The sequence below is a fragment of the Hemiscyllium ocellatum genome, chromosome 8 (genome assembly GCF_020745735.1).
Source record: "Hemiscyllium ocellatum isolate sHemOce1 chromosome 8, sHemOce1.pat.X.cur, whole genome shotgun sequence".
In the NCBI taxonomy this organism is placed as follows: Eukaryota; Metazoa; Chordata; class Chondrichthyes; order Orectolobiformes; family Hemiscylliidae; genus Hemiscyllium; species Hemiscyllium ocellatum.
The window spans coordinates 74,204,317-74,492,674 of NC_083408.1; the positions used below are offsets into that span (position 1 = coordinate 74,204,317).

The window sequence follows — 288,358 nt, forward strand, 5'->3', positions numbered from 1 at the left end:
TGATATAGATAACAAGCAGTAATGAGTCCAACATTGACCCCTGAGGCACTCCACTCGTCACAGCCCTCCAATCTGACAAACATCCTTTCACTATTCCCTTCTGCTTCCTACCATCAAGCCAATCGTGTCTTCAATTTGCCAGCTTGCCCTGGATTCCATGCAATCTAACCTATGTGAGCAGTTTACCATGTGGTCAATGTTGGGATGTGTTCCTAATATATATTAATGATCTAGATCTTGGAGACCGGGGACAATTTCAAGCTTTGCAAATGGTGCAAAACTTGCAAACATTGTACAATAAGAGGACAGTGTGAAATTCCAAAAGCACTTTAACAAGTTGGTGGAGTAGAAGAATAAGTGGCAGATGAGGTTCAATACAGAGTAGTATGAGGTGATACATTTTGTTAGAACAAGATGGAGAAACAGGATAAAATATCCTTCAGGATATGCAAGAGCAGAAGTCCATAATTCACTCAAGGTGGCAGGGCAGGTAAACAAAACAGTTCATAACGCATGAACCATCCTCAACTTTACTAATAGGGGCATAAGGAAAAACCAAGGAGGTTATGTTGAACTTATATGAGACACCATTTAATCTCAGCTGGAGGATTGTTTATAGTTCTGGGCAGCACAGTAAGAATAATGCGAATGTATTGGAGAGAGTGCAGAAAAAGTGAATTTATATGAATGTTTCCAGGACAAACATCTTCAGAAGACCTATTGGAGAAGTTGAGACTATATTTGCTGGAGAACAAATGACTAAGACAAGATACAGTTAAAGTTTCAAAATCATGAAGGGTTGGTGGATAGTGAAAAACTGCTTCTGTTCATAAGGGGAACTTTTCATGCAATGAGTGGTACTGATCTGGAATGCGGTACCTCAAAGTGTGGTGGAGACAGGTTCAACTGAGGCATGCAATAGGGCATTATATGACTATTTACAAGAAACAATATTCAGGGTTATGGGGAAAAGGCAGAAGAATGACATTGAAGTCATTATGCTCATTGACAGAGTCAGTGCAGACACAATAGGCTGAATGTCACATTCTGCAGCATAGCAATTCTGTGATATTGGTAAGTCAGTATTGCACTCCTTTTAAGACCACCGTGTCTTTCTTGAAGTGAGGTGCCCAAATGCTCACAGTATTTTAGCCAGGGGCTGAATCATGGTGTGTACAAGTTGGTGGAGTGGATGTATAAGTGGCAGATTGTATTTCATTTAGCCTTGTATTCTAAAAATCCACATGTAGAGGAGATATAGTCTTTTTAATTATTTCCAGGGGTTGTTCATAATATTTGAGTGATCGATGCATCTGGGCTCTTCAAAATTAAGGGATATAGACTGAGGCAGAGGGATGGAATTTGATTAAAGATCTCATGGAATGGTGGAACAGAATCAAGGGACAAAGTGCTCCATCCCTATATAGCTATATGGCTGCTATTGTAAAAGCAGGAGCAAATTTGAAGTACAATTGAAACTACCATTGATTTGTAATGGAGCCTACACCAAAGCTTATGGCATAGTCAAACACTTACATGAGGGAGAGGTACTCCCAGGAGGAACAAGTCTCACTCTGCTTTGCTTATTGTACAATTTAAACCATCATTTTGGATTTATGCCACTAAAATTAGGCATTTACCAGAGAAGAGGGCAGTCTTGCTCTGCTTCAGTTTAGTGCTGGGTTAGGCCCTGACTCTTAATTTACACTGCTGAGATTTTGTACAAAGCAGAAATGACTGTGTCTTTGCTGATGGTAGAATATAAATGCCCCCCTAATTTTGATGAAGATAGAGCTTAGTCATAGTCGGTGATATTATCGTAGTTCAGAGTTCTTATATCTTTGCCTTTCTTTGAAAAATGGTTCCTCATTTACATGATTCTGCCTTATTCTGTATTCATTTCGAAACAATATTTCATGGGTAGAACAAAATTCATATACCAATAAAAGATTCTGAAAATGTAGGTTGAAAGTGAGACTTCACATTTACAAAGAATTAGATGCATGAACAAAGTAATGGACTAAGAGAGAGTATGTGTTATATAAAATCAAAGCAAAATGAGGGGAGAAATGTATTTGTAAACAATTCCTAGATTCTTCAAATAATAGTAAAGATTTATGTTTCAATAAGTATACTTGTTTACATGCAGATCACAGATGACTTCAATACCACAGGACAGATGTTAGGGGTGGATTCTTTACTCAGGTGGACTCTCCCTCTTTATGGGCATTTAAACGGGCATTGGAGAGGCATGTGGAGGATAGTGGGCTAGTGTAAGTTAGGTGGGCTTGGATTGGCGCAACATCGAGGGCCAAAGGGCCTATACTGCGCTGTATTTTTCTATGTTCTATGTTCTATGTTCACAGTGCACTGAAAAACATTTGTACTGTTGTCAACCTGCTGGATAATACTCAATCTTTACATGCAATTATAATATCCACCACAAGCTGGTGCTATAGACAAAATAAATGATATTAATCTGAACCAAAATATTTAAAGTACTGTTGTGAAATGGTGGAAATAATCTATTAAAGTATAGTAATACGTTTTAAACAGGATGTATAGCTACAATTAGGTACATTCTGTTACTTATTATTTATTTACAAATTTGGTGCCATTTAGATTTACTCCTTAATTTAATATTACTCCTTAAAAAAGAAAACACATTCATTTAACTGTACAATGATTTGATTAATGTATACGACACATAAAGTGCTGGAAACGGGTTGACCCAGCTAGCCTTAATATCTATATGTGTTTTATTTTAATAGAATACAAAAATGAATAAAGCAATATTAATGACAATTTTTCATCTGTCATTTAAATTAATAGTATCTATTATGACCATTAAATCAATGCCAGTGAAAAAAAGCTCAATAACTGAATACAAGGAATGATTAATTGGGCAGGATATTTAAGAAGAAAAGCATGTGGACATGTTGTTACCAGGTTTGAAATAAGACATGTGTTTCTGATACAGCTTCATAAAGAAGATTTGACAGTTACAGAAAGTGGTCACCAGAGAACTAAAGAATCCCTACAGTGTGGAAGCAGGCCATTCGGCCCATCATGTCTACACCCTGGGACAAAAAATGCAGAGTATATCAGGGACATATGGCTCTGCACAACGTCAACTTAATGGTTCATTTTAATTTTAATTTTGAAATTACTGAAGGATATCAAGGACTAGACTGTGCTACTGAATAAATATAAATGATTTTGGAACATATGAAAGAAAATTATAACAGTCAGCAAATGAAAAAACAAACTTCTTAACCGATTAGCTTAATTAGGAGAAATGTCAAAGATTATTCATATTAAATTTTATGCCTGATGTTGTTTATTTGTGAAAGTGGTTCTCCACAGATATTCTTTTACATCATGGTGTTTACATTGGAATATGGAAATCTGTACAGTACAGTTACTGGCACTTGAACAACATTGTTTGCCATCTTTTCAGTACAATATTGGATACTAAATTGGTAATCAGAAGTTACTGTTGATCAGCATTTCTGTCCTGAAAACTTGGACATTTTGCCGAGTTTTAATTCCATAGAACCAGTTGGATTTCAGACTTCCTCACAAACAATAAATAGTAGAAAAATATTTGACCTTGGGAAAACATTGCACCTTTTCCCAATCTTGTATTCTTTGTATATTTGTGCACACACATAGATTCGTGAAAATGTCACACTGCAATGCCAGTTTGAATTCTGAAAAGTAATGTAATGTGACAGATTTTGGAGCAGTTTCAACAATTGTTTTATTCAGCCATCTTCAAGAAACTCAGTACTATGTGAATCAAAGAACTTAGCAACAAGTTTGATCGGCACTCCTTAACAGTCACGCCTTTTACCTCTGGCGCTGCATGTACCATTGACCAGATGCACACCAACAACTTGCTAAGGCTTCTTCCCTAGCATTCTCCAAACCTGTGATCTCTAACACACAAAACTAATCACAGCAGCTGCATAGGAACATCACCACCTCCACATTCACACCCAGTATTATTCTCACTTGGAAATATATTGCTATTATTTCAAGCAACAATAAATATTAAATAAACAATAACCTGATTACTGTTGCTGGGACAGTGGAGGGTGGCATAATGGCTAAGTGGTTAGCATTGTTGCCTCACAGCACCAAGAACCCGGCTCTGATTCCAGCGTTGGGCGACTCTCTGGAGTTTACACATTCTCCTGCTTGCATGAGTTTCCTCCAGGTGTTCTGATTTCCTCCCACAGTCCAAAGGTGTGCCAAGGTTAGGTGCATTCGCCATGCTAAATTGCACATAGTGTCCAGGGATGTGCTTGCTAGGTGTATTAGTCATGGGGAAGTGGAGGGTTTCAGGGATGGGGTGGATTAGAGTGGGATGTTATTTGGAGGTCAATGTGGACTCAGTGAGCCAAATGGCCTGCTTCCACACTGTAAGAACTCTAGTACCCAGTTGAAGATGGCAAAATGTGCAGAAAAAATTTGAATTCATTCCTCAGTGTGTAATTAAATATTTAAAAATCTGATTGTTTTAACTTTGAGAGATTTAGGTGAATGGTTTTCTTGCCTAATTGTAAAACAATATATATCTAATTCCTGCATGCTTGTTAATTATGATAACTACACTTAATGTTTTAATATTAAAATGGAAACTGATGGAAGTATGAACTGGATTTGCTACTTGTTTTCTGAACACACTACTGAAAACTTGTTTAGACCTAAAGACAAGTGTAAAACATTGAAGATATAAGTCATTGTGCGTTATCAATTAGAATGATATGGGTATACAGCTTTCTATAATCCAGGACGAGTAGGTTGCTTTGTAGGATAATTATGACCAGATTTAAGGAAGCACCAAAGAGATCATTCAAAGGTGAGTAAAAAAAATACACTTGGTTTTGACTTACAGCAGTTTACCAACATGTATACAGCCACTTCTGTTTTTAAAATGTGAAAGTTACAAAGTAGATAATTACTTCTAATGAAGACACAGTCAAAATTACCATTATTTTTATATGTTTATATTTGTTATGTTTCAGTCAGACAAATAAAAAGCTAAACTCACACTTTAACATTCATGAAAAGCATTGGCATACATCTGTAAAGATGAGTAGCATAAAAACTGATCATGAATGTGTTCAAGGGGCCTGCTTCAGGCAGCATTATAATAGTTCATTGACCTTCAGTGACCAGATGACATGAGTACAGAAAACTATAAACATCGTGCTGAGTGACAATTCTAAGAGCTGGTTATTTACAGGCACAGGTAACCTCTCAAAGACAATATATTTTGGGTGGAATATCATTCAGATTTTGATCTGCCTTTATAAATGTAAAGCTGGAAAATCATTTTTCGCTTGATAATATTTTCAAAACATCAGTGCTGTGAGGTTCCATTTGTTTCTGATAGATACTTTTTTATAACAAAATGTATTTTAATAAAAGGAAAATATGTTAGATTCACAAAAAGGGCCTCTTATAAAAATATTTACAATTAATTACCTGTGGAGTTTGCATAGGCAAGTTCCACAACAGGATTTCGTGGCTAGAAGTTTACTTGCCTTCCCCCACCACCCACTGCGCACCCCCACCCCCACACACCTCCCCACCACCCCAGGAATCATCTGCCATGCTTTGGGGTGGGATGTGTAAAATCAGGTGGCATAAGATTAGATTCCCTACAGTGTGCAAACAGGCCCTTCAGCCCAAGTCCACATTGACCCTTTGACGAGTAATCCACCCAGACCCATTTCCCTCTGACTAATGCACCTAACCCTATGGACAAATTAGCATGGCCAATTCACCTGACCTGCACATCTTTGGACTGTAGGAGGAAACTAGAGCACCTGGAGGAAGCCCCTGCAGGCACAGGGAGAATGTGCAAACTCCACACAGACAGTCACCTGAGGCAGGAATTGAACCCAGGTCCCTGATGCTGTGAGGCAACAGTGCTAAGCACCGTGTCGCTCCTATAATTAGGAGTACTATGCCCATTGTCTCATTGCCTCCACTGGAACTTTATCTCAGTCATCTGACAGCAAGCTGGGCTGGTACCTCTTTAGTGAGCTCAACGGAGGTCCCTGCAATGGTCAGCTCTATCCCCACCAACTCCCGCTAACCAATCATTGACCACCCATACCAATTGTTCAATACCCAGTGATGATCCTGTTGAGGAACTGACTGCAGTGGCCATGTCTCCTGGTGCTCCTGGGACTGGTTGATTGGCTGGCAACATTTGAAGTTGGGACTTCCTTTCAGATGGGGGTAGAAGCCCTAAACTGAGCCCATTGACACTGAAAAATCAGGTCTGGGTTACCCAGCCAGGCAGAGACAGAGCCATGAGTCATTCCACTGTACTGCTGCCTCGACATAAAATTCAGGTTTACCACATGTTCTTTATTCCCAAAGATAAAATACCATCTAAAATGAATATATCAAATACACTTATTCAGAGATGAATGTAAAATAGGTTTTACTACTTAAACTAAATTGCAACATTTCCAAAATGTGCCTATGTTAAAGTAGACAACATCCAATAAACCCATGTAAAGTGCTTTTAAGCTATTAGAAGAGACTATTTGTCAGAAACCAAAGCAATTTGCCATAATGTGAATGATGTGTTTTACACATTTCATGATTTTGTAGAGATTCATACAACAGATCAATGTCGAATGTGTCAAAATGTTTTTATTACTGCACAATTAAGCAAAAAATTTAAATTATCAGCCACTAACTTGCAGATAATCTGATAGCCCATTTACATTGGTAGCTCATCTGTGGAGCTGCTACCTTTCAAATTCAACTGCCTTCAAACTTTTTTAAACAGAAAAGCCATATTATCAGCCTTTGCTCAGCCATCATGATTGGAGTATCCCAGTGTAGCTGTGTAATGCATTCTCCTTAGCCTCCTCAAGAATGTCAATTATTGATTTGGTAAACTCCCTCATGCATTTTAGATACTTAGTTGACATTTGCGTAGTTACAATTGTCAATGGCCATCTGCAAATATTCCTAATTCCAGAGCAACCGAGTGCCTTTCCAAATGGAATAGATACAAAGTAGAATTATCTCATTATTTTATTGATAGTTCATAGGATCCCTACAGTATGGAAACAGGCCATTTGGCCCAACAAGTCCATGCCGATCCATTGAAGAGTAACCCTCCCAGACCCATTCCCTAATCTATTACTCTACATTCCCCACTTGACTAAAATAGGTACCGAGATATTCCATTGCTTCATGTTACATTGGATGATTTGGATCATTTCATTGGTTTTAAGTTATATCAGTATTTTCATTCTAGTGAATGCCTGTTATTAAAATATTAGCTGAGATGGACTGACTCCATTGATTTATATTGAGAACCCTAGTTGTCATGGTACCATTTATTGATGATCAGGTAGGGATGGGAAGGTAAGATTTGTGAGACAAGATTTGTGAATTTCCTCACAGTTTTTGACATATTAACAGCGTAGAAAGGGCACAGGAAAAGCATTTGACAGGAAACCTGCTTTGTTTTCACCTCAAATAAAACAAAAGAACTACCGATGCTGAAGATCTGAAACCTGATTTCCACCTTTAAGATACATTGTGTGCTCTCTTGGTTCTCTTATTAAGAACTAACAATGAGGTGTGGCTGATCAACCGTCTGTCAGCTTTCTCTCTTTACAACTCTAATATAAATTTATTGGGTAATGGTTCTGAAAAGGTTTCTATTGGAGACTGTATTAAACTTCAACTAATCTGACGATGCCATGCTGCTTTGTTGGGGATAAAGCAGAAACATTAGAATCTTATGGAGTGCAGAACTACATTCATTGCTCTCTTCATATACTTAGTAAAACTGATGGGCAAGCCAATGGCAGATGTAGTATAACTTGGATAAATGTGAGGTTATTCACTTTGGAAGCAAAAATGAGAAGGCAGATTACTACCTGAATGGCCATAAATTGGGAGGGGGGGAGGGAGGGGGGTAGTGTGCAGTGGGACCTGGGTGTTCTTGTGCACCAGTCACTGAAAATAAGCATGCAGATGCAGGAGACGGTAAAGAAGGCAAATGGTATGTTGATGCTCATTGTGAGAGGTTTCAAGCACAGGAGCAGGGATGTGTTGTTGCGGTTATACAGGGCCTTGGTAAGGCCACACCTAGCTTTTTCTGAGGAAGGATGCTCTTGCTCTAGAGGGAATGCCGCGAAGGTTTATCAGGCTGATTCCGGGGATGGCAGAACTGACGAATGAGGAGACATTGACTAGGTAGACTTGTTTTACCTGGAATCCAGACGAATCAGGGGGGATCTCATAGGGACTTCTCAAATTCTAACAGGACTAAACAGGGTAGATGCAGGGAGGATGTTTCTGATGGTGGGTGTATCCAGAACCAGGGATCACACTCTGAGGATTTGGGGTAGATCATTTAGGATGGAGATGAGGAGAAACATCTTCACCCAAAGAGTGATCGGCCTGTGGAACCTATTACCACAGGAAATAGTTGGTGCCGAAACACTGACTTTATTCAAGAGGCAGCTAGATATTATATTTGGGGTGAATAGGATCAAATGTTATAGGGAGACAGCAGGACTAGGCTATTGAGTTGGACAATCAACTATGATCGTGATGAATGGCAGAGCAGGCTTAAAGGACCAAATGGCCTCCTCCTGCTCCTATCTTCTATGTTTCTGTGTTTCTATGTTTGTCTTACTAAGGTAACTTGTTTGTATTAGGCAATAAACAACGTCTTTTAGAAAGTGGGAGAGGTGGCAGCATTATGGTAATGCCAATGGATTAGGAAATCTAGAACCCTAGGCTAACGTACTGAAGATGTTGGGTTCAAATCACATTACAGCAAGTTGTGATTTCACTATAAGATAGAAGTCTGGAATAAAAACGTAAGTTAGTGACTATGTTGATTGTTGTAAAAGCCCATTTCCTTTATTTCCTTTGACTCACAAGTGACTCCAGATCCACAGCAATGTGATTGACTTTTACTCACCCTTTGGGAAAGATAAGGTGCCATTTGGGATTATTATAGTTGGCACGCATGTGTGTTTTAAAAAAATGCATAAATTTATTTGGATTATCAAGCTCTTTAGAACTAGTAACAGAGCTATGAAAGGAAATGTTGAACTAGAGAGGCATTTAAAACTCATGCATTTTAAACATTTGAAAAAAGTCTGTGCAGTGTATAAAGAAAGTAGTGTTTGCTGCTTCACTCTGTCTGTTGACATATACTTGAGGTTTATTATTGCTAGATTAGTGCTATAATTACTGATTTCACAATCTTCCATTAGCACTGTAGGGAGGCTCTTAGTTCAAAGTTTGACTTACAGCTCCAAAGGCTATAGACACTTTGAAGTGGTACCATAAATGCTTGTGTTGCAAGGGATTAAATGTAATAAATAACTTTATTTATAAATAGGTTGTGTGAGACAGCAAATGTCCGGCAGATGAGGCACAATGTGAATGAATGTCAAGTTATCCACTTTACTGTCAAAAACAGGAAAGCAGATTATTATCTAAATAGTAATAGGTTGAGAAAGGAGAAGGTACAACAAAATTGAGATGTCTTTGTACACCAGACATTGAAAGTAAGCAGGCCGGTGCAGCAAATACTATTGATGGTAAGTATATGTTGACGTTCATAGTGTGAGGACTTGAGTACAGGAGCAGAGATGTTTTGTTGAAATTATACAGGGCCTTGGTGAGATTACACCTGGAGTGGCCCTTGGATCTCTAATTCTGAGAGATTTCTTGCATCTTCCTCATAGGCATAAGATTTAACTTCACTGATGTTTCTTTATTTTCAATATATATTCTCTTTACTCTGCCTGTAATGGATCCACATTTATCTTAGCCAAATTTACATTTTCAAAGTTTTACTGGTCCATTTTTATCTTTTTGCTTGTTTATATTCATATTGTTTTGCTTTTCCTTGAGAGTGTATTGGTTCTCCTTTACTATATTCTAGAATCTTTCCAATTCCCAGTTTTATTACTATTTCTGGCAACTTTATAGATCTTTTCTTTTAATTGTATAAATCCTTTGTTAGCCATGGTTGACCATATTTTCTAGGTGTTTAAGCTGTGAAGAAATGTACAATTTCTGAAACTTATGCAATTTCATAATCCCTTGCCTCTGCACCATAATACTTATTAGCGTATGCTCCCAGTGCACTTCAGCCAATTTATCCCTCATACCTTCATAATGCCCTTTCTTTAAATTTAATACCTTGGTTTGAACTACATGACTTTCAAGCACGATGTAATATTTTATCAATTATGATTATTCGTCCTGAAACGTCCTCCATCATTTCTCATAAGTCCATTTTTTTTTCAATTTATTTATGGGATGAGGGCATTCTTGGCCAGGCCAGCATTTATTGCCCATTCCGAATTGCCCAGAGTCAGCTGCATTGCTGTCGGTTTGGGGTTGCATGTAAGCTACAGCAGGTATTGATAGAAGTTTCCTTCCCTAAAGGGCATGAATGAACCAGATGGGCCAACAATCAACAATGGATTCATGGTCATTAGACTCTTCATTCCAGATTTATATTGAAGTCAAATTCTACCACATGCCATGGTGGCATTCAAACCTGGATCCTCAGAACATTTTCTGGACCTTGGATTAATAGTTCAGCAATAATACTATGAGGTTATCATCTTCCCTAGTAACACAATACTAGATAGAGAGTGTCCTGTTCTCCAGTCAGTTCCTTAACACACAGCTGTAGAGAACCATCCCCAGTTCGCTTTAGAAACTCATCACAGCACTTATGCTCATTAGGTTTACTCAGTCTATTTGCAAATTGATGTTACCCAGGGTGCTCTGGTTTCCTCCCACAATCCAAAGATGTGCAGGCTAGGTGAATTGGCCATGCTAAATTGCCCACAGTGTTCAGGGACGTGTAGGCTGGGTGCATTAGTTAGGGGAAATGTAGAGTAATAGGTACAGGGGAATGTGTCTGCGTAGGATACTCTTCAGAGGGTCGGTGTGGACTTGTTGGGCCAAATGGCCTGTTTCCACACTGTTGGGATTCTAATTCTAATTACTGTAATACCTAAGTGGTTGATTAGCACAATTTGGCCGGTGGTTGATTTATGAAGCAGAATGACACCAACAGCATGAGTTTGATTCCTGAGGTTACCATGAAGATCCTACCTTTTTAATCTTTCAAAAGTTTTTAAAATCTCTTTAATCTTTTAACCTCTCCCCGCCTGAAGTGTGGTGACCTTCAAGGAATGCTTTGTGCATTTAGGTAGAGTGCCCTTAACTTTGTCTTTCTGACATTATGCTGCATTCTGAACTTGGATGATGCTCATCGTCAGTTCACCTGCCACTGTATGGGATGCTGACTCTGGGACAGAGACGGCAACACATCATCCTGGAGTCAGAAATGATTTATTGCAGCATCCCCTAACATTACTACTCTTCTATTCTTCTTCCTCCTGCCCTGTGCAGTTAAGTCAGTCGTGGTGCTACAAATGAGCTTTAGCTGTTCTCCCTTGTCCTCACCAATATTCAGGATGGAGCAAGCACAATTGGCTTTGCAGACTCTTCCACTGCCTGCTTTGCTCTCTTCAACTGTTTGGTGGTCACAGTATCTCTTTCTGCTTGTATGCTCCTAATGTAAAATGTGATCAACTCCTTAAATGATCCTCTCAGTTTCCTGCTTCACAGATATGTACAACAGACTAACAAGAAGTGATACATCAACCTACAATAGGGCTTGCGTTATCTCCAGTGAAATCTTGTTTTGTAACTGCTAGGTTTGTTTGCTATGCAGTTTGTATTCTTTAGTACATTGTTTTCTAATGATAGTTTCATTAACATTTAAAAAACAATATGGAACATGGAGCAGTCTATATAAGTGTTGTACATTCTCTGAAAATCTTTGTAAGAAGGTAATGCAACTGACTGACCCTCTCATATCCTTCAGACCTCAAGAGCAAATTTTGCATTCATAAGTCTTACTGTTGCCTACTCTCACTATCTAATACAGGAGAAATGACAGTTGATCTCAAATCATATAGTATATAAAACGTCAAACAGGCCTTCGTTCATATTCCTGATCTTCTGAAGCGTTCACATTTCCTTTGCTAAATTAGCTGTGTATTGAAACTGTAATGCTTCTTTAGATGTGAAGTGTTTGTTTACGACTAATTGTGGATTAGCTGCACATCAAGGGCATATTTATTCCTTGACTGAGCACATGGTAATTCTGGTCATGATCTGCTGAGCACTGTGTTGAGGATTACTGCCGATAGTGGCTTATTAAGGTTTGAGTACACAGCTGTCATCAACCTTCATTTTGGGGACTGAATGAGTGCAAGCATTCCACAGGGTTTTAATTTCTGAGCACCCTGTGATGGTTACACGAAGAAAAAAATACCTGTCTGGAAGTTCAAGAGGTTTTGTTTAAGCAACAATGTAAACAACCACATTCAGGATGCAGTACATCTTATTGTATTGCAACAGAATTGCACATTACTACACCCATGTTTCTAGGCATATCGATTCTTTTATACAATATCCACACTACCACATCTATTTTAGCTGGAGTGATGCGGGAAGTTTTAAAATTCATTCATGGCATGTGGGCATTGCTGCCTGGGCTTGTACTTACTGCCCAGCTTTACGTGCCCTTGAGAAGGTGGTGACGAGCTGCCTTCTTGACCCACTGCAATCTATTTAGTATAGCTACCCCTACCCGGCATTTGGGGAGGGAGTTCCAGGCTTTTGACCCAGTGACACTAAAAGAAAGGCAATATGTTTTGAAGTCAGGATGTTGAGCGGATTGGAGAGGAACACGCTGGTGGTGGTATTCCCATGTATCTGCTACCATCTCTTTCAAGATGGTAGCGTTTTGGGGTTTAGAAGATGCTGTCAATGAGCTTGGTGAATTTATGCAGTGCATCTTAATAATGGAAGCCTTGCTGCCAGTATGCATTGGTGGTGGAGGGAGTGAATATTTGTGGAAGTGGCACCAATTAATTTGGCTGTTTTGTCTTGAATGGTGTCAAGCTTCTTGAGTGTTGTTGGAGCTGCACTCATTCAAGCAGGTGGGGAATGTTCTATGACACTCGTCACTGTGGCCTATAGAGACTAAACAGGCTTTGGAAAGTTAGGAGATGAGTTACTCACTGCAGGATTCCTATCTTTGGGGTAGACGAAGGCCTACTGTTATTATTGCTAGACTATTAATCCAGAGAACCAGACAATGGTCTGGAGACTCGGGCTTGAGTCCCACCATAGCAGATGGTGGAATTTGAATTCGATAATAATTTAGAAATAAGAGTAAATGATGACCATGATACAACTATTGAATGTCAGGGGGGAAAACCCATCTGATTCACTAATACACTTCAGTGAAGGAAATCTGCCATCATTACCTAGTCTAGCCAACATGTGATGTAAGACCCACAGCAATGTGATTGACTCTTAATTGCTCCTTGGCAATTAGGGCTGGGCAAATAATGCTGGTCCACCCTTTGAATGAATGTTTAAAAATCCCTGCTCTTGCAGCCACTGTATTCATATGGCTCATTTCTAGTCAATGCTAACACCCAGGAGCATTGATAATAGGGTACACAGCAATGATAATGCCATTGAATGTCAAGGGACAATGGTTAGATTCTGTCTTGTGGATGATGGTCATTCTCTAGCATTTGGATGTTGCAAATGCTATTGACACATGTCAGCTTAATATTGTCCGGGTCTTGCTGTGTATGGGCATAAACTGTTACAATATCTGAGGAGTTGTGAGTTGCCTAAGATGTGCAGCAAATCTTCATAACATGAGACACAATAAATTTGAACTACCAGACCTCAGCTGCACAGGCCCCAATGTTCCTCTGGGTGAAGGTGAGGGCAGGGTGGCAGAATACTCGTGGGAGTGGAACTTGCTACATTTTTAGTCACTGGCATAATCAGTATTGATTGTCCACATCTAGTTGACCTGGACATAACTAAATAGCTATTTAAAGTTACTTTTGTGAGAGATAAGAATAAATTACACTGATGTGTGGCTGAAGGCATATATTTGCCAAGTCAAGTCAGGAGAACAGCTCTCCTTAAAAGAACAGTTGGAGAACCATATGGCTTTTTGACAGGTTTATTGTCACTTTTACTGGTTGCTATTTTACATTCAGATTCACTTTGTAAATAATTACAAATTCTCAGACTGCCAGATGTTATCCATACCATTCAAAAGCAGGATAAGAAACATTTTTTTCCTCAGAATTGAAGACTTATGATTTGAACACAGATGAAGGTTGGACAATTCCGACTAGATTTTCCAAGTGGTGGCAGTCAGACTCAGGTTGCCACTCTACTTCATCGTCTTCTGTTACATTAAGGATGAGCTCTGTATTTCAGACAGATTTCTGATCAGGGTTTCAATGAGGAGGATGAACCAACTGTTGTTAACAAATGTGGTCAAGGAGGGTACCGTCTTGTGGCTCATTGGTAGTGTCCCTACCTCTGACCAAGGATGGTCCTGTGTTCAAGCCTCACCTACTCCAGAGGTGTGTAACAACATCCCTGAACTGGTTGATTAGGAAATATCTCTAATTATTAAAAATAAATCACATTAAAAACACGTGGTGAAGCTAATATTAGGCTGGAGGAATGGGAATGGTTTAGGAACCACCAATGAATGACCAGAAAGCTATTTAAAAAGGGAGAAAATTGCTTATGAAAGTAGCAGGTAATGAGACACTCTATGAGTACATAAAAAGGAAGTGAGCAGCTGAAGTGATTATAGGAAGTGACTGGGGAACTAATACAGGAGAAAAGGAAAATGGCAGGTAACTTAGACAAATGTTTTGAATCAATTTTCATAATAGAGGACACCTGATAAGTAATGTGCTGAGGGAAGGAAATGCCTTGATCTTGTTATGGTGCAACCCTGTGGAGATGTCAATTTGGACACCCAGTATTCTTGATTTTCAGATGTGTTGTCAGAGTGTCATTCATTGTCTTGGTGTTCCATCACATTGTCATATCTATATGTGTTCTATCAAGATCACTCTGCACTATTGGCATGTCGTTCATTTCCCTAAGCTCACTTTTGTTCTTCTTCAATATACCTCCATTCAATGTTGTGACTTTATAAAACCAGAGATCATTGCACAATTTGGATATCTTTGCAGGTAATCACATTCCCATTGTTTGGTGTGTTTCTTTACCTATTTTATGTCTGGTTAGGTGGCACGGTGGCTCAGTGGTTAGCACTGCTGCCTCACAATGCCAGGGACCTGAGTTCAATTCCAACCTCGGGCAACTGTCTGTGTGGAGTTTGCACATTCTCCCTGTGTCTGCGTAGGTGTGCTCTGGTTACCTCCCACAGTCCAAAGATGTGCAGGTTAGGTGAATTGGTCATGCTAAATTGCCCATAGAGTTAGGTGCATTAGTTAAGGGGAATGGGTCTGGGTGGGCTACGCTTTGGAGGGTCAGTGTGGACTTGCTGGGCTGAAGGGCCTATTTTCACACTGCACAGAATGAAATCTAATCTGAAGGATGGAAGTTTTGGCACAACCCTTTGAGTAATGTCCAGTCTTTAAGGATCTACAGCCTGAAATATCTTGACCTTCAGAAGCCCTCAGGACATTGTTTAAAGCTTGTCAGTTCTGATTCTGAATACTCAGAATAAAAAAAATTGGCATGACCAAAAGTGCAGTCATTTCTTCTTGAAAGTTGAAAGAACTCCCTACATTTTTTGTGGGTGTTTAAATAAAAAATGTACCTTCTCTTTGAAGACAGCAAGAATATGTATATGCACTGCATCTGTTTCAATTTGACAATACAATTCAAAGACATTTGCTTGTTCGTTTCTAAGGGCAGTCAGAGTCAATGTGACTGGTTTAAGATTTAAACAAAACATGACTGTCAACTGTCAGTTAGAATTAATGGGTGAATTCCACATGGCAACACCTCTACCAATCAGGGCCCACTTGTCAATCAATCAGTACTGTCCTCACAGGCAGTCTAAATGTTGGCTTTCGCTTTGAATTGACATTTCTGTGAAATGTTCTAATCAGGACATAAAGTTTTTTTTATCCCCCATAAGACTCAGGTTCTGAACCACCAAACGTTTGTATTTTTAGTGTTTCAATAAAAGCCAGTTAGATCCAGAATGGATTCAGGCAGTCTGTAAAGTGGAGTTTTTAAGCAGAATGTGAAATGTAATGTAAGTTGAAAATCAGAAAAAAAATTTCATGCTCATTTAGCAAAGGATTACAGTGAACTTCAATATAATCTTAATCCTGTTGTCTGACATATGAGACTGTTGAATAAATTAATAATGAGTATTGTAGAATTGACTTTTAAATAATTAAGTCACTCAATTAAAATTTCAAACCTTAGGTACTTACGTAAATCCAAAATAAAAAATAAAAGTTTTACTTTATTATTTGTAATTTGTTTCTCCTTCTAATCTAGCGACTATATGTCTTCAGTATTTTGGTTTCCCTAACTTGGTGATAGGAATTAAACATGAATATGTCTTGTCGAATAATTCAGTACCTTCATCACTATTCTTCTGCAGTTGTCAACATGGTCAGTTCTGAGGCTTGACAGAGCACCTTTTGGCTTTCAGACATGCCATTGACATTACATCAGTCACATGAAGGTCACCTTCCTGATATAGCATCATATAAAACACCAGCAGAAGATATCAGCAAGGCACAAATCCATTAACATTGGCAGTGCATGAAGTAGATGAACTATTTCACAGTACAGCTTCCACTGCTTTTTTTCACCTTTGCTGCATTCTTAAATTAAACTGCAAAATATCGCTTAACTTGAGAAGCTTCATAATGTTTAATGGAAATAGTCTAAAGGTTGCTGTTCGTGTACGCCCATTCAATCAGGTAAGATTATCCATTTTATTCTTTAAGATGCCAGTAAATTTCCCAGTGAAACCTGTCTGTAAAATCTATTATTAACTGTGAAGAATTGAAATTAATGATTTAAAAATACCTTTGAAGGCCTGGTATAGAATTTTACATGGCTTGATGATAGAATAGAATTCTAAGGAAGTTATAACACTCAGCTTACTTACGCTTTATCTCAGGTAGCTCCTCAAAATCTCTATTCTGCAGACTCTGCCACATGGGGGACATTGGGGACTTGAAGGATTAGATAGAATAGTTGTTTGGAAGTATGATACCTAGGACACCTCGACTTTGTTTCTGCATATTTCTGACAATGTCTTTTGGTGTCTTTAGACCCATCCTGAGTATTCTCCATTTTGGCTGATCACAAGCCAGGATCTTTCATGTATCAGCAGGAATATGCTTGACTTTTTAGAACATAAAACACAGAACAGTACAGGCCTTTCGGCCCGTGATGTTGTGCCGAACTTTTCTCCTACTCTAAGATCAAACTAGCCTATATACTTTTCATTTTATTATCATCCATGTGTCTATTCAAGAGTCGCTTAAATGTCCCTAATGAATCTGACTCCACTACCAGTGCATTCCATATATGCCCACCAGGTGCTGGCAGTGCATTCCATGTGCCCCCCACTCTCTGTGTAAAGAACCTACCTCTGACATCTCCCCAAAAACTTCCTCCAATTTTCTTCAAAGTATCCACAAGGATCTGTTTTGGGACCATTGCTTTTTGTTATCTTTATAAATGATCTAGAGGAAGGACTTGAAAGCTGGGTAAGCAAGTTTGCGGATGACACAAAAGTCGGTGGAGTTGTGGATAGTGAGGAAGGAAGTGGTAGGTTACAGCGGGATATAGATAAGTTGCAGAGCTGGGCGGAAATGTGGCAAATGGAATTCAATGTAGCTAAGTGCGAAGTCGTTCACTTTGGTAGGAATAACAAGATGATGGATTACTGGGCTAATGGTAGGCTACTTGGTAGTGTGGATGAGCAGAGGGATCTTGGTGTCCATGTACACAGATCTCTGAAAGTTGCCACCCAGGTAAATAGTGCTGTGAGGAAGGCATATGGTGTACTGGGCTTTATTGGCAGAGGAATTGAGTTCCGGAGTCCTGAGGTCATGTTGCAGTTGTATAAGACTCTGGTGCGGCCTCATCTGGAGTATTGTGTGCAGTTTTGGTCGCCATACTATAGGAAGGATGTGGAAGCTTTAGAACGAGTGCAGAGGAGGTTTACCAGGATGTTGCCTGGAATGGTAGGAAAATCTTATGAGGAAAGGCTGAGGCACTTGGGGCTGTTCTCATTGGAGAAGAGAAGGTTTAGGGGAGATCTGATAGAAGTGTATAAGATGATTAGGGGTTTAGATAGGGTAGATACTAAGAACCTTTTACCGCTAATGGAGTCAGGTGTTACTAGGGGACATAGCTTTAAATTAAGGGGTGGTAGGTATAGGACAGATGTTAGGGGTAGATTCTTCACACAGCGGGTTGTGAGTTCATGGAATGCCCTGCCCGTATCAGTGGTGAACTCTCCTTCTTTATGGTCATTTAAGCGGGCATTGGATAGGCATTTGGAAGTTATTGGGCTAGTATAGGTTAGGTAGGATTCGGTCGGCGCAACATCGAGGGCCGAAGGGCCTGTACTGCGCTGTATCCTTCTATGTTCTATGTTCTATGTTCTATGCCCCTTTGTGATATCTATTTTTGCCCTATTCACTCTGTGCCTCTCATCATCTTGTACACTTCTATCAAGTCACTTCTCATCCTTCTTTGCTCCATTGAGAAAAGCCTTACCTCCCTCAACCTGTCTTCAGAAGACATACCCTCCAGTCCAGGCAGCAGCCTGGTCAATCTCCTCTGCACCCTCTCTAAAGCTTCCACATCCTTCCTATAATGAGGCGATTAGAAATGAACACAATATTTCAGGTGTGGTCTAACCAGGGCTCTACAGAGCTGCAGTATAGCCTCGAAGCTCTTAAACTCTATCTCCCGCTAATGAAAGCCAACACACCATAAGCCTTCTTAACAACCTTATCAACTTCGGTGGCAACTTCTAGCGATCTATGAACATGGACCCTGAGCTCCCTCTGTTCCTCCACGCTGCTGAGACTCTATAATCTGCATTTAACTTCGACTTCCAAAATGAATCACTTCACACTTTTCCAGGTTGAGCTCCATCTGCCACTTATCAGCCCTGTTCTGCAATGTCAATGTTCCATTGCAACCTACAACAGTCCTCTACATTATCCACAACTCCACCAACCTTCTTATCATCAGCAAACTTACTAATCCACCCTTCCACTTCCTCATCCAAGTCATTTATAAAACTCACAAAGAGCAGAGGTCCCAGAGCTGATCCCTGCACAATACCACTGTCACTAAGCTCCAGGGTGAATACTTTCCACCTATCACCACTCTCTGTCTTTTATGGGCCAGCCAATTCTATATCCAGACAGCCAAATTTCCCTGTATTCCATGCCTCTTTACTTTCTGAATGAGCCTACAATAGGGAAACGTATCAAATCCTTTTTAAAAATCCTTGTACACCACATCCACTCCTCTATCTTCCTCAAATAATTCAATAAGTTTTGTGAGGCACGACCTGCCCCTCACAAAGCCATGATAATTATCTCTAAGCAAGCTATGGTTTTTCAAATAATCACAAATCCTGTCTCAGAATCCTCTCCAATAATTTGCCCATCACAGACGTAAGACTGACTGGTCTATAATTCCCAGAATTATCCTTATTCCTTTTCTTGAACAAAGGGATAACAGTTTCCACCCTTCACTCATCTGGCACAACTCTAGTGGACAGTGAGGATGCAAAGATCATTGCCAAAGGCACAGCAATCTCTTCCTTCATTTCCTGTAGTAAACCTGCACCTTTTCAAATATACTTCGAGCACACTGCTGATGAGTTTCCATTGTTGTCCTGGGAATGTTCTGCTGTGACTGAGTTTTAACTAGAATAGCTACTTTCAGAATTTGGTGCCAATCACGCAATTGACAGGTCTCACCCAATGGAACTGGTTTGAATGATTACTGGTCCTGGGAATATTAGGTTGCTACTGGATTCAGAGGATCATATGAAAGCAGTGGCATTGACCACTCTCTAGTGTTTGAGGTGCCTGGATGTCCAAATCTCAGGAGCAGCAAGATGTGCAGGGATCACTGGTGTCTAGTAAAACCATGACCTTAGTCTCAGTGGTGAGATTCTTGTCCTCAAATGCTATTTCCTTCAGTCAGCCGAAGGCTGAGCTGACACCTTGGAGGTGATGATGAACTTGATTATCTATGTCTACCTGCACCTAGTCTGTACACCACAAGGTTGACTTATGAAGAGGGAATAAAATATCAACAGACTAGCACACACCATAGGGATGCTGCTAATGCATCTACTAATTGACACTTTTCAGACAGTGTAAGAGAAACTCTCTCCAGGCAGGTCCTCATTGAGATTCAGAACAACAAGGCCCAGTGATGTCTCCAGACCCTAACTATATTAATTGTCAGCCATAAGATCAATGCATAGCACCAGCATAACTGGGGAGCACTCTACTGGGGAACCAGTGTTTGAGAAGTATCATGCCCAAGAAAGGACTGGGAAGTTCAGTTGATTCTATTGGTAAAGACATCCTTGGTTCAATTAAATGAATAAATGATTATCTCATTTTATAAGTTTGAAAAGAAAAGATTGAGTTAAGTTTCTGAGCAGGATAAAGGGGTGAAATCCTGCCCTAATTTGGATAGCAGCTCAAATGTCGATAGTGCCATTTAAGATGAAACAGTGGCTGACAAAAATGTAACTAGTACTGCACAAAAGTCAATGTATACATTATTTATGAAAATGACATGCGAGTGATATGTTTACTGATTTAATTGGAATATTGCACGCTGACAAATTGCATGGAAGATAAATAACATTTTTACATTGATATAGAATTTCTTCAGAAATTTCTCCAGGAACTATATGCATTTTGAAGTCCAGTAACTTGTTTTGGAGGCAAAGGTAGCAGTCATTTTATAGAGACCAATGTCCTATAGACTGTAATAAAATGAATGGCCAATCAATCTATTTTTGGTGCCATTCGTTCATCCAAACTGATTAAGACTGCAGGGGTCATTTTCCAATTTGATGCTAACTGCAGGGAGCCTTGCCCACAGGAATTTCTGGTGCATGCAACCATTATTACAAACATTGAAAAATGTGCAAAATGTACCTGACTTTACGACAAGTGAAGCCAATTGTTGAGGCTCCCCACTGACAACATAAAGTTGGGAAGTGATTCCTAATGATCACCGACTCAGCGTGAATCTGAAAAGAAAAAAATTACTATGATGTATAAAAAAATCATGTTCAGTTCATTGTCAAAATTGTGCAAGTGCATGGGCAAATTATGGCTGTGTTTACAGAATAAAACATTGTCTCATTATTAGGCTGTATATTATGCTTGAGTTTATTATTATGCTTGAGTTTATGCTGTACATGACAGACAAACACAGTTCAGAAGCTTGACTGCAAATCCACGTTTCAAACACCAAACTGAAACAGAACAAAGTTTCCTGAGCAATTGAAAAAAAACATTCTTGACTGTTAGCTGCATGTTAATCGACTGGTTTGTTTCAATGAAGCGATTATGTTTTAAATGGTAGCAACGACCTGCAGTAGGGAGATAATTCCTGCTGCAACTCCAATAGATGTTAAATCTCTGTTCTTTATGGGGATTTGGAGCCTGCATTGTAAAGGATGGATCTTTTTGTTGACTCATAAAATACAAAGAATTAAATGCTTAAAATGGAAATATCATCGAGGGAATGCGAGGAGCATCAAGCTAAGAATTCTGATTACTCTGATCCTTATTCTAGGAGTTCCTGCTTCTTCAGTTCATCTGGAGCTGGAGGCTGGTGGGTCAAGTGACTTAGTGGCCTACCTCCTAATACATAGTCATCAAATGGAGTAGACTGCTGCAGAATAGCCAAGTCTTTTTTTTAAGGGGAAACAATGGTGTAGTGGTATTGTCGGTAGATTAGTCATCCAGTGACCCAGGTATGTTCTGAGGACTCAGTTCTGAATCCTACCATGACACTTGGTGGAATTTGAATCCAACAAGCATCTGGAATTAAAAGTCTGATGCTGACCTTGAAACAATTGCCAGGGAAAACCTATCTATCTGGTTCACTGATGTCCTTTAGGGAAGGAAACTGCCGCCCTTACCTCATCTTCTCTATGTGTGACTGCAGACCCTTAGCAATTTGATTGAGTCTTAATCAGCCTCTGAAATGACCTTATCACAACATTCAGTTGTACCAATCATGACAAAGTCTCAAAAAGGTTTAAAACAAACAGACTACCTGATACATTGGCCTAGGCACTGGAAAGGATCACAGCAGAAATTGTTTTGCTGACCTTGTGAAATCCTCCTTACTAGCATCTGGGGATGAGTGCCAAAATTGGAAGAGGTGTCCCACTGACAGGTTAAACAACAGCGACATAGTCATCCTCATGGAATCATACCTTACAGACAATTTCCCAGACACCACCATCCCTATCCCTGGATATGTTCTATCTCACTGGAAGACAGATCAAACAGAGTTGGTGGCACAGTGGTATTGAACCCAAAGTTGTTGTCCTAGGGGTCCTCAATATTGATTCTGGACCCCATGATGTTTCATGGCTTCAGATTAAACACTGGCAAGGAAATCTCCTGCTGATTACCATATACCATCCTCCCTCAGTTGATGAATCGGTACTCTTCCATGTTGAACAACACTTAGAGGAAGCACTAAGAGTGGCAAGGGCACAAAATGGACTCTGAGTGGGGGATTTCAAAATCTACCATCTTTGGTAGCTCAGCAGCAGCACTATAGATTGAGCTTGTCAGGTCCTAATGGATATAGCTCCTAGACTCGTGTGGGTGGTAAGCAACCCAGCAAAAGTGACCTCACCCTTACCAATCTGACAGCTGCAGACAAAATTTGAGACAGCATCAGCAAAACCACACAGTCCTTGTGGAGATGAAGCCCCACCTTTACAATGTGAATATCCTCCATCATGTTGTACTCCAGCACAACCAGCAACCTCATGGCCCGGCATGTCCCTCACTCAACCATTACCATCAAGCAAGGGATCAACCCTGTTCCGGCGAAGTGTACAGAGAGCATGCCAGAAGCAGCACTAGGCATATGTAAAACTGTAGTGTCAAAACAGGACTACTTACATACCAAACAGCAGAAGCAGCTAGTGATTCTCAGAGCTAAGCGATTCCACCATCAATGGATCAGATCTAACTGCCATTCCGCCATATCCAATTCTGAATGGTGGCTGACTATTAAACAATTTGTGGGCAGCACGGTGGCACAGTGGTTAGCACTGCTGCCTCACAGCACCAGAGACCCGGGTTCAATTCCCGCCTCAGGCGACTGACTGTGTGGAGTTTGCACGTTCTCCCTGTGACTGCGTGGGTTTCCTCTGGGTGCTCCGGTTTCCTCCCACAGTCCGAAGATGTGTGGGTCAGGTGGATTGACTATGCTAAATTGCCTATAGTGTTAGGTAAGGGGCAAATGTACAGGTATGGGTGGGTTGCGCTTCGGCGGGTCAGTGTGGACTTGTTGGGCCGAAGGGCCTGTTTCCACACTGTAAGTAATCTAATCTTTTTCACTTCACAAATGATGCTCCATCCCCCAATGATGGGGGTGGCCAACACATCAGTACAAAAGATAAGGCTGAAGCGACTGCAACAATCTTCAGCCAGAAGTGACAAATAGATGATCAATCTCAGCCTCCTCCAAAGGACCCCAGTATCAAAGATGCCAGTCTTCAGCCAGTTCACTCCAGGTGATATCAAGAAATGGCTAAAGGCACTAGATATTGCAAAGGCTGTAGGTGCTGACAATATTCCAGCAATAGCACTGAAGATGTGTACTCCAGAACTTGACAACCCTAGCCAAGCTGTTCCAATGCACAATGCACTGGCATTTACCCCATTATATAGAAAAAACTCCAGATTTTGTGGACAAAATTAGATAAATCCAACCTGGTTAATTATCGCCCTTTCAGTCAACTCTCGATCATCAGTAAAGTGATGGATGGTATCATCAAAAGTGCTCAGCAATAACCTGCTCAGTGATGCCCAGTTTAGGTTCTGCTAGGGCCACTCAACTCCTGACCTGATTGCAACTTTGGTTCAAACATGGACAAAGGAACTGAATTCTAGAGGTAAAAGTGAGAGTGACAGCCCTGGACATCAAGGCTGCACTTCACCAAGTGTGATATCAAGGAGGCCAAGCAAAACTAAAGTCAATGGGAATCAGGGAGCAACTCTCCACCAGTTGGATTCATCCCTCTCACACAGGAAAATGGTCATATTGGAGGTCAGTTATTTACATTCTAGGATATCTCTGTAGGTGATCCTCAGGAGAATGTCTTAGACCCAATCATCTTCAGCTACTTCATCAGTGACTATCCTTCCATCATAAGGTCAGAATTGGGTTGTTTGCTGATGATTTCACAATGTTCAGCACCATCATATATTGTTGGTAAAGTGTTGGAAAAAGTTATGAGATAGGATTTATAACCATCTAGAAAAGAATAATCTGATCAGGGACAGTCAGCACGGTTTTGTGAAGGATAGGTCGTGCCTAGCGAATCTTATTGAGTTTTTTTGACAAAGTGACCAAACAGGTAGATGAGAGTAAACCGGTTGATGTGGTGTATATGGATTTCAGCAAGGCGTTCGGTAAGGTTCACCACAGTGTACTATTATACAAAATGCGGAGGAATGGGATTGTGGGAGATATAGCAGTTTGGATCAGTAATTGGCTTGCTGAAAGAAAACAGAGGAATGTAGTTGATGGAACATGTTCATCTTGGTGTCCAGTTTCTAACGGCGTACTGCAAGGGTCTGTGTTGGGTCCACTGCTGTTCATCATTTTTATAAATGACCTGGATGAGGGCTTAGAAGGGTGGGTTAGTTCTTTTGCAGATGACACTAAGGTCGGTGGAGTTGTGGATAGTGAAGAAGGTGTAGTAGGTTGCAGAGAGACATAGCTAGGATGCAGAGCTGGGCTGAGAGGTGGCAAACGGAGTTTAACGTGGACAAGTGTGAGGTGATACACTTTGGATGGAGTAATCGGAATGCAAAGTACTGGGCTAATTGTAAGATTCTTGGTAGTGCAGATGAACGGAGAGATCTTGGTGTCCATTTCCACATATCCCTGAAAGTTGCCACCCAGATTGATTGGGGTGTTAAGAAGGTATACAGTGTCTTGGCCTTTATTAATAGAGGGATTGAGTTCTGGAACCAGGAGGTTATTATGCTGCAACTGTACAAAGCTCTGGTACTGCCACACTTGGAGTATTGTGTACAGTTCTGGTCACCGCATTATAAGAAGGATGTGGAAGCTTTGGAAAGGGTGCAGAGGAGATTTACTAGGATGTTGCCTGGTATGGAAAGAATGTTTTACGAGGAAAGGCTGAGGGCCTTGAGGCTGTTCTCGTTGGAGAGAAGAAGGCTGAGAGGTTACTTAATAGAGACATACAAGATAATCAGAGGGTTAGATAGGGTGGACAGGGAGAGCCTTTTTTCAAGTATGGGAATGGCAAACATGTGGGGACGAAACCTGAAAGTGAGGGGAGATAGATATAAGACAGATGTCAGAGGTAGTTTCTTTAGTCAGAGAGTAGTAAGTGTATGGAATGCTTTGCCTGCATTGGTAGTAGATTCGCCAAGTTTAAGTCATCATTGGACAGGCAAATGGGCATACATGGAATAGTGTAGGTGGGATGGGCTTCAGATTAGTATGACAGGGCGGTGCAACATTGAGGGCCGAAGGGCCTGTACTGCGCTGTAATGTTCTATGTTCTATATTCTATCAGCATTTCTTGTGATGCTAAAGCAATCCAAGTCCAAATGTAATAAGACCTGAACAATATCCAGGTTTAGCCTGAAAAATGACCACACAAATGACCATCTCCAAAAGAGAATTTAAACATTGTTGTTTGCCATTTAATCATGTGACCATCATTGCAAGCCCCCACTCACAAAATGCTGGGGGTAGGGGAGGGGAGGTTTGCCATTTTTTTAGAACTGTACCATTCATATAAATAAAATGGTTACAATAGCAGGTTAGAGATTAAGAATCCTGAAGTGAGTAACTTACCTGTTTAAAGCCTGTTTACTCTCTATAAGCCACAGTAAGGAGTGTAATAAAATATTCTCCACTTGTCTGGACAGGTAAAGTTCAAACAATAGTCAAGGCAAAAGTGAGGAATGCAGATGCTGGAGATTAGAGTCGAGAGTGTGGTGCTGGAAAAGCACAGCAAGTCAGGCATCATCCGAGGAAGAGGAAAATTGACATTTTTGGCTAAAACCCTTCATCAGGACGACTCTTGATGAAGGGCTTTTACCCGAAACTTAGATTCTCCTGCTCCTCGGATGTTGCCTGATCTGCTGTGCTTTTCCAGCACCACACTCTCGACCATCCAGGACAAATCAGCCCTTTTGATTGACACCACATCCACAAATATCCACTCACTTCACAACACTCAGTAGCAGTAGAGTGCATCATCTGATTGATGGATTACAGAAAAGGCTCCTAAGGCAGCACCTTCCAAACCCACAACTTCTACCTTGAAGGACAAGTGCAGCAGATACATGGGAACACCACCTGATAGTTCCCCACCAAGGCATTCACCATCCTGAATTGGAAATATACCATCATTTCTTCTGTGCATCAAAATCCTGAAACTACCCTCCCTAAATGGCACTGTAGGTCGACCTACTGCACATGGACTGCAGCAGTTCATAAAGACAGCTTACCACCACCACCTCAAGACAACTAGTGATGGGTAATAAATGTTGGCCAAGCCATCGACACCCACATTCTGTGAGTGAGTAAAAAAAATTAACATTGGTTTCAGAGGTTAATTGAGGGTTGCATACAGTTTGTGGGAGGGATAGAAAACCTTCCGCTAAAAGGAGGTAGATCATGGATGACATAGGGATACATGTTCACTGTCCTACCCTATGAATTTTAGCTACCATTCCACTTTCTTCAAATGATCTGCATTGGATGTGTATAATTGAGATTAAATTGTGTGGATTTTCAGTGCTGATACCTTAAAATTAATGTGTTGTTTTTTCCTGCACATGATTTTCTAAGAGAGAAAAAGCAATGAGAAGTAAATGTATCATCTCAATGGCTGGTAACAATTGTACCGTTCTGGATCCAAAAGACCTCCAAAACAAAAGAACCTTTACCTTTGATTATTGCTACTGGTCACATGATGGGTATATTGAGAATGACCAGGGAGTTTTCCTGCCTAATGGACCTCACAGCCGTTACATCGGTCAGGTCAGTCAGACAAGCTTTTCTGAGAAATAAAGTATAGCAATGCAACTATTAATTGGTATTTAGCATTAAGATTATAACTGCTGATATACAGTTAAGTAAAATGTATTATCAAAAATGTAATGGTTTTTTATAGTATTTTAAGGAAAAGCATTACAATCATAGATTGGGCTAAATAATAATAATTTATAGTATGTACTACAATTTGAACTATGGAGGGATTAATTTATTGTTAACATTTAAAGGAGCATGTCTTTAATGAACTTGGAAGAGCTGCCTTGGAAAATGCCTGGAATGGGTACAATGCAACCATTTTTTCCTATGGTCAGACTGGATCAGGGAAGAGCTATTTGATGACTGGATATGAAGGAAACAAAGGTCTTGTTCCCATGATTTGTGAAGAACTTTTCCAGGAAATTAAACACCGTCAAAGCAAGGATGGACAGTTTTATGTAAGGAGTCAGTGTTATCACATACGCACTCAATCAGAGTTTATTTCACATTTATTGTGGCATCCTGAAGTGCTCCTCTATTGATTCCGTATTGTCTTTTATAGGTTTATTTTAGCATGTTTGAGATCTACAATGAACAGGTACTTTTAAATATTTCACTATATAGAAATCAAATAGAAAATTAAAATCTAAATATTTAGTGTTTCCTAACTTTATTCAGCAAACCTCAATCTGTCACATGGGCAAATGTGAACACAACTTAAATTTTGCCTCTTTTTTGAGCCAGCAGCCTCACTACTACATCATATGCCATAATTGATTTACTTGATTTTTAAAACTTCCTCATGAATATTCAATAATGAAGTTAAGTTCACTAGAAATATGTAGAAGTTACAAATTGAACAGATAGTTTGTCCAAACCATTTTTAACTGACTCCATCTGAGCTAAAGCACTCAACACCATGAGAATTCTGCTCCCATATGTATTCAACCCTTTTTCTTTTCAGCATCTATCCCATTTAATCTTAAATGACAACATAATTTGTACCTCATTTTTTATTTGAAAAATATACTTTATGCATAAAATCATCTGTAAGTACATACAAATGTACTAAATCAGTTCAGTACAATCTTTATGGAGAAAATCAAACAAAAGCATTGGAGTGTTAACGTTCCTCAGGGCTTTTCTACAGTTGGAAAAAAATGGCATTTTCAACTAATGCAGGAAACTATTAATGTTCATTTAGAAGCACCAAGAGAGTCTGACAACTGAAGGGGCCTTGGTTATACTTTGGCAGAAAGATGGTGGTCTTTCCCCATTGTGCCTTGGCAGCAGCTAGCTCAGGTTTTAATGTGTCCCTCAGCACATAGTCCTAGAGCTTGGAATGTGCCAGTCTGCAACATTGGTTGAGGTCAACTCTTTACAAGTTTCAGGCAGACCAAAGAGTGTTTCACCGAGTTGATGGTCCTCCAGGCAGTGTCAATATTTGTCTCGGTATGCCCCCTGAAAAGTAAACCTAGTATAAAACATTTCTCCAAACCAAGTAACATTCTAATTAACCTACATTGGATTAATTCAATTGATTGGGTGTTGTTGCTGTTTACTTCCTGCATATCTGTTCTATCTACGACAACTCCATTGATACTATGCCTGTCCATGTTAATGTTTACACTTGGTTTCTAAGGTTCAAGACCTCCTGTCAAAGGTTCGTAAGCCTAATGGCCTGCGTGTACGGGAAGGCAGATGTGGATTTTATGTTGAGTGTCTGAAATCAGTGCCATGTAGCAATTTTAAGCAACTTGAGGCTTTACTGGATCAAGGAATTCGCAACAGAAGTGTCGCAACAACGAACTGGAACACCACCAGCAGCAGATCCCACATGGTGATCAATATCCATTTTCAACAGGTAGGAAGTGTAAGCCCAATAAGAGAGATAAGACGTAGAAGCAGAAAGAGGCCAGTTAACCCATCTAATCTTCTTTGCCATTCAATAAGATCATGCCTGTTCTGATAATGCTCAACACTATTTTCAACCAAGGCAAGAAATTAATAATGTTCATTTGGAGGCATCAAGAAAGTCTGACAACTGAAGGAGACTTGGTTATAATTTGGCAGAAAAATGGTGGTCCAACACTTAAACTCCCCCTCCCACTCAGCCGAAGACATGGATGTCCTGGGCCTCCTTCACTGCTGCTCCCTCATCACCTGACGCCTGGAGGAAGAATGCCTCATCTTCCGCCTCAGAACACTTCAACCCCAGGGCATCACTGTGGATTTCACCAGTTTCCCCAGTTCCCCTTCCCCCCACCTCACCCCAGTTCCAAACTTCCAGCTCAGCACTGTCCCCATGACTTGTCCTACATGCCTATTTTCCTTTTCACCTTCCACTCCACCCTCCTTTCTGATCTATCACCTTCATCCCCATCCCCATTCACCCATTGTACTCTTTGCTACCTTCCCCCATCCTCCTCCCTGACCTATCACCTCCATCTTCACCTTCATTCATCTATTGTACTCTATGCTACTTTCTCCCCATCCCCACCCTCCTCTCATTTATCTCTCCACCCTGCAGGCACTCTGCCTCTATTCCTGATGAAGGGCTTTTGCCTGAAATGTCGATTTTCCTGCTCCTCGGGTGCTGCCTGAACTGCTGTGCTTTTCCAGCACCATTCTAATCTAGCATCTGGTTTCCAGCATCTGCAGTCCTTGTTTTTACCCTGTTTTTGCCTTTGTAATATGCCCTGGTTATGTCCCACTATATAGCTATTGTTAACGGGATGATTATAGACTACTCCTACCACTGTCTTTTCTCCCTTTTTATTTCTTAGCTCTAGCCATTCGGATTCTGATGCAAGATCATTTCTTGCTCTTGTACTTATTCAATCTAGTTCTAACACACCACCCATTTCTCCCTGCCCTTCCTTTGGAAAACTCACATACTCCAGAATTTTTAGATCCCAAATTTGATCTTCTTGCAACCAATTTCAGTCTCGGTAAAGTTTATAACTTGTTATCCTATTTGTGCCATTAATTCATCTATTTTGTTCAGACTACGATGCATATGAAAGTAAAGAGCCATAAATGTCCTAATATCAGTTTTTCCACCTTTTGATCCTATTTACTGTTGAGCAACATGATAACTTTCTGATGGGTAAGGTGTTAGGCTCATTCCAAATAAAACTCAATCCAATAATCTAATGAATAGAACATGATATTTGCTAAACCTGAATGGGAATAATAGGACCAATTCAAAAAGGGGTCTAATAGAATAACATATTACAAATAAAAATTGCAGTTGAATTGAGAGTTTATTTACATGTAATTTTTTGATTTGGTGAATTGTATGTTTCATTAAGTATGATGGACTACTTAACAATCTGATCATTTAATTCTACCTCGTACATGAATAATGTTTTAAACAGTTTCACCTGGTAAAATAATACTTTGAATCAAAATGCACAAACAAAATTAAGAAATAATTTATATGATATTAAGTAGAAGAGAGTTATGCTAATCTTGTATCAAATCTTCATTTGATCACACTTATTGTACCGTATGATGCTATAGTCATCAAATGAAGATATAGAGGTACTGGATAGAGTGCAAAGAAGATTTGCAAGGACAATATGAGGAATGTGTGGTCATACATGTGTAGATTGGATTGACAGGTTGTACCACTTTTGCCTTGAAAACTGAAGGCTGAGAGGTAATTTAATGGAGGTATTTAAAAAGATGAAATGTTTTGACAGAGTAGGTATAGAATGAATGTCTCCTTTTGAGGGAATAGCAAAACACAATGACATCAATACAAGTTAGTCACCAAGAAATGCGATAAGAAATTCAGAGGAAACGTTTTCACACAGTAGTGAAAATATGAAACACTCTACCAAAGCAAGCAATATAGACACTTTGAGCGGGATGTTGGACAAGCATACTAGGGAGAAGGGGAAGAAGGAGTATGATGATAAATTTAGATGAGAAGAGGCTTAGTTGAGCATAATCACCACCATGGACTGCTTAGTTCCAATGCCCTGCTTTTCTGCTTCATATCCTACGTAATTCTAAGCAAAACTACAATCAAACTGAAAACAAATTACAAATGAAGAACAAATTGGAATTAAATGCTGAGAAACAATAAGGAGAATGTTATGTCCTCCTCAAAGATGAAATTGGTAGCAGGGGGCCCTGCTAAACCTGAGAGTTTTCCTTTTTCAATGCCAATTCTATGATGGGAAGGCCTATGGATGGCCTTCAAACTACCTTGTCACTTGAGGCCTTTAACTGGAATAAGTGTCCAGCTGATGGCCTGGCTACATTGGTGTTAACCGGTGGTAGGGTCTCCCATGTGGGAAGCACAAGAAAACCATGCTGTATTTGCTGGTGGGCATCCAAAAGAGAACCTTTGTTTATAGCGTTAAAAATCACACAACACCAGGTTATAGTCCAACAGGTTTAATTGGAAGCACACTATCTTTCGGAGCGTCGCTCCTTCATCAGGTGGTAGTGGAGGGCTCAATCCTAACACACAGAATTTATAGCAAAAATTTACAGTGTGATGAAACTGAAATTATACATTGAAAGATTGATTGTCTGTTAAGCCTTTCAATCTGTTAGAATATCATGATAGTTTCACTTCTTTCATGTGTAAATCACAAAACATTTGTTTAAGAAGTTGCATTCTCAGGTTAGCTGTTAACAATGGTGATAGCCCAACAATATGTTAAAGGTGTTGGCCCCCTGTGTTCTCTGTCTATGTCATGATGTTTAGATTAATTCGAATCTAAAAAGTGAGATAACAGAGTTTTACATGAATTCATGCAGTTTTTGAGCTCAGAGTTCTACAGGAATGCATGCAGTTTTTGAGCAAAGTACAATGTAACCCTACAAGTACAAATTCACCCCACAAAATATATGTGTGCATGTGGGTCTTTGTCTGTGTGTGTCTGCCTGGGTTGGGGGTTGTGAGTGTGAGAAAGTGTATGTGTGTGTGTAGTGAGTGCAGAGTGTCATAAGGAGAAAGTCAGGACTGCAGATGCTGGGGATCAGAGCTTAAAAATGTGTTGCTGGAAAAGCGCAACAGGTCAGGCAGCATCAAAGGAGAAGGAGAATCGACGTTTCGGGCATAAGCCCTTCGGCTGATGCCTGAAACGTCGATTCTCCTTCTCCTTTGATGCTGCCTGACCTGCTGCGCTTTTCCAGCAACACATTTTTAAGCAGAGTGTCTTAAGTCTGTGAGGGGGTGCATGTGGGAGTGTGGGAGGGTGTGTGTGGGTGTCTATGTGCGTGTCCGTGTATATGTGTGTCCATGTGTGTGTGTGTATAGGAGGGCCTGTGTGTATGTGAGAGTGTGTATGTGTAGGAGTATCTGTGTGTGTGTATAGTGCAATGGTGGTCACCTGTAATGTGACATGAACTCAAGGTCCTGGTTGAGGCCCTCCCTATGGGTACTGAACTTAGCTATCAGCCTCTACTTGGCCACTTTTCGCTCCTGCCTGTCCCGAAGTCTGCCTTGGATGATGGTCACCCGAAGGTCCGAGGTCGAATGTCCTGGACCGCTGAAGTGTTCGCCAACTGGGAGGGAACATTCCTGTCTGTTGATTGTTGTGCGATGCCCATTCATCTGTTGTTGTAGCCTTTGCTCTGTTTCCCCAATGTACCATACCTCCGGGCATCCTTGCCTGCAACGTATAAGATAGACAACGTTGGCTGAGTCACATGAATACCTGCTATGTACAAGGTGGGAGGTGACCCGATGCGTAATGGTGGTATCTATGTCCACACTCTGACACGTCTTGTAGCCTACCGTGACAAGGTTGTATGGAGTTTATAGCTATTGAGTGCTTGGACCCATGAAGAAAAGGGTGACACACTGAAAGCAACCTTTCTGCCTTGCTGCCAGTGACCCTCTATATCCCTTCTCTGAAGCCCCAAAACCCTGATAGCCCAGCCCTCGTGCTGTCATTCACTTGTGGCCTGGGTCCTTCCTTGGTCTGAGGCCTCAAGTAGGTGCAGTACTTCCAGCTGCCATTGGCTGCCGAGGGATGCTGCTGAGAGTTGCCAGTTTCTGATTGGTTAACAGCTGTTGTTAGTAGAATGTCTACTCCCGGGATACATTGATGTGGGGAAGTACTGGCTGAGCATCTGATAACTGCCTGAATGACACAAAGTGGAGTAGAGCTTCTGGATAGGTGATGGCATAGGGGTCTAGCTGACCAAGACATTCAACACCTTCTCAAGATTCTGCCCGATGACTTGGAAGAAGACAAATGAATACTTTGTAAGAAGACCACAAGAAGGAACAGATTAAAGAAATGTTGAAAACATAAAAGTCAACCTATTACTTCAATGTTACATATTGTCGCAGCCCCTCAGTGAGCAGTGGAGGAGAGGACCTTTCAGAGCAGAAGGAAGTGGGTGGGGCTGGTCATTGTTGCCTCACAGCTTGTGACCCCAAAAGTTCAGCTCATGACCCCCACATTGTAAAGCCCTGTTTTACATTGCACAGACCAGGAAATTGTTTTCCATGTCACAATTTAGAAAAAATAAATGGCTTTGACTAGAGAAATTTTGAAAAGGAGAAATTATTTTATTGAGGTTTCAATTTATTATGTATAGAGTATATAAATGTTCATCTTTTATTATAACTGATATTATATATTTGTATGATATTTCAATAACATTCGATTAACTTCTTTTTATTCTAACTGATAAATAATATTATTAGTTACAAAGCCCTGATATGTTTCTTGTCTACTATTCAATTGTGTTCATTCATTAAATACCAATCAGGAATTTTAAATCTCTTAAAAGTAAAGAGAAAAGTGGGAGGTGCATAAATTAAATGAAAAAGCCTCCGAGGTCCCATGAATACCACCCTGTATCTGTAACATGAAATATGAGGATTTTACAATTAGCAACAAAATCCTATGAGGGATTTTTTAATTAGCACATGATGTAAGTGGCATAAAAGTCTAAAACTTTGACATCCTCTATATATAGGTAGACAAGGATTACACTAGAAACATTGACTTCTCTACTTCCTGATGCTGCCTGGCTTGCTGTATTCTTCCAGTCTCCTGCTTGTCTACCTTGGATTCCACATCTGCAGATTTTTTTTGTCTTATCCCCTACATATATGGCATGATATTTTTATTCATGGAATGTGACCATTGCTGACTAGGCCCCATCCCTAACTACCTTCAGAAGGTGATGGTGAATCTCATTTTTGAACCACTCTAATCCAAGTAGTGCATACACACGACGTTGTTAGGGAACTTTAAAATTCCTTAACTAAAGGATCGCAAGTTGTTAGTGAAGACTGAACCTCTTGTGATCAATCTACAGTCTTATCAACCAGAAAGTACCCCTCAATCACCACGTGCAGTAGAGATTTGATTTCAGCTCTACTAATCAAAACTATTATTCTTCACCAAAAAGATGAGTGAACTGGCAAAAATTATTTGGATGTTGATTTGACAATCCATACCTCAGCTCCAGAAATTATTCCAAAATAGTGGACATTGTATAAAAGTCTCCTCATCAGGTTTAATTCCTCTGAAAGTAAAAGCTTTTCTGCGATATTGGGCTAGATTTAGCACAGCTCACCAGATGGGGAAAAGTTTCTGCATTGGATTCCTGATGTCAGGAAAACTGTGCCAAATAGCTTGGCTGCAGGCAGGCCTATGCAGGAGTCTTGCCTGCCAGCAACTAGAAGGCAGTTAGACCCATTGATGGGCACTTAACGCCTATAGGTCAAGGGTGTCTGGAATTTGTTTATGGCTCAGTGTTTGAATGAGTTTTGGATGAGGAGGGGATGTGCTGGGGAAGCTGACTGACATGCACTTATTTCCTGATCTAAAAACCCAGTGTAAGATAATGTAAATTATGCAATGAATAGAGTCATGAGGGGGTAGGGGAATTGTTATGGATTAATGTTAAATTAAGGAACATTGGAGCATTGGAATTAGAAGCAGGAATAGGTAATTCAGCCAGTAAGCCCACTCTGCCATTTAACATTATCATGGTTAATCTTATCCTGATCTCAACACCATTTTCCTGCGTGTTCCCCATTGTCCTTCATTCCGCTTTTCATCAGAAACGTATTTATTTCTTTCTTGAATTTGTTGATTGATTCTGCCTTGAATGCACTCTGGGGCAGTGAGTTCCACAGACTCACAACCATCTGAGAGAAATAGTTTCTCATCATTTCAATTTAGAACATACCCTTCTATATATCCATGATCTCTTGTTTGAGACTATACCACAAGGGGGAGCATCTGTTTAATTTCCAAATTACCTACCCTTTTAGCATTTTGTATACCTCAATCAGATCTCCCCTCATTCTTCTCAACTCTATCAAATACAAGCCCAAGCTACTCCTCATACAATAGCCCTTTCATCCCTGAAATCAATCTGGTGAACCTCCTCTGAACTGCTTCCAGTGCCACCATATCCTTCCTCAAGTAAGAAGACTAAAACAGAACATAATAATCCAGGTCTCACCAATGCCTTATATAATTGTCACAGCACTTTTATAATCCAGTTAATTAAAAACAAAGAACTGTGGATGCTGACTATCTGAAACAAAAACAGGAATTGCTGCACAAACTCAGTAGGTGTGGCGGTTTCTTTGGAGTGAAAGTAGAGTCAAAATATCCGACTCCGTGACCTATCTTCAGAAATCAATAGGGTTAGGGAGTTTGAGAGTTCAAAAGAAGAGTCACTAGAACCAAAAATTTGACTCTGCTGTCGGACCTGCTGCATATCTCCAGCAGTTTCTTTTCTTGTTGCACTAATTAATGATGTTTTAAGGAAATATATTATTGCTCTGGAGGCAGTTCAGAGAAGGCTCACCTGAATAATTGCTGTTGTGGAGGGATTGTCTTATGACCAAAGGTTAAACAGGTTTGGACTCTACTGACTGAAGTTTAGAAGACTGAGAGGTGATCTCATTGAAATGTATAGGATTTTTTAAGAAGCTTGACAGAGTGAGTAGTGAAAGGATGTTTCCCCACATGGGAGAGTCTAGAACCAGAAGGTTTAGTCACTGAATAAAGGGGCACCAATTTAAGACTCAGATGAGGAAGAACTACTTCCCTAGGAGGACTGTGCATCTTTGGAACTCTTTGCCACAAAGCGTTGTGAGGACAGAGTCCTTGTGCGTATTTAAGGCTGAGATAGGTTGATCAGTAGGGAAATCAGGATTATGGGGAAAGGGTGGGAAAGTGGAGAATCTCAGATTAGCTATGAACCTGTTGAATGGTGGAGTGGGCTTGTGGGGCTGAATGGCCTATTCTGTTCCTATTTCTTACAATCTTTGTTCAAACAGTAAACTGAGCCATTTGATTTTGGTTAGCAAAGGCATTGCCCCGAGAAATGAACCATCAAATTGTTATCACCTATTTCATTAAGCTGTAACAGGCAATGTATGTATAAGTTCTTCCTGTCTGCAAAGTGTAGGCCCCTGTGTATTAATATATGTAGCTTCCAGTACATGCAAGTGCACCATACTGTCAGCCTAACTGGCTATCTTAGATTGTTGTCAGCATAATTCTTTGCTATTTAGGATTATCCAGCAAATATCGAATTGTTGGACACTGTATTGTGAGTTTTTCAAATATAGACTGGTTTGGTACAAACACTACTTCACTCATTATGAATGCTAAAAGGACAAGTTACTTGATACGATCTTTCAGTGCTTAGGATGTCCTTACATGGCTACACACTGGCACTGCAATTCATATATCATATCATACATTTGTTTGACAGACAAAACAGCTTCTTGGCTTGACAGAAGCAACCTGTTGTGGGGGACACCACTCAGGCTGCTCTTGCATAATTGCATCATGAAACTGCCAGCTTCACCTGTAACTCAAACAGTAGAAATATCTTACCCTTCATTTGAGGTAGACCAAGATTTTCAGAGCCAAAAGTGATCACCTCAGCATATGGATTTGCATGATATACAGCGAGAAATGATCTGATCAGTGTCGCCATTTTCACCTAGGATGGCTTGATGTGCCTGACTTGTACATCAAGCTTGCAGGCTCTGGCCCTGTTTAGGAAATTGCTGATGAAGTTAATTTCCAAGTGTGTGAAACTGTACAAATACAGGACATTCTGCTATATTGCGCATTTTGTTAATGCAAATTCACTGTAACACAATATCATTGAATATTCAATTTGAGTTCATGATGTAGCTCATTAAAACATGCAAGGATATTTTTACAGACAGTTGTGGATTCAAATGTAGTAAATGTATTATTTACATATCAGAAGTATGTAAGAGTTAGGAGATTTCTTGAGAAACCGAACAAAGGTGATTTCATAATCTGGCCGAACAGGGATCCTATCTCATCATCATTATATGGTCATTTGTGGCATTGTTAAAACTAAACTCAATTGTGCAATTGGTGAGTTGTAAGTTCAGTAAATACTAATTCCCACAATGATAGCAGGTCTAGATCACCATACTAATGCCTTAGTGCAGATATAAACCAGTGAGTGTAACATCAGTGAGAAAGAAATGAGTGGATATGAAGATAGGCTGAGTAGATTGCCCCTGTACTTATTAGAATATAGAAGAATGAGAGATGAGCTTATTGAAACATATAAGATTCTTGGGGGAATTGACAGGGTTGATGTTGAAAAGTTGCTTCCCCTTGTGGGAGAATCAAGGAGCAGAAGGCATAATCCCATGACATTATCATTCACCATAACATATGATTTGAGGGTATAAAAGCTTCATTTTCCACTATGTGGTAGATGTCTTGAAAACTAATGGAAGATCAACTGAATAGCAGCCTCATGGTTACAGGGAATTCAGGCATTCAGCAGCAGTACAGATCTCTACATAAGGCATTGACCACCAAAAAGACAGAGTTAAATTCTTTTTGGCTTAAATGTAAATTCATTCAAGACACAGGAAACTTTTATGAGTGCTTTACTTAAAAATGAAATTACAATCAAAACTAAATTTACAGATTTGAAGCACCATGAATACTCTCTCTCTCTTTAAAAAGAAACAAACTAGACAGTCCCTTGATCTGATTTCATTAAAAAGACAGTTAAACATTTCTGAAAGCACAGTTTCAAAGGATCTTAACAAAAAATAACTGCTTAGAAACACTAAAATAATGATTTCCTATGTGTCAAAGGTTTACCTGCAATATAATGTCTGTGAGTTTCACCATTTACTTCCTGCAAATCAGTGTGAAACTGAAAAGAAAGCTGGCATAGTATCATAATTGAAAACCACAAATGCTGAAGATCACAGCGGGTCAGACAGCATCCATGGACAGAGAGTAAGCTAACATTTCGAATGTAGATGACTCTTCATCAGAGCACATCCACTCATCTCTAATGAAGAGTCATCTCGAGTTGAAATGCTTGCTCTCTCTCAATGGATGCTGTCTGACTTCCTGCGATCTCCAGCATTTGTTGTTCAGTACAGATTCCAGCATCTGCAGTTATTTGCTCCTATCATCTGTATCACTATTCCCTTTTTTGGCATGATTGCTATCCAGAGTCAAAACTTCAAGGCCACATTTCTTAAAAGAGCAATAGCAGAGAAAAATTAAAAAGATGAGAAGCAAAAAGAAAAATAGGAGAGAAATGCAAAATCTGTAAAATAGATTTTTATGAGATTCAGGCTCTGAAAATCACTCTTGCTATTGGCAAGATTAGAACAATTGGTCTTTCTGCGGATGATCAGAAAAGATCCAGAAGAGATCAGGAAAGCTCATCGAAGACCAGCTCAAGATGGAACTTAACTTCAGAATTTAAAAACTCCAACTCATGTCACACAGACAGCTGCTTGAAGAGCCTGTTGATGAGTATGACAGAAGATGCCACAACAAAAAACGTGAGTATAATATTTCTGAAGAGGTATTATCAGCAAGGTGCATCTGCTTCTATATCAGTGAAGACCTTTAGAAAAGATCTTTTGGGGAAAAAAAAATGTGTGATACCATTTACACATTACCTGAGGATGGACACTCGTATGAACCCACATTGCAAAGTCAACAGCAATTCCATGATTTTGATGTCACCAACAGTATTGTTACAGTCAGCAAGTTGCATCAAACCATCTAAATCCGTAACCAATGTGATTTGTCACATCTACCCAAAACTAGTCCAACTTTTCTTGATATCTGTGAATCTTGTGGCACCAAGGAGTATGGGTAGATGTGCAAAATTTGGTTCCAACAGTCAAGCCAGATCCTAGATTACAGCACATATGACCAATAAGGTGGTATAACACCAAACCCTGGCATTAAAGAAAGTATTAAGAAATTGCACAAAAGTAAACAGATCAGTGAAGTTCTGAATCAACCAAGTGAGAGATAAATGTCAGAAGATTACTGATACTTTCCATATTGTTAGGCTTACAAACCATGTCGGTGGTATAAAGTAATCAAAACATTAATATTATATGTCCTGAAAAGACAGGAAAGCACAAACTATAAGTAAAAATCAACTCAGGAGCTAGTGAAATCAAGTCATCACTAAGCGTTCTAAAAGATATGCACCTCAACAAATGGAAATCTGTGGTATACTCTAGAATAACTCAGGATATGATGGAAAACAACATCATTCTTTGACAGAATCACACTGCAGTGTCAATACTCAAGCTCATCATGGTTTCCCCAAATCCTTTTCCTGATAGATACCATCGGTCCAGACATAGACCTACCAGTGTGCACAGATCTCAATGTGTTCACAATACAGGAGATTCAAACCACACCAACTGAGGCAGAGCAGTTCACATCTGAACCAATCCAAGTAATCTAACAGGATATGACTTTGAAGTGAAGTTTTAACCAAGTACCAAGATTTGGCACACTGAACAGATTGCCAGCCCACATAAAGACCAAAATATTCTTCTTAATCTACAAATTGATGTTATTGACTAAGAAGTTCTCAAGGTTAATCTGTGACACTTTGACCAGTCTGAACAGAGGCAACAGAGGCAGCTGCTGAACATGATCAACCACAAGAAATGGAAATAATCATTATTGAGGAATGGTCTGAAAGTGTTAAGGAAGAACTTGCAAAGATTTATTCAGTTTTGCTATGCAGAGATGAAATTGTTACATCAGGGCAAACCATTTTCAAGGTTAAATAAGTCTTAATATCAAAAGCATTAGGGCAAGGTAGCATGTCCATCTTACTGGAATCATGTACTGACCAGGAATAAATCAGGATATTCAATGACTCATGAATGCATGTGAGAAACATAGCAACCCAGCAGTGAAGGGACCCTCTGTATCCACACAATTCACCACTTGGACAAAAATAGGAGCAGAACGATACACAGTGCACAGAATTGATTGCACCCTCATAGTGCCTGTTGTTCAATGGTCTAGCAACATAAACAGCACTAACATCATTGGCACAATGAGTGTTATTTTTGGTTTATTTGGTATCCTGGATCAGATAATCTCTGACGTCGGACTGCAGAACACTTTCAAACTATTTCAACGTTTGCTACGTGGGGAGTGACCTGTATCACATTGTTATCATAATATCTCTGCTCAAATATTCTAGCAGATCAAATGGTACATACTATCAAATTAATAATCATTAAGTGTCAAACAACGAAGAAGATACATGCATAGCATTGCTACATTTTCATGCAACATCAATAGAGAAGGGATAACCATCCAGGACAACTTCCTTCAAATATAGAGAATGAAAGAAATACACAATAAGAGCAAGTAGAGAACTATCCAGGCTGCATACTGAGTTGAGAATGTCAGTTATAAATGCAAATACAAATTTGTAGATACCAGCAAAAGCTTCATAAAATGCGACCAACCTAAATAATACAAAATCATAACTGATCATGGCATTTGTAGGATCAGAAGCCAGTTCAAACCAAACAGCCATAAACAGCAGGAAGACAAACTAATTGTACAATAAGTGAGCAACAGTGAATATTGTGTATCCCTCCAGACAAATCAGGGTGTGTTATTAGATCTCCAAAGCATTACATTGAAATTTAAAACATTGGTCATATAAACTCTGTTTTACCCGTTAGTATAATTATCAAATTAACAGGAAGTGCCGATATACAGTCATGTACATCTGTTTTGGATAAATTTTGATCGTTGGGAAAAGTGGGATGTTGTGTTATAGAAAAGAGAACATACAGCACAGTAAAGGCCCTTTGGCCCTTGATGTTGTGCTGACCTATTATCCTACTCCAAAATTAGACTAACGGACATATTCTTCATTGTACTATCTTCCATGTGTCTATCCAAGAGTCGCTTCAATGTCCCTAATGTATCTGACTCTACTACCACTGCTGGCAGTGCATTCCACACACACACCACTCTATGTGTAAAGAACCTACCTCTGACATCTCCCCGAAACCTTCCTCCAATCACCTTAAAATTATACCCTCTCATGATAGCTATTTTTGCTCTGGGAAAAAGTCACTGGCCATCCACTCTATCTCTGCCTCTCATCATCTTGTAAACCTCTATGAAGTCACCTCTCATCCTTCTTCACTCTAATGAGAGAAACCCTAGCTCCCTCAACCTTTCTTCATAAGACATACCCTCCAGTCCAGGCAGCATCCTGGTAAATCTCCTCTACACTTTCTCTAAAGCTTCCACATCCTTCCTATAATGAGGTAATCAAAACTGAACACAATATTCCAAGTATGGTCCAACCAGGGCTCTATAAAGGCATAGCATAATCTCGCATCTCTTATATCTCATGGTCAACGTGTCAAGTGTTCCTTTAATAGACACTTGTATCATTATTGTATCATAGCATGTGACCTGAGGTGGAGACGTCTCAGATTTCATTTTGTGCCAAGGTCACTTGAAACATGTCACACTACTGAATGTGTGCTACTCTTTTGGAATGTAATATTTCTATACAATATAATCTAATGTTTGTGAATAATTGTATTATGTGTAATAGAATATTTATATGGTTTTATTAAGTATTGTTGCATAGCTAACATATCCTCTCTGGATACAAATTCATATCAATTATAAGTCAGATTTGAGGAAACAAAAACTTTGGAACTCAGAAAAATTTCGGAAGCTTGCATCTGATAAACTTTAATGACACTTTTATGGGTGTCCAATAGCTAAAAAATGAATGTGCAAAAGTAAAGATCATGATGCCAAGGGCATTTCAAGTCTTAGTAATGTACTGTGCAAAATCTGTCAAAATCTAAAAATCAGCAGCTATATTCTAGGCATATACTATGTCTTGAGATGTCTGTAGAGAACCAGAATCCTTTGCAAGATGCATATTCTTAACCTGATTGGTGATATGTATAAATCAGTATTGAATTTTCTATATTATTGGATCTCCAGGGTGAGTGTATGTGGAACTGGAATTTCAGAACAGTCGATTTCTACCAATTCAGTAATGCATATCACACAATGATTTATCAGGGCTAGTAAGGATTGCACAATTAAATATGAACTTAGAACATACAACATTACAGCACAGTACAGGCCTTTCAGCCCTCGATGTTGCGCCGACCTGTCATACCAATCTGAAGCCCATCTAACCTACATTATTCCATGTACGCCCATATGCCTGTCCAGTGACTACTTAAATGTACTTAAAGTTGGCGAATCTATTACTTTTGCAGGCAAAGTATTCCATACCTTTACTACTCTCTGAGTAAAGAGGTAGGCACTTTCTATTGCATAATGGATTGCCTCCTTCTAATTACAAGAAAAATATATTTAAAACTGTGAATGGTTTCAAACTGAATATGATCCTTAAATTCCTGACTGTTCCACATTTTTAACATCCCAAGATTGATTTATCATTATAAAGTGTCAATATGTACCGCTGAGGCTATTTTTGAGGAATAATTTTACGACTGTGAAGTTAGCTCTATAGTGCTTTAGGTCTGCCTTCTGTTGAGGTTCCTACTCAATTGTTTGACTGTTATCACCTCAAGGACCCCATATAATCACTTACTTAACTTTGAAAGCCATCCCCTCAGTTCTCAGTTCACAGAGCAGGAAGCCAATGATCAAAGGTCAGGGGCTTGGCCCAGAGTGAGGACATTCTGATCATGAGAAGTTAAATGAGCTTTTTGAATGGGTTGAGGGGGTGAAAGGAAATTCCCAAACCTTATGTCCTTTCTGGATGAGGGATCATCACAAAGTAATCTAGTTTTAGAACTGGAACCCTGTCCTAGATTAAATGAAGAAATCATGCATGGTAGCCTTTTGTTTCTAAATAAGCCATCAAACAAAGCTATCCCATATCCAACACAAACTACACATTTTCCCTGAGAAACCTTTCAAAGTTTCTGTCAATGAAATCCATGATATGCGTTGTGTGGGCTGAGAATGGTTCATTTTCATTAAATTAACGCTACTCAATATCTATGTATTGCACGTAACTAGATGCCTTCCATTTCAAAACTGAGAACACATTAATTATTTTGGCTTCTTTGCATAATTAATTTATAATGCCCCATATTATGGGTGAGTAGATTGACTGATGAATTCTTCTTGTACTGAGAATTGTCTCAAGATTGTCAATCGCATTGGAGCACAGTCACTGAATACTGAACTCAAGTTTGACATTGCAATGCCAGGCAACTGGAAACAGGAAATTAGATTAAAGGAGACCTGTAAAAAAAGAGTAGTTCAGGTGACAACATTAAGGAAGTAGCAGGATATTTCGTAAATCAAAACGCAATCAAGTTGAGTCAATATGATTTTATGAAAGGAAAATTCCATTTTACAATTTAGCCTTCCTTGAAGATGTGATAAACAGGGTGGATAAAGTGGCACAGTAGAGATAGGGTTGGGTTTTTGAGGAGGGAGTGGAAAGTTTGAGTATAGAAAGTCAGCAGACCTGCCTTTTACAAATGCTTGCTATATTTTTGTTCCTGGGATGCAGGAGTGGGATAGAACCAGGCCCTAAACCACCAGCAGGAAGCACAGGGTGGCAAATGATTGAGGCAATTGTCCATCTATGTTTCTCTCTCTTTGGAACATCTCTTAATTTTGACAACAACCAGTTGTACAATGAATATCAGGCTGTAAAACCCTTCAGGACTCCCTTTGCCTCATGCTCTCCCAGGCATCCTCCACACTCATTCTTCCAATATCTCCTATATACAGATATGTCATTGAATTATGAGTGATAACATTATGAAGATTAATATTTTCTAAATGAGTTTGGCTTAATAGCAAATATCCTCTTTATGATGTTTTCCTATTGTGTACATAAGAGATAAATTCGAAAATTAACGCTTTGGATATAATTGGAAGTTGATTGAAGATTTTATAGTGACCTGAACTCCCACTTTCATTTAACCAATAGAAGTATAAAAAGACTCAACCATGAACATTGATTCTGCTTCTTCCCAGTGATGTTGGGCACCGAACGATTAGGAGAAAGTGAGATGCTGGAGATCAGAGTCGAAAGGGTGGGGCTGGAAAAGCACAACAGGTCAGGCAGCATCCAAGGAACAGGAAAATTGATGTTTCGGGCATCAGGACGTTCCTGATGAAGGGCTAATGTCCGAAATGTGGATTCTCCTGATCTTCGGAAGTTGCCTGACCTGCTGTGCTTTTCCAGTACTACATGCTCGAGACTTAACCATTAGAGCTGCTTCAAACTTGAATTGCTTCAAAACTGAGAATCAGTCCCTACTGTGGTATGAATAACAAAACTACCTGGTTATTCAACAGTTAATGGCAGTGATTTATATGTTGGTGTAGGTTGTCCATTAGGTTAGTGGTATTAGGTGTCTGTAGATGAGATGCTGATGTCCTTTGCCACAAAAGAAAGTGAATTATCACTATTGACTCCATTATTTATATCCAGCAGTATTGATTGTCAACTGCAAGGATTTTTCCTGTTCATAATTTATTCCACATCCATGTTAAATTAGAATCATGTCATTCAATACTGGGGTATTATTGAAAAGCAATTTATTTTTCTGGAGCAGTGAATAATGCTGCCACCAGGTATTTAAAACAGCTCTGATTTGCTGCTCTACCTAATTCTTTCAAATCCTTTAAATTTCTACAATATCATACACATGAAAAGGATTAACTAGGAATTCAATTTTTACTTTCTCACTTGTTGAATAGTTGCTTAAATATTTGTATAAACATTTTTCAATATTCCTTGTTTCTAATCTGACAATGATTGTTGCAACAAGGTTCCTGCTATCACACACCATGTATACTTACATGCTATTCAAAACATTTTTTATCTTTATTTTTATGTCCACAATTCATAGTGCATCTGTCGTATTCCACTCAACTTGACAGTTACCTTGACATAAGCTTGATGAAGAAATAAATAACTGTTTAGTATTCATAACAGGTGTTTGCAAACCAATTCATGACAAAGCATTCAGAGATTAACTTGGTGGATTTGGCTGGCAGTGAAAGGCAACGAAGTGCAGGAGCTGCTCCTGACAGATTCAATGAAGCACGGGCAATCAATCTCAGTCTAACAACTCTTGGAAATGTTATTAGGTGAGCTTAACCCAATCTGACCTTTCTTCAAAAAATAAATGAAACCAATATTGCTTTTGGAGTTCAGCTTACAGTTTTAATATTTATGCCTAACATCTGAACTGGCAATTTTTTGTACGAAACAAAATCAGTGTGACCAAGCCTTGATGGCTTTATGTACCTGTTGTTAAAGTGAGAAACTGCTTACTGTTCATTAAATATTGTGCAGTTCCCTATCGGACAAGGCTGTGGGCAAGAGAGTTCAGTACATTCCTTACCGTAACTCAATACTTACCAGGCTGCTTAGCAATTCACTAGGCGGGAACAGCAAGACAATTATGGTGAGTTTTGATGAATTCCTTGAAGTGTTTAATAATTTTATCTCAGTTCAGAAATGTTAAAATGAATTTAACTGCAATTTTCCAAATTACATCTAACTGCATTGACTTGCAATTAAGAAGTTAGTACATTTATATTTGCAACTCCAATGTAACTCATTTTGGAATTCCTGACTTCTGCTGTTTATTTATTAAGGAGAAAATAATTCATTCAACTGTTATACAATAAATGTCATAAATGAAGGTATCTGTCCATTTATTAGTATATCACTTTCACACTGTATTATCCTGCTTTATGCCCATACCTGCTGTACATTCAGAATCTGAAGTGAATTCAGCTCATGAACAAGATTTCATAACTGATCCCATCTGCTTAGAGAATTAAAACCTATTAGTAACTATGTAATGATTAGAAGAGAGAGACCCAGGGGTTCTGATACATAATTCTTTGACATTTGCAACATGGGTAGACAAGGTGGTTAAGAAGGCATTCAGCACACTTGCCTTCATTGCTCAGACCTTTGAGCATAGGAGTTGGGACATCATGTAGTTGTACAGAACATTGTGAGGCCTCTTCTGGAATACTGTGTGCTGTTCTGGTTGCCCTGTTATAGGAAGAATACTTTTAAACTGGAGAGGATTCCAAAAAAATTTACCAGCAAGTTCCTGGGAATGCAGGGTTTAAGATATAAAAATAGATTGGAAAAGCTGAGACATTTTTTCAGTGAAGTATAGGAGATTGAGGTTTATAAAATCATGAGGGCCTTAGATCAGGTGGATGATAAGGATCTTTTCTCTCGGCTGGGGGAGTTCAAAACTAGCGAGCATTTTTAAAGATGAAAGGAGAAAGATTTAAAAAGGACATGAGGGGCAGCTTTTTTACACACAGAATGGTTCTGAAGAAGTGGTGGATGCGGGCACAGTTACAACATTTAAAAGATGTTTGAATAAGTTAATGAATAGGAAAGGTTTGGCGGGATATGGGCCAAGTGCAGGCAGGTGGGACTAGTTTACTTTGGGAACATGGTCAATGTGGACGAGTTAGACGAAAGGATCTGTTTCAAAGCTGTATGACTCTGACTGTATGACTCTTTTACACAGAATTTGTGGGCGGCACGGTGGCACAGTGGTTAACATTGCTGCCTCAGCGCCAGAGACCCAGGTTCAATTCCCACCTCAGGCGACTGACTGTGTGGAGTTTGCACATTCTCCCCGTGTCTGCGTGGGTTTCCTCTGGATGCTCCGGTTTCCTCCCACATTCCAAAAATGTGCAGGTTAGGTGAATTGGCCATGCTAAATTGCCCGTAGTGTTAGGTGAAGGGCTAAGTGTAGGGGAATGGGTCTAGGTGAGTTGCGCTTCGGCGGGTCGGTGTGGATTTGTTGGGCCAAAAGGCCTGTTTCCACACTGGAAAAAAGAAAATTCAATAGGATTAACATACTTGCAAACCATACAACACAGTCTACTTAACTATGAAGGAAAGAAATTTGCAGACAAGCTTTTGAGAGCTCTTCTGTGACTGAATATAACATTTGAACCATACAGGCTAGCAATGTGCTTACTCAGTCCTTTACTGGTTTTTCTCAGTTGCTGGAGGGATTAGGAGTTATTACTAGCCATTGTGTAGCCATTCTCGAGGGATTGGAGAATGAACCTATACTTCTAATTCTGGTAGCTATCTAGTGTTGGTTGACAGAAAGCTAACATATTTGGACATTGGAAAACAAATGGAAATTACATGGTTATTGTCCTCAGTTTACATTACTGATGCTCCCCCAGGGATTTCACAGTCTCAAGTTGTAACGCTGGTGGGAAGTCGACTGATCCTCAATTGATTATCAACTTTTTCTCCAAAAGTTCTGCTGGTCTTCTGTCTACCAAAGTTACTATGCAAGACCAGTCAAGGGATTTCCACATCTCCCTGCTTACATTATATTAAGAAGCATCCTTGCAAAAGGACCAAAGGTCTGTTGTCAATGGATACAGGAGCGAAAGAAAATCAAAATAGCAAAAGATAATTATTGCACATTCTATAAAAGACACATAGAACATTTCAAAAAGTAAATGCTATGTTTCCAACATGTTTCTGCAAATATTTAAGAAACCAATAGGGTTTGGTAATCTATTAAACAGTGGAAGGAAAGCAACCAACCTCCAAATAAATAACAATGAATTTTTAAATGACCTTGAAATTATGATATGGGTTGATACATATGAACATTTAATATGTTCATTTCAAATTGCTTTTTTTGCATTTTTAACTTTAGCATTAACCTTTCAAAATAAATTGATTAATACAACTCACAATAGCAGGAAAGAAGAATTTCAAATGCATTATGCTTTTAAATCTGTTTCCATACTGTATAATTTCAAGGGCTATGATTTTAAATAGAATGTTATTTACATAGCTGATTTTATAGGTTAATATTCCTGCACGCAGCAGTGAAATTGCTTTATGCTTTGGTAAATATTTAAAGGATATCATCTTCATGAAAACTGGCTGACAACATTCCCCATTCTTTTAAGAATACGTAATGCAGGATTATAACTCACTTTGGCTCTTCACCTTATCTATGCCTCTCATGATTTCATAAGGTCACTCCTCAGCCTCCTATACTCCAAGGAAAAAAGTCTCAGCCTATCTGGTCTACCCTTATAACGCAAACCCTCCAGTCTCAGTAACATCCATGTGAATCATTTTTGCACCTTTCCAGTTTACTAACATCCTTCCTATAGCAGGGCAACCAGAATTGTATGAGTACTCCAAATGTTGCCTTACCAATATCTTATACAGACATAACATGACGTCCCAACTCAACATTCTGACCAATGAAGGCAAACATACCGAATTCCTTCTTTACCACTCAGTCTACCTGCATCACCACTTTCATGGAGCTATGTGCCTGAACCCCTAGGTGTTCAGAACACTCCCAAAGGCCCTACTGTGATAATAGTGTAGCTCCTGTCCTGGTTTGTCTTATCAAAATATAACAGCTTTTTCCCAGGTTTAGGGAATCAAGGACTGGAGGGCATCAATTTCAGGTTAGAGGGGAAAGAATGAAAGGGAATCCGAGGGGTGGCTTTTTCACACAGAGGGTGGTACGCATGTGGAATAAGCTGCTAGCAGCTGTGGTTGAAGTGGGTACATTAACAACAGTTAAAAGGCATTTGGACAAGGACATGGATAGGAAAGGATGAGAAGGATATGGGTCAAATGCAGGGAAATGGGGTTAGCATTGACAGACATTTTGATCGGAATGGACCAGTTTGGACCAAAGGGCCTGTCTCCGTGCTGTAGGGTTGTACGACTCTATGGCTCTAACACCTAACATTTATCTAAACGAAATTCCATTCTGCCATTCCTTGGCCTATGTTCAGTACCTATATTTAGAATAGAACTTCAAATTACATTAACTTCCACATGAGGCCCTTCTAATTTTTAAAGTAAGAGATTCTGTTTTTAATCCATGTGAAAAACAGGCATGGTTGAACAAGTCTTTATGGGCATCCCTTCTTCATATTTTGAAATGACTAAATGGCAGTAAAAGGTGTGGTGTCTAATTCACAATGATTACTGCATTAACTGTAGCATACTGATCATTAACTGTAAGAACTATTTCCAGGTTACAATGATTAGTCCAGCAGACATCTATTATGATGAGACCATGTCAACATTACGATTTGCAGAAAGGTAAAGTACAGCATAATTTATTTATACGTTTTCTCTCAAAATCAGTAACAAAACCATATTGAATTAAATGTGTAGCATTTTGATCCTTACAATCTGTTCTTCAGTGTAGACAGATGGTGAAATCTCTGTGGCCTAGTCACCATTACAAGTATCACACAAATTGCTTTTTATTATTTTTATCAGTGATTTGGATGAAGGCATAGAGGAAAACTTGTACAAATATGCAAGTGAAATGATTACATTAGTGGAAAAAAAAAGGAAAGGATAGATTGTAACTGATAAGGTGAGAGAACAGGCCTCTGTCAGGTGAATAGCCGTTAAGATTCGTAGATTGGCATAATGCATTGGGTGGAGAGGCTCTGAACAGAAAAGTTAAGTGGAGAAGGGACTGGGGGTTCCATAACTTGATTAGTTAGAAATTCGTAACAAGTTGGGGAGGCAGGTCTGAAAAGAAATAAGGTCTCAAGATGCATTGCCAGGACAACAGAATATGAAATGAAATATGCAATCCACATTCTAAGCAGAGTGAATGTTAAGCCTCATCTGCAACAATGGCCCTACATATGGTGGTAAATCTGACAGGTGTGGAAAATATTTGCATGGTATAATGAGAATAAATATGATAATGAAATTATGATTTAAAAAATCACAATGTACTAGAGATATTAGCCGTCAAAACGTATGGTGCTGGAAAAGCACAGGCAGCATCTGAGGAGCAGGAGAGACACTAGCTGTCTTGTGCAAGTGACTGGGATGAAATCAACTACATTAGTGGATGTTATACTTAGAACAGCATTATAGACAGCAGAGTGAATAAAATAGCTTGCAATGCTCACTAGAGTCAGACAGCAGCCATTCATAGGCTACCATTACAAATCACTGTTCGCAGAGATATTGATGGTCATATCTTCCATCTGGAAAATTGAACTCCCAATCACAAATCAATCAGGATGACAGTATTTTGACCTCATACCTAATCAAGGGTCTTTGTTATCAGGTAAGAGTATTGAATACAGGAGTTGGGAGGTCATGTTGCGGCTGTACAGGACATTGGTTTGGCCACTGCGGGAATATTGCGTGTAATTCTGGTCTCCTTCCTATTGCAAAGATGTTGTGAAACTTGAAAAGGTTCAGAAAAGATTTACAAAGATGTTGCTAACTTTGGAGGATTTGAGCTATAGGGAGAGGCTGAACAGGCTGGGGCTGTGTTCTCTGGAGCGTCGGAGGCTGAAGGGTGACCTTATAGAGGTCACAAGATTATGAGGGGCATGGATAGGGTAAATAGACAAAGTCTTATCCCTGGGGTTGGGTAGTCCAGAACTAGAGGGCATAGGTTAAGCGTGAGAGGGGAAAGATATAAAAGACACCTAAGGGGCATTTTTTTCACATAGAGGGTGGTACGTGTATGGAATGAGCTGCCAGAGGAAGTGGTGGAGGCTGGTACAATTGCAACAGTTAAGAGACATTAGGATGGGTATATGAATAAGAAGGGTTTGGAGGGATATGGGCCGGGTGCTGGCAGGTGGGACTAGATTGGGTTGGGTTATCTGGTCGACATGGACAGTTTGGACCAAAGGGTCTGTTTCCATGCTGTACATCTCTGTGAGCAAGGGCTATTTAACATTAGGAAAACATAAATTACTGGGAGAAATTGTAGAGGTAATGAAATAATGAAAAGACCAAACCACTCACATTTAAACAGGATAATTCAGGGAGGAAGATAGGGTAAAGGAAATAGTTTAGCTGTTAGGAATCTTACATTTTAAAGACAGCCATCAACCTCAGGAATAGATTGCTACATTTAGGGAGGGTAGACTTACTGCAAACATTTTGGTAAAGGAGCATTATTTTCGATAATGGATCTGAAATACTTAACTTAGGAGCCCAGCTGAAACTTCCTAGATTCTGATATGTAACACAGCCACCTGTCAGAATTGAGCAATCTTAAGGAGTCTTGAAAAGTCTTGAGGTGTTCAGAAAAGTTATAGTGGGAGAGAGTCATGTCTTCTGCTCCTCATGTTTTCATCAGTATATAGTTTGTACAGGGTATATAGTACTATGGAACATTCCTTACCTTCTTCTTGAAGACAAGCACTGCAATTGCTCATCCTTCTCCACAAAATGCTAAAAATTTTAGATGCGCTCTGGAAGAAGGATTGGCAGCAGCATTCTACCTTAGGTGCACAGATGTTACCATTACAGGAGCTGGTAAGTTCTTAGAAGATCAAAGTTAGTGTGCCATTAATAAAAGAAAGTACTGAAGAAACTTAGCAAGTCTAGCAGTATCTTTGAATGAAAAATAGAATTAAGGTTTTTAGTGACACTTTTTCAGAAAACAAAGTAATATTGCTATATTGTTACTCAGGGCTTGTTTGATCAGAACTGGATCTGAAAGAAACTGGACACATTTCTTTCCTAAAGCGACTTTAGGGTTTTCTATGATTTTGTTCCTCCCATGAGATTGTGTGAGTATAGAGTAGAAAAGAATGAGTGAACATTTAAGTTACACCATGTTGGGGCACACTTGTTTTCTCTGTCTTTATAGTTTGGTATATTCTTGTGTACAATTGTATTCATAAAAGTCTTGTGTTGGCAGTTTGCCAGCCATACTGTATACATTATTGCATTATTTTTGTGACAATACTCTGGGATGTAAAGGTTTGTAATTATCTCATTATTAGACAAAACATGCTTAGCTGTTTTACGGTGTAAATTAATATTCCTGATTCATGATTCCCCATTTCACCTTTTCCCATTGCCTTTATTTGGTCTTGTCAGACAGTTTACTTATTCAAATTTCCAGTTTTAATTTATGATCTACATTGAAATCATTTCTCTTCTCACATACTAGTAGGCCAGATTCAATCATTTTTTCTTCGATATTGGTTTCCAGTATTGAGAATGAGGAAGTCAGAAGGAAACGATGTAGTCCGGTCTAGTCAGGCTGGATCTAGGAGTCAAGGGGTCAGGGTAAAGTTGTCAAGGGGTCTTGGAGGATTTAAAGGAGTCCGTCGTTTCGTTACACAGCTGTTAGTCATGGTTTTAATCTGTTCTACATTTCCGGGGTAGCATACAGGTAAAAAATAGGATCATAGATTCAGAGTCATATAGCCCAGAAGCAGACGGTTAGGTCCAACCAGTCCATGCCAACCATGCTTCCAAACTAAATTAATCGCACCTGCCTGCGTTTGGTCCATATTTTTCTAAATGTCCCTTAAACACATTGTAACTGCATTTACCAATTTCTCTGGCAGTTCATTCCACACATGAACCATTCTCCCTGTGAAAAAGTTGCATGTCACGTCCTTTTTAAATCTTTTATCTAAAAAATAGGCCCCTGGTTTTGAACTTCCCCACATTGGGGAAAAGACCCCTGTCATTCACCTTATCACCTCATGATTTTATAAATCTCAATAAACCTCCTAAGCTCCAGTGAAAAAGTCCCAGCTTTTCCAGTTTTTACAAGTTAAGCCTTCTATTCCCAGCAATATCCTGCTAAATCTTTTCTGAACCCTCTCCAGTTTAATAATAACCTTCCTTTAACAGGGCGACCAGAACTGCACACTGTTATTTGAATTGGTTAATAATCTGGAATTAAGAATCTACTGATGACCATGAAAACATTGCCGATTGTTGAAAAAAGCTATCTGGTTCACAAATGTCCTGCAGGGAAGGAAACTGCTATCCTCTCCTGGTCTGGTCTACATGTGATTCCAGACCCACAGCAATGTGGATGACTGCCAACTACCCTTTGAAATGGCCCAGCAGGCCATTGAGTTCAAAGGCAACTAGGGATGGGAAATAAATGCTGGCCAGCCAGCATTACTCATGAGTGAATAAAATAAAGTCCTCTAGAAAAGCCTCACCAACATCAAATACAACCTCAACATAACATCCCAATTCCTATATTCAAAAGTCTGAGCAATGAAGGCCAGCGTGCTAAATGCCTCCTTAACCACCTTGTTTATCTGTGACACAAATTTCAATGAATTATGTACCTGAACCCCTAGGTGTCTCTGATCTACAATACTATCCACAGTACTACCATTAATTGTATAAAGTTCTAACCTTGTTTGTATTACCAAAGTGCAATTCTTCCCATATATCCAAATTAAGTTCCATCTGCCACTCCTCAGCCCATGTGTGAAATCTCCAACTTTAACCCAAAGTTGGAGACATTGTTGGATGGTCCCAGGGATCAGGGAAAGTTCCAATTTGGAAAGCCAAAGTTCCTGGACAATTCATGTTGGATAATGCATCGGAACTCTCATGGATTTCAACTTTTATCTCTCAGATGCCTTGTCTCCTATTGTCTGAACAGGAATATCTGGACCAACATTGTGAAGCCTAGGTGGATTAGTCAAGGTAAATGCAGGGTTGCAGGGATAGAGTATGGGTTTGGTTATGGATGCCATTTGGAGGGTCCATGCAGACTCAATGGACCAATGGCCTCTTTCTGTCCCAGCAGGAATTCTATAATACTATGATATGTGCACTGGTTGCTTCATTAGCCTAATGATTTTATGGCAGAATTTCTCCAGTACTTGTGCTGGCAGCCACTCTAAAATGGTAAGCAGAGATAGGATAATGTCCAATTGTGCTATGATAAGAATCATACCTCAATCCTGTTTATTTTTCCCATATGGAAATTTTATCTCACTAATGCATACATTATGCATTGGACATAACAAGATCTAGATTTCTACACAATCATCCAAGCTGCAGTCTGCACTTTTGTGCCTTGTTCAGGAGAATAGGGCTATCAAGCACTGGATGAAAGGATGTATGTAATGAAGCACTGAAATATATTTGACATTTTTATTAAATGCCGTAACATATTAAAAAATGCAAAAATCTATGCTTTTTATCTATTAAGACACATCTTTAGCTGCATTGAGATCCTATAGAAATGAGACAAAACCACTTCATCTACTTCCGATGTCCATCTCTCATGCAATAATACTACCTGCTGAATAAAGATACCTCAGAGATTTTAAAATAAAGTGACTTGACAAAGTGCAGTACAGTTATGTATTATAAAAATATAAACCTATAGCCAACTGCACACACATCATCTGCACATTTCTTGTCTTTAAAGAGCTAAGAATATACAGAACAGAGCAGTCATTAATGAAAGCCTAACTGAGCAGCTTCTCATGGATCTGAAAGAGAATAATACTGGGCTACGAGCAAGAATCGCTGACCTGGAGAAAGCTGGAGATGTTCATATTGATGAGCAAGGTAGGTTTATTATTTTACTGTACACTGGTTGAACACTACCATGGATGAGTTTGAGAATTTATTATAAGTCCGGTATTATCCTAGATATCCCAGCAACATGGTAACAATAAATAAGCAAATATATTTATGCTACTGTGCAGATAAGATTTTTTTAAAAGGATTGTAGCCATTGAGATGATTTAATACTGCCATTGTTTTGCTGTACTTGATTGCTGTCTTTTTTTTGTCAGCTCAGTATGATACTCAATTTTTGACAAGAATACAAACTAATGCATAGTGAGCATTCAGAATTCAGATTAGAAATAAGTGACTATGATTGTTCGGGCATATTATCACTATTGAATGATGCTCGCATATTATCATATTATACTTGCTTAATTGTTGTTCCCTTGAGAGAGCACTCATTATCTATTTGATTAGATTTAGAAACATTTTGCTTAATCATTCCTTTCCGATGAAGGTAGATGAGACATTATTAAAGAAAGAAGTTTCATTTAAATAGCACCATTGACAACCACAGAATATCCTAAAAATGAAGAAATTTTAAGTATAATCACAGATTTAAGATTGGGAAATGAGGCTGTGAATTTGAGTATGCCAAGACCACAAGAAATGAAGTCATTTATTGTTTTAGTGCTGGTATGTAACATTGAACAGGCCAACTCTGCTGACAAAGCTAACGTTCTACCATTGAGCCAAGGCTAGTATCGATGACTCATCTTCCTTTTTACCTAGCACTAGACCAAGACAAATAAGATCTTTTAACATATTTCAAGTCATATTAAATAGTCAACTTGAAGACTGCACTACTATTGGCAGATTCAATATTGAAACAGTTTATATTAAGAACTATTCTTCTTGCAGTTCTACATTGCAGATAATATGATACATTTTGTTGGTTCTTTTGCATCTAGGCATTTCCATGAGAATGCAGACAGGTATTGTATATATCAATATACTTGACTGCATATGACATATGCTGAATGCAAGGCAGATGGTGTAGAAATGAGACTAAAATGTTCAAGGCACAACAAGGTGGTCCAGTGAAGGATGGGAAATAGCCACCAAGCCTTCAGCATAAAACTCAGAGCCAAATGGCAAATAAGAGTAATGGCAAAGCAGATGGACTGAGTCTGTAAAGTGCTGCTCCTCCATTTTATATGCAAAAAGGCCCATGAAAATGAGACAGGGTGCTAAAATATAGGCAGCTTGGCACTCTACACGAGGCCTGTGCTAATCTAATAGGCATGATTTGAATAACTTGTGGGATTTAAAAGTCAAGGTCTGATAATGTGTTTTAACTCCAGTGACGCTTTTAATCTACAGCAATGAGATTGACACTGGGTCTTCAGCAGGGCCAGGACATGTTGAAGACATTTAATATTCAAAAGGGATAATCTTGCCACAGGTTCTCTTTGAATGTCAGAAGATTTAGATCAATCCACCCCCAATATTTATGCAACTATACCACCCAGCATGGTCAAACTTGGATTTTCTGGAGGAAGTGCATTCCATCCAAGATTATGTCTATTCTGACAGATTTACAGTGGCAGATGTGAATTTGAGTATGCCAAGTATTCATTTCTTGTGGTCATGGCATACTCAAATTCACAGCCTCATTTCCCAATCTTAAATCTGTGATTATACTCAAAAATTCTTCATTTTTAGGATGGTCCACATTACTGTTTGTTTGAAAGGTAATCACTCCAGCTAACACACTTTTTTTACCCTGCACAGCTGAAAGTGAGTTTAGGAGTGGGTGGCATGGTGGCACAATGGTTAGCACTGCTGCCTCACAGCCCCAGAGACCTGGGTTCAATTCCTGCCTCAGGCGACTGACTGTGGAGTTTGAACATTCTCCCATGTCTGCCCATAGTGTTAGGTGAAGGGGTAAATGTAGGGGAATAAATCTGGGTGGGTTATGCTTCGGCAGGTCGGTGTGGACTTGTTGGGCTGAAGGACCTGTTTCCACGCTGTAAGTACTCTAATCTAATCTCTGCCAGATAGGTGACCAGATTTTCAAGCATTAAAGCAGGACATCTTGCAAAGAGTCAGGAAGGCAGATCTCTGTGACGATGAACATTGTGGGCAACTGATAACAAGAGTCTGGGGAAGGGAGAGTTAATGACAGAAAATCATGTGATGACACCTCCTGAACCTTCCTGCTGAAGTTGGAAACCCTAAAGACACCATATTATTGAAGACAGCAGTTATGAGCCACAGACTTTTATTTCAATGACATTTCTGCCACCTTTTCAAATCCTATCCAACTTATCCAACTTATCTTGTATATATCAAAATAGAGCTCCAGTACAACCAGTATATTAATTTGCAAGTATTACTATTTACTAGGATTTTTCCTTTGGAAATGCATCAACTATCTCACAAGCCATTTCTTTTAAGATTCAAGGATGAAATCCATCTGGATCCAGATACTTGACAGCTCACAGCTCCAAAGGTTTAACTCGCTTCTCTAGAGATAATACTATCATTAATGAACAGAGCTACCCCTCCACCTTTTCCCCACTTCCTATCATTCTTAAATGTCTTCTATAGTTCAAGATTCAGGTCCTAGTCCATGCCATTTGTCTATAACAGCTACCAGATAATTCTTATCCATTTCTTTTTGTTCACTAAGTTCATCCAGTTTTGTAATGCTATGTAAATGCTTTATAAATTCCAGTTTTATATGTTGGTTGACTTTAAACTTGTACTCTTTTTCTCTCTGTCTTCCTTCCATGGGCTGTTTATTAGCAAAGTTCTCTTTAACCTTGATTTACTAATTTAGATTCTACAGTGTGGAAACAGGCCCTTCAGGCCAACAAGTCCACACCGATCCTCCAATGAGAAACCTACCCAGACTCATTTCCCTGACATTTACCCCCCTGACTAATGCAGCTAACACTATGGGCAATTTAGCATGGCCAATTCACCTGACTTACACATCTTTTGGATTGTGGGAGGAAACTGGAGCACCCAGAGGAAACCCACACAGACATGATGTCAATGTGCAAACTCCACGCAGACAGTCTTCCGAGGCTGGAATCAAACCTTGTGAAGCAGCAGTACTAACCACTGAGCCACCGTGCTGCCAATTTGATCCCTTACCACCCCTATTTAATTTAAAGTCCTTTCTACTTCCCTAATTATGGGGTCAGCAAGAACACTAGCCCACCAGTTGAGGTGGATTGTTTCATCAGTACAGATCCCACATTCCCCAGTACTCGTGCCACCGTGCTACAAACCAGAAATCACTTCTGTCACAGCAATCTTTAAGCCATGAGTTCATCGCTCTAATCTGATTTGCACTATATCAATTTGCACATGACTCAGACAGTAATTCAGAGATGATGACCTTTGAATTCTGCTGCTTAACATGGTGTCTAGCTCCTCTTAATCTATCCTTTTTTCTATGTTCAGGACATCTTCAGCTATGGGAAGTTAAGCAACCATTTCTGGTAGCCTTCTGTTTTGTTTTCAGATTGTTTTTTGGACTGATTTGAATTCTTGAGGCACAGTGCTAGAAACGTTCCCAAACCATTTCCCTTGAAGCAGCCAGTTCTCTCTATCTTGTTTAATCTTTTCTTGGGTTTCTAATTTCATCTCAAGCTGTTTTTTTCTCTCTGAAAAGCATGTTCTCATTCATCCTCTTTCTCTGAGCTTCTCTTTCTTTCTGCTGAAACCCTCTCTCTTCCCCGAAACTCTTGCCACAGTTTTCTCCTTTCCAGCATTATGAGTCATTTTCTAAATTAGGGTGGAGTTCTGGGTAAAGCAATCCAATTAGCTTTTAGCTCTGTCTGTTCTAGATTTAGACTAGGGTCCAATTGCTCAAGAACTTCCAAAGTAACTCAGGCCTTTTTGCCTCACCAGGTACTTTCACAAGTATTTACCTAGTTACAACTTCCAAAGGTCTTTTACTGAGAGATACCAATGTTGTGCGATCTTCAGCCATCTTTTTGCATAAATTACCACATCACATTAAAGTCACATTAAGAGAATTTGCTGCAGTTGCATTTACTTGCAGTAAAATAATTTCACCCATGGAAATCTCCCTTACCAGACTTCCAATTGGTTCTTTCAGTATCGGTTTCAGAATCATTATCTTAATTTGAATCAGATGTTTGTGCATTTTGGCCACATCTGGCTCATTTTAATGGATTTATCTCTGAAGTTAGGCCTCGATTTCTTTCATATGCAAGAGAGAAAAGTGATTTCTTTTATTTTTCTCCTCTCCTCCCCATGACATAACTGGTTCTTAATTTTTATTTTATTTCTTTTCCCTTTCAAAATAAACAGGTGTGTATTTTCCCAAATCCTGTTGTGAAGTCCAATTTAAAATGACCCAAAGCAAAATCCTTAGTGTTTAATCAAACCAGATTGCATTAATACATTAAAACCCCAGGGGAATTGTTCATAGCACTCATGCACGAATGCAGATAGGGAAGAAAAATAAAGAATTGAAAGACATTACAATTATGCATCAGTTAAAAAATAAGCAACATTAATTCATGTGAGTTATAGCCTCGTAAGTCAATGTGCAGTGAATTCTTGCAAATGGCTATTCTAGTAGAATTCCTTTTCATAGGAACTTACAGTGGATGAAAAAAAAAATTCTTGTAAGTTGGTAAATTAGATCACTTAAAGTAAAATACAGGATTCTTCTGGGAGAAGAAGTCAAGATGAACAATAGGCGACAGCTAAGCTTGAAGCTCTTTCTTTGTGATTGTACTGATTTAAAATGCAGATTAAGAAAATTAATAAAATATGTACATTTAAAGCTGTTTAAAGTAGTCCAAACATTTCAGTGAAATGACTCAAACTCCCAGTTAAGTCCATGACACCATGAGACATAGAAGCAGGAGTTGGCCATTCATCACGAGTCAGCTCCACCATTTAATGAGATCATGGCTAACCTCATCATCCGCAACTCCACTTTCCTGTTATTTCCCGATAATAATTGATTTCCTTATTGACTAAGAAAAAATCTATGTACCACAGCCTTGAATATATTTAATGACCCGGCCTCAACAGCCCTCTGTGGTAAAGAATCCCAGAAATTCCTTTTCATCTCTGTCTTAAACGTATAACCGCTTATTCTGAGAAGCCTTCTACTTCCAGTCCGATGAGAGGAAACAACCTCTTCACATCTACCCTGTCAAGTCCTCTAAGAATCTTGTATCCTTAATAAAGTTGCTTCATATTCTTTAATATTTGTCTACATTCCAATGAGTGGAGGCCCGATCTACTCAACCTCCCCCATGAGACTGTCTCTCCATTCTTGATATCAGCCCTAATAAACCTCCTCTGAACTGCCTCCAATGGGAGTAAAGTTTTCCTTGGATAAGAGTCCCCAAAACAGTCTTCTAGCACAGTCTTCTAGCTGGGGTCTGATTTGTGCCTTGTCAGTCACTTTAGTTAATGAATAGCTTTGATGCATCTTGTCAAAACCCATTGTGTATTGTCTCAAATTACAGTGGGTGTGTTAACATTATCTTAGATATAAGGAGTTTCAATTTCTCTATCTTGGTTCAGAGCAGCTCATGCAGCAAGCCATGTGCAATTCCGAAATGTTGGCTTGATTGGAATGGCTATGCAATGCAAGGTGTGTGACATTCCAGGAATTTAGTTTAGATCGCCTACACTGTGGAAACAGGCCCTTCTGCCCAACCAGTCTGCACATAATAACCCACCCAGACCCATTTCCCCTTTGACTAATGCACCTAACACTATGGACAATTTAGCATGGCCAATTCACCGAACCTGTACATCTTTGGACGGAAACCCACACAGACACAGGGAGAATGTACAAACTGCACACAGACAGTTGCCCGAAGCTGGAATTGAACCTGCGACCCTGGTGCTGTGAGGCAGCAGTGCTAAACAATGAGCCACAGTGCCGCCATGTAAGCACTTTGTCCCTTTGTTACTGTAGACCAGAACTTCCTCGAAATTGTGATCAACTGACAACAAGTGATCAACAGCGGTCATATTATCAATACAGAAAAGTTCAAAAAACAATAAGCAAGAATATATAGAATTAAAGAAAAAGAATTTAGCCTCCAGGGCCCAAGAGGTGATTTTCAAATTTGGCTCCATCCATTGAGTGCTGGAATCAAATTGAAGTTAACTGTTGGTCAGGAGTGTTTTCAATTGTATTGCAACTGGGGGGGGAAAGTACTCTTTCCACTTTGTAAACTAGTCACATAAATATCACAATTTTTCTGTATTACTAGGATTAATGCCATCTGGACTTTTACTTTCTTAAATTCACTAAATGATCATTTTTGGATATCAAATCGAATTCTGAAATCAAATTGTTTGATTTACTGCCTTGATTTATCTTCTGAATGTTAATTTAATAACATAAATTCTTTACAGATTTGATGCTATGTTTATGAAATGTGATGCCCTGGTTATAGCACTTAGGTTATGATGATCTCAATATGGGATGTTTATTGGAAAAATAACATTATCGTTCTATATAGAGGTGCTCAAAAAATTAATTGTTGATAATGAACGACAATTGAAAGATATGCAGAAATCATGGCAGCAGAAACTTGAAGAAGCAAGGAGGGAATGGGAGCAGCAATATAGCTCTATTATAAAGGTAATTATTTGTGTCCATAATGTTTTACTAGATACTGTATAAATAGTTTAAGAAAATGTAATGGGCAATTTGCTGTAGCCAGATTACAATTAAAGTTCCAAAGTCAATAGTTTCAGTGTTGAGTTTTTTTTTGAGGAGTTTCAAAGCTCATTTTACATTTCAATGTTTTACTTAGATATTATTTTCAAAAAAGCACATGCATAAGAGTTTCAAACTGGTAAAGTGAAACAGCATAGTTCTGTTTAAATGTATTTAAGTTTGATATAGAAGAAAAATCAAATACATGTCAAATCTGTTGTCAAAAGAGCCCATACTGCATGATCATACATTAATCTAGTTGTGAAAATCCAAACTCAAGAACTGCAATTAAAACCATTAAGTGTGAATAATTTAAATTGCTTTACACAGTGAATATTGATTTCGAATGACTCTTCTATTTATTTGGCATTGCAATTTGATTTTTAATTCAAAAAAACACAGAGAATAGAACTGTAACCAATTATTTTTAATTTCAGGAAGAGAAAATGATGGCAGAACTTCCCTATTTCCTAAATGTTAATGAAGATCCCCAATTGTCTGGGGCAGTTAAACACTTTATTCATCATGGTAGGTGAACACTTTAAGAACATCTCCAATTTGCATGACTAATGGTGCAAGTGGTGATCAGTTTTCAAGCTGTTTAATCATCTTATGCATTTGTAGTGCATTGCTGCTGTGGCAGAAAATCAAGCTTGTTACAATGTGCAAAGACCCATTCTGTTTTATTTGACTGCTGTAGTATTTAATGCCATTTTGAAACATTCAGAATTGATTCATGTATAGAAGAGTTAAAATAAAGATAACAGAATTATATTTGCTTCAACCTTATACAGTACTGTACTTAGTATTCAGGGAGTTTCCTTTTATATATCTCAGGGAGATTATTGCATGCATTCCCTATGGCTGAGAGCACTTACTAAAATCCTGACTTTCATTTACAATTGAATAAGCTGACTTCTTGCTGTGTGCCAAGTAGGTATCTAGAATAAGCCAGTGTTCTATAATTGCAAACTGCTGAGTTGTGAAGCCAAGAACTGATTTTAATATTGCAGGCATTACTACAATTGGGCGAACAGCTGGTTTACAGCAGGACATTGTTTTGAAAGGACTGGGGTAAGTGAAACCTAGGGATTAAGTTACCTTCCATTGTTATCAAATGCAACAAGAAAAGCTAAAGTTTAGCCAGTTTAATAGTCTATTGAAAGACAGGCATTTAAATTTTAACTTGTTGAGCACATTGGTCAGCTATTCATTTTGCTGGTGAAGGGGCAGCTACCATTTTGAATCTGACTGACAAGCTGTGGATGCGGATGCTGCCTGCCCTGCTGTATTTTTCCAGCACCACTCTAATCTAGACTCTGATCTCCAGCATCTGCAATCCTTACTTTCGCCTAACAGGTTCCCGATGTTTCTCCCCTATATCAGGGGCGGCACGGTGGCTAGTACTGCTGCCTCACAGCGCCAGAGACCTGGGTTCAATTCCCGCCCCAAGCAACATTCTCCCTGCACATTCTCCCTGTGTCTGTGTGGGTTTCCTCCGGGTGCTCTGGTTTCCTCCCACAGTCCAAAAATGTGCAGGTTAGGTAAAGGGGAAATATAGGGGAATGGGTCTGGGTGGGCTACTCTTCAGAGGGTCGGTGTGGACTTGTTGGGCTGAAGGGCCTGTTTCCACACTGTAAGTAAGCAATCTAATCAGACCCAAGGAATGCCAGTGAGTTGAAATATCAGTGTATCATGTATGTTCTGGGGAGGAAAGGGGTGAAGCCAATCAGGCAAAGCAGGCCTTTCTTAAAACTTCAGCAGCAGTGAAGGGTGGCACAGTGGCTCAGTGGTTAGCACTGCTGTCTTACAGCGCCACGGACCCGGTTTGATTCCAGCCTCGGTGACTGTCTGTGTGGAGTTTGCACATTCTCCCGTGTCTGCATGGGTTTCCTCCAGGTGCTTCGGTTTCCTCCTACAATCCAAAGATGTGCCGGTTTGGTGAATTGGCCATGCTAAATTTCCTACAGTATTCAGGTTAGATGCAGGTTAGCTGCATTAGACAAATATAGTGTAGAGGAATTTGTCTGGTTGGGTTACCCTTTGGAGGGTTGATGTGGACTTGTTGGGCCAAAGGGCCTGTTTCCACACTGTAGAAATTCTCATTTTTAAACTGCTCAATTTCAGTACACATACACCTTAAGCACACAGACCAGCAGTGCCTACTGAGACTGCAATCTGTGTTCTAAATACAATATAAAGACACAGATTTGTTTGAGCAGGGGATCTTCTTCTTGATTGTCCAGAAGTGAGGCCTTTCAAAGCAGCCTCATCATAAAAGGTAATAAGTGACCGCAACAGAACTGTTATAGTGCAGCCATTTCACCGAATGAGCATCTTGATTAGAGCCATTCTCCTGCCTTCTCCCTGCTATCTTACACATTTTTCCTTTTAAATGACTACCTAATTGTCTTTGACTGCTAAGATTGAATTCACATTCATCACAATCTGTGGCAGAGCATTCCAAACACTAATAACTCACTGTGTGAAATGTTTCTCGTTATATCATTGTTGCCTCTCTTCTGGTTACTGTAGATCTATGCTGTCTCATTCTCTATCTGTCCATAAGTGTGAACATTATTGTCCAATCTACTCTATCCAGACCTCTGTTCCTTTGAACATTTTTATTAGATCTCCTGTTAGCTTTTTGTCTCTCAGGAAAGCAGCTCTAACTTGTCTAGTATATCTTCATCAGTGAAATTTCTCATTTCTGGAATCATTCTTGCAAACACTAAATGCACTCTCTCCAATGCCTTCACATCCTTCCTAAGGTGTGGCACCGAGAACTGGACACATTACTTAGCTAAAGCTGAAACAAATTGCTCTTGTACTCTGTGCCCCTATTAACAAAGCCTAAGATATTGTAGGTATTTTCTAATCAAACTGACCATAGATGTTATTACACACCTCTGGAGCAGGTTGGACAGAAAACTGGGGCCTTCTGGCTCAAAGGTATGGGCACTACCACTGCACCATGAGAACTCTCCTGTGATATTGTATATTTTGTTGATTGCTATACTGTCAACTTCAATGCCTTATGTACACCTGTGTATCCAGGTCTCTGCTCTTTCACTTTTTAAGAATTGTCTCACTTTTTAAATATTGTTTGTGCACACATATTTGCTTCCAAAATGCATTGCCTCATATTTTCTGCATTGAACATCATCTGATGCCACCTATCCATTCATTCCACTAACCTCTCTGTCTCCTTTTGATCCTCTACATTATGCGCCTCACAGTTTCCAATGATTCCAAGTTTCATCTTTTGGAATTGTGCCTGTGCATTAAAGAGTAAAAAGTGAGGTCTGCAGATGCTGGCGATCAGAGCTGAAAATGTGTTGCTGGTTAAAGCGCAACAGGTCACGCAGCATCCAAGGAACAGGAAATTCGACGTTTCGGGCACAAGTCCAGGTCATTTCTATTATATTTGGGAAAACAAGGGTCCAAACTGACCCTATCACAAAGCATTTCACCCCACTCATAAAAACATCCGTCAACCATTACTCTTTGTTTCCTGTCACTCAGCCAATGTTGGATCGATGTTGCCGCTGTCCTTTTTGTTCCATGAGCTGAATCTTTGCTCACAAGTCAGTTGTGTGACATTGAAGCAAAAGTCTTCTGGAAATCCATGTATACTACATCAAGCCGACTTCCTTCATACACCTATTCTCATGAACCTATTGAGGTTACCTCCTCAAAAAATTTGGCCAGTTAGTTAAACATGATTTTCTTTAGGAATAATTCTCAATTAACCCACATTGTCTCTTAATTCTGCTCCAAATTATTGAAGCCAGAATTTTCCTGCTGTGATATTTAAACTAACTAGCCTACATTTGCTCAGCTTATCTTACACTTTTTTTTGAGTAAGAGTATAATGTTTGCAATTCTCCTGTCCTTTGGGACCAGTCCATTCTTACTGCTCTCAATATTTTTGGATGCATCCCATGTGATCTCAGTGATTTGTCAATTTTACGCACTGACAGCCTACTCAATACTTCTATCTTATCAATTGTAAATCTTTCTGATGACTACATTTCCTTTTCTTCACCATGGCTGGGTGGCATTTTCCTAACTGATAAAGACAGATGCTAAGTATATATTTAAGACTTTAGCCATATCCTCTGCCTCTATGTATAAATCTGCTTTTTGGCCCCTAATTGGCCCTGCTCTTTTTACCATTCTTTTTATCGTTTGTACTCCTGTGCAGCACTTTGCGATTCCTCCTTTGTCCTAGCATTTGATTTGCGATTTTTGTTTTCAATATTTGGTTATTAATTTTGTTGCTCTCCAAGTTGTACCTCTGTCACCATAATATTTCACGTCCATGATTCATAGACTTAGAAATTTATTTCACACCTCAGTTAAGACTATGTTGTCATAAAATGCATGCGGATGTGTAAGTGCAGCAAAGAATGACTTACCTTCTGGTATTTTACTCCTTCCCCATTCACCAAAGGTCATGGTGCTAATTTTGAAAGATAATGTACATACTTTCAAAAGAAATTTTTTATAAAAGACGTCAGATTGAACTTTTGAATGAAGTGATCTCTAACTGGGTTTGCTTTACATTTTTAGGATTCTGGACAAGCATGCAGTGCTTACTAGTCATGACCATAAAGTGGTTCTTGAGTCCATAAACAAGGCTCGGATTTTGATCAATGGAGTACCTGTTCTAACAAAGCATCAGCTACAGCATTTGGTGAGGTCTCCATCTCCACTGGTTGTCGTTGTATAACTTTACTGACATAACATTACCTCCTAATGGTCATCATAGAAATCGTAGAAACCCGTTCAGTGTGGAAACAGGCTATTAGGCCCAACAAGTCCACACAGACCCTCCAAAGAGTATCCCACCCAGACCTGTTCTATTATTCTACATTTCCCATGACTAATGCACCTAACCTACATATCCCTAAACACTGGGCAATTTAGCGCAACATGTTCATTTAACCTGCACATCTTTGGACTGTGGAAGGAAACCTGAGCACCCAAAGAAACAACGCAGACATGGGGAGAATGTGCAAACTCCATACATACAGTTGCCAAAGCTGGAATTGAATGTGGCAGCATTGCTAACCACTGAGCCATCAAGTCACCCCATGTGGTCTATCTAAAAGCAAAGTAGCCTCACATCACCTCACAACCCAACTCACTCTCACACACACACACACACACACACTCTCTCTCTCTCTCTCTCTCTCTCTCTCTCTCTCTCTCTCTCTCTCTCTCTCTCTCTCTCCCTCCCTATGGCTCTCATGAACCCTTGCCCCTCTCAATCTTCCTTTTCCTTTTCCACGTTCCCCTACATCCTCTCTGACCATTGACTCATTGATTCTATACATAATGAATGAGCAATATAGTAACAATGGCAATTTAAACAAAAAACCCATTCAAAAAATCTCCTTCAAAAATGTGTTTTTTCCACAACCTCACAAGTGTCAATTAGGCAGTCTTTTGCTGCATCAATTACAAAAAGCTTTCCCTCACTTGCCACCATTTAATCTTTTCCTTCTTAAGCATCAAGACTTTTAAAGAAAATCAAAGAAAGTATAACTTGCTATCTCTGAATCAAAACAAACATTTCCCTTGTGATTTTGTAAACAGCTCTTGCTAATGATTTCCTTCGTGAGTCTTGAAGCATAATCAATCATTCATGATAAGGCCAACTGGCAATCATATCAACAGGAACAGATACAACTCCAAGACTCATTGATGGAATCAGCAACAGGGTTTTAAGTGTGAACACCTTATGAACTCATAATCCAGGAATGGGAGATGGGAATTCCAGAATTGGATCTCTCCCACCCTTTATAAAGCCTCTGCCTCCATTCTGACATTGAAGGAGACTTGAAAATCAGGGCCAGGGATAAGTCAGCTGTTCATCTTTACATATTTCCACAGGAACTTTTATATTTGCCCAAGAAAGTAGACATTGCCTTTCATTTAAGAAATTATCTAAAAGATGGTTTCTGTGACAGTATTGCATGCCCTCATGACTGCACTGGGGTTTCAGCCTAGATTTTTGTGTGTGAGTGGGATGTGAACCAACAACCTCTGGCTGCAACTTGTGTGCGTAATCTTGGTAACTTCAAGGCTACATGACACAATAATGATGATGATTGGCATTAACAGTACCTATGAGAATTCCAAATGATGATTGGTTAATTCAAAGGTCAGAGGAAATGTGGAATAATTCATCAGAAAGGTAGTCTAAAATTTATCTTCAATCCTAATTGAATTGTTTTATAGTACCTTTTAAGTAATCCCACACATAAGGAATGCTGAATATAGCATTCTAAAACTTCAATTATTAAGAGTGTTTGATTTGTATATTTAATGTCTGGTTGCATAACAAATCAGAAGTTGTTTCATAAAGATCATAAGACCTGTCCTATCCTCTAACATAGAGCAAATGATGGCCGTAACAATTGTTTTCTGCCTTGGCAGGACAGAGTTATAATTGGATCCTGTTCATTCTACTTGTACGTGGGTTTCCCACATGAACGAAATGACAGAGATAAAATTCATAAATACAACTATGAATTTTTTGCTTCTGAATTGGCATCTATTGAAGGGTTTGGAAAGGTGAATGTAGGTATGTTTCATTTTGAGTCTAACAATATTTAGCCGTCTATATAAACATATTGATGGTGCTTGGGAAGACAGGCCTGAGTCGGAGCTATATTTGTACAGTCCTGTTCTTCATCATGGAGAGCAAAACAAAAATTAATGACCAGCTAGTTACAAGCTACAGATGTGTTCATTTGATTGTAATCAAATAAAACCAAATCCCTGCTTCCTGCTCATTTTCCTTAAAGTAATCAAAAGTATCTTCAAGAAGTCTTCAGTTACTTATCTAACAAGGGTATCTGACTATGCCCGTGTGATGATGATACATGTCCTTACTGCAGTAGAAAGTAGGTTCTGACTTCTGATATGATGAAGTCTAAAAAGATTACAAGCCGCTGTGTTGATTTTGCCTTTGTTATCAGTGTTCCGTGCCAAAATTGGTGTTTCTGTTCACATGTATCAATAGGTCTGAACTATAAAGTGCACACATGCTTGTGTTTGACCATTGATTTCACGTGAAAGTGGGACCAAACAATCAAAAAAAAGTGAAAATAAAATACATAACAAAAGAGAAACTGTTTTACATTAGGAGCTTGTGGGAATGGCCCATCCAAGTGCTTGGTTAATGGCTCTGGAGAGAGATGTTTCTTCTGTTTATTTGGAGATTTGAAAGCTGACTGGTAGAGGACTTGAGGAGGAGGTTTTAAATTTTTTTTGCATCCTTAAGGTTAAAAACTTTGGGTACGGAAGGGTACTTCTTTATGTATAAGATGCTTTTAAGAACTTCTTCCTTTAGACTTAATATCACTGAGGGCTTTCAAAAGATGCAGAGTGTGATGTTTAGTAGATGTGGAGAAGAGATTACACCGCAGGATCCGATGGGTGACTACCAGGAAAGTTAAAAAGATAGATCAGAAGTCTCCTGCGGCTATTCGTATCTCAAACAGATATTTTGTTTTAGGTGCTGTTGAAGGGCATGGTCTCTCAGAGGGAAATAAAGAAGTGGCTGTCAGATCTTGAGCTCTAAGAATGAATCTTATGTTAAGCACAGTTTGTCAAGACTTAACAGGATAATTGTTTTAGGGGACAGGCAGGAGATTCTGCAGCTGGGAGCATGAATCTAGGTTAATATGTTGCCTTTCTGGTGCCAGGGCTAAGGACATCTCAAAACATTTGAAACATATTGCCAAAGGGGAGAGTGAGAAGCCAGAAGTTGTGGTGCACATTGGGAGGAAGGACATAGTTAGGAAATGGGTTAAGGCTTTGAAGAGTGAATATAAGAGGTTAGTGGAAGGTTAAAAAGCAGAACTTCAAAGTAATCTTTGGTTTACTCCCTGTGCCACGTTCTAATGACAGTAGGAATAAAAAGACAGGACAGATAAATCAATAGCTGAAATGACAGGCAATGCGTGAGAATTCAGATTTTTGGATCATTGGGATTTGTTCTGGGACAGAAAAGACCTATTAAAAATATCACCTGAACTGGGAAGGGACCAATATAATGGTAGGGAAATTAGACAGTTCTATTTTGGGAACCTTTAAACTATTAAAGTAGTACAGGAGAGTTCCTAAGTAGCTGTAAAAATGGACAGATGAGGATAGTTCTGAAGCAGAAAGGAGCAAGTTAATTAGGAAAGGCAGTCAAGATCTAGTTCGAAAATGAGGTAACTCTGAAGAATTAATCACACTTATTTCAATGCAAAGGGTCTTACAAGTAAGGCTGATGAACCAGGGCTTATATGGGAACATGGGACTAGGAAATCATAGCTATTATAGAAACTTGGCTGAGGGAAGGACAGGACTGGCAGCTTAATGTTCTGGGTTTTAAATGCTATAGAAAAGATGGAATGGGAGGCAAGAGGGGAGGGGCAGTGGTGTTTTTGATTAACAGAAGTATTATTGTAATTAGAAAGGATATTTCTAACATTTGGATAAGTTTATGAATAGAAAAATGTTTGGAGGATATAGGCCAAATGCAGGCAAATGGGACTAATTTAGTTTGGGAACATTGTCAACGTGGACGAGTTGGACCAAAGGGTCTGTTTCCATGTTGAATGATTCTATGACATCCAGTTCACAGCTCGGTGTTTCCAGGTGTCAATGGAAATGGAGACTGCCTCTTGAATGCCCAGAGTCAGATTAGCCCAGAACCACTGCCTCTCCTGGTGTCATAAAAACCTTATTGTTGTTTAAGGCACCATTTGCTGTAACACTTGTGAAACTCATTGAAGAGTGAATGATGCAAGCTCCACTCAAGTTGCAGAGTGTTAGTGTCCCTACTTCTGAGCCAGGAGGCCCACACTCAAGTCCTACCTGTTCCAGAGGTGTACAATAGTGTTGCTGAATAAGCTGATTACAAAATATCTGCAAGCTCTAGCCTAAAATTGTAACCAGAATCCCATGTAAAGTATAGGAGTCTGACCAATGCATCACCAATAAATAGTAATGGCCTTGTTCTGTGCCAATTTCAAGCACATGCTCTGTTAATTTTAGGTTACAATTGTTTTAAGTCGATAAGTGATTTTATACAATATTTTATTAACTTGTTTTACTGCACAGTAATGTTTTGGGATACTCCCAATTTGAAACAATTATAGAAAATGTGCCACCCATTAGAAAATAATTTCTGAATGAAAAGTTAGAAAATGCTCCCTCTAAATCTGAACAGCCAATGACATTTACTGCAGAGCTACCAGCTAAATATTCTAGATGTCCATAGGCAACATGACATTGCACAGTGCCACTTAATACTTACACTTGTACTTATACTCACTTAAGGAGTTAAATTTCTTAAACAATCATGATACTCTTATAAGATGTTGTCTATGAAAAAGTTATCTGACAAATGAAAGATCCAACTACATTCATTTATGAAGTAGGGAAATGTCCATTTGTAAAAACTAATCTGTGCTGATCCGGTATAAATTTTCTCCAATCTTGGTATAAAGTTGGAATGAGATGGAATATACAACAACCAAGAAAATTATTAAGTTCATAATTCCTCAGCTGCAATGTTGCAGTGATTTCTTTTCCTGAGCTACAGACATGAAAATAATTTCTTATATGTTCTCTATTTTCCATCTGCACTTTTTCATAGCTAGCTTATGTAATTATTGAACAACTGCTTTTACCCTTTGACACCAATTTTTGCTTCTTGTACCTTTTTAGGAATGGGTGAAGAACTGAAGGAAAACCTGGATCCTGATTTGGCCAGAATTTTTCATGACTTTATAGCAATCATGCCAATGGTGGCTCAAGCAAACCAAATAAGTGAAGAACTTAACAAGGTCCATTTCATGTGATGATTCTAGTGCACTTCATTTTGACTGCAGTTAAGATCTTGGTTTTTTAACCCTACCTCAGCAATGCAATATACTGGAGAGCTCCATGGAGCTGAAACTCACAATAAAACCACAGGTTGTGAAGTCACAATGAGTTACATTTGCAGAGAAGTACAATTCTTGTCCACGCGCCGTTGTTACTGTGGATTGTCATTAATTACAAATTCTCTTCCGTTGTTAAAGATATTTTCCAGAATTATAAAGTAGTGAGCCTTGATATTGACAGAGGCGGTGTTTTCTCTGACAAGGTGCTGTGGAGTTGTCTCCATATGCATGTTGCAAATTCTCCTGTCAAGAACACAGCCTGATTAACAGGCCTTTCTCACAGGCTGCAGCACCAGGTAAAGTTCCTGAGCCGCTGTTCGTTGCATAAGGTCATGTGATAAACCTTTCAAAAACTTTGATGCAACCCAGAATTAGCAAACAAAATGTAAGATTCACCAAGTGTTTTGCTCAAGGTTTTGTTATGAGCAAATATCTTTATATCAGCTCCCTGAGGCGCCAGTAATTTTGCCGGCCTGAATGTAGTCGTACATATTGCAATCATGCAATAAACCTCATTATTATCTGAGAAAAGTGCATCTTCTGTAGATACTCTATAGTGGCACTTTCTTTCCCACTAATCACTAGTTCGGCGCAGACAATTAACAATTGGCAGCTACGAACTATTCAAAAACTTTAACTCTGTTCTACACACTTAAACATGTGACAAATACTGCCCACAGTGGTCATTTAGGACAATACAAAATGTCTGCAGTGGTGCAGATCTGACCATCATGATGAGAATTTGAAATCCAGAAGGCTCAGAAGAAAAGATCAAATTTCATACAAGTTAACTTATCACTTTAAGAGCATTACTGCTTTAAGAAGACAAATACACTTAGCCAACAGCTGAAACACAATCACAGATAAGAAGCATGATACGATGCATTGAACATAGAGCATAGAACATTACAGTGCAGTACAGGCCCTTCGGCCCTCGATATTATGCCAACATGTGGAACTATTCTGAAGCCCATCTATCCTATACTATTCTATTTTCATCCATATGTTTATCCAATGACCATCTAAATGCCCATAAAGTTGGCGAATCTACTACAGTTGCAGGCAAGGCGTCCTATGCCCCTACTACTATCCTGAATAAAGAAGCTACCTCTGACATCTGTCCTGCATCTATCATTCCTCAATTTGAAGCTATGTTCCCTCATGCTAGCCATCATCATCTGAAGAAAAAGGCTCTCACTGTCCATCCTATCTAACCCTTCGATTATCTTATAAGTCTCAATTAAGTCACCTCTCAACTTTCTTCTCTCTAACAAAAACAGCCTCAAGTCCCTCAACCTTTCCTCATAAGACTTTCCCTCTATACAGGCAACATCCTAAATCTCCTCTGATCCCTTTCCAAAGCTACCACAGCTTTTCTATAATGCAGTGACCAGAATTGTATGCAATACTCCAAGTGTGGCCGCACTAGTGTTTTGTACATCTGCAGCATGTCCTTGTAGCTCCAAAACTCAATCCCTCTACCAATAAAAGTGAACACACCATATACCTTCTTAACAACCCTAACAACCTGGGTGGTAAATTTCAGGGATCTATGTGCATGGACCCTGAGATCTCTCTGCTTATCTCCACTACCAAGAATTTTACCATTAGCCCAGTATTTTTTACTCCGGTTGCACTTTCCAAAGTGAATCACCTCACACTTTTCTACATTAAACTCCATTTGCCACCTCTCAGCCCAGCTCTATAGCTTATCTATGTCTCTCTGTAACCTGCAACATCCTTCAGCACTATTCACAACTCCACGGACCTTAATGTCATCCACAAATTTACTAACCCATCTTTCTATGCCCACATCCAGATCATTTATAAAAATGACAACAGCAGTGGCCCCAAAAAAGATCCTTGCAGCACACAATGAGTAACTGAACTCCAGGATGAACATTTCCCATCAACTCCCACCATCTGTCTTCTTTCAGCTAGACAATTTCTGATCCAAACCGCTAATTCACCCTCAATCCCACGCCTCCATATTTTGTGCAATAGCCTACCATGGAGAACTTTATCAAATGCCTTCCTGAAATCCATATAAACCACATCAACCACTTTACCCTCATCCATCTGTTTGGTCACCATCTCAAAGAACTCAATAAGGTTTGCAAGGCATGACCTAACCTTCACAAAATCGTGTTGACTATCCCTAAGCAACTTATTCCTCACTAGATGATTATAAATCCTATCTGTCATAACCTTTTCCAACACTTTACCTACAACCGAAGTAAGGCTCAATGGTCTATAATTACCAGGGTTGTCTGTACTCCTCTTCTAGAACAAGGGGACAACATTTGCTATCCTCCAGTCTTCTGGCACTATTCCTGTAGACAATGATGACATAAAGATGAAAGCCAAAGGCTCTGCAATCTCCTCATTGGCTTCCTAGAGAATCCTAGGATAAATCCCATCTGGCCCAGGGGTCTTAACTATTTTCACACTTTCCAGAATTGCTAGCACCTCCTCCTTGTGAACCTCAATCCCATCTAGTTTAGTAGCCTGCATCTCAGTATTCTCCTCGACAACATTGTCTTTTTCTGGTGTGAATACTGATGAAAAATATTCATTTAGTGCTTCCCTTATCTCATTGGACTCCAAGCACAGCTTCCCACTATTATCTGTGACTGGCACTAATCATTCTCTAGTCATTATTTTAATCTTGATATACCTATAGAAGGATTTTCCTTGATCCTATCTGCTAAGGACTTCTCATGTCCCTCCTGGCTTTTACTTATCTATGAGGTAGAGGCTGAATAGGCTGGAACTATTTTCTGTGGAGCATGGGAGGTTGAGGGGTGACCTTATAGAGGTTTATAAAATCATGAGGGGCACAGCTATGGTGAATAGCTAAGGTCTTTCTCCCAGGGATGGCAGAGTCCAAAACTAGAGGGCATAGGTTTAAGGTGTGAAAAGAAAAAATTAAAAGTGACCTGAGGAGCATGTTTTTCACACAGAGTGTATATGGAATAATTACAATATTTAAAAGGCATCTGGATGGGTATATGAACAGGAAAAGTTTAGTATTTGGGAAATAGGACTAGATTAATCTAGAATTAGGGTCTGTTTCCAAGTTGTATAACTCTATGACTCCGTAAGAGACAGAGCAGTGCCCTTAGAAGAAGCAAAAATGCAAGCTCCAGACTCAAAGGCAAAGCTACATTCAGAAGCCAGTGAGAAACATTGAGGCAAGAGTGAGTTGGAAAAACAGAGAAAGGTTGGCCAAACTTAGAAACTACAGAAATCTTGTGAAGGAATGTTTGTTTTATTATTCACTCATGGGACATGAGCATCACTGGTTGGCTTTTATTGCCCATCTCTATGTGTCTTCAAGAAGATGGTGGTGAACTGCCTTCTTGAACCAGTACAGTCCATGTGGTGTAGGTTGACCCCAATGCTGAAGGAATTCCAGGATTTTGGCCCAGTGACAGTGAAGGAACGGTGATGTATTTCCTAGTCAGGATAGTGAGTGGCTTGGAGAGGAACTTGCAGGTCGTGGTGTTCCCATATATCTGCTGCCCTTATCCTTCTAGGTGATAGTGCTCATGGGTTTGGAAGGTGCTGGAGGGATTGGATGTTTATGGATGTGATACCAATCAAGTGGGCTGCTTTTTCTGGGTGGTGTCAAACTTCTTGAGTACCCGTCCAGGCAAGTAGGGACTACTCCATCACACTCCTGACTTGTGCCTTGAAGATGATGGACAGGCTTTGGGGAGTCAGAGGTGAGTTACCTGATGCAGTATTTCTTTCTTCTGACCTACTCTTGATGCCAATGTGTTTATGTAGTGGGTTCAGTTGAGTTTCTAGTCAATGATAACCATCAAGATGTTGATGGGGATTTAGTTATGGCAATACAACTGAATATCAAGGGATGGTGATAAGATTGTCTCTTATTGGAGATGGTCATTGCCTAGTATTTGAGTGGAATTAATGTTGCTTGTCACTTGTCAGCCCTAATCTGGATATTATCCAGATCATTTTGCATTTCAACATGGACTCCTTCAGTATCTGAGGAGTTGTGAATGGTGCTGAACATTGTGCAATCATTGGTGGACATTTCCACTTCTGACCTTATGACGGATGGAGGTCATTGATGTGGCAGTTGAAGATACTTAGACCTAAGACACTACCCTGAGGAAATCTTGCAGATTTGTCCTGGAGCTGTGATGACTGAGATGATCTCCAACAATCATCTTCCTTTGTGTCAGGTATGACTCCAACTAGCCAAGGGTTTGCCTCGTGATACCCATTGATTCATGTTTTGCTAGGGGTCCTTGATACCACACTTGGTTGAATGCAGCCTTAATGTAAAGTGCTGTCACTCTCACCTCACTTCTGGAATTCACCTCTCTAACTTATATCTGAACCAAGGCTATAATGAGGTCAGGAGTTGAGTGACCCTGGCAGACCCGATAAGGAACACCCACTGGGTCCAGGATGTAAAGGTAGAGATGCCTGAAGGAGCCAGGAGTAACTTTATGATAAATATTGTGAAGACCAAGGGAGTACAAAAACAGTGTCATCACCATCATCATTAATTTATAGCAGGCGAAGCTGCAAGAAACAGTAAAAAGGTCAGAAAAGAACTTTAGACCAGGGATAAGTTTAAACCAGGATCAGGGAGGCCTCAGAATGTATTTAGGTTGAAACCGTATTTCTGAAGAAGAGTCATACTGGACTCAAAACATTAACTATTTTATTTACTGACACTTTTAGACCTGCTGAGTTTCTCCAGCATTCACTGTGTTTCGGTTAGATTTCCAACATTCACAGTATTTTGCTTTAATTGAAATATTAGGATAAATGGTAGCCACTATTTAGATTATTTAAAAGGTGGAAAACACTGATAAAAATGGGAAACTCTAATGAGCAAACCAATGATAGATTATTACAAGTAAACAGATTTTCAAAGCATGAAATTGATGGATTGCCACATAACAATCAATAATACGAATATAATATACAATCTAAAAATTGATTGAAGAATTCAATACAATGTTACATAAACTATCCAACTTCAGAGAAAGTTGAACCATGGTGAGAAATAGGAAGAGACAAATCTTTGGAAATTACTTACAACGGCATAAAAGAAATACTTCATGTGGCCAAGAAGAAATTACCACCACTAAGCCAAAAAAAGGCTCAGTAAAAATTGACAGTACTATGTGGAACAATGGCTAGACCTGAAATCCCGTGAGATGATCAAGAATACATACTGTGACCTCTGACAGCATTCCACAAGCACAAACAATTTCCAAGTTTATGACAAAAAAAACTAGTTATTCCAGCTTCCCTTTGGAAAAACTGTATAGGAAAGGATACTCTGAGGACACTCAGCATTACCAAGTATACAGCCAGGGCTCAGTCAGCAGGCTTGTACTTGTTTCAACACAGCTGCCATCTTCCATGATGGACATTTATAAGAATGAAGGTCCCTATATAATGTTATGTGGTAACTATCTGAAGTAGGAGAGAGATTTCCTCTCTGAAGAAAATTCATGGGATTAAAGGTCCTCCAGATAATGACTCTATTATGAGATAACAATAGGGAAAAAATGCTTAGCAAAAATGTTTGAAAAGACAATGGTTCTGAAGGGATTAATACTCAGGCTACATTGACTCCACCTAGTCCTATAGGTCTACAAGCAGCTCAATAAGGGCACATATCTCTTCCTGAAGCAGTGCCTGCATTCCTTGAGCTGCCAAGGAATACAGGCCAGTCAATGCTAAACTTGTAAAAGAGGCTTAATGGGAAGCTCACAGCCTTGTTACAGTATACAAATGGCCAATCCATGTTATTAAAGTAGAATGACAGACATCCCCTCTCCCTGCCTTTGTTAAACCTGAGAATGGATGGATTGGCTTCGGTTTTGCATGTCTTGAATGTTTACATCAAATGCACCAACAAGACCCTGATTAAAATGATCTCCAAAGAATAAAATGTAGTGAGTGTTGTGGCCTATACTGTGTGGAAATGTGCAACTCTAGTTGCAGTAAACATTGCTGTGCAGAGTCTGGTAGCACTCTGACCTGGTTAGAAATTTTGTGAGTTTCAATTCCACTGCTGAGCCCTGAGTGCATTTGTCTAGTAGTGAGCAACCACCCTGCTGTCAAAGGTGCCTTTTGCAGGTGAGATGTTGAACTGAATTTGTGCCCTCTTTTTGAAGAACAGGAATGTTTTCCTAGGATCTTTATTAATGATTATCCTCAATCAAGATGATACAGAGTATCAACTTGCTTTTGGATCTTTCTGTGTGTAAATTGGCTGCTATCTTTTCTCATTTACAGTGGAATCTGCATTTCAGAAGTAGTTTGTTAGATGTAAAATTCTTTGGGGTGTCCAAAGTTGCAAAAGACACTTAAAACATGAAGAAATATCCCATATTTCAAATGAATATTTGCCACAAAGAGGTAAAACCATCAGTATTCAATCCATACCAAGACTCTCTGAGGTTAATTTGAGAAATGGATGTGGCCTGGGAAAAGTTTACTTTCCTAATTTGCATCCTTCAAATGATGAGTGGTGTCAAGAACATAAAATGACAGAGGAAAAATAGGCTAAAATGATTCAAAGGAAGGTAATTTAATGCAGTACCAATATAATTGTGCATTTTCATCTTTCTGAAGGGGGTTATCTTTGAACCTGAGGTGAAAAACCTGACGTCAACAGATGCCAAGGGAGAGGGATTAGAAAAAGAAATTATTGTGAAGGTAATAAACAAGCTAACAAATCAGGTAAGTGACATCAGGAGTTCTATTCTGTTCAGATAGAATTTCAAATCAAATCAGGTTAACACAAATATTTTGGAAAATTCTAATTAGTGAAACATTCTTTCCTAACAATATATTGACATTCAATAAGTGTTATAATACTTCAACTAAAGAGCTTAGTCTGTACTTTACCTTAGTCAAGTTTTATACTATCCATTTAACTCCAAAGCCTCTTAAACATTCATACACTTACAAAAGACAAATGTCACCTTCTTAAGGAAATTAGAGTGGGTAACAATTGCAGTCTTGTCAGCACTGCTAACTGTCCAGAGAGAAACTTATGAAAAATTGTGAAAAGATGTAAAATAAAAATCCTGTTCTTATTTTTCCTTAAATTAAAAAAAAATCCTTGACTTTATATGAGACTCATCCCATATTTGACCTGTAATCCTGTAAGTAAAACCTCTGCATAGTCAATATTGTGGCAGGGGCTAAAGGTATGATAGGATCTTTCAAGCAATCATGTAGAAGTCTGAGTTATGAGGAAAAGGAGTCATGCCAAGTTAATTCAAATATTTCTTTCTATCTGGTTGCTCCCACAGTAAGAATAATGACACTAAATAATTCACTAGATTATACAGCAAGGGTGAGCATGCATGTGTTTTCTTTTGACTTTCTCTGGAAACTTACTGGACCTCTGCCAATTCCATAATGAGCTGAATACAACAACAGAACTTCAGAGATATTCAAAAATTGAATTTTTCTATCTTCTTGTAGCAAAGTGCCTTCCCTCGGCCAAGAACCTCCATGGCTAATGACAAGAGGTTGCTAACATGAGGAGCTCTAAACATGATGTCGCATTCGATTATTCCCACTGCACAGCACTTACATTTGGGTGCATTACTATACAGACAAAATATGGATTAGATACCCAGAGGTCATAAGGTCACATTCCACCATGATAAATTGTGAAATGAATTACAATAAATTCAGTCATTTGAAGGCTGTTGCAGGAAAAAGGAAATCATGATGTGCTGTCAGATTGTTGGAAAGACCCAACTGATTCATTAATGTCCTTCAGGGAAGGTAGCCCACTAATCAAGCTGGAAACTGGCTTTTATTTGTTTTGTATTTTTTTTTCTAGACTGGTACAAGCATGTTCATCTTTCACATGCCATACTTGATCAAACCAATAGGTCCTCTAGGCATTTATTTCTGTGTTCAGAGTCTGTGACGGGAAATCAAAATGGCTAATGGTCTATTTCAAGGTCGAGATCTGGCCACGGGACAAGTTCACTGATCGGAAGCTTTTAATTGAAGGCATCTACCAGCACTTTCTAGAAAATGGAACAATATCTAATATGGTGGAACAAGATCCATTCTGGGATTCTGTTGAAATCTTGCATCTTGGGAGGTAAAAATCAGAAAGCACGTACTGTTAAAGCATTCTGTTTTCATTAAGCTTTTTATTGATTATCGCCCATGTAACCTTTTGTCTCAAAGGGATTTTGTTTTAATCTGTATCACAATGACATTGGATGTTATTCACAAAAGGTTAGCTTTCAGAGATCTGTTTTCTGCAATGCTCCTATTGGTTGGAATACCAAAAAGAAATTTGTATCTCACTTTAAACATAATTAAACATTACCATGATGGCTCACAAGAGCATTCCAAAACTAAATTTGATATGGTCACATCAGGAATTATCAGGAGAGTTGTCCAAAACCTTGGTTCAATAGCTAGGTTTGAAGACAGGTATTTAATGACAATAGGGTCGTAGACAGGATGAGTGGTTTATGGAGGGAACTCCAAAGCTTAGACTAAAGGTAGTCAAACGCAATGATGAAGCAATTAAAATGGAGAAGAATTCTAAACAAGAATTCAAATTACAGGTGTGATAACTATCTCAGGAGGGTATAATGAGGGTATAACCCTCAGCAGGGTTCATTATTTTTGAGACAATGGAGCTTGTTAACAATATTCCAGAGCCATTTGCATTTTAATCTCTAAGTGGTCTTCAAATGCTCAGTGGAAGAAGGCAAATCATTTACCGGAATGCTCACAAGGAGGAGATTTCTGTTTTAAAAGTGGTAGCATCAATAAAACACCAGTACTATTTGATACATTTTGAAATTGAATAATCAAAAATTATAACTTCATCAATAAAATGATTAATGCCCATTTTTCTACTAAATGAACCATTGTAAATGTGTTGCAGTGCCCATGTGTGGTTGGAAACTTTGGCGTATTGCATAGCTTATGAAGACCAGGTGGAGGCTATTAATTATCGAGGGAAAGAAGAGGCCATTATACAGATCAGATTGCTGCCCTGCTCACCAAGTGGAAAGTAAGCTCAAAACATGACCATAAAATGTTAACACTCTTGGGAGGAGCGCAATGTAGGCTTACAAGAATGATACCTGGACCTCAGGGGTTATGAGGTGAAATTATACAAATTAGACCTGTTTTCTCTAGAACTTAGATGGATAAGTGGTGATCTGATCAAAGTTTTAAAGATTTCAGTAGGAAAAACAAGATAGATAAAATTAAACAATTTCCACTGGTTGGAAAATCTAGATTGCGGAGCAAAGTCTAAAAATAAGGGCCAGACTGTTCAGCAGAGATGTTAGGATGCAGTTCTACACACAAAGGGTGGTTAGAGCTTTCAACTGTTTTCCACAAGTGGCAGTGGGTGCTGGATCAGTTGTTAGTTTTAAATTTGAGATAGATCATTTTTTGTCAAGCATAAATATTATGAGATTATGGGCCAAAGGCTGGTATATGGAGTTAGACCACAGGTCAGCTTTGGTATAGTACAGGTTCGAGTGGCTGAATGGCCTACTCCTGTTCCTATATTTCCTGCATTTCACCAACTTTTTAAGCAGTGCTCGGATGATTAACATGAATTATAGGTTAATGTTAGCTAATGTTCGACTGACTTGCCATTCTGGCTTTTACGATGGGAGATTTTCTCAATTGATAAAGTATGGAAACAATATTGAGAGATCAGGAATTAAGGTAACTATTGCTTCTTCTCCCTATGATACTGGTCTTGGGATAGAGAGACATGATGGAGGTTTAATCAGATTGGATAATTTGGATCCTCCAAATACCAATCAATTTTGGGGTGTAGGGAAAGATACTCCATTGGGTAGAGGGTGCCCAAACAGTTGGCTTGTTTCCTGATCTGAAGTGAGGTTCCTAGAGTTTATTCAACTGCCTTGGTCATGTGGCATAGGCAGCCTTGCCATTGGTAAAATACCAGTCTCCATGACAATAACGTCTTAAGTAGAGATTAATTAGGCATTTACAGCTTACAGTTTACTAAAGGGTGATCAGGCTGTTAAAATTCCAGTAGCGTTGGATAGTTGATTGGCACAGCACCTCCACCATGCTGTCTAATTTTACTTGGGCCAGCGGATTACCAGAGATCATACGTACAGTTGCTAAAGAGAAGTGGTTAAATTAAAAGCAGCCTTAGCTCAGTTGGCTGGATTGTTGGTTTGCAAAGCAGTGTGATGCCAACAATGTGGGTTCAATTCCCATCACCAGTTTGTGGTTACCATGAAGGACTCTCCTTCTCAACCTCTTCCCTTGCCTGAAGTCTGGCGGCCCTCAGGTTATTTCACAACCAGTTGCTTCTCTCTCTGCTGAGACAGCAGCCCCTATGATCTGGTAAGACTATGATGATGCAACAATGTTCCTCTTTATTTGAAATGTGGAACCAAGTCTTTGAAAGATAAAATGACATTATGCAGATGGCAAAAAAAATCTTTTGACTACTAGAAAGTCTATAGCCATCATAGTTATTAAAAGGAATATAATCAGAGCCACAACAGATTGATCTGAATTTTTCCAAGTTCTGATTTATTCAGCCAATAAAAATCATATTAATTCTGCCTGCTTCTAACGGTATTCCAAGTCTAAATTTTCATTTCAAAGTAAACTCAAGAGCAGGATTACATAACAGCGGTGTTAAACATAAATATTTATTACTGTAGCTGTAGAAAACATGATGGATAATGTGACTGTGCAGTAAGACGTTTGCTTTCAGTTAAATAACTAACAACTTGATAGGACTCTGTAGCTGTTGAAATTTTCATAAATATTCACAAGTGCTGTAACAGTAATTGGAAAATTAATTTTACTTTGAATTTTACCACTTGGCCTTGTGTTCTCACTTCAACTTTCAATCTTTGTTCTTTGATGTCAAACTACAACAAAATTTGAGGTCACTTGAGAATATTTTAATACGGCTAATTTTTTTCACCAACATAATCATACTTGCCCCAAATTAATTCAGGTAGATTGAGGGTAATGATTCCACCTCAATAACCTATCAGGGAGGCTTCACCATTGTAGAATTAGAGAATCGCTGGCCATTCGGCCCTTCAGGTCCACCGACCGTCCGAATAGCATCCCACTCACTCCCATAACCCCTACCTTATCCCTGTAACTCTGCATTTCCCATGGCTAATCCACCTAACATACCCCTGGATACTATGGGCAATTTTAGCCTAGCCAAACCACTTAACCTGCATATCTTTAGACTGTGGGAGGAAACTGGAGAACAGGAGCAAACCCATGCAGACATGGGGAGAATGTGCAAATACGAATTATGTATTTGTTACTTTGTGCATCCATTTTTAACCCTCTGTAAATGAATTGGCTTTGAATGAGGAAAATTATGTATGTTTCTCTGAAATGAGCCTAACATTTAGTTGAGCTGAAAATGATTTGTTCTTGGAGAAAGAATGAATCCAGGCTCTGTAATATAATCAGGACTTCACATGTAAACAATACGAATGAGACACTAAAGGTTTTTAACAGTGCATAAACTGCATGGGAGGCACTGCTTGCTATGCAAGGATTGCAAAGTATTAGCAAGTTTGGAGATGGTTTGTAGCTCAGGTTGAGATAATGGATGTATGTTTGCTCACTGAGCTGGAAGGTTCATTTTCAGACATTTCAACATCAGTGCGCCTTCGGTAAAGCACTGGCGTTATGGCCCACTTTCTATTTATGTGTTTAAGTTTCCTCGGGTTGGTGATGCCATTTCCTGTGTCTGTGATGTCATTTCCTCTTCTTTACCTCTGAGAGTGATAGATGGGGTCCAAATGGATCCAACCAACAAATACATCAATGTTGATCCTATCTATCACCCTCTGAGAAAAAGAGCAGGGAATAACATCACCAACCCAAGGAAACCTAAGCATATAAATAGAAATTGGGCCATCACAACAGTGCTTCACCAGAGGCTCATTGATGATGTTACCTAGTATGGTGATGAAACATCTGTAAATGATCCTTCCAGTTCAGCAAGCAAACATACGCCCATCCCAAAGTATACCCAAGCATACATATCCCTGCCGAGCCACATAAACTTAAAGGCTGTTGAATATGCTGAGCAATAACATTGACCGAGCCATTAAGTAAGAATTCCAGGAGAAAAGAGATTAATGTAAGATATCAAGAAATTTACAAAGGTTGGATTAGTAAATGGTGTATATGGAGTTAGGGGTAGAGAGGTGGGGGAGGGTCCCGTATATGAAGTACAGTACAAATGTATCTAAGGCCTGTTGAGCTGACTGATCTATCTCATTACTGTGCAATATATACAGATCTGTGTATTCGCCATGCTTGAGTTGCTTATATTTCATGCATTTTAGAATCCTACACATTCAGAATATTTATATTTTGATATAAGAATTATTATTGCTACCTGGAGATATTCATCACTATATTACAGACTTTGTAAAAGTTCTCCTATAGTCAGGATTTCAGAGCATAATTTTTCCAAAAGCAAACCAAGTCACCTCATTCTTTTTTACTAGTTTCAATTGAAAAGTGAGCACTTGAGAGAAGATGCATTTGTAGAAAACTGATATAATTTACGTACATTCCCCATTTAGCCCACTGGGAGAGGAATCTGTCATTGTTGACCCTGATGATCTGCTGGGAAAACGCATGGACTTTCAAATGCAGATTAGTCTATGTTTAGGAGTGAAATGGATCCAAGGAAACAGCAGCAGAGGAGTTCAAATTGGGTGAGATTTCCCAGCTGTCATCTACATACATCAGTGACATGCAAAGCATTCAAACGTCTGAGGTTTTATTTCAATGAGCAGCTCACAATTAGACACAACCTTTTTCCAAAATTTCTTCCACCTCCTCCTAAGTGGGCCACAGAAACTCAGTAGTGATGCTGTTACATATAAAAGACTCTGATTTGCAGCAATTTTCTGCCTGTTCCTGTTATAAAACAATAGAGTACGTAAAGTGCTGGCTGCTCTTGTGCCAGATAGTCTTTAACAAAATTCTAAGAGCTCAACAGCTTTGTAGAGAGTCAATTCTGGCATTGAATAGATCAATTCTTCAAGTTTCCTGGTGGGAGTATGGTCTCTCCTTCCTTCTGGAGAAACATGCTGCTTTCAGTGACTATCTTCCTACTGGGAACAATTCAGTTGAGATTTCAAACTTATCACATAACACAGTCGAGTGGAGCACCAATTACATGAAAGCATTACTAACACTAGCATGGCAAAATATTTAATGTTGGTACATTTAGATGCCTCCATACATTCTTATACCATATACCACTTCAGTCATGTTTACATGCTGCTTAATAAACTACACAGACTGTGAAGAATATTTAACACTAATTTGTTCCAGATTTAAATCAACAACAAATGCCAAGTGGAAAATTCAGGTGTAAGTCACATCAACACTACAAAAGAATTCAAGTCCTCTGTTACTAGAAATGTGTGACTTATAATTCTATCAGATGATGAAGAATATTTAAAACAACTGTTAACAATTGTAATTGAAGTTTCTCCACATCTATTTTGGTTTAAATCTTAATCTATAACCAGTAAAATCTCTATAACATGTATTTAAAGCGCATCTGAAGATATTAATATCAATTCTCAGCAATGTTATAGTACATTATCAATATGTAAAGCAATAGATTTGTCAATATTTAGTATAAATTTCCGATTTTAACATCACAGAGTTTCAGAGTGTTGTGTTTCAAACATACAATGATTTTGTTCACAAATATCTTCTTGTGTGTACAGGTTTATGATGTATGGGCTTCCTGCAATGTTCTATACCCCTGCTGTGTGGAATAATGCCAACTTTGAAATGGATTACACAATGTGCTTCATGATTCAACATGTTACTGCAGATTTCCTCAGCTATTTGAAAACACATGCAGTAGTACTGGAGCTGTGGGGTTTGCAAGGTGTGTGAAGTGAGATTCAAACATTTTACAGGCATGAAGAAAATCTGATATGAAAAAATGCAATTTAATCCCCTGTATTGTTATTAAAACCTCACAGCTACTGCATTATAGCGAACCAAGTGATGGATTATGCTTAGGCCCTGTTGTTGCAGTTTTGCTCATTTGGAATTCTCATTTTTGACATCATCAGGTGGAAGAGATGTAAACACAGTGTTGGTGCTTAACTTGAAGGAGGTGAGGAGCCAAATTGGTCAATGGCTTACTCTAAGTGATGAATAAAGGCTAGGCTCTAGAAATGTGTAGCAAGCTACATGTCTGTGCTCCAGATGAGAGGGTAATGCCTGAGGCAGAGCCAAATGCATATGTATTAGAATGTTGAATGTGATGGAGTATTTCATTATTAGAAATTCCCAATGCTTGGCTTTGTCTCTGGTAACTTGCATTCTAAAATTTTAAAAAGACATACAGTGCCAGCTAGTCATGGACTTGATACAGCAAATGATTGATTTCCATTCTAAGCATTTTTTAGCAGCTGTAACAGCTATATTCAACATTGGTCAATTGGTGTTTTCTTCTATGGATGACTGTTCGAAATTTTCACTTTCTGTCTAAAATTAGTTGGGAATCTATTAGTGGCAATATTGGCTGTCAATGTATCATGTAGGATACAACACACAAGGAAACTAATTGCCCATCAGCTCAGTATCTGCTCTTTGATTGAGTGATCCAATTAATTACATTATCCTGATCTTTTGCCACAGCCCTGTAAAATCATTTCTCTTCAGGTATTTATCCAATTTCCTTTCTGATTCTGTACATTATACTTCTGCAAAATTAGTCACCTCCAACACCCTCCTTCTTCAACAAAGAATACCTCTTAAATTTTCTCTACAGATTAACTATTTCAGTATTCACTCATTTTACAACTTTTCCCTCACCCATCTCACTTCCTACCCCTCATTTCCTAATCTTCCTCTCCCCTCTCCAATTCTCTCTCCCTGCACTTTTCCAACGCCCTTTGCTCTCCTCTTTTCTCCCCAACCTTTCCTTTACTCTTCCTTTATTCTCCTTGTCCTCAACCACCATATTCCAATATTCCATTGCCTTCTCAATCTGATGGACCTTAAAAATGCAGAGGTTTTCAATGTTGGTCTTACTTGGTCAAAGCAGATCCATAAAATACTCAAGTGCAGAAGAAACAAGTTTATAAAGAAATGGAAAAGTAACCAAACTCTGTTTTTCAGAAGTTTGTCAAGAAATGGAGACTGAATTTGCTCATGTTGCACTAGCTGGTAATGATAGTGTGCTGTTGGATTTGTGCTATAGAAATCAATGGACATCAGTACCACAGGTATGCTGAATCTGTTCATTACAGGATTTTTCAGCACTAGAAATATTAGCTTTCAGTTGATTCATACTTATTTGCATCAGTTTTCAAACATGTAGACCACTCCTAACTGTCTTCCATTTTGCAGCAAGAACTAATATTTAGTGTTAGATATAATCTGCAATCATTAATGTCTTGGTGTTAGAGGCAAGGTATTAGCATTGATAGAATATTGGCTGTTTGGCAGAAGGCAGAGTGTGGGGATAAAAGGGTCCTTCTCTGGATGGAAGCCACTGACGAGTTGTGTTCAACCAGGGTCAGTGTTGGGGCCACAACTTTTCACTTTGTACATTAATGATCTGGATGAAGGATCTGAGGGTGTTCTGGCTAAGTTTGCAGATGATACAAAGATAGGTAGGGGGCAGGTAGTATTGAGGAGGCAGGGAAGCTGGTTAGGAGAGTGGGCTAAGAAGTGGCAGATGGAGTACAACGTGGAAAAATGTGAGGTCATTCACTTTGGTTGGAAGAATAGAGGCATGGACTATTTTCTAAATGGGGAGAAAATTCAGAAATCTGGAGTGCAAAGGGACTTGGGAGTCCCAGTCCAGGGTTCTCTTAATGCAAACTTGCAGATTGAGTCAGTAATTAGGAAGGAAAATATAATGTTGTCATTCATCTCGAGAGGACTAGAATATCAAAGCAGGGTTGTGCGTTTGAGACTTTATAAGGCTCTGGTCAGGCCACATTTAGGTTCCCATATCTCAGGAAGGTGCATTGGTACTGGAGTTGATCCACAGGAGGTTCATGAAAATGATCCCAGGAGTGAAAGGCTTAATATATGAGGAACATTTGAGGACTCTGGGACTATATTCGATGGAGTTTAGAAGGATGAGGGTGGATCTAATTGAAATGATAGAATATTAAATAACCTGAATAGAGTGGACATTGAGAAGATATTTCCATTGGCAGGAGAAATGAGGACCAAGGGCATAGCCTTAGAGTAAAGGGAAGATCCTTTAGAGCAGAGGATGGTGAATCTGTGGCATTCATTGCCACAGAGGGCTGTGGAGGCCAGGCCATTAAGTATATTTAAGGCAGAGATAGATAGGTTTTGGTTTGCCAAGGGGTCAAAGGTTATGGGGAGAAAGCGGGAAAATGAGTTCGAAAAACCTGTCAGCCATGATCGAATGGCGGAACAGATTCAATGGACAAAATGGCCTAATTTCTGTTCCTTTGGTCTTATGATCTTATGGTCTTTCCTTCTGATGAAAGAAGCAGCCTCTTTTCACCAAAAGGAAATAATTTCAAACAAATCTTTAATATGATTCATTGTTGTCAAATGTAGGATTCTGAGAAATGTAGATCCAAATTATCTGAGCAACTCAAAATGTTGGAAGAAGAGATTGAAAACCTCAAAGATGCAAACCGAAGCTTAAAAAGTGAAAACATCAAAATGCAAAGGGAACTCGAAAGGCTGAGAAACCTCCCCTCAAGCCCCGGTAATACTAACTGTTATTATTGTGCTTTGTTGAATGTTATGTCACCTATCATTCATTGCCAGAAAACTAACTCCCAAACTTCTCACCAGGATTAGTTACAAATGGGGGTCCAATGAAATCCGCTAATGATCGATCTGATCAAAAGTCCCCATTTCCCAGCTGGGATGCTGAGTTTGCCAAGGCCCTCAAGACATTTTATTTCAGCATGATTGGAGTGAGAGCGAGACTAATCCACCTGAAGGAGGTCAGGCCACTGGTAAGAGTCACCTAACCACCTTTCCACCTATCTTCTTCACCCTTCCCACTGACCAATTTCATTTACCTCTCACCTGCATCCACCTATTGCCATTCCATCTACCATTCCCCACCCCCACCCCCCATTTGTTTCTCAGCCCCCTTCCCCCTGCCCAGCTCTGATGAAGGGTCCTGCCCGAAATGTCAACCCTCCTGCTCTTCTGATGCTGTTTGACCTGCTATGCTTTTTCCAGCTCCACACTTTATCAATTCTGACTTTCCAGCATCTGCAGTCCTCATGATCTGCAGTCCTCAGTATACCTTAGTATCTGCTTTTCATTGGCACTTGCATTCGACAATGCAGCAATAAAATCTACAAACTTTCTAAGTGAATGAGTAAATGGAATCCTTTTAACTTTACATACTTACTAAGAACTCTTTCATACTTATTGCAAATGTGGAGAGACACAAATAAGGGGACCCAGTAGACAAAATATTACTTAGAAATGCATGTTATGATGATAAAGATCTAACCATGAACTATTTTTAGGTATGAATTATAATAGTATTGCAAATAAGTAAAATATGGGATACTGAACATCCTTGGCTATACCAGACCTTGTGGTAGAATAGTGCAAGACAAGTCTGACATGGCCTATCTTGACTTCAGAAGCAACTTGATGCATCTTTTCTGATGCAAGGCTAGATTCTCATTAGGCAGTGGTGAGTTGTCAATTGAAGGGGATTATACTTCCGTGATGGCCACAACATCATACTCCCAGGTACCGATCCAAGCCTTAAGTTCACCCACCTTATTTCTGATACTCCTTGCGTTGAAGTATACACACTTGAGCCCATCTCTGTGTCCGCAAGTATTCCCTGTCAGTGCTACCTTCTCCACAGCCTCCCTACATTCTTGGACATCCTGACAAACAGCTAGCTTACTTGCTGGACTACAAGTCCGGATCCCATCCCCCTGCCAAATTAGTTTAAACCCCCCCGAAGAGTACTAGCAAACCTAACCCCCAGGATATTGGTGCCCTTCTGGTTCAGGTGCAACCCGTCCTGTTTGTACAGGTCCCACCTTCCCCAGAATGCAGTCCAATTGTCCAAATACCTGAAGCCCTCCCTCCTACACCATCCTTGCAGCCACGTGTTCAACTGCACTCTCTCCCTATTCCTTGCCTCACTGTCACGTGGCACCGGCAACAACCCAGAGATGACGACTCTGTCTGTCCTAGCTTTTAGCTTCCAGCCTAACTCCCTGATCTCTTGAATGACCTCCCCACCCCTCTTCCTACCTATGTCGTTGGTGCCAATGTGTACCACGACTTCTAGCTGCACACCCTCCCCCTTAAGGATTCTGAAGACGCGGTCCGAGACATCACGGACCCTGGCACCCGGGAGGCAACAAACCATCTGAGAGTCTCGCCCATGTCCACAGAACCGCCTGTCCGTCCCTCTAACTAGAGAGTCTCCTATAACTAGCCCTCTCCTCCTCTCCCCCTTTCCCTTCTGAGTCTCAGAGCCAGACCTCATGCCACAGACCCCGACCTCATGCCACAGACCCCATCACTGCAGCTTACACCTGCAAGGCTGTCCCCCGCAACAGTTTCCAAAGCTGTATACCTATTGTTTAGGGGAACGACCACAGGGGAACCCTGCACTGCCTGCTTCTTCCCCTTCCCACCTCTAACTGTTACCCAGCTACCTCTGTTCTCTGGCGTAACTATGTCCCTGTAGCTTCTATCAATCACCCTCTCAGCCTCTCGAATAATCCTCAGTTCATCCAACTCCAGTTCCAGTTCCCTAACTCATTCGGTGAGGAGCAGGATCTGACTGCGTTTCCTGCAGACGAAGTCGGCAGGAGTATCGGTGGTCACCCCTACCTCAAACATCCTGCAGGAGGAACATTCCACTGCCTGCGCTGCCATGACTGTACACTTTGTCTCCAAAACAAGAACACTGAGTCAATAACACTGAGTCGCTTACCTGTGGACTTTAAAGTTAGGTTAGAGGAGGAGGATGGGAGGGAGGCCCTACGAAGTAGGGCCTGGGGTCTAGAACACACCCACTCAAATATCAATCACTTACCTTCCCGACCAGCTCTGCGCTCCAACCTCACTTCCGCCCAGCTCGCGCCGCTCTCTGCGGTGAAAAGACCGTTGGTGTCGAGGTAAGTTCTTTAAATATCAATCACTTACCTTCCCGACCAGCTCTGCGCTCCAACCTAACTTCCGCCCAGCTTGCGCCACTCTCTGCTGTGAAAAGGCGATGTTGTGGCCATCACGGAAACGTGGATAGATGAGGGACAGGAATGGTTGTTGGAGGTTCCTGGTTACAGATGTTTCAGTAAGATTAGGGAGGGTGGTAAAAAAGGAGGGGGGGTGGCATTGTTAATTAGAAATGGTATAACGGCTGCAGAAAGGAAGTTTGAGGGGGATCTGCATTTGGAGGTGGTATGGGCTGAAGTCAGAAATAGGAAAGGTGCAGTCACCTTGTTGGGTGTTTACTATAGGCCCCCCAATAGCAGCAGAGATGTGGAGAAACAGATTGGGAAACAGACTTTGGAAAGGTGCAGAAGTCACAGGGTCGTAGTCATGGGCGACTTCAACTTCCCAAATATTGACTGGAAGCTCTTTAGATCAAGTAGATTGGATGGGGCGGTGTTTGTGCAGTGTGTCCAGGAAGCTTTTGTAACTCAGTATGTAGATTGTCCAACCAGAGGGGAGGCCATATTGGATTTGGTACTCGGTAATGAACCGGGACAAGTGATGGGCTTGTTAGTGGGTGAACATTTTGGTGATGGTGACCACAATTCTGTGACTTTCACCTTGGTTATGGAGAGAGATAGGTGCGCACAACAGGGTAGATTTTACAATTGGGGGAAGGGAAATTACGATGCTGTAAGACAGGATTTGAGGAGCATAAGTTGGGAGCATAGGCTGTCAGGGAAGGATGTGGTGGAAATGTGGAACTTTTTCAAGGAGCAGATACGACGTATCCTTGATATGTATGTACCTATCAGGCAGGAAAGAAATGGTCGTGTGAGGGAGCCTTGGTTGACGAGGGAGGTTGAATGTCTAGTAAAGAGGAAGAAGGAGGCTTACATAAGGTTGAGGAAACAGGGTTTGGACAGGGCAGTGGAGGGATACAGGATAGCCAGAAGGGACCTGAAGAAAGGGATAAGGAGAGCTAAGAGAGGGCATGAAAAATCCTTGGCGGATAGGATCAAGGATAACCCCAAGGCATTTTATGCGTATGTGAGAAACATGAGAATGACAAGAACGAGGGTAGGTCCGATCAAGGACAGTAGTGGGAGATTGTGTATTGAGTCGGAAGAGATAGGAGAGGTCTTGAATGAATACTTTTCTTCAGTATTTACGAACGAGAGGGACCGTATTGTTGAAGAGGAGAGTGTGAAACGGACTGGTAAGCTAGAAGAGATACTTGTTAGGAAGGAAGATGTGTTGGACATTTTGAGCAACTTGAGGATAGACAAGTCCCCCGGGCCTGACGGGATATATCCTAGGATTATGTGGGAAGCAAGAGAGGAAATTGCAGTACCGTTGGCAATGATCTTTTCGTCTTCACTGTCAACGGGAGTGGTACCAGGGGACTGGAGAGTAGCGAATGTTGTGCCCCTGTTCAAAAAAGGGAATAGGGATAACCCCGGGAATTACAGGCCAGTTAGTCTTACTTCTGTGGTAGGCAAAGTAATGGAAAGGGTACTGAGGGATAGGATTTATGAGTATCTGGAAAGACACTGCTTGATTAGGGACAGCCAACACGGATTTGTGAAGGGTAGGTCTTGCCTTACAAGTCTTATTGAATTCTTTGAGGAGGTGACCAAGCATGTGGATGAGGGTAGAGCAGTGGATGTAGTGTATATGGATTTTAGTAAGGCATTTGATAAGGTTCCCCATGGTAGGCTTATGCGGAAGTCAGGAGGGATAGAGGGAAATTTGGCCAATTGGATAGAAAACTGGCTAACCGGTCGAAGTCAGAGAGTGGTGGTAGATGGTAAATATTCAGCCTGGAGCCCAGTTACAAGTGGAGTTCCGCAGGGATCAGTTCTGGGTCCTCTGCTGTTTGTAATTTTTATTAATGACTTGGATGAGGGAGTCGAAGGGTGGGTCAGTAAATTTGCAGATGATACGAAGATTGGTGGAGTTGTGGACAGTGAGGAGGGCTGTTGTCGGCTGCAAAGGGACTTAGATATGATGCAGAGCTGGGCTGAAGAGTGGCAGATGGAGTTCAACCCTGCCAAGTGTGAGGTTGTCCATTTTGGAAGAACAAATAAGAATGCGGAATACAGGGTTAGCGGTAGGGTTCTTAGTCAGGTGGAGGAACAGAGGGATCTTGTGGTCTATGTACATAGATCTTTGAAAGTTGCCACTCATTTGGATAGAGCTTGTAAGAAGGCCTATGGTGTATTAGCGTTCATTAGCAGAGGGATTGAATTCAAGAGTCGTGAAGTGATGTTGCAGCTGTACAGGACTTGGGTTAGGCCACATTTGGAGTACTGTGTGCAGTTCTGGTCGCCTCACTTTAGGAAAGATGTGGAAGCTTTGGAGAGGGTGCAGAGAAGATTTACCAGGATGTTGCCTGGAATGGAGAATAGGTCATACGAGGATAGGTTGAGAGTTCTCGGCCTTTTCTCGTTGGAACGGCGAAGGATGAGGGGTGACTTGATAGAGGTTTATAAGATGATCAGAGGAATAGATAGAGTAGACAGTCAGAAACTTTTTCCCCGGGTACAACAGAGTGTTACAAGGGGACATAAATTTAAGGTGAAGGGTGGAAGGTATAGGGGAGATGTCAGGGGTGGGTTCTTTACCCAGAGAGTGGTGGGGGCATGGAATGCGCTGCCCGTGGGAGTGGTAGAGTCAGAATCATTGGCGACCTTTAAGCAGCAATTGGATAGGTACATGGATGGGTGCTTAATCTAGGATAGATGTTCGGCACAACATCGTGGGCCGAAGGGCCTGTTCTGTGCTGTATTGTTCTATGTTCTATGTTCTATGTTCTATAGATTGTTACTTGTTTTATTCAGGCCACAACTTGCTTCATTAATATTCAGATTCCCATCATACCAAACATGCCAAATAATGTTGAGAAAAATTGATATGGAAGTTGGAGCAAGTCCCTCATGACTTCAGCTCACCACTAGCTGCAGAGACACTCATGTTATTCAATACCAAACAAGATCTCAAGGCATGATCCATGGGCACCAGTCATGAGCATCCTTGACCTTGGACACTAACATCTGACATTCACCACTGCTCACAATCCTCCTGGTACTTCTCCAATCCACTTTCAGGACCCTTAGACAGCACAGACCTGCATTACCGGGTGCACAGCAAAAGAGAATTGAATGGCAGCTTTATGGATATTGCACACACAGTGAGTTATTCAGCTCACCGATTAGACCAAGCTGCATCTCAGGACTGCTCATTTGCTCTCTTAGCACTTGCTCACCTGGTGCCTTACTGCATGCTGTCAGAATCCACACCTTTCCTTACCTTGTCTTGTTATGATGTACCATTATTGTTAAAAATTAGCATTTCAGCCAGAGACAAAGGCTACCAGTACTGCAATATTGATCTGTTCTTTTGTGCAGAGAAATAGACAGTCTGCTTATCGTACTTGTCAGTGAGAACTTTCTTGTGCGGGGATAGGGTGAGAGTCTTGCTATACATCTCTCCCAGGCATCAATCCAATATCTAAAGTATGTGATAGCTGCCTCCATGACAAGCACAATGAGAATTTATTCAATTGAATGGCAATGCTGGAAAGTACATAGCGGCTGGTCCACAGAACAGTCAAGGCAGGTTGTTGTGATTCAGGGAATCCTGTACTGTCAGTCATGGGCACAATCTGCATACAACCTAGTGGCTTGGCCTCTGTCATCCATCCACTTGTGCCCAGCATGGTCAGCGGATACCTCTAAATACAGCCTGGGGAGTTGGTAATGGTCAGCCCTGTAGAATCAGCACTTGCTTTCAGGGTAATTCTGTCGTGTCAGTTGGGGATATGCAAATACAATGGGTTAGGGGTCTGGTCAGTTGTCTCCATAGGCTATCTGTTGAAGTCAGTCAAAAAATTAGGATGAATACAGACCTGAGGGTCATGTGTCAAATGTTGAGGAAGGTGTAAGGGGAACCTGTATGTGCAATCAGGAGATCAAAACTAAAAGGGATGGAGCAGTCAAGGCTGGACAAAGAAAATCAAGGCATGTACAGAGATGGAAACAAGGTAACAACAATGACTGCAGATGCTGGAAACCAGATTCTGGATTAGTGGTGCTGGAAGAGCACAGTAGTTCAGGCAGCATCCAAAGTGCAGCGAAATCGACGTTTCGTTCAAAAGCCCTTCATCAGGAATAAAGGCAGTGAGCCTGAAGCATGGAGAGATAAGCTAGAGGAGGGTGGGGGTGGGGAGAAAGTAGCATAGAGTACAATGGGTGAGTGGGGGAGGGGATGAAGGTGAGAGGTCAGGGAGGAGAGGGTGGAGTGGATAGGTGAAAAAGGAGCTAGGCAGGGAGGACAAGTCCGGACAAGTCATGGGGACAGTGCTGAGCTGGAAGTTTGGAACTAGGGTGAGGTGGGGGAAGGGGAAATGAGGAAACTGTTGATGTCCACATTGATACCCTGGGGTTGAAGACCTCCAGGTGTCTGGTGGTGAGGGAGCGGCGGTGAAGGAGGCCCAGGACCTCCATGTCCTCGGCAGAGTGGGAGGGGGAGTTGAAATGTTGAGGATGGAAACAAGCCTGGTGCTGGGGGAGAAGCTCAATGTGTATGGGAAGGTATGGTAAGCTATGAGAGGTGGATTATCAATGGTGACAAATATGGAGGCCTACACAAAGCATGCATAGAGGACCAAAGTAGGCATCATTAAGGTGTAATGTCAGGGTTCAAGGATAAGCAGGATGGTTAGATGCAAAGTCCAATGTAATGGATCTCCATGTGAAGGATAGGTAGAAACAGATTATCAGGATACTGTGAGGTAAAAGAAGACACAGGGGATCTGAGGAAGAGCCCGGTGACCAAGCAGAGCTGAGCGTGTCCACCATGAGCTGCCTTCACTGTCACCACTTGTGCTTCTCTTGATGCTAAATACAAGTGGAAAATGGCTGTACCTCCTCAAGAGTGAGTGGAGTCAAGTCAGTTTGATGGTGAAAGCATGGAATCCACATCTCTTGCACACTAGGACTGTTGCTATATTTAATTGCAAGCATTCCTTTGCCTATTTGCAATGCATGCTGTTTGAATGTGCTCAGGCGTCAAACACTGATCAAAGAGTATTTGCACCATGTCATTTGTGCTGGCAAATCTAACATTGCCATTTCAGTGCTGCAGAAGGTAACTCATAGAGGTGTAAAAATGTCAAACTTCTTGTGAAATTTGCAAGGGTGCTGTGGGAGGAGCGAAGCACTGCTTTATGACTGATATGGGTCTGGAATGGGAAGGGGTTCAGAACAAAGCAGGTACCCTCCTTTTAGATGTTATAGAACATAGAAAAGTACAGCATAGAACAGGCCCTTTGGCCCACGATGTTGTGCCAAGGTTTAATCCTAATGTAAAATATAGTAACGTAACCTACGCACTCCTCAACTCATTGCTATCCATGTGCATGTCCAGCAGTCGCTTAAATGTCCCCAATATACAGCTGGCAGTGCATTCCATGCATTCACAACCTCTGACATCTCCTTTATACCTTCGTCCTAATATCTTCAAACTATGACTCCTCATACCAGTCAATCCTGCCTGGGGAAAAGTCTAGGGCTAAAAAATGAGGTCTGCAGATGCTGGAGATCACAGCTGAAAATGTGTTGCTGGTTAAAGCACAGCAGGTCAGGCAGCATCCAAGGTATAGGAAATTCGACGTTTCGGGCATTCCTGATGAAGGGCTTATGCCCGAAACGTCAAATTTCCTATTCCTTGGATGCTGCCTGACCTGCTGTGCTTTAACCAGCAACACATTTTCAGCTGAAAAGTCTAGGGCTATTGACTCTATCTATGCCACTCATTATTTGTTATATGTTGGTCACTCTGCCAGTGCGGCATCTTCACCAAGTTGGTGACCAGTGCCCTTTTGGGGCAGATGACAGAGCCACTGAAAATGTGATTCTGTCACTTGGACCAGTCTTGGGGGCTCCTCCAGTATAGTAAGACTGTGCCATATCATCTTGACATGCTGTGATCTGTGCAATTGGACCACAGAAGGAGGAGACATGATATATCTGAGGAATTGAGGGAATGGGAGCACCCTTCTGAGGAGGAGGATGTTGGGGAGTAAGAAGCTCTTCTTGAGTATGGTCGAGCTCAGCTGCAGTGGGCACTACAAATCAGCAAGGACCTGATTGATACCCAGCTCCTGTAGATGAGAACTGGGTGCAGCATTCTATCATGGGGGTGTCAGCCATGCCTCTGTGCCATGAGCTGCATGGCTTTGTTGCTGCTTTACCCAGGTCATTGCTGGTGAGGGGCAACACTGGACTGCCAATACTTGTCTGGGTGCATAGTGGACTTTGAAAGATGACATTGGTGGAAGGGATTCCAATCAATCAGCAGACATGTGCTGAGTGCTGAATCGCTCTGGGAATGGTGAGAAAGGATTCGAATCAGGTGGGAGGGACACCTTAGGGCAAGGTAGTTAGCTTAGATATGGTAAGAAATCTCACCAGGCTTCCCTTCTAAGAAAAACAATGCAATGATCACAGAACCAAATAAAATAGATTCAGCTTATGCTGTTGTTGTAACTAATCTCAGAACAAATTCCCTTCTTTCCATTCCTGAAGTTGGCAGAACAGAGTTTTGGATTTCAAACAAATACGTACACACATTAAAGTTGTCAAGAACAAGCTAGACTGATCCATGTGAGTTCATTCAAATTAAGGAGTTATTTTATTATAAACTTACTCTAGTGAAATATAAAAGTTAATAAAATTGAAAAACCTATTTCAAGGTCATGACATACACATGCACACTTGCATGTAATCAAACAGAACAAGATTCAGGGTGAGGGAAGGTGGAATTCAAATACAATTATATTTTTGGGTGAAGGAATTATATTTTCCGATGCTCCAGTCGGAGTTATATCTGGCTGGTCTTCTGGAGACAATCTTTGCAATCTGTAATCAGTCCTCTTCCCAGAGTGGGAAGTTTGGCACTTAAAGTTCCCTTGTTCTCCAATTCGCTACCTCTGGGCTGTATTCCAACTTGACAGTGTCATTGGGAAGTTTTTATCTCTTCTTGCTTTTAAAAATATTATTGGTGTCTATGGGCATCATAACTAGTGCTTAGACTCTTTTGGGAAATGGGTGGGCTCTCTGGCCTATTGAATTCCCCTGCATCCTATTGATACCAGTGAGGCCCACTATTTCAGTTTTTCACAGCATCTCATTAACTTTTATATTTAATATCTACATCCAAAGCACAACTGAATATTTTCATGCACCACCACCCTATCAGGCAGTGCATTCCAAATCTGACCCACTCCTTGGGAAAATGGTTTTTCTTCTTGTTACTTCTGCTTCTTTTCCCTAGCACTCTAAATATGTGCGCTCTGGTAATCAACCCAGCAGCCAATGGATACAGTTTATGTTTATTCACTGCTCCCAAGCCCTTCATGATTTTAAAACAACTGTTATCTAATCAACTCTTAGCTTTTTCTGCCTGAAGGGGAAAAAAATACCAGCTCCTTGAATCTATTCACTAAATGTACGTCCTCATCCTTAAAACCATTCTGGAAAATCAATTTGATACCATCGCTGAAGTCTTTACATTCTTCCTAAAGGCTAATGTACCGAATTGGACAAAATACTGCAGCTGGGGCTGGTCCAGTCTTTTATAAATGTTTGCCTTCCTGGCTTTGTACTCAAAGCTTTATGAACTTTATAATGCTTTATCACCATCAAAGATTTGGGCACTCTCATGTCTCCTTGAATTTGGACCTTTGTGAAATTAGAATAGTGAAATATACTATTTAGTGGCATTTATATTGTTTCTGCATTAAGGTGGATCAAATTGTGAACTACTGCTGTAACCCAAATATAATCACCTACTCTATATGACAAATTCTTCTGGTATAGTTTGCATCCATACATTTTCTAGAATCAAATAAAGAATTAATAAGAAGGGTCTTTTATCCAAATAAGTAATAAATTACCAATGTAATGTGATTGTTTTCAATTGTTGGAACTGAGTTTCCAAAAATAAATCAAAGGTTTTCTTTCCTGTAGCAATGTGAATAATAGGGAAAATTAAATAAACCGGGAATAAAGACATGGCTTGTAGTGTGTTAGATTGTGTTCTTGAATGTCTTTGTATATTTCACAATAAGAAGGTTTTCGCCTGGTGTGCTGGTCGAAAAGATTTTTTTTACAGTCAGAGGCATGAGTTAGATGAGGTAAATTTTGTGCTTACCATCATAGGAATGGACTTATTCCAGTGTTGGCATAAAGAAATACTTTTTAACATTTGGATGATGTCATTCTTTTCTCTTGGGCTGACAGTGGAATCCAAGTCTAAAAATATTGTATTTGTTAAAGAATGGTCTTTCATAATGGTTTTCATGAAGAGTGACAGAAAGGTGATGACAGAATTGAGACAGCCTCCTACTCAGCCATGAACTCTCCCAGTTTTGTTCCCTGCAATTTGTATTCCTATTGGTGTTCATATATCTTCATCTCTTTCCATTTTATGTTAATGCCTAAAAGTCATCAACTTGAAATATAGGCCCTGATATACAGGAGGAGCATTTGGGTGGGAGGGCGTGTGAGGAAGGAGGACATGGGGGAATTCAGTGGGAAAATAAAAATTCAGATTGAAAACTCCTAACACTTCCATTCCCTATAGGTCTCATTGTTCACAGGCATACTAGGTTTCCTGCTGAATGAATGGCCTGAACATCAACCTCTCCAGTTGAGGAAACAGGCATGCAAGGGAGCAGGCATGGAGATGACTGGCAGGATGAGATCACAGCCAAGGGTATCCTGTAGTCTGGGAATATTGAATGTTTTGGGGGCTGGGGTGAGGGGCGGGATGTGGCATTGAGTGTGATTGACAATGATTGTGATTATTGGGCGCGCTGGGGTCAGGGAGAGAAATATCTGTTATAGAAAAGGTCATGTTTGAAGAGAAATTGTGTCTGACGGGAGGTTATGATATGGGGAGAAGGCAGGAGAATGAGGTTGAGAAACATAGCAACCACGATTGAATGGCAGAGCAGACTTGATGGGCTAAATGGCCTAATTCTGCTCCTGTATCTTATGGTCTTATGGAAGTAAGTTGACTATAACTTTAAACCTGAGTTACGTAAAGTGTAATGAGAGTTGCTGCACTGTTTAACACTGCTTTAAGAATCATTTTGACCAAAGCTAGCCCCACAAACAAAACTAGCCATATCCTCAAATTGAAATAATGAAGACCGACTCCTACTGTGGGAATGTATAGCATGCATATCTTTGTCAATGAACAAAGAACAATACTGCACAGGAACAGGCTTTTTGGCCCACCAAGACTATGCTAACACACATTGCCTTTCTAACCTAAAAGCCTTTTGCTTCTGTGCATTCTACATTCTGCCTATTCTGTGCCTATTCATGTATCTGTCAGAATACCTCTTAAACATTGTGATTGCATTTACCTTCACTGCCTCCCATGGAAGTGCATTCAGGCACTTATCATTCTGTGTGTAAAAATCTTCCTCTCACATCTCCTTTCAACATACCTCCTTTTACCTTAAAACTATGTTCCCTAGTATTGGACACTTCTTCCCTCAGGGAAAAGATTCTGACTGTCCATTCTATCCATGCCTATTGTAATTTTGTAAACTTCTATCAGGTTCCCCCCTCATCCTTCAATGCTCCAGTGAAAACAAACCAAATTTGTCCAATCTCTGCTCATAGCTAATACTCTCCAAACCAAGAAACATCCTCGTAAACTCTTTCTGTAACTATTCAGTAAGATCATCTTTATCAACAATCTATCTAACTTCTGCCTTAAATTATTCAAAACCTCTGCTTGCACTCTGCTATAGAGAGAGTTTAAAATACTAACAATCATCTGTGAGAAAAAGTTTCTCCTCATTTTTGTCTTAAATGGGGGCCACATCATTTTTAAACAGTGACCCTTAGTTCAGGATTCTCCCAGAAAAGGAAATGTTTCAATTAAGTTGTATGTTAAACATCTTAGCTCCAACAATCGCAGGCCGAGCCCGTCTGATCTTTCCTTATAAGGTCCTTATACATTTATTCAAGGTAGATGTTTGGTAACCTTTCTCTGAATTGTTCTAACTCATTTACTTTCTTCCTTAGAGAGTGAAGTTAATATTGTACATATTACTCCTGATATGATTTCACCAGTGCCATGCATAATTGAAGTATAACCACGCTTCTTTTGTATTCAATTCCCATCGCAGTCAATAATAACATTCTGTTAGCTTTATTTATTACTTTCTGTACCAGAAAACTTGCATTTTATGATTCTTGCACTAGATCATACATGTTGCTTTACAGCTTAGAGCCCCGCAATCTCTCACCATTGAGAAAGTATGCAATTTTCTATGTAACCTGCCAAAATGAACTATTTCACATTTTCCACATTATAGAGTTCTGAAGGAAAGTCACTGGACTCAAAACATTAGTTTTAGCTTACTTACCACAGATAATGCCTGACCTGCTGAGTGTCTCCAGCAATTTTTGTACTTCTTTTAAGATTCTAGGATAAAATTCATCATGACCCAAGAATTTGTCATCCTACAACTTCAACAATTTGCCCAGTACCACTTCCCTGATGACTTTAACTTTCTATAGTCCCTCACTTCCACTTCCTGATGTAGAACAATTTCTAGAATATTACCTCAAAAAGCAAGATAATTGTTCAATTCATCTGCCACCTCCTTATTTTCCATTGTTATTTCCTCAGGCTCAATTTCAAAATGACCCCCAATACTCACTTTGTTAAATAAAAACAAAAGTGCTATGGATGCTGGAAATGTAAAATAAAAATCAAAAGGTTATGGAAGCTCATCAGAACTGGCAGTGTCTATGGAAAGAGAATTGGGTGAACATTAAGTTTTGAGTTCAATATGGCTCTACTTCTGAATTGATTTCATTAATTCTTTTCTTTATAAAATATCTGGAGAAATTCTTACTATCTGTTTCTACATTTCTAACTAGCTTTCTCTCATACTCCACTTGTTCTCTCCTTATAAATATTTTAATCATTCTTTGCTGTTTTTATATTCTGTATAATCTTCTAAGCTGCCAGCCACCTTGGTGTAACTATATACATTCTCTTTAAGTTTGACACTGTCTTTAATTTTTATCTGTTGACATGTATGATGGGTTCTCTCCTTTGAATCTTTCTTTATTATTGGAATGTATCTATCCTGAATTGCTTTGGAATAGCCCCTTAAATTCTGTCGCTGCATCTCTATTTACTTATCCCTTAACCTCATTTGACAGTTCACTTGAGCTAGCTCTGCTTTCATGCCTTCATAATGTCCATTTTTAAAATTGAAAATATAGCCTTGGATCCACTCTTCCACCCTCAAACTGAATGTAAAATCAATCATATAATGCTTAGTGCAACCTAGGTTGCCCGCACTATTGGGTCATTAATTAATCTTACTTTATTACATAATACCATGTACTCTGCTCTCTGGTAGACACCAGAATACGCTGTTTCTAAGAAACTGTCTCGATAACCTTCTATGAACCTTATTGTAAGATCCTTTTCAGCTCTGAGCAAATGTCACAAAGTCTAGCGTGAAGTGTGCAACACAGCCATCTGGACTCTAGTACTTTGCTGAAAAGAACATGTAAGGAAATTAGAATGATTAATTCTAATCAGACTTTGCAAAACTACTGCTAACTTTGATAGTAACAGAAGCTCCACATTAAATAGAATTAGGATAAATAAACCAAGATGTAAATATTGGTTCTGTTTATTCCGACTTGACTTCAGTGTAGATAATTAGAAAGGGAATTCTAATTATCGCTGGGCCCACTTGTGCCCACACTAGGGTCACTCGAACCCACAGTGAGCCCACTTGTGTCCACACTGGGCTCACTCGAGTCCACGCTGGGCCAACTCAAGTCCACACTGGGCCCACTCGTGTCCACAGTAGGCCCATTGAATCCACGCTGGACCCACTCAAGTCTGTGCTAAATCCACTCGAGTCCACGCTGGACGCACTCGTGTCCACATTGGGTGCTTGGGAACCCACACGGGGCCTATTTAAGTCCACGCTGGGCCCACTCGAGTCCTCATTGGGCCCACTCAGGTCCACAATGGGCCCATTCACATCCAAACTGGGCCCACTCAACTCCACACTGGGCCCACTCAAGTCAATGCTGGGCCCACTCGAGTCCACACGAGGCCCACTTGAATCCACATTGGGCCGACTCGTGTCCACGTTGGGCCCACTCGAACCCACACTGGGCCCAATCATGACCACAATGGGCTCACTTGAATCCACGCTGGGCCCACTCATGTCCACATTGGGCCCACTCGTGTCCAAGCTGGGCCCACTCGTACATGCACTAGGTCATTTGAATCCACGCTGGGCCTACTCGAGTTTGCACTGGGCCCATTTGGGTCTGAGCTAGGCCCACTCAAATCCGGGCTGGGCCCAGTCGGGTCTGAACTAGGCCACTCGTGTCTGCACTGGACCCACTCGAGTCTGGGCTGAGTCCACTCTAGTCTATGCTGGACCTACTTAAGTCCATGCTGGGCACACTCTGTCCATACAGGGCTCGCTCAATTCCACTCTGGGCCCACTCGAGGCTGACTGTAGGCCCACTCGAGTCCAACTCTGTGCACACTCATGTCCTTGCTGAGCCCAGTCACTGCTGCCGATGCTGTCACTGCAACCAAGCTCTTATGGTCAGTAACATAAAAGAGGCAAAAAATAGAAAAAAATGAGAAGAGAGAGAAGAGAAAAGGAACAAAAATAAATGTGGATGGAGCGACAAGCCCTGGATTCAGAAGCCCTACTCCACCGTCACCACAATGGAAATTTTTCAAGTTAATTTACTTTCCAACTGCAAAGGAAATTTAACTAGCTTAAAAGAACATGTCCAAATGGTATGTTTTTTCATTAACATTGCATTCTGCGTGGTTTCTCCAATAGCATACTTTAGTTATGGTGATCCCAGATAAAGGAGGTTACAATTTAATATCAGTAATGCCTTTTATTTATTCATAATAAATTCATTAAACTCATTAAATTAAATTTATATTGAGATAAACGCCCACAGGGATATAATCTACCTCCCTCTGTGTGCCACTTGCTAGACAAAACTCAATGGAATTAGAAGACTACCACAGAGAAAAAATATAAAGATGACTTTGTTGGTAAATTTCCTTTTGAGTAGTGGATATGGAAGGAGGATTTTTAAATATGTTTTGAATATTAACAGGGCTTACTATTCACAAAACTGATTTGATTAATGTTGACAAGCAGGAATTATACAAAAAATATGCTCCCACCTATGCAGTGTGACCTTACATGCTCAGGATTTACCCAGATATGTAAAATACAAAGGACAATGTCAGGCAATGTCAGTATGACACCGTTGTATGGTGTAAGCCAATTATTTTGTGAATATGTAATTTACCCCTTAGCCAACCAACCTGTGACTGGAATTGAATTTACAATGAAATATGGTATTTTAAGATTATGAAGGACAAAGAAAGGAAATGTTTCAATTTGAAAAGGCGATATATAACAAACACTAGACAACAGTGTTCTAATTTAAGTATTGGAAAAAATGTATAAAGTACAAAGAAACATACTTAAGAACTTAAGAAAGCATTAGACAAAGAAATTCAACTCACATAAGAAAGCATGAGGCCTCCAAAATTGAGTTGGACTATTACAGATGAACAGAATATAGCAGATTAGAGCAATGGATTCTTCAGATCAGTTTTCACAGAGTTACAGACAAATACTAGTTGTAATAATAAATTGCATTTATACAGCATAATTAACATGCTTAGATATCCCAAAGTTCTTCACAGTAACATGTTAAAATAAACTGGATTTTGAGCCAACAAAAGAGATATTAAAATAATTGACAAAAAGTTTGTAATAGAAGATAGTTAAGGAGCAGTTTGAAGAGGAGAGAGAGTGGTGGAGAAGAGCAATCATCGAGGAAGAGGATTTTAGATCTTAGGGTAGGCTGGATACTGAATGTACTATCACCAAAAGTCTGACAAACTCGGAGAGCTAGAGCAGGAGGAGATTACAGATATAGGCAAAAGGAGGTCATAGGAGGAATTTAAACCTGAGAATGAAAGTTTTAGAGTTGATACTAGATAAACCTAAATGTTCTGAAATATATGTAAAGAAATATATCATTGCAGAAACTTGAAGGATGAAATGCCATATTTCTTGCATTGTATAATTCTCAGCGAGGTGAAGGAAAATGTTTTCACCTTTTTTTTAATATCCTAGATGTAGAGGAAAGCAAATATTCAGAATTGAAGTAAGACTAATTAGAGTTGGTTAACATAATACCTACAGTGTGTGGTGGATTTTAAGTATCTAGAATGTACCACAGAAAACCAGCAGATTTTTCAGAGCTCATATCATAAGTCAAAAGTGAAAGCTAAATTACTTTTCTTCAAAACTGGTTGTAATTTTGTTTTCTTATGCTTTGATGGACGCTGGCATTGCTGGCTGGGCCAGCATCTATTACCTGTCCCTATTGCCCTTGAGAAGGTGATGGTGAACTTGAACCTGCAGGTAGACTGACAAAACCATTAGGGAGAGAATTGCAAGATTTTGACCCAGTGACAGTGAAGGAACAGTGATGTATTTCCAGATCAGGATGCTGAGTGCCTTGCAGGAGGTGGTTTTACCCTGAAGCTGCTGCCCTTGTCCTTCTAGCTGAAAGTGGTCATGGGTTTGGAAGGTTCTAGATCAGAATCTTGGGCTAATTTGTGCAATACATCTTGTGGATCATATATGCTCCTATTACTGAGTGTAAGTGATGGAGAGAGTGGATGCAGTGCCTGCTTTGTCTTGGGTGGTATCAAACATCTTGAGTGTTGTTGGAGCAGCACCCATCTAGGAAAGTGGGAAGTATTCCAACATATTTCTGATTTGTGCTTTGTAGATGATGGACAGGTTCTGGGGAGTCAGGAGGTGAGTTACTCACTGTAGTATCCCTAGCCTCCAGCCTGGTCTTGTGGCTATTGTAATTGTACAGTGAATCAAGCTGAGTTTCTGTTCAATGGTAAACCACCGCACCCCCCAGCTCCACCCCCTTGCCCTAGGATGTTGATATTGGGGGATTCAGTGATCGAATAGAATAGAATGTCTACAATGTAGAAACAGGCCATTTGGTCCAACAAGTCCACACCAACTCTCTGAAGAATAAACCACCCAGACCCATTCTCTTTCCCTATTATTTTACATTTTTACCCTGACCAATGCACATCTCTGAACACTATGGGCAATTTAGCAGGGCCAATTCACCTAACCTGCACATCTCTGTGATTGTGGGAGGAAACCAGAGCACCCAGAGGAAACCCACGCAGACACGGGGAGAATGTGCAAGCTCTACATAGACAGTCGTCCAAGGCTGGAATCGAACCCGGGTCCTTGGCACTGTGAGGCAGCAGTGCTACCCACTGAGCCATTGTGCCACCCTTTGATGTTAACTCCATTGATTGACAGAGCTATGGTTAGATTGTTTCTTATTGGAGATGGTCCAATAAGTAGTTGTGTGGCATGAATATTACATGCCATTTGTAAGCCCAGCCTGGATATTGTCCAGATCTTGTTGCATTTGAACATGGATGGCTTCAGTAATTGAGGAGTTGTGAATGGTTCTTCTGGTGGAGGTGTTAGGATTCAAAAAGATAGTTCAAAAATTTGCATTAGAGCACTTTTCCTGAATGCCCACAGCATTTGAAACAAAGTAAATGAGTTGCTGGCACAAATCATCACAAATAGGTATGATTGAGTGGCCATTACAGAGACATTATTGCAGGGTGGTCACAACTGGGAGTTAAATATCCAGGGAAAGGCAGAGAGAACAAATGGGAGTTGATACTTAAGGATGACATCACGGCATAGTAAGAGATGAGAGATTTTCTCTGGAGAAAATGGTTGAATCAATTTGGGTGTAAATTAGAAATAGTAAGGAGAAAAGGTCACTGATGGGCATAGTCTATAGGCCATCAAATAATAACATCATGTTAGGATGGGCAATAAACAAAGAAATAACTGATGCATGTAAAAATGGAATGACAATTATTATGGGGCATTTTAACCTATACATTGATTGGCCAAACCAAGTCAGTCAAGGCAGCCTTGAGGAGGAGTTCATAGAATGCATCTATGATATTTTCCTTGAACAGTACGTAATGGAACCCATGAGAGAGTAGGCTACCTCATGAGATGGGAATAATTAATAATCTCATAGTTATGGATCTTCTCAGAAGGAATGATCACAGTGTGGTTGAATTTAAAATATAGATGGAAGGTGAGTAGGTAAAATGCAATTCCAGTGTCTTGTGCTTAAACAAGTGAGACTATAATGGGATAGGATGAGGAGTTGGCTAAGGTAGACTGGGAGCAAAGACTATATGTTGGGACAATTGAGGAACAGATAAGGACTTTCAAAGCAATTTTTCCCAGTGCTCAGCAAAAGTATAAACCAGTGAAAAGGAAGGACTGTAGGAAAAGGAATAATCAGCCATTAATAATTAAGGAAATAAAGGAGGGTATCACATTGAAAGCTAATGTATACAAAGTGGCAAAGATGAATGAAAACCTTGGGGATTCAGAAATCTTTAAAGTTCAACGGAAATCCATGAAAAATAATTATGAAGCAAGTTAAGATGGGTTATGAGAATAAACTAGTTCAGAATATAAAAACGGATAGCAAACGTTTCTACAAATACATAAAAGAGTGGCTCAGGTAAGCATTGATCCTTTAGGGGATGAGAAGGGGGAATTTAGTAATGGGAAATGAAGAAATGGCTGAGGTTGAACAGATATTTTATGTTGGTCTTCACAGTAGAAGACATAAATAAGATGCCAGTAATTGATGACATGGAGGCTATGGCAGGTGAGGACTTAGAAATAAACTTTATCACAAAAGAGGTAGTATTGGGCAAGCTAAAGGGACTAAAGGGAGACAAGTCTCCTGGTCCTGATGGAATGCATCCTGGGGTACTAAAAGAGATGGTGGGTGAAATAGCAAATGTGCTTGTGGTAATTCACCAAAACGTGCTGCATTCGGGAAGGTTCCAGCAGATCGGAAAACAGCCATTGTTATGCCACTATTTTAAATAGAAGGGAGACAAAAGGCAGATAACCATAGGCCCATTAGCTTAACTTCTGTAGTGGGGAAAGTGCTTGAATCTATAATTAAGGAAGAAATAGTGAGAAATCTGGATAGAAATTGACCCATTGGGCAGATGCAGCATGGGTTCATAAAGGGCAGGTCATGTTTAACAATTTACTGGAATTCTTTGAGAACATTACGAGTGCAATGGACAAAGGGGTACTGTTGGATGTGGTGTATCTGGATTTCCAAAAGGTGTTCGACAAGTTGCTGCACAAAAGGCAGCTGCAGAGGATAAAGTTGCATGGCATTATGGGTAATGTATTAGCATGGATAAAAGATTGGCTCACTAACAGAAAGCAAATAGTAGGGATAAATGAGTGTTTTCTGGTTGGCTAGTAGTGAGCCTCAGGAATCAGTTGCTCACAATTTACATAGATGATTTAGAGTTGGGGACTAAGTGTAGTGTGTCAATGTTCGCAACTGGCACTAAGACGAGTGGTAGTGCAAAGTATGCAGAGGACACTGAAAGTCTGCAGAGGGATATAGATATGTTAAGTGAGTGGGCAAGGATCTGGCAGATGGGGTACAATGTCGGCGAATGAGAGGTCATCCATTTTGTTAGGAATAATAGCACAATGGACTGTTATTTAAATGGTGAAACATTGCAGCATGCTACTGTGCAGAGGGGCCTGGGTATCCTTGTGCATGAATCACAAAAAGTTAGTTGCAAGTGCAGCAGATAAGTAATAAATGAAGTGGATTATCATGTTGGAGGGATGGAGTTTTAAAATAAGGAGATTACACTGCAGCTGTATTGGGTGCTGGTGATGCCAACTTGGAGTACTATGTACAGTTTTGGTAGCCTTGCTTGAGAGAGGATGTACTGGCACTGAAGTGGGTGCAGAGAAGGTGCACTAGGTTGATCCTGGAGTTGAGAGGGTTGGCTTATGTAGAAAGATTGAGTATACTGGCACTATACTCAGTGGAGTTTAGAAGAATAAATGATATCTTATAGAAAGAAGTAAAATTATGAAGAAAATAGATAAGATAGAAGCAGGGAGGTTATTTCCACTGGTAGGTAAAATTAGAACTAGTGAGTATAGCCTCAAAATGAGGGGAGAGCAGATTTTGAACTGAGTTGAGAAGAAACTTCTCCACCCAGGCGGTTGTGAATCTGTGGAATTCCTTACCCAGTGAAGCAGCTGAGGCTACCTCATTGAATATTTTTAAGGCAAAGATAAATAGATTTTTGAACAGTAAAGGAATTAAGGGTTATGATGAGTGGGTAGCTGAGTGTTTTTTTTGTGCAAAGTGGCTAAGCAACAGCATTGCAGTGAAAGGTGTGAGAGGAGCTGAGTCCACAAAAACATCAGCCATGATCTTGTTAAATGGCAGAGCAGGCTCATTGGGCCAGATGGCCCACTCCTGCTCCTATTTCTTGTGTTCTCATGGAGCACACTGACACCTTTCATTACAATGCTGTTGCTAAGTCTCATCTATTGGAACAGGGTGTGTCTTGGGCTCCGAGCTTGCTTTCTGAGCACCCATTCATTTCATGCCTACTTGAGTGATTTACGTTGCGTTGCTGGTTCTTACATTGCTGACTCATCCAGAATTCACAACTCAACATCAAGAATCTAATTTTGCTGTTCTCATTATATTCTCCAATTGATTCGCTGTTGCTCATCATTCAGTGACTGAGAAAGCTCTGCCATCTGCTGAGGTCTAACAAGTGACAAAGGGTTAACATATCTTACTAACTTTTTTATATCCTTCTGCAGTATTTATAAAGCCAAGGTTCCCATATGTTTTAACAATTTTATCAACTTTTCTGCCACCTTCAAAGATTTATGTCTGTGAATCGTGAGCTGCTTCTGAACTCCCATTGAAATTTTGTCATTTAGTTCATATTGCCTCATAATCTTTCCTTCCAAAATATATCTGTTCACACTTCTATGCATTAAATGTCACATGCCTGCCCATATCCCTGCTCTGTCTATGGCCATCTGAAGGCTGATAATATTTTCCTCACTACATGCTACCTTTCCAAGCATTCTGTCATTTCAAACGAAATGAACTGATATATAAGCTGAAAATGTAATGGAATTCTGGAAGAATTTATTGCACTCAAGTGAAAGATTTTGAAAGTGTCATTGTAAGTTCATCATGCATGAGATATTAGAGCTGTCTCATGATAGGAATTAATTTGGAATTCACATTTTCTTTTATATCAAATCTTGGATGTGAAATCAGCTGGCAATCAATTTTGGACTATTGCTTGTTAAATCTGCAGTAAGTATGGCATAGCCATTAATCTTTTGCATGAATATTCAAGTATAAAGAATATGAAGCATTCTTAATGTCTTCACTGCCACCTCAAAACCTGATGCACAACAGAGAAAATGTGAGCCACGATATACAGTGACAGATACCTCAGAATAGTTAAGGTAATGACTAGAGTCATAGAGTCATAGAGATGTACAGCATGGAAACAGACCCTTCAGTCCAACCTGTCCATGCTGAACCAGATATCCCAACCCAATCTAGTCCCACTGGCCAGCACCCGGCCCATATCCCTCCAAACCCTTCCTATTCATATACCCATCCAAATGCCTTTTAAATGTTGCAATTGTACCAGCCTCCACCACATCCTCTGGCAGCTCATTCCATACACGTATTACCCTCTGTGTGAAAAAAGTTGCCCCTTAGGTCTCTTTTATATCTTTCCCCTCTCACCCTAAACCTATGCCCTCTCGTTCTGGACTCCCCGACCCCAGGGAAAAGACTTTGTCTATTTATCCTATCCATGCCCCTCATAATTTTGTAAACCTCTATAAGGTCACCCCTCAGTCCTCCTTTTATATCCTTTTTTCCATTGTTCGAAATTTTGTTCAGCTCAGGAGACTGAATGCTTGGTCTTGCCTCTGGCTGGCCCCCCAGATATCCAATAGGTTATCAACTATACACATCAGGCAATTGAGGTCTGTACTCATGTACAGTCAATTTCATATAAAAGTTGACCTCCTACTTTTGCCTAAAAAATCCTTAGGTTTTTATAATGTCTCATGCTAGTATTAGGAGCACTGAATGAAGGCAACAGTCCAGAGATTACTTTTCACAAAGAATAACCTTTATTGTCAGGTGCATTCGAATGTGTGTACTGAAATGTTCATAATGTCACTGCTTTGGTGCCATCTTAGGTGCAAGGTAACCTTGTGTTTGTTACATTGGGATTATATTACAGATCCCCTGCTAGTCAGAGGGAAATTGAGAAACAGATTTATAAAGAGATCTTGGTAATCTGTAAGAATAATAGGGTGGTCATGGTAGGGGATTTTAACTTTCCAAACATCGACTGGGACTGCCATAGTGTTAAGGATTTAGATGGACAGCAGTTTGTTAAGTGTGTACAAGAAAATTTTCTGGTTCAGTATGTGGATGTACCTACTAGAGAAGGTGCAAAACTTGACCTACTTTTGGGAAATAAGGCAGAGCAAGTGACTGAGGTGTCAGTGGGGGAGCACTTTGGGGCCAGTGACCATAATTCCATTAGTTTTAAAATAGTGATGGAAAAGGATAGACCAGGTCTGAAAGTTAAAGTTCTAAATTGGAGGAAAGCCAATTTTGATGGCATTAGGCAAGAACTTTCAAAACCTGATTGGGCACTGGTAAAGGTACAGCTGGAAAATGGGAAGCCTTCAGAAATGAGATAACGAGAGTCAAGAGAAAGTATATTCCTGTTAGGGTGAAGGAAAGGCTGGTAGGTGTAGGGAATGCTGGATGACTAAAGAAATTGAGAGTTTGGTTAAGAAAAAGAAGGAAGTATATGTCAGGTATAGACAGGATAGATCAAGTGAATCCTTAGAAGGGTATAAAGGAAGTAGGAGAATACTTAAGAGGGAAATCAGGAGGGCAAAACGGAGACATGAGATAGCTTTGGCAAATAGAGTTAAGGAGAATCCAAATGGTTTTTACAAATACATTAAGGACAAAAGGGTAACTAGGGAGAGAATAGGGCTCCTCAAAGATCAGCAAGGTGACCTTTGTGTGGAGCCACAGGAGATGGGACAGATACTAAATGAGTATTTTGCATCAGTGTTTACTATGGAAAAAGACATGGAAAATATAGAATGTAGGGAAATAGATGGTGACATCTTGAAAAATGTCCATATTACAGAGGAGGAAGTGCTGGATGTCTTGAAATGAATAAAAGTGGATAAATCCTGAGGACCTGATCAGGTGTACCCTAGAACTCTGTGGGAAGCTAGGGAAGTGATTGCTGGCCTCTTACTGAGATATTTGTATCATCGATGGTCACAGGTGAGGTGCCAGCAGACCGAAGGTTGGCTAACGTGGTGCCACTGTTTAAGAAAGTGATAAGGACAGGCCAGGGAACTATAGTCCAGTGAGCCTGATGTTGGTGGTAGGCAAGTTGTTGGAGGGAATCCTGAGGGACAGGATGTACATGTATTTGGAAAGGCAAGGACTGATTAGGGATAGTCAACATGGCTTTATGCATGGGAAATCATGTCTCACAAACTTGATTGAGTTTTCTGAAGAAGTAACAAAGAGGATTGATGACGGCAGAGCAGTAGATGTGATCTATATGGACTTCAGTAAGGCGTTTGACAAGGTTCCCCATGGGAGACTGGTGAGCAAGATTAGATTTCATGGAATACAGGGAGAACTAGCCATTTGGATATAGAACTGGCTCAAAGGTAGAAGACAGAGGGCGGTGGTGGAGGGTTGTTTTTCAGACTGGAGGCCTGTGACCAGTGGAGTGCCACAAGGATTGGTGCTGCATCCAATACTTTTTGTCATTTATATAAATGATTTGGATGCGAGCATAAGAGGTATAGTTAGTAAGTTTGCAGATGACACCAAAGTTGAACGTGTCGTGGACAGCGAAGAATGTGATGTCAGATTACAATGGGATCTTGATCAGATGGGCCAATGGGCAGAGGAATGGCAGATGGAGTTTAATTTCGATAAATGTGAGGTGCTGCATTTTGGGAAAGCAAATCTTAGCACGATTTATACACTTAATGGTAAGGCCCTAGAGAGTGTTGCTGAACAAAAAGACCTTGGAGTGCAGGTTCATAGCTCCTTGAACGTGGAGTCGCAGGTAAATAGGATAGTGAAGAAGGCATTTGGGATGCTTTCCTTTATTGGTCAGAGACTTGAGTACAGGAGTTGGGAGATCATGTTGTGGCTGTACAGGACATTGGTTAGACCACTGTTGAAGTATTGCATGCAATTCTGGTCTCCTTCCTATCGGAAAGATGTTGTGGAACTTGAAAGGGTTCAGACACGATTTCCAAGGATGTTGCCATGGTTGGAGGATATGAGCTATAGGAAGAGGTTGAATAGGCTAGGGCTGTTTTCCCTGGAGCATCGGAGGCTGAGGGGTGACCCTATAGAGGTTTATAAAATCATGAGGGGCATAGATAGGATAAATCGACATTTTTTTTTCCCTGAGGTGGGGGAATCCAGAACTAGAGAGCATCAGTTTAGGGTGAGAGTGGTAAGATATAAAAGAGACCTAAGAGGCAACTTTTTCACGCAGAGAGTGGTACGTGTATGGAATGAGCTGCCAGAGGAAGTGATGGAGGCTAGTATAATTGTAAGGATAAATAGACAAAGTATTTTCCCTGGGGTGGGGGAGTCCAGAACTCGAGGTCATAGGTTTAGGGTGAGAGTGGAAAGGTATAAAAGAGACCTAAGGGGCAACTTCTTCATGCAGAGGGTGTTATGTCTATGGAAGTGGTGGAGGCTATTACAATTGCAACATTTAAAAGGCATCTGGATGGGTATGTGAATAGGAAGGGTTTGGAGGGATATGAGCCAGGTGCTGGTAGGTGGGACTAGATTGGGTTGGGATATCTGGTTGGCATGGACGAGTTGGACTGAAGGGTCTGTTTCCATGCTGTACATCTCTATGTCTCTATGACTCTGTAAACAAAAAAACATTAACATAGCAATATAAAGTTTTTAAATTTACTCAAATTACTTAAAGTCCAGAAAAGGAATAAAAATATTATAAGTAAAGGAAGTATCTTTAAAAAGTATTCAAATTGTAGACCTTTTGCTGAGCCCATACCCGCTGGACTTCAGAATTCCAAGCCTTGCTGCCTCCATGTGCTGGCCTCTGGCCTGGGACATGCCTCCACGACCATGATCCAGGACCCACCTCCAGGACTCATCTCCCAGGCCAGCCTGGACTCAGGCTTTCTCCCTCCCGCTGCGTGCTCCGGCCCACAACTCACCTCCAGGACTGATCTCCTAGGCCAGCCTGGACTCAGGCTTCCTCTCGCTGCGTGCTCTGGCCCACAACTCACCTCCAGGACTCGCCTCCAGAATGTCTCCTAGGCCAACCTGGACTCAGGCTTCCTCCCGCTGTGTGCTCTGGCCCACAACTCACCTCCAGGACTCGCCTCCAGAATGTCTCCTAGGCCAGCCTAGACTCAGGCTTCCTCCCACTGCAGGCTCCAGCCTGCGACTCACCTCTGGGACCCGCCTCCGGGACCCGTCTCTCAGGCAGACCTGGACTCAGGCTGCCTCACACTCCAGGCTCTGGCCTATGACTCACCTCCAGGACTTGCCACCAGCACAGCATGGTCTCCGGGCTGGATTTAGACCCGTCTCCATTTGCTCTGAGTAAGTTTATAAAGTTAAAATTATGAATGGGATGGAGAAGAAAAACTGCAGAAAGGTGAAGAAAAGAAGAAAGAGAAAGGAAAAGGAATTAGCAAAGCACAGGAGCACTGCCTGGAGCATCTATTCTGCCGCCATCTTGAGACCATCTTTTCATTCATAATTGCTCTTTTCTTATTTAAGCCACCTGGAATAGCAATTCCCTGCTGGCTTCTGAATCACTGAGATTTTTCTGAATCTTACTTTTTCTTGGCTAAATGCCAGTGACATCTAGTTTTTTGGAGGGTTTTCACTTCAAGGCCAGGTGAGATTTCTCACTGTATCTTACCACACTCACCATATTCACTATTTGTCCCTCCCTTACAGAATTCCTTTCATCTGATTCTAACCAAATCTCACCAAAACCTGTTCCTGGAACAACTTGCCACCGAGCAGATATTTGTGAAAAGACCAGCATCCCTTGCAACCACGCCATCTTTAACGGGCTGCCATGCACCTGGATAAGTGTTGATGTTGTGGTTACTTCCAACAATTATCTGCAGCATACTCTCATGCAAGTTAACAATCATTTACAGAGGCAAATTTAAGGACAGTCTGTCCTAGTTTAGCAGGCCAAAACTCTCCTGAATACAAAAACACCATTTAAAAAAAAATTCCCCTATCTGGTTTATTACTCAAATTCTAATCTTGTCTTTGCATATTCATATCAAAAGCAGATTCTCCAGTTCCAGGTACAATCTTAACTAACCCGCTCAGGACTTTTTCATCCTATCCCAGCCTGGCTCCATCACTGCAACTGTCTGCTTCACCCTTACCTGTTTATCACCATCCCCACCTTAAGTTTCCTAACCAGTTCATCTTTTGTCATTCCCAATGTCTTTCTGGAGAATTCTGTTGATCTCCTTCTTTATGGTGTACAAGGTTTGGCTGGAGAATTCGGCTCCTTTGCCTTTATTGTGAACATATAAATCCCGACTTAACTCTTACAACTGTCAACCCAAGTAATTGTCCCTCACCACCAATGTAGTGACACAGAAACCACAAAAGCCTTGCTGCTCACAGAACAAAGCTGGCCTGACTGCCACTCACTCACACATGCAACCCTATTCTCTCAGCCTAGTCACTGTTTAACACCAGGCCATACCGTTTACATGTCCTTAGCCACATCCATGTCTAAACACCACTACTCTATCTCAAATGTCCACTGAAGGGGTACAGCTTGTTATTATCCAATAGGGAAGCAAGGTAGACAAGCAGGAGGCTGGAAGAGCACAACAAGCTGGGCAACATCAGTTGAAGAAGTCAACATTTCTGGTGTAACCCTTCTTCATACAAAATGTTGATTTTTCACCTCCTGATGCTGCCTGACTTGCTGTGTTCTTCCAGCCTCCTGCTTGTCTACCTTGGATTCCAGCATCTGGAGCTTTTCTTGTCTCAAACCAATAGAGGAGCAGGCAAGCAATCGGATAAATCCTAACAGTCAGCAAAAGTGAACACAAACAAAATGGATAAAGACTTGATCCATTGTCCCTATCCATTATCTTTCAAGCTCCCTGCCAAATGACAGATGATTCTCCTGACTGCTCCTGAGGCCCGACAAGACTGTCTGTTACCCACTCTCTGGACTGTCTGTTACCCACTCTCTGGACTGTCTGTTACCCACTCTCTAGACTGTAATCATACATAACCCCCTGACTGTGACTGGCCTGAGTGGATGATAGACAGTGACCAAACTGTCTGAATGATGTGGGTGTGGGACTTGAAGATACCAGCACTCCTTGACTGACTGGAGCTCCACCATCCCTCCCACCCTTGATTTGACTGAAGACTTGTCCCCAACTATTTTCTGACATGGCCATTTAGATGAATAAATATGCAGTATGTGGCACATGTCTCTGATGTCCACCCCTGAGAGATCCCTACTGATGAGCAGCCTGTCTGGGTAAGAGAGCAGTCAATATGGCTGTGCCATTTCACTGATAGCTTTTACGTTTTGGCTGAAGCACCAACACACCAACAGTCACACTGAGAGACTGTGCAGTAAGAAAGCAAGTGAGCTGCTCTGAAATACAGTCCCATTCTCCGGTCCTATCTCTGTAACCTTCTAAATTCATCACTAGCTCCCATTTGAAACTTGACTGGAATCCGCCTCCACCATTCTCCCAAGCAGAACAGTGTGCAACCTGAAGATTCGCCTCATATCACTCCTAGCTTTCTTGCTGACAATCTTGAAATTGTGAACCCTAGTTACTGACATACCAACTAGCAGAAGCAGAATATCATTCTTCAGCCTGTCAAAATTGGTCATAATTCTCCAGGGAGAAAAGCAAATTTTCTCTATTTTTTCCTTGTATTTAAATCTCTCATTCCTGGTATAATCCTAGTAAATCTCCTCTGCACTTTCTTCAGGGCTCTAGCACCCTTCCTTAAGTAAGGTGCCCGGAACAGAACACAATGTGTCAAATACTTGTCTTACAGTCTATGCTTCTTTAACACTCTGCAAGTGGATTGGAGAGGTGCCATGAGGATCTTGAAGAGTTGGCAAATGTGGATGCCAATGTCCCTGGGTGAGGGCTGTTGTTTATGGATCATATTTGGTGCTGAGCAAGATGGAGGCTGACCGCAGTCCATGTTAAGCTGAATTCGCTAGGTCCCCATTCTCTCTTCCGTGCGGCTACTTATCAAAATTGCATTTGGTAAGATAAGAAGTTGTGCAAATCAAAGGTATTTAACAAGCAATTATCCCCTTTGAGTAGCAACTCACTGCTGCCTTCTGGGATACTCACCTCAATGCCTTGAAGATGTATAAAGAATGTATCTAGTTGCTTCGAATATCAAGATAAGCTTCATTGGATTTCTCATGCAATTCTGTTACAAATTTCAGCATTGCTCGTCTTATTCAGGCTTCTGTAAGATTCTATGGAGTAATTCCCAAGAACTGCCATGTAATTCACCCCTTCAGTAATATTACTAGTGTCCAGCTCAATTCCTTACTGTTTGTCTAAAGGTTTGGTCACATAGACTTGAATTTTTCATAAGAATATATGGCATTCAGTTTGCCTGCAATCAACAAAAAAAATCATGCCTTTTGTGCAAATTTCACAGAGAGCACGATGTTCCCACTCCCATGTTTTCATCCCCACCCAGTTAAGCCGGTCTGAGAAATTCACAACTTGAAGCAGAGACAGTACGTTGTGCCTCAAAGATGAGTTTATCTTTTCATACAAGATCAAGGATATTTTGAAGAGCCCAGACAGTGATGTCCCACTAAACAAGCAACAAAAGATAATGACAGCTGTGACAGAGGAAGAAGTTCTGATTTATTCCTTTCTGGAATTTGGGCATTGATGGCAGAGTCAGCTATTGCTGACCATCCCTAATTGGCTGACTGAAGATGCACTGAATGGATACAGCTGGACACTTGCTTCACTCAGGATATACAGAATGGTAATGGTTCCTGCACCGTGCACAACACAGTGCAAATGTGAAGGTTGTAGATCTGGGCTGAAGAAAGTGCTAAGTGCTTTGGCTCTTCAGAAGATTAGGAAGAGCATGAGGATGAAGAGATGGAGTGATATGTTGAAGTAACTATGTGTGGTGAGGTAATCTGAGGCAATTACAAGTAACAATTCATATTGCTGCCTGAGATGACCTGATTAAGGCATGTGTTGTATATGAGTCTGAAATTATCTGTCATAAAATGTGCAAATTTGTGACACAATTTTTGAAAAGCAAGAAATCACCCAGTTATCCATACAAAGGAATTAATGAGGGAGAGCAACAGAAGAAAAAGCTGAAGTTTTCCTTGGGCAGCCAAATTTTACATTTCTGTAAGCTTGATATTAATGTCAATGGTCATATCATATATTGCACATTAGACACCTAAATGAAACACATGAATTAAAATTAACAAGGTAATCGGTTACTCAGCTATCATGACACATTTATCAGCTTTAGCGTTTGATATCAAGCCTACATGAGTAAGTGTTATAAACCATGTGATATGGTATGCTACCAGTAGACTGTTTCTTACTCCCATAGCTAGGCATAATGAGATTGGCCATCTCCTGCACTTACTCTTCTGTGGTCATCAAAGTGAAGGTGGCTGAAGGGCTACCTTTGGTTTTCTGTTCCTCCTGGTGGTCTCTGTGCTTGTCACCTGCAAAAAGAGAAGGAAGAGATGTCTGAGCGTGAGAAATTGATGATTTTGGAGGATAGAAGGGCAGCATTTGTGGAGGATCACTGTGAGGGGTGGATGTGACATTGTATTGAGATGAGGCTGAGTGTCACTGATAGTTTGTTAAAGGGGATGTGAGGAAGTACCTACACATAGAAAGGGTAATTACTCCTGAAGGTGTGTTAGCATGAGGAGTGATGTGCAGCTGAAGAAGGAAGAATGAGAGGTAGTGTGTGGATGGTTGGGCTAACGCAAACATTAGGACTGTTGAAGTGCTATGCCTTAAACCTCTTCCACCACTATCTGCTAAAGCACTGGACTACAGTCTTTCTCCCAATCTCTTCCATCATTTTCAGCTACACATGTTTATTTTTGGAAACAGGCTTTTTTTTAACCTTTGTTTGTGCAGAAGAGAATCTCCCTATCTGTCCTGACAGCCTCTAGTCCAGAGGTACATTGGGGAAGAACGTTACTGCCAAGTCTGTTTCTGCCTTCATTTATGTAGCTTCTGGCTCTATCTCCTGTGCCTCAATCCTGCTCCTCACGTGCTCTCTGTTTGGCTGAAATATATTGCAGTGGGTTCAGTTAAATAAAATGAATTTGAGAATTGTGACTCTGTAATAATTATGAACCAGTATTTGCCTTGACATTGTTCACTATTCTGGACATGTGAGAAACTAGACAACATTTTTAAGTTTTCTACCTATTGTAAGATGCTTAGGTCAATTTATAAAAGATTTGTGATGTTTGTGTCGGTTTTACTTTCTATATTTATTTTCTCTAATGTAAGGATTAATGGCCTTAACTTTAGTGAATGCAGCATGTGTTACCGCACAGAGCCACCGGACAGTTTTCTAGGTTGTTGTCTGCTTGAGTCACAGGTAGTCAGGGTAGTGAAGAAGGCATCAGGTATGCTTGCCTTTATTGGTCAGTGCACTGCGCATAGGAGGTTATGACATTGGTTAGGCCACTTTTGGAATACTGCACTTAGTTCTGGTCTCCCTCCTATGGGAAGGATGTCATTTATAAGGATGTTGCCGGGATTGGAGGGTTTCAGCTGTAGGGAGAAGTTGAATAGGCTGGGGCTATTTTCCCTGGAGCGTCAAAGGCTGAGGGATGACCTTACAGAACTTTATAAAATCATGAGGGGCATGACAAAGTGACAAGTGCCAAAGTCCTTTCTCCAGGATAGGGGTGTCCAAACCTAGAGGGCATACGTTTAAGTTAAGAGAGGAAAGATTTAACAGGGACCTAAGGGGCAACTTTTTCATGCCGAGAGTGGTGCATGTATGGAATGAACTGCCAGAGGAAGTGGTGGAGGCTGGTACAATTATGATATTTAAAAGGCAGCTGGATGGGTACATGAATAGGAGGGTTTAGAGGGATATAGGCTAAAGTCTGGCAAATATGACTAGATTATTTTAGCATATCTGGTTGGCACGGATGAGTTGGACCAAAGGGTCTGTTGGTAAAAAATGAGGTCTGCAGATGCTGGAGATCACAGCTGAAAATGTGTTGCTGGTTAAAGCACAGCAGGTTAGGCAGCATCCAAGGAATAGGAAATTCGATGTTTCGGGCATAAGCCCTTCATCAGGAAAGGGCTTATGCCCGAAACGTCGAATTTCCTATTCCTTGGATGCTGCGTAACCTGCTGTGCTTTAACCAGCAACACATTTTCAGCCAAAGGGTCTGTTTCCCTGCTGTAAATCTCTATGACTCTATCTGAGCTTTGACAGTACTCAAGATGCTAAAATGGTCTCCAGGTTTATAACAGCACAAAAGGGAAGACTTTAATTTGCTTTCTGTCCTACTCCTGGTAGAATCCACAATTATTTGATGTTTGCCAAAACTAACCAGACCATCGTACGCACATCAGAAAAATGTCTCAAAATATTTCAAATCAATTCATCCTGTTACTGAAGTTCAGTTACTGCTGGTACATTACCAAATGCAGTACTATTTATGTGCATAGCAAGGTCATACAAATAGCATTGGATTTCTACTTTTCACTGTCAGAAATTAATACAAATCCAAATAATCAGACAGGATAATGGTTTTAAATTTTACAATGATGATATTTAATGCCCTAGAGGAAGGACAGACATTAATTCAATTCATTTTGCTGCCAGTCACAGCTATGATGAGCCCAGGGACACTGCACAGAAAGTTTTAACTTCTCCAATGTAAATTGAAGGGATCAGTCACACTCAGTAGGTCCTTTGTGCCTCCTGGCAGCATGGCACCTTACTGACAGTCTTGGATTAAATGCTGTGACTATCACCCAACAGTAAAATTATACACACTAGTCACAGGAGATGTTGAAAGAAATTGGAAAAACAACATTGAAACACTCAAATATTAACAGTCAAAAAGAGATTTTTTTTAAAAATTGTGACTTTTTGATTAAAAGTTTGTACTCCTCTGCTAAGTATTATTCTGAATGTATAATCAAACTATAACAAGAAATTCTGTAAGTATTTAATAGAGTATTTAAGTCTCAACCATTTCTTCATGGCATCCAGTTTCAAAAAGACCTATTCATATAAATTATTAGAATGTGCACATAGGAGGTATAGTTAGTAAGTTTATAGATTGGAGGAGTAGTGGACAACAAAGAAGGTTACCTCAGAATTGATCAAATGCGCCAATGGGCTGAGGAGTGGCAGATGGAGTTTAATTTAGATAAATGTGAGGTGCTGCATTTTGGAATTGCTAATCAGAGCAGGACTTATACACTTAATGATTAGGTACTGAGGAGTGTTGCTGAACAGAGACACCTTGAGTGCAGGTTCATAGCTCCTTGAAAGTGGCATCATAGGTAGATAGGATAGTAAAGAAGGCATTGGTATGCTTTTCTTTGTTTTTCAGGGTATTGAGTACAGCACTTGGGAAGTCATGTTGTGGCTGTACAGGACATTGGTTAGGCCACTTTTGGAATATTGCGTGCAATTCTGATCTCCTTCCTATTGGAAGGATGTTGTGAAATTTTAGAAAAGATTTACAAGGATGTTGCCAGGGTTGGAGGATTTGGGCTAAAGGGAGAGGTTGAAAGGCTGGGGCTGTTTTCCCTGGAGCATTGGAGGCTGAGGGGTGACTTATAGAGGTTCACAATATCATGAGGGGCATGGAGAGGGTAAATAGACAAAGTCTTTTTCCTGGGATAGGGGAAGTCCAGAACTCAAGAGCAAAGGTTTAGGGTGAGAGGGAAAAGATGTAAAAGGGACCTAAGGGGCAACTTTTTCACCCAGAAGATGGTGCATATGGAATGTGCTGCCAGAGGAAGTGGTGGGGGTTGGTAAAATTACAACATTTAAAAGGCATCTGGATGGGTATATGAATATGAAATGTTTAGAGGGCTATGGGCCATGTGCTGGAAAATGGGACTAGAATAGATTAGGATATCTTGTCAGCATGGATGATTTGGACCGAAGGGTCTATTTCCATGCCGTACATATCTATGACTCTAATTTCTTTCCATATTTTACTTGAACTTTGCATCTTCCTTTGGATAATGATATTTAAATCTCACTTTATATTTAGGTAAGGAACTTTTCATGGTGCTTCTGAATTAATGTTTCTTTTGTAATGCATTTTAGGATGAAGAACGTATTCTTTGCCTCAGGTATTTTGCAAATGAAAGAAATCAACTGATCGAAGAGCTGGGAGCGGAATTGGAAAGTTGTGTGGGAAAACTGAAGAACGACATTGCTAAAATTATCAAAAGAAAGAAAAAACTTCAGATTGATGCAGTGTCACCACCTTAAAAGAAAATCTTCGAATGGAAGTTGGACTCATATTATTCATGTGGTGTTAACTGTTACCCAATCAAAATAAAGCTGAAAGGGTTTTTTTTTATTTTTGCTTGGTTTTGTTAATGATATTGATGTTATTTTATGACTTCTTGCAATGTTGGTGATGTTACCATGATAGCAATAATTGCACTGAGACAGTAGGAGTGTATCATTGCATTATATTTCTAGGTTACGTATTGCAGAATTTTGAATCAGGTATGAAAAAAGAATACTCACATTGGGATGATTTATCACTTACTGCTGATGACATTCCTGCTTTCCTATTTGTGTCTTTTCGATGGCCTCAAGAAGTTAAGTATTACTAAAGAAGTAATTATGGTGATTGACTACAATAAACTCTGTTGGTTGTGCTCAAGTGGTGGACATTGGGATAGAGTCCAATGTTAGGACTGCCAAAAAAGTGGAGTGTGTTCAGTTGCTTACTAGGTTGGTCATACTTCTTACTTCCTGTTGCTGCACTCTCAATCTGATTGAGCGTTGAATATTGCACCATGTTCCCAAATTGAGGCAGAGGACAAGCTTTGAGTGTCAGTGAATGAGCCATCTATCACAACACTCTGCCTTTCTTTACAAACATGGTGTTGGTATGTTTGATCCAATTAAGTAGCTGGCCAGCAACATTACAGATTATGGGCCATCAATGAAAATGCTATTTAGAAGTGTGAGAATATAGGCAGGTGAGAAAAGACTAGACGATTGTGAAGTGTTGGCTTTTTTTCTTCAAGATATCATTGCCTGTTATTTATAATGGTATGGTTTTTGTTTTCCTTGCTGCCTATCAGAATGTTACCTAAATCTTGTTCTTAGCTGTATCGGGCTGATTTATTTTCAGAAACATTGAATTGAATTTTACCAGCCATTTGAAAGATTGAACAGAAAACATAAAATCTGGCAAAATAGCTTGGGAAAGCAGTAGGTGAGCTGCCCAATTTCTTGAAGAGAACATGACAGTGTGATGCTTTGAGTGGCTGGTTTGAATGCTGCTGAGAGTTGTAGTCCATCAGCTTGCATGAAAGGCATTCAGAGACTGCATTAGACTTAGCATTGGCCTTGTGAGTATGAGGTAGCAGAAAGATGATGGTGCTATTTATCATTGCAGAGTGCAGAAGATCATTGACCTCCTTTATACTCTTCTCAGCCTTCTATTTCACTTTTGGGATTTTTACTGACCCATACTGTTATTTCTATTCAGGTGACCTGACTGGTGAGTTGGCCACGTTTTGTGGCAATCCTGGAAGAGGACTGAGCTTCTCTCTGACATCCCATTCACCAGCACTTCCATACCATTCACTGTGAAGCAATGGGAGAGCTTAGTTTTCTTCCGTTATGTGTGTTTGGACTTTAAAGGCAGTTTGAATGGTAATTCTGGCTTGCAGCATCTGTAGTGGTGTCCAGCTAAGGTTTACATATGAGGCTTCACCGAGTATTGCTCCAGCATCTTGCTTTCATAAATGAAAAGCTGAGAAGCACATGCACACTCGAAATAACTGCTTACAGCTTATAGTCATATAGTCATGGAAGTTATAATGGAGAACAAATGACAGCAGACCAAGCAAATACATACTTTGGTTTTGTTTTCGAAAAGGAGGACACAAATAATCTCCCAAAAATATTGGGGCACACAAGGTATAGTGAGCGGAAGGAACTGAAGGAAATCAATGTTAGTAGGAAAATGGTGTGAGGGAAATTGATGGGATTAAAGGCCGATAAATCCCCAGGGCCCAATAATTTTCATCCAAGAGTACTTAAGGAAGCAATCCAAGCAATACTGGATGCATTAGTGATCATCTATCAAGATTCTATAGACGTTCAAATACTTCTCATGGACTGGAGGATTGCTAATGCAACCCCAGTATTAAAAAAAACTAGGAAGAGAGAAAATAGGGAATTGTGTACTTGCTTGACATTGGTAGTGGGAAAAGTGGTAGAGTCCATTATAAAAGATTTAATAGACAGCTCTTGGAAAACAAACTCAGACAAAGTCAGCATGGTTTTATGAAAGGGAAATCATGTTTGATAAATCTACTGAACTTTTCGAATGTAAAACTTATAGAATGAATAAGGTGGAGCCATGGGATTTGGGTTACTTGGACTTTCAAAAGGTTTTTAATAAGGCCTCTCATAAGCGATTAGCATGCCCAATTAAAACGCATGGGACTGGGGTAGCGTTTGTTCTCTTTTTTCTCTCGCTACGTGGACCAATGAGGTCCATGTACAGCAGCGACTTCCAGAAGTCAGTGCCCATGATTGGTGTGTCGATGTAATCCCCATGAGCGGAACCTTGGAGAGACTGTACACATAGCTAGGGTTTAGATCAGAGTGGTGCTAGAAAAGCACAACAGGTCAGGCAGCATCACAGCTACACAGTTTAGAGGGAATGTTGACATGATTTGGAGATGCCGGTGTTGGACTGGGGTGTACAAACTTTAAGAATCACACAACACTAGGTTCTAGTCCAACAGGTTTAATTGGAAGCATACTAGCTTTCGGAGCAATGCTTCTTCATCAGGTGGTAGTGGAGGGTTCAATCCTAACACACATAATTTATAGCAAAAATTTACAGCGTGATGTAACTGAAATTATACATTGAAAAATTGATTGTCTGTTAAGCCTTTCATCTGTTAGAATACAGTGATAGTTTCACTTCTTTCATGTGTAAATAACAAAACCTTTTTTTAATAAGTTGCATTCTCGGGTTAGCTGTTAGCAATGGTGATAGCTAGGCAATATGTTGAAGGTGTTAGACCCCTGTGTTCTCTGTCTATGACCTGATGTTTAGATTGATTCTAATCTAAAAAGTGAGATAAGAGTTTTACATAAGTTCATGCAGTTTTTGAGCTCAGAGTTCTACATGAATGTATGCAGTTTTTGGGCAAAGTACAATGTAACCCTGCAAGTACAAATTCACCGTACAAAATATATGTGTGTGTGTGTAGTAAGTGCAGAGTGTCTTAAGTCTGTGAGTGTGGGAGTGTGTGCGTTTATAAGGGTGTGTGTGGGTGTCTGTGTGCGCGTCTGTGTGTACCTGTGTCCGATGTGTATGTGACAGTGTGTGTGTGTGTGTGTGTGTGTGTAGGAATATCTGTGTGTGTGCAAGTAAGCAAGCAGGTGCAGTAGCAGTGAAGAAGGCAAATGTTATTTTCTGTCTGTGTGGAGTTTGCATGGTCTCCCTGTATCTGTGTGGGTATACATCCAAAGTCCAAAGATGTATAAGTTATCTGTATTGGCAATGCTAAATTGCCTAGTGGTGTCAAGGAATGTGCAGATTAGGTGGATTAACCATGGTAAATGCAGAGTTACGTGTCTGGGACTGGGTGGGATGCCCTTTAGTGAGATGGTGCTGTCGCAATGGGTCAAATTGCCTCTTTCTGCACTGTAAGGGTTCCATGATTCATGGTGAAAGGATTCAAATATAGGAGCAGTGCTGAAACTGTACAGGGCATTGGTGAGAATACATCTACTGTGCAGTTTTGGTCTCCCTATCTGAGGAAGAATGTTCTGGCTTTGGGGGGAGTGTAACAAAGATTTACCATTCCTGGGATTACATATGAAAAGATGCTAGATTAGTTAGGGCTATATTCACAGGATTTTTGGATTTTGAGGGGGATCTCATGCAATCCGATAAAATTTTAGCAGTAGTTTAATAGTACTAGATGTAGGAAGATTGTTCCTGGTGACCACGGAGTCCAGAACCAGGAGTCAAAGTTTAGGGACATGGAGTAGGCCATTTAACACTGAGAAGATGAGAAATTTCTTCACCCAGAGAGAGGTGAGTCTATGGAATTCCCAGCTACAGGAAGTGTTTGAGGCCAAAAATATGAATGCTCTCAAGAAGAGGTTGGATATAGTTCTTAGTTCTAAAGGGATCAAAGGTTATAGGGAGAATGCAGGAACAAGTTACTGATTTGGATGATCAGTCATGATCATATGGAATGGTGGCGCAGGCTTGAAGGACTAATTTACTTCCTGCTTTTCCTATTTTCTATGTTTCTAACTCACCCTTGACCACAGCGCAAATGTAGCCATGAAACTCACTCGCTACCATGCCTTAATTTTAACTGGGAAAGTCTAACTCAATCGGGGTAAAAGGAAGAACTGCAGTCAGCAAGAAGGCAATATGACTGGTCACAAAAGGAGGGCTGCAGTCAACAAGAACCCAGGGATCAACAAAATCCAACCATAAGATGAGAACTACAATCAACGGGAGCTGTCAATCTTGGAGTAGCTGTGTAACCGTTTATCTAGAACATAATGTATGTTTGGGCATTGTATTGCTCTAGCACTTTTATTGCTAGGAATGGCTTTGATTTCCACGTCCTCTATGAAAGGAATTGCAAGCAGTCTAAAAGGGACATTGTAGTGTCATTGAACTCTTCCGTAATTTCATTTTTATCTCTCTCTTACCGTTTCCTTTAATATATATATTCTATTCTTGAAATTGAGAGTCTGGTTGATTCATTAATTATTTCCCTTATTATTTGCATTTTCAAAACTGAATTATAAGCCGGAGAATAGGGTTATGGTTTTCTAAAATGCATATTTTTCAAATGGCAGGTAGACTATTAAGTTTGTTATGGGTCATACCTCACAAACTTTTAATGTAATGGTTTGGTTGTGGAAAATAGAATGTAGCACAATCTTGACAATAAATCCAGACCAACTTTCATTATTGTGTCCCACGGTTATCCAATGGTCAAATGTATGATTCATAGAAATTTGGAAAAAAAGGAGCAGGAGTTGACCATTCAGTCCTTCAAGCATGCCCTGCCATTTATTATGATCATGGCTGGTCACCCAGCTCAATAGTTCTGCTTTTCTCCCATATTCCTTTAGTCCCACGTACTTTATTCAAATTCTGCTTGAAGTTATATAATATTTTGACTTCAACTTCTTTCTTGTGCTTTCCATGAGTTCACTACTCTCTGGATGAAGAAATTTCTACTCATCTCAGTCCTAAATGTTTTACTCTGAATCTTTGGACTGTGAGCCCTGGATTGGACTCCTGCGTTATTGGGAATATTCCTGCATCTACCCTGTAGTTCTGTCAGTCCAATGAACATTATATGTTTGCAAACAAGTTGCTACACTTTATAAAATAAAATGATAATTTCTTGTGGAGCACAGAGAATGAAAGGGAAACCTCACCACAGTCACTTTATCCACCTCCAATCAAAATTTCTGTACTTTCTCTAATGACTTGATTAACTATTTATGTATCTTGTTCTTGTTTGTTATCCTATGTTCATAAATGATCTTCAACAACCCAAAGTGCTTTGCATGAGTTATAAAGCAAAATTTCACACTAAACCTCATAAGGTGATGCGATTTGAGTACATAGCCTACAGCTTAGTCAAAGAGATGAGTTTCAAGGAGTGTTTCAAATGAGGAAAAGAGAAGCAGGGAGCCAGATAGGTATAGGGCATGAACTCAAGTATTTAGAATCTTGGCTGCTGAAGGCATGGGCACCAATGATTGAATGATTAATATCAGGGATGCCCAAGAAAAATGAATTAGAGGACTCCAGGTTTTTTTCAGCAAGAAGAGATTACAGATATATATAGGGGCGAGGGAGATTTGAAAACAAGGATGAAAGTTTTAAAATTGAAGCATTGCTTAACTAGATTCAATGTTGGCGAGCAAGCACAGGATGAATAGGAATTGCCATAAGTTAGTACTGTAGATGTTAAACCAAAATTGATTGAGTTAGTTGAAATGAACCTAAATTGAATGAAATGAAGAGAAAACATATGAAGACTGGTGATGCCCTAATGATTAGGAATATCACTGGTTTTACAGTGCTTGTGTTTTTATGAAGGAATATGCATCAAGTTCTGTAACACAATAGCAATGGACTGACTGTCACAGTAACTCTGGAAAAGCAGAAAATTGTTCAAAACAACATGATAAATCAGATGTAACAATATTGACTATGTATCAGCTGAGTTTGTGATGGTCATAGAAATGTGCTGGGTAAATATCACATCGTTAATCAGGGTGAATCTGTGGAACTCACTGCCGCAGAATGCTACACATTCACCAAATAAGAGAGAGTTAGGTTCTTGATTAATAAAGGTATTAAGGGAGAATGCAGGAGAAACATATCAGCCATGATCAAATGGTAGAGGAGGTTCAATGGGCTGAATGGTCTAGTTCTGTGCCGATATCTTATGATTTTATGGATAACATAGAGTGGTGAACACAAGCTAAGCTGAGGAGAGAATTCATTAAGCAGTAAATCCTCTTTTCAAGGAGACACAAGCAAGCCTTAATGGGTTCATTGATCAAACCAATATGGAAAATGACACATTTGTGATGTTTGCCAGTTGCCAAATTGATTGTTTGCTGGAGACTGGATACTGTCAAGATTATAAATGCACAACGTCTTTGTCAGGAAAATGAGTGTGTGTGTATATGTATAAAACTCTTACTTAACAGCAGAATTAGCTAGCTCAGGGAACACAAAGTCATCTGATCAACCACTAGACGTTGAGGTGGAACAGGCTGATCTCCTATTCGAGTCTGATTTTTGGCAACTCCAAGTAAAATGGTTCATGTGTGACTAAGATATTTTGGAGTATTTTTAGTTTAGTGTGCTTTGCTTTTGTAAACAACATTGGGTATATTCTGCAAGCTAATAGATAACAAAAAAAAAGCATCCACCTGCATCCCCTATTTCCAAGCTCACAGGATTAAACAATCTAATACCAAACCATTATGACTCCAGAATGAGGATTTGGGACTTAAGCACCAATAAATGCAGAACTGATTTAGGTCATATTATTGTTCACATTGAAGGAAGTCGGAAGTTACAAGTTAATATTGGGGAAATGGGAAGTGGTAGTTGAGTGAGGAGAGAGTGAAGTATGGACCACTCGGGTTAAAGGATGATGTCTCCAGGATCCCATCACCCTCCTTCCCCCCCACACCCCCCACCTCCTGAGCCTTAAAACGACTGGACGTCAGCGGATCGATCGGCGCAGGCGTGGACCAGGAGCTCTGGATCCTGCTTCAGTGTGAGAAATGGGGATGAATAATTTTTTATTCGCTCAGTGCATCCTGTATTTTCTGGCGTTTCTCTTTGGCTTCATCGCCGTGGTGCCGCTGTCTGAGAACAGCAGTGATTTCCAGGGGAAATGCCTGCTCTTCACCTGCGGGATGTGGCAGAATGAGAACATCACTGTGGAGAAGCAGCGTTTCATGGTTGAGGAATGGGGCCCGGAATCCGCCTGTCAGTTCACCACCTTCATCGGACTCTTCAGCCTTCTCCTGTCGGCAATCCAGGCTTGGAGGCTGCTCTTCTACCTTTGCAAAGGACATGATGAGTAAGTCGCGGTTTTGGAGTGGGGGGTGGGGGGGATTTCCACGGAACATCATAGTTACTGAAACCCAAATCCTCTGTACTTCGATTCCACCCTCTTCCCATCAAACCCAGAACCTATGTGCCCCAATTCCACCCTCTTCCCAGTGAAACCCATATCCACTGTCCCCCAATTCCATCCTATTCCCATTTAAACCCATTTCCTCTGTATCCTAACTCCACCATATTCCCAAATCCACCATATTTCCACTATATGCCAATTCCACCGTATTCCTATTGAACCTCATACTCACTGAATCGCAAACCCACTTAACTTTAAACTTAGTACATACCCATCAATCTTCATAGAGCCCTAAATCCCATTTATCCATCCAACCTGGTACCCATTCCATCTCTTGCTGACTGAACCCTAAGCCCTTACAAAATGGCATTGAGGGTGGTGAGGTCATCGTCAGTCATAGTTAGAGATGTACAGCATGGAAACAGACCCTTCGGTCCAACTATCCTGACCCAATCTAGTCCCACCTGCCAGCACCCGGCCCATATCCCTCCAAACCCTTCTATTCATATATCCATCCGGATGAATTTTAAATGTTGCAATTGTACTAGCCTTCGTGACTTCCTCTGGTAGCTCATTCCATACGCATACCACCCTCTGCATGTTTAATGGTGGAGTAGTTTCAAATGACAGAATGGCCTACTTCTGCTCCAATTTGTTATGACCTTACCCAGTGAAAGTACACACTGAATCCCATATCCAATGAACCCTTAATAACTCAATCCTTCATCCACAGAACTGGATAGCCAGAGCACCTCTTACCAATCAAACTTTTCACTATTGTGCCCCTAACATAATTAACTCTTCCCACTGAACCACATTCCCTCTGAACCCTGTAGCCACCCAGACCCTTGCCCATTGAATCCCTTATGTACTGAACTTCCTTTTCCCAAATATTCTTATGCACTGAGCTCCATGTGCACAAAATTCCATAGCTGCTGGGTTCCAAAATCCCTGAACACAATACTCACTGTAATCATGTTTACATCTTACCCACAAGATGAATTACTTAAGGTAGTTCTTACCCACAGTACCCATTACATAAAGAACCTTTCCCACTGATCCCCTTGCCATTGTACCCGATTCATTGAATCCTTACCCAAACAGCTTACCGACTGAAATATTTCCCACTGTAGCACATTCCATCTGAATTCCTCATCCACTGTAACCTTTCCCACTGTCTCCAATTCTCATAGACTCCCATTCCCACAATACCCTTTCCCCACTGGATCTTTAGCTACCATCTCTTACTCACTAAACCCTTTGCACTGCACTCCTTATCAATTGAAACTTTAAACTACAGAACCCCAAAGCCGTTTTTATTCAATATCTCAGGTATCTACTGCTATGTCGAAACATTCAAGAAACCATGAGACCATGAAGTGTTGGAGCAGAATTAGATTATTTGGCCTATTGAATCTGCTCCACTTTTCATCCGTGGCTCATATGTTTCTCAGCCCTGTTCTCCTTCCTTCTCCTTGTAATCCTTGATCCCCTTACTATCAAGAACCTATCGATCTCTGTCTTACATACACTCAGTGATTTGGCCTGAACAGCTTTCTATGGGAATGAGTTCCACAGATTCATCACCCTATGATTGAAGAAATTCCTCCTCATCTCAGTTCTAAAGAGTCACCCCCTTCACTCTGAGGCTGTGCTTTTGGGCTTTAGTCTGTCATACTAGTGGAAATATCTTTTCCACATCCACTCTATCCAAACCTCTCAGTATGCTCTAAGTTTCAATCAGATACCCCGTCATCCTTCTAAATTTTATTGAGTACAAATGCAGAGTCCTGAATGACTCCTCATATGACAAGCCATTCATCCCAACGATCATTTTTGTAAACCTCCTCTGGACCTCCTCCAATGCCAGCACTTCCTTCTTTTGGTATGGACCCAAAAATACTCACAATCTTCAAAATGTGGTCAGACAATAGCATTAGGCAGCCTCAGCAGTACATCTCTGCTCTTGTTTTCCAACTCTCTTGAAATGAATACTGACATTTCATTTCCTTACTAACTGCCAGTTGAACCTGCATGTTAATCTGACTCCTAATTCCCTTTGTACTTCAGATTTTCAAAGCCTTCCCCTGTTTAGAAAGTTCGTCTCTATTCCTACGACCAAAGAGCATAACCTCACACTTTCCCACTTTGTATTCCATCTGCCACTTCTTTCCCCTATCCCCTAGCCAGTTTCAATCCTTCTGCAGGAAATGCACAGCAGGTCAGGCAGCATCTGAGGAGCAGGAAAACTGACGTTTCGGGCAGGAGCCCTTCATCAGGAATGAGAAGCTCTTCATCAGGAATTTTCATTCACTCCTGACCAAAACATCGATTCTTCTGCTTCTCAGATGCTGCCTGTACGGCTGTGCCTTTCCAGCACCACTCTAATCTCCAGCATCTGCAGTCCTCACTTTTGCTAAATCCTTCAGCAGCCTGTCTACTTTCTGTCCCTCCACCTAACTTTGTATCATCTGCAAACTTAGCAACAATGCCCTCAATTTTTGTTTATTCCTTCATGGGATGTGGCTGTCATTAGCCAGGCCATCATTTATTGCCCATCCTGAATTGCCCATAGGGCAGTTAAGAGTCAGTGACATTGTTGGTCTGGAATTACGTGTAGATCAGACTAGGTAAGGGCAGCAGCTTCCTTCTTTAAAGGAGGTGAGTGGACCAGATGGGTTCTTCCTGACAATCGACAATGGATTCATAATCAGCATTAGACTCCTAGTTCTAGACATTTATTGAATTCACATTTCATCATCTGCTATGGCATGGTCTCCAGAACATGACTTGGGTTTCTGGGTTAATCGTCTCATGATAATGCCACCAGGCTATCACCTTTCATGTTACTTTGTCTAGATCATTAATGTATAACCTGAATAGTTGTAGTTTGCAGAATTCCACTAGTCACTGGCTGCAATCCTGAAAAAAGACTCCTTTATCCGATTCTCTGCCTTTTACCAATCTTCTATCCATGCCAGTATCTTGCCACTAACACGATGATGTCTTATCATATTTAGCAGCCTGTGTGGCGCCTTGTCAAAGGCCTTTGAAAAATAGTGGCATTTGGATATTTTGCATCTATCAAAGAGGACATTAACTCCTACATCCCAGAGTCCACACCCCTATAGCACTCATTCAGTCCTACACTAGGAGTGCCAGTCTTGATTTCTGTGATGAACCATACTCTGGATTAGAACCCACAACCTTCTGATTGAGAGGCCAGTATGCTATGGCTAGCCTTGGTCCTTGGACTTCCCTTCATTTACAGGTTAAAGCTATTCCTAATGCTAGACAACAACATATTTGTAATCTTCTAAATATGACAGTAAATTGCAATATAATCTAACTTCCAGTGCGACTACATTTAAAAATCGTTATCCCGCTGAATAAAGGTTTGTGTTTTATTTTAGAATGGAGCTAATCAGCATGAGTTGTCTTACTGTCACTTTAAATAGAGCTATCATCAGTGCAGCATTCTAAGGTTCCCATTTTAACAGAATGTTTATCAGACATGTCACTACCTTTGCTGTCTTCCTGATGTGCTTCCTTTTCAATCCCTTCTGTCCACCCCACATATTGATTGCAGCACTTTCTTTGCAACGTTCCTGAATCTGCTGGTCAGCACATTTGTAGTCTTCCTTATCTTCGTGGCAAGTACTCTGGTTACTGTTGGCTTCAATATGTGGTGTGAAGCGATCACTGAGAATGGAAGGATGCCTAACAGGTATGTGATTTTAGGAATTTCTCTTCTTCTATGCTCTGTGCTTTCTCGAGTCAACCAACAAGTAAAAGTAAGTAGAAAAAAATAGATGAGTTCATTATGAAATTTATTAACTATTTACTATTAACAATTAATTCGTTAATGTTCTTGCCAAATGAAAATAAAACAAATAAAAGCATTTCCAAAACAGGCTTTCTAACATGTAACAGTGCATGACCTTGGTTGAACTTCCTAATTGTTTTGTCTACAGTTGTGAAGAATTGCAAGATATTGATCTGGAACTCCATTTGGATAACTCGTCCTTCTACGACCAGTTTGCAATTATCCAGGTAAGCCTTTGGAAAGTTTAATTTATGGACTGCAGCATCAGAGTCAAGAGTGTGGTGCTGGAAAAGCACAACAGGTCAGGCAGCATCTGAGGAGCAGGAGAATCGACATTTCAGACATAAGCCCTTTATCAGGAATGAGGCTTGTGGGTTGGGGCTGAGAGACAAATGGGAGACGGGTATGGTTGGGTGGAGGTAGCTGGGAAAGCGATAGGTGGATGAAGGTGAGGGAGAAGATGATAGGTCAGAGGGGGAATGATGGACAGGTCTGGAGGGTGGTGCCAAGTTGGAAGCTTGGGACTGGGATAATGTTGGTGAAGGGGAAATGAGGAAGCTGTTGAAATCCACATTTATCCCGTGTGGTTGCAAGGTCTCAAGGCAGAATATGAGGCGTTCCTCCTCTAGGCGGCGGGTGGTAAGGTTTGGTGGTGGAGGAGGCCCAGAACCTGCATGTCCTTGACAGAGTTGGGGGGAGTTGAAGTGTTGAGCCACAGGGCGGTGGGGTTGGTGGGTGCGGGTGTCCCAAAGACGTTCTCTGAAATGATCCGAAAGAAAGCGTCCTGTCTCCACGATGTAGAGGAGACCACACTGGGTGCTGAGTCTAGATTAGAGTGGTGCTGGAAAAGCACAGCAGGGTCAGGCAGCATCCAAGGAGCATGAAAATCGACATTTCAGGCAAAAGCCCTTCATCAGGATGCAGTAGATAACATTGGTAGAGGTGCAGGTGAGTTTCTGACGGACGTGGAACGATCCCTTGGGGCGTGGGACGGAGGTGAGGGGAGTAGTGTGGGTGCAGGTTTTGCACTTCCTGTGGTAGCAGGGAAAAGTGCCAGGAGGTGTGGGGGAGGGGGGGTGGGGGTGGTGGGGTGCATGGACCTGTCGAGAGATTTGCAAAGGGAATGGTCTTTTCGGAACACTGATAGGGGTGGGGAGGGAAATATGTCTCTGGTGGTGGGGTTGGTTTGGGGGTGGCAGAAGTGGTGAAGGATGATGTGTTGTATGTGGAAGTTGTTGGGGTGAAAGGTGAGAACAAGGGGGTACTGTCCTTGCTGCGTTAGGAGGGTTGGGGTTCAAGGCCCGTGGTGCGTGAAGTGGAGGAGATGCGCTGGAGGACATCTTCAACCATGTGGGAAGGGAAGTTGCGATCGTGGAAGAAGGAGGCCACCTGGAACTTTCTGAAGTGGAATTGGTCATCCTGGGAACAGATGCGATGGAGGCGGAGGACAGAACCCCTAGTCCTCACCTTTCACCCCACCAACCTCTGCATACAACACATCATCCTCTGCCACTTCCACTACCTCTAAACGGACCCTACCACCACAGATAAATTTCCCTCCCCACCCCTATCAGCGTTCCAAAAAGATATTCCCTCTGTGATTCCCTTGTCAGGTCAACACCCCCCATCAGCTGACACCCACTCCGGTAACTTTCCCTGCCACTGCAGGAAGTGCAAACCTGTGCCCACACTACTCCCCTCACCTCTGTCCAGGGCCCCAAGGGATCTTTCCACATCCGTCAGAAAGTCACCTGCACCTCTACCAATGTTATCTATTGCATCAGCTGCACCTGGTGTGGTCTCCTCTACATCGGGGAGACAGGACACTTTCTTTCGTTTCAGAGAACATCTCTGGGACACCTGCACCCACCAACTGCACTGCCCCGTGGCTGAGCACTTCAATTCCCCCTCCCAGTCCACCAAGGCCATGCAGGCCCTGGGTGTCCTCCACCGCCAAACTATTACCACTCAACGCCTGGAGGAGGAACACCCATATCCCGCCTTGGGACCCTGCAACCACATGGGATAAATGTGAATTTTAACAGCTTCTTCATTTCCCATTCCCCAACACAATCCCAGTCCCAAGCCTCCAACTCGGCACTGCCCTCCGGGCCCATCCATCTCTGCCCCCTCTGCCCTATCACCTTCTCCCTCACCTTCATCCACCTATCGACTTCCCACCCACCTCCCCCCAGCCCCACACCCCTCCCATTTATCTCTCAGCCCTGACCCACAAGCCTCATTCCTGATGAAGGGCTTATGCCCGAAACGTCGATTCTACTGCACCTTGGATGCTGCCTGACCGGCTGTGCTTTTCCAGCGCCACACTCTCGATTCTGATCTCCAGCATCTGCAGTCATCACTTTCTCTAGACTGCAGCATCAACCTAAAACAGTACTAATGGATAAATTGGAAAATTTGAACCATTAGTTTAAACTTTAAACTATGTAATCAGATGGGTCAATGGGCCAATGAGTGGCAGATGGAGTTTAATTTGGATAAATGTGAGCTGTTGCATTTTGGAAAGACAAATCAGGGTAGACTTATAAACTTAATGGTAAGGTCCTGGGGAGTGTTACTGAACAAAGAAACCTTGGAGTGCAGGTACATAGCTCCTTGAAAGTTGAGTCGCAGATATATAGGATAGTGAAGAAGGCGTTTAGTATGCTTGCCTTTATTGGTCAGAGCATTGAGTATAGGAGTTGGGAGGTCATGTTGTGGCTGTGCAGGACATTGGTAAGGCCATTTTTGGAATACTGTGTGCAATTCATGTCTCCCTGCTATAGGAAAGATGTTGTGAAACTTGAAAGGGTTCAGAAAAGATTAGAGTTGGAGGGTTTGAGCTACAGAGAGAGACTCTATAGATTGGGGCTATTTTACCTGGAGTGACAGAGGCCGTGGGGTGGCCTTAAAGAGGTTTATAAAATCATGAGGGGCATAGAATAGACAAGGTCTTTTCCTCAGAGTGGGAGAGACCAAAACACGAGAGCACAGATATAAAGCGAGAGGGGCAAAATGTAAAAGGGACCCAAGAGGCAACATTTTCACGCAGAGGGTGGTGCATGTATGGTATGAGCTGCCAGAGGAAGTGGTGGCAGCTGATAAAATTCCAACATTTAAATGATAGCTGGATGGGGATATGAATAGGGAGGATTTAGAGGGATATGGACCAAATGCTGGCAAATGGAACAAGATTTATTTAGAATATCTGGTCAGCATAGATAAGTTGGACCAAAGTGTCTGTTCCATGTTATACATCTCTGTGACTCTAAATGTTTCAAAAAAGATTAAGTCATAGGATTATAATTCCAGATACAGTAATTTTAAAATCCTGAAGTTAGCATCCCTGCAGTCACCACCATTTAACACCTGCAGTTGGAATGCATTCCCTTGTATCTACCTTACTTCATTTTATAAGAGGCTACGAATATTGACAACTTGCTCTGCAGACAGATGGTGCACGTCATTTCTAGGATAATATGGAGATACAGGAACATATTCCATTAAAGCTCCTCTCTGTGCACCTGTCATGAACTGAGAGTTAACAGACTGAACCTGGTACACATGGCTGATGAGCAGATATAATCAGTTTAGTTTAGTAACCTGATCTAGATAGCACCTTGTTTTTAAATTCATTCATGGGATATGGTAATTGGCCAGCATTTATTACCCATCAATAGTAGCCTTGAGAAGGTTGTGGTATCCTGGCTTCTTGAACCACAGTCGACGTGCTGCGCTCATGTTTGAGAGGCAGTTTCAGAGTTTCAACTTGGGAGTGTTCATCAGTGATCTGGGGATAAAATCAGATTATACCAGAAGCACAGAATGGGCTCTTCATCAAATAGCCACCAAGTTTTAACTGTGGCAGATTTTATTTTCAATTGACTTGGAAAATGTTGCCAATATTTTTAATTTAACACAAAGTTAAAATTGGCAGTGAGATGAGGAAACAAATCTTCAGACAAAGTTTAAACTATGGTTCTGTGAACAAAGAACAGGCAGGATGACCAGTTAGTCTTTGATTTATGACAAAATGATTATGAATGCTGTGGAGGATGCAAGTCAACTTTCCACCTGACATATGTTGAAACCTTGCATTTAAAATTCTTTAGCAAAATCAGAAATTGCTGGAAAAAAAATTCAGCATGCCTGACAGTATCTGTGGAGAAAAGCAGAATTAATGTTTTGAGTCCATTGGCTCTTCTTCAGAACTGACAGTTTTATTTTTGTTTCCGTGTAAAGCCACTCAGAATTGATTCAAGTGATAGTCAGATCTAATAGTGGAGGAGGCTTGATGTGCCTACTCCTGCTTTTGTCTACTACATTACCTGCCAACCTCTGTTTTACTGAATTGTTTTTCAAGTTAATATTGAATCCAGTACCTAATCAACATTTCTACTTGGAAAGCAAACCTGTTGCATTAAGCTTTTTGAACTTGCAATGGAGATGGCAGCTTTCCAGTCGCAGTGTGATTCACACTGTCATCAGGAGAACAGAGGAGTTGAGGGTTCTCAGTCAAATTATGTAGATGGTATATGACAGAAATATTACAACAGATTTATCAGCAGACGGAAGGTAGTATTTCCTTGAGGGGTATTTCAGTTTGATTCCGTGGTTTAACTGAGGCAAGTTGCTAATTTGTGATTCGATATTAAGACTTATTTGCCTTGTCATTCCTTACAAAGGGTTCACAGCTGTTTACCCATGTCCGTCCTGGTTTTCAAAACCTGCCAAACCCTCAGGAATCTCTATAATTTTTACCTCATTCCATCCCACATCCCTTAGGGTTATCTGTCTTCCTCCAATTCTGGCCAGTTGCACTTTCGATTTTCAGCATAGTGACCATGCCTTCAGCTGCCTAGACCATAACGTCTGACATTTTCTGTGAATTGGGTCAGTTTTGACTTTTTGTTTAATAATGCTTCAGTGAAGCACCTTTGAAGGTTATATGACATTAAAGGCATTAATTCCTGTTGGCCTAGAAAGTTTTCCTGGGTGGCGAGTCTCTCTGTCCTACTGTCATAGCCAAAAATGGTAGGAATGCTCAGAAATGGCAAGTTCTATCCCTGCACATGGCACTTCCTATATTCCCATTGAAATGGCCAGTTGGCTCCAATCCTGTGTGATTTTGGTGAGATATGTGTTTGAATCCTGATGTCTGTAGGTTGGACCAGGTAAAAGGGGATCTGAACCCTGTGGGCCTGTTTGGATAGCGCAGAGGTGCATGGTATCCTTTTGGCACCAATCCCGGGATACATTTGGGAAAAGTAAGATACCCTATAGTGAGGTAATATGCTCATTCAGATAGGTAGAACAGTTCTCTGGCTGAGATATGGCACTGGCTTCCAATCCAGACTGTAGCCCCAGATCAAAAATAATAAGTTTGGGCAACCATTTTAAAAGGATGCAATTTGTGGGGCTGAGAATAGTCCCTTCTCTATTCACCACACACAAGAATTAAAATCCAAACTGCCATATTACGCTAGTTAGAAGCTTTTGAATTATTTGATCTAATAGGATTAATCTATGAATAGTAAAGACAGGTGAAAAGTTGACCTGAAGTCCACTTCATGTTGGTATCATGATAAGTTTTGAGATGCCTTCAGCATATGATTTATAAACTCGTGTACAAGAAGGCCAGTGAGTGGCTGTTACAATACTTTGTTTGTAGAATATCAGTTGAATATATTTGCACTTAGTAAAGTCTGTCATGTTTTGGGAAATGGTGACTTCAGTTACAGACAGTGAGGAGAAGTCCTGAGAATAGATTGTGGCTTCTTTGGTGACTGCCTGTGGTGTACTATCAATCCTTGTCCTTCACAACCTTATTGCAGTCGACCATATCATCCACCTTCTATATCTCTTCTTTTGCTGTTACCATGCAATTCTAGCTGAAGTATTTCAAGCAATTTTTTTTTGCAACCTCTGTTCTTTTTACATATAGAGTTTTCCCAAGGATCTATCCTGAGCTCTTGCCTGTTATGTATCTACATTCTGCTGTTGGGCAATATCTCCTGGAAACATAGGATCAGGTTCCACGTGTAGGTTTCTATACCTCTTTACCACTTCTGTATTGCCATACTGTTATTTGTTACTTAGTCCAACTAAATATTTAGTAAACTAAAACAGATGGCTTTAGACCCTGCATATAATACGCACCCTTCCCATAGATTCATGTTAATTCTTGATCTAAAGAAGTGGTTATCATTGACCCCATGTTAGCATTTTTCATCTAACCCTCTTTGCCCTTGAACTGGTGTTGGTGAGCCTCCTTCTTGAACTATGACAGATTATGGGATCCAGTTACAGCTTCAGTCACATTAGGGAGAGCATTCCAGGGTTTTGACTTGATGATAACAAATGAATGTGATTACATTTCCTACTTCAAATGGTATGTAACCTGGAAGAGAAGCTGTAGATGGCGGTGTTACAATGCTTCTACCACCATTATTTTCCCTGTGCAGAAGCTGAGGTAGGAGATATTGTCAAAGCAGCATTAGTGAGTTGCTACAGTTCATCTTGCATGTTGGAGGAAGGTTATGTCTGCCCTGCTGAATGGTATGCTAACCAAGTGAACTGTTTTGTTCTGGATGCTGCCAAGCTTCTCAAGAACTGTTAGAGGTATTCCATTGCACTCTTGATTTATACTTTGTAAATGTTGGACAAGTGCTGGAAGTGAATTATTCACTGCAGAATTTCTTTGCTTTGAAATGACTTTTAGTCATGATCAGCTGACTGTTATGCTTTATTGGCTAAGTCCAAGTTGCTTTGAAATTATTTGGAAATTTTTTGCTGGCATTTCTGGTGATTTTTTTTTTGCATCGTACCAAACTCAATGTATTAGCTCCCTACCCCATCAGTCTGATTCCAGCCCCACTTGACCACATATTATTCCTACAACAGCTCACTATTCAGCAGATATCTTCCCAAACATAGGTACCCCTTGCACTCGTGCCACTTTTGAAAGGCTGCTCTGCCCTCAAACACATCTTATCAATCCAGACTTATCCCTCACTGGCAGTCTCATGGCACTACAGCCATAAGCCAAGTTGCGCACGGCACATGGCTGGCAAAGCTGGCACACCCTCACACATACAACTTCATTCGCACAATCTAGTCACTGCTTAACCATTCAGCCGTACTTTACCTGTCCATCACTGCATCCCATCTGAACATCCTCTAAGTCAGTGCTACTCCGACCCCATTTCTCACTGCAGGCCCACAGCTCATCATTGTCAAAAGGTGTGGTGCTGGAATAGCATAACTGGTCAGGTAACATCTGAGGAGCAGGAGAGTCGACATTTTGAGCAAAAGCTCTTCACCTTCTACATTGCTGGTGAAGAGCTTATGCTCAAATCGTCAACTCTAGGATGCTGTCTTACCAGCTGTCCTTTTCCAGCACCACACCTTTTGATTCTGATTTCCAGTATCTGCAGTCCTCACTTTCTCACAGTTCATCATTGTCCAGTACAGGGACATCACATGGATGGACAAAATGAAACATAAGCCTTTGTTTTCAGAAAACAAAAGCAAATACAATTGCCTTTCCCCACAATGCTAGCCAGATTTCAGCATCATTACTATTTTACAGTCCACAATAAATTGTTGTACTCATCTATGACAAGTGAGGTTTTGTCCGTAGTGCCAGATATAGCTGATCTGTCATGACCAATGACAATCCTTCCTCCCGCCACCCCACCCCCCACCCCCATCCCCGTCCTTCTCCTTGAAGGATTACTCCTATTCCCTCAATTTCTTAGCATCTAATACATTGACTCATTCCCTGCTCCAGATATTCAAAGCACAGCACACAGGGATGATGTGGCATATTCTGTCAGGACTATACTGGAGGGCCAGCCCTCCCAGGCAGATCCAAGCAGAGATCCATATCTTCAGGGACCAACATGCCATCAGTGGCAGGGCCCTGGACACTTAATGGAAATGACTTAATGGGAAGCTAAGAAGTGACAGTTTTTTTACATCTCAGATCAGTCATCATTGGTATACCTAACAAATGAGGACTGAGCATGCCACACTGGACAGTGAGACATGCTACACCCCCATAATGTGGGACATGATTTCTTCATCCATCTTACATTCATAGAGTCATAGAGATGTACAGCATGGAAACAGACCTTTCGGTCCAACTCGTCCATGCCGATCAGATATTCCAACCCAATCTAGTCTCACCTGCCTGCACCTGGCCCACATCCCTCCAAACCCTTCCTATTCATATACCCGTCCAAATGCCTTTTAAATGTTGCAATTGTACCAGCCTACACCACATCCTCTGGCGGCCCATTCCATACATGCACCATCCTCTGCGTGAAAAAGGTTGCCCCTTAGATCTCTTTTATATCTTTCCCCTATCACCCTAAGCCTATGCCCTCAAGTTCTGGACTTCCCCACCCAAGCTCAGTTTGTGCAACAACTTGATGAAGGTGCTGTGCTGGCTGAGTGTCATGGAGAATGGATTTCCTGCAGTGGTTCAACATCTTTCCTAGGAGAAAGTGAAGTCTGCAGATGCTGGAGTATCAGAGCTGAAAATGTATTGCTGGAAAAGCGCAGTAGGTCAGGCAGCATCCAAGGAACAGGAAATTCACCAGGAATGATGAAGGGCTTATGCCCGAAACGTCGAATTTCCTGTTCCTTGGATGCTGCCTGATCTGCTGCACTTTTCCAGCAACACATTTTCAGCTCCAACATCTTTCCTACCCCAGACTCAGATCAAATGTTCAACTACTTACTGAACTTAGTACAGACCATATTACACACACGTGACAAATTATATTGTGTGATTCACACAGGACACTTGGAAGTTACAAGAATAATGGTTCCCCTTCAGTCAATATTGGCCTTTTGTAATGTCATTACTGCTAACTTCAACATTATTGAGGTACCCAAGTTCAATTTGCAAGCAGCAGTGGCATGTTGTAAATTGCCTTTGACCAGCATCTAACCCCTCAATTTCTTCAAATTGAATGCATAGCAAATGGGCATTGAAATGATTGCAAATTAAATATAGTTGAGCTTTGCAAGTGGCTACTTCCTGTATTTGTAGCATCCAGCAAATCAATCCCATGCTTTTCTCCATCGAACTGTAGTTCACTGTGTCTATGCTGGTCCTTGTCCTTGCCATTTTCTAATGCTTCAAGAGAATGGAAAGTGAGGGTAGGGAACACAGCTCGCAGTGGACACCATCAGCTTTGAGCCTTGCAAGGCCACCAGGTTCACCCCCCTCTTTACATCTCATTTCTTCACCAATCTATCCCCTCTCCTTTCCATGTGAAGACTAACCACACCTACACCATCCTGCCTGTTCCACAAACCTTGGCAGTACACCTAAATAATGCCCACCGTGCACCTTTATGCCCCAAGGTGAAAAATATAGAAGATGTCACGAGATTCTCATGACATTGACTTATTCTGCCACAAATCTTGGCACAGCTCCTGTTACTGAGACTCCCATAAGACCCAGGTTCAAATCTCACTATAGCAGTTGGTGGAATTTAAGTTCCATGAATAAAATCTGGAATTTAAAGCTTGTCTAAGTAATGGTGATAATGAAACTATCGTCATCCTTCTACATGTGGATCTAGATCCACAACAATGTGATTGAACCTTAATCACGAAAAACTCAGCAAGTCATTGAGGATAATTAAGGTTGAACACTTAATAATGCCATGTTGCCTTGCCAGCAATGCCCACATCCTATGTATAAACAAAAGAAATTAGATTTCAAGTCAATGATAACTCCTAAAACAGTTGGAATTTGATTATATTAATGCCATTGAAGATCAAGGAAAAATGGTTAGAGTCTGTCTTGTTGGACATGTTCTTGTGTTGTACAAATGTTACTTTTCAGCTCAAATCTGGATGTCTGTAGGTTGTGCTGCATTTAGAAGTGAGAAATATTAATGAATATCGAGCAAACATCCCCACTTCTGATAACATTATTGAGGGATGGTCATTGATAATACAGCTGGAGGTGTTTTGGCCAAGGACACTATCTTAAGGCATTAAAAATAGTAAAATAAATTATTCAAAAATAGGGAGGCAGATTATTATTTGAACAGCTGAAAATTGAGAGGGGGAGTGGTCAATGAGACCTGGGTGTCCTCGTCCATCAGTCGCTGAAAATAAGTGTGCAGGTGCAACAGAGAGTAAAGAAGGCAAATTTATATTGGTCTTCACAGTGAGAGGACTCGAGTACAAGAACAAGGATGACTTTCATAAAAACCTATAACATGCTAACAGGATTAGACAGGTTAGATGTAGAAAGAATGTTCTCAATTGTAGGGGAGTCTTTAACTAAGGATCATATTTTAAACTCATATTCTGAGGAATGGTCACTGGACCCAGAATGTTAATTCTGGTTTCTCTCCACAGATGCTGCTAGACCTGCTGAACTTTGCCAGCAATTTTGTTTTCTTTGTCAGATTTTAAGGATAAGAAGTAAACCTTTTAAGACTGTGATGAGGAGAAATTTCATCACCCAGAGAGTGGTGAACCTGTGGAATTAAGGCCAAAACATTGTGTTTTCAAGAAGGAGCTAGATATAGCTCATATGGCTGAAGGGCTCAAGGGATATGAGGGAGTGTGAAGTTTTGTTATATGGCTTGATGATCAGTCATGTTGATCATAGTGAAGGGAGAACAGGCTTGAGCATTCAAATGGCCTACACTTGTTCTGTCTGCAGTGTTACCTGCCTCAGGTTGAGATGTTTGGTCCTCAATGGCGCAAGAACTTTGCTTTGTGCTTGATAAGCAAAACTAATAGAAAGTTTTCCTCCTGATCCAACTGACTTCAAATTTCCAGGGCTCCTTCATGTCGGGGCAGTCACGATTACCTTTAGATCACAGCAGTTTTTTTTCATGCTCAAACCAAGGTTGTTAAGAGGTCTGAAGCTAGGTGCTTCTAACCTAGAACCAAACTGAGGATTATTGGGCAGGTTATTGTTGTGTAGATGCTGCTTGGTAGCGGTTTCACTTCACCATTCATTACGTTGTTGATGATTGAGAGTAGATTGGTGAGGCTGGCTGACCAGATCGGATTTGTCCTGCTTTTTGTAGGAGAGCAGTGATGCGCATTGTTGAATAGATGCCAGTATTCCTGAACTGGAATAGCCTTGTCCAGGCTGCAGCCTGTTGTGATACATAAGTGTTTTGTATGATAGCCATAATATTGTTAACACCCATAGCTTTTGCTGCACTATTGCCAGTTAACCATGCATCCCTCTCCCCAGCCATTGTTTCACTTTAAGTTATACCATTCTCAAGCTTCACCTCTAATTTGAGTCAAAAGGTCAGCTTCCAACTCCATAACCTTTATTTGTATCCATTTTAGTATTCCACTTCACTTCTGCATTTATCCTAACAAATTCACAATTGTGTACCACTTTTCACAAACCAACGCAGTTGGTTCTGCTATAATGCGTTAGTTCCATTCTCGTGCAACTCCGTGTAATAAGAAAATAATGTAATAGCAGCACCACTTTAACTAATGGGGCCAGAATTGTATTATAAACAGGCTTTAAAAGTTCGCGCTGTACAAACAGTGTCCCCAATTTGTCAATTATAGCAAATTCACATTGAACGAAACACATGTTAGAGCAGAACAAACTACATTTGCTTTTGGTTTGCAATGCCCAAAGGTTTAGATTCATATTTTGTCAAAAACTTCAGTACTTTGTCAGGGAAAGTATTGGGGGCAGCATGGAGGCTCAATGGTTAGCACTGTTGCCTCACAGCGCCAAGGACCCCGGTTTGATTCCAGCCTCGTGTGACTGTCTGTGTGGAGTTTGCACATTCTCCCCATGTCTGCATGGGTTTGCTCTGGTTTCCTCTGACAGTCCAAAGATGTGCAGGTCAGGTAGATTTGCCTGCTAAATTACCCATAGTTTGCAGGGTTGGTGGATTAACCATGGGAAATACAGGGACAGGATAGGGTGGGGAGTTGGGATGTTCTTTGGATGGGCAGTGTGGACTTGATGGGCCAAATGGCCTACTTCCACACTGTAGGCATTCTGTAAAGTGACTTTTTTTAGAAATGTGGGCATTGCTGGCTAAGTCAGCATTTATTGCCCATTGCTAATTGTGCAGAGGGCAGTTAAGTGTCAGCCACGTTGCTGTGGGTCTGGAGTCAAATGTAGGTCAGACTGGGTAAGGCTGATTTTCCTTTTCTAAAGTACATTAGTGAACCAGATGGGTCCTTACAGCAATTGACTGTGGTTACATGGTTGCCATTAAACCAGATTTTTATTGAATTCAGATTTTACCATCTGCCACAGTGGGGTTCTTTATCAAAAATATTAAATTAACATACTATGCGATCCTCAATATGGTCCACAAAACACCAAACTTTATTTGTAAAGAAGGCCACCTGAAAAGTAGGATGGCAACTGAAGGTAAAGTCCTCTTGTCATTAGTTGGCTTGCTTTTCCATGGAAGAACTCATGACAATGACAACCGTTACCTATTTAAATATAATAAATTGCAATTTATAATCATTTATACAGATGGTCAGTCACTTTTTAATTAAGGAAAAACCTGCTCATTTTAAAGTCAAGGTCTTTCTGTTGATGAAAATTAAATTGATTTAGAATTTAAAAGCAGACTAAAGATTATCAAATCAGTGACGTATTAGACAGCTGGATGGACAGAAGGACTTGGGCTAGAAAGTAGTGTACCAGCCATTGCCTGTTTCTTAACTAATGGCTAATTCATAGTGAGCAACTATTTAACTCAATAGCCAGGTGGCTGATAATAATATGAGCTATTGCTACTAAACTACCATCATTTAGATTTTATGTTCAAAGTGGGTAATGCAGTAAAACCAGACAGATGCTTAGGTTCAACTTTCCTTTTACAAGGAAAGACATTACAAATGATCTGAGTCAAGGTCATATGTTGCCTACCTCTTCATAAATTTCAAACGCTTATATCGAGTTCAAGCATTGCTTTATATACTTTCTTCCATTCTTACCAGTGAGGGGAGATAAGTAATGAAGAAGGAGAGATTATAACATATGTCAATTGCAAACTGTCTGGACAATTTGTTTTTGTAGAAGCCTTAAAATCAGAGGCAGGTCATGAACTCACACTTGCTGACAGTGGAACCTATGTGAAGATTTTATTGTAGGAACCTTACATTTAGTTACCTGCAAGACCATTGCAAAAGACAGTAGAAACATAGAATCCCTACATGGAAAAGGCCTTTTGGTCCATCGAATCTGCCCTGACCACTAAGAGAATCCCAGAACCCCATCCGTTCCCTGTAACCCCACATTTACCATGGCCAATCCACCTAGACTGCATATCGCTGGGCATTACAGGGCAATTTGACCATGACCAATCCACCTAACTTGCACATCTTTGGACCAAATAGGCAAGCTTCTGATGCTGCTGGCTCAATTAAAATGGAGGTCCCCTCAAATTGGTATGTAACATTAAAAACTTAAGAGACTAGGACAGAAGACTTTATGGTTAGGAGGAAAAAAACCTCTGTGGGGATCATTGGGACTGGAGCATGGTACGTCCAGTCCCTCTGTCTGATGCCCACAACCTTAGCTAAATGATAGGTGGACATGTAAAGTGGCCTGGAAGAGGCTCTTTATGCAAATTGGCTGTACACCTCCATGGGAAACCTTCTGATTGGATGGATTGCAATGGGAAACCGTTTCAACGTGTGTCTCTGTTCCATAAGCTTCCATGCCTCTACTCCCATCCCTTAGGGACAGGAACATTCAAGTCAAATATCTTGAACTGAACCATTCACAAAAGAAACATACAGTTTTGTGAGTACCTTGATATTATTGAATCCAGTTATGGAATATATTGAAATCTGTTACTGTGAGCCCACAACCACATTTTTAAAAAAATGTATGGTTTGGAAATTTCTCAAATAACTCAGCCAGGGATTTTCCCTCAGAAATGCAGCAAATTTCCTGCTTTCTGTGCTGCCCCTGAGGTGAAATAACACTGCAGGAACATCTTCAAAGGACTTTTTATCAGACTAAATCATTAAAGTTAAATTTATGTCGGCTGGGTTTAATTTTGACTTCGTCATTGTATCAAATAGGTCAGATCAGATCATCTAATAAATACTGCATTCAGTTTTCAGCTATTGCGTTGGTTAATGCCAACACCCAAAGTCAGAATTAGACATTTCTGAACAAAGTTTCTTGACAAAAATAACAACTCCTAAGAGGTGCAGTCAGACCCATCTGATTTACAAATCAACAATTAAGACATTGTCCATTGGGTTAGCAGCCAGATTATTTATATGATGTCAGAAATGTATATTTATTAAAAAATGCATTTATACATGAATTAAAAAAGCTTTTGATCTGCATAAATGTTTCTATTGTGTGAATACAATCTGTTTACTCAAAATGATGCAAAAACAGAAATTGCTGACAGACCTCAACAGATCTGGCAGACCTGTGGAGAGAAAGCAGAGTTAATGTTTTGAGTTCTGCTTTCCCTCCACCAATGTTACCAGACCTGCTGAGTTGCTCCAGTGCTTTCTGTTTTTATTTCAGATTTCCAGCATCCAAAGATCTTGAGTTTTCTCAAAATGACATTTTTAATTAATTTAGGATAGTACCAGTCAAATTCTCCCTTGCTGTCACATTAACCAGATCCTTTCTGAATTGCAGAATTTAACTTACTGTGAAATAGACATTGTGCAGGTTATGTTCCAAAGTGAAAAGGACGGCATGTATAAGTTAGTCATTTTTCTCTTTGTCTAATATTTGGGAATTTCATCTGCAGTTTGGCTTATGGGCTGGATGGGCTGCTTGGATGGCAATTACCATTCTGGCGTTCCTGAAAGTGTATGACAACTATAGACAGAAGGAGCTCCTCGATAGCCTGGTCCATGAGAAGGAGTTGCTTCTAGCAAGATCATCCAGGAGACTATTAGAGCAAGTTGAGAAAAATGTATTGATTTAAATCCAATTATAGTGCATATTGTAGAAAGATGACTCTGCCTGGTATAAATCAATGCTGCATGTTCTCTGTCAAGGGGAAAAAATTACTGTAAAACAGGATACTCTCCGTCGTAATAATAACTTACATAAATAACAACTATGTCTTACTGTAGATATTGTTCTTTCAGTGCCTAATAAATATTAGTCTGTAAAATGTAATGATTTTATAAGATGTTACTGCACAAAAAGTGATGACTGCTGTAATGCTAAGTTAAAATTAAAACTTCTCCTGCTCATTCTTGAACTTCAAAATGTAAAGTTGTTGCTAACAACAAAACTATCCTGTTTTACAGTAGCAAGCTAAATAGCATACAAGAAATTTCATGTGATAAAGATAAACTTGGTAATGCATAAAAATAATGGAGGAAAAGAATTTCCAGCCAGTTATATCTCACATGGTTCAGCATATTCCCACTTCTATGAAACATTTTACTGAAAGCAAATGAATGAATTGATAAATTATGCCACTTTGATCGCAGTTGGTAATGAATTTCATATTCAACATGTCAATATTGTTTGGAGCTAAACTCTGTGAAAGTTGAATATTCTTTCTCGTGATAATGCATTGCTTTCGTACTTGAAAATCTCATCTGCAATATTTAGAAAATGATAATGACGGTTCCTTAGAAGCAGCTGCTATCTTGCACCACTGAATGTTTTACCTTAAATCAATTGCTTCTCTTCTGCTAATAAAATGAACAACAGCAATTGGAAGCTTAGTGGTATAAAGCGACAGACTTTATTGTACCATATGTTGCTCATAAAAAAAAGGATCCTTGTTATTAATATCAATTCTTTAACCTTGATTACAGTGTCCTATGCTGAAAACCTGTGTAAAATTAAATTCATTCACATGCTTGTTTACATCTGTGCTGTAGTTTCTTCCCCTTATGGGAACAAATGCACACTTTGATTTCTGCTGCTACTTAATAACTGTTTTTAACTGTCAGTCAGAATATAGCTGGCTACAGTGTCTTTATGCTTCCCCTGTGCCTACAAAATATAGGAAAAGAGACACATCTGCCATATGGGAACCACAAGGGTAAACTTGCAAACTCTGACATGATTGCTTGCTTATTCGATGTGCTGTACCACCGTACAATTTTATTAGTACTTTTTCTGTTTGTTATCAGCTCACCCTTAAAAACAAACATCTGAAAGGCCTTGGTTGCACTTTTCATGACTAAAATGTAAATTCCAACAAAACCTTCCATTCATATAGTGGCTTTAATATAGTAAAATGTCCCACGGCAGTTCATAAAATTTGAGACTGAGACACTGAATGTGACATGCAGGCATGTGACTAAACAGTTGGTCAAAAATAGATTTTTAAGGAGTATCTTATAGGTGGAATGAGAGATTCTGGAATACAGTACCACAATTAGAGATCAAAGCAGAGGTGAAGGGGTTAAGTGTTCTGATTGTTCTTCCAGCCATCTACCATAATTGTTGCTATCTATATTTGCTGGTTGCCTGACTTTGTTCTATTTCTGCAGTGGAGGTCTGAACACTTAGAAGTTATTCTCCTGCCATTTGTACAGCTGTAGCCATGCTCATGCTTATTTCTTTGTTCCTACATAAGTACTGCTATTGCTGCTCACCTTAACTGGAACAGTTGTTCTTTGTATACAGAAATCATGCACGGCCGCAAGCTCTCTATATTTTTCTAACTCCAATTTTCATCTGTAAATAAATGTCTGAAAGTTGTCCATCAGTGTCTTGACACTCTCACTTACTGGTGACTGCACTATTTAGTTGTCATTGCTACCCCAGCATACTCCCAAGTGAATCAGATTGGCAGTTGTGCCTTTAGTGCCTGTACCCTATGTTCTAGGTTTTCCTTTCACAACTTCTACAATCTTCAATTCCCTATCTATTTTTTTGATCCTCCTTCAACTCATCACTTTAATTAAATTGTCAGTCACTGTTTCTAAGATCTACTATGATAATGTTTGATTACAATTGCGTAAAGTGGGGCATTTTTCTGAATTAAAGGTGATACATGAATGCAATTTTTTTCAAATTAAAATGCAGAGTTCAATAATTGACATTTACATTGTGCATTTAATATAGTTTTAATAAATTGCAAAACCGCATCAAACAAAATTAGACATCTATCCACGCATGGTTACATTTGTTGTTTAATTGCACAGATCTCAGAAATGCACTATACCTTCAAAGACAGCTAGATGATATCACTGTGTGCAATACTGTAGTATGAGGTCTCCATCTTACACTTATCTGTCAGCCAGTCTGTTAGTACTCAGCAAACATCCAGCCAGCTCCTCAGCTGTTTGAGTAATATAGAACAGGATCTGATATGGATCTGAGCAATGTGTGGCAGAATGTGACAAGGCCCATCTTGACATAGAGAGCAACTCACACCATTTTTTCAGCTCTGTCCAAGCAGCATGACAAGATTCTTGGGGCGACACAGCAGTTAGGTGCCAATTGACATTGATTATTGCTTGTAAAATGCTTTGTCAACAGCTCAACTCACCTCATTAACATTTAGTCTGCCATCTCACCAAATGCTATTCACATGTCGGTGTCAGGAAAACCTGGCAACAAAACCACAGTGTTTACCAGGGGAATTCCGTTTGCCACTTGCTCCAAGTAACATTTATGTTGCCTATGATCAAACTGAAGCTCTGGACATGGTCAACAGATCAATCTCCATGGACAATGGCATTTGGCATCTGCCAATCTCTCAAGATACCTGACTCCTCTTGATGTACTGGTAGTGTGCTCTGGAAAGGCAGGCTGCAAAGGCAACTAATGTTGAAAGACTGCTGCAGGGACGTTTTACGTACAGGCATCCAGCTTGCAGACTGGATCAGGCAGCATTTTGCAGTTGCTTGCTTGCTATTTTAGGACTTGTATATTTGGCACTGACCAGCTTGCTCACAGTGTCCCTGCCTTTACCTTGCCATATCAATTAGTGCAGTCACAAAATCACTTAGCTTGCCTTGCTGCTAAGGAGCCCTCAGTCCACAAGGTGTAAATTATGTAGAACAGCATAGTGCTACATCAATCGCACACTTGCTGCAGTGCTACCAGCTGATGTGGCAAATGCGTTGTGTGTGCAAAATGTAAGCAGCTAGACATTCAACTCTAAGAGGAATGTTGTCAATGAAGTCAATGGACGTATTTGTCAGTCAGGAGGTCCTAGCACAGTAAGCCAAGGGCATTGGTCCTCTTCAGGCATCCAGTGAGGTCTCTGTAGGTCAGGATCCAGGGAGTGGGGTATGGTCATCCTTAAAATCCAAGCGACCAGTCTTGTGTAAGAGCTAATGCTGTCGAGAAGATGTACAGGCAACAGAGGTTTGTGTGTGTTTTGTGCAGGGCTGTCCACTCATATTAGTCGATGGTGTGGACCGTGGTCAGTCTGTTGGGTTCATCCACAGAAAGTAAGGTGAGGAAGGATGCATGGGACTGAGCCTCATTAAGTTCCTCTCCAGCCACTGGGACCTTCATGTTTGGGGGAGTGTGGAGTACAATTGTGAAGGATGGAGGGAGCAGCAGGATTTGCAAGAAGTGGGATATGGTAAAACATGACTGGGAAAGGCATAATGTCAGGGGGATGGGGCAATCCACGGCAGGAGCGGCATGGCTTCAAGGACAGGAATCAGAATGACCTTACCAGGCATTGTCACCTCATGGGACAATGGATGGGAAAGGTAGGCTGGTGTAGGCTGGTATATAGACAAGTTGGGGGGGGGGGGGGGGACGCAGGGGAAGCATGAGCTGTGAAGCCTGTAGGGTTAATGGAATGGGCTACTAAGAAGGGAATGTGGACATTTAGAGGCTAACTAATATGTTCAGGCTGACGCTGGAAGACACGGATTCACTGACACCTTCCATCATATTGGAAATCAAAAGTGCACAGTGTGGAAGAAAATGGCAGCGAGCACACTCTGAGTGGGTGGGATAAGTGATTCAACCAGTGAAGGACTGGCCTGCAGCAAATGCTGACCATTGAGTTTTTAATAGGGTAGAACATTGGTCACAAACCCAGGCGATGTACAGCATGCATACACAGGAGACAGGTGCAATAGCAGAGATTGAATGTGAGCTGGCAAAGCGAAGTGTGTGGTACTAACTCTAGCAGAACAGAGAAGACCATCGATCTTTCTGTGGTACTGCTGGCCATTCTTCTGCCAGGTCTGGTTGTGTGGTGTCCTCTGAGATAAAGACTCTTTTCCTCAGTACCATCTCATCCAGGGGTGGCACAGTGGTAAGCAGGGACCCAGACTTGATTCCAGTCTTGGTGACTGACTGTGTTGGGTTTTCACATTCACCCTGTGTCTGTTGGGTTTCCTCCAGGTGCTCTGGTTTCCTCCCACAGCAGGTTAGGTGGATTGGCCATATTAAAAAAAAATGCCCCGTAGTATCCAGGGATGTGCAGGTTAGCTGGGTTATACATGGTTTAAAAAGCCCATGCAGGATTACAGGGGTGGGGTATCTCTGGGTAGGATACTGTTCAGAGGGGAGGTGCAGACTCAATGGCCTCTTTGTGCATTTTAGGAATTCTGTGATTCTTCCAAGACCTCCAGGCCACTGCCTGAGAATTGTGGTACCATCTTTCCCTTCTCTGCCATATTCTGTCTGCAGCCTTGGAATGTTCATGCTTCTCCGGGTACAAAGCAACCTTTTAAAGGTGGTGTGCATCCAAGGAACACTGGTCTTTCAGCAATATCGGCCAAACGGTGAGTTGTGCGAAAAGTACATGGTAATATGGGGCTAAAATCAGACATGACAGAGGCCATGGGCATGGTGGTAATTAATGAGATGAATTTGGTGAGATACAGTGAGAAATCTCGGAGTGAGAGGTCTTTGGGTGAGAAATCACTCAAAAAAACTCAATGCAACTCAGGTTTAGCCAAAAAAAACATGAGATTCAGCCTATAGTAGTAATGTAAGTAATCATGACACCTAGAGTGCACAAGTACATCTGATATGTTATATTAGTGTATGTAGTTAGTTGTTGACAATAAACATTCAGATATCTGACTGAATATGAACATGACTCTTTATGATATACATCACATAGGCTAACAAATAGAAAACTGTAGTCATATAAACAGTAAGTCAAGTCTAAAAGACAGTGACAGCAAACAGACATTAAAAGCTAGTGACAGTAAATCTTTACTGAAGGCTCAAAGAACATAATGCAGAGGCAGTTGTGAGAAAATCTTTTCCTAATAATTACTCATTAAATGTCTGAGTTCAGAGCTAAAGTTGATATCTAGCATCAAGACTGAATGCTACAAGTTTATTAAAGCTACAAACATTTGTGAGTATTCTGTCTCTTAAAAGGCCACAGCTGATCTGGTTTAGCAATTGGTAATTTTAAAAATTACTGGAGAAACCTCCAGTATGCAAATACATTCCTAAAGCAAAATACAGTTACAATCACAATTCGATGTCAAAATGGCCTTTCTGCTGTTCAGACATTAGTGAATGTCACCCTCTTGCTTCTCAAAAACAGTGTTAAAATAAACGCACATGACATCACTACTTTTTTTTAGGCATCAACACTATTTGCAGGCACAAGCTGACTACTTTTTTAATCAACAAAGACTGAAGCAAGGAAGCAGAAGTGAAACTCCACCACTTTGCAACATAGATTTTGACTTAGATATTTTTAAAGCATAAAGCAATGTATAAGAATGGAGTGCAATCATTTGATCATGGACTGGCACTCCAGTGAATCGAGATAACTCTACTGAAAAAAAATCTTTAATGACTCGTTGCCAGGGTTGGAGGATTTAAGCTATAGGGAGAGGCTGAACAGGCTGGGGCTGTTTTCCCTGGAGCATTGGATGCTGAGAGGTGACCTTATAGAGGTTTACAAAATTATGAGGAGCACGGATAAGATGAATAGACAAAGTCTTTTCCCTGGGGTCAGGGAGTCCAGAACTAGAGGGCATAGGTTTAGGGTGAGATGGGAAAGATATAAAAGAGACCTAAGGGGCAACTTTTTCACGCAGAGGATGGTACGTGTCTGGAATGAGCTGCCAGAGGATGTGGTGGATGCTGGTACAATTGCACCGTTTAAGAGGCATTTGGATGGGTATTTGTATAGGAAGGGTTTGGAGGGATATGGGCTGGGTGTTGGCAGCTGGGACTATATTGGGTTGGGATATCTGGTCGGCATAGACAGGTTGGACAGAAGGGTCTGTTCCACCTGCATTACCTTCCGAGGTGGAGAGTTGCAAAGTTACATGACTTTCAGAGAAAATATTTAGTGCACATTTAATAAAACAGTATTTTTGAGGATATTGGACTATATTATTTATTAAATGAAGGAAAATGTATAGAGTGGTCTTTACACTGACTATATGCATCAACATCTCATAATTAATATTTTCAATGGGAAATTGTTAATTAAACCACAAACTGTCAGTTGATATTTTGTAATATTGAATGGCTATTTTTGGATAACATACGCATTGTATGCATTAACCTGATAATCATGAGGATCTGCACCTATAGTCAGAAACTCACTACTGTAGCTTAAGGTGCACAGGGCAAATTCACCTGTCATGACCTAGGAAACAGTGAGACAGTTAAAACAGACAAATTGGTCTCCTACCTTCATTTTCAATAAATGAATCATGTACTCAAGTCATAAGAGAAACAATTATAACCTTTTATAAATATCGCAGTACAGAATATGAAGGATATGAAACAAGGATCAGTGGCTGGCTAAAATTCAACCATATAGGTATCAGGCTAAATTTTAGCAGATCATGTGGGTTAGGAAATTTCATTTACCAACAATTTATTTTCTTTTCTGTCCAGGTCCAACTTGCATTGTGAGTATTATTTTGTATTATAAACAGAAAGTTTCAATTGTTGGTTAGATAATGATAATTTTCTTCTTTCAGATCAAAAGTGGAACCATGCCCAGTAATGGGGAGGCTCTGACTCAGTGGTTGCCTGGATCTTCCCACAGAATTAACAATTTTCTCAGCCCCCATAACATATGCATTTGTGGTAAAAGGCCAAATTTTATTGGCAGGCAGTTCTGAAGATCTCCGGAACCTTCTGGGCTCCAACACCTGGTGCTATATTTAAAAGACAACCGAACAACATTTTACTCTTTGCAACCTAGGACCATTAATCATCTTCTGCTCAATAACTCCCTCATCCTGGGAAATGGCAGAGATCAGGTAAAAACTAACCTCCTAGTTCTGTGAGGTCTCCCCAAAGATTCTCCTGAGGACTGCACAGAAGAGATTATTTTCCAAATGGAGGGCAACAAAAGACCATCCAGCCTGATGAAGGCGAGAAATGTTGCAGAGTTCAGCATTTCTGGCATCTCAAGATAACTTGACTCCAGTGCCATGAGTGGATGAATAATCTGTTGCTCTTTGTCAGCATACATGCTGTAGCCTCCCTCTGTGCTTCAATGCCCCTATAAGTTAACATTCTAATGTTCCACTATAGAGGATTCTCCCTCAGGAGGGTGATGCCAAGCATCTTCATTAGACAATTCATATGCAATCCACATCTGTCACTTCCTTACAAATTAACACTATTGGCACCACAGTGGTACAGTGGTACACCACAGTGGTACAGTTTCACACATTTGCCAGGGTTTATCCTTACAAAAGAAATGACAACACTTAGCAGCTGACTCACCATCAGGCCACAACTAAGATAATGTACACATCTGATAGTTTTCACAAAAGGCCTGCATAGAACAAGGATACAAACACAAAGAGAAGCCCCTTTTGAATTCAGCCCCATCCACCTTGCTCAGTTAGGTTTGTTGGACTGAGTCACTGTAATTGCCTTCCTTGAACAGGCTTATTGATGCAGTCATGCTTTAATCCTGACATTGTCAGGACTTAACAATAGCGACATGGTGGCACAGTGGTTAGTACTGCTACCTCACAGTGCCAGAGACCCAGGTTCAATTCCCGCCTCAGGCGACTCTCTGTGTGGAGTTTGCACATTCTCCCCGTGTCTGCGTGGGTTTCCTCCGAGTGCTCTGGTTTCCTCCCACAGTCCAAAAATATGCAGGTTAGGTGAATTGGCCGTGCTAAATTGTCCGTAGTGTTAGGCGAAGGGGTAAATATCTGAGTGGGTTGTGCTTCGGCAGGTCGGTGTGGACTTGTTGGGCCTGTTCCCACACTGTAGGGAATCTAATCAAACAAGACTGCATGTGATTGACTTTCTCCCAGTCTGATTGATGCAGATGGACTTCAGCCGTAACATTATAAGCATATATACAAAAAACAGTTTGATTGTGAAAGAGTCAAGTAATGGAAGAAGCTTGTACTCAATGGAACATGAGGAAGATATCTCCACACCGAGGTACGCCTCATGTATAGAGTCGAGCTAATGAGCATGATTTCTATTTTTGCCAGAGGAATAAGCCCATGCACACAATTCCAACAGGTTGGAGTGTTAATGAACATACATGACAGACCGTGAATGCAAACCAGGTTCATGGAAATACGACCTACCCTGAATGGTGTGAGAACTTACAATAACGGCAAACCTTCAGCATTCATAGGGAAATGAACCTTTGTCTCCAGCCCAACTGAAGACTCCTGACTACCTTTCAAATTAATTTTATCTGCTACCTCCTAAGGTCCTAAGTAGAGGAGGTGAAGGGAAATATAATACAAGGTTTCTGTGTGTATTGTTGGAAACAATTATCTGTAGCTGACTGACAGGCATTTTGCATATCTTAAGGATAAGTCAGTTTAACTGGTTTATCATGAGGTTTTGTAAAGAAACTAACGGAACCTGGCAGATATGTATCATTGAAAAGGTTTTGTGATTTGCAAGTGGCCAGACTGAAAGCACACATGCGTGTTCTAAACAGTCTGTGGGGCTTACACTTAAATTAATAATTTCCATTTTGATTCTTTAATACAGTTATCTTTGGCATATATTAAAAAATAACTTTTCAGATTCAACATGCATTTTTAATTTCTAAAATCCTCAGATTGGTAAGAGAATATGCCTTTAGAAAGCAGAAATGAGCATCGTTAGGTTGCCAAAAGCTCCACGCAATAGATTAATCAGGCAGCATTTTATTATGGTGGCAGGACAAGGAGAAATAGGGAATCTGTAAACAACCAGTCAGTTTATCTCTGGATAGATGAGTTGTTCCTGCAGGAAACCAGAAATCAAGATAAATTGTAAACGTGACTTCCAATGGTGTAATGAGCAATGATATACAGGTTCATACCTGAGTAAATCTGGCATGGTCTTAAAAATTCAGGTATACACATGAGCTTTATGATATAGAAACAAGTCATTGAAAACATTGAAAACCTTCATATAGATTTCTGAAGAAACTCATTGCGGCAATATTCTGTAAAGGCTCTGTTTCAAATTATTGCCTTGACATTAATATCATGATACATCCCCTATTCAGGAATTTCTCAGGATTGTTGATATTTTATCATTTTATTCATGAACTACCTCCAAATTAACATTGTGTGTTGAACATATTAGAATTACCAACAAAGCACTCCCAAGGCTGAGACATGACAATCAAACAAATCAATATTTCCCTTCGGTTTACCAGGAATCCACTTTGATCCTAACTGATGCCTCAGGGACAGCAAATCTGATCTTTCATCCAGAAAAAAAATGCAATTGTGAAGTAGGAAATCAACTGGCCAGAGCAGAAACTGGCTGCACGTCGGTAGTTATTAGCAATTGAAATAAAATTGTGAATATATAATTTAATGTTATATATCTAAGATAAACACTCTTTTAGTGTTGAAAGATGGAACTTTAAATGAAAAACTACAGGATATAACAGACTTAACAGAAATTGAATAATTTCAGAAGTTTCTTCATGTAGCAACTTCAGGTTACAATCAGTGGCCATGAATTACACTATTATTCGCTTGTGGGCCATCGATGTTGCTGGTTGGACAGCATTTATTGCCCGTACCAAGCTGCCTTTCAGACTGTGGTGGTGAATTGATTTCTTGAACCACTGTGGTCTATGTGCTGTTGGCAGACCCACAATGTCATTAAGGAGGGAATTCCAGGATGCTGGCCCAGTAATCGCCATTACTAGCTTTTAGTTCCATAGGTATTAACCAAATTGAATCTCTAGCTGTCATAGTGAGATTTGAGCCCATGTTTCCTATGTGTTGGACCTCTATACTAATAGTCCACTCTACCACCATCTCCCCACAATAAAACAATAGCTGGACAGCATCCAAGTTGGACTGATAAGTGTCAGGTAATTTTATGCCAACACAACTGCCAGATAATGACCATGTCCAATGAGAAAGAACCTGACCATTGCCCATTGACATTAAATAATATTACCATTGCTGAATCCCTTACTATCAACATCCTGAGGCTTACCTTTGACCAGGAACTGAATATGACCAGTCATACAAATACTGTGGCTACAAGATCAAGGCAGAGGCCAGGAATTATGTGGTGCATAACTGACCTCCTTCCTTTCCAATCTTTGTTCATCATTTAAAAAGCACAAATCTAGAATCTGTGGGAAAACTCTCCATTTGTTTGATTAGTGCAGTTCTTACAAAAATCCTGACATCATCTGGGACAAAGCATTGCATTTGATTCCCGCCCCATCCACTACATTCAATAGTCACTTCCTTCACCACTGATGCACAATGGCAGCAATTTGCACTCAGTAATCTATCAAGCCTCCTGTAACAATATCTTTCAAACCCATGACCTTTATTACTTAGGAGGACAAGAGCAGCAGATACATGGGAACACCCCAATCTAAATGTTTTCTTCCAAGCCACTCACCATCCTGACTTGGAACAATATCACTATTTGATTATGGTCACTGGGTCAAATTCCTGAAACCTCTTTTCTAGCTGTACTGTGGGTGTGCTCACATCTCAAGGACAGATACCTTCTTTTGCGCTATTATTCAAATAACTCCACACAGAGGCTGGTATCCTGTCACCAAGTCACCCTTTATTTATACATGGAAAGTTTTTTTTCTCTTTTTTTCTTTTTTTTAGTGCTTATTTTTCCCCAGCACCCATGTTGTGTCTGTGCAGATGTAGAACACAGTGAAGAACAACAAGGTGCATAAATCTTTATTAATATCCCACACCAGGAAGAAAGGAAACATCCGAGTGGCCAGTGACAGACATTCCTGTTTATTTTTTTCTTATTTTTTCTTTCTATTTCATTTTTTCTTTTTTTTTCTTTTTTTAGAGCCTCTAATTCTCCTTTTTTTATTAAAAAATTTAACCCCCACACTACTGCCTAACTGCGGTAGTGCTTATTTTTTCCTTAGCACCCATGGTGTGTGTGTGCAGGTGTGAGACACAGTGAGAGATACAAGGTGCACGAATCTTTATTCAATTTCTACTACCAGGAAGAAAGGAAACACCCGAGTGGCCAGTGACAGACACTCCTATTTATCTCTTCTTTTCCTTTTTTTTTTCTTTTTTTCTTCTTAAGACAGGAAAACACCCGAATGGCCAGTGACAAGCAGTGCCCTTACACTCCTGTTTTTTATTATTTTTTAAAATTTTTTTTCATCCCCTAACTGCGGTAGTGCTTATTTTTTCCCCAGCACCCATGGTGTTTGTGTGCAGGTGTGAGACACAGTGAGTGACACGAGGTGCACGAATCTTTATTCAATTTCCACCACCAGGAAGAGAGGAAAACACCCAGGTGGCCAGTGACAAGCAGTGCCCTTCACATCAAAGGGCAATACTGTGTGATCAAACAGTGAAGGGGAGGGCAGGGACTAAATCAAAATAGAGTTGGATGGGGAACACTCCTGTTAATATGTGTCAATCAGGGCTCCCTAATTGGATCAAATTAACAGCCCCAATCATGGAACTCCTATTCTGTCAGGTCCGCCAAGCTGCCCTTGTTACAATTAGGTTTAGATAATAAATGCTGACCAAGCCAGCAACCATGATAATCACATCCCATGAACGAATGATAGAAAATACACTTTCAAGATGGCATCATTTTATAGTGAAGATTAGTGTAGTGGTGGAAAAATGCAGGTCAGGCAGCATCTGAGGAGCAGGAAAACTGACATTTCGGGCAAAAGCCTTTCATCAGGAAAGCTCATTCCTGATGAAGGGCTTTTGCCCAAAACATTAATTTTCCTGCTCCTCGGATGCTGCCTGACCTGCTGGCTTTTCCAACACTACACTAATCTTGACTCTAATCTCCAGCATCATTTTATAGTGGCTGACAAAATAAAAGCTGGTTTAATTGTAATAACTAAGGATCAGAATACAGAGCCCAGTCTGGGTATTAAAGCTGGAATCCTGTTGGCATTGTTTCGACTGAGATGGGAGGAGTGCACTGTCTTTCTCCAGTCTCACTCCTTCAGGGGTCACAAAATTTTTTTTGATACTCCCAGTTTCCACCTGAAAAATCGTTTTTCTTGATGTTACGTTTAGAGCAATAAGTTACATCAACCAAGTTTCTTACCAAGCACTAAGTTATTGAGATTTATAAAATGAAAAGTATTTTACAAAGTTGCAGTTAGTTAACGCAGTTTGTAATATGGAAAAATAAATATTTATTTATAACCCTAAACATACGCATTCCCATTCACATCAGGGAAAGAAAAACTAAGGATTTCTTTCAACGGAAATTCAGTTTGAGAAAATTCACTTTTAGCCAATAAGTTTAGCTCTTGAAGGCAATAAAAGGATGAGTGTGGGAAGTTCAGACAGCTATTGGTCTGGCATTCTGGCAGGTATAGACTGATCATTAATACAGATGCTTTTGTGATGCAGCTTGCTTACAAATACAACATAGAGAAGTAATCCAGTAGCTGTTCAAGAGGAAAATCATGCCTCACATTGGATCCCTCACAAAGATACTCAAGAGACAACAGATATGTGCTGAACACTTTCTTACAGCAATCATCTCAGATTAAAAATCTAAAACCATCTCCAGGTTACAATACACTGTTCAAACAGACAGCATAAAATGCAGTCATGAAAACAATCATGCATTTTCAGTGAAGTGAGTTCTCGCAGCCATTTCAGCAATTTCTGGAACTATATGGTTTCCAAGAAATGTTTTGTTAAAAAAAAGTCTTTTCATTGATCCTTTAAAAAACAATCTTGATCCACACAACTTGAAATAAATCTGGTTTTCCACAATCCTTCACAACTGAAGTCCAAAAACTGTTGCTAAATATGTAATCAAAGCAGCATGAATGATTTAATAACTGACTGCTTTAGCCTGCTACACTCTTAGGTGTAGTCAAAAACAGCTAAACCCAAAGATGCCCTCCATATTAAAATTTGTCATTGATGCTAAGGGATCAAAGCTCAACTTAAAGTGAAAGGCGTGCAGCTAATGTTAAACTTAGATAGAACCTTGTACAAAAGGATAAAATATGAAAGTGCCTTTATGAGCAGAAATAAGTGTTTTCTATCCTACACTTCTCCAAACTTGCATGCCAGTACTGCAGAATCCTTTCATATTACTTATTGCTTTCCCTGTATCTGTCTTGGTGAACACTAACAGACTTAGATCCTCTCCCTCAACTTCAAGTCTGCGACTCTGTGAAGTCTCTCTACAACAGTGGTAACACTTCAAAAATACTTTATTGGCTATAAAAATGCTTTAGCTATTGTTAAAGGCGTCATATAAATGGAAAATCATTGACTCCTTTTACTTTCAGGAGACTAGGTAAATATAATCTTTGTTGCAGATTCTTAACATTGTTGAAATGATGGAGAGAAGCATCAGAAAAAAGATAGAGAATTTCAGAGAACGGTGAGGGAATGGAGATTGGAGACGACAAAGGTGAACTTTAAGGTACATGACATTAACAGAAATTTCACAGGTGAAAGATGGAAGAGGAATGATGTATTGTCATTCACTCCTTTGCAAATTAATTAAGTAAACAGGTAATGTACTACGATAAAGATTACTTGAATGGACACAATATAAGAGACAATGGTGGTGGAAACTACTCAGAGTGAAACTGGAGAAGAGAACTGTGATACAGAAGAAGGTGCAAATTGGGCTTATTAAAGGCATCTGTTCCTTTTCTATATTTGGACAAAATATCAAGACACAGCATAAAAACCGAATTAGATAATTGAAAACTAACCTACTTCAAAGTGCCTACTTAGAGAATATCATTTTACATCCACGTGAGAAAATATATTTAAAATCAATCTAATATAGAAATCAAAAATCTAATTCAAAATAAACAATTGTGAGTCAATTTATTTTATTCTAGTCACTAAACAAGAGCCCAATTGGATGTTGTACAAAGTTTGAGATCCTAAAACTAAAGAATAATGTGGGATCATCAGAAGCACAATCTCTCACACAGTACAAACCAAATTTCACTTATCAGTGCTATGTGTTTTGAACATGTTTTATCTTGTTTGACATCATTCCTATTTTGACCAGCATCTGAGATAGTTCATTACCTTTGATAGATGTTCTATTTATCTGCATGTTTGCATGGACAAGATGATGTGAACACAGTCTCTACTTTCCTAAAGCACACATTATTTAAATTTAACTTGTTGTAGAATACATTTCCTGTTGGTGTGATTTTGCACATGCTTTGATAAAAAAAACCTATTGGTCTGCCATATTCTTCCTCACAAGTAGTAGTGTTAGGATATAGTTGTAACACATTACTTTACCCAAGCATTTGAATTCTAAGTGTACATTTACTGTACAATGTGGAACAGCGTTAAATTGGCATATTATATGCACCATTTTGGTGCATACCTAAATAAATAAGTGAATTTAGACAAAATGTGAAAATCCATCCACCCTGTAAAATGAGCCAAGAACCTTTTTCTTCTTTGTTGTTGTTGTAATCTTCAAGCAAGAATTTGAAATAACTTTATGATGCATTGGGGCAGTTTCGCCAACACAAAAGCAGAAAAAATGCATGGTGAGAAAGTTTAAATATATTTATGATAGAAATTTATGCTAATCTGCATGTTGCTAGTGTCAGTGTTAAAATTATCAGGATTATCATTTTAATTTGTAAAAATTGTCTTAACATTGTTCCTGTGTGTGCCCATGTGGAAACAATCGGTGGTGAGCATGTGCTGTTGCCGTGGCATTCAGGTGATTGGTACCAGCAAACATGGCTATATCCCATTAACATGACACTTTCCCTCTTTACTCTGCATTAAAAATACTTCATTGGCTGTTAAAATTCTTCAGCTATTGTGAAAGGCATAATATAAATGGAAACTCGTTGATTCTTTTTACTTTTAAAAGGATTTGCATTGATAAACAGGATTCTACTCAGCAATAGAATGAAGGTAAAATTTACATTTGAAGTTATTAAAAAACATTTATTCTGTTTAAATTAAATTTCATAACGATTAGAAACATTTGCAAGGCGGCCCAGTATATGTCAGCAGATATTCATTCAGCATCTTCTGCTCTTGCTGATGGAGATTTTGGAGGGAGGAGGACCATATAACTAGGCTGGGTGGTGGCAGAACTGAACCTGCTGCCTCTACTAGAATTACATTCTGGGAGGGGCGGTCATGGTTGAAGGTCTTTCAAGCTGCTTGAAGATTTTGCCATTGTACACAGTTACCATCTCTGGGAGGTTAACCATATCCCAAAGGTGAGTCTTGACAACCTGTTGTATCTCCATTGGTGAAGCTTTCTGTTTGGCTTTGTGCAGTCTATTCAGAACAGACTGTTGTTTTCACCGTAGGCCTCTGTTTACAAGCCTCCACTGACAGGCACAATGCAACTGCAACAGCTGCTCATGGGACATAGCAAGGAACTGATCCAGGTCAACACCTCTGCAGGTAAATCTCCTGAAAGTCCTTTCCATTTTCTGTTCTACCTGGCCAGCCATTTTCGCATGCTCTCTCTGAAAAAGGGCTGTTGGGATTAACCCAGCTGTGATTGTATTGTTCCTACCTCTGAGCCAGGAGACCTGCGTATATGTCCCACCTACTCGAGAGGGATGTTGTAATATATTTGAACAGATTGATCAGAAAATATTTGGCATAGTGGCAGGCTGTTGCCATGTGGAGTACAGGACAGGTAGAAATTGTGTAGGCAGCTTGTCATCACTAGAGGAGGAGGGTGATGTCCTTGGTAAGGGCAGGTAATGTCTAATTTAGGGATAGACTATCAGGAAGGACAGTCTGTGTTGACAGCTACCCCTGCCCCTCTCCTCATGCCCTTCAACACCTTGCATTGCTTATCTGTGCCATTACTTCTCATTAATCCTGGAAGTCTGGTGGCATTGCTGAGCATAAGAGCATCCAACCTCTGACTGGCCCGGAGCATTCACTATTTGGGATTTCCCTCCCTCAATATCTGTGAACCAATAGCCTCATGACTGGCAAGTTGCTTGGTGGGTCTTCCAAAAAACCACATACAGGTCTCTCACCATTGTGCCAGCCAACAAGCAAGAGCCCCAATCCCTCAACAAGATACATTCCATCAATTCAACATTGGGACAAAATATTTACAATACTGAGAGTATCCCACTCAAAGAAATAAATTAAATGATGGCTACCTTAACAGCTGCTTTCTTTCCTTTTATCAACATGGATTAAACTGGCAGTAGTTCAAAATGGAGATATTTGTTTGGTTTTTGTGATTAAATGCCTGTTGTATTGTGCTGTGACACCTATTTATGGAGAGAAACCAGAGGCATTACTCAAATTTCAGGTTCTAAGTACTCCTTTTATTGATTCACTGAAAGCAAACAGGATATCTGATACTTCGGTTAAAACCCATCAGATTGTAAATTGATTTTACAGCAAAGTCTAACATTACAACTTGTACATTCATAAAACTATATTTTCAAAACCCTGTTTCCTCTGAGCTTGCTTCATTTGTGGAGAGACTTTCTGTTATAAAAGACATGAAGTGATTAGGTATTGCTACCTGATCTTCATTGGCTGTGTACATCAATGGACTGGTCAAGTTTTCATTTATCAGCAGTCCTTAAGTTGAAAACCAAGTTTGTCAAGTATCTGTCACAGTAACATACCAATCTGGAGTATTTTGGGCTCTTGAAAATGTAATTGCTTCCAGGCAACCAATCCCAGTTTTCCATAAATTGCTACCATCTGAAGTTGAATTTGTGAACCAACAGGATAAACTATGAACTCAGGATTAGCATGAGGTCCTAAAGAATATTGTATTATTGGACTAATATTTCTTTCAACAAAGTCTTAAAAGTAAAAGTTGACAGGAAATAGCTATTGTACTTTCCAAATGTCTAATGCATCTTCACAGAATGGCCAAATATAAATAATACAAATTGGACTAATACAAGGGATTATAAAATGTACTTCTATCTGTGGGCTTTAATGATCAGGTGCATCATATCAAACATTATTCTTAATAGGCTGGAATTGCATTAAATTCAGTGTACAGAATTAAAGTCTGTAATTTTTATCCTGACTTTATGGACCCCCAAGATAAAATGAAGTCTTTCTTCTTGCTGAAATGTGCAGATCTCATTATAGTCACTATAATCAATGCATATATAATCAAAGATACAGAAAAATGTTATGCATATATTTTGTAAGTCAAGTAATATGCTTGTTTTTTTAGTAATATTTTAAAACTGCCACAATGTTTTTCTCTGTAATGGACACATTGTTTTGCTAGCAACAATGGACATATATAAAATTCAAGGTGAAGTATGCAATAATTATGCCGAACAAACCAGATCAAATTTACACCTTTCTCCTTATTTCAAATGTATACATTTAGTTGAACTCCCAGCCTTCCAAGCAAGAAGGAGAAATTGGCTTTCATTGATGCTTTTCAATTAATTATCTAACACTTTCCTACCTCTGAATTAAAAGAATGCTAATGTGACTTCAGTTCCACTGAGTGAAATTAAATGTTATGACATGGGTCAGTGCCCACAACTCACCATATGATGAGTTTTCTTTTCTCTAGACTGTGCTGACAGGGAGAGATACTGACTGAGAAGCAGCTGCTGCCCTCTTAAAGGAGACAACATTAAAAGGACAGTCACTCAAAACCCTTTACCTTGATGCAGACTGAAGAATTACATTACTAGAGACATAGGAGGTCATTTATTTCCACCCTCAATCTGGGAGTATTGCCAAACATTGAAACAAGGAAAGATGAATGAAAAAAAAAGATTTTACAAACAGGATAAAATGAAAATAGGAAGCAATGTAATCTCTGTTATAGTTGGTTCATTACTTTTAAGAGTAATTTTAAAAAAACAGCAATTGGTTTTAGCTCTTGTTAGTCCAGTCAAGGTCCTTTAAGTCCAATGCCATTCTTTTCCTGAATAGCTATCTGTTAACCAGCTGTAAACTTGTCTGTCTGAATCTTTTCCTCTCCACAATGGTTCACAGCTCAGGTTTGGGCATCTTTCAACACAACTTCACAAGAATTTACAAAAATAAATTTATTCTAACTTCAAATTTGCATGTAAACTCTGTCAAATTAAAGGGTAGTGTCCAAATAGTGAAGTTAAAGGTAGCTGAAAATATGTTAAGAGTTTCAAGTTCTCACCTTTAACTCTAACGACATGTATCTAGGCAACTGGAAATAAAAGATGTTACAGTTGGACAGTTTCACAACTTCAATACTGGTTCTAATATGAACCACAGATACAATTTGTAGAAGGTTCCTTATAGAGACTGTGAACAACCAGATAACAATGATAACTATAATATATGATAACTTTTAAATGAAAAATGGTCAGGAGAAAACCATAAAAATCCAATGGAGGCAATTAAATGCTTTTGCAGATTTCAAATAGAACCAAGTTAAAAGAAGTAGAATTTAGAAATGCAAATTTTTGAAAAATGTATGCTCTAAATTCAACATTATATCTCAATTTTCATAAATTGACTATATTAACATGAATTTTAAACCACAATTTCCTCTTGTATTTATATTACATTCAAAATGTTATGCATTTTTAAAGGGCCTTAATGCTTACTGAAAAGCAATTTACAATGAGTTCTGCATGATAAAATAAAGTTATTTCTAAGCTCTTAGTTTTATGGGATGAGGATCATACGCATTCTGCCTTTTAATAGCTAGATGTAGATTTGCAAAGTCTAGAAGATGCTTAAAATATGCAATACAGTAAACATTCCACCAAATATTTGAATCCATAAATGAGGCAATGACTTAAAATTCAGAGAATTGCAATTGCAGAACATCACATTTATTTCTTAAAAATCCAGTAGAAATTTGTAAGTTTCCCATTTACTGTTACATTAAATGCTTTTTAAAGCTCAATTATTATAGCAAACCGTAGTTTTCTAGAATTAATAATGGTTTTGGTCCTTTCCCCATTCAATCTATTATCTGATAATTAGCTACTGCTGTAATTGTTTTATCCCGAAGACATGAATCTCAGCAAGACAAATCCTATTTCAGTAGGCATCCATTTAAAAAAGGATTGCAGGAAGAAACAAAAGCAATCCCTTGTGGCTCATATTAGATTTCTGCCCAAATAAAGGCACATGCTAAAATCGCACTGAAGAAAGATTTGCTGTTCTTATGTACACATTGCAGACAAGTTTTACAATTGCTGTCAACCTGATAGAAATAGCTTGGGATGCTCTTTTTAATAAGTATCAGTATTTACATTGATAATTACTGCTCCCAGATTCTCTTTCTGGAAAGAGAAGATGTAATAGATTTGTTATTGTCATTTACAACTGCTCTTGATCTAGTTTCTTTACTTATAGAATCCTTACAGTGTGGAAACAGGCCAACAAGTCCACAGCAGCTCTCTGAAGGGCATCCCAACCAGACTCACCCATGCTATAACCCTGCATTTTCCATGGCTAATCCACCTAACCTACACATCCACGGACACTAGGGGTAATTTGGCATGGCCAATCCACATGTTTGGACTGTGGGAGGAAACTGGAGCATCCAGAGGAAACCCATGCAGATATGGGACGAATGTGCAAACTCCACACTGACAGCAACCTGTGTCTGGAGTTGAACCCAGATCCCTGGCACTTTGAGGCAACAGTGCTAACTATTGTGCTAAATTCTTAGTAAAATAAGAATTATGGATGCTGTTAATCTGCAAAAAAAAAGAAATTGCTGGAGAAATTCAGCAGGTCTGGTAGCACCTGTATAGAGAAAACAGTGTTGATGTTTTGGGTTCAGAACCTGAAGAAGGATCACTGGACCTGAAACATTAACTCTGCTTTCTCTCCATAGGTGAGACAGATCTGCAAAAGTTTTTCCAGAAATTTCTGTTTTAGTTTCTTTATTTGTCTGATCGTGCACCACCACACACTTTTACCTTGCACAATCACTCTGTTGTCAATTAATCATTAATAAAAATAGAAAATGTTGGAAATCTGACAAATATTGATCTAAAACATTAACTTGCTTTCTAGATACTGTCAGCCCTGTTGGGTTTTCCAGCATTTTCTACCATTTTCTGTCAGACTTACAAAAATATTTTGCTCTAATATTAATCTCTCAATAACTTCCACCTTCTTTTTTGTTCCTTCCTCCCCATAATACCCCCAACCCCCACCCCAGCCTTCTCACAACCCCAACACTCTTACTAAATTCCCATCACTGCCTTCCTTGGCTTTGTACAAACTTAAAAAAATATTCATTAAAGTTTCTAGTCTTGACCAAAGATCATTATCTTGAAGCGTTGAGCAACATTTGAATGGTGGAAGTGGGTCAGTTTGACCAATTAAAGACTTCATCCATTTCAAGACCATAAGTCATAGGAGTGGAAGTAAGGCCATTCGGCCCATCGAGTCCACTCTGCCCTTCAATCATGGCTGATGGGCATTTCAACTCCACTTATCAGCATTCTCCCCGTAGCCCTTAATTCCTTGTGACATCAAGAATTTATCAATCTTTGCCTTGAAGACATTTAGTGTCCCGGCCTCCACTGCACTCTGCGGCAATGAATTCCACAGGCCCACCACTCTCTGGCTGAAGAAATGTCTCGGCATTTCTGTTCTGAATTGACCCCCTCTAATTCTAAAGCTGTGTCCACGGGTCCTAGTCTCCTCGCCTAACGGAAACAATTTCCTAGCGTCCACCCTTTCCAAGCCATGTATTATCTTGTAAGTTTCTATTAAATCTTCCCTTAATCTTCTAAACTCCAATGAATACAATCCCAGGATTCTCAGCTGTTCCTTGTATGTTAGACCTACCATTCCAGGGATCATCCGTGTGAATCTCTGCTGGACACGCTCCAGTGCAGGTATGTCCTTCCTGAGGTGTGGGGACCAAAACTGGACACAGTACTCCAAATGGGGCCTAACCAGAGCTTTATAAAGTCTCAGTAGCACAACGGTGCTTTTATATTCCAACCCTCTTGAGATAAATTTTCTTTCCACAGAAGCTGCCAAACCCATAAAACATTTCCAGCATTTTCTGTTTTTATTTCTGATTTTCAGCTCCTGCAATATTTGTTTGTTTTTTACATTGTGCCTTGTATTGCTTTCTGTACCTCCCACCATGGAGGTTGCTCAACATTCAAGAGTAATTTATATTTTGAATGTTAAGAAATCTGACCACTTAGGGCACAAAGCTGATATGATGGTCAATGTGAGTTAGAACATTTCATAAAAGACAAAACAAACAAGCTTTGGATTTGCAGCAGGAGTACAAATTGGTTTGAGTGGGAAGAATAACTTTGATTTTGATGTAAATTTAAAACTAACATTGAAAAGAAACGATTATAAGTAAACCATTTTGTGCCAAATGGTTGCAATAAAGTGCATGAGGTAATAACTTACTGCTGATTGTATGGTAGGCAGGCAGGAAGGGACCTTCCATCTCTCTGTATTTTGTAAGGAAAGGTCTTTGCTTCAAGTCACTGCTTTTAGTGAAGTTATTGCTTTCCACTGTAGGTAACTCAATTTATAGTGCTGAATATAGCTATTGGATTGACATTCGAGTGAATTACAAAATTTTGATAACCAAAACAACTTAAAGCAGCACCTTTGAAGCTCATTATTTTTGCTAAGGTTGCCTACAGTAGACATTGTTGTCCTTGCTCTTAAAGATTATTAAGAATCCATGCGAATGCCATTTATGAATGTCTTAATTTTTCCCACTCCAAGTCAACCAGCTGAAAGTTAGATTCTTCATTTCCAGGAAAACGCTGTTGAGTTTTGACTGAAGTTGTTCATAGATGACTGTTGCAGTCTCGCTACAATACAGCAACATGATCATCACCAGACTCAGCAAAATGACGATCAATAATTTACGAAGCAATGCCGGCAAATGGGAATTACAGCTGTTAGCTGGCAAAAATACAAATAGAACACAAAAATGTAGTGTTACATCATTTCATATAGAGTCATAGAGATGTACAGCATGGAAACAAACCCTTCAGTCCAACCGATCCATGCCGACCAGATATCCCAACCCAATCTAATCCCACCTGCCAGCATTTGGCCCATATCCCTCCAAACCCTTCCTCTTCATATATCCATCCAAATGGTTTTTAAATGTTGCAATTGCACCAGCCTCCACCACTTCCTTTGGCAACTCATTCCATACACGTACCACCCTCTGCGTGAAAAAGTTGCCCCTCAGGTTTCTTTTATATCTTGCCCCTCTCACACTAACCAACACCCTCTAGTTCTGGACTCCCCCACTCCAGGGAAAAGGCTTTGTCTATTTATTCTATCCATGCCCCTCATAATTTTGTAAACCTCTATAAGTTAATCTCTCAGCCTCCGAAGCTCCAGGGAAAACAGCGTAGCCTATTCAGCATCTCTCCATAGCTCAAATCCTCCAACCCTGGCAACATCCTTGTAAATCTTTACTTAATCCTTTCAAGTTTTACAACTTCTTTCTGATAGGAAGGAGGCCAGAATTGCATGCAATATTCCAACAGTGGCCTAACCAATGTCCTGTACAATTGCAACATGACCTGCTAACTCCTGTACTCAATACTCTGACCAATAAAGGAAAGCATACCAAATGCCTTCTTCACTATCCTATCTACCTGTGACTGCTTTCAAGAAGCTATGAACCTGCACTCCAAGGTCTCTTTGTTCAGCAACACTCCCTAGGACATTATCATTAAATGTATAAGTCCTGTTAAGATTTGCTTTCTCAAAATGCAGTACCTTGCATTTATCTGAATTAAACTCCATCTGCCACTTCTCAGCCCATTGGCCCATCTGATCAAGATCCTGTTATAATCTGAGGTAACCTTCTTCACTGTCCACTACACCTCCAATTTTGGTGTCATCTGCAAACTTACTAACTATATCTCTTATGCTCGCATCCAAATCATTTATATAAATGATAAAAATTACAGTCATCTTCAAATGTCAGAAAAATAAGCATCTTGACAAAGGTATTCATGATCAGAATATGCATTATCATATCAGTTTACGTATGACTAAGCCAACACTTTGCCAGCAGGCGATGGAGAACTGGAGACTGACTGAATTCAACCATTGATTTCTAACCAGGCTTATGAGTTCAGAATATTCAACTTAATAGTACTAATTCTAATTTTCTCTTCTGGTTTTGAATTTAGGGGATGTGGCACAATGTCTCATGGGGCTGCATGGTGGCTCGTGGAGTGGTACAGTGGCTCAGAAGTTAGCACTGCTGTCTCACAGCACCAGGGACCCGGGTTTGAGTCCAACCTCGGGTGACTGTTTGTGTGGAGTTTGCACATTCTACCAATGTCTGCGTGGGTTTCCTCCCATAATCCAAAGATGTGCAGATCAGGTGAATTGGCCTTCCTAATTTGTCCATAGTGTTAGGTTCATTAGTCAAAGGGAAATGAGTCTGGGTGGGTTACTCTTCGAAGGGTCGGTGTGGACTTGTTGGGCCAAAGGGCCTGTTTCCACACTGTAGGAATCTAATCTTAACTGGAAACCTGACAGGCAGTCTGACTTCACTTCAGGTGCTTTCCTCTCTCTCTTATAACTGTGTCGTGACAAAATTATTGCTGCTGTAGAAAGCTACATTGATAACATTGGTCAATTGCACACAATTTCAATGTAGTTATTTAATATGTTTCACACATTCCCATTAAACATAACACCAATGCTGAGCCATGAAGAATAATACAACAGCACAATGCATTGTACACATACACGTGGAATTAAAAATTGAGTCAGCTCTGAGGAATGGAATTCCTTCATAACATCTTTGTAATGCAACAAAATGCAAAATAAATAATTTGTATCTTCTTTCCAATGCATTACAATCCTTTTACTTAATGTTTAATCAGTTTATTCGGTGTCAGTTATGTTTTAAGTAGACAAATCATCACCAACTTATTTACTCAAAATCTACCATTGGTTATTCCTATCAGTTTGAAATGTGCTTTTGGTGATGCTGTCTTGGAGAATTGAGAAGATTTGCTACTTTTTGTGGATAATAGAAGTGGCTTTTATTTATATAGCACCTTTCACAGGCTCAGAGTTTTCATGCACTTTGCAGCCAATGAACTATTTTAAACTTGTAACCACTGTTGTAATTTAATAAAAGCAATGGTTGATATATGAACATGGAACAAGAGTAGACCTCTTGGACTTTTGAGTCTGGTCTGCCATTCAGTAAGTTCATGACTGATCTGATTTTAACCTCAAGTCAACATTCCTGCATACCCCTGATAATCTTTCAACTCCTTGATAGTGAAGAATCTATCCACCAGTGCCTTAAAAATATTTAAAGCTTTTGCATCCACTACATTTTGAAGAAGGGAATTTCAAAGGCTCAAAACTCTCTGACAGAGAGTTCCTCATCAGTTTTAAATGGGTGACCTCTTATTTTTATACTGTGACCTCTAATTCTAGATTCTCCCACAAGGGGAAATATGCTTTCAACATCCACTCAGTGAAGTCCCTTTAGGATCCGATATGTTTCAATTAAGTCACCCCTGACTCTTTTCAAACTCCAGAGGATACAGATTTAGCCTCTCTTGCCTTTCCTCAAAAGACAATAAACTCATTCCAGATATTGGTCTAATAGACCTTCTCTGATCTGTATCCAATGCAGTAATATCCTTCTATGAGCACTGTGATCAGTATTACACAATATACTCCAAATGAATCTCACCTGTATAACTGAAGCATGACTTCCTTACTTTTACATTCAGTTCCTATTAGCTTTCCTGATTTCTTGCTGTACCTACATACTGACCTTCCTTGATTCATGCACTAAGACATCCAGATCTCTCTGAATCCTCTCACCATTTAGATTATATGCTTCCTTTTTATTCTTTCTGCCAAAATGGTCAATTCATATTTTTCCACATTGTCCTTCAATTGCCAAGTCTTTGCTCACTCATATGATTTATCTGTATTCCTTCCTAGGCTCCTTAATGTCCTTTTCACAACTCACTTTCCAGCCTATCTTTGTGTCATTCCAAACTTTAGCTACTATCCTTCAATCTTTTCATACAAATCAGTTATATCAATTATAAAAAGTTGAGACCCCAGCACCAACTCTCGTGCAGTTGACATTCATGACATCCTGCCAGCCTGAAAAAGACCCATTTATTCCGACTCTCTGCTTCCTGTTAGCTAGCCAATATTCTGTGCCAGCCAATATGTTAATCCCCACACCATGAGCTTTTATTTTCTGCAATAACCTTTGATGTGATATTTTATCAAATACTTCTGGGAATACATGCACAAGAACTCCTGGAAGCATGGCATTTCAACCAGAACTCTATCAACAAACACATCGAGTTAGACCCCATCTACCACACCTTGAGAAGAAGAACAGGAAATGACATAATCACAGGAATTGATCTCACTGCAGGAAATGACATCAGCAACCCAAAGAAACCCAAACATATAAATAGAAAGCAGGAATTATCAACAGTACTTTGCGTGGAGGCCCACTGAAGATGTTACCTAGCAGGGTGACAAAACATCTGGAAATGAACCTTCCAGCTTAGCGAGTAAATCTACATCCAGAACCACAACCTGAGCTACAAACCTTCTCAAATCTCACTACCTTCTGGGAATCTAAGTGCAATACATCCACCGGTTCCCTTTGATCTTTCTTCAAAGAAAGCTAATAAATTCATTCAATATGATTTCCCTTGGTTAAAACAATGTTGGCTCTGCCTGATTAATTTATGGTTATCCAAGTGTCCTCCAATACTGTCTTTAATAATAGAATCATTTTATGAGGTATTTTAATTTCCTTCAAACATCATTCCTATGACCAATGTTAAGGAAAGGGGCCTGGAGTTTCCTGATTCCTGCCTTCTTCCTTTTTGAATGGAGGAGTTATATTGGCTATTTTCCAATCCAAAGTAACCATCCTCAAATCTAATAGGTTTTAGAAAATTAGAACTAATGCATTAGCTATTTCACTGACAACTTCTTTTAAGACCCTAAGATAAAATTCAACAGGACCTGAGGATGTGTCATTTCACAATTCCAATAATTTACGCAATATTACTTCCTTGATAATTGTAATCTTCTTCAGTTCCTTCTTCTATTTCAATCCCTGATTCATAGCTATTTCTAAGGTGTGAATTGTTTGCTCTTTAGAGAAGCCTGATGCAAAATATGTTGTCAATTCATCTTCCATCACTTTATCCTCCATTATTAATTCCCTAGATTCATTTTCTACAGGTAACTTTTAGTACTGCCACCATAATGTTGTTGGTAATCTCCTATTCATGTTAATCTAAGCAACATATTCAACAGAAGGTCAAGTTCTGTTGAGGTGGATATTTTGAAGTTTATTTATAATATTACTTACTTACAAAATTATTTTATCATAGACTTAAACATATATGCTGGTTCTATGCTTTCTGATGTTACTTTACCTTAACTGATTGATTACATAGACTCCATTAGACAATAGACTGATTGAAGATGAGGTGGGTACTTTTAATCCAAAATGTCTTATGCTGTGATATCAGGTAACTGTCTTAAAATTACAGCTCTGTCTGTTCTGGAATATATGCCATTACACAACACCTATTTCATACATTCTTAAAACTTATCTTTGGCTCTATACAATTTAATTTTATTTGCATACTTGTAGCAACATTCTGGAAATAACAATGTAGTTAAATCTTTCACCCCATACCTTATTGAGTAGATTATATTTAGGGGAATCAACTGGTTACCTTAGACATTCCATCCACTACTCTTTTCTGAACTTTAGCAGAACTTACATCAGGGTTTTGCTCGCAAGAAACTAACTGAGGCCCAAAAAGTGTTCTACAAATAACTAAAGACAGCAACTTTTTTTTTAGGAGTCAATCGTTCAATATTGTTTAACAATAGCATTTCAAACATTGAGAAGGAAATTAAAATACCTCATAAAATGATTCTGTGCTTAAAATGTATGAGTACACAAATATAAACCAACAGGAAGCATAGAAACATTTATTTCGCAAAAGATTCAGACTATGGAAATTACAGCAGCTAACACAACTTATGGAAGAAGTATGGAGGCTTCACATAGCAAGATAAAATAAATTTTATGCTCAGCAGTTTATTTTGCATGAATAATGACATTGAATTTAGTGCAGACACTGTGAGATTATGGCTGGGATATTAGCTCAAGGCCATCTGGACTGGCTTCCATAATAAAACCAAGTTGCTTTTTAAAATGATATGCAGAGCCATGAGCACAGTTACAGACAAAAATTAATTGCAGAAAGGTGTTGTGTTGACCAGGCACTAGAAAGACAGATTCACGCATCTGGAGTGGTAGCACCAGAGGGCCTTTAAAAGAGAAAGAAAGCAAAAGGCAGAACCAGGAAATAAAATGACAAACAAAGAGTAATGTTACCCCTGAGAGCACAAAATAGATTAGTTTGAAGGAAAATACCCCTGTGGAGTAGTGAATACCAAATGAAAATCAATAGTCAGCAGAATATTATATCTCTTTAAAAGTTATTCAAATTACATGCTGGAAGGTTACCTCATATTTAAACATAATTCTAATGAGCTTCCATTCAAGCCACTCCTTTCAGAAAAGCTCTTATTGCATGCTATGCACTATTAGCATTTTAGTTTGTTGCTTAAAACAAACAATATTTCATTGCCACTACTCCCTATGCATATTGCTAACAAAAGGTGAGGATTCCACCATCTCAATAGCACAGAAGTAATTTAACAAGGAGGGATGAAGAAAGTTCAGATCGATTTTTGCATTCAACAGCTTAACACTGAAAGAAGGCAGCATTTGAAACATGAGATTCAGAAATGATCTATGATCAGCAACAAACAGCTAGTGCCTGAAACTTTAGAAGGTAACTTTGAGAAGAAGATACTTTAAAATGACAAGTGTAATATGCATCAGTACAACTGGGATGCCCAACATAACTAATGACATTTCAGAAGCTCAAACAAACAATCATCTTAAGCCATCAACTAAAACACCGAAAAATACTCATTATTGTGAATTTGATTAGCGTTCCAAGAGTGGTTACAATGAAGTATTTTCATTACTAGCAGGAATTTACTAAAAACTTTAACCTTTCTCTAATATCAAATGGTAAGAAAAATATCCAATTTTGATTGAGACCTTGCTGTGCATTTTGATTTGTATTTTATCTTTAATTTAAATTTTCTTTTTTAAACTGACTGACTTAGATGAATCATGCTAACATTTTGCTATTAATTGGAATTGAAATTCTGGTTAATGATCTAGATTAGAAAATGTTGAGGCTAAATACTTTGGAATTTCTTCCTGCTCGAATTATTTTTATTCAATGGATTGTGGCCATGATTTACATCAGTAGTGATAAATTCAAGATTGCTGAATACAAATGGATGATAATATGCTTGCAAGAAAAACAAGCTGGTAATGTGGACCATTAGTAGTTGAAAATAGGTTGGCTCTCTTGAAACTAGGCCATGTCATGACAAGGCCTGGAGTGTGGGGATATCTAACGGACATAGAAGAAGGTGTTAATGTTCTAATATTATTGAACTCAATAAGTCCTGAAGGCTGAAGGTTCTCCAAGCAGAAAATGAGACACTGTTCTTCCAGATTGGACTGTGCTTGAATGGAGCAGTGCAGCAGGCATGAGGTAAAAATGTTGACCAGGAAGCACAGTGGTGTGATTAAAGTGGTAGGCGACTAGAAGGTCAGGGTCATTTTTGTGGACAGACTGTAGATGTTCCTCAAAGGGGACACCAGTCTGCAATCTCCTCTACTTCCTACATTCTGTCTACAGTATATATATATATGACCTTTTCTGAGCTGCTATCATTTCTGAGGAAGAGGCTGTAGATTCAAAACCTACTCTCCACAGATCCTGCTAAACTGCTGAATACTCCTGCAATTTTTTTTTCAGATTTTCAGAATCCACAATCCTTTGATTTGTATTACACTGGGGTTGAGCTTATTGGAACAAGGACAAAGCTGAAGCAGATGAGCTGAGGAAAGGATAGAAGCTTGTGGTTTTAAGGAGGTAGAAGTAGGTAACCTTGGTGATTAAGAATAAGAATTCGAAAATTAATTTCAGCGACAAATAGGACATGAAGATTGTAAATGATTTAATTCAGCCACAAAGAGTGACCAGGGAGAGGGATGGAATCAGTGGCTAGGATAAATTGAGTTTCACCTTCACAGTTAATTTTTACATTGGTCAGTTTAATCTGAAATTAGAAAAGTCTTCTTCCTTACAAAAGTCAAAACACTAGAACAAGTCATTGTCACACATTTCAGCGAGTACTGCTTCCCTTGTAAATCCGTCCATTGCTTCTGGAAATTGAGACTCTATCATGATTGATGAACCATGGATATGTCCAATTGCTTATCATCAATCAAATACGGCATCCTGCCTTTATGATAGTCTAAACCTTGGTCATTGTCCTACTACAATTTCTACCTTGTTAATATTCATTGTGAGCATCCCAGTTGTGCAGATGCACCTTCCATACCATTTCTCAGTCTAAACTTTGAGACACTAGCTGCATTGTTACCGATTATAGAACCTTTCTGAATTTGATGTTTCAGATGTTCTCTGAAAGAAGTTCGAAGTTGGGTAAGTGAAAACGGATTTGAACTGTCTTTGACCCTCCTCCTTAATTTGCTATTGCTTTTGAGATAATGGAATTCAAACCGCTTGTTAGAAATATGCAGAGTGGATGAGAAGGATGAAATACTGATTTTCTTTAAATCCAAATTAAATTGTAATTATGCATTAAGACTTAAGGCAATGGCCTTGGCTTTCATAGAAACATAGGAACAGGATTGAGCCAAACAGCCCATTAAGTCTGAACAACCACTTAATACTATCATGGCTGATCAAACACTTCAGTGCTTTTAACTCACATTATTTGCATAACTCTTTATGATCAGAAATCAATCTCTGCTTTAAACATACTCAAAGACTCAGCTGGTGGCACCCTTTTGAGTAGAGAATTCAAAAACTTGACAAGCCACTGAGTAAAGGAATTTCTCTTTGTGTTAACCCAAATGCTATTTTTTTATTTTTTAAATGGTACCCTTAGTTCTAGTCTCCTCACTGGGGAGAATGATTTTATCTACAACTACCCTGTCTGTCTTTTTATGTATTTTGTAGGTTCAAATAAATCACTTATTATTCTTCAAAACTCTTGCTGTTCTCCCTGTAGGTAATACCGTCATTTCTGAATTAAGGAGACCAAGACTACACACACTATTCCAGATCCTAACATTTAGTTGAAGGAATATTTTATCGTTCATTCTGGATATCAAACAAATCCAATTCAATTATGGATTGAAAGAGATGGTGGTGAAGTAGAGCTGGCAGTCATCATGTGTAAATGTGGAGCCTGACCTTGTGTTCCTGGATGATGTTGTCAAGGGGCAGCATGTAAGTGATAAACGGGAGGGCTCCAAGATGGATCCTTAAGGGACACAAGAGGCGATGGTGAGGGAGCTGGAAGAGAAGATAATTCATTGCTAGGAATACAACCAGACAGGGATAGTCCCACTCAACAGGATAATAAAGGAGAACCATTAGAGGAGAATGGTGTGGTTATCCATTTCAAAGGCCACTGTTCATTGAGAAGGATGAAAAGGAATAATTTATCAATGTCACAATCACAAATGATTACATCTACCATAGACTGGCCACTCTTAGCTCAGAAAAGCTCCATAATAGCTCATTAATTCACAGCAGCATTATTTCAGTATTTCAGTTGCAGAGAAGTTCAATTTCCTTTCATCTACTATTTACTTACATTTTAACTTACTTTCATTTAGCTTAAGTAGAAAAACCTTCTTCATAACAAAGTCAAAATATTAGAACCAGCAATTCATGATACAGTCAAACCTCACAAACTGTACCAAATTGTTTTTTTCTTAATTGTAAAAATAAAGCTTATTCATAAAAATAAATCTTTTGGACATTTACAGTTAATGAAGCCATTCAGATCTATACTCTCTTTACTTACAGAAAACAAATTAAGTCTTTGATGTTCACCATTCTCTATATTTACAGTCAATCTCTTGGCATTTAGCTGAGGCGTCTGTGGGGTCCAATTACTGAATGGAGCCCCAGTTATTCTTTAGCAGAAGGACCTTACATGCGGTCTTTCCCCACTGCACCTTGATAGCAGTTGTTCCAAGCTGGGAATGTGCCAGGTTGCAACACTCAGTTAGGGTCAATTCCTTCTACTGGAAGACCGGCAAATTTCAGGCAGACCAAAGAGAGTTTATCACCGAGTTGATGGTCCTCCAGGCACAGTTGATTTTCAACTCAGTGTCAGTCTCAAGAAACAGACCATAGAGCATGGCGTCCAATACATTACTCTCCAAACTTCCTTTGCAGAGACACATTCCCGAAGGAGGTGTGCACCAGTCTCGCCCCCTCCACAGCCACTTCGAGGGCAGCGTGCAGTGGTACAGAGAGTCCGGGCATGTATAAAGGATCTCTCCAGCAGAGCCCTTCTCACCACCAGCCAAACGATGTTCTCGTGCTTGTTTGAGAGTTCAGGCAATGAAGCATCCAGACAGTCTGTGCAGGGAACTGCTCTCCAGAATCTGCCATCTCCTTTTCCCCAAGGGTCTCAAGGACTACGTGCTTTTAGATTAGACTTACAGTGTGGAAACAGGCCCTTCGGCCCAACAAGTCCACACCGACCCGCCGAAGCGAAACCCACCCATACCCCTACATTACCCCTTACCTAACACTACGGGCAATTTAGCATGGCCAATTCACCTGACCCGCACATCTTTGGACTGTGGGAGGAAACCGGAGCACCCGGAGGAAACCCACGCAGACACGGGGAGAACGTGCAAACTCCACACAGTCAGTCGCCTGAGTCGGGAATTGAACCCGGGTCTTCAGGCGCTGTGAGGCAGCAGTGCTAACCACTGTGCCACCGTCCATGAAAGACAGGTGATATGAAATGGTCCAACCACTTGAAGCATTCCGTGGCAGCAAGGCCTGGCCCATCCTTCACAACAGCAGGGACAGGTAGAACCTCAGTATGTAGTGACACTTGGTGTTTGCGTACCAGGGATCCATGCACAGTTTGATGCAGCCACCCACAAAGGTGGCCATCAGAGTGAGGGTCACATTGGATGTGTTTCTCCCTCTTTGTACAGATCTTTGTACATGGTATCCCATCAGATACAGTTCATCTTCGATCTTCACATGATATGAAAGATGGCCTGGGTGACTGTGGCGGCACAGGTTCTGGGAATAGGCCAGACCTGTGCTATGTATAACAACACTGAGAGCATCTCACACCTGATGACCAAGTTTTACCCGCCTTGGAGAGCGACCAGTGCTCCACATGCCCAATTTCTGTCCTACCTCAGTGACATGCTCCTCCCAAGACTTAGTGCATGCCCCAACCCCTCTGAACTAATTAACCAGCACACTCAGGTGGTCAGTCCTGACGGTGAAGGGGATAGAGGATTGTCAGCCCAGTTTTCAAAGATTTACCTTGGTCCCCGAGCCCTGTTCAAACAGGTTGCAGGTGCACATGAATCTGTGCACTGACAGTGGATTGGAGCAGAAAATGGCAACATCGTCCATGTACAGGGAGGCCTTCACCAGTTCCTGGCCCCTGCTGCCAGAAATAGTCACCCCTGTCTGGCTCACATCCTTCCTGATGGACTCAGCAAATGGCTCTATACAGCACACAAACTAGGCAGGAGAGAGAGGGCAGCCTTGCCTGACTCCTGGTCTGATTCCCACCCATTGATTGAGGCTGTCCTAACAATGTCGGTGCAGAGTAGTTGGATCCAATTACAGAAATTCCCCAGAGCCCATTTTGGAGAGATCATCTCTCATGTATGTGTACGAAATCCTGTCAAAGGCTTTGTCCTGGTTCAGGCTGATGAAGCAGGTGTGCACCCCCTGTCCTGTATGTGGGCGATCGTATCCCTGAGGAGTGCGAGACTCTCAGCGATCTTCCTGCCTGGAACACCACAGGTTTGGTCGTGGTTAATCACTGATCCACAAGCAGACCTGACCTGATTTTGTAGCCCATCTTTAGCAGTGAGATTGGTCACCAATTGCTAATATCCTCCCTCTCTCCCTTCTGTATGTAGATGAGCGTGATGATGCCTTTCCTCATGGATTCACTCATGGTACTTGCCCAAAGCAAACTGACATACACCTCCAGAAGGTCCTGGCTGATCAAGTCCCATGGAGCAAAATAGAACTCAACTGGTAAGTCATCACTTCCCAGAGTTTTCGAAGGACTCGAGTGCCTTGGTCAGCTCATCCAGAGATAATGGCTGGTCCAGCCTCTCCCTCATGCTGTCATCTAAGACCTCTGTGATAGAGGACAGGAACGACTGGGAGGCCACGCTGTCGGTTGGCATCATGTCATACAGATTGGCATAGAAGGATTTGCTGATCCTCATGATGTCAGACTGAGATGATGTTACTGAGCCATCTTCTTCCTGCAGGCTGCTGAGCATGGAGCCCTCCTTGAGCACCTTCTGGAAGAAGAAATGTGAGCACTTCTCGTCCTGCTCCATGGAGTGGATCCTGGACCAGGAGATTATCTTGTATGTCTCCAAGGCAAAGAAAGAGGCTTGCTGACCTTTCATCTCCTGAGTGCTTTGTGGCATTGACCCTCAATTATCTGCAGTAGGAGTAGGTTCTGCATTCCCTTCTGAATATTTGACAGTTTTCCCCACCTCTCTCTCACCTTCTACACAGGTTCACTTTGACTATTTCTAACCAATCCACTGGAGACTCAAAGAGGAGCTTCATGGTTCTCCAACCTGTGCAATACCTTTTGAGCTCCTCAATGTTTTCTGGGGCTAACAATTCCACATTCAGCTTCCACGTTCCCTTGACCGCCGGCTGGTGTGCCTGTAGGTGGCAGTCAGCCAGCAGGAGGCAGTGGCCAGAGAAGAACACCAGATTGACGTTGTTGGATCTGAGCGGGTACGCTCAGGACACAAACTGGAAATCTATCCTTGAGTGGATAGACCTGACTGGCCATGACCAGGTGTATCTATGCTGCGATCTGTCTGCAGGGGTGTTGAAGATGTCATGCAGCTTGGCATCTTTGACCATTTCAATCAGGAATCTGGATGTGGCATCCAGTTTTCTGTCCTCCCCACTGGATCGTCATTCTGCATCAATGATACAACTGAATCCTCTGGTCAGAATGACTGGCCTGGATGTAACCAGCAACAGTGGAAGCTGCTGCAGGATGGCCAACTGCTTACTCTTTCACACGGGGGCATACGCATTAATTAGTCTGAGGAGAGCATTTCTGTACATAATGTCTGCTACGAGGAGGCCCCTGCCCACGACCTCCTTAACTTCAGAGATGGTGAAGTTGCCTCCTGACAGCAGAATCCCCAGGCTAGAGGAGTGGTTATCATTTTCCCGCTGACCAAATTGAAGGCCCACAGGCCCACAAGCTCAATCATCTCCTGTAGCTGCTGAGCTGCGTCTCCTGTAACTGCCTCTCCTGTAGCATCAAATGCTCCCCACACTGATTATGACAACAAAACTGGGAAGAGGAGAAAACGAACCACTCAGTGGTCACGCAACATTGTCCAGGTGGGGAAACTAAACCAGTAACATGAGATCAGGTTTGCTGAAAGTTTTACAAGACATTTGAAAAAAGTATAAGGATTCTGCTGACAGAAATTTATGTGGTACTAAAGCCAGCTGGGAAAACCCAATCAGAAAGGTAATGATATTCAGGTAATATACCTCACATGTTGATTCCTGACTAATGTGAGCCTAGAATCTTATTTTTGTTAGACACTGAATAAATTCACTCTCTACCTCATGACAATGAGAAGTTTTCAAAATGTAAGTTTGTCAGGTGCAATAAATCAACCCTTTCATCACGTATTAAATTGGATGTAAACAATTTGATATCAATAGAGGTAGCAAAATAACAGAACTGAGAATGCTGGACATTTTGAACAAAAATAAAAGTTTGCAAAGTGAACACATTGACCAGCATTTGAAAAAGAAAGATGTTTTGGATGTGACACATTGTCAGACTACTATAAATATTCCAACATTCTGTTTTTATGTTAGTAGGTGGAATTTGCTTTGCATACATATGTGCACAGCTAGAAGATGGAAGAGTAACCTATTTTGTTCATGAAATTTCAAACAGCAGCAATAGGTCTGCTCAAATAAACATTTATCTAAAAAGTCAACATTTAGGAAATGTTTGGAACATAACTTATTGAGTGCTCTATTCTCAATGAATAATCCTTTTCCTGATCATAAAATTAACTCAAATTAAATTCTGAAATTCTAAGCCTGAAATAGCATTATACAAGAGAAATTGGAGTTGAAAATAATTGTTCAGCTTATTGAGGCTTGCCCTTTGTTACATAGGAATATAGGAACAGAGGAGGAGGCTATGAGTTGGTATGGTGGCTCAGTGGTTAGCACTACTACCTCCCAGTGTTAGGGCAACTGTCTATGTGGAGTTTGCATATTTTCCCTGTATCTGTGTGGGTTTCCTCCCACAATCAAAAGATGCTGCAGTGAATTGACCATGCTGATTTGCCCATAGTGTTCAGGTTAGGTGCATTTGAAGAATAGGTTTGGGTGGGAGGATCAGTCTGGACTTGTTGGGCTGAAAGGCCTACTTCCACAGTGGAGGAATTCTAAGAGTCCACTGAACCTGTTTCACCATCTAATTCACTTTCACAAACACTTCAATGCCTTTATCTATGCAACATTTTATACCAATGGCAATCAGAAATTTATCAACATTTACTTTAAATATACTCAAAGGCTAAGTTTTCACAGCCCTCTGCAGTGCATAATTCCAAAGATTCACAACCCTCTTTTTTAAAGACTGCCCATTGCCAATGTACAATAATGTTTTTTTAATGTATTATTCCAATTCAGTTCAATCAATTTGTGTTAAATGCCTTATAATGTCCCTTATTCAAATGTAACTATCTCAATTTCAAACATAATGTAATATTCTACAATTTTGTAGTTCCACATCCCAAAAGGTTAGCTCAGTTGGTGCTCCAGAATAGTGCCAACATTGTGGGTTCAATTCCCACTTCAAGTGAAGTTACTACAAAGGTTCCACTTCCTCAACCTTACCCCCATCTGAGGCATGATGAGCCTCAGGTATAAACACCACCAGTTATCTCTCTGTAATGAGAAAGTGGGACTATGGGGACTTTACCTTTACTGCTCGATTGGCTTGTGCAATCTACATCCAGATTGAGGTTACTCATATTTGTTGCATTTCCTATACTACAAGCTTTTCTAATTTCCTGATTAATGCCTCTCTTCCGCACCCCCCACCCTCCTCTGCATCCCCCCTCCCCCCCATCTGTATTTGGTGGTCTATAAATAACTGTAAGCAATGTCTGCTGCACCTTGCTCCTTGAGCTCCACTCAAACAGATTTCTCACACTGATCTGAGGTTCTCCCTTACTAATGTACTGATTCTATTTTATATTATGAGGGGAATTCCATCTCTTTTACCTTATTGTCTGTCATTCCTAAATATCAAATATTTAGTTCCAATGCTGATTGTGATGCAGCTAAGATTCTGTCATGGCAATTAAATCAGAACAATTTACTTCTATTTGTGTCTTTTGATCACCTATCTTGTTGGAAATGGTGTGTATGCCTTTAGGTTGAGTGCCCTTAACTTTGTCTTTTTGAAGCATAATTGATGCTTTTTTCCTCCTGTTCTATAGTCCCCCCCAGCAGCTTTTCTATTTGCTGTTACCTACTTTACTTCCCTCTAATTTGGGTTGCCCCTCAGGTTCCCATCCCCCTGTAAAGATAGTTGAATCTCACCTCAACAGCACTATCAAATCTCCCTGCAAAAATATCATCCCAGTCCTATGCAGCTCTCTATAAACAAAACTTAATGTTGCTATCCATTTGCTCTATGTAATATTAGATGATCAAAATGTAATCAAACATACTGTCAAAAATTATTTCATCCAATTCTTGAAATCGAACTCTTCTTTCAGTTCTTGCTCTGTGAGAAACATAACCATCTGCATTTCGTGTCATTTTGGATTTCCTCCTCAGTATAGATGCTGGACATTTAAGTGCAATCACCTGGTGGTTTAAAAATATTATTAAACTATCTATGTATTCGCCAAAATATTTAAAATCTCTAATTCTCTATTTGTGGTTGATACGATTTAATTTAAAAATATAGAGTTTTTAATCAAATGGCTGTAGATAATTAACTCCAATTCAGATATCCTTTCACTGGATTCCTGGATTTCTTTTCTCTCAGACTCCATGTCGTCTGTACCATATTGTTAAATTTTCATCAAAAAAGTAATTTTCAAGGAAAACAAGGTCAATATTGACCTTTAACTGAACTCTCGACTAGCTGAAAAGATCTGATCAAGAAGCTAAGCACTATTGAATCTTGTCTGATTTTTATTTAATGATGGGTATAAATATAAATGACAGCTAACCTAGTCTGTAAGACTAGTTCATCTTCCTTAATGATAAGTTCAGAAAGACACAAATGTCCCACTGAAACACACATTGACATGCTAAGATATCCTACCTCCTGTGCGTGACACATTTGTGAAGATAATGTGTTTGTTTTAAGCCTTCTGACGTCTGGAGAGTTTTCAAACCTCTGTGGCAAAACCTTATTTGAAAGATCGAGCAGTCGATCAGCAGTGGAATCCTGGGAGACAGCTGAGTTATCTGTTTGTTTTGAATCTAGAAAAAGTTGGCAGATGTAATGTCACGTTTATACAAACTTCACTTTTATGACCTTACATTTGTGTGTTTACTGTAGCCGCAAGCACAGTTGTGCTAGTATGATGCTGAACTGATACCATGGGATGATCTGTGTGTTGACAGCCTGTGCAGTATGTGGAAGCAAGAGGAACAAGGTGTATACAGGACAATAGGTCCTGCTGACATTATTGGCATTTACCTTGCAACATTCCTATTCTTTCCTTGCTCTCTGCGTCTAAATTTGTTGTTATGAATGAGGTGGTCAGCGATTTAGGGCAGCAACGTTCACTGCAAATAGGGAGACAATGCATTCAGATTGCCAGGAATGAGGAACCCCACACCTCCCTGAATTGTACAGTACATGGGCCATTGTGCATCTTTCCCCTTAAAGGTCCTCCCATTCGTCAGTCCTGCAGTCCCCTCCCTCACAGATCAAGTCACCAACCCTGTCCACTGGCACACTATCAACTTACAGCTCCTTGGCCAGTGTCTTGCAGCCTCCTCCTCTACATGTCAGTGAAGCCCTAAACATCCAGACTCCGCAAACCTCAAACTCTGCTTCCCCTAGCCTTTAGCTCCAATCCTGAAGAATAGGCTCCCTTATCTACTACCAACACCCCCCTTTCTCCTTAGACACTGAGGATGGACTTGACAGACTTGACTGACCTAACCCAACGGTCCTAGATGAGAAGTAGCCAGAAGCCTGACTGGTGGCTGAACATCTCCCGACCTGGTTAGCTCGACTCCTGGATTGGCACAAAGGACTGACTATGACCCATTCCCCAGACTACAGAGGCATACATCATCTTGCTGAGAACATCCTGTCTGGATTGTGGACAATCCCCTGAACTGACACTCACTGCCCTTAACTTACTGCGCTGTGGCCCCTGACTGGCAGATGCCTATATGGATTTGATGAGGACTAATGAGACATGGCAGCTTCCTTGTATTACATACAGTGTGTTTGCTGCATAAGATGCTGGCACAATGTGCTGGTGGTAAGATTAATGTAGCTGTGATACAGCAAAAGTCTTCTCCCTTCACTGAGGACTGCTGTCCAGCAATGTAAGCTGTCTGGTTGTGGCTGTACGAATTATCACAGCAAGGCAAGGGAAGGCAAGGAAAGGCAAGGCAAGGCAGAGCATGGCAAGGCAGGGATGCTGAAGCAGGCAGGTGCTAAATGAGCAAGTGCTAAGAGAAAACAAACAGCTCTGAGATGTAGCCTGGTCCAATCCATGCATTTAGCACCTGTGTATAAAGTGTCCTTGCAGCAGCATTTCAATGTGAAATACAGGTCCACGCAGCAATGCAGGTCTGTGCTTTAAGTGTAGCAGCGAAATGCCATAACGGTTATGAATGCTTGACAAATTCAGATGCCAACGTCTATGGACGAGTGATGCATAAGGCTGATGCCCAAGGATTGTGCCCTGAGATGGTGTTTCACACCGAGCAATACAGAGGTTCCTCACAGCAAACATTGAGCTAAAGTGGTCAGGTGTCCACTCTGACTTCCATCTAGAGGATTTTCCACATCTAACTTTAGAGATGTTTTTGGTAAAATAGAAAGCTTTTTAATAATGAGGTATGTTGTACAAATAATATGGTACCCAGCAAGCTATAATCACCCTTAATTGGCAACTCACCACTGCCTAGTGAGAAACTTATCTCACCATTTGGCAAAACTAAAGAAAATACATCTTGTTCCTCTGGTTTCCACATGCAGCAGCAGGCTGTCAACACACAAATCATCCCATGGCATCAGTTCAACATCATATTCGCATAACTGTGCTTGGGGCTATAGTAAACATCCTGACATCGAGAAAGGCTTTGTCAGGTTTCTTATTCAATTCTGCCACAAATCTCACCATAGCCCATATAGCTCAGATCCTGATAAGATTCCACCACTTGCTTTTAATTAGGGTGGAGTCCAGGACAAAGAGACAATTCTTCAGTCATGAGGTGATATGTGTTTACATGCCAGTGAGAGTGAAATAGAAATATAGGCTGGCACCAATGTAAAAATGACAATTATTGTGACTGGATAGAAGTGACTTTGAGAATCAGTCTGGAGTTAAAAATCAAGGTGATAGTGTATTTTATAGCGTTTATTATGAACACGCAGTTTCAATGTACTTAATGCCTAACAGACAGTCAGATTAAGTATTAGGAGCCAAGGGTAATGTTAAAGTGATAAACCTAGATGGTGTTGGCTGGCTTATTCTCATGGATGCTGTCACTGAATAATAACATACAAATCAGGGAGGACTGAATACAAGTTATTGCATCTTATCACAGCGATAAAATTAAAGAAATATTTCACTTTACTGGTTACAAATTCAAATAAAATAATATAACCAAGTTCAGAAAATGTTACCTTTATATGGTTTATCAATTCGAATTAAGTAAAATGCATGGGTTTTAACCTTTCCTTAAAGTCCAAAAACGCATGAGAAGGGAACAGCGTCTCTTCAATGGCATTGCTAAGCTGTAGCAGTAACGAGAGCCTAGTTACCTGTTTTATCGACCATTTTCCATTCGGAAGTCAAGAATTCAAAGCTTCTGGTAATAACTGGACTTTTAATACAAACACTTTCTAATATAGAGAAAAGAAATGAAAATTAAGAATTAACCCAGGTCACTCCTTCCACAGTCATCTAAGATCTATTTATTAGATTCTGTGCAACCCATTTAATTCCCTGAGGATTGGTTCTGAAGAGTATCTCTTTGTTCTTTCTCCCTACTTAATTCTTTCAGGGGCTGTGATTGTCACCGGCAAGGCCAGTATTTGTTACATCTTAATTGCTCTTGAACTGTGAATGGCTCACTAGGCCATTTCCAAGGGCAGTGAACAGTAGGACAGACTGCTGTCTATCTGGAACCACATACAATCCAGAACTTGGAAGGATGATAGGGGCTGCACAGTGGCTCAGTGATTAGCACTGCTGCCTCACAGCGCCAGGGACTGTCTGTGTGGAGTTTGAACATTCTCGTCGTGTCTGCATGGGTTTCCTCCGGGTGCTCCGGTTTCCTCCCACAGTCCAAAGATGTGCAGGTTAGGTGAATTGACCATTCTAAATTGCATGTAGAGTTAGGTGCATAAGTTAGGGGAATGGGTCTGGGTGGATTGTTCTTCAGAGGTTCGGTGTGGACTTGTTGGGCTGAAAGGCCTGTTTCCACACTGTAGGGAATCTGATCAAAAGAACATTAATAAACCAGATAAGTTTTCTTTAAATCAATAATTGATAATAGTTTCATTGTAACCAATGTTAAGACTAGTTTTCAATTCCAGATGTATTAATTGAATTTAAATTCCACCAATTACTGTGGTGGGATTTGAACCACGTTTCCTGCGCATTGGGTCACTTATAGTCCAATGGCATCATCTTCCCCTCAGTACATGAATTAGTTAAATTTAAAGCTTCTCCCCAACAAAACAAGTTCATCACAGAATTTTTCTTTGTAGCTTAGAATCAAAATCCCATTAAGAGGCTTGTTATCCTCTTTGGAGCATTTTTTTGCAAGGTAGGATGCCCAAAAATGCACACAAATTCCAAATGAAATATCACTAGCCATCTTTGCAAAGCCAGAATAACTTGCTTTGAGCTGAAAGGTAAATATTGTGAAGCTACACTCAAAAATTTATCCTGCAGTCAAGCTGCTTTGGTCGGAATCCCAGTGCTTCTTTACCTTTGTTGGTACAGCTGAAATTGACTTGTTACTCTCAATGAACAGCCACAAATAACTTCCAAATTTAAATTAGCTGCTTTTGCTGGGTGCAGAACATAAATAACTCCTTTGTTTAGCTTATTTGGCAGATGCTGTCAGATGTTTTAAAATGAAGAAACACAGACTGCTGCGTTGCATTCCAAAGCAAGTTGTGATCTAGAAAACAAACAGAATTTAAGAAGGAAATAAGATATTGACTGAATCGTATGTTGTACAGAATTACTCACAAGGAATCACAAGAACAACGATACTGATAAAACTGATTGATAACATGAATGTTATTAAAACATAGATTCATTGGAATGTGCATTTGTCCATGACTATGCTTTCATTTGTAAATAAGGAAACAAAGCCTATTATTCAATTCTCACAATATCAAACACTACAGAAAATTAACACCTCAGTATGTTATGACCATTGTGTTCCTCATGATATTGCAGCTTGTGCATCGAGATGCTGAAAACCTCTTTATTCAGAATCATGACAATGATGTTGAGAGGCAAAAGTAGCTGAATTACCATTACCATGTATATTATTTTATATGTATATCGATACACACACACAGGTGCATACTTACATATTAAAAGCATTTTAAATCAAAATATAGGAAATTTTTAGATATTTAAGCAAAATCAACTGGATGGCAAGCAGTCTTTCCATAAATTGAGAAATCCTCTCTCAGCCATTCCCCACCATTTTTCCCAGTTTGACGTTCCATTATTTTGTATCCATCTTTGTATCTAATGCATACCCACCATGGCTTTTTTCACACTGGATTAGCAAACTTTGGGGGGGGGGGGGGAGAGGGGGGGTTGGAGGGGGGTGGGGGTGGCACAGAGAGAGAGAGAGAGAGAGAGAGAGAGAGAGAACATCCTGAGTGAGACATTGCATGAGTAAGAGTGTGTCTTTAGGAATTTGGAGCACCATGGGAATTCAGTGCAGAGACGAAGGGGTCATTTTTGTTGTTTGTTGATTCATTGTTTGTAAGGTCTTTTTAGCAGGATGCCCAGCACAAAAGAAAAGTGTCATTGCAGGAAACTACGTTCATTGATAGTTACAACCAACCAATCGATTGAAAAGTGCTTTCAGATTAAAGATAAATATACTGTGGTGCTGTGGAGTCTGTGGACCATGTGTATATTGGATGTGGGCATTTGCACTCCCTTTTTGATTTCCTCAAAAACCTTCTCCTCTGTTTTTGGTTGCACTTCAGTCCCACGCTCCTGATCTTCGGGTACCCGGTGCGGAGGAGGGAGGGCAGGTCTGAAGACCTCCTCGTGGGTCTGCTCCTGGGCCTGGCCAAACTGGCCATAAACAAGTCCAGGCAGTGGGCTGTGGAGGGGGTCGTTAGGGCCGACTGCCTGCCCCTCTTCCGCCGTTACGTTAGGGCCCGGGTGTCCTTGGACAAGGAGCACGCGGTGTCCACCAACACCCTGGAGTTGTTCAGGGAGAGGTGGGCGCCGCAGGGAGTGGAGTGCATCATTTCCCCCTCCAACTCTATTTTGATTTAGTCCCTGCCCTCCCCTTCACTGTTTGATCACACAGCATTGCTCTCTTTGATGTGAAAGGCACTGCTTGTCACAGGCCGCTCGGGTGTTTTCCTATTTTTCCTGGTGGTGGAAATTAAGTAAAGATTTGTGCACTTTGTGTCTCTCACTGTGTCTCACACCTGCACACACACACCATGGGTGCTGGGGAAAATAAGCACTACCGCAGTTAGGCGGTAGTGTGGGGGAAAAAAAAGAAAAAAAAAGAAAAAGAGTATCAGCATTGCCCTTTGATGTGAAGGGCACTGCTTAGAAAAAAAAAGAAAAAAAAAAGAACAGGAGTGTTCACACAGCATTGCCCTCTTTGATATGAGGGGCACTGCTGGTCACTGGCCACTCGGGTGTTTTCCTATTTTTCCTGGTGGTGGAAATGGAATAAAGATTTGTACACTTTGTGTCTTTCACTGTGTCTCACACCTGCACACACACACGCACCATGGGTGCTGGGGAAAAAAAAAGCACTACCACAGTTAAGCGATAGTGTGGGGGAATTAAAAAAAAAGAAAAAAAAGGAAGTGTTCAGGGCACAGCTTTGTCAAAAAAAAGAAAAGAACAGGAGTGTTCACACAGCGTTGCCCTCTTTGGTATGAGGGGCACTGCTGGAAAAAAAAGAAAAAATAGAAATTTTAAAAAAAAATAAATTATAAAGATAAATATAGATATTTTACAGACGAAAAAAAGTTGGAAATTTTAAAGAAAACAAATTAAGCAGTGAGCTGATTGAATGACAATGCTCTACCTTTACACCCAAATAGCACTTATTTAAAAAGTGTAAAATCACTATTGGATTAAGTGAAATGCAGCAGGGATAAGCAACAGTAAGAGACTAAGAAAAGGAAACTTAGTATAAGGGATGGTTTTTTGATTAAATAATTAGAAAAATTAGCTAGAATAAGTTAGTTTAATTATCATTCATGGCAAATGAGGGCAACCGAGTGGAACGTAGGATAAGTCACATTTGGGAAGTTATGGATCGAAGATGACCATGTGTGCAGGAAGAGCTCCCAACTGCAGAACCTTGAGCTCAATGCTTCTGCTGGAGACATTGGGTGTCACATTCATGATGCTGAGAGTCATGGGGATAACATAGAGAGCTGGTCACACTGCAGCTTACAGAACCGGTGAAAAGAAGGGAGTGAGTGGCCATCAGGCAGTCCAAAAGAATCAGGCAGGTAGTGGAGGAGTTCCCTGGAGTCCTGTTTACAAATCAGTTTCCCTTTTTGACGTTGATTAGGGTGCCAGTTCCTCAAGGGAGTGCATACAGAGCCAAGCTTTTGGCCCCACAAGCAGCCTGACTATACAGAGGGAGAAGAAGAAGAAAGCAGGAGTGATAGCAATAGGGGATTCATTAGTTCAGGGAACTGACAGACATTTTTGCAACCACAGATGTGACTCCAGGTTGGTGTGTTGCTGCGCTGGTGCCAGGGTCAGGGATGTCAGTGAGCAACCGCAGAGCATCCTGAAGGGGAGGGTGATAAGACAGAGGTTATGGTACACTTTGGTCCTTTAGGATTTGACTTGTTTGATCAGTCGTAGTGCTACTGGGCCACTCTTGGAGGTAGACATTGAAGTCAGCCATCCAGAGCACGTCTGTGCCCTGCACATTCTGGAACTAATGACAGGACATTGGAACAAAATCAGAAAGTGCCATAGAAACTCAACAGGTGTGGTAGCATATGTGGAGAGAAAAACAGAGCTTTCATTTCAAGTCCAGTGACTTGAATCAAAATGTGAGCAGGTTTGGGAATATTTTATTGAACTCCCCTACCAAATGCATCCTGACTATACCTTACCCCAAGTTCTGGGGGAAATTGTCTTTGTCTTACCAGGGTTTTGCATCATTTGCCCTTTTGTATTATGTGGCTTAAACCAACTTTGAGTACATGGCCTAACTTGGCCAGCTTCTAAGATTCTCACCATCACAGAAGCCATTCTTCAGCCAATTCCAACCATCCCATTTGATATCTAAAAGCAACTATGTGCACTGAGAAGAACAAAGGCTATGGAGTTTGACATCATTCATCTGAAGTATCTGAGCTAGCCATGCCTCTATCCAAGATGTTAGGACAGCTACAACATTCTGACACTGCAAAAAACTGTCCAGATGTGTCCATTCAAAAACTGCCTTCAACCTACTTTCAATCATCAGTGGAGTGATAGAGGGAATCTGTTACAGCACTTACACTGTCCTGTTTACTCATGGTCTGCTGGGTTCAATTAGGATGAGCTAGCTCCAAACTTCATTCATGTTACAAAGATGGATAAAAGAGGTAAATTCCTGAGGTGATATGAAAAAGACTACCCTTTATTTCAAGGCAGTATTTGATTGAGCTTTCATCAAGGAGCCCCTGTAAAATTGAAGTCTTTGAAACTCACAGGAAATCTCTCTGCTGCCTGGTGTCATACTTAGCGCAAAGTGAGGTGGTTGTTGCTGCTGGAGACAAATGATCCTTGTCTCATGACATGACTGCAGAAACTCCACGGGAAAGTGTTCTACATCCAACCATTTTCCGCTATTCCATCAATGACTTCCTCTGATAATAAAGTCAGATTCAGGGATGTTCACTGATAATTGTAGTTGTTCAGATAATGAAACATTGTATACACAAATGCAACAAGATCAGGGCTTTACTCAGACTTGGGCTGATAAATAGCTAGGAGCCTTTCTGAAATACAAGTGTCAATCAATTATTATCTCCAACATGGCAAAATCTAATCACCTCCTTTGACATACAACATTACAGTTGCTGAAGGAATGCACTTAAAACAAGGCGTTGTTGTGGTAACGGCACTGATGAGTAATTTGGGCCTTGACGTCCAATCCAATCTCCACCGTCAGCTCATACTGAGGCTCCCCCGATCTCTGATGGTTAAATTTATATTCAGTCTCATTAGGTTAGATTCCCTACAGTATTGAAACAGGCCATTTGGCCCAACAAATCCACACCGACCCTCTGAAGAGTAACCCACCCAGACCCATTCCCCTACCCTATATTTACTCTTGACTAATTCATCTAACTATTCCTGCTCAATTCCTGATGAAGGGCTTTTGCCCAAAATGTCGATTTCCCTGCTCCTCGGATGCTGCCTGAACTGCTGTGCTTTTCCAGCACCTCTCTAATCTAGACCCTAATTCACCTCACACCATGGGCAATTAAGTGTGACCAATTCACCTGACTCGCATATCTTTGGATTGTGGGAAGAAACCAGAGCAAACCCATGCAGACACGGGGAGAATGTGCAAACTCCACACAGACAGCTACTGGGGCAGGAATCAAACCCAGGCCCCTAGTGCTGTGAGGCAGCAGTGCTAACCACTGAGCCACCATGCCACCCTAGTCAGCTGAAAAAAATTGTGGAATTGAAAACTCATCCCAGTCATAGTGACTGCGAAGTTGTCATTCATTGTTTTAAAACCTCTCTGGTTTACTAATGTCCTTTAAGGAAAGGAATTTGTTATCTTTACCTAGTTTGGATTACATGTGATTCATAGCATGATTGGCTCTGAACTGTTCTCATAGAGCCATTAGGGGTGGATAATTTTATCAGTGATACCCACATCAAATAAAAGAACAAAAAAAAATCTCACCCCATCATTCTGAAGGCCACCATTCACCAATAAATTAATTGGAGTAATAATACAAATGCTCTGGCCACAAAAGCAGGTTAGAAGCTGGGAACCTGTTGGTGATTAAATCACTTTCTGACTTTCAAGGATTCTCCACCATTGACAAGAACAGGTCAGGAGGGTGATAGAACATTCTTCACTTATCCAGGTGATGGGTACAGCTACAACAACATTCGAGAAGCTCAACACAATCTAATACATATCATGCTTGATTAGCACCTATCCACCATCTTAAACATTCACTCTCTCTAGCAACTCCAGGCTATGTTATCCACAAGGCACACTTCAATAATTTGCCAAGAACTTTTTGAAAGCATTTTCCCAACCTGCAACTCTCGCCATCTAGAAGGACAAGGGCAGTTTTGGCAAGAGAAAAAAATATTAATTTGCAAAGTTCCGATCCTGACTTCGGACTATATTACCATCATCACTGTTGAGTATGAAAGCTAAAATTCCCTAAACATATTGTGTCTACCTACATCACATAGACTTCAGTGGTTCGGGAAGGCAGCTCACCATCAACATTTCAATAGTAATTTGGGATCAATGATGAATACCGATCTTGCGGAGAACCAAAAAAAGACAATGTGTATTGTAAATGTATTGTACAATTTTGTCAGTAGATATGTAAAAGAGAGTACGAAGCAACTAGGCTAGAGAATGGCAGTGGTGATAAAAAGGGCAGGCATAGAATTGTGACTACATTGTTGTTGCCCAATTTCTAGTCCAGGCTTACTTCTTTGCTGACAGTGCAGTTACCCTTTACACTGGGAATTATAAGAATTTCAGTAATGGTTGTACACATGCTAGCAATTGCTACTGTTTGTAGTCAATAATTTGATGACAGCATGTACAAGTGGCACAGAGGGCTTACAGCTGAACCTCACACATTGCATGCTGACTACAACAAACTGCTGCAACTATTCATAACATTTTGAATAAACAAGGCAATTTTCTTCAAATCTTGAAGAGAAGCTGCAGACATTTCTACATTGAAACATAGGCTATATTTCATTTGAAAGACAATTATACCAAATTAGTACAAGTCAACTCATAGAAAACATTATTAATAAATAAACACCAAGTCTAATGTTTCCTGTTATGTGAAAGAATATCTAATCTCTCAATGAGAGTGATTGGTTTATATTTACAGTACATTAGATAACTTATTTAGATTGGTAACATGTTCAGCACAGTCGGTTTGTTTACTTTGTATCTGCAACACACGATGATTATGGAAAAGCAATCTAAAAAATCATTTTGTATCTGAATGTAAACTGTAATTAACTTTGTAAATAATTGTCCTTAGTGAAGCTATTTCACTAAATTCAAAGAACAAGTTTGATCCTCTTTGTCTTTAGAATTGACTAAGTTTGAAGAGATAAAACTACCTCAGAGATGATCATTTCACATTATAGGGGAGGTGTATAACTAATTTGTTCCCACTGAAATGTTTAGCATTCCTTCAGAGAGTTTCTTTGGTAAACATTTAAAATAAAGAAGTTTAGGGTGACAGTGAAGGTTCGATAAAGAGAAGCAGATTAAATACTTACATGGAAATGACAACAGGCAGAAATTACACTGTAGGAAGAAAACAAACATGTTTAATGATGTAAGATAATGTTATAAGATCTTGGTTCTGAAGACGTTAATGTTTATGTTACATTTGCTCCACACGTTCTACTGATGGCACTCACAGTCTAGTCTAGCTTTCAGCGGTAGCAGATGGATCTGTATCTGTTCCCTAAGAGCATAGTGATTATGCCTGACCAAATGTAGAAGTATAAGTTTCTATAATGCAATAAACCTTTCTGTTATCTAAGATCAGCGCCTCTTACAGACACTCTGTAGTAATGTATCGTCTACCATTAATCATTAGTAGTCTCAGATGAAGCAAAGACAGAAGAGAATTGGTGACAAGTGACTGGAAACAACGCACACTGGTAAATGTGGCAAATACCACACATTGCTGGAAGTAATCATCCAGTAAGATACCACATTTTTTCTGATACTCTTCTGATAAAGACCAAGACCCACAAAGATTGCAAAAAACAACATAAAAAGCTTTAGTTGTTGAAATCGAACAAATTGGTTTACAGATACACAGAAATGCTCCTTCTATAAATCTAAAATTGAATTTTATTGCCAATTCTTTGGGTGATAATTCATCTTGCTTGCTATGATCTATAAAGATTCCAAAAATTATTCCCTAATGTTATTAAGTACAACTTGATAAAGTACTAGATAGCAAGATTTCATGATCATGTTGCAAGCAGGAACACAAAGATGATGTTCAATGCTGAGAGATCAGAAGTAATGAATGTTGAAAGGGTAGCATAATAAATGCCATGATTTGGAACACTGTGCATGAGCAGAGAGATCTGGATGTCACCTGCAAACTTTTTAAATAAGGCAAGGTGAGTTAATGAGATAGTTTAAAAAAAGAAAAACTTGCAAATGCTGGCAAACTGAAGTCAAAATGGAAAATGCTGGAAATATTCGGTTTAGATTTTTTGCAAAGATTTATAGCTCAGGTTGTGGTTGAGGTGATAGATTTGTTTTCCAAGCTGGTTATTTAGTATCTTTGTAGAGAATAACAGAATTAACCTTTTATTGATTAAGCTTGGATCAAAACAAATTAAAACAAAAGTTACTTGAGTTCAGAAGTAGAGGTATAAAATATATAAAACAAAGAGGTCAGGTTATAATTTTATAAATCACTGACTAGGCATTAGCTGGAATATTGTAAACAGCTCTGCTTACTATACTCCAGCAAATATGTAAGGGCCTTGGAAATGTACCAGAGAAGGTCAATAAGGAATTTACTGAAATGAGGGACTTCAATTTTGATGAGAAGCTAGAAGAGGTATGTGCAGAGAAACTCAATAAATGTTCTAATAGAGATTTTCAAAGAGGATGCAAGGCAGCATCGACCACGTCGGAGAGGAAATTGCCATCTTTGAAGAAGGAGGCTTCCTGCACCTCCGCCTGATCGATGATGTCCTCCAATGTATTTCATCCACCTCCCTCATCAGGTGATTGAACCTGTTGGACTATAACCTGGTGTGATTTTTAACTTTGTACACTCCAGTCCAACATCTCCAAATCAAAATATTCAAGGTTTTGAATTCACTGTCTTTCAGCAAGGGAATTCTATAGACTAAAACCTTCTGAGGGAAAACATTTTTTCTTCATCTTGGTCTTAAACGAGCCACCCTTATTGTTAAATAATAACCCCTCGTTCTGAGTTCTGTCACAACTGGAAACTCACTTTTAACATCCATCCTGTCAAATCCCCTCAGGATTGTATATGTTTCAATGAACTTACCTCTGATTCCTCTGTACTCCAGAGGATACAGGTCTGGCCTGTCTAGCCTGTCCTCATAAGGCAAAACCTGTTCACTCCAAGTATTATTCTAATAAACCTTCTCCGAACAACTTCCAACATATTAACATCCTCCATTTAATGTGATGACGAGTACTATAAAAAGTACTTCAGATCTGGTCTCACATTGCCCTGTATAATTGAAGCATAACCTTGCTATTCTTGCATTCATTCCCTTCACAGTAAAACATAACATTCTATTAGCTTTCCTGATCACCTGCTGTATCTGCATACTAACCTTCTGTGATTGGCACACTCAGACTCCTAGATATCTCTGCATCCCAGAGCACTGTAACCATTCACCATTTCAATATGTTTCTCCTTATTCTTTCTGCCAAAGTGGAAATTTCACACTGTCCCACAATATACTCTATTTGCCTCATCTTTGCCCAATCACTTAGCCTATCCTTGTGTCATCAGCTAATTTTGTTACCATACTTTGGTCCCTTCATCCAAATCATTTTATATAACTTGTAAAGAGTTGAGGCACCAGTATGATCCCTGTGACACACTACTCATGACATCCTGCCAGATTGAAACAGACCCATTTATCCCTACTCTCTGCTTCCTGTTAGCTAGTCAAATATCTACCCATGACAACACTGTGAGCTTATATTTGCCGCAATAACCTTTGATGTGGCATCTTATCAAATTCCTTCTGAGAATCTAAATACTATATATCCACTGGTTCCCTTTTAGCTACATAAGTTACTTCTTTAAAGAACACTAATAAGTTAATTAAACATGATTTCCCTTTGTTAAAATCATGTTGGCTCTACCTGATTACTTTGAACTTGTCCTGATGTCCTGCTATAACTCCTTTAATAATAGCTTCTAATGTTTTTCCTTTGACAGGTGTTATCTTAACTGGCCTGTTGTTTTCTGCTTTCTGTGTCCCCTCCTTTTGAATAAAATAGTCACATTTGCGAATTTCCAATCCAAAGGAACCTTCCACGAATCTAATGAATTTTGGAAAATTCAAACTAATGCATCAGTCATCTCACTTGCTATTTCTCCTATGACCAAAGGATGAAATCCATCAACTCACAGTTCCAACAATTTCTTGTTAATTGCAAATTTATTGAAATCCTTCCTCCTCTTCAATTCCTGATGTATTGCCATTTCTGGGACATTTTTTGTATCTCTGCTGGTGAAAACCAACACAAAAATGTGTTCAATTTGTCTGGCATCTCTTTATCTTTCATTTCTAATTCTCTGGGCTCATTATTTTTTACAATCAACACTTACTTGTTTCACTTTTTTTAAAAAATTGAGACATTTCCTATCTTTTTTTATATTCTTGTCTAATTTTCTCCTGTATTTTAATTTTTGCATTATATTAATCTTTTCCTGTTTCTTTGCTGGTTTTAAATGTTCTGTCCAATTTTCTGATTAGCCACCTGTCCTTGCATGATTAAATGCCTTTTCTTTGTGTTTAAGAGTTTCTTTCACTTTTTAGTTAACCACAGAGAGCAGGTCTGTCCTAATACTTTTATCTTGTTTGTTGGAATGTAGTTATTCTGCACTTTCTGGAATATCCCATTAAAGATTTGCCACTGTTTCCGCATCCCTAATTCTAAATTGCCAGTTCACTTTCCCTACTGATCCGGGTGCAACTCCCACCAGGGTAGACAATGGAACTCAAATTCAGTGAAAATCTGGATTTTGTCATTGGCAATCACCCACTAGTGAGTATGATTGTCCATCTAGGAAATTCCATGCCACTAGTCATGGGTTTTGTAGGTCCTTGTGGGGCTGATGGACCTGATCCTAGAGCCGCATCTTCAAACACACATTTGGCATATGTTTCCAAAAGGTGGAAGTCATCCTTAGCCTTTGCATTGCATTCCTGTCTCCAGTTCCTTTACTGTACTTCCTTTTGTCAACTGATTGTTTTGAAAAATTGTTTCCATTCAAACAGGAGTTCTCTCCAAGTCATTTCCTTCTGAATGATGGTTTCCCATGCGTTGACATCAATGCTGCATTTCTTGAGGAAACGCTTCAGATAGTCCATTTTCCTTAGTCCTTCTCTCATTTGAGTGCCATCATTGAGCTGACCGAAGAATATTTGCTTTGGCAGTCGAGCTTCTTGACTGTTGCTGGAGCAGCACCCACCCAGGCAAGTGGAGAGTATTCCACCACATTCCTGACTTGTGCTGTGTAGATAGTGGACAGGCTTTCGGCTGTCAAGGTGTGAGTTACTTGCTACAGTGTTCTTAGTCTCTGGCCTGCTCTTGTAGCTATTATATTTATGTCATGTGTCCAGTAGAATTTCTGGATAATGGTAACAACCCTCCTTCCTCAAGGATGTTGACAGTGATGGTAACACCATTGAATGTCAAGATATGCTGTTTAGATTGATTCTATTGCAGAGTATCATACCTGGCATTTGTGTGTCATGAATGTTACTTGCCATTTGTCATCCCAAACCTGGATATTGTCCAGATCTTGAGGCATTTGAAAATGGACTGCTTCAGTATCTGAGGAGCTGTGAATGGTGGTGAACATTGTGTAATCATCGGCAAACATCCCCACTCCTGCGATCATGATGGATGGAAAGTCATTAATGAAGTACCTGTAGATGGTCGGGCCCTAGGACATTACCCTGAGAAAGTCCTGCAGAAATGTTTTGGAGCTGAGATGACCGACTTCCAACAACTCTAACCATCTTCCTATGTGTCAGGTATGATTCCAAGCAGTGGAGAATTTGCCCCCTGATACCGATTGATTCAAGTTTTGTTAGGACTCCTTGATGCCACACTTGGTCAAATGCAGCCTTGATGTCAAGGGCTGTCACTCTCACCTCACCTCTGGAATTCAGCTCTTTTGTCCATGTTTGACTCAAGATTGTAACGAGGTCAGGAACTGAGTGGCCCTGGCAGAACCCAAACTGGGCATCACTGAGCAGGTTATTGCTGAGCAGATGCTGCTTGATGGCACTGTTGATGACACCTTCCATCATTTTCTTGATGATTGAGAGTAGACTCATGGGGTGGCAATTAGCTGGTTTGGATTTCTCCTGTCTTGTGTATACAAGACATACATAGACAATTTGCCACATTATTGGATAGATGCCAATGTTGTAACTGTACTGGATGAGCTTGGCTAGGGGAGTGGCAAATTCTGGAGTATTTGTAAGTATTATTGTAAGAAAGTTGTCAGAGCCCATTGCCTTTGCAGTATCCAGAATCTCCAACTATTTCTTAATACCAGTGGAAGAGGCCAAGATGGATCACCCACTGGGTACTTCTGGCTGAAGATTGCTGCAAATGTTTCAGCCTTATCTTTCGCACTGATGTGCTGGGCCGTTCCATTTGTGGAGCTGACTCCTTCAGAGCATTGTTTAACTGTCCATCTTCATTCATGACTGGGCATCACAGGACTGCAGAGCTTAGATCTGACCCGTTGATTGTGGGATTACTTTTTAATTCCCTTGTGCGGTGAGCTTTGCTGACTGGTCTGCATTTATTGCCTATCCTTAGCTAAGTGGCTTGCTAGGACATTTTAGGAGGTAGTTGAGAGTCAACTGTATTGATGTGGGTCTGAAGTCACATGTAGGCCAGATCAGGTGAGGATGGCAGATTTCCTTCACTCTCGGACATTAATGAGCCAGGTGGGTTTTGTGATAATCGGTAATGGCTTCATGTTTATCAGTAGATCCTTAATTCCAAATTTTTTAAATATTGAATTCAAATTCCACTATCTGTCATGACAGGATTTGAACTCAGATCCCCAGAACACTGGCTGAGTTTCTGGATGAATAGTCTAGCAATAATACCAATGAGCCATCACCACCCCACTGATGTGGAGAATCCATCTCAAACAATGTTGATGGAACAACACAGGGTCTTCAGATAAAGTTCAAATTTCAGAGCTGTATTTACTGAGGCTACATAAGCAGGTCAAAGGTTAGGAATCCTGTAGTGAGCAATTTACCTTCTGATTCCCCAGAACCTGACAACCATCTACAAGATACAAGTCAAGAGTGTGATGATACTCCCCACTTGTCTGGATGAGGGCAGCTCCAACAACACTCAAGGAGTTTGACACCATCCAAAACAAAGCAGCATCTTGATTAACACCACATCCACGATCATCCACTCATTCTACCACTGATGCCCAGTAGCAGCTGTGTGTACAATCTACAGCCTACAACCTTTATGCCATGGACAGACCCTAAAACCATCCCCCTCTCCTTCCACACAATATGTAGGGCCCAATGTATTGAGTCAGTGTGGCCCATTCCCTGAAGGACTTTCCAGGCAGACACAGCTGACTGCAGCCTATCTTTTGGACTGCATTTTTACCCTGACTGAAAGACGAGTTAAACCTGGGCTCATTTTGCTTGACTGCCAGGACTGAACATGACTGAAATCTGAGATTTCAATCACCAGGATCCTGCGCCTTGTATTTGAACAACTACCTTGTCAAATGTCTTTAACCCCAAACTCAAAATGACCCAGCACTGCCTTCTGCACTAAAGCTTCTCTCTCAGCCACAATCCATCTGCCTTGCCTTCGACACTAAGGTACCACTGTGAGGTAATTTCTTCTGACTGAGTACACCCACTAAGTTGCCATCTGAGAGGCAAAAGCTGTTGGTTGAGCCTGTGCACTGAAGTGCCACCTGAGAAGTTGATGCTGGTGCCTTGCCATTGCTCATCTAGGTGAGACTATGGGCAAGGGGTACATTGTGTCTTCATCAACATTGAGACACCTATTACAATTGTAGCCATTCCAGCAAAGGTGAGGAAATGAAAAACTGTCAGGTTTCAGTCAAGGAAGTGAAAGCTGTGCATTCTCCTGGACTGGAAGGATAGGAACTAATCTATCAGTTACACAATTAGTTTATACAGTCAACTTCTGAAACATTGAGTATCCAGATTAGACAGAAGTTCATGAAAGGGGAAAGTTAAATACAGTGAGTAGGGTAGTTGATGAAATCCAAATGCATGTATAGAATTTCTTGCTACCTAATGGTGATAAACTGAACTTATCATCTAAGGAAGGAGGACTGAATTGTGAAAGGTAAAGTAGATGGCAAGGATTTGATCATTTGTATTCTTGCCCATTTCAGTCATCATAATTGTTTTTCTGTTCCCCAGCGCGGGGAACGTTCCATACAATTGTCGGGATCTGGAATGCCTGAAAGGTGCCTCAAATCAATTCTACATATAAATTTAAAATGAAGTTGAAAAGATCACTGAGGATAAGAATTTTATAAATGTTATGGATAAAAATGAGCTTCAAGTGGGACTTGTTTTTCAAATGGTTGGCATGGAAAAGAGGCCAAAAGACCACGTTCCATACCATTTTTGATTTTAATCCCATGCCTTCATTGTCAGGGCTGTGTGATCTTTCATGTCAGTGCAACGTATTCATTAGTGTAACAAAGCTGAACGTGCAGTGTAGAACGCTGATTTAACAGAACCTGACAGTTAGCATTGACAGCAAGACACATTTGACACAATGACCTTCAACCTAATGCTGGGTAACATTCGGATTAAAGTTCTCTTGAAAAACTGTTGTGGTGCATTGCAGTGAGTTTTAAAAAAAAAACTTAACGACTAAACAGCTGTTTATTTTATGTTACAGAGTTATATAAGTGGGATTATTTCTACTGAATCCAAGTAAACTGAGATTTATTGCAGTTTTTTAAATTATAAAAGAGGAATTTAGTTGAGTCTTTTTGATTTAAAAAAAGCAAATTCTTAATTTTTAACGTTTCTGAAATATTACAAGGGGACAATGATGTTATTAAATTAGTAATTCAGAAGTCTGAATGAATGCTCTAGAGACATAAATACAAATTTCACCTTGGCAGCTGGAGGAATTTAAATTCAATTAATTTATCTGGAATAAAACAGTATTCTAATAGTTCACTCGTGCCTTTCAGTGAAGGAAATCTTCCTTTCTGAGCCAGTTTTGCCTGTATCTCACTGTCGACACACATCAGTATAGTTGGCTTTTAACTGTGCACTAAAATGGCCTAACAAGTCACCCACCACCTGTTCACAGGCAATGAGGAATAGCCTTACTGATAATGCTGACATCCAAAGAATAATCAAAAATAAGCAGCAAAAAGGATGAGAGCGGACAACTGGATCAATTTTGTCCTTTTTTTGGTTCATTCACAGGATGAGGGTATTGATAGCTAGGCCAGATTACCATCTCAATGGAATCAATTTAGGTAAAGGGCAGTACAGAAAGATCTGGGTGTTCTTGTACACCAGTCAATGAAGGCAAGCATGAAGGTACAGCAGGCTAATAGCATGCTGGCCTTCATAACAAGAGGAATTGAATATAGAAGCAAGGAGGTGCTTCTGCAGCTGTACGGGGCCCTGGTGAGACCACACCTGGAGTACTGTGGGCAGTTCTGGTCTCCAAATCTGAGGAACGACATTCTGGCTATTGAGGGAGTGCAGCATAGGTTCACGAGGTCAATTCCGGAATGGCGGGATTACCTTACACTGAAAGACTGAAGCAACTGGGCTTGTATACCCTTGAGTTTAGAAGACTGACAGGGAACCTGATTGAGACATATAAGATTATGAAAAGATTGGACAGTCTGGCAGCAGGAAACATGTTTCCGCTGATGGGTGAGTGCCGAACCAGAGGACACAGCTTAAAAATATGGGGTAGACCATTTTGGACAGAGATGAGGAGAAACTTCTTCACCCAGAGAGTGGTGGCTGTGTGGAATGCTCTGCCCCAGAGGGCCGTGGAGGCCCAGTCTCTGGATTCATTTAAGAAAGAGTTGGGTAGAGCTCTCAAAGGTAGTGGAATCAAGGGTTATGGAGATAAGGCAGGAAGAGGATACTAATTAGGAATGATCAGCCGTGATCATATTGAATGGCGGTGCAGGCTCGAAGGGCTGAATAGCCTACTCCTGCACCTATTGTCTAATTGCCCAGCACTAATTGCCCAGAGGAATCTAACAGTCGACCACATCACTGTGGATCTGGAGTCACATGTAGGCCATACCAAATAAGAATGGCAGTTTCCGTCCCTAAAGGAACTTAGAGAACCAGATGGGTTTTTCCAACAATTGACAATGGTTTCATGGTCATCACTGGACTCTTAGTTCCAAATTTTTATTAAATTCAAATTCCTCCATCTGCAGGATTCAAACCTGTATCCCCAGAACAGTGCCTGGGTCTTTGAATTAACTGTCCAGCAATAAAACCACTAGACCAGCACCCCGCTGTTGCAACCTTAATGAGCAGTGAGATTGCTCAGGCCTCCATTCGAGAAGGCATCCTCACTATTGCCACTTGCCAGCTGACATTCCAAGGAGTGTTAATTGAGATGAGATTGATGAGATTTTCACCCCTCACCTGGGTGGAAGGCCAGCCTCAATATAGCTAAAGACCAATCTGACTGACTAGCTACTCCCACTTAGAAGAGTAGCAGGAAGATCATCAGGCTAATTTGATGTGCACTCCTGACAATCTGACACCTTACCACTGTTTCTCTCTCAGCAGCTACTGCCATTCCTGCTCCAGAGTTCCAACATTTTCTGTTCTTATATGATGCACTTAGAAGATGCTGTTTTAGACTGAGTACAGGTACAATGGATTGAATGGACTCCTTCTGTATTGTATGATTCTATGATGAACATAAAAATTAAAAGGTTGATTTTTTTTTCCTCTCTTACATCTTCTCTTTGGAAGATGTTGTTATCTTGCTGGGATATAGGTTTGGTATGCAGTGTTTTTAATCCAGAAACATTACTGCAACTGCTAATGGGGACTAGCAGTAGATGACAATGGGTAGTGTGTGGTCACAGCCCATGTGATGACAAGGCCTGGCGTGTGTGGGTAGGGGAATGCACAGGGAAAGGTGTTCAAGCCCCAGAATCGTTGACCTCATTATTGAGTCCTGAAGGCTGCAGGGTGCCCAGGTGGAAAGCAAAGTGCTGTTCTTCCAGCTTGCCCTGAGCTTTGCTGAAGCACTGCAGCAAACCTGAGACAAAGATATTGGCCAGGGAACAAGATGGTGCGTTGAAGCACAGGCAACTGGAAGCTCAGGATTTTTTTTTGCAGACAGAACGTAGGTATCTTGTCAAGCAGTCACTCAGCCTACACTTTGTTTTCCCAATGTAGGGGAGAATACATTGCTAGCAGTGAATGCAGTAGCCTAGATTGAGTGAAGTGCAGGTAGAATGCTGCTTACTTGGAAGGTGTGTTTGGGGCGTTGAATAGTGACAAGGGAGACAGCTCTTTCCTGACTGTGGTGGAATTCCCTGACTGACAACTGTTCACCTTTTGACTTGACTGAAGGAACATTCACTGTAGACTTGGCAACAGGATCAATTGGCTGAAGCACATGCAATGTGTTTACCACATAAACTGTTGGCGATTTTGTGGGTGTGAGATTGATGTCGTATGGTGCTGTGCAGCAACATGTTCACCTTCATGACTGATCACATCTAATCATCATGAATAGCTGCCTGGCTTTCTGTCTGTGGTAAACAGCTAGGAAAAACAAACTACTGTGAGCCTGTAATTCTGAAAGAGGCAACAAAGCTGCAGGGAAGGGAAGGCAAAACTGAGATGCTGTGACCATCCAAGTAATTTTGAAGTGAATTAGCGCTATGAAAATAAACCAAAAGGTGTACCCCACTCCAATCCATTAGTTGGGCACCGTGCACAAATGGCTTGGCAGTAGCATTCCAGTGAATGCTGTTAGTGCATTCCTAAACAGTGCATTCAAGTGGATAACTGCATTCTAAGTGAGTCAGAGATGTGCCTGAAATAAGTCCACAGAGGCTGGTATCTCATCATTAAGTCTACCTTTATTTACACTTGAGCAATCTGACTTTAGTACTGCCGCATTCAGAGTCGGGTTTCAGAGTGTCAGTATCTCTGACACTCAATCTTTTTATCTGTCAGCCAAGGCTCCTTGATTGGACCAGATCAACAACCCCAATCAGGAAACTCATATTCTATAATGTCCAGTTGGCTGATCTCATTACAATCGCCACAGTGCCATGCTGATGTGCTAAGGCTGCTGCATGCCTGATGTCAACATGGATGGCTGGGGAGGTGCAGGCAGTCACTGGTCATGCAGCACAGCAATGGTGTTTCTGAGATTTCAATATGGGGCCTGGAGGAACAAGTGATGAGGGGAGCTGGCAGGCACCCACTCTAACTACCATGTCAATTATTGTCGCTGGCTAATTTCTGTCCAGTGCATAGGAGAATAGCAAATTGCTCGTAACTGGGTTGGGAATAGGTAATAATGAAATATAAAAAACAAGCAAATAGGCTTCTCATTACTAATTAGTGAGTTGAGTGGAAAAATGCAACTTTCACTTCTTGATGTTGACAATCTAATTTTTCCAATCTTGATGTGTTTTCCCTACTGATGTCCCACTGCCTCTGTTGTTCAGAAGCTGGGAAATTTCAGTTTAACATCTCATCTAGAAAACAGCATCGCTGACAGCCTAACACTTCCTAGGTTTAGCTACATTATCAACTTAAACTGTGTGATCTAACCATGGGGAGAGGTTTCTGACAACAAGATTTTATTCTACAGAAATTCATCAATGCATGTAAAATCTTGGATTTTAACCATTTTCATTAAAACAATGTATTCTACACGTTGCATAAGAATACTTCATTCACATTTTCTTGTCAATACCTTTGTACAAATCCCTGTAATTTCCATGATTATCCTTTTTCCACTAGATCCTCACAGCATCCTGATTTTTTCCAACATTTCTACACTTTAATGCCAGAAGGATTGAATGTGATACTGCTGTATAAATTATTTAGAAAGTGAGCACATTCTTTCCTACACTTGACATTTGTTAGCTTTGCCTAGCCAATAGTGACTGCACTCTATAAAATACAGCACACTACTGTGCAATGTGAAAACATCATTCTCTTAATTTAGGAAACATACTTTATTCCTAAAAATAACTTCATATATATACATAGTCACTAAAGTAGTTTGGTTCTACACAGTAGCATATGAAGAAACAAATAAACATTAGAGTTTGCTATATCCAACAAACAATCCAAAGACATTTCTTACTTGTACAAGATTATATTTACATATATTTGAGGCACCAGGAGGGTCCAAAAACTTGAAAAGACGCCCATTTATCTTCACCAGAAAGACCTCATTGTGGTATAGGAGCTGCAGATTGAATGCATTTAATTCAGCAGCAATAAAATAAATAAGCTTAGCTTGGATTAATCATGACACATTTTTATCAATTGTTCAGTACCTTATCTTTTATATTATCCCTTCCAATTTTTTATATTTATTCCCTTCCCTCCTGTTTCTCATACCTTAAAATTAGTAATACATCATACATTTCCACATGTAGCAGCAGCATACTTTGATTTTACCCACACGTGGATTTCTCATGGATACTGAATTATTAGTCAACATCACAACCAATGCATTTCTGTTTAAAACACAAAACATAAGCACCCTTCCAACGGGACTGGGCAGTAGGTGACAGGAAAGAGAACCATCATCAGTTTCCCACCTCCCCCAAGCTTGTCCTGAAGAAAGGTTAGCACACTCTGAATACTTGCCTGACTGAAACCAGAGAGAGTTCTAATCCCTTGCTCATTACCATTTTACACATGCAAATTGAACTTTTATAAAACTTAGGCTCTAGGATTTTACCTTGGCAGTACAGCTTTCATAACCATAGAGTCTTGTGCTCTGATCAACGTTCAAAGAGTAATAATATTTTTTGGTGAAGTGGGTGGGGTGAAAGATAACAAATGGAGCATGATAAAAGCAACAACTTCTTCATTTGAGAACAGTGAAGGTAAATCTCTATCCAAAACACCAAAATACTTTAGACATGAAGTATTCAACTGCTTATTAATTTATTGTAACTGTGTAAAGGATATTTAGTAAGTTGAGGCCAATTTAACTTCCAGCCAAAGTACTTCACATGCCAAAGAAAATCAAATAATTTCAATCAATGACACTACTAAATACTTAAAGTTGACCAACTTTGGAAGGTTAGTCAGTCTTTACTATTTAAATATTGAAGTAAAACCACAAAAAAGCAATGACTGGCATTAGCTAACTTACCTCTGAAACTATCTCCTCAGCAAGTGCAAAAATTCAACAATTTATATTTATAAAGCAGTGCTTAACGAGTTCCAAAAGTATTGAAGCTTTTGAAGCAGATATCTGTAGTGCTATGTAAAGAAAGAGTACATTTGTATCAAAACAGAAGCCTGGAAATGCACAGCAAGTCAAACAGCACCTGTGGAGGGGCGAACAGAGTTAATATTTCAGGTCCAAGAAATTCAGATGAAAGATCATTAGCCTGAAAGGTTAGCCTGTTTCTCTGTCTACAGATGCTACTTGATCTGCTGAGAATTATCAATGTTTTCTGTTTTTATTTCAGATTTCTAGCATTTCTGCATTATTTTACTTTTGGTCTTATAACTTGGTATCATGGGGTGGATGATATTCATAGGCATGTACAAATGGATAAGCTTACAGGAGTGTGAGCTGAGGAAGTTAAACTGAAAATATTAAAGCCAGTTCTCAGTTATGGGAAGCCAATGGAGGTTGATGAAAAATCTGGACATTGTGTGAGGAAGGACACAAGTCTAAATGTTCCAGATGAATTAGTATTTGTGAGGAAACAGTGGAGTGGCCAAAAAAGTGATCATAGGAAAAATAACATTCTTAAAATAAATAATGGTGCCTTTATATTGTAGCTAGCAGTATGATGTTAGTGCTAGCGAGTGACTATCCTACTGGCTCTATAGTAGTCTATATGAAAAGAAAGCAGAGCTGTGAGCATACACATAAATGCTCATATAAAACTTTGGTGCTAAAGTTCTGGTGGAATTATAATTTTTTTGTGTTACAAAGTGTCATTGTTACTAAGATAAAGTTGGAATTTTTATGTAATTGCTAATAAGCTGATGTATTAATGCTGTACTGCAACTTGTAAGAATCACAAACAGATTGAGACATTGCTAAAGTATACCCAAATACTGGTTACAAAAATACTTATTGTGCAACCATAAAATAGAGTTAAATTGTGTTCCTTATATCAGTTTAAGCACTGTCCCATCAATGCAGAAAATACAGTTTAACAAGCTACGAAAAGCTTTTCAATTGCTGTTTATATTTGTAATGCTCACAATATAACAACTGAATCAGATTAACAGATACTGGCCTGTCGAAATCATAGCAAAAGATGACTCCATTATATCAGTAACAATTTTTTTAAACACCAAAAGTTTAAAATTGTAACGCCCTGCTGCTTTTTAGCCTTACCTGTTACATATGAAGCAAAGTTTGCTCAGTTTCTCATAACCTCTGGTAAGTTGGGCCTGTGCTGAAGACTGATCTCTGGAGTTCCAACTTTGTCCTTCATCTGAGGCTATTAGAAAAGACTATCAAACTACGACGTCATTAAATCCGTTCTCAGCTGATAGGAAAAAGAGATGCCAAAGATTGGCATATTGCCACTTTAGATAAACACCAAAGGCTGAACTGGAAATGCCTGTAAAGGGCTCTATAGTTAATATGTAATGATGTAATAACCGTAACTGGCGTTTAATGATAATCCAGTATCTGAAACATCTGGAAGAAAACAGTGAAGAGGTATTCAATAACTTAAATGACACAAAAGAACTGTTTATTTTTGTGAGCAGGAGACAAATGCTAAACTTAATGTTTGATCAAGTTAGGTGCAGTTAAGTGTAGAATAATGGTCAAGCCCCATTTTGGTAATTTAGCTCCATTATGCTATTGAACAGTATACAGCATCAACAATACCTGCTGATAGTCTCACACATTTAGAAGTAGGACTAGAGGGTCAAGGTTCCAGGAAAGTTACTCCTACCTTATTTTGTATCTAGTTTATATCATTGATGAAAGGTTTCTGTTCACTGGTATGAAGACTGACATGGCTTTCTCTGTACTGCTCTAATACAACCTCACAATGTGGTGGTAGCACTAAAAGTTGACAAAATCTTCCTTTAGAGCAATGGGAGTGATGCCCACCACTGGCACAAACATTGAAAACAAAGGTGACGGACAGCTGCTAGATTCCTACTTTGAAGCATTAAGTTAGATCAGCACCCTTCAACATGTGAGACCCCAACAGCAGTTGAAAAGTGGGCAGTGCTCCAAGAGACGACAATTACGGAAAGGCAGACCTTGACATCTCCACATTAAAATGCAAGCTACAATAAAAGGTCTGCAACAATAATCTGATCACTGGGCCAACTTTGTGGAGCCGTCAGGGGCCCGAAGAGCTGAGCAGTGACCGAGCTGCCAGACATAATACAAGACTGAAAGAACACCACACCAAAAACATGGGTTTACACTAAAAAAAATCCCCAACTGCTCTTTTACAGTCTCTCAAAGTAGCATATAGAGGAAATGCAGTTGGAAGAAAAGCTCTGCCACAAGCTATGTCTGTACTAATGAAACTCCTCATTCATCACAGAAGATTCTTGATGTAGGTTTGCAATTTGAGCCCTACTCGGTAGCATCTTCAGTGGGCCTCGGGCGAAGTAATGTACATGATTCCTACTTTCTATTTTTATGTTTGGGTTGGTGATGTCATTTCCTGTGGTGATGTCATTTCCTGTGGTGATGTCATTTCAGGGGATGGTAAATGGGGTCTAACACGATGTGTTTGTTGATAGCGTTTCGGTTGGAATGCTGTAGTATTCGTGGGCGGTGGAAAGGTTATGATAGCCTCTTTGCACTCTAGAACTGCCATTTTTCCTATTGCCTGAACCACATGGCTCAAGAATGCTTCTAGGAATTCTCGTGTGTGTCTCTGTTTGGCTTGTCCTAAGATAGATGTGTTGTCCCAGTTGAAGTGGTGTCCTTCCTCAACTGTATGTAAGGATACTAGTGACAGAGGGTCATGTCGTTTTGCGTTCGTGTACCCTGGTGGCTAGTTTTCTGCCTGTTTGTCCAATGTAGTGTTTGTTACAGTTCTTGCATGGTATTCAAAACTCACTGATCACAGAAGATTGCTTTAGAAACAAACATGACATCCTGTAGGAAAGACCCACCTTCAATGTAAAATCTGGCTGTTAGAGAAATTATTGACAAGGATGATAACACTGAACCTCAGAGATTTCCATCAATGGATACTACACACATGTTATTCGGATATAGGAGGTACAGTTATTCTGTTGTTAGAAGGCTTTACATAGCTGAAAGAAGTTACCTTCCATCTTGAACTTTTCAACTAATTTGGCCCTGGATGATAGAACCTTGTGATAAATGGCTAGCTTTAGGAAATGTTATGGCACAAAGGCAGACAAATTGTGGAAATACTGAACATTTTTGAGAACCAGCTATTTAAGTTAGGAATAAAGGCACCATGATCCCAAAGGTTGCTGAGGGACCCACATCATAACCTCAGCTAGTGCAGGAATTGAACCCACATTGTAAGCATCACTCTGTATTACAAACTAGCCATCCAACCAACTGAGCTAGCCAACAACTTAACTGTAACTTAGTAGGAAAGCCTGAATAGCTCTCAACCTCATCCTTCAGGCAAACATAGCTGTCAGCTAGTCAACCACAGTGAGTTTAGATAACAGTTCCTGAAGCTCTTCTCATGCCTCAGAAAGCTCAGTTCTGTGTACCACGTCATACTCAAAGCAGATGCCAAACCCTTGTGTTTGTTCGCACCCTGGGAGGATCCACATCCACCTTGGTCAAGGCAAAAGAGAATATTGAGACAATGCTCAGGAAGAGAATGATTTCAAAAGTCTCTCAGCTGGTGCTCAGTTATGGTGTCATTTCCCAGAATGGAGCGTTTTTTTCAAATGTGTGTCTTATACATTTGAATATTGCAGTGCATTGTGAAGTATATCTAATGAAGTAGATGAGAGCCTGGTTAATCTTGCTCAGAGCACACTTTTCACTAGGTTAGATAGCGACAGTGGCTTCAGGAAATCTCTGTTAAATGAGAACATCAAACTGCTCACCACATTCATAGCATGTCATAGACATTATTGCTTTAATCACCTGCAAAATTGGTGTCATATCCTCAATCTGAGAGTTTTCAGTAGACAATGTTCAATATAAAAGAAGGCATGGAAGGTGTTACATGTCACATGGACAACATTCTCTACTACAGATCCACTAGAGATCAACATAACCAGACAGTATGGAGAGTCTTGTTGCATAAGTTACAGGATACTATGATGTCACTCAATGACACGTATGAGTTCTCCAAGTCTACAATCAAATTCTTGAGCCATGTGGTTCAGGCAATAGGAAAAATGGCAGTTCTATAGTACAAAGAGGCTATCATAACCTTTCCACCACCCATGAATACTAAAACTTTCCAACAGTTCATGGGAATGGTGAACCCGGAATGGAAATTCTTACCTTATTTAGCCCAATGAATCTCGCAGACAACTTCTGAAGTGAGATCAGATCTGGCATTGATGTGAATATCAGCAAAACTTGATTGATCAAATAAAAGAAATGCTCATTTCATCTCAGGTACTTGCAAATCATGACCCAGCTCTTCTAGCTGTAATAGTGGAGATGCAACATCCACAAGTCTAGGAGCAGTCTTATTTCTGATCCATGATGGGATCAGATGACCAGTTTACTATGCTACCAGTACTCTTATACATACAGAAGAAACACATTCCTTTAATGAGAAGAAAGCATTTGCAGTAGAAGAGTCATGTAAGAAATTCTTTGATTACCCCTTAAGTTTGCTGATCAGGATTGAAACTGACCAAAAGCTAGTGATAACTTCATTAAACACAAAAGAATGGGTAAAGAGTCCCAGGATTCAATTTGCAAATGATGCAATAAGAAACCGTCATTGAGTACATAGAAGAACAACAACAAAGTAATAGTGATGTTCTATCAACACTCCTGATGAGGACAAAAAATGTCATTCATGCAGTTGAGACCTTAACAGCCTTAATCACTCACTGCTTGTCAGCCATATTGAGGAAGATGCTGGAATGTTGGGAAGTTCAGTTATGTGGTGAACAATTTGTGAAGATCTGTATGATCTATTTGGAGGTTTGACCAGAGTATTTTCCCAATAACCCAGGCATATGGCAATATTTGAAACAATGCAGTTCCACCTGCATTATCATTAATGTTTAGTTGCAAAATGGTGTACAATGTTGGTAATCTGCTCCTCCAGTTGTCAAAATGCTCCAAGTTCCTCCAGATCTGGAATTTCCTTTTTACATCTTTCTCACCTTTCCAATGTACACACACAAAAAAATCTTTTTGACCAATTTCTCTTACTACATTCTGGATTCCTATCAGGAGACCAGACAGTGGTGTGAGCTGTTTAACTTTTCCAGAGTTCCAGAAATGTATCCATACGGACACTACCAGGTAGGCAGTAACCTTCTCAGAATGGAAGCTAGTATGGATAATATGTTGGTCTATGTTTGTGAGAACACAATAAGAAAAAAACAAGCAAATCACAATCAGAATCTAATGCAAATGCTAGACAGAGCTTACCAGATGAATTGGAAGCTGATTAAGAAAAAAGATTCAATTGAAGATACCTGAAATCAAGTGTGTAGGTTGTGTACTGACAGCAAAAAGACTTCACCTAAATCCTGACAAGGTAGGAGTAGCAGCAGTGAGGCAGTAACCAAAAGATGTAACATACAGGCCACTTCAAAGCACCATCCTCAAACTGCTCCTATCTGTTTACAAAGTGTCTTGTAGTGATTGTAACAAGTCAAGTCGATCTCCTGGATTACGAATTCTCTGTGTGGGGCTGTTAATCTGCTCCAATTGGGGAGCCCTGGCAGACAGTTATAAAGAGGAGTGTCAGAGGTTCTGTTCACTCTGAGAGCTGGGTCTGAGGGAGCAGGATCAGTGTCCAGGACTCTCCACATGAAAATAAAGGGTGACTTGGTGACGGAATACTGGCGTCTGGACTTATTTCATATCTGTTACTTCATTTACAGAGATATCAATGAGACATGATTTACAAGCAAGGAAAACAGATATACATTTCCTATAAAGAAACTTTAGAATGCTAGTACAGTTTGAGATTCAATAAGAAGCAACAGTTTACTATGTATTGGTCAATCCAGCGGAGACATTGACTCTGAAAGTCTTGCTTAAAGCAAGCAAATTATCAAGGAGATGCAACTCTTGCAGGAAGTAGTGATGAAAGGATGACTGAAAGCATTGAGACACACCTCTTGCTATGCAAGACTATTGGACATAGAAAGTTGAAGTTATAGCTCAAGATATCATCTTTTTGAAGTAAGTAGAGTTATTATCCTTAGGAAGATGTGGAAAGAGATGCTGTGAAGGTAGTCCACACAAGGAACTCAGACTTACCTGAGGAAGGCAAAAGAGTGTTCAACCGACTAAATATGAGCAATGAGATTAAGGAGCATACTAACCAGTTCAGTGCTTTACTGAATTCCAAGCCAAGCTATAAAGAGCTACTTCTGACATGCACCATCACAGACAGACCATGGAAGAAACTCTTCACACAGCAACTGCTTAACTTATCACCATCAAGTTCTATTTTTTTAACCACCTGTTCAGAGGCAGTATCACACACCTCTGGAACAGGTGGGACTCAAAACTGCATAGTCTGGGCAACATCGATTTTCCTGCTCCTCAGATGCTGCCTGACCTGCCGTGCTTTTCCAGTACCACTCTAATCTAAATTCTGGGTTCCAGCATCTGCAATCCTCACTTTTACCCCGTAGGGATACTACCAGTGCAGCACAAAACCCCCCTACCATCAACTATTATTCTGACTCCGAGGAGTGAGACCAGCTGACTTCAGTGACCAGCAGTGTGACTGAAGAATCCAGTGCACATGCAGAGAGAAATGAAAGTGGACTAACGAGAGTTGACATTCACTTTGGTAATGAATACTAACTTTCTGTGACCATGTATATTGACAACTCATATAACCTGTAACTGCAAATTATATTATATGCATTTTGTTTTAAAGAAAAAGGCAATGCTTGAAGTGCAATGCACTTAGTACACAGGCTGACTTGCTGTAGTTATGTGACCTCTGCCTCATCTGTAAGGACATCTATGTGCAGCCTGTGCACATCATTTGAAATCTCCCACAAATGTTCCCTGTGAAATAACTCTTGACGTCCTAACGTGCTTACCAAAGTCAGAGTCAAAAGGAGGTTTGGCGAAGGAGTGGGGGGGGGGAGGGGATGTGTGGATGGGTGTAAAGAGAAATATTACTGGTTAAATGTTAATAGGAGATAATAGTGATTTAAAGGGCAAGAAGAAAAAACTTGAGAAAGGAGTAGAATAATGGTTAGGTGAATGAATAGTAAACACCACTCGTTATGTCTGCTGATGTTCCCTTGCATTTGGAATTAGGAAGAAGCCAGCATGGTTCTAGGAGTTCTCTCTCATACCTAACTCTGTATATCATGCATATAGTTAATCGAAGGTTCCTGTTTACAGTTGTGAAACATGACTCGCTTCTCTCTCTATGCAACCTCAGTATGACCTCACAGTATCAAGGAAATGCAGTCTTGTTTATTTTTTATCCAGTGGGAATAACGGGCTGGCAAGGATGCAGACAAAGTTTGGGGATCCCAAAAATAATTCAAGTTATCACTGAGATTGTACAATAACTGTGCCTGGTAGTTAACTAAGTTCTTAGGAGAGGAATTGAGAGTATATCTCAATCAGGGGATGGGAAAGGGGACCTCAAGTAAGGAAAAGCTCAAATTTCCTTCCTGGGCTCCATAGGAGCAATCCTGCTCTTCTTGCTCAACAAGGAAAGAGAAAAATATTTTAAATAGCCTGTGACTCTTGACCTCTCATGGCCCAGGATAGTTTTATTGCCTGTTAGGCTGATCTGGTTTACTAACACAGGCCTCAAGTTCAGTGTTCAAGATGGAGGCAAATCTCCATCCTTAAAGAAGGGCTTTCCCGTGCAAATTGCTTGGTGTCATGCTCACCTGTTCAGAAACAGATGAGGATAGCAACCCACAATAAAACAGCAGGAACACTGGAGATAAATTGCTGTAGCTATTTCAACTGAGATGTTTTGTGGGTTAAAATTGGGCTTTGCATTTTAGCAAAGCCTGACCAAAGGGAGTAATTTCCCCTGATGGAGAATGCAGAACGTGGGATAACGCTATGGATTTAGAGTTATTCTCAACATTATACAACTAGTGAAAAGGCTCTATTATGAATATAAATTATCTTGGTTTAAAAGGACTTCCTTACTCATACTATTGAGTAGAGAAAGTGTTTTCCTCCATTTAATTCTCTTGTTGACAATGAGCAAAGCAGAGGAAATCTGCTGATAAGACTTCTAAAGCTCATATGATTTTCTGGCCAGTGACATTCCTGTGAATGTTTGTGAGAGTGAGTCAAAAATAACATCAATTCTCATGATACATCTGGTGTAGACAGACACAAGCAGGAATATATAAGAGAAAGAGAAAGAGATGGAGGCGGAGGCAAGAGAAAGACTTTGCTCATCTGTTATTCTTTCGATATCTGTAAGCAGCCATGATTAACCTGTTAACTCTGCATGACTTGTAGAGTCCAATGCCTTGGCTCCCTGGTGTAATGCCATGAAAGATGAAATAATGCCTTTAAAGTTTGCTTACAATGCTCGTGTGCACTACAGGTATACATTCATTTTATATCCATAATAATAGAAAATCTATACGTCAATATTTCAAACCTTAAAGCAGCTAAACTATGCAAAATTGCTGAGGCCACCAGAGAGATTTAGGTCCAGGAAAGCTAACCATAATCATTTAATACATTTTGTATTAACCACAATTAACTTCAGTGTCTGAATTATTGAATGTTAACTTCAAGTCATTATTTGAAATCTATATTGAACAATCATAAAAGATGAAATGTAAAGTTGCACCTGCAATGAATTATGAGATAATCAACTCAAATTTTATTTGATAAAAATATCCCAACTGTGTAACATCAGAATGCTTTAAAACTAAAGTTTCAAATACAATTATGAAATCAAAATGCATTTCTTGCAGAAAACAAGTTATAAATTCAGCACGTCTTGTACAAGTTGAAGGCACTGTAAGGAACTTACCTAATTCTTCCGTCATTGCAGAGAGATTGAGCAAAGCTGCTTCATAGTACTTTCTTCAGCTGAACTAACTTCAGAGCTCAGTTATCTGTTTATTTAAGGGCGAAGTTCTTTAACCCTGGTGTTACTTGCCATAAATTTATATAAAAATAAATCCGTTCCCATAAATCTCCATAACAACTGACAGATTAATGATACTTTTCTGTAAACATAGACATCTGTATTTTTCATAGTTTACACACATAGAATTTTGTTCTCATAAATTGATTAACTTTGCAAAACTATATGCACTTCTAAGAAACACTTTGTTCTGGGTTACGGTTTGGCAGGGTAGGACACATCAATTCCTACGATGATCTTTAGCTTCATAAATGGAGTGAAAGAGGGAAAGAGAGAGCAAACAAATTAGATTGAGAGAGTGACACATCTTTTCAAGGACAATAAAGTGCAGCTTAATTTTATATGGTGACAAACATCAACCTGGAAGCAGTACAGTTCAGTAAAGCTGGAATTTCTTTAAAGGTGTGTAGAGTTTGTTCTGTGTTTTAGAAGCTGAATCTTTCCATTTGTTTTGAATTGCATTGAGTTTTTTGGGAGGGATATTTGCCACATGGCCTAGTAAGTTCTCTAGCCGCACATTCCCAAACTCATTACATGAATTACTTGCCTCAGTGATGTCTTTCATGCTCGATTCTGGCTCCATCATTTTCAGGACAACTTACCACTCAGCAGCAATGCTCTCTCGAAGCTGTGTGACTATGCACAACGGCTGCAAGGCTCCACACTCAGCAATCGGTGTCTGCACCCGGTTCTGCAAGTTGTTTGCATGCATTGACCTCGGAGGTCTGTGCAGGCAGAAAGAAAATCAGAGAGAATACTGCTCCAGCAGAAATCAGCATGCCATGCACCCACATCATCTTTGAAAGGCCTCTGTACACCCTAATAAGCACTGGCAATCTGACATTGTCCGTCACTGTCCAATTACTGGCAAATTACCCATGACACAGATGACATGACTAACACTCCCTCTTACATATAATCCCTTACTAACGCTCTTGTCGCTGTTTAACCACCAGGTCACACACATTACCTGTTCCTAGCTACATTCTGCCTGAACACCCTCTATCTCAGTGCTACCCTGTCCCCATAACCAACTGTAGACCTGCAGCTCATTACTGTCCAGTAGAGGCCTCTACAAATCATTGGTCAGACCACAACTGGAGTTTTGTGTTCAGTTCTGTGCTCCTCCTTTAAGCCTAAAGCCCTGAAGAGAGTGTGAAGCAGATTTACTAGAAAAATGTGAGGAGTGAGCGATTTTTAGGAACAAGGAAAACTCAGAGGAATTGAGTTTATTCTACTTGGAGCAATGAAGATTTTTTGTGGTGTTCAAAATTATGAACAATCTTGACAAGGTAACAAGCAATCCAGACACAATGCCACTAGATCATCACCTCCCCTAATCTTGGCATATGAGTAAGATTAGGGGAAGTGATGATGGCTTAATGGTATTGTCACTGGATTGTTAATCCAGAGATACAAATAATGTTCTGGAGACCCAAATTCGCCATGGCAGATAGTGGAATTTGAATTCAATAAAAATCTGGAACTAAGAGCTTAATGATGATTATGAATCCATTGTTGATTGTCAGGAAACACCCAACTGCCGTCCTCACCTGAAATGGTTTCCATGTGAGTCCAGACCCACAGCAAAATGGTTGCCTCTTATCTGCCATCTGCGATGGACAATAAATGCTGGTCTAGCCAGCGATGCCTCATCTTGTGAATGAATTAAAACAAAAGATTGTCAGCCAGAGAGCTAGGAGTGAGATAAGGAGAAACGTCCTTATTCAGAGAGTTGTTAGGATTTGGAATGGGAGAGTGGTGGAGGTAGATTCCATTGAAGGTTTGAAAAGTGATTTGACTATTTGAAAGTGATGAACTTAAAAAGCTGTGGAGATAAGACTGGAGAGTGGAACTAGCTGTGTACTTTTTTCGAGATGGTTGAATGACCTCCTTCTGTAATGTAAATTCTAGGGGAACATCACATTCAGACAAGGAATCAGACAAATATAAACATGAGCTTCCATTGACAGGCAGCAAAAGACTGAACCTTACACTCACAACATATATCGGTTTTTTGGCATCATGACCAAAAGATATTTTGCAGTCCACAAATTTCCTTGCACCCAGCTCTCACCTACTGGAAATGGGAATCAATCCTGTCCTGCCTGGCCCATAGTAACAGGCATGTTCTGATGTGGGAATGCCAGATTTCTCCTCCCCCCTCTCCTCCTTGGTAAACTCCTCTCATCTCCCTGATTGCTCAGCATCCAGCACATGACCTTGTTGCCTGCTCCAGTCTTAATGAATAAAGCACACCAGGATGATGCAGCACTCTCTGTCCTGACTATACTGAAGGGCTTGCTCAGAACGCTCCATGCAGCAGAACCACATCTGCAGCAGCCCTATTGTCTGCCCATCAATGGCCCTAGATCAAGCCCGGGTAGCTCTGTTTCTGTGCTCCCCTCAGTTCGGGAGCTGCGCAAAGACATCATGAGCCCTGGTTACAGAGGGTATCTCTTGTCCTCCTGCAGCCTGCTTTGGCCCCTCAAATACACCAGGTACGTGAGAATGTTCTGGTATTTATAAGTCATGGCAGTTTCCAAGGTAAAGGGCACACACCTCCTGGAAGTGTAATGGTGATCACATTTACCATGTCCATTAATGGAATGGAATCCCATGTTGTTGGTGAATTCTGCAGGGTTCTGATATGTCTCATTAATGTCACACGTGAGCAGCGAATGGCACCCTGCATCCTGAATCCCAGGGCCCGGCCTGCATCAACTGACCCCAGTATCGAGAGAATCAAATGACCCGGGGTGGTTATATACAGGTGTCATTGTCCTGATGCATTTGGGAGAACTCAACTGCTAGATTCTGCAGAGGTTTCCTGTTGCTCCCCGGACAGAGCCAGTCATATAGACATTTAATATCACAGTGACTTTCATAACTACTGGGAAAGGATGGCCTCCCTCTCCTCCAGCTCTTGGATCCCACTGCAACATCCATTACAGTACCATCACAGTGCCCTGAGCCATACGAAGCCTGCGTCTACATCACACCTCATTCATCCTCAGGAAATGGGAGTCAGGGAGACCAACTCCATTTAGGGGGGCCATGTAGCAGCAATTGCCACCTGAGCTGACTACTCCCACCCTCCACACTAGCCTGCTGCGCTCCTGGGCTTGCCACAGGTCTTGTTCCTCCCCAAGGCGAAAGTGAGGACTGCAGATGCTGGAAATCAGAGTCTAGGTTAGAGTGTACAAAGTTAAAAATCACACAACACCAGGTTATAGTCCAACAGGTTTAATTGGAAGCACACTAGCTTTCGGAGCGTCGCTCCTTCATCAGGTGATACAGGTCAGGCAGCATCCAAGGAGCTGGTAAATCAACGTTTCGGGCAAAAGCCCTTCATCAGCTCATGATGGACACTCCCATCACAGCGCTTGGACTGGTTACCAGGCATTTCCCCAAAACCCTATGTCCCCTATTATCTTGCATGACCCCTAACAACCCATTTCCACTCATTCCTCCCAGATTGGGTTCCACCATATTGGATCTTATCTCCAACTGTTCTCACTGCCCCCTGAACCCTGGAATTGCAGCTGAATGTTGGCCATGCCATTCCTTAATGCTCTCCATGTAGGGAGTAGTGGTGGTCACTGACAGGAAGCAAACACTTTGCTTGGGCATACTATTGACCTGTGAACTATCAAGGCGAGACAGAAAGACAGATGTGCAGGCAAATCTCTGAGAACTGAAAAATAATTGGGTAATAATGGTAGGAGATTTCAAATTTCCCAATATTAACTGGAATAGATAAAATGTGAAAGGCTTAGAGGGGTGAAATACTTAAAATGTGACTGTGGTACTTTTAAACAGCACATAGGAAGTATTACAAGAGGGGAATGGTGCTGGATGGGAGCACTTCAGTGATAGGGACCATAATTCAGCAAGATTTAAAGTAATTATGGATAAGAACAATGATGGAACAGAAATAAAGGTTCTGAAGTGGTGGAAAGCTAATTTTAATAAGACAGGATTTGAAAAAAATGAAACTTGTGACAGACACTGAAGGTTTAAAACAGTGGATGCCTTAGAGAAACACAGAGTGTTGCTTAAAAAGAAATTAGCAAAGTGAAGGGACGACATGAAAAAGCATTAAAGAAAATTCAAAGTCATTTTATAATTTTATTAGGGCTAAGACATTAACTAAGGAAAAAGTGGTTTTAACTGGCTTTAAAGTGGATGAGTCCCCTGTCCAAGATTAAATGGATCCTAGGCTGCTGTGGGCAGCAAGGGGAGGAAATTGTTGGAGCTCTGACATTAGTTCTCAAGCCATCTCCACCCTCAGGAGGAATGCCAGAGGACTGATGGACAGCTAATGTGGTACCATTGTTCAAGAATGGTCAGAGGGATAAACTAGGGAACCACAGACCAGTGAATCTAACATCTGTGCTCGGGAAACTATTGGGAAAAAATCAAAGGGATTGAAGTAATCTTCACTTGGAGAGGTAAAGATTGCTCAAGGATAGTCAACACAGCTTTGTAAGGGAAAGATCAGGTCTAATAAATGCGATTGATTTTTTGAGTAGGTGACTAGGTAGTGCAGTGGATCTAGTCGACATGGATGTCTGTCAGGCTTCTGATAAAGTCACACATGACAGTCCGATTAAGAAATTAAGAACCCATGGCAAATTGGACCGAAATTTAGCTTAGTGGCAGGAAGAAGAATGTTATGATTGAAAGATGTTGTTGTGACTGGAAGCTTGGGCTAAGCTGGGAGGCCAGTCACAGGCCAGAGCCCAGAGAAGGGAACAGAATGAGCGCGGTCTGAGCTGGGAGGTTCAGTGCTGGCTCCCTTGCTGTTTGTTGCTTACATTAATGATGTAAACATGAATGTAGGAGGTATGATCAGTATGTTCCCAGATGACATGAGACCTGGGGGTGTGGTAAATAGTGAGGAGGAAAGCCTTAGACTACAGGACAATAATAGAACAGAATACAGTAGCCTTTTTTGGCACATGCACTCTTGGTGGTAACTGAGGGATAGGATACCTAGGTATTGACACTTTACTGTTCTCACAGAATTGAGATTGTAAAATAAAGGACCAACGTGGCAATGCAGAGTTTAGAAGTCTAGAATGAGAATAAAAAGTGTTTCATAACAACTCAAGTTATAGCCATTTTCCATTGAGTCTGTGACCATTGGGCTTCAGAACACGAGGCCTCGCAGCCTCGAAGCACTAGCTTTTAATGTGAACTCGCCTCCAGAACCTAAGCCCCAGCCAGTCCGCTCTTGCTTTGCTCCATGCTCTGGGCTCTGGCTGTGACTGGGCTCCCAGCTCGGCCCATGCTTGCTCTGCTCCCCACTCTGGGCTCTAGGTGTGACTGGGCTCCCAGATCATCCCACGGTCACACTGCATCCCACTTCATGCCCTACCCTGTGACTGGTCTCCCAGCTGGGCCCACACTCACTCTGCTCCCTGCTCCGGGCTCCAGCCTGTGACTGGAGTGAGTCACAACCTCGGCCTGCACTCGCTCTGCTCCCCTCTCTGGACTCTGGCCTCCCAACTCAGCCCTCGCTCACTCTGCTCCCCTCTCTGGGCTCTGGCCTGTGACTGGGCTTCCAGGTCGGCCCATGCTTGCTCTGCTCCCTGCTCTGGGCTCTGGCCCACAACTTGGTTCCCTTCATCTAGCCTTCACTCTCCAGGTAGGGTAGTTTAAGAATTAAAAGTCAGTGGGATGGGGTGGTGGAGTGAGATGGAGGGGAAATGCAAAGGACTGGAAAGACCTTGAACACTGCAGGACAGGTAGATCAGGCAGTTAAGAAGGTATGTGGAATACCTGCTTTCCTTAACAGAGGAGCTGTATATAGTGTTAGTTGGGCACAGTTGAAGTGTGTGCAGTTCTGGTCACCACACTGTAGGAAGAATGTGATTACATGGTCTCATTTAGATGCATACATTTTTGAGAGGTTTTAAGCAGAAGGTTTAGAAGGGATTTGAATATTGTCACCTAGAGGGTTTTGGGTATCTGGATCTCACTGCCTGAAAAAGTGATGGAAGGAGGAAATTCTCAAGATATTTGAGATTTACTCAGATGTACACTTGAACTACCACTGCATTCAAGGTTACAGGCCCAGGGTTGGAAAATTGGGTTATAACTGTTTGATGCTTGGTCCAAACATGATGCCATGCTGTAAAAACTGGATGACTCTTCGGAAACCATGTGGTCAGCAGACACAAAAGGAAGCAGCCAATACAAACCAATGCTAGAACAAGCCACAGTCATCAAGTTCAAAGCATCTTTATGAGCAAGCCGAGTTTTCTCTAAAAGGTTAGTTTTTTTTGATAATCAGAACAGGATTAAAATTCCAGAAGCTCTTGGGGAAGTGACATGTGACAAGTTAAAAGACACTGAAATCCAAAAGTGAAGTTGTTTAGGCACGAAATATGCTGACAGTTTGTATCAGATGACCAAATTATGAACCACATCGTTGACTGGTCAGCAGTAAAAAATTCTTAAAAAGCTATGCCATTGGGAAAATTTATAGATCATATGTTTCCAGAGCTGTCTTGGAAAGTTGGCACTACATTGGTACAGAGAGTGATATAGGTGCTTGTAATTGAATGAGGTTGTAAGGTCTGTTCATCTTTTGAGGATCATTTGCTAGTTGATTCATACATAATTTGTGTTGGGTCTGATCATTTTAAAATAAGCGATACAGGAAGTAGAATCCTGTTTGTAATTTCTTCATGTAGTGGTCATTCAGTGAATGTATACTTTTTAACAGTTTCAAGGACTGTAACAATCCCTGTAACAGACCATAACTTTCTCATGGCATCTGAAATGCCCAAAAATTAATTTGAAGCAAAGTACTTTTGGAGTTAATGTAGGTTCTAATGCTTTGGTCCAATCACTTTGAGCAGCTTCATCAGTGATCTCTCCTCCACAATAAGATCAGAAATGGAAATGTTCACTGAAGTTTTCACATCAGCATTTGTGATTCCTTAGCTATTGAAGCAACCTATATCCATATACAACAAGACCTGGACAATATTCTGTCTTGAACTGATTAATGGAAAATAATATGTACAACACACAAGTATCAGGTAGTCACCATCTCCAACAAGAAAGAATGTAAGTTTCTTCCTTTGACATTCAATGGCATTATCATCTTTGAAACACTACTATCAATATCCTGAGATTACCATTGAACAGAAATTGAATGAGACTGTTGATATAAAGAAGATATCCACAAGAGCAGGTCAGGTGCTAGGAACTTTATGGCAAATAACTTATCACCAAATGACACAGTGCCTGTCCACCAACCACAAGTTATAAGTCAGGAGTGTGATGGAATACTCACTACTTATGAGGATGAATACAGTTCCAATAACACTCAAGATGCTCCAAACCATTCGAGACAGAGCAGCCTGCTTGACTGGCACCTTTCACACCATTTTCAACATTCCCTCCCTTCACTACCAACACACAGTAGTGATAGTGTGTTTCACCAAAACTCCTTTGCAACCTTTCAAACCTGTGATCTCTTGCCTTAGAAAACTTGTTTTCTGTACTTGCAAGGGCAGAAGATACATGGAAACATCACCACGTGCAGGTTTACTCATGCTGCCTTGGAAATATGTCAGTATTCCTTCAGTGTCAAAACCTGGGAATTCGTTTCCTGACAGTACTGTGGATGCCTCCAGACTACAGAAATTCACAAAAGTACCTTTCTCCAAGGCAATAAAAGTTGGCGAGCCAGTGATGCCCACATCCCATGACTGAATAAAGAAATGTAAGTGCTCATCTGACTGCCAACTGCAATGTTCAACATTTGGTGCTCATGCCAAGGGAGGAATGCTTGCAAGGACAGACAGAGAACTTCTCTGTTATGTGAATAGTGCCATGGGGTCTTTTACATGCACCTGAACAAGAAGCTAAGAGTTAACATTTCCTTTGAAAGATAGTATCTCAGGCAACACAGCACTGTCTTAATAGTGCAGTGAAACATCGGCCTAGATTATGCCCTCAGGTCATAAGCACAAGAAAGGGATAGGAAAGTATGACCCCCTTGTTAATGATCAAATTCAAATTAAATCTCATTTACTCAATGCTTTAGCTGCCCTGTTCATGTTTCAAATCCATTAATATAGCGGATCAGTAAAATATTTTTGATTTTAAAAAATTAAACTTAAATTATTTATACATCAGTGAATGTAGATTGATAATGTGGCTTGAAGCAAAATATTAAAGACATGAAAGGCAACCTTGAAAAATGATACATATCGCAGTCATAGATTGTGCACAGGTACCTGAACTGCACAGAATGAGTTTGTAAAAGAAGATCAGATTGCTTATTTGACAAATCCGAACAACATCTTTAGTTTATTTACTTCTCTATTAGCATTGTAAACTGGTAACAACATGGGCAGAGTTTGGTTGCAGGTAGCATTAAGCGTCACAATAAAACATTACTGTCATTGTCTTAGTGATAAATTTCGATCTGAAAACGAAAAGGACTGTTAGCGAGTGTTGATTTTCCATAAAAAAAGCAGTAACCAACTGTCAATTAGGCAAAATTGTCTTTTTTCCCAAAACAAGTTCTGCCAATGGGTCTAAAATAAGAAACTAATTTTGGAAGAATGTTTGCTGCATCAGACATATTTGTGTGTATTGGTAAATACTATAATGGGTTCTTCAGTTTGCATCCCATTCTGAAGTGCAACTATGTGCTCGACTAATCAATGACTATAGCCTGACTTTTCTCAATAAAACAAATAAGTATATTTTTATATCTGATTATTTCACTGATACATTTTGGGGTTGTGTTCATTTACCAATTAGGAGGTTGAAGTTTTACTAATCTACATAGTAATTGGATGATTACTGAAGATGCTGAAGATGACCAATGGCAGAAAACTCTATTGCTATTAGCATTAATTTTTCCTTGACTTTGCAACTTTGAGTACCATAATGGACATTATTTTAAATAAATGTTTTGAATATAGTGTGAGTAATACATTTGTTTTGCAGTATTAATAAGCTTTGAAAGAAATTGTCATGAGTGGATGTCATGTCTTAAAGAAAACAGATAATAGAAAAAACATTTTGTTATGATATTGGAAAGAAACAAAAGTAAGTTCAATAATGGTCCAAATGATGATCTTCACCTATAGATTTCGTGTTCTCCTATTTTGGCTAATGTTTCCTATTGAGTGGAGCACTTTAACTGTTTTATTGAATTGTCCTTTTTAGTTTTTCACTCTTATAAATCCGTCTATTTGCATCATTCATTCATTTTATTGAAGCCAGACTCTTAAAATTAGTTCAAGCTTTCAGATCATTCTTGGAAAACGAATCTGATACAAATGTGTCCCTACAAATGTACATTTTATAACTGCTTTAATGTCACTGTACTGTCTTTATTGCTTTGTTTTATCACTTGCTTTATCACTTAACCACCTCCACCAGCTCTGCCTCTTGATCATCCACAAGCATGACTCTTCGTAGATTTGAGCAACAGCTCCCATGTAGATAAAAGGAAAAGGAGCACAGACAAGAATATGAAAAATGTTTATTTTCACTTGTCAACCTCTATTTTAACCTCAAATGACTGTATATGTCCAATATAATATTGCTAGAAAGAAAATGAGGTCAGGCTTAATTATGATATTAATCACAAAGCGTATAATTTTCTTTAAAAATGCAATTTAATGATTGCGAACAGATTCAACAACGTGAGTTACTGCCTTCAGGGCATGAATAGGAGAAGGGTTTTGAAAAGCTTCACTTATAGAGTTATCTCACTTATATCTAATGGGAAATATTTATTGCTGAATGTCTGCTTTGTGCTATATACAGTCATTAAGCACATTTTCCAATGAATGTAATGTTCTGCAGAGACAATATAAACTAGCAAGTGCTTAAACAGCAGAGTAAAAATCAATTTACCTCCTTTGCCTTTGATTAATGTCTTGATTGCTCACGTTTCCCAACTGTACTGCACTGATTGGTGAACATCTGAACTGAGAGGACAGCTCCAGAGCCTTGAATCCTCTGACTTGACATGGTTAATCACTGTTAAATGCTCAAGAATAATGAGACATAATAATCACCTATTATGAACTGCTTCAATTACTAGACAGATTTAAAGTCATTCTCAGCTTAGAAAGTATTATCAAAAAGGTATGTCAATTAAAATTAACATATCGGAGAAGACAGGTGGCGGTTGATGGGAAACATTCATCCTGGAGTTCAGTGGTGTACTGCAAGGATCTGTTTTGGGGCCACTGCTGGTTGTCATTTTTATAAATGAACTGAATAAGGGCTTAGAAGGATGGGTTAGTAGATTTGCAATGACACCAAAATTGGTAGAGTTGTGGACAGTGCGGGAGGATGTTGCAGGTTACAGAAGGACATAGATAAGGTGCAGAGCTTGGCTGAGAGGTGGCAAATGGAGTTTAATGTGGAAAAAAGTGAGGTGATTCGCTTTTGAAGGAGTAACAGGAATACAGTGGGCTAATGGTAAGATTCTTGGTAGTGTGGATGTGCACAAAAACCTTGGTGTCCAAGTGCATAGATCCCTGAAAGTTGCCAACTCGGCTGAAAGATTTGTTAAGAAGGCGTACAGTGTGTCAGCTTTTATTGGTAGAAGGATTGAGTTTCGGAGTCATAGGATCATGTTGCAGCTGTACAAAATTCTGGTGCGGCCGCACTTGGAGTGTTGCACACAGTTCTAGTTGCTGCATTATAGGAAGGACGTGGAAGCATAGGAAAGAGTGCAGAAGAAATTTATCAGGAAGTTGTCCGGTATGGAGGGAAGCTCTTATGAGGAAAGGCTGAGGGACTTGAGGCTGTTTTCATTAGAGAGAAGAAGGTTAAGAGGTGATTTAATAGAGGCATGCACGAAGATCAGATGATTGGATGGGTGGACAGTGAGAGCCTTTTTTCTTGGATGGTGATGGCTAGCATGAGGGGACAAGCTTTAAACTGGGAGGTGATAAATATAGGACAGATGTCAGAGGTAGTTTCTTTACTCAGAGTAGTAGGGGTGTGGAATGCCCTGCCAGCTACAGTAGTAGATTCAAAGTTTGGGAGAAGATTTGTAGCTTGGGTGCTCGTTGTGGTTCTGTTCGCCGAGCTGGGAATTTGTGTTGCAGATGTTTTGTCCCCTGTCTTGGTGACATCCTCAGTGCTTGGGAGCCTCCTGTGAAGCGCTTCTGTGATGTTTCCTCTGGCATTTATAGTGATGTTTCCTCCAGCACTATAAATGCCGGAGGAGACATCACAGAAGTGCTTCACAGGAGGCTCCCAAGCACTGAGGATGTCACCTAGACAGGGAACAAAATGCCTGCAACACAAATTCCCAGCTCAGCGAACAGAACCACAATAACAGTAGTAGAATGTTCATTGGATAAACATATGGATGAAAATAGAGTAGGAAGGATAGATGGCTTCAGATTGGTTCCACAGGTTGGTGCAACATTGAGGGCCAAAGGTTTTGTACTGCACTGTAATGTTCTATGTTCTTTAATGGAATAGTGTAGGTTAGATGGGCTTCAGATCAGTTTCACAGGTTGGCGCAACATCATGAACCAAAGGGCCTGAACAGCGATGTATTGTTCTATGTTCCATGTTCTGTTTTGATGTATCAACTAGCTTACTTTAAATAATTAGGAAAAACTTTCTTAATAGACATATTAGAATGTGAAGCTAAACAGCATGCAGTCATCACTGGTAGATTATATAAATTATGAATCAACAATACCTGAGAATAACTGCCTGAGGATATAAATGGTTCTTCTATTTTAGAACTTGTATATATGTAACACATAATAGGGCTTGATTCTCCATCCACCAATCATGAATGAGCAAAAACAAGATTAACCTGATGTATGCAATTTACATTCCTACCTCATGTGTCCTCATTTTGCAGTGTACTGATTAATGCAGTTACTCTTAACTTCAAAGATTAATGTATGCTGAAATCTAATAACAATGGAAGGACATGGTCATAAATTACGTTTTGGACTTTTGCATTTGTCTTATAGATGCTAGTGAATCTTTCCCTGTATTATTTATGGAAAGTCAGTTTGTGGTTTAGATAGGGAGATGAGGAACACAACAGGCAGTAGGTAGTATGGACATGGAAGATGTGGAGTGGAGCAGTTATGTGGGCTCATGCACTAAGCTATATGGTGCAGAGATCAAGCTGAAGAATAAGTGGAATACAGAAAAGATAAAGTCTACTTGGCACTGGCATCACACAGTGTAGATTACTAGAAGGCTTTAGTTGCCGAGAGAGAGGAGACAGAAGTATTACCAGGGTATGAAATAAGAAACAACAGTGTAAACCGGGGAAATATTGGTCTTTTTTAATGCAATATGAGTGTTGAAAATTTAACCTATCAGCAGCCTTAAAAAATGACTCTAATATACATTGAACAGAAAGTATTGTACAGATAGGTGATGCCACAAGCTTTTTCCTCATGGGAATGTGGTGACATAGTAGTAACCTCACTGGATTAGTAGTCCAGCAGGCTCGGGTTAGTGCTCAAGAGATGTAGGTTCAAATTCCACCACAGCTGATGGAATTTAAAACCAATTCATAAAAATCAAGAAACAAAGACCGATTTTAATAGTAACCAAGAAAGCGTTCCTGATTTTCATTTAAAAGATCATTGGTTCACGAATGCTCTTTAAGGATGGAAATTCACTGCCCTTTCCTGGACTCTAGACCCCCAGCAACATGATTGAATTTGGAATGGCTTCACAAGCCACTTGGTTGAATTAAATTTCAGCAATGATGAAAATGAATGAAACCAGAATGTCCACCCAGTATTGGCCCCAGCACCCGAATTGTTAACACAAGCACAGTCCTGTCAATCCTTTGATGCAATATTAAAGATGGAGTATACATGGAATTCCAAAAAAAATTAATGAAGTATCCACTTTCCATCAAAGTTAAGGCCCATGGTCGCATGGGAATGAAATCAGTTGCATAATTTACCAAGGGTCCTTAGGCCACATTTTCCAACCCCACAATCTCTACTATCTGGAAGGACAAGGTGGCAGACAGGATGCATGTCATCGGGTCCTTGGGGCATAACAGCCTTTATCCCCATTAGTTTCCCAAGCACTTTTTCTCGAGTGATTGTTTCCTGGAAAATGCAAACGCAAACCCAAAGGGTTTATAATTCATGTTTAGAATATATTATTCTCTTATCTCTATCAAGACTTATATTTGACATTGAAAAACATCAGAAAGGGAATAAATAGCTGGATCAGAGCATATCAGAGTCAGCTGGAGCACTTTATACAGATGGTAGTGTTGATCCAGCAGGCAGAGCTGCAAATGTAGCTAAGTGTACACATCTGCTAAAATTGGCACACCTTATTTAACTGGCATAACCACAGGGCCACAGCAGGAACTAATCACAACTACCCCTCATTCTTTCAACATAGACAAAACTACACAAACTTTCCTGAAAGCTACAGGCCCCCAAATCTATTAAAATGCATCACTAACAAAATGGCATTGCCGATGACCATGATTTCATTGTCCTAAACTTTGCTAGATTTATGCTTTTAGAATTATGATATTATGATTCCCATCTAACTCATGTGCACAAACATGATGACCATTCCTGATATAATTATGCAGAGTCAAATATTCTATTTACGAATAAATAATGGTTGTAACATATGAAATATGATAAACTATACATGCACAATAAAGATAGATACTTAACATATTACATTAAAAAGCAATGTCATTAACCAGAAGATAAGATCCAGCATTTCAGTCCTAACGTGGAAACACTCGAGCATATATTATTCCATCCAAAATGTTTGAGTGCTGTTCCAGAGAATATTTGATCATATTTGAATGCTGTTTATTTCTTGCTGATGCCAAACCCCTGTGCTATTGATTTCTGTATACCACCTATATTGTAGCTGAACAGAATTTTCTCCTACAACACTCCAAATTGGCAGTAAGGAGAGGCATACATGCTTGGAAGCAGGTGCCTTTTCCCTCCTCACAGCAGCATAACTAAGAGAAGAAATCAGTCCCAAATGAACACTCAAGTCAGTCTGAGCAGTACTGCAAAGTCAGACATATTGGGATTTCAAATACTGTGTTCTTGCAATGCTTAGGTTAAATTACATTAAATGTTACAGAACAGAGATCCACTCAAACATACATTTTTTTCATTGAGTGCCCAGTAGGTGAATTGCTTCACGAAAATTCTGGGAAGCTATGCTTTAAAAAAATTTGAATTTTATCCATCTATTCAATGCATGTCATTACAGAAGAGAAAGGTCCTGCAGAAGAGAAAAGGATGAACTGGTTATTCATCCCATTCATTCCTTGTTGTGCTTTGTTGCCACGTGGTAGTTACTCCTGTTTTGTTTTTGATAATTAACTCAAAGCAATTATAACATTAGAACTTGCTAAATGCTTCCCATGCCATTTTGTTCCTTTTTAAAAAAATATTCATTCATAGGTTGCAAGTGTTGCTGGCTAACAAGTTTTAGTTTATTCCCCATTACAATACCAGCAACCTTTGAAAGCATTCTAAATTCATATAATTGGATCCATGTTACAAAATATAGGAGGTTAATTGATTTTCAGAATTTGAAACATTTGGTAAAATGTTTTCTATATCACTTATCCAAAAAACACTTTGTTACTAAAATGAAGCAATTGTCAGAAACAAGCTGAAAATCTTAAGTTTTAGTTTTATTCTAAACACATAGGGTTCAAAATTATTATTAGAATCTTTTCATTCACAATTAACTTTTTGGCTTATTTAAGATTGGACCAAATCTTTCAGCAATATATGAATGTCTTGGATGTGGTGATAGAAAATATTACAGCCAAATTTTCAGATAACACTAAAAATAGGTGGAAAAGAAATTTGCAATGAAGAAATAAGGAATGTACAAACAGATACGAATAAATTAGGTGAATGGGTCAAAATTTGGCAGATGAATGCGGATATGTGTGATGTAATCCATTTTGGTCAGTGGAATAAAAAGCCAACTTATTATCTCAATGGAGGGAAATGTCAGATTGAAGAGAGATCTGGGTGCCCCCTGCACGGTACTGGTGAGACTGCGCGAGGATTATTGGATAAAAGTTTGGTCCCTTTACCTGAGGAGAGATGTAATTGTATTTGAGGCAGTTCAGAGGTGATTCATTAGACTGATTCCACGGATGAGGATTTATGAAGAGAGATTGAGCAGTTTAGGCTTATATGCTCCAATGTTTAGAAAAATGAAAGGAGATCTAATTAAGGTACATAAAATGCTAAAGGCAATTGACAAAGATTTCATAGAATCCTTACAGTTTGGAAACAGGCCATTCGGCCTACTGAACTCACTTCAATTCTTGGAAAAGCATCCCATCCAGATTCCCCCCCCCCACTGCTCCCCCCACCCCCCCACCCCACATTAGTCCCATAATCCCACATTTAACATGGCTAATCCATCTAACCTACACATTGCTGTGGACAATTTAGCATGGCCGATCGACCTAACCTCCGCATCTTTAGACTGAGAGAGGAAGCCGGAGTCATCCACGGGTGGAATCAAACGCAGGTCCCTAGCACTGTCAGGCAGCAGAGCTAACCGCTTGGTCACCATGCCCCCTCTGAGAGGCTATTTCCTCATGTGAGGCATTCTCAAACCAGATCATAATTTTAGGATAATGGATAGCAGATTTAAAATAGAGATGAGGGGAAATTACTTAATAGACTTCCTACAGTGTGGAAACAGGCCATTCAGCCCACACTGATCATCCTTGGAGCATTCCATCCAGACCCATCCTATCCCTGTATTTTCCAAGGGTAATCTAACTAGCCTACACATCCATGAACACTATAGGCAATTTAGCATGGCCAATCCACCTGACTGGCACATCTTTGGACTGTGGGAGGAAACCCATACAGACACAGGGAGAATATGCAAACCCCACATGGACAGTCGCCCAAGGCTGGTATCAAACCTGGGTCCCTGGTGCTGTGAGGCAGCAGTGCTAACCACTGAGCCACTCTACTTCTCACAAAAGGTTGTGAACCTGTGGAATTCACTAGCCCAAAGTATAGTGGATGCCTGGATATTGAATAAATTTAAGGGGGAGGTAGGAAGATTGAAGAGTTATAAAAAGCAGACAGCAAAGTAGAGTTGAGGCCGAGATGAGAGAAGCCTTGTTTGTATTAAATGATGGAGCAGGCTTGAAGGACTGAACTGACTGTTCCTAGTTCTTATAATCTTATTAGTGTGCAGAAAGTGGCACATATGTACCGTATGGATGCATCCATTTTATATTCAAAATTAACAGTCAACATTGGTGAGATCATGGAAATTGGTATTAATTTAAAGTGTACACACATGACAAGGGATTTTTGCCTTAAGTGCTCTATTAGAAAATATTATCATCTTTCAGTGGAAAGCATGGATCACTTCTTCATTCTTTTGAAAAACTGGCAACAAAGAAGTATATATGCACGCATGCACACATACGAAGATCCCCATGTGTGTATATGCACAGACATGCACAGACACAGACAGACATGCAGTCACACCAAGTAAAATCAGGGGTTAAATTTTCCAATTTGCAATAAAAATATGGTGGTAAGTCAAGTTCATGGTACCTGGCCAGTCTGTCATGGCTGGGATAATTTTTTTGTGCAATCTTCCACTTTTCGCCTCATTAATTATGCAACAGAACTATTGGATGTGTTTTGTCAGGAATCTCAGGGTGAATGACAAAGAAGTGGTTGTCATGGCTGGGATATTCTGGTTTGCATGCCTCTGACACTATATTTAGAGACTAGCTGTACACCACTTCAGATGCTGCAAACCAGGAACTACCTCTCCAGCTCCAGTGCTTGACTCTAAAATTGTCACAAAGGAAAGGAATGCTCACTCCCTGCTTCCAGGTAAGGAGGTGGAGGTGCTGATGGACGGGAAGTGAGAGGAGGTCAGTCCTTTTTCCAGCTAACTGCCAAAGCAGGGCACATCACTGGTCCCTGCCAGCTGGAAAAGAAATAACAGCATGGATCAGTGCTGAGTCCCATGTCTAACAGATACCCAGCAATCCTGCACCACCAGGGTGCCATGTTTAACAGATACCCAACAATGTTGCACCATCAGGGTGCCATGTCTAACAGATATCCAACAATGTTGCATCATTAGAATGTCATATCGAACAGATACTCAACAATGCTGCACCATCACAGCGCCATGTCTAACAGATACCCAATGATGCTGCACCAGCAGGGTGCCATGTCGAACAGATACCCAACAATGCTGCACCACCAGGGTGCCATGTCTAACGGATACCCAACAATTTGCATCATTAGAGTGTCATGTCTAGCAGATACCCAACGATGCTGCACCACCAAGGTGCCATGTCGAACGGATACCCAACAATACTGCACCACCAGGGTGCCATGTCTAACAGATACCCAATGATGCTGCACCACCAGGGTGCCATGTCGAACAGATACCCAACAATAGTGCACCACCAGGGTGCCATGTCTAACAGATACCCAACAATGCTGCACCACCAGGGTGCCATGTCTAACAGATACCCAATGATGCTGCACCACCAGGGTGCCATGTCTAATGGAGACTCAACAATGCTGCACCATCAGAGTGCCATGTCTAACAGATACCCAACAATGCTGCACCACCAGGGTGCCATGTCTAACGGATACCCAACAATACTGCACCACCAGGGTGCCATGTCTAACAGATACCCAACAATGCTGCACCACCAGGGTGCACGTCTAATGGAGACTCAACAATGCTGCACCACCAGGGTGCCATGTCTAACAGATACCCAACAATGCTGCACCACCAGGGTGCCATGTCTAACGGATACCCAACAATACTGCACCACCAGGGTGCCATGTCTAATAGATACCCAACAATGCTGCACCACCAGGGTGCACGTCTAATGGAGACTCAACAATGCTGCACCACCAGGGTGCCATGTCTAACAGATACCCAACAATGCTGCACCATCAGAGTGCCATGTCTAATAGATACCCAACAATACTGCACCATCAGGGTGCCATGTGTAACAGATACCCAATGATGTTGCACCACCAGGGTGCCATGTCGAACAGATACCCAACAATGCTGCACCACCAGGGTGCCATGTCTAATAGATACCCAACAATGCTGCACCACCAGGGTGCACGTCTAATGGAGACTCAACAATGCTGCACCATCAGAGTGCCATGTCTAACAGATATCCAACAATGCTGCACCACCAGGGTGCCATGTCTAACAGATACCCAACAATGCTGCACCATCAGGGTGCCACGTCTAATGGATACCCAACAATGCTGCATCACCAGGGTGCCATGTTTAACGGATACCCAACAATGCTGCACCACCAGGGTGCCATGTCAAACAGATACCCAACAATGCTGCACCATCAGGGTACCATGTCTAACAGATACCCAACAATGCTGCACCACCAGGGTGCCATGTCTAATAGATACCGAACAATGCTGCACCAGCAGGGTGCCATGTCTAACAGATACCCAATGATGCTGCACCACCAGGGTGCCATGTGTAATGGAGACTCAACAATGCTGCACCATCAGAGTGCCATGTCTAACAGATACCCAACAATGCTGCACCACCAGGGTGCCATGTCTAACAGATACCCAACAATGCTGCACCACCAGGGTGCCATGTCTAACAGATACCCAATGATGCTGCACCACCAGGGTGCCATGTCGAACAGATACCCGACAATGCTGCACCACCAGGGTACCATGTCTAATAGATACCCAACAATGCTGCACCACCAGGGTGCCATGTCTAATAGATGCCGAACAATGCTGCACCACCAGGGTGCCATGTCTAACAGATACTCATCAATGCTGCGTCACCAGGGTGCCATGTCTAATAGATACCCAACAATGCTGCACCACCAGGGTGCACGTCTAATGGAGACTCAACAATGCTGCATCATCAGAGTGCCATGTCTAACAGATACCCAACAATGCTGCACCACCAGGGTGCCATGTCTAACAGATACCCAACAATGCTGCACCACCAGGGTGCCATGCCTAACGGATACCCAACAATGCTGCACCACCAGGGTACCATGTCTAATAGATACCTAATGATGCTGCACCACCAGGGTGCAATGTCTAATAGATACCCAACAATGCTGCACCACCAGGGTGCCATGTCTAATAGATGCCGAACAATGCTGCACCACCAGGGTGCCATGTCTAACAGATACTCATCAATGCTGCGTCACCAGGGTGCCATGTCTAATAGATACCCAACAATGCTGCACCACCAGGGTGCACGTCTAATGGAGACTCAACAATGCTGCATCATCAGAGTGCCATGTCTAACAGATACCCAACAATGCTGCACCACCAGGGTGCCATGTCTAACAGATACCCAACAATGCTGCACCACCAGGGTGCCATGTCTAACGGATACCCAACAATGCTGCACCACCAGGGTACCATGTCAAACAGATACCCAACAATGCTGCACCATCACAGTGCCATGCCTAACAGATACCCAACAATACTGCACCACCAGGGTGCCATGTTTAATGCTGTGAAATTTGAAGGGGTTCAGAAAGATTTCCAAGGATGTTGCCAGGCTTGGAGGATTTGAGCTAAAGGGAGAGGCTGAACAGGCTGGGGGGTGACCTTATGGAGGTTTATAAAATCACGAGGGGCATAGGTAGGGTAAATAGACAAAGTCTTTTGCCTGGGTTGCAGAAGTCCAGAACTAGAGGGTATAGGTTTAGAGTGAGAGGGGAAAGATATAAAAAGACCTAAGAGGTCTTTCACTCAGAGGGTGGTACATGTATGGAATGAGCTGCTAGAGGAAGTGGTGGAGGTTAGTAAAATCGTAGCATTTAAAAGGCATTTGGATGGGTATATGAATTGGAAGGGTTTGGAGCGATATGGACCAGGTGCTGGCAGGTGGGACTAGATTGGGTTGGGATATCTGGTTGGCATGGACGGGTTGGACCAAAGGGTCTGCTTCCATACTGTGCTCTACACCACCAGGGTGCCATGTCTAACAGATACCCAACAATGCTGCACCACCAGGGCGCCATATCTAAAGGGTGCCCAACAATGCTGCATAACCAGGGTAAGAGCCACCATCTTTTCCTGCTGTTTCTTACTCAGATGGACAGCACTCATGCTAACTCTGCCACCGTGCAGCACTGTCACCAGAGCTCATGGACAACAGAATTACATACATTGTGACCACTCGAAGGCAGTCACCAGCTTCGTCCTCCTAAGTGACAAACCCTTCCTCTGCACTTCTTACTCACTCAATAGTGACACCTCACCACCTCTCCTGCTCCTGCATCCCAAAACTTGCTCTTGCACTCACTTCCATCAGTCTCAATCTTTCCTTGTGTCTCATTACAAATAAAATAATCTCACCCCAGACCAATGTCTCAACAGCGCTTCCCAATGGATCTACTTGTAATCCCCAGATAGCTTGCACTTGGTTGGTAAAGGAAGAGAGAATTGGAAGTGGGAGCCAAATCAGGTGAGTTTGAGATTTAATGAAATACAAATATGTGGAAATAAGGTCAAGGGTGGGATTCTGAAGTTGACGTTTAAGATTTGACAAAAAAACTGTTTCTGAATGATAAAAGTCTGATTTTTCATTCTTATTCTATTTGTCACCATATTACTTTCACCAAATGAAGGTGGGGAAAATTCTGCCCATTGTCTCCTTATGTGATGTTTGTGGCGTGTGAGCATTGCTGGTCAGGCTGGCATTTACTGCTTATCTGTCTTTGCCCTGGATAAGGTGGTGCTGAGCTGCCTTCTAGAGCCACTGCAGTTTCTCAGGGTTTCAGGGATACCCATAGCATTGTTAGGAAGGGAGTTCCACTATTTTGACCCAGTGACAATGAGGAAAGGCGATACAGTTCCAAGTCAGGATGGTCTGTCACTTGGAAGGGTCCTTTGAGGTACTTGTATTCCTATGAGTCTGCTGCCTTTATCATTTTAGGTGATAGAAGTGGCAGGTTTAGAAGGTTTGGTGAGAGGGGCCTTGATGAGTTACCACGATACATTGTGTAGGTGGTTCACACTGTTACCATTGTGTGTCAGTGGTGAAGGGAGTGAATGTTGAAGGTAGTGAACAGGGTGTCAATCAAGCAGGGCTTTTAACAAATGGAATCGAGCTAACATATTCCACATGTTTAAACACATGTGAGGCATAATAAAAAGTGACATCATTCATGCCACTAATGTGCCCTCAAGACTTTTCCTTTTCCTTTCGTTCCCAATGCATCAAAATGCAGGCCTAGGTTCTGCAGCTAGGCTGGACGGAAGCTGCCTGATAGTAGAAGCCCTGTTGGCCTTGGAGATTATCAGGGTAGCCCCAGTGGTGGATTTGTGTAAAGGGCCCAGACTTGCTGAGTGTGTCCTTGCCAGAGACCAGGGTAGCCTCCTTGGTGGAAACTCCCAAAGGTATGAGGATGACAGGCAAGGTGGAGGTTGAAGGCCCAGCAACCTCTGCAGTATCCTGGGAGGAGATAAGTCAGGTTGTTCCTCTGGCTGTGTGCTTGCTGGTAGGTACCCTGTCCCCTTGTGAGAGGGAGCAGCTGGAGTGAGGTCAGGGTTCCCCTTGTCAACTTGCCACTCATGCTGCAGACTAATGGACAGAACCATGGAGTGCTGGTCCTTTTGCATATCCAGCAGACCCTTAGATACTCGGCCTAGCTTGTCACAGCAACTGGAAGTCAATCCATACAGCCGCCAGATGATTGCTTGCCTGAGGCAGCATGGTTCCCATGGAGTAGCTGCAGCCCTTCAGCTCCTGGGTTATGAGGGCCATTGCCTCCCACATACCTGACTACTGCTCCTGTGTCTCCTTGAGCACTCTTATTGGTCAGAGTATTGATTACAGCAGTTGGGAGGTCATGTTGCGGCTGAAGAGGACTTTAGTCAGGCCACTTTTGGAATATTGTTTGCAATTCTACTCTCCTTCCTATTGGAAGGATGTTGTGAAATTTGAAAGGATTCAGAAAACATTTACAAGGATGTTGCCAGAGTTGGAGAATTTGAACTAAATGGAGAGGCTGAATAGGCTAGGACTGTTTTCCCTAGAGGGTTGGAGGCCAAGGGGTGACCTTATAGAAGTTTATATAATCATAAGGGTCATGGATAGGATAAATAGACAAAGTTGAGAACTCGAGAGTGTAGGTTTAGGGTGAGAGGGGAAAGATATAAAACAGACCTAAGGGGCAACATTTTCATAGAGGGGGTGGTACGTGTATGGAATGAGCTGCCAGAGGAAGTGGTGGAGGCTGGTACAATTGCAGTGTTTAAAAGGCATTTGAATGTGTATATGAATAGGAAGGGTTTGGAGGTATATGGGCCAGGTGCTGGCAGATAGGATTAGATTGGGTTGGGATATCTGGTCGGCAGGGAGAAGTTGGACCTGTTTCCGTGATGTACATCTCAATGACTCTATGTGTTCAAAATCTCTTATTGCCAACATTGTAGTGTTCTACCCTGCCAGGGAGCAGTAAGCACCTGCACTCCACTAGGCTGGGGCATTACATTCTCAGCTGGAGGCAGAGATGAGGCAATGAAGTACTCACTGACTCAACTCCTTTATCCACCACCACTGAGATAACAGTTTCTGAGCTGGTGGGAGCATAGGAGCAGCCTTTCCAATGTCTCTTCTGAGGCCTCTGAACTCTCCTCCTCTGAGGTGCTCGAGGCTCTTCCTTGCAGAGTGGCTAAATTACATAGGCATCCCACTTTTAAGTGCAAGACAGAAAAGAGAGAAACTTCAAGGTTTTGAGTTGTGTACAATAAATGATACTGACAGTGAAATTAATGTACGAGCTTTATTGGAATGAACAATGGTACTCGGTATCCCTGCAGGAGCAATCCCCTGATTCTCCTAAGAGGGCCAAGATTCTTTCCTCATAGGGGATGAGGCACATACGGACACGCAACCCACCACTGCCTGGGCCCTTTCTGCCCTAGTGCATGCTGTTTTCTTCTGGAATGAGCAAAAGGGAGTGAGGTGAAAGTGGCTGGCACCGAGAGGAAGCAGTCATCAATTGTTATTGTGCTTGAATGATTAAACAGGAGTTTTGCTTTATTCATTCACAAATTAAAGGTAACACTGTCTGGGCCAGCATGTATTGTTCCACAGTGCTGTTTGATAATAAGCCTCAGGATACCACACCAATGAAACAATTACGTTTCTATAATGCATTTTCATGAAAGGCATGTACAACGTGGATGACAATATAAGAGATTGTTGTATCTGGTGTCTTTCTAAATGCTAGAGGTGCTGCCAAATAAGCCTTGGTAACTAATTGCAGTAAATGCCATTTTGCAGATGGTATATACTGTTGCCACAGTGCACTGATAGTGGAGGAAATGGGGGGGTAAAGCCAATCAAGCAGACTTACTTTGTTCAAATTAGCATTGAGATTCTTGAATGTTGTTAAGCGTTGCACTCATCCATGGAAATAGTACGCATTCTGACAATCGTGAATTGATTAATCCTGCATTTTGTGTGGAGGATGTACCTGGACAATTTTGTTGGGTTACTGCCAGTGCCGGAACACATTGGTGAGCAGTTTGCTTTGCTCGGGAGTACAAGTTCTCAGCACTGTTGTTGGAATGCGATTCGGGCCTTGTAACCTTTGTTGTCACCATCACATTCAGCCTTTTCTGCTGTCACATCGCTTTATTTACAGTACGGTTTTAAAACACTAAGTATTTTCATGTCTTTGTTGAATGTAAATGGAAAACTATGGTCAGCATGTGTTGCAAAGGATTTTTTTTTTGCAATTATGATTGCTTTCCATACTCTTATATTTCAAAGGGATTTAATTCATAAATTGAATGCTTAAATTAATCTTAGCTTATGGTAATTTTGATCTGTTTTGCAAATTTCACCACAGCCTAAAAGCTGATTGATATAGGATGTTTTAAAATCACTGTCTGGATTTTGGTTTTGCTGTCTGGGCCAACAGTTATTGCCCATCCCTCATTGCCCTTGAGAAGATGGTAGTGTGCTGAATTCTTGTACAGTTGTACTCCATTTGGTGTAGATATGCCCACAGTGCTATAGGGAGGGAGTTACAAGGTTTTGACTAAGTGATACTGACAAAAATAGAATAGTTTTTTTCAAGTCAGGATGGTGAGTAATCTGCAGGTAGTGTTGTTCCCATATATCTGCTGCCCTTGTCCTTCAGATGTTAGTGATTGTGGGTTTAGACAGTGCTGTCTGTGGACCCTTGGTGAAGTTCTGTCATGTATCTCAGATGGTGCACACTGCTGCTACTGAACATTGGTGGTGAATGTAGTGCCAAACAAACAGGCTGTTTTATCCCAGATAGTGTCAAGCTTCTTAAGTGTTGCTGGAGCTGCAGTCAGACAGACAAGTAGGGAGTATTCCATCACACTCCTGACTTGTGCCTTGCTGGACAGGTTTCAGGCAGTGAGGAGGTGAGTTATTCACTGCAAAGTTCCTACCCTCTGATCTGACCTTTTAGCCACAGTCTATTGTCCAGTTCAGTTTCTGATCAATGGTAATCCTCAGGATATTGATAATGAAGGATTCAGTAATGGTGATACAATTGAATGTCATGGGGCAATGGTTAGATTATCCCTTGTTGGAAATTATCATTGCCTGGCACTTATGTTGCACAAATGCTACCTGTCTTTTATCAGACAAAGCCTTGATATTGTCCAGATCTGTGATAGGGTTAGGATTGTTGCATTTGGGCAAGGAGTGATTCAGTTTCTGAGGAGTTACAAATGTAAGTATCTTGCAAAATTTATGATGTTTATTACTGCACTTTAGGTCATCGTCAGCATCGAGTAACATTTCATCTCCAAGGGCAGGTTACTGAAAGGTGCTTTTTTTGTTGTTGTAAAACAAAGTTTACTTCAGGACAAAAGCTGTAATGTCACTTAGAGACTACAGGAAGGCCTGAATTGTGAAAAATGCTTTAATAGCATATTCACAATGTCGTTTTTCATCCAAATAAAGCTACTGATTTTTGCATACAAAAGTTCTTCTCCTCATTCTGAAGCGGTGAACGTTCATGTTATATTGGTTCCACCCTTTCTGTTGATGCCACAAACAGTCCATGAGTGGAGACAAGGTGTTCTACTCTGATGTTTAGAGGGGGCAGATCTGTTTGTACCAGTTCCCTTACATCTTAGTAATTTTGTCTGGCTAAAGGTTGTTTTACTTATTGCTATCATGCAATAAGCCTTCTTGTCATCTTAAGAGATATGTCTTTTCCATAGATATTTTGGTATAATCTCTGTCATTAATCACTAGATTAGCCCTAGGTAAAGCAAATATAAATGAGAATTGGTGACAGCGAATTCTCTCAAACAGACCTTGCTCAGTACTTCATACTGATGGAGGTAGTAAAAAAACACCAGGTACCTATGGCCATCTAGGAAAATGCCACAAGAATAATTTTAGAATGATAGGATTTATTATTCTAAAGCAGTATTACTGGGCAAGAAGAGAAAGGAAAATAACCTCACTGTGAACGAGTTCCGACTTTGTAACCTTATTTTTGTGTAAGGCCATTGAGCTATTACCTGATGTGAGCCTTTGAAGCAGTGAGCTTTTAAATAAATCTTTTCTTAAATAAATGAAGCAAGGTTTCACAGTGCTCTGACCATGATTTAGTCTGTTGCCAATACCAGATTAACTGCTCAGTCTTTAACTTGTTGCTTTTGAGACCCTACTGTGAGTGAATCGGTTGTATTTGTCTATAAAGCAGCAGTGACAATAATTTAGTAGTAATGAAGCCCTTTAGAACATTATGAAGATTTCAAAGGCATTTCATGATGGGAGTCAACAAAACAAGTTTCAGTTTGACAAAAAATATCGGCTCAATGTAAATATACACAGCACAAAATGGCAGACCATGGTTGTGTGCTTATTATTCATATTGATAGCTCATTGATAGTTGGTCCACGAGTGATAGGTTTTACTGCAAGGATAAAATATCTCTGTATTCTGGAAGAAAAAATAAACATGTTTTTGTAATGATGAATGAGGTGTAATTGTTTCCTCGGAGGTAACTCTCCTGCTACACTTTAATTTAGTGCCATAAGGTCGTTCAAATCCACCTGCAAGGGCAGAAAGAGCCTCAGTTTAACACCTTTTGGATGAGATACTAAGCAGAGGCTCTGCTGCCTTTTCAGACAGGCACAAAAATATCTTTCTATTCAGCTAAACTGATTTCCAATTCACATTGCTGCCTCCCATGTTGTAAATGTGCAGCTAAACTAAATCTTGAGTAGACAAGAAGGCCGGAAGAACACAGCAAGCCAGGCAGCATCAGGGGGTGGAGAAATCAACGTTTTGGGTGTAACCCTCCTTCAGGATTTCTCCACCTCCTGATGCTGCCTGACTTGCTGTGTCCTTTCAGCTTCCTGCCTGTGTACCTTGGATTCCAGCATCTGCAGTTTTTTTTTGTCTCAAACTAAATCTTCAGGTGACCAATGCAAAGAGTATTTAGTATGGTCACCCAAAGGGTATATTTTCTATATATTCTTTTTCAGTTGGGATCGACAGGGCCTGTTTTGTCGAATGTAGTAGAAGCAAACCTCGAGGTGATCAGAATAGGCTCTTGTCTAAGGCATGATATATTTTATCACATGGCAGCAATCAAGATGAATATTGGTGTCATGGACATTGTAAAAACACTATGATGAGACCTTTAAGGGGGATTTGTCTCCTTCAAGATCTAGGGTTCTTCCTCCTTTCCCTCCCCACATCTTTACTGAATCATCAAATTGGTTGAGTTTAATGTCGTCTTCAGCATTAAGTCTTTCAGAACCATTATCTTACACATCACTTGACCCCCTGATCCTGTCTGTGCTCACTTCCCATGGCTTCAAAAAACAGTTCTCATCAGGAATTATGCATCCTTCAAAGTGAATCTTGACAATATTTATACAATCAAACACTGTTATAACAAATCTCCAACATTTTCATTCAATACAAATTCCCAGCTAAAGCTCACTGAAGTTTAATTGACCTGAAAGTTTACAGCAGTTCAAAAATATTTTACTGATGTTGTCCTAAATAATTCAAAAACCATAACGTAGGACATAGGACAATAAAGGAGTTTGTATAAACTCAAATTCTGATCATGCCAATAATTGCGACAGCACAGAGAAAACAGGGACCGAGCACTTCTGTAGAGTTTGACAAAAACTTTGTGGAATCAGTCTCAGTGCTGTGATTGGTTATCCAAGTATCATGAGAATCTTGTACAATCAGATTGCTGATTACAGAACATTGATTGTGACTTTCACATTCTTCTCTTTGAAGGTCCTGCCTTGCTTGCTGATATGACTAAACATTATTTTAGTATTAAGCCAGTCTGTAAATTATTTAGGTCAGAAATGTTTTAAAATTTTCATTTAAATTGGCAACTTTTTACAATGATGGTTTGAGTTGCCTCTAATGTGTATCAGTAATGCATAAACTGCAGTTTATAATTTTCTTACAAGCACTCAGACCAACAAAGAACAATACTGTGAGCAAATACCCAGAACATGTCACCCTGTTGGATGAAGTTGGTGAAATTAGACATGTTCGCCATTAATGAGCACAGATGGGTTACAGTTCAGAGATTTCCTTTTCAACCAATTACTATTTGTTCCAATATCTTTGCCTAATTCCTAAGAATGTAGGACTGAATTTATCTTTTGAATATCTGGTCTAAAGTTACCAGCATTCCCGGTTGTCCAAACCATTCTGCAGGGAGCTTTCTAAGGCTGTTCAAATACAGAAAAAAAATCATATCCAACCATTCTGGTCATTATAAATGATCAAGATACTGTGGAATGCATTATAATCAAGGCAAAATATATAATGTAACACTGTATTACCTTCAAACTTCAGGATATTAAAGAAAAAAATGTTTTACAGCACAAGTATAGTGGCAATTATCGCCTTGGCAGTTCTTACATTCACACAATTTGCATATTTAAGCACCATCCTGTGATGTTCCACTGAATATACTGAGCAGTGAGATGTAAGAACGATTAAGGTGGGAAACAGGATGTTTGCTTTCAAAACTTTCACTCTCTACTCACATAGAAAATAGCTTTTCTGACAAAAAGCAAAACCAAATATTGACTTTTGGTGTTAAAAATGAAATAAAATATTGCAAAGGTGTTTTTGTTTAATGGAAGCTGTGCTCCATTAGTTTAAGGGCATTACATGCCTTTCTGTTGCAGTATTTCTTTAACAAGACTTTCTCTTCTAGAGTGAAAACATATTTAAAAAATCAAATTTTAATCAACCTGTTCAGAGATGTTATGATACAAAACTTAAACTCAAAACTTCTGACCCAGAGATAGAGACACTACCACTGTGCCACAAAACCTTTACTAATGGCATAGAAAAGCAAAATACTGTAGATGCTGGAAACCTGAACTAAAAATAGAAAATGCTGGAGAAACTCAGGAGATCTGGCAGCATTTGTAGAGAGAGAAAAACAGAGTTGACATTTTGAGTTTACTATGACTTAGTCAGAAAGCATATATGTTTAAATTACATTTAAGATGATATTCTACACATGACAATAATTTTCCAAGTATAATGTGTATTTTTCTGACTTTTTTCCTTTTACTGAAATACACAGGTCACATGCTTCTCTGATCAGTTGGCAAACGAGGAAGTATAAACACTTGCGCGAGATGACAGCTACTTGTTTCACACTTGTAGCACCCCAGCTGTTTAAATGGTCAGTTGGTGGCCATCATTTGTAACTGACTAGTCACACCCCTGGAATAATGACAAGACCTATGTGATTATTGTCTATGATGTTTAAAGCTTAACTTTCAATGACATCTTAAAGTGTAGAGGGCCAGCATCTACATTTCCCAAGTAGGCACTTTGCACCATGTGCTATACAACGAGTCTTTGGCCAAATCTTCAGCCAACCAAGCTTTTTCATGTTCATGAATGATCAGTCCTGAGGCCACCTGATTATTTTAGGAGAATATTTTCTTTGAATGTGATATATCATGGCATCTTTACCCCATCTCCATATGCCCTGAGCATGACAGTGAAACAATTGTTTGCATTGCCAGTTGACCTTAAGGTGATCATTCTTTCTCATTTGATAGCCATGGTTTGACTGAATACAATGTCAGACTTCAGGAGTGCCTGATCCAAGTTGGCAACATGAGATACACTGCATTGATGATGATTTTGTACCCTTCTATATAAAACGATGGAACTCACATAGCCTTTAATCAAAATCATTAGGAATGCATTGCATGACTGAAGTACATCAATGTATGAATACGTAATTCCATTTTGGGCATGTTTAAAGGTGCTATGGGGATTCAAAGATTTTGTGACAGAAAGGGGAATCAAACCAAATTTCCATCGTACTGATAATATATCTATTAGCTTAACATTGATGAGTATATAACCAGAAGTTGTTCGTCAAACCCAAGATACTGAGCCTTTGTTTCATGTTCATGGCTTTGGCTAATTTAGGACTTTACACGTGTGTTTCACCAAAGTTTAACACTTACTTGATTAACATTGAATATCTGATTTGTTGGCATGGTTTTCAGTAGCAATTAGCCTATGTTTGAAAGTTGCAATGTGAACGTAGTAAAAAGAGTCACCAATGTGTGTTCCACTAAACTGACCATCGAACATTACCAACACATTCAATTTACTTGAGTATCACAAGTTTTGCTTGATCTAGGAGTTGAGTTGGACACTTAACAAGCTAGAGTGGAACAGACCTTTGAGCTTAGTTGGTTTGTTCACAAATTTTGCCAATAAAGGATTATTTTGACAACAATATTGCAAGCATCCAGTTGCGCATATTGCATTAGAAACATAGGATATTGGTGCAGAAGTAGGCCATTCAGCCCTTCGAGCCTGCACTACCATTCAATATGATCAGGACTGAACATGTAATCTCAGTATGCCTGAAACCCTCGATCCCTTTAGCCACAAGGGCCACTCAAGCCCGTGGGAGAGACTTCCACAGGTTCACAACTCTCTGAGTGAAGAAGTGTTTCCTCATCTCAGTCCTGAATGGCCCAACCCTTATTCTGACACAGTGGCCCCTCGTTCTGGATATACTTAGAATAGGGAACATTCTTCCCACACCTAACTCGTCCAGTCCCATCAGGGTTTTATATGTTTCTAAGAGATCCCCTCATTCTTCTAAATTCCAACGAATACAAGCCCAGTCGATCCAGCCTTCCCTCATATGTCCATCCTGCCATCTCAGGAAGCAGTCTAGTGAACCTTTTGCTGGATTCCCTCAGTCACAAGAATGTCCTTCCTCAGACTTTCTTCACCAATGCATATGGTTTCAGAACAAATGTAACTTTTTGCCGATGAAATACACGGTGCGCATTATATTGTGGTCATATTTACCATATGAAACTTGTAATTATGCATTCACATCTGGATGTACAAGATTCTATAACAATTTTTCAATAAGAGGGGAATTGCCCCTCAGTGTTCTGGCCAATGTCCTTCAACAACTATCACTAAAACAAATTATACAGACATTATTTCATTTGCTTTATTTCATTATTTGTTGAATCTGCTGTGTGCAAATTGGTTGCAATATTTCTCTTAATTGCCACAGGAAATATATTTCATAAACTGTAAAGCACTTGGAGATAATCTGAGGCTGTTAAAGAAACCTTTATAAATAGTTCAATTTATAAAGTAAAGAACATATCATTCTAGAGCTGAGAAGCATTTCCAACAATGATTACAATAGAACAAAAGTCTAATTGCCTTAGAAGCTGAAAATCTGAAATTAAAGTAAAAAAGGCTGGCAGAGCTCAGGTAAGGGTCCAACTAGAGAGAGTGAAACAAAGTCAGTGCTTCAGGTGAGTGATTTTCAAATCTTACAGAAGACCATCATTCTGAAAAAGCTTAAAAATGTGTTGCTGGAAAAGTGTTTTAACCTACTGCGAATCCTCTTGAAGAAGCTCTCCTCCCCCTCTGCTGCGCTTTTCCAGCACCACATTTTTCAGCTCTGATCTCCAGCATCTGCAGTCCTCACTTTCTCCCATCATTCTGAAAAGCCCTAAACAGCAATGCAAAGCAGAAAGGCCAGTAACCTGTTGTGGTCCAGAGCACTGAGTAGAAAAGGGAGTCGATCTATTGCTATGTGGCACTATGCTACATAGAGTCATAGAGATGTACAACATGGAAACAGACCCTTCAGTCAAACCCATCCATGCCGACCAGATATCCCAACCCAATCTAGTTCCACCTGTCAGCACTCAGCCCATATCCCTCCAAACCCTTCCTATTCATATACCCATCCAAATGCCTCTTAAATGTTGCAATTGTACCAGCCTCCACCACATCCTCTGGCAGCTCATTCCATACATGTACCACCCTCTGCGTGAAAAAGTTGCCCGTTAGGCCTCTTTTATGTCTTTCTCCTCTTACCCTAAACCTATGCCCTCTAGTTCTGGACTCCCCGACCCCAAGGAAAAGACTTTGTCTATTTATCCTATCCATGACCCTCATAATTTTGTAAACCTCTATAAAGTCACCCCTCAGCCTCCGATGCTCCAGGGAAAACAGGCCCAGCCTGTTCAGCGTCTCCCTGTAGCTCAGATCCTCCAACCCTGGCAACATCCTTGTAAATCTTTTCTGACCCCTTTCAAGTTTCACAACATCTTTCCGATAGGAAGGAGACCAGAACTGCATGCAATATACCAACAGTGGCCTAAACAATATCCTGTACAGCAGAAACATGACCTCCCAACTCCTGTACTCGCTACTCTGGACCAATAAAGGAAAGCATACCAAACTCCTTCTTCACTGTCCTATCTACCTGCGACTCCACTTTCAAGGAGCTATGAACCTGCGCTCCAAGGTCTCTTTGTTCAGCAACACTCCCTAGGACCCTACCATTAAGTGTATAAGTCCTGCTAAGATTTGCTTTTCCAAAATGCAGCATCTCGCATTTATCTGAATTAAACTCCATCTGACACTTCTCAGCCCATTGGCCCATCTGGTCCAGATCCTGTTGTAATCTGAGGTAACCCTCTTCCCTGTCCACTACACCTCCAATTTTGGTGTCATCTGCAAACTTACTAACTGTACCTCTTATGCTCGCATCCAAGTCATTTATGTAAATGACAAAAAGTAGAGGACCCAGCACCAATCCTTGTGGCACTTCACTGGTCACAGGCCTCCAGTCTGAAAAACAACCCTCAACCACCACCCTCTGTCTTCTACCTTTGAGCCAGTTCTGTATCCAAGTGGCTAGTTCTCCCTGTATTCCATGAGATCTAACCTTGCTAATCAGTCTCCCATGGGATCCTTGTCGAACGCCTTACTGAAATCCATATAGATCACATCTACTGCTCTTCCCTCATCAATCTTCTTTGTTACTTCTTCAAAAAACTCAATCAAGTCTGTGAGACATGATTTGCCATGCACAAAGCCATATTTACAGCATCTATTCACAGTTTACACAGCAAATACCCTGCATATGCTTCAACTGAATGACCATGTCAGAAATACAAAGGGGGTGTCAGTCGTTAGTGGAATATAGGGAATCTATGGTCAGTCAGGGAGTGCACCTCACTCAGCCACGAGGTTTGTCTGATTCCAGTGCAGGGGTTTGGCTGTGGCTAGTGGTTAGTTCTACCAGAATCCAGGGATCCACGAACTAGCAGTATGGGAATTGGGCCATACTTTACCCTGCAGGTCAAGTACAATCACTATAGGGTTTATGTGTATTTCCTTCAGCTGCTATGCAGACATCAGTTTGGGATGAGTCAATTTTTCCAGCAATGACACAAAAGATTTGACTGTGATGGCTGTGACGATGAAGGGGCAGGAGAGACAACGTTCCCATTGAGTGAGTAAAAAGTGCAGACAGAAAGAGGGGTTGGCAATTTCAGAGGATGAGGTGAGAGCTATTGACTGGACATGATGCAACAGTGAGAGTGGGAATCCATGAGCCTTGCTGAGAGCTATGTACAATGGCAGAATTGGGGAGAGTGGTGAGCTTGTGAGTGTGAGGTAGCGAGAAAATAGTGGTACTTATTCTTACAAAGCACAGACTATCACCTACTTCCTTTAAAATAAGCTATTTGCATTATTCATGAGTTGAAAGGTAAAGGTTGTGTGAAAGAAGGTGACACAAGACATGGTGAACTAGACATTATGACTCTCACTTGAAAAAACACAGCCAAAAATATTGAGACCATTGGATTCCTTCATACTATAGACATGGTGTTGTTAACCTTTACACAGATACGTATGCACCGGAATTCCAATAGTGTGGCCAATTCTAAAGTATACTAACCTGTTGATTTATGTTATGAATGAGGATTTCAATGAGCTTTTTCATACAAGAGGAAGTTTCTCCATTCCAGTAGAATGATGCATGTAAAAGTGACTGTCTTCAATAATTTAATGTAATTGGGGTGATTTTCATATAAAGGATATAAGTCCTGAAATGCCTATTAATTGTACCAGCACCTCCTTGGCAATAAAGAATCATAGACTTTTATGGTGTTGAAAAAGGCCATTTGACCCATCATATCTGTACTGGACATATCAGGATAATGTTTTTGCATCATCATTTCACATCTCGCCACCTTTAATAGCAAATTTTCCACCGTGCCGCTCTGAGGTTAGCACTGCTGCTTCACAGAGCCAGGGACCCAGGTTTGATTCCATCCTCGGGCAACTGTCTGTGTAGAGTTTGCACATTCTCTCTGTGTCTGCATAGGCTTCCTCCAGCTGCTCCGGTTTTCTTTCACAGTCCAAAGATGTGTAGGTCAGGTGAATTGGTCATGCTAAATTGCATATAGTATTCAGGGATGTGGGTTACTCTTTGGAGAGTCGATATGGACTTCTTGGGCTGAAAGGCCTGTTTCCAAACTGTAGGGATTCTATGATTCTATTTCCAGAGGGCAAATGTTTAGGCTCCATTCCCAAATTTATTTTTATTCTTCTGTGGGTTGTGGGCATCAATGGCTAGGTCAGCATTTATTGCCCATCCCTAAATGGCCTGGAAAAGTTAGCAATCAGCTGCCTTCTTGAACTGCTGCAGCTCTTGATATGTAGAGACTATTGTAGAGGGAGTCCCAAAATGTTCATCCAGTGACAGTGATGGAACCACAAAGGGGTTCCAGGTCAGCATAATGTGTGACTCTCACTGGGGTGGGGGGTGGATGGGTTGCAGAGGAGATTGTGCAGATGATCGTGTTCCCTTTATTCTTCCAGGTAGTACAAAGGAAGCCCTCAGAATCTGCTTCAAAAACATTACTCAAAATGTTCAGTATTTTCATACATACACCCTAGGGAAATGGACTGTCTTTATAACCCACACGAGACTGAGTGCTCAGTTCCCTTTTGATTGATGCTAGGCATGTTTCAGTCTCCATCCTCTTGACACAACAAACTTCTTTTTGCATCCAAATTGCCTTGACTTTCAACATGAAAGGCACTGAGTCATTAGTCTGAAGAATAAATTGCCAAATTAATCAGCACAAACATAATGTGAACATTCACTACTTCAGCATGAACGTTACCCCAGCAATCTATCACAACCTGTTTAGGTGAACACCCACTGTGTGTCTATATGTATCGAGATCACCGCTTAACGTTGTAAACTTTTCTGGATCAATCCCAAATATTATTTTCATAATTTGATGAAAGCAGTTTGCATCTTTGAAGCAAGGATCAAGAGTTCAGATGATAATGATTATTTATAATGGTTTCCCCAGGCTATGCCAATTGTTCCAGTCACGTCACTGGGAGACTGCCATTATCAAGGTTTTCCACATAAATAACAAATATCCTGAGCTGACAGCTCACTGGTCACCATTCACTTACACAATCCCTGGAAAACCAGATCATCTTTGACATATTTTACACATCCTCTGTTCCATGCAGGTTTTCTGCAAAGTCTGACCCCAAGAGGTCATGTGCCCCTTCCATTTGAACCTTAATATGCCCCCCTCAGCTTACCTGGCCAGGGGAGCTCAACCCAGCCAGTTAGCTTTAATGCCTTTTTTTTAAATCAAGCTCCACATTCACTTTTAGGGGGAAAATTTTGGAAAGTCAGCAATAAAAATGAAATAACCTAAGTGCTAGGGAGGGTATTGTGGTGGTGCGATATTGTCAAGTCCCACTTGTGCCTCAAGTGTGTCATAACAGGTTATGAGGTGATTAGAAAATCCGTACATTCTACGAATCAAGGCTTACAGAGTGAAGCTGGAGCAGGGTGCATGTGATATGAACAGAGTGAGGGGTGAAGGAAAATGGGTAATCGAAGGGGATTGAGGTGGGTAAGTGAGAGAGGAGATGTGAGGAGGAGAAGGGTGGGGTCAGACGGTTGGGAATTTAAAAGGGCAGACAATTTATGCTGCTTGGGGGAAGGTTAGAAAGCCAAGGAGTGAGTGAGTGAGCATGTGCAAGGGAGTGTGTGAGAGTGTATGGTGGTGGGGCTGGAGACCAAAGGGATTAAAGAGTTGGAAGTTCGAAAGCCAGGAGGTTAAAGAATGATGGAGGTGTTGGACAGCAAGAGAGAAGTTAAAGAACAGGGAAAGTTGGAGAGTGAGGTGGGTTGAGAGGTGGATGCGTAGGGGAAAACCTGGTGTCAACACTTGCTTGTTTCATGACCTTGTTTAAAACAGTATGCAGCCCCCTTCTCTGCAGTGTGGGACTGCCCCAGCAGCAGCTGAGCTGGAGCCAGGGGTGGAGGGAGGTGACTTTACTTCATTTCACTTTTCCTAAGCTGCATTTGAAAACTGTAAGGACTTGGCACAGACAAACCAAAATACTGGAAATTATAAATGTTCATGTCATTTTAAATTATCTGAAAGCTGTTTGACTTAACCTGGGAACATACCAAAGAATACTTAAAAATTCAACAATGTTCATGTTTGTATATAAGTTGCTGCATGTTTTCTGCCTGTTAAAAGGCAAAGCTTTTCAAACAATCAAGTTGTTCCAATAAACTGACAGTCAAGTGGCCATTTAAACAGAACCTTTGATTGAAGGGAATAAATTGAGATTTTCTTCCTTTCACGGGATTCATGATATAACAGAACAGCTACAATCTACTGATTGCAGAGTCAACAAAGCGGTCTTGCAAAATTATACCACATTCTTCATCACCACTGGAAATCCAATTCAGCTTAATGACAGTTATTTCTTGAAGTTTACTCACCATTGTTATCATCGAATTACCAAGAAAGCAACCAGCCGTCTGCAAATGCAACTCATCCAGTCCCCGATCTTTTCCCTATAACTGTGTAAACATTTTCTTTTCAAGATCATTAATGAATTGTTTGTTGAAAGCCACAACTAAATCTGTCCTCCATCATAGTCACAGGCATTCCAGATCCTAACCACTCATTGCATACAACAGATTTATTTTTCTTTTTTGAAGTTTAGAGTCAAGTCCCCTCCCTAACACAAAATGGAAAATCCTTCACCACTGATCCAGCTCTCTCAGAGGCAGCTCTCAGGGTGAACAGGATGTCTGACACTCCTGTTGGTTTTTCTTTTTTTTTGTTTGTTAGAGTGAACAGAACTTCTGACACTCCTGTTTATTTATACAACAGGTTTATCTAGTCTTGCTTTATTCTTAACCAATCACCTCACATGAGTATCATCTGTAGAGCTGGTGGAAGGATATCTGCCACCAAAGGCAAGCCATCAGCCTGACTGCTCCCTGCCATTCCAAAAGAGGTCTATAGAGACTCATGTCACAATTGGGTTCTGAGTAGAAGCAGGTCATGGGAATGGACTTAGGGAGGAGATTTAAGTGGAGATTCACTGCCTCCAGTATTTTCCTTTCTTCTTTCAAGGGGCTATACCTCACTGAGCTCGCATGCTGGAAATGAGACTTTGTTATTCCTGGAGAAGTCGCAAAAATTAAAGTTTTTAAATAGTAAACAAAATTCCCCAATTTTCCTGTCTTTTAGACATAGCTAGATGGAAAACACAGACTGGGTTTCTGTACTTAACAAAAGTGACAATGTATTACAAATACATAGATGCTAATTACAGATAAACAATTATGAACTGTCAGGATATAATTCTACTAGTTAAAAATCTAACACGCTTATAAAGTGTCATGCAACTTGCTTTTAAAAAGTGCACTAGTCCTAGGAGTCAACTACATTGTTGTTGGTCTGGAATCACATGTAGGCTAGACAAGGGAAAGATGGCAGATTTCCTTCCTTAAGGGATAGTCAACACCTCTCTAAAATAATTGATGATAATTTCATCTAAGAATTGTTTTTTACATGCCAGATTTATTAATTGAATTTACCCCATGTCCCAGGTAGATAACTCTGGGCCTCTGGATTCTAGTCCAGTGGCATAACCAGCACCTCGCTTGAGATTGCAATCTCCTTACAGCATGAACGATGCTGCTGAACAATGAGCAGGCTTTCGGTTAAAGCTCTGCTGTTCACCTTTCAGTCTTAATCATTAATGGCAATGATTTGAAAACATTTGCAATAAACTTCAAACAACTCAGAAGTGAAGTGATTGGAACTCTATTGTATTCAGACAAATATTCCTGCTTATGCTTAATCCCTCAATGAAACTCACACTTTACCAATCCCAGAATATCATTAAAATATCAGTCAGTCAGAGTCCTTCTGACTTTATTTCAGGTCAATGAGGATTGAGTTTTGAGAAAAAGTCACTGGACCTGAAATTCTGATTTCTCTTTACAAAATCTGCCAGATCTGCTGAGCTTTCCCAGCAACTTCTGTTTTTGTTTCTGATTTACAGCATCTGCAGTTCTTTTAGTTTTTATTTGAGGAAGGTTGGCTTTGATTGGCCAGTGCTGCACGAAATGCTGTGTCACTACATAGGGGTGCCTCAGGGGTCGTGGGTGATGCAGTTTCTTTCCTCTTAGTGGTAGTTGTTGTTGATGATGAAATATGGAACAGATTTGTTTGGACTCAGTTCAAAGAAAGTTCACTAGGATGATCACTGGTATGAAAGGACTGTCTTATGACAAAGATTAACCAGGTCGGGACTCTAATCACTGGAGTTCAGAAGAAAAACATGATCTCGTTGAAACATATAGGATTACAAGGGGCTTAACAGGGTACATGCTGAGAGGATGTTTCCCCTCATGGGAGGGTCTAGGACCAGAGAGTATAGTCTCAGGAGAAAGGAGTGCCAGTGTCAGACTGGGATGAGGAGGAATTTTCTATCTCAGAGGAATGTGATACGTTGGAACTCCTTGCCACCAAAAGTAATGAGAGCAGAGTCCTTGTGTATAGTTAAGGCTGAGAGTGATAGATTCTCAATCAGTAGGAGAAACAAGGATTACAGGGAAAACGCAGAAAATTAGGCGTGACGAATGTTGGATCAGCCATGATCTTAATGAATGGCAGCAGAGTTTCAAGAAGTGGTGCGGCCTACTCCTGTTTAGGTTCTGTTTAGGTGCCACCTATTTGTTCTGTTCAGGTTCAACTGCCCCAGAACTAGTGCCAATTTCTCAAAAAAACTCAAAACCTCCCTCCGGTACCATCTCCCCAGTCAATAATTCATCTGCCTTATCCTCTGATTTCTATATTCACTTGCTCATGGTACAGAAGTAATCCAGAGATGATTACTCTTGAGGTCATGCTTGATAATTCCCTACTTAGTGCTATAAATTCTGATTGTAAGACTACAACCTTCAGCTTATCTATGTTGTTGATACTAATGTGGACCTTGACCCGTAGCTGTTCATCCTCACCATTCTGGATACTGCCAACCAGTGGCATACTTGAAACTAGTGCCAGAGAGGCAAGATGCCATCTTAGATTTACGTTTGTGGTCACACAAATGTATGTCTGTTCCCCTCACAATAGAATATCTTATTTGAGAATGTGGTGCTGGAAAAGCTCAGCAGGTCAGGCAGCATCCAAGGAGCAGGGAAATGGATGTTTCAGGCCGGAGCCCTTTATCAGGAATGAGGCAGGGAGCCTCAGGGGTGGAGAGATAAATAGGAGGATGGTGGAGCTGGGGAGAAGGTAGCCAAGAGTGCAATAGGTGGATGGAGGTGGGGGTAAAGGTGATAGGTCAGAGAGGAGGGTGGAGCAGATAGATGGGAAGGAATATTGACAGGTGAGACAGGTCATGAGTACGGTGTTGAGCTGGAAGTTTGGACCGGGGATAAGGTGGAGTGAGGGGAAATAAGGAAACTGGTGAAGTCCATGTTGATACCCTGGGGTTGAAGTGTTTCAAGGCGGAAAATGAGGCGTTCTTCCTCCAGGCGTCGGATGGTGAGGGAATGGTGATGGAGGAGGCCCAAGACCTGCATGACCTTGGCAGAGTGAGAGGGGGAGTTGAAATGTTCGGCCACGGGGTTGTGGGGTTGATTGGTGCAGGTGTCCCAGAGATGTTCTCTAAAGTACTCTGTGTGAAAGTGTCTAATCTCCCCAGTGTAGAAGAGACCGCGTCAGGAGCATGGATGTAATAAATGACACTCGTGGAAGTGCAGGTGAAACTTTGGTGGATGTGGAAGGCTCCTTTGGGGCTTTGGATGGAGGTGAGAGAGGAGGTGTGGGTGCAGGTTTTGCAATTCCTGCAGTGGCAGGGAAGGTGCCAGGAGGGGAGGGTGGGTTGTTGGGGGGGGGGGCGTGGACCAGACTAGACAGTCACAGAGGGAATGGTCTTTGCGGAAGGTGGATAGGGTTGGAGAGGGAAATATATCCCTGGTGGTGGTATTCATTTGTAGGTGACGGAAATGTTGGCAGATGATGCAATTTATGCGAAGGTTGGTGGAGTGCAAGGTGAGGACCAGCGGTTCTGTCCTTCTTATGGTTGGAGGGGTGGGGCTTGAGGGTGAAGGTATGGAAAGTGGATGAGATACATTGGAGGACATCTTCAACCACATAGGAGGGGAAATTTCAGTATTTAAAGAAGGATGCCATTTGGTATGTTCTCTGGTGGAACTGGTCCTCCTCGGAGCAGATGTGGCAGTGGCAGAGGCAGAGGAATTGGGAATACGGGATAATATTTTTGCAGGAGGTAGGGTGGGAGGAGGTGTAATCCAGGTAGCTGTAGAGTCAGTGGTTTTGTAAAAAATGTCAGTGTTGAGTTGGTTCTCGTGGATGGAGATGGAGAAGTCTAGGAAGGAGAGGGAGGTGTCAGAGATGGTCCAGGTGAATTTAAGGTTGGGGTGGAATGTTTTGGTGAAGTTGATGAACTGTTCAACCTCCTCGTGAGAGCACGGGGTGGTGCCGATGCAGTCATCAATGTAGCAGAGGAAGAATGTGGGGAGTGGTGCTGGTGTAGTTGCAGAAGACGGACTGTTCTACATAGCTAACAAAGAGATAAGCATAGCTGGGGCCCATGCAGGTGCTCATGGCTACCCCTTTTGTCTGGAGGAAGTGGGAGAATTGGAAGGAGAAGTTGTTGAGGGTGAGGACCAGTTCTGCCAAATGAGTGAGAGTGTCAGTGGAAGGGTACTGGTGGGGATGCCGGGTAAGGAAGAAATAGAGGGTCATGGCAGATGAAGGTGTAGATGGACTGGATGTCCATGGTGAAGAAGGCACATTGGTGGCCAGGGAAACTGATGTCTTGGAGGAAGTGGAGGCCGTGGGATGGATTCCCGAACGTATGTGGGGAGTTCCTGGACCAGGGGATAGGACAATATTGTGGTATGTGGAGGTGAATTCAGTGGGGCAGGAGCAGGCTGAGATGATGGGTTGGCTGGGGTAATCAGGCTTGTGGATCATGGGTAGGAGGTAGAATCAGGCGGTGCAGGGTTCCTGGACTATAAGGTTGGAAGCTGTGGGTGGGAGATCCCCTGAGGTGATGAAGGTCTGGGAGATGATGGTTTGGTGATTGGATGTGAGGTCATGGCAAGGGGATAGTAGGAGGAGGTATCTTCAAGTTGGCGCCTGGGCTCTGCGGTGTAGAGGTCAGTGCACCAAACTACCACTGTACCCCACTTATCTGCTGGTTTGATAGTAAGGTTGATGTTGGAGTGGAGGGCTGCACATTGTGAGAGCGAGAGGTTGGAGTGTGTGAGAGGAGTGGACAGGTTGAGGCGGTTGATGTCACGATGGCAGTTTGAAATGAACAGGTCAAGGACGGGTAGCCGGCTAGCATGGGGTGTCCAGGTGGATGGGGTGTGTTGGAGGTGGGAGAAAGAGTCCTCGGTGGGAGGCGGGTGTCTTGGTTGTAAAAGTCAGCATGGAGGCGGAAGCGGTGGAAGAAAGGTTCAAGCTCGCAGCTTGTGTCAAACAAATTAATCTGGGACTGTAGAGGAACAAAAGTGAGGCCTTTACTGAGGATTAAATGTTCGTCCACAGTGAGGGGGAGGTCTGGAGGAATGGTGAAGACATGGCTGGGATGGGAATGGACTTGGACTGGGGCTGGAGTTTGGGGTGGGGTGGGAGCTAGGACCTGGAGGGGGGCTGGAGTTCAAGGTGGGATGGGAGCGAGGACCTGGATGGGGCTGAAGTTCAAAATGGGGGCGGAGACAGTGGCTTGAGTGGGCGTGGTTATGGGGTCAGTAGTGACATCACTAAAGGAGGTTGCGCTTACAAAAGGGTGGAAGTAGTGCTTCTGGTAAAGTTTAGGGGGGTGCGGGAGTGACATCATGAGTGGGAAGGGCCATGTTACTTTTGGGTACTCGGTTGCTGACGTCAGTGGCAGTGGAGGTGACATCACTGATTGCTTATGGTGAAGTTAACGGGGGTGGAAGTGATGTTACTTCTGCTTTCTGTAAAGACCGTTCCCTCTGCAACTATCTGATCAGGTCCATACCCCCTAATAGGCCACCCCCCTCCCACCCTGGCACCTTCCCCTGCCACACACGTGGAATTGCAAAACCTGTGTCCACACCTCCCACCTCACCTCCATCCAAGGCCCCAAAGGAGCCTTCCACATCCATCAAAGTTTCACCTGCACTTCCACACATGTCATTTACTGTATCCGTTGCTCATGATGCAGTCTCCTCTACACTGGGGAGACGGGACGCCTTCTCACAGAGCATTTTAGAGAACATCTCCGGGACACCAGCACCAATCAACCCCACCACCCCATGGCAGAATATTTCAACTCCCCTATTGCCCCTCCCCCCACCTTACTATACTTCCGAACTTCCAGTTCAGCATCGTCCTCATGATCCATCCCACCTGTCCATCTTCCTTCCCACCTATCCGCTCCACCCTCCTCTCTGACCTATCACCTCGACCCCCACTTCTATCCGCTTATAGTACTCTCAGCTACTTTCCCCCCAGCCCCTCCCCCCTCCCATTTATCTCTCCACCCCTCAGGCTCCCAGCCTCCTTCCTGATGAAGGGCTCCAGCCCAAAACGTTAATTTTTCTGTTTCTCGGATGCTGCCTGACCTGCTGTGCTTTTCCTGCAACACACTCTCAACTCTGATCTCCAGCATCTGCAGACCTCACTGGCTCCCATAGAATATCTTATGCCAATTGTTTTCCCAATATTCTGTTGCCCTCCTGTATAGCTTAGGCACCATAATTGTCACTAATATTAAGAACAGAATACCAGTGGGAAAGTGAGACTATCTTTATTTGAACAAACATACATTCGGCATAAATTATTTTGAAGGACATCACAAAATAGTTGAAGTTGGACTTCACAGAAAACAAAATGTTAAAAATCACATTTTTCATTTGAGTATTATACTGTTAGGTGCTTCCATCCAAACATGTAAACAGAACAACTACCAAATATAACGAAACCAGACTGTCCTCCCATTTTTAGAGAGAGTCAGAGAGAAAGAGAGGAGAGTAACCTCTCCTTAGGACATCAGCAAGTGCAGGAATTGAACCCATGGGTTGGTCCCACTCTGCAGCACACACCAGCCATTCAGTCTAACCAAGGGGTTCTACACAGTAATTGCCCTTCAAGACATTATGGCAGAAAGACCTTAGACAGGGAGTGATTGGAGTATGGACTCTGTGGAGCGTTGAACCATCTTCCTGGCCCTTCTTGCCCGACAGGCAGTCATTAATTCCATCTCTGACTGCAAACCTTTCAATGTAGAGAGCACTTGCATATCTATAAACAGGCTATCCACAAAGATGCATTGGGATATAGACAGATTAAGCAAGTGGGCAAAAACTTGGCAAATGGAATATTATAGGAAAATGTGAAATTTCAGCAGGAAGAATAGAGGAGCTGAATATTAGTTAAGCAGAGACTGCAGAAAGTTCCAGCACAGAGGGATTGGGGAGCTCTTGTCCATGAATCACAAAAAGCTAGTATCTAAGCTCATAAGGCAATAGACAACAAAAATGGAACATTGGCCTTTCTTGCAAAGGGAATGGAGAAGAAACATAGTGAAGTCATGCTAAAACTATCCAAAACACCAGTAAGACCAAACTTCGAATTGTCTATGTAGTTTTGGTCCCCTTATCCAAGGAAATAAATATTGGCATTGGAGACAGACTCGGGAAGGTTCAATAGAGTGATCCTGGGTATGGAACTCTGTTGTCTAAGGAGAAATTGAGTAGGTTGGGTCTGTAGAATAATAGAACTGATCTTATTTAAAAAAAAACAATTCTTTGTGGACTTGACAAGGTAGCCTTGCAGAAATTATTTCCCCTTGTGGGAAAGTCGAGGACCAGAGAGTATTATCTCAAAGTAAGGGGTGACCCATTTGGGAAAGAAAGAGAATACTCAGAGAGTAGTGAATTTGTGGAATCTTTATCACAGAAGGCTGTAAAGGCTGACTCATTATCATATTCTTGACAGGGATAATGAGGGAATCAAGGCTTATGGGGAAAAGGTAGGAAAGTGGAGTTGAGGATTATCGGTTCAGCCCTTGATCTCAATGAATGGGGAGCAGAATCAAGGGATTGAACGGTCTACTTATGATTTTAAGGTTTTATTGTCATGAACCATAGCTTCAGGAATGCATGGTAGCACTCAATAATATCTCATCCTTCAATGATCTGAGAGACGATTATTGATATGGAACATTAACACTGCTTCTCTCTGCACAGATGCTGCCTCTTGTACTGAGTATATCCAGCATTTTCTGTTTTCCTTCTCTCTGTAACATGTTTTTTTGCCCTACCCTTCTCCTTCCAACGAATATTGGAACTGTCTGAAATGGGAGCAGAATTTTGCATCCTTGTCCTGCCCATCAATATTAAAGATTCGTGAAATCTTTATCACGGTGCAAACAGCTAGTTCAATTACTGTGCATTAACTATACACAGTAGATCTACTCCCTTTCAATTCAGTAAACATCCCTACTCAAGTTAAAGTCTGCTGTAACATTCTTGCCATGCGAAAAGAAGTGACAGTGCACTTTCACTACCATTAATTAGTCTTAGCCCTGCGGTTGTCTCAATAGTAAATTTCACCAGAGTCCTGTCCATCAAAATTAAAGGTCTGCAGAACCTTTGTGACTCAGCTAAATTCTGGCTCATTGTTTCAGTTAAAAACCACCATTACCTAAGAATTCCGAGAGTGGTCAGAAAATGGAACTTCTTGGAACAATTGCAGTGAATAACATAGATGGATGTAAGGGGAACTAAATGTGACCTTGAAAGATCGGATTAAGTGAAGTAGAGATGGAGGTCTGCCCCTGGTGAATCCTGGTGGTATGACAAGCATGCAAAAGTATGGGGGTGTGCCTGGGAAGGATGGAATGACATATGAGGGATTGGGTAGGTTAAGTGTGAGTGTTGAGGGCTTGAAGCCTTAGCAGCTTCTAAAGCAACTGGAACCCAGTTCCAGAAGTTGCGACAGACCTTCTAACAAGGCAGAAGTGGGTACTGCAGATGCTGGAGGTTAGAGTCAAGATTACAGTGGTGCTAGAAAGGTACAGCAGGTCAGACAGCATTATAATGATTAGAATGCTATCCACCACAAACAATTAAACAGGAAATTTAATGAGACCCCTTGGGCTTTTGCCCGAAACATAGATTTTTCTGCTCCTTGGATGCTGCCTGACCTGCTGTGCCTTTCCAGCACCACTCTAATCCTGAGGCCTTCTAACAAGCCTGTTTTGATACCCTCTCACCCTCTGGCTGCAAACAATATAGTTCTGGGTTTAGTGGACCTGACTCAATGCCACCACCATGCCCCCCCATTTCCCTAAATTGTGTCCAATAAGACCCTTCACACTGATGCTGCTGAGACTGGAAATTTGCCCGCTTGAGCTACCCACATTGTTAGCAAAAATCTAGTTCTTAATGTTGGCACATCATTCAAAATCTTTCAGTCTCTTAATGAATCTATCACATCTTCTAAAGTTAATTGTCACAACTATCACAATTGCCGCTATGGGTATATAGCATTATTGCTTCCATTAAATTTTCTGTTTAACTGTTCATGGTAGATAGCATTCTAATCATTGTAATGCTGTGATTAGTAGCTGCTGAGATGGGAATGGGAAGTAAAAGAATTTGATTATAATGATTTTTTTTCATTTTTATCTTAAGGCCCTGTAATAATCAGAATGATTAAAAACCTCTTTTTATTTATTGGCAGCCATTCCACATTTGTTTACAACTTATTTCAATTCAAAGCAGCTATTATGAACCGTATGACTGGACCCATTCTCAGCACGTAACTGGAAAATAATCCAGCTACAGATTTACATAAATGATCATTATTGCATTTGAATAATTTTTATAACTGAACTGCTTTTGATTTTTGTATCTCATAAAGTCCAGACGAGGAATGAGAAAAAAGATTTTTCTTGAATCATTATAGTAAATCTTCAATTTTTTTCAATCTCTGTGAAATTCTGGTGGTTCGTCTTACAACTAGAACATTAATCTCGTCCTTATAACAGATGTATTTGTACCAGTTTATGTTTTTGTTTCAGATTCCCAATAGTACTGTTTTGTTTTTATGTTTATACTGTGGATATTTACCTTGTGCAGTCACCAATCACTTTTTTAATGTGCAGTGACACAAAATCCATTGTCTGTCTCACTGAACTGTCCCTACTTGCTACTGACATTGAAAATTTGACACATTCTGCTCCAATGCATCTCTTTGTTTTCACCGGGTTCAACTTTCAACAAACTGACTGCAGCCAGAGCATCGCCAGGAATGGTTTCTATTCACTCTCCAACCTCCTCAATTTTTGTGATATTACCTGCAAACATGTGGTCAGTTTCTACATATCTCTTATCCATGTATTTTCAAATTGCTTGTCAAATATGAAATCTAAGATGAGCCAGTTAAACTCTGGAGGAGTAAGCCCATTAACTTTAACCGTCATATGTAGCACATTCTCCAATGATTTTAAGTTGAACAGACCAGGATGGTCCACTTTGGTGGGAAGGGAAGGAAGGGAGGGATGGAGATACTCGGGTGTAATGTGAACCTCAGGCCTATACCAGATTGCTCCTTTCTCTAGAGATCCCCAGATCCTCCTCCCTTCATATCAACCCCACAGATTTTGGCCTCAAGCTCTAAACATTGCCGGTAGCTATATAGACTCTTACAGTTCTGGTCAGGGATCAGATCCTCTAAGCCCTTTAAGTTACCTGCCAAAGCCAGATAATTCTCAGACAGAGAAACAGACAGTGCTGCTGCTCCACTGTTGCTGAGCTAGTTTGGTGTTTGGGGAGAAAGTGAGGACTGCAGATGCTGGAGAGTCAGAGTCAAACGTATGGCGCTGGAAAAACCCAGCAAGTCAGGCAGAATCTGAGGAGTAGGACAATCAATGTTTCAGACATAAGCTCTTCATCAGGAATGTTGAGAAGTTGGGGGAAAGGGGCTGAGAGATAAGTGGGAGGGGATCAGGTGGAGCTGGGGGCAAGGTAGCTGGGAAGGCGATAGGTTGATGGGAATGGGGGGGTGATAGTGATAGATCAGAGGGGAGGGTGGAGCAGATAAAAGGGAAAGAAGATGGACATGTAAAACAGTTCAAGAGGGTGGTGCCAATTTGAAGGGCTAGGTATGGGATGAGGTGGGGGGAGGGGAGATGAGGAAACTGGTGAAATCAACATTGATGCTGTGTGGTTGGAGGGTCCCACGGTGGAAGATGAGGCAATCTTCCTACAGGCGTTGGGTGGCTTGGATGTGGTGGTGGAGGAGGCCCAGGACTTGCATGTCCTTGGCAGAGTAGGAGTTCAAGTGGTCTGCCACAGGGCAGTGGGGCTGTTTGGTGTGTGTGTGTGTCCCAGAGATGTTCCCTGAAATGTTACATGATTTGCCGTTCTGTCTCCTCAATGTAGAAGAGACCACATTGAGAGCAATGGACATAGTAGATGAGGTGTTTGAATGTGCAGGAAAATCTCTATCAGATATGGAAGGATCCTTTGGGGCCTTGGGTGGAGGTGAGGGGGGAGGTGTTGGCACGGGTTTTACACGGCTTGTGGCAGCAAGGGAAGGTGGCGGGCATGGACCTAATGTCAGTGTCACGGAGAGAATGGTCTCTGTGGAATGCTGATAGGGGTAGAGAGGGAAATATATTGCTGGTGGTGGGGTCTGACTGTAGGTGGCAGGAATGGCAGAGGATAATGTGCTATATTCAGAGGTTGGTGGGTTGGAAGGTGAGGACCAGAGGAGTTCTATCCTTGTTGTGGTTTGAGGGGTGAGATTCAAGGTTGGCGGTGTGTGATGTGGAGGAGATGTGCCAGAAGGCATTGTTGATCACATGGGAGGGAAAATTGCTGTCCTTGAAGGAGGAAGCCATCTGGGATGTCCTGGAGTGGAATTGCTCCTCCTGGAAGCAGATACAGCAGACACAAAGGAATTGGTGTTTGTGTATTGCAGCAAGGTTGGTAAAATGCTGTGAGAAAATTCATTGAGTCTTGTGACTAGATCCCCTCCAACAAACTTGATGTAACTTGGAGTTAGCCAAAAATAAGTAAGATTCAGACCCTGGTCTTGATTGTTGGTGTATTCTTGTTTTCTCTCTGTACCCCTTCCTGCTCAGAATGCCTTTACCCTTCTTTCCTATATTGCTAATTTCCTTTTTTAACATGTCTCTATTTTTCAATAGATCACAATTGATCTCTTTCCCCACAATTTTGTTTAAAACCTTCTCTATGTCACGAGCTGTAAAGTTCTCAAGAACACTAATCTTGTCATGATTTAGAGCTAAACCATCCCGATGATACAGCTCCCTCTTTCCCCAATACTGGTGCCAATGGTCCACATACAGAAAGCCACTTTTCCAACACCAGTCTTTCAGCCACATACACATTTTTCTAATTTTTTGAAACCTGTGCAAACTTGCACGTGGCTCAGATAGTAATGCAGAATTTATAACTTTTGAGAGATCGCAATTACAAGGGCCTTAATTGAGAATGGGGGTGACACAGGAAGGGCTCGAACTTTCTGTATGAGACCTGAACTTCCTGTTGGTGAGTTATTTCCTGATGAATAACTTATGCTCAAAACATGGATTCTTCTGCTCCTCGGATGCTGCCTGACTAACTGTGCTTTTCCAACACCACACTTTTTGACTCTGATCTCCAGCATCTGCAGTGCTCACTTTCTCTTACTGTTCCATTGTTGAGTTGATTGAACAGGAAACTGGGGAAAGACTAGTCTCATTTGCTGTTATGAATTTCCAAATATCTGATGTAATGATTAGGTAATAGAAGCTGAAATGTGTTTACATATTTCATCTTGAACCACAGAATACACGTATCATAGGTGGCTTGATGACTCAGTAGTTAACACTGCTGCCTCATAGCACCAGGGACTCTGTTGTTACTCTGAGTTCAATTCCAGCCTCGGGCAACGAACTGTGTGGAGTTTGCATATTCTCCCTGTGTTTGCATGTGTTTGCTCCAGGAGGTCCGGTTTCCTCTCTCAGCACAAAAATGTGCAGGTTAGGTGGATTGGCCATGGGAAATGCAGGGTTACAGGAATAGGTTGTGGGGGGAGGGAGGGGGGGGGTGCGGTGAGTCTGGGTGGGATCCTCTTCGGAGAGTTGGTGTAAACTTGTTGGCCAAATGGCCTGTTGCACACTGTTGGAATTCTATGATTTAATACAGTAAACGCCCCACAATAAGGTTATCAAGCAAGATTCAAATCTGAGCCACCGAAACTGATATTAGGACAGATAAGCAAAATCTTGGACAGAGAACTAATTCATAAGAAGCACCTTTGAGGAAGAATGAGAGGTTGAAAGTTTTATAGAAGAAACATGGTCAAGTGATTAAACCAGAGAATCTCAAGAGATTTGAGGAGTGAAGTAATTTGTGAGCTCTAGAACTGTACAGGTTATAGACATAGGGAGGTACAAGACCATGGAAGAATCTGATATGAAGGATAAGAATTATAACATTTCATGTGTAAAATAAGATTATTGCCTCATTTGATACTCTGAGTTTGATATTCAGTCCAGGATGAGGAATCTGATTCTGCGATACTTTATGGGTGCTTCACCTGCACCAAATCTGTGTCTATCACATGATACAACCTTCAAACATAGAAGCCTCAGTTTTGCTGGAGATGAACTAGATTCCCAAAGAGTGACATTGAGTATCACCAGGAGTAGGCTGCACAGCACGAATGGCAAGGGCAGATGTAGCCTCATCACACACAAACATGTTCAAATGATACTTTGAAAATTTAGAGCTCTGCACCCAATTTGAACAAGTCCTTCATAGACAAATATCTTTCATTATTAAAAAAAAGTTACTTAACTGAAGTTGACAGCTTGCTTTAAGAGGCACTTTCAGTTTTGGTGACCTGTGATTTGAAAATTATTTCATCATTCTCCCCAGCCCATTGCTAACTCATCAAGGACTTTTGCGGGCAGGTGATTGACAGTAAATAGGTATTCAAATACCACCCCACCCTCGGTTTACAAATTCCAGCATGTTCCAAATGTATCGAGATAAGGACACACCACCAAGGCACTATTTACAAAGTGCAACTACTTGTGTTTGCCATTCAATGGATAATTGCAAATGCCACCCTTTTTGTTACAACTGACTACAACAGTGCCAGTTGACTATGTAATGCATGTATGTTTGGATCTTGTCCTGGAATGGTACAAGTGTGCAATTTGTACATTTGACGTATCTGCATAAATTATGTTCTTCATTAGTCCTTCGAGATCATTTTTTTAACCCCAGCTAATTTTGTTTTTACTAAAGTGCAATTAAATACACATTAGTCAATTTATCATCTTCGTTGCAGTTTCATGCAAATTTAAAATGTGGATTTATACCAGCTGAATAGTAAAGCATGCACATAATCAAATTAAAATTATATTAAGCTACTGCTTCTTTAAGATGCCTGCCTTTTATATCAAGTGGATTAGACTATAACTTATACATGAGCTAAATAAATTAGAACTTTCTAAATGTTCAGTTGTAATACCTGAGAAAATAATTACTTTTGTAAATATTTGCTTAAGCAAAATTGGAGTTTGATAAATTGTTTAAGTAGAAAAGAAAATTATTTTGCTACATTTCTATTAATTGGACCACTTTGAGCATTTAAGTGGGCAGCAATTTACCTCCTTCTGTGGAATTAATCAGTCCTGCAGCATTAAATAATGAATCTGTGAAAGCCCATCTGATTGCTGGGTGATGTGAGTCCATCATGTATTTTTCAATTAAGTCGTTGCTTCATATTGTGTTTAATTTTGTTTTATTTCTTCACCAGCTTGTTTACAATAAGCAACAATTACAGATAAATGTGCCATTGACCTGGTTAAATCTGAAAACTGGCCTGAGAAACACACCGCAGGTGTTCTTTTGCAAACATCCAGGAAAACATAATTAAGCAGTTAAATAAACCGTTCTGCTTGCATAAATCCATGAAGGAAGTTATGGCATCATTCTGACTGGTCCTTTGGGCACAAACAAGGGGACAGTACAAACCATGCACCTTATATTCCAATAATATCTGATAGATTCAGGTCAGTTGGCCAGTAGCTTGCTCTTCTTTGGCTTTTGTTCTTTAGACTTTAAAAACTGGCACAAAATTAGCAAAACTTGTCAAATTAAATTGTGCTGCATGGGATTACCCTGATACATGTAGTTCACCTAATAAGAGAGCAAACCACCAAAATCTGAATCAGAAAGCAAAGTGAAATTGGTATGGTACGTCCATAACTAATGCATTATCATACACAAAGCAGATCAAATTAGTATTTAAAGTTATGTAATACAACCCTGTTCTCTGTATGGATTTGGATTTTCACGATCAGCAGGGGGAATTGGATAGAAAAGAAGCAGAACATGATCCTATTGACTGCCACTTTCTCCATTTCCTTCACATAATACTGGATTGGCTTTGATAATTGATGTCAAGTCCTTTGTATCCAGACTATTTTCTCATGTTTGTTCTAAACCAGTAGCACTGAATCTCCATTTAACCGAGTCCTAGACTGTCATGTTTAATAGTGGTCTAACAATGATGCAATTCAGAAGAAAGTGCTAGCGAGTCCTCATCTCCCAGGCTTAAATCATGAGTTGCAAAATTAACAACTTGCACCTGCAGTCTGATTTTGTAATATGATAATTCTGAAAAAAAATCATTTTCTTCCTAATGGCATTTGCGTCATTTGCAGCTGTGTTTTCTTTGAAGTGAACAGTTGGTGATTTTCAAGTTAGTCAGGCGAAGTGGAAAAATAATGATCGATTCAGCAGCTCTTTGTCACTTTAGGTCGCAGCTTATCTTGTCTGTGGGACTGCTGGCAATACCTTGTCTTTCAGCTGTGAAAACATATAAATAGAGCACTGTCTATGTTGTGGTTGACATCTCAAGCATTGCTATCTATGTCTTACAGATAAATAAGCACACAATTGTCTCACTGTGCCACTGTCCCTCTTGAGATGCAAACATGTGATAGTGCCAAAAAAGGTATTACTTCACCTTTAAACTGACCATTGACAGTTAATGTCTATATTATAATCATTGTAAAAGGGATTTCAGTGATCCCATAAATTTTCTGACTGTAGCCAGTGGCCACACCTTGTGATTGTACAACAGCCCAAAATCAACAGCAAAAGGAGTATCAATGTTAAGTGTGCAACATTTTAAAAAACAATAAAATGAACATTCTGATCAGCTCAGTTTATTAAGCAACTTTTCTTAATAATCTTCATAGCCCAGATTGACAATGTCCACCTTGCCTCTCACCATCTAGTGCACTGAAGTTTCTGTGTCTTGTTGCTCTAAATTCTTCCAACTTCCTAGTTGTAAATCTCTTCCGTTGTGTAGACACTCAGCACTGATAAAATAGTCAAAGTGACTTGCACATTTACGTTCCGAAGTTGATGGAGGGTTTCAGTGACTGGAGGTGTAAATTCAGTATATTTGTAGTCTGTAGTCAAACTTTGGGCTACGCAATGAAGTCATGTGGATGTGACAGAAATATTAAAGCATTTAGCTGCCTTAGCTAAATAAACAACCAACTGGATCTTCTATCTCACAACATGTGGCGATCGGTACAATTTTAACCCTATATCATTTAGCTCCATTAAAATGGGAGGAATAACTAGTTGGGAAAGCAAGTGCATAGTGAGGGTAATGTGGTACCTGGGACATCCATGAAAAACAGGATCAACAGTGTGTCTTCTTAACAAACTTAATTTAAGCATAGCAAAAGAAATGGAGGAATGGCAGGGGAGAAAGATGTATTACATTCAGATTGATATAGAAAGAGAAATAAGGTGGCTGGGGAGAAAAATTGGTAAGGAGACAGGACAGGGAAAAAATGGAAAGGAAGGAACGTAAGAAAAAAATCCAAGTTCATTCTTTAAAAAATCTTGAACACCAACTTACTACATACAGGAACAATATTGTTTAATTTAAATTGTTCTAGACCAGAGGGACTAAATGGCATTGCATTAGCAATGAAGATGTTAAAAGCGTACTTCTGTTACTAATTGTAATTCCCAACTTTCTGTAATTCTTTTAATGGACAAATACTGTACAAATCAAAGAATTTTGCAGAATGGAATAATGAATGGAATAATGAATGATAAAGTACCATTTGAGCAAAGCAAACAATAGCATGATATCAAATAGGACCTTGAGATCTTGTTCGGAAAATCCGAAATTTGGATAATTGAGGTTCGGATAACTGAGGTTATTCCGTAATTCGTTGTTGCAATAAGGACCTCAGGCATCACCAACTTTTTGCATCTCCTAATTTATCCAATTGTTCCTTTGATTCTATAAGCACCTTCACTGGGCTTATTATTTTTCTGTACCTCTTAAGTGACTTCCTAACAGTTAAAACAAAACACACATTGTTCATTGATATCCGTGAGTTTTGTAGATTGAATATTGGAAGAATGGTTGGGGAATTACAGCAACCCATACACCTCTCTAAGAACACATTGATAAAAGCACACACTCTCAAATTATCTGGTATCATGCTATTATTTTTTTCCTCAAAGGATTAAGATTTTGTTTGGCCTGTGATGTTTCTGGCTATGTATTCTTTTTTATTTTACTGCAGTGCAAGACCATCAGAGCAATGTTAGCTTATCAACCAGAGAAATAGGGTGCACATTAACAATAAGAATAACCCAAAATATTTAGACACCACACTGGATCATTTAAGCGTCTTTTTATCCTGCATACTGTGAAAACCAATATGAAACACAATTAGAAAGATCATTATCATTACAAAAGTCAACTCATAAATATTCTATGAAACAATACTATGTTTCAAAAAATTAACTACCGATGGTTGGGTGCAATTATCACTGAACTAGAAAACATTTATATTTTTGGATGACAAGAAAGCTGATGATTGTTATGTTTTTAAGATAAACCTTATTGTAAAAGAGCCTGGTAGATGATAGCAGAATATGACAGGAAGATGAATTGAGGTCTCAGAGTATCAGAAATGTATGACAGACCTTGGGAATTGAATACTAACCCCTATGGTAAGCTTCAGAGAGCAGCTGGACAGATTTGTGCAACGAAAAGCACAGAGGAGATAATTGCAATGCATGAACAATATTGTCAAGGATTAGCTTTTGCTGTCATTTCACATACACACGTTGCGCTAGGATAAAAGTTCAGCGTTCTAAATAAATGTTATCATTGTGTGAGGGTTTCAGAAGGAATTAGTCCAACCTGTAAGAAGCTAATAATCTCCATTTTAATGTTTATTTTTTAAACAGCAGCTTATACATTTTGTTTTATCAAGTGCTACACCGTGCTGCAGTTGCACCCTACCAGCGATATCCAATGCTGAGTCTAATTTCTCACAAAACCTCTGGTTGCAGAGGGAATCTGCTCTTTATTACCACCTGTGATTTGTCAATCACATTTTAAAAATATTCATTTGATACAGTGGCCATTTGCATTTTGCCTTACTTGTTTCTGTTCAGCGACTTCAATCTGATTCTCAGCTGATGTTGGCATGCAGCATGATAGGAATTTCAGTCTTCAGATATAACAAAACAGTTTTGCTCACACGCAGAGCAGCTGCAGCCAACAGACATGAATGCTTATGTCTTGCAATAAGCTTCAGACTCCCAGTGAGGCTCCTATGCTATGTATTATTATGAACCTACATATAAAGGACGTTGTGCTTTCGCTGTAGGAATACCATTACAGTCAATATCATTACACTATTAAAGTTTAAACATGTTTATGCATCAGAATGACTTTGAAATTCAGTTTTATATTGGGCTCACAGCTGTGGCATTTGAATGCCTGTGTCAAATAAATGGTCAGGATTATGCCTAACTCTTCTGGAATTCTTTTCTCTGTGCCTTATAATCTCACACAATATTCCTGGCCTTGACAAATGTGGATCTTTCACACTAGCAGGACAAGATTCTTAGTAATGTGGGGCACAACATTTGTTTAAAGAATAAATTCGACTTACCTATAACATGTGCAATCCAAGATGAAAGCAACTGCATTGGTTTGATTAAATTGAAGAAGGAAACCTTGGGGAAAAAATAACATAGGAAAGTTCAGGACAGGAGAAATTATTATGTCCATTTGACTAGCTAGGAAGCTTTTTAAAAATTGTACAGCCACCTAGTTCTGGTATATATTAATTTTGAATTCCTCCAAACAACTATCCTACTTCCTCTTGAATGTATTATGATTACCCATTTCCACTATCCCCTTGCAATGTGTTTCGCATGCACATCACTCTCTTGGTAATTTTGGTCCACTGACTGCTCTCCTTCCCATTCTGAGCTTAGTTTAGGTTTACATGGTCAAGCAATTTATTAAGATTTAGCTTATCAAACACCTCGTGCAATCTTGAAAATCTGATTAATTCTAGATAACGTTATTTGTGGCATGATGTTGATTCCAAGCTTGAAAGTCATTGAGTGACTAATAGAGAGATTGGAAGTATTGACTTCAAGTATAAAATAACATTCATAGCTTAAAAAATTAATCCTAAGCCTCAACGTTAATGTGCCATAGGAAGTGTAATGCATCTGAAATGGTCAGGAATTGAAGACCTAGCCTGCATAAAGAGGCTTTCATAGACAATGTATTAGAATGTCTTGTTTGTGTTTGGTTTGCCTAGCACTCAATAAAAGTTCAAACTGCTCAAACACATTGTTTAACCATAGACGGTACTTTTATTGCTGTCGAATATGCATTCTGGTATGATTCATGTGTATTCTATAAATTAGTATAAACTCATGATTTTTTTAATACAAATGTCATGGGCATTATTGCTACAGTCAAACATATTATGTGGGACATTCCTCACACATGGTCCATGGCAATGGTGGCTAAATCAGAAAAATACAGTAAGAATGAAAAAAACGCCAGGAACTTTATGTTCAGAAAAAGTTTTCCAATTTTTTTTCCCATTATGATGTGAATGGTGACCTCATTGAGCACAGGAATCGAAGTTTTGGGCATGAGCCCTTCTTGAGGAATGAGGAAAGTGTGTCCAGCAGGCTAAGATAAAAGGTAGGGAGGAGGGACTTGGGGGAGGGGCATTGGAAATGCGATAGGTGGAAGGAGGTTAAGGTGAGGGTGATAGGCTGGAGTGGGGGTGGGGCTGAGAGGTCAGGAAGAAGATTGCAGGTTAGGAAGGTGGTGCTGAGTTCGAGGGTTGGGACTGAGACAAGGTGGGGAGGGGGGAAATGAGGAAACTGGACAAATCTGAGTTCATCCTTTGTTGGAGGGTTCCTAGGCAGAAGATGAGGCGCTCTTCCTCCAACCGTTGTGTTGTTATGGTCTGGTGATGGAGGAGTCCAAGGACCTGCATGTCCATGATGGAGTGGGAGGGGGAGTTGAAACGTTGAGCCACGGGGTGGTTGGGTTGGTTGGTCCAGGTGTCCCAGAGGTGTTCTCTGAAACGTTCCGCAAGTAGGCGGCCTCTCTTCCCAATATAGAGGAGGCCACATCGGGTGCAGCGGATGCAGTAAATGATATGTGTGGAGGTGCAGGTGAATTTGTGGTGGATATGGAAGGATCCCTTGGGGCCTTGGAGGGAAGTGAGGGGGGAGGTGTGGGCGCAAGTTTTGCATTTCTTGCGGTTGCAGGGGAAGGTGCTGGGAGTGGAGGTTGGGTTGGTTGTAGGTGTGGACCTGACGAGGGAGTCACGGAGAGAGTGGTCTTTTCGAAATGCTGATAGGGGAGGGGAGGGAAATATATCCCTGGTGGTGGGTTCCGTTTGGAGGTGGCGGAAATGATGATGGATGATGAGGCGCATGGCATTTTAACACAGGGGGCAGGGTGGGAATATGGGCATCCCATTTTCCCAATTCCTTCATCTCTGCCGCATCTCCACCCAGGAGGACCAGTTCCAATACTGAACAACCCAGATGGCCTCCTTCTTCAAAGACCGCAATTTCCCCCAGACGTGATCGACGATTGTCTCCACCGCATGTCCTCCACTTCCCGCTCCTCTGCCCTTGAGCCCCACCCCTCCAATCGCCACCAGGACAGAACCCCACTGGTCCTCACCTACCACCCCACCAACCTCCATATACATCGGGTCTCATCTGTCATCATTTCTGCCACCTCCAAACGGACCCCACCACCAGAGATATATTTCCCTCCCCTCCGCTATCAGCGTTCCGAAAAGACCACTCCCTCCGTGACTCCCTCATCAGGTCCACATCCACAACCAACCCAACCTCCACTCCCGGCGCCTTCCCCTGGAACCGCAAAAAATGCAAAACTTGCGCCCACACCTCCCCCCTTTACTTCCCTCCAAGACCCCAAGGGATCCTTCCATATCCGCCACAAATTCACCTGCACCTCCACGCACATCATTTACTGCATCCGCTGCAGCTGATGTGGCCTTCTCTATATTGGGGAGACAGGCCGCCTACTTGCGGAACGTTTCAGAGAACACCTCTGGGACACCTGGATCAACCAACCCAACCACCCCGTGGCTCAACACTTCAACTCCCCCTCCCACTCCATCAAGGACATGCAGGTCCTTGGACTCCTCCATCGCCAGACCACGGCAACCACAACGGCTGGAGGAAGGGTGCCTCATCTTCCAAGTAGGAACCTTCCAACTGCAAGGGATGAGTTTAGATTTCTCCAGTTTCCTCATTTCCCCTCCCACCACCTTGTCTCAGTCCCAATCCTCGAACTCAGCACCATCTTCCTAACCTGCAATCTTCTTCCTGACCTCTCAGCCCCACCCTCACTCTGGCCTATCACCCTCACCTTAACCTCCTTCCACCTATAGCATTTCCAATGCCCCTGCCCGAAGTCCCTCCTCCCTACCTTTTATCTTAGCCTGCTTGGCACACTTTCCTCTTTCCTGAAGAAGGGCTCATGCCTGAAACGTCGATTGTCCTGATCCTTGGATGCTGCCTGACCTGCTGCGCTTTTCCAGCAACACATTTTCAGCTCTCATCTCTAGCATCTGCACTCCTCACTTTCTCCTATTGAGTAGCTCAGTTCCAAAGTTTGCAACCTTTTAGCGAAACATCTTGCCTTATTTATATGTCATTTTCATTCCCCACTCCCTCTCTGAGAAATGAAATGCTATAAATCGCTGCTCATGTGAAATCAGAGCAGTAACCTGGAAGCTGTAGCTCATCAAATGCCTATCCCACTTATTATTCAACTGCTCCTTCATAGCAACATCCCCACATGCTCCATGGTCACCATTCTTACTGACTCACATCAATTCATAATGACAAACTACTGTATCATCATGCCTGCTCATGGACTAACTCACAGAACATCTCAATCCTCAAACACTTTGGAGTTCAGGAACACCAATGACCCTTTTGCTTCTACCAGGTCACTTTACAAGCATCTCATACATCTCCATGAATCTTTTGGCTCTTAGCTTGCCTTCTTGGTGTTCACTCACTTTGTGTTCCTTGGAGGAGGCCAGGCCCTGTGGCTTTGATTGCTTTAAACGTACAGGGAGTGGCACACAGCTCATCATGATGGGGAAAACAGAACAGGCAAAAGATGGACAAGTTGTAGTATGGCACCATGCTTTAGCATGCAACAGCAATGGACACAGCAAACTCACTGCATGGGTTTCATGGAAATTGTCATGTCTGAAAGTGAAAGGGGCGCAATCCTTAATGGGGACTGCAGTAAGCCAAGGAGCTTGTCTGAATCCAGTTGTTAGTCCAGGATGGTCTGTCGTGCAATTGAAATGCTACCAGTCTGGGGATTAAAGGGAGGTCAGTCGGGGTACTGCTGAGCTATCAAACCAGAGTGTGGGCTGGAGGTTTCTGCAATTGTATAACAGTAGGGATTGAGTCTGATGGAAGTGGTGATGCAGGAGCAGGAGGGATGGTGAGGAGAGTGAGTAAGAAGTGCAGAGGGCAAAGCAGGTTAGCAGTTTGGGAGAATGAGCTGGGTAAGAACAGTTGAGTGGTCACATTGCACGGGATAGTGAGAGGTGTTATCCATAAGCCTTGCTGAGAGGTATGAGCCATGGTAATGTTATAGTAAGCGCTGACCTTGTGAGTGTGAGAAGGGTAGAGAGAAGATGGTGGCACTTACCTTGGCAGAGTGCTGATTTTTGGTTGGTTTTGATTTGATTTGATTTATTATTGTCACATGTAACTAGGTACAGTGAAATGTTAGCTTTGTTGGAAGTACAGGTAGAGCATGCCATACAAAGTAAATTAGGATGGTAGAACAGAGCCAGGAATACAATGTTACAGCTGCAGTGAAGGTGCACAGAGATGGAATCAACATTAAATTTAAAATTTGAGAGGTCCATTCGGAAGTCTGATTACAGCAGGAAAGAAACTGTTCTTGAATCTGTTTGTATATGTGTTTAAACTTTTGAATCTTCTGCCTGACAGGAGAGTTGGAAGAGATTACAACCCTGGCGGGCGGGGTCTTTGATGATTATGGCTACCTTCCAGAGGGACCAAGAAGTGTAGGTAGACTCAATGGATGGAAAGTTGGCTTGTGTGATCGACTGGGCTGTGTTCACACTCTCTGTAGTTTCTTATATCCTGGGCAGAGTAGCTGCCATACCTAGTCTTGATCCATTGACCTTTTTCCTTCACTGCTGCACATTTCTTTTAACCTGGCAGTACTCTGGGCTACCGCCTCGGTCCAGATTGGCAACGTGTATTGGTGGGGCCTCCTCTGACAAACAGCTGGAAGGAAGACTCTGCTCCTCTACACCATCACCAGCCCATCCCAGAAACTGGCTGCCAGCTTTTCTTTCTGGGTCATATCCACAATGCTAATGGTCAAGAGCCACCTTACGAGAGTCTGAAGTGATGTGCAACTGGGCTTTAAGTATGGAGCCAGTGTCAGTGGCAAGCATCCTATCCACAATTCTATAAGAGGAGCATTGACAAGCTTCAATGTATAGTTATTGAGGTGGACAGTGCAAGAAATGCCACTGTGTGCCATGATAGACTGGGCCACAAATCTCGCTCAACAAAACCCTTCAACTGAAATGGGGAAAATTCCACCTAATCATCAGTGCAGTGAAGAAAACAGTGTTGTTGCTGGAATCTTGTGGCGAGCTGGGAGAAGGGAAGGGCATTTAGTTCAACCAAGTGTGCTGTATCTGAATGCCACTGTCCCTCCTGCTCCACCAGAATGATGCTCTACGCAGGGAGACCCTGAGTCTACCTTCCTACCGCACAGCGTTAGTCTCTCACCAGCAAAATCACATCATCACAAAGGTTCTTCCCATTTGTATATTTGGAAATTCATCGAAAAATAACTTATAAATCTGTCTTAAATCCAAGAGCTCAACTTAAAAACACCTTCAGCATCTATGCTTGCTGACCAATAAGCGGGAAGAAATCAATCTTCATTTAAAGAGATTATCAAAGTTTGCATGTCACCACATTGAGATATAGTCATTAGGAGTTGTACAGGAAAATATTTGACACAAAAGTAAAATACTTTTACACAATCACGTGTAAAAAGCATAATAGCATTAATGGACTGGGGAAGAATGTCAAAATGGTATTGTTGTATATTTAAAGATCAGTTGGAAGTAATTGAGGAGAAATCAGAAAACATTAACATATCATTATGCAAAGTAAACCTTATTTATTACAGCAACTCCAGGTAAAAGGTCCTATTTAGATATTTACTTTTCAGTGACAAATTTGCTGTCAACTGATTTGAAAAATGAGATGAGACAGAATTATCCCACTGCACTGTTCAATACACTGCCACTAGATGGCAATGTTGTCAATTAATACAGTCCAAGCATTCAGTAACAATAAAGTTAATGATACATCCTGTATTCTTTCACATTTCCTCGTTAGTTAAAGAGTAACATTATTCTTTAGATGTGTACCACTAAGGAGTTTGATGTAATGTTCATCACTGTATTGTATGAAATAAATTGTGAGCCTTTTCTGCATGGCAGCCTTTCCCATATCACATATTGACAGTATTCCTATAACCCTAATTCATTCTCAAATGCCATGGCATTTTATGATGAGTGTAGCATAACACTATTAACCATTGAGTTGAAAAACAAGCAAATGACCATGAAAATCCCATTAACAGAATATTTCCATCTGCTTTGTGCGCCTTGTATAGATAAAGATTGTGCAGTTAAAGCTAATACAGTTTGTGAAGGACAGGGGTCCATTAAAATGTAGAAAGGCAGGAGATGGAAATCCCAACTGAAGCAGGAAGTGCAGAAAAGACACAGCAAGTCAATCCATAACAAAAAGAGGAAAACTGGGCTTAGTAGTTCTGATTGTAAGCCTAAATCAGGAGTAGCAAATTCAGATAGAGGATTATACCTGAAATCCTGCCAATCTTTCTCCATTCAGATCCACTCTGCATGTTCATTGTTTCATGTTTTCATTTCAACTTTATCTATGTTCCCTGATTAACTATATGTGTTTTCTTTTTGCACTGTTCTGCTGTCCTAAAGAGGATCACTGACCTGAAATGTTAACTCTGCTTTCTCTTGATAGATGCTGCTGAGCTTTTCCAGCAATTTCTGTTCTGATTTCTGATTTCCAGCTCTTTGTTTCTTTTGGCACTGTCGTGTTTAAGCCTAGTTTGGATTATGCTTCTCATATCAGAACTGAATGTGATCACATAACCACAATGTGATCACATCATGAACTGATTATGTTGATTAGATTCACAGATGCTTTAAAATCCTGTGATTAGCATTTGAAGCCATTAAAGAAATTGTATCGGAGGAAGCAAAGCAAACGGAATTTTCGTGATTTGGAAGCTAATTAAATAGGAAACTGCAAAGTATACCATAGAGCAAGGTCAGCAATAAGAGTACTAGAAACAAAAGGCAGCATAAAATTAGTTTATCATAAAATCTTTGATTTCTGCCATAACCTTCCTTGTCAGTAAAAGGCTGTATTTCATCATTAAAAAGCACTATCAATTTTTATGGCATAGGAAAATGTGATTCTAATTCTATATTCTTGAAATCTTCTCACTTTGGATAGAAACATGAATAATGTACTGAGGGATTAAACTAACATTAGCTGCTCTGATCATTTACCTGCAGTCTCTCCTTCTGCAGCTTGTGTCTTGAAAATCATGTAACAAAGAAAATTGAACATAATGATTCAAAATCCAAAATAAATTAAGTTAATTGGCAGGTAACTTACTTTTTTTCCCAGTTTCTCTCTATTCCATCATCACTTGTTCCAGGTGCAGTGGTATTCCATTGATCTTGAGAGTGATGCCATCAGGAGTTCACGACTCCTAGACAGGTCACCATGATGATAAGGTCAGAGGGGAGGACCCAGGCAAAGCACAATCCAAACAAGTCCTCACAACAATCCAGACGAATGATATTCAAGCATCTGTAATCAGTTTGGACTGGCCGCGGGAGCCAAGGTAAATCGAGGCAAGAGTGAGGCCATATTCTTTGGGACTGGGCTGACAGATCCTTTATCTCCTTCACCATCAGGACAGATTACTTGAAGTCTCTGGGATTATGGTTTGCGCAGCTGGGGCATGTGCAAAATCTTGGGAAGAGTGCATCGCCAAAGCTAGGCAGAAACTGGTCTTCTGGGAGCACCACTCCTTCTCCATTAGACATTTTGCAAGATGTGACCATCTATTTCCTCACAGTCTATATCGTCCATATCCTGTTCCACAGTAAATACTGATGCAAAATACTCATTTAGTATCTCCCCCATTTTGTCAGGCTCCACACAAAGGCCGCCTTGCTGATCTTTGAGGAAGCCCTATTCTCTCCCTAGTTACCCTTTTGTCCTTAATATATTTGTAAAAACTCTTTGGATTCTCCTTAATTCTATTTGCCAAAGCTATCTCATGTCCCCTTTTTGCCCTCCTGATTTCCCTCTTAAGTATACTCCTACTTCCTTTATACTCTTCTAAGGATTCACTCAATCTATCCTGTCTATATCTGACATATGCTTCCTTCTTTTTCTTAACCAAACCCTCAATTTCTTTAGTCATCCCTATAGCTACCAGCCTTCCCTTTCACCCTGACAGGAATATACTTTCTCTGGATTCTTGTTACCTCATTTCCGAAGGCTTCCCATTTTCCAGACGTCCCTTTACCTGCGAACATCTGCCCCCAATCAGCTTTTGAAAGTTCTTACCTAATATTGTCAAAATTGGCCTTTCTCCAATTTAGAACTTCAGCTTTTAGATCTGATCTAACCTTTTCCATCACTATTTTAAATCTAATAGAATTATGGTCACTGGCCCCAAAGTGCTCCCCCACTGACACCTCAGTCACCTACCCTGCCTTATTTCCCAAGAGTAGGTCAAGTTTTGCACCTTCTCTAGTAGATACATCCACATACTGAAAATTGTCTTGTATACACTTAACAAATTCCTCTCCATCTAAACCTTTAACACTGGCAGTTCCAGTCGATGTTTGGAAAGTTAAAGTTAAAATCCCCTACAATAACCACCCTATTATTCTTACAGATAGCTGAGGTCTCCTTACAAGTTTGTTTCTCAATTTCCCTCTGACTATTGGGGGGGTCTATAATATAATCCCAATAAGGTGATCATCCCTTTCTTATTTCTCAGTTCCACCCAAAAAACTTCCCTGGATGTATTTCCGGGAATACTGCCCCCTGCCCCCCATCCCCGCCTCAGCACAGCTGTAATGCTATCCCTTATCAAAAATGCCACTCCCCCTCCTCTCTTGCCTCCCTTTCTATCCTTCCTGTAGCATTTGTATCCTGGAACATTAAGCTGCCAGTCCTGCTCATCCCTGAGCCATGTTTCTGTAATTGCTATGATATCCTCATCCCATGTTCCTAACCATGCCCTGAGTTCATCTGCTTTCCCTGTTAGGCCCATTGCATTGAAATAAATGCAGTTTAATTTATTAGTCCTACCTTGTCCCTGCCTGCCCTGACTGTTTGACTCACTTCTGTTCTCAACTGTACCCGTCTCAGATTGATCTCTTCCTCACTATCTCCCTGGGTCCCACCCCCACCCCCAACCCACCTTACTAGTTTAAATCCTCCCGAGCAGCTCTAGCAAATTTCTCTGCCAGTATATTAGTCCCCTTCCAATTTTGGTGTAATCCGTCCTTCTTGTACAGATATTTGTATCATTGATAGTCACAGGTGATGTGCCAGAAGACTGGAGGTTGGCTAACGTGGTGCCACTGTTTAGGAAGGGTGGTAAGGACAAGTCAGGGAATTATAGACCGGTGAACCTGACATCAGTGGTGGGCAAGTTGTTGAAGGGAATCCTGAGGGACAGGATGTACATGTATTTGGAAAGGCAAGGACTGATTAGGGATATTCAACATGGCTTTGTGTGTAGGAAATCTTGTCTCACAAACTTGATTGAGTTTTTTGAGGAAGTAACAAAGAGGATTGATGAGGGCAGAGCGGTAGATGAGATCTATATGGACTTCAGTAAGGCATTCGACATGGGAGACTGGTGAGCAAGGTTAAATCTCACGAAATACAGGGAGAACTAGCCATTTGGTTACAGAACTGGCTTAAAGGTAGAAAATAGAGGGTGGTGTTGGAGGGTTGTTTTTCAGACTGGAGGCCTGTGACCAGTGGATCGGTGCTGGGTCCTCTACTTTTTGTCATTTACATAAATTATTTGAAGCAAGAAATAAAAACAGAAATTGCTGGAAAAACTCAGCAGCATCTATCAAGAGGTGCAGTTAGTAAGTTTGCAGATGACACCAAAATTGGATGTGTAGTGGACAGGGAAGAGGGTTACCTCAGATTACAACAGGACCTTGACCAGATGGGCCAATGGGCTGAGAAGTGGCAGATGGAGTTTAATTCAGAAAAATGCAAGGTGCTGCATTTTGAGAAAGCAAATCTTAGTCGGACTTATATACTTAATGGCAAGGTCCTGGGAATGTTGCTGAACAAAGAGACCTTGGAGTGCAGGTTCATAGCTCCTTGAAAGTGGAGTCGCAGGTAGATAGGATAGTGAAGAAGGCGTTTGGTATGCTTTCTTTTATTGGTCAGAGTATTGAGTACAGGAATCTGGAGGTCATGTTGCGGCTGTACAGGACATTGGTTAGGCCACTGTTGGAATATTGCATGCAATTTTGGTCTCTTTCCTATCAGAAAGGTGTTATGAAACTTGAAAGGATTCAGAAAAGATTGACAAGGATGTTGCCAGGGTTGGAGGATTTGAGCTATTGAGAGGGGCTGAACAGGCTGGGGCTGTTTTCCCTGGAGCGTCGGAGGCTGAGGGGTGACCTTACAGAGGTTTACAAAATTATGAGGGTCATGGATAGGATAAATAGACAAAGTCTTTTCCCTGGAGTCAGGAGTCCAGAACTAAAGGGCATAGGTTTAAGGTAAGAGGGGAAAGATATAAATAAGACCTACGGGACAACTTTTTCACACAGAGAGTAGCACGTGTATAGAATGAACTGCCAGAGGATGTGGTGGAGGCATTTGGATGGGTATATGAATAGGAAGGGTTTGGAGGGATATGGGCCGGGTGCTGGCAGGTGGGATTAGATTGGGTTGGGATATCTGGTCGGCATGGACGGGTTGGACTGAAGGGTCTGTGTCCATGCTGTACATCTCTATGACTCTATGACTCATTGTGGGTAAAAACCTGGTCATCGGGTGTGAGGTATTCGTCTGTTCTTGTACTTGGCACAGGTCTGGCCCATTCAAAAACCTGCACTATTGCAGTCACCCATGTCATATTCCACTTCATCTGGAGGTCTAAAATAATCTGTGTCTGCAGGGACACCACGTTCAAAACTCTGGATAAGGAGGGGGAGGAGAACATACCCAATCGTGTCTTCATCCTGATGGCCATCTTTGTGTGTGGCTGCATCAAGCTGTGTATATACTCTCGATACATAAATACTAAGTATCACTACGTACTGAGGTTTTACCTGACCTTGTGTGGTGAAGGATGGGCCTGGCCTTGCTGCCATGGAATGCTCCAAGTAGTTGGACTGTGCCGTATCACCTGTCCTTTGTGGAAAAATTTGTGAAGGAAAATACCTTTGACCCACAGTCCACCAGGAAGTGGACAGCATTCTCGAGACCCTGTGGGAAAAGGAGAGGGTGAATCCTGTTGCGTGGTTCCCTGAGCAGACTGTCAAAGTCATTGGTAGAATGCCCCATCACCAGAACTTTCTAACACACACCACAACATTATTTGGCTGGTGTGAGAAAGGCATTACCTGTGAGATCTTTCATCTGTGCCCAGCTAGTCTGTGCCACTACACGCTGCCCCGAAGTGGTTGCTGGTGGGTGGGTAGAAACTGTCACGCACCTCCTTCTGGAATGTGCCTTTGCAAAGGAAGTTTGGAGAAAGATGCAGTGGTTTGTGTTGAAGTTCCTCCTGAGCAGCTCCGTGATGCGGGACTCTGTGCTCTACTGTCTGTTCCCCAAGACGCACACTGAGACAAACATCAATGGAGCCTGGAGGACCATCAACTCGGTGAAAGACGCTCTTTGGCCTGCCTGAAACTTGTCTTCTCGAACAAGGAGTTGCCCTTGACTGAGTGTTGTAGACAGGCACATTCCAAGGTTCAGGATTAAATGCTGATGAAGGCACCAAAGCTTAGGCCAGCTACTGCCAAGGCGCCGTGGGGAAAGACTGCAGTCCGAGGTCTTCCTCCCAAAGGTAAATGGGGGTCCGTTCAGTTATCGAACACTGCCAATGCCTCAAATATACATAAGTATAATCTTGTAAAAGTAACAAATGTCTTGGGTTTGTTTGCTAGATAAAGTCAAACTTAATGTTGCTTGTTTATTCATATACTGTCATACAGAACCAAATTGCCTTAAGTGATATTTTTATATGATATTTTTATGAATAAATGTGTTTCTGAAATTAAAAAAGAGCATCAATGTCTGTGACACTGGTTGAAGGTTACAGCAGTAGGGAGATCCTCAGTCATCAAGGTTTCCTTGCCACTCAAACTGGATCTCCCTTCCATCAACGACTGTGTATCTGCTAATGTGCATCAGCATTCCCATTTTAAAAGGTATCCTGCATGACTCATCTCCCAAGCAGAACTCGACCACTCCCCACAATGGAATTTCCCAGACTGACAATCATACCCATTAGCAAGTGATTGCCAATGAGGATGCACCCACTAATCAGCTTACTTCTGGTGTACCAGCTTTAATTAATAGTTATTATTAACCTATAGTGTCTACACACTCAAAAGTTTTCATTCATGTTTGGCATGTGAGCAAAGTTCACTTTTATCGTCCATCTTGACTTGGCCGTGAGGCAGTGCCAGTGAGCTGCCTGTTTGAGCCACGTCTGGCAGTGAGTGCTTTTTATCACATGGTCACTTTATCACTGGTTGTGACAGAAGGCAACTGGAGTTAATGACATTGTTGTACATCTGGAGTCACATGTAGACTGGAAGTGGATAGCTGGGCTCCTCTCTAAAGGTTATGAATGACCTTGATAATTTCATGATCATTTATTATTCACATCACATCAACTTTTCATTGCCGCTTTATTAACTAATTAAATGTAAAACCCTCTGTTGGATTTGAATGCATTTCTCCAGAACACTAGTCTAAGATAATGGATTAATAATCCAGTAACAAAACCATAGGGGTCCCATTCCCCATTTCTTTAATGGTATTGTTGGTTGGAACTCATTTACTTCTTCTGCAATTGAGTTTGATTTCGACACATGCTGTAAGGGTTCGGGTTATATTTTAAGCCTTCTCTTTAGAAATAAACTAACCTTGTTTACACAGACTAAATCCTGAAAAAGATAGGTTTATCCCATTCCATTATTGCATATATTCAGGAATTCATATCATCATTAATTCTCTCTTATTGAATGGATTGTGGACATGCTGAAGATGGAACGTCATGGGTACTAGCTGATGCTGTAAGATAGTGTTCAAGGTGTAGTGTCTCCATGGGGCTCATCACATCATATGAGATGTTTAGCTCTTGTTGTGCCCTTCCCTTTCCTAGTGGACATTCAAAATTATATAATACAATTAGAAGGAAAGATAAAATGTCACCTGTCAATATTAAATCATCAGCAAAATTAATGTATTGGTTATTCATCTGGAGTTGGTTGGAGATTGCTAGGTGAACATCTTGGGAGACAGCATTGAACTAGACCAGTGATATCGATATGGTGAGTACAAGAGCAGGTCAAAGGTTAGAAATTTGGTCGTGACAAACTCAGCTCCTGACTCTCCAAAGCCTTTCCACCACCTACAAGGCACAAGTCAGTCGCAACCTTCCCTCTCAGTTTTGGGGCTACACATGCACACAGCTGCTACGTGGTTCCACACACAGTGATGTCAGCACGCTGACCACGGCATTGACCTCCGCTTCCAGAAGTCGCTGCCCTCAGAGACTCAGCAACCTGTGCACCTGGAAAGAAACTTAGTGGAAACACTGGTCAGGGGTGTAGGGGCATACTTCCCACTCATTTGGATGAAGACAGCTCCAACAACACTCAAGAAGCGCACAATATCCAGCACAATGCTGTCAGTTTGAGCAGCCTCCTTGCACCACCTTTAACATTCACTTCCTTCAGCACCGATACTCAGCAGTGTTTACTGCACTACAGTACCTTACCAAGGCTTCTTTGGTAATACCTTTCAAACCACAGCCCCTACCATTTGGAAAGAAAGGGTAGCAGATACATGGAAATGCTATCACCTGCAAGTTCCCCTCCAAATTACACATCTTCCTAATTTGGAAATATAATTGCCATTCCTTCACTATTTTTCATGCATGCATTATGAATGTACTTACTTACCATGGGCTGCAGTAGTTTAAGAACCACCTTCTCCAGAGCAGGTCAATAAATGTCAGCACAGTGAACAGCATCCACGTCCTGACAATTAATAAGCAAAAAGTGCAAAATAGCTTCTACAAATGTCTCCAGAAGATTGCATTTGATTGCATCCTTTATTAGTCAGGGTATTGAGTACAGGAGTTGGGAGGTCATGTTGTGGCTGTACAGGACATTGGTTACACCACTGTTGGAATATTGTGTGCAATTCTGGTCTCCTTCCTATCGGAAAGATGTTGTGAAACTTGAAAGGGGTCAGAAAAGATTTACAAGGATGTTGCCAAGATTGGAGGATTTGAGCTATAGGGAGATGCAGAACAGGCTGGGGCTGTTTTCCCTGGAGCGTCGGAGGCTAAGGGATGACCTTATAGAGGTTTACAAAATTATAAGGATAGGATAAATAGACAAAGTCTTTTTCCTGGGGTGGGGGAGTCCAGAACTAGAGGGCATAGGTTTTGGGTGCAAGGGGAAAGATATCAAAGGGACCTGAGGAGCATCTTTTTCACATAGAGGGTGATATGTGTATG

General features: G+C 40.6%; 3 protein-coding genes across 3 annotated transcripts; 2 read left to right on the forward strand and 1 right to left on the reverse strand.

Moving 5' to 3' along the window:
* The first annotated feature begins 27,054 nt into the window (after positions 1–27,054).
* On the forward strand, positions 27,055–122,495 carry LOC132818194 (kinesin-like protein KIF28). Its single transcript, XM_060828972.1, has 23 exons — positions 27,055–27,234; positions 27,477–27,683; positions 27,788–27,823; positions 28,868–29,089; positions 45,520–45,674; positions 45,883–45,994; positions 49,613–49,680; positions 54,779–54,921; positions 61,407–61,528; positions 62,044–62,134; positions 62,620–62,680; positions 66,182–66,305; positions 68,054–68,201; positions 71,345–71,463; positions 78,196–78,303; positions 79,548–79,693; positions 80,498–80,626; positions 84,192–84,326; positions 85,356–85,522; positions 86,767–86,873; positions 88,195–88,348; positions 88,438–88,604; positions 122,328–122,495. The coding sequence occupies exons 1-23, from the start codon at positions 27,055–27,057 to the stop codon at positions 122,493–122,495; spliced, it is 3,069 nt and encodes a 1,022-aa protein (XP_060684955.1).
* Positions 122,496–129,563: 7,068 nt separating this feature from the next.
* LOC132817929 (transmembrane protein 179-like) lies at positions 129,564–148,702 on the forward strand. The gene is made up of 4 exons (XM_060828472.1): positions 129,564–129,865; positions 133,512–133,649; positions 133,897–133,975; positions 148,523–148,702. Exons 1-4 carry the CDS (start codon positions 129,564–129,566, stop codon positions 148,700–148,702), a joined length of 699 nt encoding a protein of 232 aa, XP_060684455.1.
* A 22,070-nt stretch (positions 148,703–170,772) lies between these two features.
* On the reverse strand, positions 170,773–219,987 carry LOC132818195 (uncharacterized). The gene is made up of 7 exons (XM_060828973.1): positions 219,878–219,987; positions 200,155–200,253; positions 199,886–200,065; positions 187,020–187,108; positions 186,639–186,799; positions 186,034–186,172; positions 170,773–170,975 (listed from the first exon to the last, which is right to left on the reverse strand). Exons 1-7 carry the CDS (start codon positions 219,985–219,987, stop codon positions 170,773–170,775), a joined length of 981 nt encoding a protein of 326 aa, XP_060684956.1.
* Between the last annotated feature and the right edge of the window lie 68,371 nt (positions 219,988–288,358).

Coding starts and splice junctions, on each gene's coding strand:
- LOC132818195 (XM_060828973.1), bottom strand. CDS start 219,987: ATGCATGCAAACAACTTGCAGAACCGGGTGCAGACACCGATTGCTGAG. Junction 200,254..219,877: donor GAGAGCATTGCTGCTGAGTG/GTAAGTTGTCCT, acceptor GGTTTTCACCAG/CAGAGATACAAAAAATGTCC. Junction 200,066..200,154: donor AACAAGAAATTGTTGGAACT/GTGAGTTGATGG, acceptor AAAATTCATTAG/ATTCGTGGAAGGTTCCTTTG.
- LOC132818194 (XM_060828972.1), top strand. CDS start 27,055: ATGAGAAGTAAATGTATCATCTCAATGGCTGGTAACAATTGTACCGTT. Junction 45,675..45,882: donor ACTCTTGGAAATGTTATTAG/GTGAGCTTAACC, acceptor AATATTGTGCAG/TTCCCTATCGGACAAGGCTG. Junction 80,627..84,191: donor CCCTGCTCACCAAGTGGAAA/GTAAGCTCAAAA, acceptor TTCCCCATTTAG/CCCACTGGGAGAGGAATCTG.
- LOC132817929 (XM_060828472.1), top strand. CDS start 129,564: ATGGGGATGAATAATTTTTTATTCGCTCAGTGCATCCTGTATTTTCTG. Junction 129,866..133,511: donor CTTTGCAAAGGACATGATGA/GTAAGTCGCGGT, acceptor TATTGATTGCAG/CACTTTCTTTGCAACGTTCC. Junction 133,976..148,522: donor ACCAGTTTGCAATTATCCAG/GTAAGCCTTTGG, acceptor TTTCATCTGCAG/TTTGGCTTATGGGCTGGATG.